The sequence below is a fragment of the Hemiscyllium ocellatum genome, chromosome 10 (genome assembly GCF_020745735.1).
Source record: "Hemiscyllium ocellatum isolate sHemOce1 chromosome 10, sHemOce1.pat.X.cur, whole genome shotgun sequence".
Lineage (NCBI taxonomy): Eukaryota > Metazoa > Chordata > Chondrichthyes > Orectolobiformes > Hemiscylliidae > Hemiscyllium > Hemiscyllium ocellatum.
The window spans coordinates 94,799,497-95,068,556 of NC_083410.1; the positions used below are offsets into that span (position 1 = coordinate 94,799,497).

Consider the following 269,060-nt stretch of genomic DNA (forward strand, 5'->3'; position numbering starts at 1 on the left):
GGTGTTACATGGACAGCTCAACTACACAATCATACATGGCATAAAGTGCATAAGAAGTGCATAACATGCAAGTTACAGTGTAATAGAAGAATGATAAATAATAGACATTTTTCGAGCAGCAATTCAAAATCGTGCAGTCACCATAGATAATAAAAACAAAAATTGCTGGAAAACCTCAGTAAGTCTGGCAGCATCTGAGAAGAGAAAGCAGTTAATGTTTTGGCTTCAGTGACCCTTCTTCAGAACAGACCCAAAATGTTAACTCTGCTTCCTCTCTACACATGCTGCCAGACCAAGTTTTTCCAGCAGTTTCTGATTTTGTTTCTGATTACCAGCATCTGCAGTTCTTTCAGTTTTTTTTAAAAGTCACTGTCGTCCTACCAAATCATAGGGCTGTTCTCATTTAAGAGAAGTGAATTAGTGGTGGTTTAACCTGAGGGACACCATACCTCAGGTGAGGCAAAAGCTTGAAAAGGAGATTTCTTCCTGGTAACCTTAACCAGTGCAGGAATTGAACCCACATTATTGGTGTCACTCTGTACTGCAAACTGACTATTCAGTTAACTGACCCCTGCCCCCATAACCTAACTATTCATTGTGAAAGATTTTTCTTACCTTGCATTTGTTTCTTTGCAAACCATGATAAAACTGTGACTCTGGTTCCCAATTGATTTCCAACTGGGAATATTTTCTCCCTATCCACCATATCCAATTTCCTCACAATTTTGAAAACTATCATCAAATCTCCTTTTAGCCTTTTCCTCTCCATAGAAAACAATCCCATCTTCTGCCAATCTTTTCTCATAACTGGAACAATTTTTGTAAACCTCTTTTGCCCTCTCTCCAATGCATTCACATCCTTCCTACAGTGTCATGACAAAAACAGTACACATTACTTCAGTTTCTTGTCTAACCAGGTGTTTTATGCAAATTCATCATAACCTCTCTGTTCTTGCCGCTATATGTCCTTATTTATGAAGTCTATAATACTGTGAGCGTTATTAACTATGACCTTTTTAATAAAAACAAAATACTACAGGTGTTAGAAATCTGAAACAAATACAGAAAATGCTGGTGAAGTTCAGCAGGTCAGGCAGCATCTGTGGAGAGAGAAACAGTGTTAACATTTCAAGACCAGAGTTGAACAAGAGTCATACCAGACTTGAAACATTAACTCTGTTTCTCTCTTCACAGATGCTGTCAGACCTGTTACATTTTTCCAGCATTTTATGTCATTTTAAATGACTTGTGTACATACACTCTCATGTCTCTTAACTCCTGAACATCCTTTCTGATATTACCCTTTATTTTATTCTGACTCTTCATGTTCTTTTTATCAAAGTGCATTAACTCACACTCCTCCACATTGAACTTCAGCTGCCACCCATCTGCCCATTTCACCAATGTCTTTGAATTGATTTATTTTTGTCACATGTACCGGGTATAGTGAAAAGTATTGGTTTGCATGCTAACCAGACAAATGACAATTTACATTAGTACATCAGTGTAAATAGGACAGAATACAGAATATTGTGTTAAAGCTGCAGCAAAAGACCAACTCTAATATGTGAGAGGTCTGCTCATAAGATTAGATTAGATTCTCTACAGTGTGGAAACAGGCCCTTCAGCCCAACAAATCCACACCGACACTCTGAAGAGTAACCCACCCAGACACACCTCCCTCTGACTAATGCACCTAACAATGTGGACGATTTAGCATGGCCAATTCACCTAACCTGCACATCTTTGGACGGTAGGAGGAAACTAGAGCACCTGGAAGAAACCCACGCAGACACAGGGAGAATGGGCAAACTCCACACAGACAAGTCACCTGAGGCTGGAATCAAACCTGGGACCCTGGTGCTGTGAGGTAGCAGTGCTAACCACTAAGCCACCGTGCCGCCCCTCAAGTCTGATAACAGTGGAGAAGAAGCTGTTCTTAAATCTGTTGGTACATGTTTTTAAACTTTTGTAACATTTGAAGGGAACAGAAGAGAGCATAAACAGGGAGGGAGGGAAATTTGATTATATTGACAGCTTTCCTGAGCCAGCAGCAAGTGTAGATGGAGTCAATTGAAGGAAGGCTGGTTTTCATGATGGACTGGGCTGCATTCTCAACTCTGTAATTTCTTGTGGTTTTGGGCACAGCAGTTGCCATACCACTGTGATGCATCCAGAAAGGATGCTTTCTGTGGTGTATCTCTAAAAATTGGTAAGAGTCATTGTGGACAGGCTGAACGTCCTTAGACTCTGAGGAAATAGAGGTGTTTGTGTGCATTCTTGACTGTAGTATTGATGTCGTTAGACCAGGATAGATAGTTGGTGATATTTACTCCAAAGAATGTGAATCTCCAACCACCTCCACCTCAGCACCATTGATACAGACAGAGCCCACGGGGGGTAATAGAGCTGAAAGACATCTGCAAATACTCCCGCCAACTGGTCCAGGAAGGATCTGAGTGCATGGCAGGAATTCCATCTGGGCCAGTTGCTTTTGAAGTCCTATACTATTCTCCTATCAGTTTATAATTCTGCCAAGTTTTGTGTTATCCCCAGCAAAATTCCACAGCACACCACGATCAGGAAAAACAGGGGACTTAATGTCAACCCAGAGTAGCTGCCCTATGTTCTCCCAGCCTGAGCAGTAGCTACTAACTGTTACTCTCTTTCCTATCCCATGGCTAATTTTGTATTCATGTTACTATTATCCTCTTTATCCCACAACCGAAAACTTTCCCTACACATATGTTGTGTGACAGTATCGAATGCCCTTTAGAATCAATTGACTGCCTTCCTTTTATTAAAAAAAACTTCAGCAAAGACCCAAGGGGCAACCTTTTCATGCACAAAGTGGTGCGTATGTAGAACGAGCTGCCAGAGGAAGTGCTGGAGGCTGATACAATTACAACATTTAAAAGGCATCTGATGGGTATATGAATTGAATTCCATTCTGACGCTTCAGAATCAATCCACATTATTCCATGTTACAACTAATTCCGTCCTGAATTATCTAATTTTTATTTATGAGATGTTGTCATGTGCAAATTGGCTACCGCGTTTCTCACGTTACAACATTGAACACGCTTCAAAAAATACCTCCGCTATAAAGTACATTATTTCATGTGCCTATGAACGGTGCTACGGAAATCCACATTTTTTTCTGCCACCCTCCGTTTGCACAAACGAAACGGTGTTAAATCCCTTTCCATAAGGACGTTGTTCCCTTACACAACTGGCTCAGATTTTGCTATGACGATCAGACCTGGAATGTTAACAGATTCCTTCTGACCGGAGATTTGATGCTTGTTCACTCGCCCCTTCTAGTGGTCAATGGATTAGTAATGGTGTAGTAGCCGTAGGGGAGCTGGGAAGGAATCTTCCTCGGCTTTTCAGAGACACGCACGCACTGGCGGACTGAATGGGCAGCAACTTTACAACTCATAGGAAGCATAACAAATCTGGAACTTTGGCGATTTTGATGCCAAAGGCTGTGGCAATCATTATTCGCTCAGCTTGAGAAAATAAGTTTTCTTTTTTTAAATAAATCTGGATCCTCAGAGATAATTGAGGAAAAAGAGCCCAGACAGCATCCAGTGACACTGTTTATGCGGCTTTCTGAACAATGCAGTGATATTAGTGTAGCTCAGCTGGACAGCTGGCTGACAGCCAGAGAGCTCGATTCAATCCATTTGAGTAACTGAGAAGCTCTAGCCAGAGGCTGTGCTGTAGCTAGGGAGTGGCGTCAGCAGACTGGAGGATATGCAGTCTGTATCAGAGTTCAGCTCTCTCACCATTCAGAAGTACCTCATTGTTAAACCGCTGTGGGAGCACCGCAAAGCTGTGGATATACCTGAAAGTGCTGGGTAAGTTGTAGCAACTTTTTCTCTGAACCACCATTTGTAAAGTGAGAGAAGGAAACTTGGCAAATGAATTGCTTGTAAGAGAGCGAGAAAGTGCAGTTTCAGCAGTAATGGAGAAGCTATTGCAGACGATTCTGTACTATCTAGGGAGTTGGTGCACATGCAGTGAGAGAGCTTTGCTTGATGTCTGTGCTTCCATGCAGTGGTTATCCTGACCGAGAGAGAACATGTCCTGCAGTAGTTTTTAATACATATTGTTATCTTTGCATTAAATGTTGACAGCTTTTACATGAATCAGTTTTCTCCCCCACGAAATCATGCGCAGTCTGACTTCTCACGCTGCTATTTGTTTATTCACAAGTCGGTAAGCTCAGCTGGAAAGTTTTTGAGTTCGCCACTTGATGGACAGAGGCTGGGCCACAGACATAATTGCCCAAAACCAGTAGCGGACTTTATTTGTTTTGTCACCTAGATACTGAGGATGAGCAACTCCTGACTCTTTTATAAGGCTATTTGGAGGTAAAATGCTCGCACTGATTCATCTGAATTTAAAGATCCGAATCACTTTCCAAACATCTCGGATCTCTTCAATTTTGTTTTCAGATCGAAAGTGCCATTTGACTTCCCATTGGAACTAATTGACAGCCATAATGGTCATCCTCTTGCGTCTGAGGCAGTAGGTTGTGGATTCAATCCCTGCTCTAGAAGCCTGAACACAACATTTAGATTGACATTGCATTGTTGAACTAGCAGAGAGCCACACTGTCAGCGTTGCAGTCTATCAGGTGAGAAGTTAAACCAGTCCCATAAATTTTCTCAACATGGAAAAGAAAATTCCATGGGACTATTTTATAATGGATGGGAGTCCCCTAGTGTTCTGGCCAATATTTATCTTTTAATATCTGACATCAAAAATAGTTTGTCTAATTATCAGCCTGTTATTTGTGGGAGCTTGCTGTGTGCAAATTGGCAGCCCCATTTACAACACAAATTAAAGATGAAAATGGAAATTCCTGGGAAAACTCAGCAGGTCTGGCAGCATCTGTGGAGAGAAAGAAGAGTTGACGTTTCTGGTCCAGCGACCCTTCTTCAGTTTATTTTCAAATTTCCTGCGGAGATGAAAGATGCTCTATAAATGCAAGCTCACTATTTATTAATTAGCAACCTCTGCTTTTTAATGTGCCTTGGCCAAATCTAGTTAAAGCGCAGCAGGTCAGGCAGCATCCAAGGAACAGGAAATTCGATGTTTCGGGCAAAAGCCCTTCATCAGGAATGGATTCCTGATGAAGGGCTTTTGCCCGAAACGTCGAATTTCCTGTTCCTTGGATGCTGCCTGACCTGCTGCGCTTTAACCAGCAACACATTTTCAGCTCTGATCTCCAGCATCTGCAGACCTCACTTTTTACTTGGCCAAATCTACCAAAGCATATTTCCGACTATCCATCAGGGGCAAAGGTTCTCACGTAGAATCTTAGCAGTCAACTTGTACAATATATAGAGTGTTCCCATAAATGGCAACAAGGTAACGACCAGATCATTTTTTTTGTGATATGAATGCAAAGTACTGTAGATCTTGGTGATCTAAAATGAATACAGAAAATGCTGGAGAAATAAAGTAGACCTGGCAGCATCCGTTGAGAGGGAAATGTTTCAAGTCCAATATATCTTAAGAATGAAAGGGACCAGAAAAGTAATGGGTTTAAACTGTAGAAAATGAGAGGAGGAGGAATAAGTGAAAATATGGTGAAGGAGTCCCAGAACAAAAGGCAAAAGGTAGTCGAGGATAGATACAGATGAAGAATGGATGTTAATGGAATATGTTAATAGGTCAGCAGTACTGAGAGCAAATCCATGGAAACAAGTTACTGGGAGGTGGGGAACCAGAGTGGTGGAATCAAAATGTGGACAGAATTCATGGCCTGAGGCTGTTGAAATCAATGTTGAGTCCTGAAGACAGTAAAGTGCATTGGTTGAAAATGAGGTGCTGTTTCTCCAGCTAGTGATAAGCTTCCTTGGACACTGCAGCTGGCCTTGGACAAAAATGTTAGCCCAACACAAAATGAAGAAACAGTCTTGTTCTCTTGCTAATGTTTCACCACAGATGTGGCCAGAGCTGCTGGCTTTCTCTCACATTCTGCTTCTATTTCAGATCTCCAGCATCTGTCTATCTTTGCTGTATCTTAGTGAATCCTTTCAACATTTTAAGCACCTTGATCAGATTACATCACGATCCACTTAACTCAAGAGGATACAAATCAAGCTTATGGCACTAAGATGTAACCCTTTGAATTCCAGTATTTAGGAGCAATTGAATAGATTTTGCACACAGCAAAAATGGTATCACAGAACTGAACATGATTGTACGAATCATACTCAACTGCAATGTTAGAATCAGACTGCAGAGCCTACAAATTTTGTAGTAATTATTTATCAAAGTAAAGCCACATGCTGAGTTTTTGATCCTGAACTCTTTCCAAACTTAAATTGTAACATCTGATTTCAGGGATAATTCTAAGGCTGTTTGAAAACACTGCATCTTGTATGCAGAAAATAGTGTAATTTAGAAGCTTTGTTAAATGTTTCTTCAGTGCAAAAATGTTTTTGATGAACTTATCCTCATCCATGATGAGAATAATAAATTACAAAACAAAGCTTTGAAGTGCTGCTACACTCAAGCAATAGCTCATTACGGATGCTGACGTTATATTTAATGTATTGCTCGATGATTTCCAGTGGCATTCCACTGAGGATACCTTCTTGCATAACTATGGGGTGGTGTTAACAAAATATGATTGGGAATATGTAACAGGAAGTAATTGTAGCACCAAAGGAAATGAATGTTATGCATGTGACTTATAATATTTTGCTGGCACATCTCATTGCTTATCGTGAGTCAGAGGATGCAGCTTTTTGGATGTAATGGGATAGGATGACAACAAGTCAGTGGGATCCTTGCAGGAAATGGTCACCGGCACAAGACTTTTCAAAAAATAAACATTACAGCTGTATTTTTGCCCTTGTCCATTTATTTTTTCTCATTTTAGTCTCCTCCTCTGTCCACTCCCCTCCATCCCCTAGGCTATATAACATTGGAATGGATGTTATTTGGCTCGAGGTCTCTGTCAATAATGTTAAGGTAAAGAGTGCTAGGATAAGTAAGTTTCTCTCTCTCTCTTTGCTAAGAAGTTTTCATGTCATTTGGGGAACGATAGTCACGATCCAGTTATACTGCTACATGACTTGAAGAGAAGGTAAAAAGACATCCCTTTAAACAGAAAGCAATAACATTGTGGAATTCTCTGCCATGAACTTTTTAAAAATGGAAAATAATAGTTTGTTGAGTAAAAATGAGAGAAAAAGTATTGTGACTGTGATTATGATGTAGTTTTCTTCTTTATCTTCTTCAATCACTGTGGCCTTTAACACAGTGGTGACATCCTTCTGCTCCAACATTACTATTCAGTTATACAGCTCAATTGTACTATCCTCACCTATTTCCATTTTTACTGATCCTATTGCTCATCTCTGAAAATAGTTTCTCTTCACACTTCAATGTCCTTGCCCACCTTTATATCCTCATTTACTTGCAGATTATCAGCAACATCATCTCCAGGATGTTACATTTTCCACAAGATATTAACTAGCCCCAGCTCAGCTTGACACCATTTTCTAGACACCTCCATTGCCATTTTATTTTCACATTTTTGGTCTAATATTTTTTCTTCAATGAGCTGCACTTTGTTCAAAATAAACATTGGGTAAACCAAAGTTGTTGTTTTCAGTCACATATCTGTGGCATACGACCATCTTCTACTGAATCATTGAAGATGCTTTTGATTAACTGGAAAAGCGCAGCAGGTCAGGCAGCCTCCAAGGAGCAGGAGAATCGACGTTTTGGGCATGAGCCCTTCTTCATTCCTGAAGAAGGGCTCATGCCCGAAACGCCGATTCTCCTGCTCCTTGGAGGCTGCCTGACCTGCTGCGCTTTTCCAGCAACACGTTTTCAGCTCTGATCTCCAGGATCTGCAGTCCTCACTTTCTCTTCAATGCTTTTGATTAAGCCAACCTTTTGATTGAGAAAATTCGTAAAGCCAAAATTCAAAGGGATTTGGGAGTGCTAGTCGAGGATTCTCTAAAGGTAAACATGCAGGTTGAGTCCGTGATTAAGAAAGCGAATGCAATGTTGTCACTTTTCGCAAGAGGGTTGGAATATAAAAGCACCGTTGTGCTACTGAGACTTTATAAAGCTCTGGTTAGGCCCCATTTGGAGTACTGTTTCCAGTTTTGGTCCCCACACCTCAGGAAGGACGTACTAGCACTGAAATGTGTCCAGCAGAGATTCACACGGATGATCCTGGAATGGTTGGTCTAACATATGAGGAACGGCTGAGGATCTTGGGATTGTATTCATTGGAGTTTAGAAGATTAAGGGGAGACTTAATAGAAACTTACAAGATAATACATGGCTTGGAAAGGATGGACACTAGGAAATTTTTCCATTAGGCGAGGAGACTAGGACCCGTGGACACAGCCTTAAAATTAGAGGGGGTCAATTCAGAACAGAAATGCGTAGACATTTCTTCAGCCAGAGAGTGGTGGGCCTGTGGAATTCATTGCCGCAGAGTGCAGTGGAGGCCGGGACGCTAAATGTCTTCAAGGCAGAGATTGATAGATTCTTGATGTCTCGAGGAATTAAGGGCTACGGGGAGAATGCAGGTAAGTGGAGTTGAAATACCTATCAGCTACCCATTGAATGGCGGAGGGAACTCAATGGGCCGAATGGCCTTACTTCCACTCCTATGTCTTATGGTCTAACCTTAATTATCCAAGTATTCTCTGGCCAGTCTCACATCTTCCACCCTTCATAACTTTGGTTCTGTAATGCAATCCATGCTGCAGAAGTCTTATCACTCATCGCATGTGTCCTTGCTGGCCTGATTGCTGATTTTCCAATGCTCCAAATCTAAACTTATCATCATCATGGTAGCTTTATGGTAGCCTTATCTGGTCTTTCGTTTCACGTTAGCACACTCCATTAAATATATCCAGGCCTCTAATGCATGCAGTCTCTTTTTCTGTCATCCCTCATTGGCAGCTATGCCTCCTTCAAGACCATCCTCAAAGTCTAGCTCTTTTGATCATCACTTTCTGCTTTGGCTGGATCTTCAATTTTTTTCTGCTTACATTCCTGCAAAGTACCCTGGACCATTTTCATACATTAAAATATATAACTAGAGGTTGTTGCTGTTCACATAGAGTGAAATGATGAGGTTTGTATCTGGGCTAGGGCTGTGACTCTATATTCTGTGACTCTATATATTTAATTTATGTTAGAGACATTGCTACAATTAGACTGCATACTGTTGGGAATATTTTATGAAGCATGCAAGAGCATCAAATGTGGCAGGCAGGGTGACTGAATTATGAAGGAGCCTGAATTTTGATTTCCTGATGGCAGGTTGAGATATAGAGTTTGAATTAACAGCATGTTGTGCATCAGCACATGCTGTAGTGGATTCTCCCTTGTGGTATATTTGCATGTCATGAATTATGCATTAACATGGATCTTAGTTTCTTTGTTTATTCTACCTTCAAATGAAGTCAGTGACATATGAGAATTCCTTGGCACCTGGTCTGTGATCATTTAAATATGATTTCCAACAGTTGGCGTTGTGTCTGAGGTTAATAGGTTTCCTTGTTAACTCAGTGGCACAAAGGAAGGGCGCAGGAGAATGGCAGCTTACAAAAAGGCCTGGCACTTGTAAAAGCAAATCACTTGTGAGGAGTGAGGATATGGAGTGGGGTCAAAGGTATGGCAAAGTGGAAGAAGGATCCAGTGAATAACAGTGGATGAGGAATGGACCTGGGCAGTCAGTCAAGATAAGAAAATTAGGGGTCTAAAGTACAGTGTCAGTACTGTCCACATGAGCTCTGTTTGAAAATTGGTTGGCAGATTCCTTAGCTGGCTCTGCATTCACCTACAATATTTCAGTTAAGCATTCAAGAAGTGGTCTTGGACAACGCCCTTTACAATGCATAAAAGGGAGGGCCAGCTGAAATTGCAAGTTCAACCATGTCCCATAGAGTGCCGAGTATCACACAAGACTTAAAAATGAGCATTTAATCAGGTAAATGCAAAATATGTAATTGTTTCTTTCACAATAAAGGATTGTCCCTAACTACCCTTTAACCATCATTTCATGCCAACTATGAGGCATGCTAGTACATTTAGGTCTGTGACTAAGCTAGTTTCAACAAATAAAGATGATGCACACATGAATAAAGTGAAACCAACGTGGGATGAAATATTTAGCTGTGTCATTGTTGTGCTCTCGTTTAGTCATATGTTAATAACAGTGGGGTTGGTCAGGAAAGTTTGACCAACATGCAGAGTCTAGAAAACTCTATTATGGTTTGCCTGTGTCTGCTTCACTGGTGAAACATACCATCGGCAAGTAATGAAAATCTTCACTGCCATATTATTACACTGTCTCCCTTGCTTGCTGCAAATTTTACATTTTAATTGTAATCACGTGGGAGCCAGCAAACAACAAGATTGTGGAAATGGTGCCCACTTCCTGTTATGCCAACATACACCAAATTAAAATTATACCCTGTAGCTTTTCTAGTGAACAAACATTTTTATACAAAATGTTGAAATAGAACAAATGGATTTGTTTGTAATGTTTTCTGACTTGGAGATTCAATATTTGATAGTTTTGTCCTGATCTGAATTGCCAGCTTTGCTAGGACATAGATCTAGAGACATCAGTGCATGAGCTTCTGCCATTACAGTCCTGCCAGTGGTCACAGCACCTGCCAACATTTGCAGTATCCTGCCTTCCCTCACCAATTGGAAAAGAAGTAGACATTTCATTACTAAATTAGATACTTCCTGGACTGTTAGTAAAACAACTATTGTTTTTCCACCTTCAACATTTTTATAATTAATAAACACATACCTTCAGAGAACTTTCATTAAAAATGCCTACATGACTTCTTTTTTTCTCTCCCAGGTTTGTAGCTGTGCTCTGGAAATTAATCTTTAATTCATAACACTCCAATGCAATCCGGATGTTTGGCTGCTCTAGTGCTGATAGATCGAGAGCGGTTGCTCTTTTCTCACCTAGAAAAGTCACAAAGCAATATTATTTCAGTTGAACTTAATCTCTGATGGAATAGAGGTTGTTGGTCAGCCCGGTAGGTGGTAATTGATGAAACATTAAAACCTGGTATCTTGAGTATGTGATCTGCCTGACCCTGTTCATGCTATCCCATTTAGAAGACACTCTTATCAGAGAGAAATGAGAGAATTATCTTAATTTGAGCTCAAAAGAAATCTCTGTTTGCCGCATTCGTATCGGTTACATTTTGTAGTTAGATGGCAGACGAGCATAGGAAAATAATCAGCAAAGTTGCAAAATTGCATCCATTTTCTTGAAATAAAGAACTTGCATTCAGTTGTAGCTTTTTCATGCCCTTGGGACAACGCAAAGAATTTAACGGCTGGTACAGCAATGTTAAATTGAAGTTACTGTTGTAATGCAGTGAATGCAACAGCGTAGATTCCACAAACAGTTGATGAGATATATTAATCTGTTTGAATGATATTGTTTGTAGGATAAGAGCTACTCAACTTCAGATAAAACTGAAGGATCTTTTACATCCATCTGATAAGGCAGACTGGGTGTCGATTCACCAATTCTTTGAAGGACAGTATCTCTGACGATAAAGCACAGTTATAATGCTGCACAGAAGTATTAGTTTATGTGTTCAAGTCCCTGTAGTGGGGCTTGAACACACAGCTTCTGACTCAAAAGCAATACTGTATCAGATCATTGTAAAATTTATAAGTCCATAGCTTTAAAGTGATTCTGTAACCTGATCTTGACTCTACATCATCTGACCTCAGAATAAAGTGGAACCAACTGTACCCAGATGATACCTAGATTAATGGTTGAAATTCCAGTGAAGGGAGGGAGTATGGAAAACTACAAAATTCATTCAAATTTTGAGGAGGGACACTTTGAGAATTTCAATTAGAATCCAGATGTTTTAACCGCATTTCATTTATGCTGTTGTAAAATTCAAGTCTTGAATATATTTTGTACTTTTGGCTTATTCTCATTATTTTTGGGTGGGCAGGACATGGAAGTAATACCTTTCCTAATGAAGGGCTTTTGCCTAAAACCTCGATTTTCCTGCTCCTCGGAAGCTGTCTGTCCTGCTGTGCTTTTCCATCACCACTCTAATATTGACTGTAATCTCCAGCATCTGCAATACACACTTCTGCCATTGAGTAATACCTAGGGGCAATCTTTCTCTTTCTATCCACATTTAAACAAATAGAACTTATGTCACCTGAGGTTGGATACCCAGTCAAGGTCCCGAAAATAAGCAAGGCAAAGATAATCCATATCTGATTGTTTTTGTCAATATGAGCATCGACTTCCTTAGAAGGAGGTAGTTCACAAAACAAAGAAATTATCCTTGTCCCTTCCAAGATCTTACAGTCTCCATAGTGCTGCGTGCTGCTAATAGATACCAATGGAATGGGGCAAGTATCTGTGAAGTGTTCTGATAGAAATGAAACCTGATCATGTCAATGGCACCCTCTTACTGAGATTTGACATTGGGCCTGTGTCAATTGCTGCCTACAGCAACTGAGAATCTTACTGCATCATATGCCTGCTGTCAGACATGAATCTCTGAGGTTAAGACCAGTCAATTTCTAACATTAATAATATTTAATTCCCAACCTCATATCAACTCCCATCAGCCCATCATTCTATCAAGCATTGCTTTGTTTTTAAAGATTCTTGCCCACATGTTCAAATTCCTTCATAGCCTCACCCCACCTACCTGCAACTTTCTCCAGCCATACAACCTTCCAAGAACTGTCCTCCAATTTGGGTCAGTATGTCTTCAGCTGTCTCAGACCTCAGCTCTGGAATTACCTCCCTATCTCTCTTTCCTTGTTTAAGACCCTCCTTAAACCCTACCACTTTGAGAAAGATTTTAGTCATCTGGCTTAATATCTCTTTGTGATTTGGTATCATATCTTGTGAGATTACTTCTCTGCAGCCTCTTTGGCCATTTTATAACATTAAAGTATAAAAACAGGTCATTATTGTCATGCCATTGTTGTTTTAAATGTTAATATTAAATATTGTCTTCAGAACATTAAAAAAAAGCATCAGAGTAACTGAAACAGAACTTTTTAGATCAGATCCTGTTGACATTTTTTTTATAACAATAGGGTTGAGTTATGAATTGTGATGGGGAAAATGTGAAAGGATGGAAGTGTAATAAAAGTGTGTGCAAAATGCATTATGTATTTAGAATATAAAAAAATTCCCCCTCCCACCTTTTGTTTAAATGAGCCTTTATTTTGTGACAATTCATGTTTGCCTCTTCATACATGTTCATAAATTCAAGTCCCAGTCCAAAGATTTGAGCATATAATCTACGGTGCTGTTCCTATGCAGTACTCAGGGAATTTTGCTGTGAAGGAATTGCTTTCATCAAGAAGAGACACCAAGCATCTCTGATGGATATAAGAGACCACATGGTGATGATTAAGAGTAGAGGGTTAGCCCTGATGTCCTGTTTAATATGTGTTCCTCAATCAATGTGACTAAAATATATGTCCCAATCATTTATCATATTCCTGTTTGTACTGTATTTCTTACAATAGTGGCTGCACTTCAGAAGGAATTTCATTAGCTATAAAGCATTGTGGGGACCCCTGAAGTTTTGAAAGGAGTTCCATTTATTTTTTGTATTGTCCTTTTCTTTCTATTTGTTTGTCAATCTATCTACCTCTTCCTGCCACTTTTTTTGTTTGTAACTATTTGTCCTTCCTACTGTCATCCAGTCTTACTTCCTTTCATTTGTTGCTTCCTTCCTTCTTCGTAATGGAGGTGGAAATGACATGGGTGGAGGGGGATGACATATAGTAGGCAGGAAGCTGGGGTGAGACAGGAGGGTAGGTTTAGAATGGAGGGCAAAAGGAGGACAAGCAGTTTTATGGAGGATGTGAGAGGCAGCCAAGCATGGAAGAAAGAAGGGCAGAACCTCTGAAGAAGGGGTGGAACTACCTGGGGATTATGGAAATGGGGTGGTACGGGAAGGATGGATGTGAAGTAGCATAGAAGGAAGAGATACAATGAAAGTTGTTGTTGGGATTGGGATGATAGGAGAAGGATTAAAGGAATGGATGGAAATGGGATGAGAAGGATATGAGAAGGATGGAATAGCATAGAAGATGGATTTAAGATCTATTGTTCAACAAAGAAATTAATTTCTCTGCAAATATTTTGCAGGCATCTCAGTTTTATTTGATACCAACTACTATTAGAAGAGAGCATAACTGCAATTCATGTGTGATGAATGATGTTGTTGCATATTAGGCTTCAGTGTGCTGGCAGGTCTGGAGTCCTTGAATGAAAGTTTACCTGTTGTAAGACTCCATAGCTGACATTTAAGAATAGAAACTGAACTTGTGGGACACATCTCGAAAACACTGATATTTATTTAGATGTTTGGCATCTCTTTTCAGAACGGGAAGTCAGTACAGCCGACACAGACACACAGGGGAGCCCTTTCAAAAACTGGCTTCTTTCTTAGTGCATTCTTGACAATCGTCCAGATGCAATTTCTCTCTCCCCTCAGCTAATTAAAGTCAGTAATATAGGGTTGACTGGCTTGAAAGCAGATCTGTGGTTCCAAGTTTTACCAAGTTCCAAATTTTAAAAAACTCAGATTATATTCGTTTGTGAAATAGAAGAACTGACAGGGCCTCATGTAACCCGCAGCCGTACGAATCAAGTATGTCGTAGCTAATCGCCAGAATCCCTGTCGGGATCAGAGGCTGGGATTCTGTGTGAGTTCTTACATCGTTGTTTAGGAATTTGCAGTTTGAATCTGCAGACACAAAACATAATGCACTTGACCTGGGAAACTCTTCAATGATAGTCAAAGAGATTAAGTTCAGAGGTCACCTTTCATTTCTGATAATTTGATATTAAAAGAGAAAATAAAATCTTGAAATAATTTTTTTCTTTAATCATAGAACAAAGACTTGCAATTATATGAAGTACTTTTGAATTGTAGTCACTGTTGTAATGGCAGAAATGCAGCAGCCAACTTGCACACAGCAAACTTCCACAAATATCAGTTAGATAATGACCAGATAATCAGTTTGAGTGATTCTGGTTGAGAGAGAAATGTTGACCAGGATATGAGGAAGACATATTCTGCTCCCTTTTGAAAATAGTATATTGGTATATTTATGGGTTGATGGGGCCTTAATTGAACATCCCACCCAAAATGCAGCACCTCCGAGAGTGCTGCATCTTCTTGCATTATATGGTAAGTGCTAGCACAGATTTTCAGTTCTTCAACATACAACCTTCTGCCTCAGAGTCAAGACTTTGAATCTGAGCCACGGCTGGTGCTGAAATAATTGCGGGGGCTGATGCAAAAATTTTACTTAGATCAGCATAGCGATGCTTTGTGTGAGTAGGTGAGCTATATATACTTTCTTCATCACATATCTCTCTGGCTGATATGGTAAAAGGGATGACAACTTTTTAAAAATGTGAGCAAGAGAAAGCATTTACTTTGATTGGAAGCTCTGAGTTGCCTGTATTTATCCTGGCACAGGAACAAGTATCAGGCAGTGTTTTCTGGTCTCATAGATGCTATAAGCCTTCCTGGCCTGTTGAAACAGCCAGCAGGAAATCAATTGCAGCTGAATGGGCATGGTTTCCATATAGAGTATAAACAAATCTCCCTGCTTTGAACAAATGCTTGCTCTTGCTCATCGAACCATTATCTCGCAAGTGCTTAGTTTTCAGAACTCACAATTAATTAGTTGCTTGTCATTGAACACTCTCCCATATTTTCAAGGAGAAGGAAATTTTACTCTGCTTTAAATATGTCTGTTGCCTGTCTCTAGTCACGCAGTGTCATGCTCACCTTCCATCTGAACAACAATGCCAGTACACGCAAACCCAAGATTTACTGATCTGTCATGCTCATATCCAAGTTCATGAGTAACCTGGTACATTCCGCACAAAGTGACAATCACCTAACCTCCTAGCCACATGACTGTGACTGACATCACAAGACTTTGTAATATATTCCCTAATGTTGGTTGGAAAGGAATTTATAAGACAGCTGTACAGATTGGGGAAATCTGTAAAAATAACTTGCGTCTGTTTGGCACTGGTGGTGATCAAGTTGTTGGAGAGAATCCTGAGGGACTGGATTTACATGTAATTGGAAAAGCAAGGACTGATTAAGGATAGTCAATATGGCATTGTGCATGGGAAATCATGTCTCACTAACTTAATTGAGTTTTTGAAAAAGTAACGAAGAGGATTGATGAGGGCAGAGTGGTGGACATGATCTATATGGACTTCAGTACGGCGTTTGGCAAGGCTCCTCATGGTAGACTGTTTAGCAAAGTTAGATCACATGGAATACAAGGAGAACCAGCCATTTGAATACAGAGGCTAGTTCAGAGGGTGTTAGTGGAAGGTTGCATTTCAGACTGGAGGCCTTTGACCAGTGGTGTGGCACAAAGATTGGTGATGGGTCCACTGCATTTCATCATTTATATAAAAGGTTTGGATGTGAACACAGGAAGTATGGTTAGTAAGTTTGAAAATGACATCAAAATTGGAGATGTATTAGACAGTGAAGAAGGTTACCTGAGAGTACAATGGGATCTTGATTAGATGGGCCAATGGGCTGAGGAGTATCAGATGAATTTTAATTTAGATAAATGTGAGATGCTGCATTTTGGAAAGGCAAATCAGGGCAGAACTTATACATTTAATGGTAAGGTCATGGGGAGTGTTGCTGAACAAAGAGACCTTGGAGTGCAGGTTTATCATGCCTTGAAAGTGGAATTGCAGGTAGGCAGGATAGTGAAGAAGGTGATTGGTATGCTTTCCTTTATTGGTCAGTGCTTTGAGTATAGGAGTTGGGAGGTCATGTTGCAGCTGTACAGGACATTGATTAGGCCACTTTGGAATACTGCATGCAGTTCTGGTCTCCTAAAGTTTCAAAAAAAATTTACAAGGATGTTGCCAGGGTTGGAGGATTTGAGCTATAGGGAGAGGCTGAGTAGGCTGGAGCTATTTCCCCTGGAGCATCGAAGGCTGAGGGGTGACCTCATAGAGGTTTCTAAAATATGAGGAGCATGGAAAGGGTAATTAGACAAGGTATTCTCCCTGGGGTAGGGGAGTCCAAACCTAGGAGACATAGGTTTAAGATGAGAGGGGAAAGATTTAAAAGGTACCTAAATGGTAACTTCTTCATGCAGAGAGTGTGTGTATGGAATGAGCTGCCACGGAAGTGGTGGAGTCTGCTGCAGTTACAGTCAATTCTGCTGTAATGCGGTAGTTCCGTTCTCATGCAGTCCCATGTTATAAGAAAATCATGTTCCAGCAGCACCATTTAAACCAATGGGGTTGAAATTGCATTATAACCAATACATGCTTTAAAAGTCCGCGCTATAGAAACAGTGTCCCAATTCATCAATCGTTTTACAGTGAATACACATTAACAAAACGTGCATTATAGCAGAACAACCTGTACAACATTTTAAAGGAATTTGGATGGGTATATGAATTGGAAGGGTATAAAAGGATATGGGTCATGTATTGGCAAATGGGACCAGATTAATTTAAGATATTTAATCAGCATGGATATGTTGGACCGAAGGATGTGTTTCTGTGCTGTGCATCTCTATGACTTTTAATTCAGTGAACATTCTAAAGCTTCCCACAGGAGCTTGATCAAATAAAATAATTGGCTTGTGTCAAGGAAAGGATGTTCCTCAAGAGCTCAGTTCTAAGGATCATCTGGAACATAAGACCTATTTGATGTTCTGACTTATACTGGAAGGAAGGTGCTTGATAAAGTAATGAAGGATGGTTGTACAAAGGCACTGTAAGGAATATCTGCAACAATGACCTTGGATTAGGATGATTGGCCTCCAACAATCACAGCTATTGTTTGTTCTGCTGTGCCTGAGCAGTATGCAGCTTTCCCCTGATCCGTATCGATTTAAATTTTGGCAGGGTTCTTTCAAGCCATATTCTGCCAAATGTTGCTTTGTTGTCAAGGACATTCACTATCATCTCACCTCTTGAATTCAGTTCTTGTGTCTATGTTCTGAGAAAGGCCAGGAGATTAGGAGTTGAGTATCCCTGGCTGAAGCCAAACTGAATGTCAGTGAGTAGATTATTGCTGAATGAATGCCACTTGAGAAGACCCCTTCCATCACTTTGCATAAGATCTAGAGGAGGCTGGTTGTTTGGTATTTGGCCAGGTTAAATTTGCCCTTTTTATTGTGGTAATACATGGGTAATTTTCCGCATTGTTGGATGAATGCAATGCTATATTCGAATAACTTGGCATAGGATATGCTACTTAGCTAGTTCTGGATCACAAGCCTTCATTACTGTTGTTGTCAGGAGCTTTGCAGCATCTCTAGTTATTTTTTATTAATACATGGAGCCAAGTGGCCTTGTGTTGTAGTTTGATATCACATTTGTAAAGTATACCGGGGTGCTCTTGCCCTCCCGCAGTCTTCATTGAAGGGTTGATCACTTGGCTTGATGATAATGGTAGAATGAGGAATTTGTCAGGTGATGAGTTTAAACACTGTGGTTGAATACATTTCTACTTCTGTTGATGGTCTATCTCAACTCTCATGGATGTTCAGTTTTGAGCTGTTTTACATCTGTTCCGAATGTATCTTATTTCAACATTGGTAGCGCTATACAATATGGTGAGTGCTACCCTCAGAAAGAAGATGAGACTCCCTCTTCATTAGTCAGTTTTATCAACACTATAGTGAATCGATGTGACAGGTAGATTGTTGAGGATGAGAGCTAGTAAGATTTTTATCCTTTCTATTTGTTTCCTCATAACCTACAACATGCCTAATTTGGGAATATATTCTTTTGGACTCAGCCAGTTCTGTTAGTTGTAGTGCTACTGAGGGAAGTTTGATAACGGGACATTGTCTGCATCCAGATTACATTCTGTGCCCTTGCTCCCCTCAATGCTGCATCTATGTGGCATTTGACTTGAAGTTGTGCTGATTATTCAGCTGAGGTAGAGCAGATGGTGGTAATCAGTAGGAAATTTCTTTCCCCAAGTTTGACCTAATGCCATGAGACTTCATGGGGACTGGAGTCAACGTTGAGGACTCCCAGGCTAACTCCGTCCTGAATGTATCCAATTGTACTGTACCATTGCTGAGTTTGCCCTATTTGTAAGGGCAGGGATTATCTGGTGATGGCAGTGTCTAGGATATTGGAAGAATATAATTACAGGGAGTCCCCCTACTTATGAATGTCCATACTTACAAATGTGATCCCGTACAGGGGTGTAATTTTAAAGAGCTGACAAACAGATATTTCTTGTACTTAGGAATGGCTAGTTTATATTGTCCTACATTGTGTTCCAATTTGTGCATAGATCACCTTGTGAATGGATTCAATAATGGAATTTATTTGCAACCTGGGGACTGTCTGTATGTTAGGCTGCTGCCTGACTAGTTTATGGGACAGTTGCCCCAAGTTTTGCACAAAATGCTTGTAAGGTCAATGTAGCTGAGTTTGCTGTCGTTGCTTCCACTGTATTAAGATAATTGATTCAAGTTGGGAGGTCATGTTGCGGCTGTATAGGACATTGGTTAGGCTACTGTTGGAATATTGCGTGCAATTCTGGTCTCCTTCCTAGCGGAAAGATGTTGTGAAGCTTGAAAGGGTTCAGAAAAGATTGACAAGGATGTTGCCAGGGTTGGAGGATTTGAGCTATAGGGAGAGGCTGAACAGGCTGGGGCTGTTTTCCCTGGAGCGTCGGAGGCTGAGGGGTGACCTTATAGAGGTTTACAAAATTTTGAGGGGCATGGATAGGGTAAATAGGCAAAGTCTTTTCCCTGGGTCGGGGAGTCCAGAACTAGAGGGCATAGGTTTAGGGTGAAAGGGGAAAGATATAAAGGAGACCTACGGGACAACTTTTTCACCCAGAGGATGGTACATGTATGAAATGAGCTGCCAGAGGAAGTAGTGGAGGCTGGTACAATTGCAACATTTAAGAGGCATTTGGATGGGTATATGAATAGAAAGGCTCTGGAGGGATATGTGCGGGTGCTGGGGGGTGGAACTAGATTAGGTTGGGATATCTGGTCGGCATGGACGGGTTGGACCGGAGGGTCTGATTCATCTCTATGACTCTATTAGCTTTCCGTTCCAAATTTTAAAAATCAATCAGTTGAATTTAAATGCCATTAACTGCCATAGTGCCAAGATATAAGCTGGGGACTCTGGGTTAGTGGTCCAGTGAACTTACCAGTCCACCACCATCTCGACATGCAAGTTAGTTCTGCTAAAGTTGAGTTCAGTCAGATAACTCATGAGAGATACTTATCGGTCACCAGGCCAGGAAAAGTTCTCCTGGTTTTCTTTAAGATAGTTTCGCCCAAGATGGCAGGCAGGGTCTTGGTTTAATGTCTTATGTGAAAGACATCACCTAAGGACAATGTAGCATTCCCTCCATAATGGACTGGATTGGTAGCCTAGATTACTTGCTCAAATCTGATGAAGGGGGTTTGAACATAACCAAATTCATAGACAGAAATACTACTTTCTAAATAAAACCAACACACATAATACAATGACAATAGGTATATTGCAAGAATGAGCTTCCATGAGCTAATATTTCACCATTCCATCTCTTTGCTGCAATATTTTGGTGCATAACCAAAGGTGTAGAAAGACATAAATGGCCTACAAATGATTATTGTGTCATTTAGTTGGATGTGATTTTGTGAAGAATAATGTCAACAGCATGAGTTCAATCCCTATATCAGTGGACATAGTTCATGGAGTGTGCCTTTCTGCTTTTCCCGATAGGGGTGTTGTGAGAAAGATTTTAAAAGAGGAGAGACTTGCAGCAAGATGTAGGAAGGCATTTCCAAAGTTTAGAATCTAGGTAGCTGAAAGCCAGTGGCAGGGTGAAGGGAGTCCAGGATATGCAAAATCTGGAATGCAGTGATCATGGAGGTTTGTTCTTAAATTAGATTAGATTACTTAGAGTGTGGAAACAGGCCCTTTGGCCCAACAAGTCCACACCGACCCGCCGAAGCGCAACCCACCCATACCCCTACATTCACCCCTTACCTAACACTACGGACAATTTAGCATGGCCAATTCACCTGACCTGCACATCTTTGGACTGTGGGAGGAAACCGGAGCACCCGGAGGAAACCCACGCAGACACGGGGAGAACGTGCAAACTCCACACAGTCAGTCGCCTGAGTCGGGAACTGAACCCGGGTCTCAGGCGTTGTGAGGCAGCAGTGCTAACCACTGTGCCACCGTGCCGCCCACTATGTTATGTTGGAATGAGTCACAAAGATAGACGCTGTGGACCGTATAAATGCAAGTATGAGTTTAAATGTCGTCTGCAATTAGATTCAAAACTTGCAGAGGATACAAGTATTAAATCCATCACTTTTAGGTCTGTTTCACATTAAACTATTTGACTATGAAACTTACAATGTGAATGGATCCACTTTAAGAATGTCAGCTAAAGAATTATCTCTCTGGTTTTTATTTTAAGAGCCTCCTGGTTCAATTTATTTTTTTCTGAAGTTTTTGTCCCAACCCTGATGATCGTGAATCCATCATCTGGTAGCATGTCTTAGATTGTTTGCTGATTACCTTGTGCACTATTTACTCAGCTATATCAGTTAGTAAGCCATCCATAAATTGGACTTTGTTTCAGTCAGATTGATTGCATTAATTTGCTTGAACTTAATTGTTGCCTACTTTACGTGGCTGAATTTACTCATTTTAGGCCAATGTATTTGTGTGAGCAATGCATAGCAGAAATGGTGCATTCTAAACAAAAGTGGACAAGTGTAAGCTAAGTGTGTTGCAGGTACTGGAGGAGGCCTTCTTTGACATTATTCTGTGCACCCTGACTGGCTGCGAGAAGCTACTAATTTCAGATTCTTCATGTTCTGTCGTCTGATTCTAAATCTGTTACAGGAAATCCTGAAGCCCTGTTAACTTTCAGTCCAACTTTGTTACATCTCTTGGGAACACTTCATTGTGAGGCAAAGCAGGCATGGAGTATTCTTGTGATTTCTTTCATTACCTGAATGGTCGATGGCATGTAGGATCCTGACAGAGCTTCAGCGCCAGTCTGCCAGTTGGGTTGTCAGATTACCCTATTTCAGGCAATTGGGATGGAATGAAAATTACTTACTGATCATATCCATCCAAACCTGCTTCCAAGTGCCAATCTGTACCTAACTATAGGACTGGAATGAATCAGAAAACCGGTTACTACCACCTGCTTAAGGCAATCAGCAAAAGACACTAAATGCTGGCCTAGCCAGAAATGCCCATAAAATTTGAATGAAAGAAAAGTTAGTCTGTCAGCCTTAGGAAGTCAGAAACAAAGTCAATTCAAATCTCAGACAAGACCCACCTTAGGCCTGAAATGCCTTGAATTTAAATTTCTCACCCTTGTTTTCAAGTTCCCCCATGATCTCATAATTCCTATCTCAGTAACCACCTCCTGCTGTACAGCTCTTCAACATGTCTTGATTTTGTTTGCTGGATTGCTGGTGGCCCAGCTGTTAGCTCTGAAATTATCTCCCTCAACTTCTGTATCCTCCTTTAAAAACTCTCCTTAAAACCATTGCCTTTGATCAAGCTTTTGGCCAACTGTTCTAATATTTCCTTGCATGGCTTGGTGCCTAATTTTGTTTGCTTGTTTATGAAGCCTCTTGGACCATACATTCAAGACAACAGGATGTTGTTATATTGCAGGAGGATGCAATGTTGTAAGACAGATGAGACTGAGAAAAAATTAATAACCAGGAAGAGCAAAGAGAAAGGACTGGCAATCATAATTGGGAATAAGCGTCATGTACTATGACCATCCGTGTGGCGGAGTAACATTCAGAAACTATACTGAAGTTTGTTGGCTAAAAGAAAACAAAGCACGTGGAAATAAAGGGAAATACTTTACATAGAGATTAGGGAATGGTGCCAATAGCAGGATTCTATCAACTGTTCCCTACAATGACTGTGGCATCATTATCTTCCAGTCATATCGTACATCAAATATGTTTGTTAATTCAACAGGCCTGGGAAACAAAATAATTGTCTTTTTTTTAATTCAGAATGTTATTTACCTTCACTTATTCCCAGGGAGATGTGGTTGTCATAGAGGTCTACAGCACAGAAAAAAGGCTTTTCAGCCCATAGAGTATATATCAGTCAGAAACACCTATTCTTATCACATTTTCCAGCACTTGGCCCATAGCCTTGTATCCCTTGGCATAGCAAGTATACTTACACAGTCATAAACTCATACAGCACAGAAACAGGCCCTGCAGCCCACCCCTGCAGTCCATACCAATCAACAAACACCAAACTACTCTAATCCCATTTACCATAGATTTAGGTTGAGAGGGGAAAGATATAAAATGGGCCTCAGGACAACTTTTTCACGCAGAGTGTGGTGCATGTATGGAATGAGCTGCCAGAGGAAGTAGCAGATGCTGGTACAATTTAAAAGGCATCTGGGTGGGTACATGAATAGGGGCCAAGTGCTGGCAAATGGGACTAGATTAGGTTGGGATATCTGGACAGCATGGACAAGTTGGACCAAAGGGTCTGTTTCTGTGCTGTACATCTCTATGACTCTCTATGGTTTAGATCATCTATAGCAAAAAAATAAACAAATGTGAGTCATTTAAGGAAATCCAGTTTCAGTGGCATCAGAATGGATCTGTCGTGGATAAACTGGAATCAACACTTAGTAGGCCAAACCACGATAGAACATTGGACTGTCTTTATTTAAAGAGGAGATAGTTTGGGTGAAATTAGGTATTTTCCATTTTTTTTTAAAGGAAGGATGCAAAGAGAAAGAAGAGAGATAAAGAACACAACCCCAACAGAACTTCACTGATGTCCAGCCACATACACATCCCTTGATCATCAACCTCTGCTTCCTGCCACTCAGTCAATTCTTTATCCAATTTGCCAAATTTTCTTGGTTCCCATGAGCTGTTATTATCTTTGCTATCAATTTCCCAAGCATAACTTTATCAAGGGCTTTGCTAAAGTCAAATTAGACTGTGTTGAATACATTGCCCCTATGTAGATACGAGATTACGTCTTTGAAAAATTGAATTCTGTCCCTCAGAATTGCTTCCAATTGTTTCCCAACCATTGAGGTGAGACTGATTGGCCTATAGTTTCCTAGTTTATCACTTAACTTCCTCCATGAATAGCGGTACCATGTTGGCTGTGCTCCAGTCGTCTGCACTACTTCTTTGGCCAGGGAGGAATTGAAAATTATTGCCATCACCCCTGCTATTTCCTCCATTGTTTCACTCAACAGCCTGGGATACATTTCATCTGGCACTGGAGATTTGTCTACGTTTAACCTTCCCAAACCACTCAGAACTTCCTCTCTGCCTATGCTCACTTCTTTAAGTATATCACAATCTTTCCCTCTGATTTCTATACCCACATCAACCCTCTCACTAGCAATCAGCGATACCACAGTATTCATTTAGTCATGTCCCCTGACTCAACACACAAATTACCACCATGGTCCTTAATGAGCCTTACTCTTTGCCTGGTTATCCTTTTATCCTTAATATAGTTATTGAATAACTTTATTTTACGTGCCATTACTTTTTCATGCCCCTTTTTGCACTTCTGATTTCCTTTATAAGTTTCCCCTCACATATTCTGTACTCCTACATGGCTTCTGCTGTTTTCAGCCCCATAAGTCTCCCTTTATTTCCTCATTATCCAATCCTGTACATCCCGTGATACCCAAAGTTTACAGAATTTGTTGACCTTTGTCTTTATTGGAACATGTTGGCCCTGTACTCTCCCTATTTCCTTTTTGAATGCATCCCACCACTCTGACACAAATTTACATAATATGTTGGGTTCCAATCTAGCCAAGTCATGTCTGATGCTCAGCCATTTCAGGACTTTGATTAAATCCCCTATTATCACTATCCTATTACTTTTACATTTCTCTGAAATTTAAATACATATCTACTTTCTATTTCTCTTGGATTATTGGGGGGGGGGGGAGCTATAGGACACTCCTTGCAACATGATTGTTCCTTTTTGGTTTTTAAAGTTTTATCCATGCAGCTTCATTTGAGGAGCCTTCTCAAATGTTATCCCTCCTTACTGCTGTAATTGATTCCCTGAACAAAATTGTAACACACACTCCTCCCTCTTGTCAGTTGGGAATTTTGTGGGTTTAGGTTTCTTCCCAGTGAGCTGAACACAAAACCTAAGCTGAGACTCTAGTACAGTGCCACAATGTTAGAAAAGCTTTTCTGTAGTAAACATAAAAATCCCAAAGCATTATTCTGAAGAACCAGGAAGATTCCCTGCTGTGTCTCTCAATATTTATCCTCCTACTAACATAATTTAAACAAATAATCTGGTCATTACCTCACCATTGGTAGTTTGTTACTTGTAAATTAACTGCTAAGTTTCCTACATTACAACTTTCGAGAGTGACTAAAGTGTTTGAGTCGATTTGAACTCTTGAAAGGTGTTACATTTAAAGTATATCTTTCTTTTTAATCTGACTGCTCATTAGAATAATAAATTTTCATTTTTATGAACCTACTCCTGCAGTTTCAGTGCTCAAGAAATCAAGGTGAAATTTGCAACTGGAGATTCGGGCATATCCACCCCAACCCAAAATCAGAGTAGTGTGTTTTTTCCATTCACAAGTGAAATTGCCAACCAAACCACTCAGTTGTAGCAACCTACTAGTAAGTCTAAAAAGAATTCAATAGAATGGATCACCTAGCATCAATTTAGGTACTGGAAACAGCAATAGCAAACTTACCTTTTCATCCCCACAAAGTTGTCCTTACTAACCTCTGGGACCTGTGCCAAAATTGGGACAGCTGTCCCGCACACTCATCAAGCAACAATCTGATGTAGTCACACTCACCAAATTATATCTTACAATACCCCTGTCCTCACCAATAGCATTTGCAGGTATATCCCTCCTACTGGCAGGACAGACCCCCTGGCATCAAATCAAAGTTGGGCAGGAAATGGAAGGATATGGGCCAAGTGCCCATATGGGAGAAAATGAGGACTGCAGATGCTGGAGATCAGAGGTGAAAAATGTGTTGCTGGAAAAGCGCAGCAGGTCAGGCAGCATCCAAGGAGCAGGAGAGTTGACATTTCGGGCATGAGCCCTTCTTCAGGAAGAAGGGCTCATGCCCGAAACGTCGACTCTCCTGCTCCTTGGATGCTGCCTGACCTGCTGTGCTTTTCCAGCAACACATTTTTAGCAAGTGCCTCCTCTGCCAGCATTCTTCTTATTTGGATATAGCAAGACAGCAGAGTTTAAATATGATCCAGAAGGTGGAGTTGATTAGCCCTGACTATCACATGCCACTTCTCCAATACTCCTCCATACTGTATGCCGAGTGAAGGAGATAGCAAGGGTACAGGATGTAGTGCTTGTCAATATCCATTGCCAAAAGTGGTTCAGTGGCATCAATACTAGGCAAGACCTAGATCACATTGTTGATAAACTGATGTGTGGCAGATGGCGAGGAAACATACAGGAAAGAATACTTAGTAGATGTCATCCTCACCAATCAACCTGTCACAGTTGCATTTGTCCATGACAGTGTTGGTAGGAGTGAACACCACAAGATCTTTGCGGAGCCAATGCCCATCTTTCATGATAAGAATTCTTTCACTTGTGTGGTGCCACTACCACTGTATTAAATGAAAAAGATTTTGAATGGATCTTGCAATTCAAAACTGGCCATCCTTCAAGTGTTATGGACCATCTACAACAACAGAATTGTATTCAGCATACCTGTGACCTCATTGCCCATCATATCCTCCAATTTACCATTACCAATAAACCAAGGTATCAATTCTGGCTCACGAGTGCAAGAGGCAGGCTAGAGGTTACACCAGACACACATAAAAATGAGGTGTCAACCTGTTGAAACTATGAATCAGGATGACTTGCTGCAATTGAGGAAATCCATGGGGAGATTCGTGCCCAGGTCTAACCTATCACATCCATGCTGCAGAAGCATGAGCAGGAGATCCAGGGTCTTGGGGAGAGGCTGGAGGAGGCAGAGGGTCAAACTAAGGCCTCGGAAGCTGCGATGGAGTCCTCGTCCAGTTCGATCCAGGTGCTGGAGCAAGAGGTGCGGGCCTTGAGAAACCATAACGTTGACCCCGAATTGTCGGGCTCCCTGAAGGTGAGGAAGGTGAGCAGACAGTCAGCTTCTTTAAAAGCTGGCTATAGAAGTTTTTGGGCCTTCACATCCAGTCCAGCAGGTTGCAGAATGAAAGGGCGTATTGGTTTACAGTGCACAGGTCAGGCCCAGTGCAGCACCCCCGCTCGATCCTAGTGCACTTCCACTCATATAAGGACAAGCAAAAAGTCATAGAAGCTTCCAGATCCCTGGGAAAAGATCCACAGGCACTGCTGCACAAGGGATCAAAAATCATGTTTTTCCAGGATTTCTCTGCAGTTGTAATTCGAAAGAGGAAGTCCTTCGATGAAGTTAAAAAGAGGCTGATGAACCAGTACTCCATGAGATACCCCACAGTACTTCGTTTCAGCCACGAGGACTCAGTTTATACGTTTGACTCGGCGGATAAGGCTAAAAACTTTGTGGACATTTTAAAGTAGACAGATTGGCTGAAGAATATGGTTAATGTTTGTTCTCTTTTCTATCTTTTCCTGTTTTTTTGTTTTCCTTTTTTTTATTCCTTTCTTTCTCCCTAATAATTTCCTTTTTGGAAAGGTGGAATAGAACATAGAACATAGAACATAGAAGGATACAGCGCAGTACAGGCCCTTCGGCCCTCGATGTTGCGCCGACCGAATCCTACCTAACCTATACTAGCCCAATAACTTCCAAATGCCTATCCAATGCCCGCTTAAATGACCATAAAGAAGGAGAGTTCACCACTGATACGGGCAGGACATTCCATGAACTCACAACCCGCTGTGTGAAGAATCTACCCCTAACACCTGTCCTATACCTACCACCCCTTAATTTAAAGCTATGTCCCCTAGTAACACCTGACTCCATTAGCGGTAAAAGGTTCTTAGTATCTACCCTATCTAAACCCCTAATCATCTTATACACTTCTATCAGATCTCCCCTAAACCTTCTCTTCTCCAATGAGAACAGCCCCAAGTGCCTCAGTCTTTCCTCATAAGATTTTCCTACCATTCCAGGCAACATCCTGGTAAACCTCCTCTGCACTCGTTCTAAAGCTTCCACATCCTTCCTATAGTATGGCGACCAAAACTGCACACAATACTCCAGATGAGGCCTCACCAGAGTCTTATACAACTGCAACATGACCTCAGGACTCCGGAACTCAATTCCTCTGCCAATAAAGCCCAGTACACCATATGCCTTCCTCACAGCACTATTTACCTGGGTGGCAACTTTCAGAGATCTGTGTACATGGACACCAAGATCCCTCTGCTCATCCACACTACCAAGTAGCCTACCATTAGCCCAGTAATCCATCATCTTGTTATTCCTACCAAAGTGAACGACTTCGCACTTAGCTACATTGAATTCCATTTGCCACATTTCCGCCCAGCTCTGCAACTTATCTATATCCCGCTGTAACCTACCACTTCCTTCCTCACTATCCACAACTCCACCGACTTTTGTGTCATCCGCAAACTTGCTTACCCAGCTTTCAAGTCCTTCCTCTAGATCATTTATAAAAATAACGAAAAGCAATGGTCCCAAAACAGATCCTTGTGGTACACCGCTAGTAACTGCGCTCCAAGATGAACATAATCCATCAACTACTACCCTCTGTCTCCTTCCAGCCAGCCAATTCCTAATCCAAACCTCTAATGTATCCTCAATGCCATACCTCCGTAGTTTTAGCATTAGCCTACCATGGGGAACCTTATCGAACGCCTTACTAAAATCCATATACACAACATCTACTGCTTTACCCTCGTCCACTTCCTTAGTCACCTTCTCAAAGAACTCAATAAGGTTTGTGAGGCACGACCTGCCCTTCACAAAACCATGCTGGCTATCCCTGATCACGTTATTCCTACCCAGATGTTCATAAATCTTATCCCTTACCATTCTCTCTAAGACTTTGCCCACCACTGAAGTCAGACTCACTGGCCTATAGTTACTAGGGCTATCCCTACTCCCTTTCTTGAACAATGGGACCACATTCGCTATCCTCCAGTCCTCTGGTACTATTCCCGTTGACAATGACGACATAAAAATCCAGGCCAATGGCTCTGCTATCTCCTCCCGAGTTTCCCATAGGATCCCGGGGTAAATGCCATCAGGCCCAGGAGACTTATCTATATTCATCCTTTCCAATATTCCCAAAACCTCTTCCCTGCATATTTCCAGGGCATCCATTCTAATTATTTGTGCTTCCATATTCACATCAGCAACAGTGTCCTGTTCCTGAGTGAATACTGATGAAAAGTACTGATTTAATGTCTCTCCAATCTCCTCCGCCTCCACACACAACTTCCCACTACTATCCTTGACTGGACCGATACCTACCCTAGTCATCCTTTTATTCTTGACATACCTATAGAAAGCCTTTGGGTTTTCCCTAATCCTACCAGCTAAAGACTTTTCATGTCCCCTTCTCGCTTCTCTTAGCTCCCTCTTTAGCTCCTTCCTGGCTACCTTATAACTCTCAATCGCCCCTACTGAACCTTCATGCCTCATCTTTACATATGCCGCCTTCTTCCCTTTCACAAGGGACTCCAATTCCTTACTAAACCACGGCTGCCTCACAAGGCCCTTTACACCATGCCTGACTGGTACATACCTATCGAGGACACGCAGTAGCTGCTCCTTGAACAATCCCCACATCTCATTAGTGTTCTTCTCTTGAAGCCTGTTTTTCCAATCCACACATCCTAAGTCATGCCTCACTGCATCATAATTTCCCTGCCCCCAGCTATAACTCTTGCCCTGCGGCACACGATTATCCCTCTCCATCACTAAAGTAAAAGTCACCGAGTTGTGGTCACTGTCCCCGAAGTGCTCACCTACCTCCAAGTCTAACACCTGGCCTGGTTCATTACCTAGAACCAAATCCAATATAGCCTCCCCTCTTGTTGGCCTGTCGACATATTGTGTCAGGAAACCCTCCTGCACACATTGTACAAACACCGACCCATCTAATGAACTCGAGCTATAGCTCTCCCAGTCAATATCTGGGAAGTTAAAGTCCCCCATAACAACCACCCTGCTACCTTCACTCTTTTCCTGAATCATCCTTGCAATATTATCCTCTACTTCTCTAGGACTATTAGGAGGCCTGTAGAAAACACCTAACAGGGTGACCTCTCCTTTCCTATTTCTAACCTCAGCCCAAACTACCTCAGATGGCAAGTCCTCTTCCATCGTCCATTCCACTGCTGTGATACTATCTTTGACAAGTAATGCCACGCCTCCCCCTTTTTTACCCCCATGTCTGATCCTACTAAAACATTTGAACCCTGGAACGTGCAACAGCCATTCTTGTCCCTGTTCTACCCACGTCTCTGTAATGGCCACAACATCGAAGTCCCAGGTACCAACCCACGCTGCAAGTTCACCTACCTTATTCCTTATACTTCTGGCATTGAAGTATACACACTTCAATCCACCCTTCTGGTTACAGGCACCCTCCTTAGAGATCACTGCATTATTCCTAACCTCCCTACACTCAAGGTCCTGTACCCTAAAGCTACAGTCCTGGTTCCCATGCCCCCACGGAGTTAGTTTAAACCCTCCCAAAGAGCACTAGCAAACCTCCCCCCAAGGATACTGGTGCCCCTCAGGTTCAGGTGTAGCCCATCCTTTTTATAGAGGTCCCACCTTCCCCAGAAAGGACCCCAGTTGTCCAGAAACCGGAATCCCTCCCTCCTGCACCATCCCTGTAGCCACGCATTTAACTGCTCTCTCTCCCTATTCCTCGACTCTCTATCACGTGGCACGGGTAACAAACCAGAGACTACAACTCTGTTTGTTCTAACTCTGAGCTTCCAACCTAGCTCCCTGAAAGCCTGTCTGACATCCTCACCCTTCTTCCTACCTATATCGTTGGTGCCAACGTGGACCACGATCTGGGGCTGCTCCCCCTCCCCCTTAAGGACCCGGAAAACACGATCAGCGACATCACGTACCCTTGCACCTGGGAGGCAACATACCAAACGTGAGTCCCTGTCGCCCCCACAAAACCGTCTGTCTGTACCCCTCACTATCGAGTCCCCAAGAACTATTGCTCTACCTTTCTCCACCCTACCCTTCTGAGCAACGGGGCCAGGCTCCGTGCCAGAGGCCTGAACCTCGTTGCTTGCCCCTGGTAAGTCATCCCCCCCACAAGTATCCAAAACGGTATACTTGTTCTTGAGGGGAATGACCGCAGGGGGTCCCTGCACTGGCTTCCTCCTCCCACTCCCCCTCACTGTCACCCATCTATCTTGAACTTTCGGAGTAACTACTTGCCTAAAGCTCCGATCTATGACCTCCTCTGCCTCCCGAATGATCCGCAGTTCATCCAACTCCAGCTCCAGTTCCCTAACACGGGTTTGGAGGAGCTGGAGATGGGTGCACTTCTTGCAAGTGTACTCAGCAGGGACGCTAATGGCTTCCCTCACCTCATACATGTTGCAAGAGGAACATTGCCCTCTCTGCACTGCCATCCCTCTAAAAGTAAGCTTTCCTTAAAAAAAACAACAAAACCAACTAAATCTAAAGAAACAAACAAGGAAAATGCAGCACTTACCCGCTAGTCACAATTGGTCTTATTATTAGGTTAGAGGAGGTGGAAGGGTGGGAGGCACTACTCGTGGAATAACTTTGGAATAAGTTGTTCCTACTTTTTTTAATAACTGGATTTTCTGATGGGAAATTTTGTTCTGCATCTCTTTTAGTCACAAGTAGGGTGACATGAAGCCAGGGATGAGTGCTCATCCTGACTTTGTCTTTTTTTCTGTTGATTTAAGGATCATCTCCTTGTTTTTTTCTCTGGTCTAAGCCTGGGGCACAGTCTGAGTTTGAAGGAGCTGTGAAGGAGGGGATGGGTAGGGTGAGTGCCCCCTATGGGCAGGGGGAAGAGTCTCCCATTCAAGGTTCTATAGTTGGTTTTCTTTGTAGTTTTTTTGGTAGCAATAGTTGTTTATAGTTATGATAGAGTAGTTTTTGTATACATAATTTTTTGATTCTATGAGTCTTTATTTACTTATGCTCAACGCTTTGTATGCAGGGTTCTCCCTCCGAGGGGTTCAAGAGTGTCTGAAAGGGGATATGGCTAAGTGTCTTATTAAATGGTGCACCTAGAACATTAAGGGAAGTCATTCGCCTGTTATAAAGAAAAAAGTGCTTTTTAGCCTTAAGAGGGAAAGGGTTGATATTGCTTTGTTGCAGGAAACCCATCTTGATGATGGGGAACACCTTAAATTACAACACGGGGTTTATGACCTGGTATTCTTTTCATCCTTTACTACTAAAAGTAGGGGAGTGGTGGAACTTATCCAAAAAAATCTTCTGTTCACATTATTAGAACAGGTGAATAATGAGCAGGGACGGTCCATGACACTTAAAGCCCTGATACATGGGGAGGAATATGGCATTTTAAAAGTCTACTGTCCTCTGACGCATCCCCTCAAATTTTTGATTAGTGCTTTCTCTAAGTTGAGTGCTTTTGGAACACGGCACATTATTATAGTGGGGGAGGATTTTAATTGTCTTTTGGATCCGACAGTGGACAGGATGCCTTGTGTGCCCCCAACTATTTCTTGACTTATGCGAGGAGTTGGGGCTGGTGGATATTTGGAGATGTTTTCACCCTACCGGCAGGGACTTTACCTTTTTTTCAAACCCACATAAATGTCACATGAGGATTGATCTCTTTCTGGTTCCCACGGCCCTTCTGGATTCGATTATGAGTTATAAAATTGGGAATATAACTATCTCTGATCACGCGGCAGTATATTTGGAGATTAAGGCCAAGAGTGAAGGGCTAGGTTTGTGGCACTGGCGTTTGGACCCTTGTCTCCTTAAGGATTCCAAATTTGTGGAATACGTTTTGAAGGAGTTTCAGGAATTCTTGATGATCAACTCAGGCACGGCTCGTGGTCCGTCCATGCTATGGGAGTCTGCCAAGGCCTTTGCTCGGGGATTAGCTATTTCCTATTCGACTAGCCAGAAACAACAGAAGGAGGAACAGCAGCGTCTATTTGAGATGCGGTTGAAAGCCGTGGATGCAGCACATTTTGCGCGGCCTTCGGTGACTAAGCTACAGCGGCTCATGGCCCTTCGGGCTGCCTTGAATTCAATACTGACACAAAACGCTAAGAAAGAACTTGCTTTTGCTAGACAGAGGCTGTTCGAATATGGGGATAGGCCAGGGAAGTATTTAGCGTACCTGACTAGGAAAAAGCGTGCTCCCCAATCCATTATTGCAATCAGAGACAGTGCCGGGGTCCTTACATACAACGCTAAAAGGATTAATGAGGCTTTTCGGAGCTTTTAGTCTGAATTGTATCGGTCTGAAGGTTATGAAGACAGGAGGGCTAAAATGGATACCTTTTTTAAGAACCTGGACCTCCCAGGGGTAACCTTGGAACAGGCCTCTCTCCTTAATACCCCCTTGATAGTTCAGGAAATACAGGAAGCAGCTAGGCAACTTCAGAGTGGGAAAGTGCCTGGCCCTGATGGTCTTCCGGGTGAGTTTTATAAGGAGTTTATAGGGATTCTGTCAGGGCTGATGTTGGAGTTGTACAATCACTCCTATGTGCATGAATGCTACCACCATCTTTGAGAGAAGCTAATATTTCCTTAATTCTTAAGAAGAGGAAGGTTCCTGAGGATTGTGCCTCATACAGGCCCATCTCTCTATTAAATTCAGATTTCAAGATTCTGTCCAAGATCCTGGCGCTGAGATTGGAAAGGGTGTTGCCCCATATTATTAAAGAGAACCAGGCAGGCTTTATAAGGGGCCGTAGGTCCTCTAATAATATTAGAAGATTGCTGAATGTATTCCAAGTTTTTCAGCAACAATCGCTTCAGGGATTGGTGATTTCCTTAGATGCAGAGAAAGCATTTGACCGGGTGGAATGGACATATCTTTTTTATGTCTTAGAACAGTTTGGGTGGGTGGAGTCTTTGCTAGGTGGGCGGAGGTTTTATATTGCCACCCTCTGGCAGCGGTCATCACCAACGGGATGAAGTGTGGGAATTTTACGATTGGTAGGGCTAGTCAGCAAGGCTGCCCCCTCTCACCATTGTTGTTTACGTTGGTGATAGAGCCGCTGGCAGAGGCCATTCGTCAGAATATCCACATAACCACTCCGGAAGAGGAGTCGAGGGTACACAATATTACACTGTACGCGGATGATGTCTCTCTGTTTTTATCGAACTCGATAACCTCCGTACCCCATTTGATACAATGTATCAATTCATTTGGGGCAATTTCAGGCTATAAGACTAACTTTGCAAAATCGGAGGCTATGCCTTTGGGGAACCTTAAGGATGTGCCAGAAGTTGAAGGTGGCTCTAAGTTCCCTTTTAAGTGGTCATGGGCAGGGTTCCGGTACCTAGGCATTTTTATTACCCCCAAGTTTGATCTGTTATTTTGGAATAACTTTGCTCACTTGCTCAACAATATTAGGCGAGATCTCCAGAGATGGGAGGCTCTTCCAATTTCATGGCTGGGCCGAATATCTCTCATTAAGATGAATGTTTTTCCTTGTTTGCTTTATCCCATGCCTATGCTCCCTATAATGTTTCCCAGGTCAATGCTGTGGAAACTTATGGGATGGTTTGGTTCTTTTGACATTGTGGGTGGCCCCTCATCAAACTTACTAAATTGCAGTTGCCTCAAGGAGGGGGAGGAGTTGATTTCCCAGACATCAAAAGGTATCAATTGAGTTCCCTGCTGTCCTTTGTCTGCGATTGGGTAGATAACGATCCAAACTCAATATGGCTGGATATTGAGCCCTCCCAAGCAAAGTGCCCTCTTATTAGTCTGTTGTTCATGGATAAGGTGGGGACAGTTATGGACCACTGCCAGAACCCCATTGTCATTAGTACAGCCAAGGCACGGAGGGTGATGTGTCATAGAGTGAGGGTTGTTTGCCCAAGACTCTGCCACTTACACCTATAGTTGGCATACCAGGGTTCCAACCAGGGATAATGGACTCAGGGTTCAAACTATGAGCAGTGAGAGGAATTTCTGGTTTGGGAGACTTGTTTGAGGGGGAGGTTATGATGTCTTTTGAGCAATTGAGCTGCAAATACGGGTTGCCCAGCAGAGACCTTTTCCATTTTTTTCAGGTTAGGGAAAACATCCAGAAGAAGACTACGCTTCTCACTAAGCCCTATAAGCCCGATACAGAGCAGTTGTTGCTACGCTCCACAAGCACCCTTTTGGTTAGTGCCCTCTATCGCCTGCTGGGTGGCAGGGCCTGGCAGGATATTAACCGGTTATGTGAGATCTGGGATCAAGAGCTGGGAGTGGAGATCTCTTCTGAAACATGGGAGAACATATGGAAGCATACTCAAAAGATCTCAATCTGTAATAGGACGTGCACTACGCAGTTAAAAGTTCTGCACAGGGCTCATCTGGCACCAGACCGTCTGGCGAAGTTTTAAAAAGGGGCATCTTCAGTGTGCCCCAAATGTAAAATAAGTTTGGGTTCTCTTACCCATTGCTTCTAGACATGCCACAGGCTCCATGTTTATTGGAGAGCTGTGGCGGGAGAGATAGGGAGGGTATTGAGGACTGAAGTCAAAGTAGACTCGATATCTCTCCTCTTAGTTCTACAGAATTTACCAGCTTTAGATGGGCATGGGAAGAAACCATTTAATATTGTTGCATACTGTGCACGGAAGAATATTCTGATGAATTGGGTGTCTGAGAACCCGCCGAGCTTGCTGGGATGGCAGAAATTAATTGTGGAGCGCATTCCCTTGGATTTTTTTACAAACATGGTGCATCACACAGCAGACAATTTTTAAAAGACATGGCAGTCTTACTTGAGTATTTGGATATAGATTTGTCAGTTATCTTAACTAGGGCGTTTGTTTAACCAGGATGATTAGATTTGTCAAGCCCTGGGCCCTAGAGGGGGTCTCCCGAGTTAATATGGGTATGTATACAATGCTCCCATCCTTTGTTTGGGAGCTTTGTGCTTAGCATAGCTGTTCTGTATTTTATGTTTTTTTTTGTTTTAGTTTGCTTTTCTTTCATTTTTTGGTGTTGCTTTACACAGTGTTAGGGTTTGCTTTGTATTATAGGGTAGATTAGTAGTTAGTAGATAGTAGTTGTATTGTAATTTGTGGTTTTTTTAATTACACTGATATTTGTTATTGTTTTTTTCAATAATTTTATATGTTTGTAAAGTTAAAAAAATTTGCTAATAAATATATTTTTTTAAAACTTTAACTTTTATGATGACTCCAGGGATAGCTGGGTTTAATTTCCTGTGTGCTATGCCAGTCAGGTGTACCGCAATGTTGAAACAAATCCATTCAACCCAGAACCAAACGTTTCAGAAGTGAAGTGACTTTATCACTGTAAAGATCATTATTGCTTTAAGAAGACAGTCAGTCAGTTAACATCTGGAAGTGGATAAACTGACAAGCAGTCAGCAGTACTCAAGGCAACAGGGCAAAAAGCAGCACTCCAGAAGAAAACCTTCACCTTGGAACTGATAAAAGGTGCAGGAGAAATGTGCTAGGAAGGGATTAAAACAAAGTCACAAGGGGAAGGCAGAAGTACAATCTGTGGGATTAGTTTGGAACTCTGAATAAAGTCAGAAATTCCTAGGGGCAAGGAGTTATAAACCTAACAGAATGGTGCAAAACACCAGTCTGGGAAGGAAGTGAATTGGACTCTTCAAAACGTGTCTTACCACCATTGTTAGCAGGCTCCATGATGCATAGCTATAGTAGCTAGACCAAGGGACAGAGCATCTGACATCAAGATAGCATTGAAGCCAACATCTAATGAATAAATTTTTAAAATGACAGCTATACATACTTTAGTCCCCTTAAGATGTTGGCAAGGCTACATTTATTATCCATCCCTAGTTTTCCTGAATACATTCAGAGAGAATAATGTTGTGTTGGGCTGGAGGCAAATGAAGGCCAAGCCAGATAGACTTAGCCGGGCTCATTCACAGTTGGTTTTCATGGCAGTCACACTGTACCAAATACCAGCTCTTCAGCTCAGAAATCCTCTCTGAAGTTAATTTATATGCCTTGACACTGCTACTCTTGACCCTTAGATATAAAAAGCAAGAAACAGCAATGTCAGTCAGTTAACATCTGGAAGTGGATAAATCGACAAGCGGTCAGCAGTACTCATGGTAACAGGGCAAAAGCTGGTCCTCACTTTGATATATGCAAATATGTCTGATGAGGACTTATTGGTTGGATTTGGGCCTAAACCAAAAAGCATAGAGAGAAAATTCAGGGGCACTGACTTTAGCGAATGGCTGAATGACTTCTGCCCATTTTGCTGCTAGAGTCAAAATGTCAATCTACAAAATGTCAACTTCCACTTCTCCTCTCACCTTCAGGACACCAGTTTATGTTTGACGTCTCAAGTGGTTGACTCTCTAGCCTGGTAAAATCCCCCTTACATATCTTGGAAATACGTGAAATACTTTTGGATAACGTTACATGGGTTGTTTCGCATTTGATTTCCTGTTAGTAAGAGAAACATTGCATTTGGCTGTCCTTTGAATAGAGAGTAATTAGTTCGCCTATGAACTGACATTTCCTAAAGCAATGTTTCGTTTCCTCAAGGATGGAAGCTTGCTGAGAAAACAAAAGGTTTTGTCAGGGCTTGCAGGGAAATTTGTGCTTTTGAATAATTAACAATTGTTGACTAAACAGTTGACAAGCTTATCATGAGTCAAGGTTGAGAATCCTTAAGCTGGTATAGTTGCTGGGTGTATGTGTAAATCTTTTTCTGATCGGTATCAAGTGCAGCTGGCCTTCCTTGTCAACAGTTGGCTTCTCTTTTTTAACTCTTTCAGATTCTCTATCAATTTAAGAAAATAAAGGAATGATCATCAGTTAGGTGTGGATCAAAGCATGAGGAACAGGAGCAGGAGGAGACCATTGAGTTCAATCTTACCACCAGTAAGATCATAGTTGATCTGATGCAACCTTAAGCTCCATTTTCCTGCCTGTCCCCCTTACACTTGTTAATGAAAAATCAATGTAATCCAGCCTTGAGTATATTCAATGACCCAGCATCTGCTGCTTGTTGAGGAAGAAAAGCCCAAACTCTGTGACTCTATGATAACATCTTACATCATGTTGTGTAGCACTATTACCGTGTTAAATGGAATAGACGTCAAACATATCCAGGAACTGGGGACCACAGCAAGTAAATTAGGGGGAGGACTCTGTGAAACAGAGAATGTCTTTTCTACTTTTTCAAGATATAATTAAAAGAATGACCTTTGCTACCCAGCCACTATTATTGCACACCTTTTGCAGTGAAGAAATCACCTTCAGGAACTTCAGTCGTCCACTGCCACTTCCAGGAACCTGAAGGCTAACTGAAAAATTACAGTCACCCCCTTTTAAGCGACCATTATCAAGCTGAATTGCAGCAATGTGCAGGTGGGTTACCGTGTGGTATCCACGCACGATCGACCCTTCCATCCATCCCATCTCCAGGAAAATTGTCCAGGAATGGGAAGGAGTAGGGGTACGCTAACATGCACCAGCCAACATTGCTTCATTAGTTGAGAGTGTGGTGCTGGAAAAGCACAGCAGGTCAGGCAGCATCCGAGGAGCATCCTGATGAAGGGCTTATGCCCAAAATGTTGATTCTCCTGCACCCCGGATGCTGCCTGACCTGCTGTGCTTTTCCAGCATCACACTCTCAACACTCTGATCTCCAGCATCTGCAGTCCTCACTTTCTCCTAGTGCTTCATTAGTCCTGCATGCCTCTGATAGTGGCTCTGATTGGGGCTAAATGTTCAGCCACACATGTGGATAGTTTGTATTGATGGCCAGAAGCACAGGGTTTTGTATGTTTTTCCCCCTTGTCTGTGTGAACTATTTCTTTCGGGAAGTGCCAGCAAATACTGACCTATCATTTGGTTCACTATTTTATTACTTATTGGCATTCTATTACTTTTTTTGGCAGTGTAGTACCAAGTACAGTATTTACTTGAGAGACTAAATAATTGTCAACGTTTTACCCAGATAATTTGTGTATTTGTTTGCAATGCATTCCATTAAATTTTGATTGCTTTCCGAATGATTTCAAAAGACTTCTCATCTTTCTTGGACCATGGAATTTTTTATAAGTTCCTTCTTTTAAATAGAATGCTTCTTGCAAATTTACCTCCCGGCAAGCATTTCCTGTGTCTGTTTACATCTGGCGCCTTGTAACCTTGGCAACGCATCTGTACTCTAACCCTGAAGTTATAGAAAATACTTCAGGTCCAGCTGTGTTTGAGTAAAGGTAGTTTATTTTCCAACCAGGTTCTCAAAAGTTTGTAAAACAAAAAATGACAAGCATACTTAAAATATGTTGATTGTTAGTGTATAGGAACTGGCTGTGGTCAGTAAAAGTTAACACATGATTAATGTTCTAAGACACGGTTTCTAATATCAAGAGTTGCTTCAGTGAAGATTTGTGATAGTAAATAGGTGTTTTGTTCCGAGCAATATGCTACAGTCACACAGTTTTTAGGTACTCGTTCACTCATTATTCTTGGAGCCAAGAACAGCTACTGGACTGTTTGCAGCCTCATCCAAAGTGGCAGAAATCGACAAAAATGTTTGCAACGAGAAAGAAAATATCGGAACATCTGGTTTCTGTCTGCTGCCAAGAAAAGGAAGGAAAGGGGTGGGGAAGGGAGAGAAGCTTGTTAAATTATACAAGTTGACTGACTAAAATGTTGTGCACAAAGGAAGAAGCAAGGAAACTTCTAGAAGGTTGTGAGAAGACTTTTTTGATTCAATGGATGTATGGCAAAGTGATGAGGTAGGAGAATTCAGAGGGAACCTGAGCAAAGATTTCCCAGTTGGGGGGATCCAAGATGGCAGCGACACAGCAAGTCTGAGTCTATAGTGCTCCTCCCAAGACGTAGGCAAAGTGGGCCACCCTCCTCCACCACACTCACCAAATCAATTAAAAATAGTTTTTACTTAATGTAATTAGTTGTTTAGTACTAAATTTATACAGTTCAGTCTCCTGTAAAAATGAGTAAGGGGAAAGGAGCCCGCAGTTCTCAGCAGGCAGGAGCCCCTCCCCCACCCTCCCCAGCTGCAGCAGAGGCATCCGCAGCCGCCCCGGGGGACTTACCTACGGTGGCGAGCCTTGTGGAAATCATCTCCAAACTCGACGCGAAGATCGATGCTTTCATAGAAGAGTCCCAAAGTCGGTGGAATTCATTCTCGGTCGCGCTACAAAAGCATGGGCAAGACATCGAAGAAATTGAATGCCGAGTCGGAGGGGCGGAGTTAAAGGCCGCGACCTCCGAGGCCATTGCAGAATCGGCCATGGATCGGGTCTGGACTCTCGAGCAGCAAGTCCAGATCTTGGAGAATCACATTGACGACCTCGAGAATCGCTGGGCCTTCCCAAATGGGAAGAAGAAGGCCAGCTTACAAGGTTCCTTGAACAGTGGCTTCCGCAGTTATTGAATCTGGAGGCTGGATCAGGCCAGGTAAGGTGGAATGGGCCTACCAGGTTGCAATACGTGGGCCCGGCTTGAACCAGCGCCCCCGCCCGGTCTGTTCTGGCTGCAGAGCGATAAGGTGAGGCAGATGCTCTTGGAAGGCTCCAGAAATCTTGGGAAAGATCCCCAAGCCATGACTTATAAAGGATCCAAGATTATGTGATTTCAGGACTTTTCCTCAGCTTTGGTCCGAAAGTGGAAGTTGTTTGATGAAGCAAAGAAATGTTTAAGCGATTTAAACATTCAATAATCCTTACGCTACCCAGCTATACTACGCTTTAGCCATGAAGGGTCCGTATATAACTTCGGATCACTGGAGAAGGCCAGGGAACTTTTAGACTCTCTTAGACAAATTATAAGAGTTAATTGATGTTGTTTTGCCCTACCCCCACCCCAGTTTACTCCCCTTTTTTTTCCTTTCATTATCTTACTGTTTAATATTATCTCTGGGAGAGGGAAGAAGGGTTTATTTATTCATCCATTACTTAGCGATTTCCTTTCCCCCCTTTTATATATATATAGGCCAGGGGGTCTAGTTAATGTAGATGGGGGAAAGGTGGCTTCCTTATCTTATTTTATCTTTGTCCTTGGGAGCAGGGTTGTTTTCCCTTGTTATTTTGTATTAATATATTTAATTATTATTTGCTGAGACTGTAATGTTATAATCATATATGTTCATATATGGTATTAACATTACCAAATATATCCAGGTGTTGGTGTGGGTGGGGGATAGGATACTCACTGTTAGTTCCAGTTCAGTAGTATACTTGAATTTTCTTTATCCTATCGTGGGGTACCTGGGTCAAGGGTGGGGCACTGGTTGGGAGAGGTTATGATGGGTTTTTTGGAAAGGAAGTGATGCCCCCTGTTTTATAGTTTTTTTTACTATTTAGAAATAGTTTTTTTATTATATTGATCTGAATGCACTAAAGAGCTTTTATTTTTGTGAATTTTATATGCTCTATGCTCAGGATGTTTTGGATAAATACGGATTTTGTTGTGATCTGATGTTAATACATTCCGAGCATGTATATCACTGCCCAATTTATGTGTTATCCATTAGATTTTTTTTTCTCTTGAACAATGTAAGAATTTTAATGATACACTCTGGTTAGTTGTAAGTTAGATGAGTAGTTAGTTGGGTTTTTTTTCTCTTGGTATTTCTGTTTTCTTGTTTGATAGATTTTGGTTATCATTTATTTAAGATTTAACTGTATATCAATGTTTATACTTGGGTCTTTTTTTTAGTTTTCTTTTGTAAACTTATTAAAACATATTAAATTTTTCAATAAAAATATTTTTAAAAAAGACTTCCCAGTTAAACATCTGGGTCTGCTTGATTTTCACACGCAAGAATGCCATCCTACGGTAGATATATTGTTGCAATGATCTAAGTGACAGTATGTTTGTTTTTAGTTTAATTGGGAGTGCTGAACCAGTCTGACTTGGAGTCTAGTAAAGTCTGTCTCTTAATCTGGCTGAAACACTTCATTTCCTACAAAGAATAGTGAATCAGTTGATGGAACACTTGAGGTTTTAAACGTGAAACTGAAACTTCAACATGATGGATTAACAGGCAAATCTTGTTAGACTTTGTTCTATTAGTGAGGAGCAGGCAGGTAAAAGTATTCTTCATTGGAACAGTGCTAGGCCATTCAGCCCCTTGAGCCTGATCTGTGTCCAATTAAATCAAGGCTGAACTGTACCTCAATTTCATTTATCCACGTTCAATTTCATTTATACGTTTTGGCTTCATATGCCTTAATGTGTTTATACAACAAAAATCTATTGATCTTAATGCAAAATTTTGAATCGACCATACCGCCATAACATTAATTACTGGGGAGTGAGTTCTATATTTCCACTAACTGTTGTACAAATATGTGCTTTCTGACATCATTCTGGAATGGCCTAAATCAAACTTTAATGTTATGACATCTTGACCTAGAATTCCCCCTACAGGGGAAAAATGCTATCAATTCCTTTAATCATGTTATTTCTTGGCCTTTTGTACTTAGAATAATACAAGTCCAAAACCCAAAGAACCGCAGATGGTGGAAATCAGAATCAAAAACAGAAATTGTGGGAAAAACTCCGCAGCGAAATGTGCAACTGTGGGGAGTCAAAGAGTCATAGAGATGTACAGCATGAAACAGACACTTCGGACCATGCCAACCAGATATCCCAACCCAATCTCGTCCCACCTGCCAGCACCCGGCCCATATCCCTCCAAACTCTTCCGATTCATATACCCATCCAAAAGCCTCTTAAATGTTGCAATTGTCCCAGCCTCCACCACTTCCTCTGACAGCTCATTCCATACACGTACCACTCTCTGTGTGAAAACGTTGCCCTTAGGTCTCTTTTATGTCTTTCCCCTCTCACCCCAAATCTATGTCTTCTAGTTCTGGACTTCCCGACCCCAGGGAAAAACTTTGTCGATTTTTTTCTATCCGTGCCCCTTGTAATTTTGTAAACCTCCATAAGGTCACCCCTCAGCCTCCAATGCTCCAGGGAAAACAGCCCTAGCTTGTTCAGCCTCTCCCTATCGCTCAAATCCTCCAACCCTGGCAACATCCTTGTAAATCTTTTCTGAACCCTTTCAAGTTTCACAACACCTTACCAATAGGAAGAAGACCAGAATTGCAGGCAATATTCCAACGGTGGCCTAACCAATGTCCTGTACAGCCACAACATGACGTTCCAACCCCTGTACTCAATACTCTGACCAATAAAAGAAGGCATACCAAACGCCTTCTATACTATCCTAACTACCTGTGACTCCACTTTCAAGGAGCTATGAACCTGTATTCCAAGGTCTCTTTGTTCAGCAACACTCCCTAGGACCTTACCATTAAGTGTATAAGTCCTGATAAGATTTGCTTTCCCAAAATACAGCACCTCACATTTATCTGAATTAAACTCCATCTGCCACTTCTCAGCCCATTGGCACATATCTGATCAAGATCTTGTTACAATTCGAGGTAACATTCTTTGCTGTCCACTACACCTCCAATTTTGGTGTCATCTGCAAACTTACTAACTGTACCTCTTATGCTCGCATCCAAATCATTTATGTAAATGACAAAAGGTAGAGGACCCAGCACCGAACCTTGTGGCACTCCACTGGTCACAGTCCTTCAGCCTGAAAAACAACTCTCCACCACCACCCTCTGTCTTGTACCTTTGAGCCAGTTCTGTATCCAAATGGCTAGTTTTCCCTGTATTGTGAGATGACCCTTTTTCAGAACTGATTGTAGTTAGGAAAAAGTTGGCATATATGCTGTAGGTGGGATTGGGGGGGGTGTGTGCAGGGAGGACCGGGGGACCCTATGAGTATTCTGGGTGGGTTTCTGTTCTGAAGATGCCAGCTTCTTCAAGGTGACCCCCAAAATGTCCACCTTCCTTCTCAACAAAGATTTTCCACCACCATGGTTGTCAGTCATGTCTGATCTACCTCCTGCACTTTGGCACCCACCCTTCCTCTTTCTTCCCTCAATATCAGTAGGGTTTCCCTCGTCCTTACGTATCACCCTGCCAGTATCCACATTAAAAGGATCATTAACTACCATTTCCGCCACCTCCAACTGGATTCCATCACCAGACCCATATTCCTCTCCCCTCCCCAGTCAGCTTTCTGGAGGGACCATTCCCTGCCAAATACCTTGGTCCACTCCTGCTCCATTCTCAATACCTTTCCATATTCCCACAAGACCTTCCCATGCAATCACAGAAGGTGTAACACCTGCCTTCCTTATTACCGAAGGCCCCAGACACACTGTTCAGGTGAAGCAGTGATTTACCTGCATTGAAGGGTCACTGGACCCGAAACATTAACACTGCTTTCTCGCCACAGACTCTGCCATTTTTTACAGCAATTGCTGTTTTTGTCTCAGTCTATGCAACCTGTTCTAAATTTCTAACTCTTCTATTTTATGAATTTGAAGAATATGGGTGATCTACTATTGTATTTATTTGGAATTCTAGTATTTTGACCAAATATGTAGGACTGGTGATTATAGTTTCAAAGAGAATGGTGTTTGTTTTGCAGGTTGTGGTATTCCTATATACCTGTTGCCCTGTCCTTGTAGGTGGAGGTCACAGGTTTGAAAGTTACTATCTAAGGAAGCTTGGTGTGTTGTTACAATGCATCTTTGCTTTTCTAACTTGTATACTTATAAGAGTAAATTAAAGGTGAAATGTTCATTTTGAAAAGTGTAAAAGGTGAGAGGTTTTGAATTTATCTAGTGTCTACCAGAACCCCAAGATTCTCCAAAGTGCTTCACAGTCAATTGGATAAGTATTAAATGTTGGATTAGGCACTATGTGTAAAACGTGAGGTCTGCAGATGCTGGAGATCAGAGCTGAAAATGTGTTGCTGGTTAAAGCACAGCAGGTCAGGCAGCATCCAAGGAACAGGAAATTCGACGTTTCGGGCCAGAGCCCTTCATCAGGAATGAGGCACTATGTGGCCCTGCTGGCTATTTCAGGGAGGTAAACACGTAAAATAGATCAGGTGGCTAGGTCCCCACCTTCCCATCTGTCTGAAATTAGCTGTCTCCCTACATATATACATAAACAATTAATGGTCAATTGGGCCTGTTAAAAGCTGATATCGCTTGACCCACTACAAGATATGATTGATGTGGGTGGCTTTGTGGGGTGGGCAAGTGATTCTTTGTTTTAATTATGACAGTGGACTCATAAGGCTGAACGGATGTACGGAACAGCAGGTAGAAAGGGAGGTACTGACTTCAGAGAGAGTCCTTTGTGCATCAGGTACTCTACCCTAAAGATAGCAGTCCCCTTTCTTCTCTGCCATCTGCCTGAAAGCCCTACCTGCTGGACTCCCACTACTCCCCCATCCCAAAGTTTTCCAAATCCTCCCTGACTCAACACTCAGAGTTACCTGGAATTCATTCATTCATGTCTTTTATATGGCGCTGCCTACTGTACCAGCAGCATCCACTCTGAGTTCATGGCACAGTCAGTATTGCTGCAGCTGCTGGCCAATCAGATTGACTAGCAGCTCCCTTGAGCAGTACTTCCACCGCAGTGATGGACAGAGTTAGGCAACATAGCTTGCTTATAGCATGTCATGGTTGCTGGGCAGACTTCTTTCTCATGTCAGCTTCCCTTCTTGGGACCAAGCAGTCTGCTACCTCTCCCTGCTCTCATAACTTTCAACCCACTGCCATAATTGTATTGTAGAACACCCAACAGCCAATTGGCACACAGGAAAGTTCTACAAGCAGCAATGATATAAATGACCAGGTCATCTGTTTTGGTAGTGCTTGCTGATGTACAGTGTTCCTTTCGCAGATTGGGCCTGCAATTATATGTAGTGTCAGCTCACAAAATATTTATTTGTAATACAAAACACTTGACAAACAAGAGTAATACACCATGTGCTTTGCAGTTGAATACCAAGTCTGGCTGAAGATTGCAGCAGGCGACTGGTGAACTGTCCTTCATCAAGAAAGTGCTGGGTTTGATTTACAGTTCATTAGTTTGATGGATCATGTGTAAAGCAATGTTTTTACCTGGAGTTTCAGGTAGGAACAGCTAATAAGGGTTAAAATCAAACATCAAGAAAAGAATAGTTCAGAACTTCACTGTGACTGGTTCAAAAATCTTCTGCAAGGTGTTGGCATAAAAGGAGCTACTTTTGGGATGCCTTGAGAAGGAGGGGACGTCAAAAAGGTGAGAGGTGAAGATGAATCTTGGCTCTAGTTCTTGTGCTAATCACACCAATCTTTGTCTCATCAAACTCATCCAAAATTCAATCATCCGCAAGATCCTGTCCATTTTGGAGAAGAACCATCTGTACGTACTTCAGTCTTAACAGTCACCTATAGACTAACTGGAATCCTCCCAAACATCACAGACTAGTCATCTGGTCATCTTCACTTTGAAAGATAAATGAGAAAGGTACTGCCCAGGATTAGACAGTACGCTCCACTAAAGTGTACCCAGTGTCTTATGAAGATTTACCATCACTTTGTCAGACTCAGTCAGATCAGTCAAGATTTCGTTGAATGACCAACAGTTTCAAGGGGTCAGATAACTTAGCCCTCCTACTACTTCTTGTGTTCTGATGTTGTTGCTTTTGTACACTGTTTCTTTTGTACAGCATGTGGTTGTGCATTAAATCTCTAGTGACAATTTCAAAGACTCTCCCTACAACAGATGTTAAATTTACTAGTCTGCACATATGACCTTGTCTATGTTCCAGATATTGCCTTACAAGGAAAGATTTTGAAAGGCTTATACATTAATAAATGTTCAAACTGCTTAGTAAAAACATTATGGCTGTACAAAGTATACAAGAAAGATATTAGCTTTTGAACACCAGAATTGAACTTAATTTAATTCTCATATTAATACACATAACCATATAAATGGTATCAAGTATGATACATTGTAGTTCTGTGGAAAGACTAGAGAAGCTGTAAATATTCTCCTTACAGCACAAAAAGTTAAAGGGAGACTTAACAGAAGTGCTCAAAATTATGAAATGTTTGGTAAGAAGAAACTGTTTTACCTAACCAGGTGACTTAAGATAAATAATAAAAATTCAGAACAGAAGTTAGGAGGATCTCTTTCACACAGAAAGTTGTTCTGAATTGAAATTCACTGACTGAGAGAATAGTGAAAGCAGATTTAACAGTGACATTCAGGAGAGAATTGGTTGCCTGCTTGAAAAAGAAAAATAAATGCAAGGCCATAGGGAAACTGCAGAGGAGCGGAACTAATTAAATAGTTCTTTCAAAGAATTGACTTGGGCACAATAGGCCAAATGGCTTTCACTTATAGTATATGATTCTCTGATTCTAAGAGAGTGGTTCTAAAGAAAGCTAAAGCCTTAAAGGATGAAATTTATGCAATTTTTAAAGATGAATCAACAGAGATGAATTAATTTGGCAAAATGTAATATTTTGCTACCCAAATAGCATACAGCAAACATCAGAAAATATTTTAAAATTAGTGAATTCATCAAATAAAGAACTGAAGGTAAATAAATCCCCTGGACTATATCCAGTGCTGTGAAAGAAGCAAGGGAGAGGCTCTAGTTTCTGTAAAGTTTCATTCGAAATTCAGGGGAAATTAAACATATTGTATTAATATAAAAGCAAAATACTGCAGATGCTGGAAATCTGAAACAAACACAGAAGTTGCTGGAGAAACTCTGCAGATCTGGCAGTACCTGTGCACTCTCTTCATATTAAAGAAAGTGGGACCATTGTAATCTAGGTAAGTAGAAGGCCATTAGTTTTGCATCAATAATTGGCATAATGAAGGAAAACTTTAGGTGCTTGACATGAACCACCTCTGAATTGAAGGGTTGTGAGTTCAAGCCCCTCTTCAGACCGTTGACCACAAACTGTCGTCTTATACTCCAGTACTGTAGTGAGGGAGTATTGTAGAATGAGAAACAATCAACACCTCAAGTCTGATGTGATTCCTCTTCAGAATAAAGAAGAGGCTCAGACCATCTGGGTATGACCAGGTATGGTCATTCTTGTATAGAGAACAGACAACATTACAGAGAAGTACAAGCCCTTCAGCTTTCAATGTTGCGCCGACCTGTGGAACCAATTGAAGCTTATCTATCCTACATTATTTCATTTTCATCCATATGTTTATTCAATGACCATTTAAATGCCCTTAAAATTGGCAAGTCTACTCTGTTACAGGCAGAATGTTCCACACCCCTACTACTCTGAGTAAAGAAACTACCTCTGACATCTGTCTTATATCTAACACCCCTCAATTTAAAGCTTTCTCCCCTCTTGCTAACCATCACCATCCAAGGAAAAAGGCTTTCACTGTCCACCCTATCTAACCCTCTGATTATCTTATATGTCTCAATTAAGTCACCTCTCAACCTTCTTCTCTGTAATGAAAACAGCCTCAAGTCCCTCAGCCTTTCTTCATAATATCTTCCCTCTATACCAGGCAACATCCTAATAAATTGCCTCTGAAGTATTTCCAAAGCTTCCACATCTTTCCTATAATGTAGTGACCAGAACTGTATGTAATACTCAAAGTGTGGCTGCACCAGATTTTTGTACAGCTGCAAAATGGCCTCGTGGATCCAAAATCAATCCCTCTACCAGTAAATGCTAACACACCATATGCCTTCTTAACAACCCTTTCACCCTCGGTGGCAACTTTCAGGGATCCATGAACATGGACACCAAGATCTGTCTGCTCATCTACACTGCCAAGAATCTTACCATTAGCCCAGTACTCTTTATTCCTGTTTCTCCTTCCAAAGTGAATCACTTCATTAAACTCCATTTGCCACCTCTCAGCCCAGCTCTGCAGCTTATCTATGTCTCTCTGTAACCTGCAACATCCTTCTGCACTATCCAGGACTCCACCGACCTTAGTGTCATCCCCAAATTTATGAACCCATCCTTCAATGCCATCATCCAGGTCATTTATAAAAATGACAAACAGGAGTGGCCCCAAAACAGATCCTTGCGGTACACCACTAATAACTGAACTCCAGGATGAACATTTCCCATCAACCACCACCCTCTGTCTTCTTTCAGCTCGCCAATTTCTGATCCAAACCATTAACTCACCCTCAATCCCATTTCTCTGTATTTTGTGCAATAACCTACCGTGGCGAACCTTATCAAACACCTTACTGAAATCCATATACACCACATCAACCATTTTATCTTTATCCACCTGTTTGATCACCTTCTCAAAGAACTCAATAAGGTTTGTGAGGTACGACCTACCCTTCACAAAACCATGTTGACCATGCCTAATCAACTTAATCCTTTCTAGATGGTTATAAATCCTATCTCTTAGAACCTTTTCCAATACTTTACCCACAACTGAAGCAAGGCTCACTGGTCTGTAATTACCAGCGTTGTCTCTACTCCCCTTCTTGAACAAGGGGACAACATTTGCTATATTCCAGTCTTCTGGCATGATTCTTGTAGACAATGATGATATAAAGATCAAAGCCAAAGGCTCTGCAATCTCCTCCCTGGCTTCCCAGAGAATCCCAGGATAAATCCCATTCAGCCCAGGAGACTTTTCTATTTTCACACTTTCCAAAATTGCTAACACCTCCTCCTGTGAACCTCAATCCTGTCTAGTCTAGTAGCCTGTATCTCAGTATTCTTCTTGACAACATTGTCTTTTTCCAATGTGAATACTGACCGAAAAATATTCATTTACTGCTTCTCCTATCTCCTCAGACTACATGCACAACTTCCCACTACTGTCCTTGATTGGCCCTAATCTTACTCTAGTCATTCTTTTATTCCTATTGTACCTATAAAGCTTTAAGGTTTTCCTTGATCCTATCTGCCAACAACTTCTCATGTCCCCTCCTGGCTCTGCTTAGTTCTCTCTTTAGGTTTTTGCTGGTGAGCTTGTAACTCTCAAGCGCCCCAACTGGGCCTTCACGTTTCATCCTAACATAAGCTGCCTTCTTCCTCTTGACAAGAGATTCAGCTTCTTTAGTAAACCACAGCTCCCTTGCTCGAACACTTTCTTCCTGCCTGACAGGTACATATTTATCAAGGACGCACAGTAGCTGTCCATTGAATAAGCTCCACATTTAATTGTACTCATCCCCTGCAGTTTCCTTCCCCAACCAATGCATCCTAAATCTTGTCTAATCGCATCATAATTGCCTTTCCCCTAGCTATAACTGTTGCCCTGCGGTATATTCCTATCCCTTTCCATCACTAAAGTGAACATAACTGAATTGTGGTCACTATCACCAAAGTGCTCACCTATCTCCAAATCTAACATCTGGCCGGGTTCATTACGAAACCAAATCCAATGTGGCCTCACCCCTTGTTGGCCTGTCTACATACTGTGTCAGGAAACCCTCTAGCATACATTGGATAAAAACTGACCCATCTAAAGTACTCAAACTATAGTATTTCCAGTCAATATTTGGAAAGTTAAAGATCCCATAACAAATACTCTGTTAACCTTGCTCCTATCCAGAATCATCTTTGCTATCCTTTCCTCTACATCTCTGGAACTGTTTGGAGGCCAATAGAAAACTCCCAACAGGGTGACCTCTCCTTTCCTGTTTCTAACCTCAGCCCATACTACCTCAGTAGACAAGTCCTCAAACATCCTTTCTGCCACCGTAGTACTGTGCTTGACTAACAATGCCACACCTTCCCCTCTTTTACCATCTTCTCTTTCTTACTGAAACATCTAAATACTGCAGCAATCATTCCTGTCCCTGCTCTATCCATGTCTCCAAAATGGCCACAACATTGATGTCCCAGGTACCAATCCTATACTGCAAGTTCACCCACCTTATTCCAGCTCCTGGCGTTGAAGTAGATACAATTCAAACCACCATCCTGCTTGCTGTGCACTGTTGCAACCTTGAAACCAATTTTCTGACCTCACTACTCTCAATCTCCTGGACTCTGGAACTACAATTTAGGTTCCCATCCTCCTGCTGAATTAGTTTAAACCCTCCCAAAGAGCATTAGCAAATTTTCACCCAAGATATTGGTACCCCTCTGGTTCAGGTGTAGACCATCTACCCCAGAATGACCCCCAATATTCCAGGTATCCAAAACCATCCCTCCTGCACCATCCCTGTGGCCACAACGCCTCTCTCTCCCTATTCCTTGCCTCACTAGCACGTGGCACAAGGAAAAAAAACAGATATAACAACTCTGTTTGTTCTAGCTCTAGGTTTCCATCCTAGTTCCCTGAATTTCTGTCTTAAATCCCCATCCCAAATCCTACCTATGTCATTGATACCTAAGTGGACCACAAGTTGCTCCCTTTCCCCCTCAACGATCCCGAAAACGCAATCCAAGACATCACAAACCTTGGCACCTGGGAGGCAGCACACCAAATGTGAGTCTCTCTTGTTCCCACAGAACCTCCTATCTGTCCCCCTAACTATGGAGTCCCCAATGACTAATCTCTGCTCCTCTCCCCCCTTCCCTTCTGAGCAACAGGAACAGACTCTGTGCCAGAGACCTGTACCCCTTGGCTTACCCCTGGTAAGTCATCTCCCCCCAACAGTATCCAAAACAGTATACTTGTTATTGAGGGGAACAGCCACGGGGGATCCCTGCACTGTTTGCTGATTTAATTTCTGTCCCCTGAATGTAACCCATCTGCTTTTTCTGGTACCTGAGATGTAACTACATCCCTGTAACTCCTTTTAATAACCCCCTCTGCCTCCCGAATGATCTGAAGTTCATCCAGCTCCACCTCCAGTTCCCTAGTGTGGTTATTGAGGAGCTGGATTTGGATGCAATTCCCACAGATGAAGTCAGCAGGGACACTAGTGGTGACCCTTACCTCCCACATTCTGCAGGAGGAACATTCAACTGCCCTAACCACCATTCCTAATCTTCTAAATTCCCAAAGAGACTATTGAAAAATAAAGAATTTAAAAAAAAACCGAGTTACCTTACCAATCCACGCACAGACCCTTTTTCTTTGGTTAGAGGAGGATGATGAAGGGAGAAACTACCTAAGTAGTGTTTTGGGTAACTCAACTGCCCAAATATATTAGTTCACTTCCTCAGCAGTCCCATGTCCACTCCTGCTCAGCGTGTGTTCCGCCTGTTCACGTGATAAGTTCTTAAAGCACTCACCTTGTTGGCAGCATCCGGGTTGTCGCTCCTGCTCTTCCTGCTGCTAAACAATGGAAGCCTGACTCTCAGAGTAAGTTCCTTTTAAGTGGGAAACCTGCCTCCTGGCAGCCTCCGTTCCTCTCTCCCTCTCTCCTCTCTGCTCCCAAAAAATCGAATAATCATACCATTCTTAAAAAGGAGTCATGGTGGACCTGAGGCTTGACTCCGTTTCTCTCTCCACAGATGCTGCTGGACCTGTTGAGTTTCTCCAGGATTCTGTGTTTGTTTCAGATTTCTAGCTTTGCTGCATTTTGCTTCTATTTCTGCACCGAGTCTTTTGGATGAGACACTAAACCCAGAGCCAGGTTACTTCCTTTGATGGATGTAGGTCCTGTGGCTTTATTTTGGAAGGCAGCAAGGCAGTACACCCCAGTGACCTAGTTGATATTTTTCCCTCAAATAACATCTCCAAATAGATCATCTAGTAATTTCTCTCATTGCTGTTCTAAAGAACTTGCTGTGTGAAAATTGACTTGCATTCCCTGCATTGCAATAGTTTTAATTGACTGAGATTTTTTTTTGATCTCCTAAAGTGGTGAATTGTTCGACATAAATGCAAGATTTTTCTTTCTTTTTCTAAAAAATGTACATTAAGAATATCTTTATATCTATATAGAATATCTATATAGCCCCTTATAACTGACAGCATGGATTAGGGAGGTATGGGTCCTTCTATAACGTGGCTAATCCTTTCAGTATCTTTAAGAATGTTAGTAAACGGTGGAAGTTGTGGAATTCATCTGCAGTCTCAGAAGAAGTCTCATATTAAAGACTACTAATTAAACTAAATTCACAGGAATCAAATCTATAGAGATTGTGGTGAGACATTCATATGCACGAGCTAGACCACAAACACAGTTTAAAATCATGGTCACCACACTTACTCATAAAACAAGAGGAGAAAAACTTAAACTTCATACAGATTTTAAAAATACACATTGTTGCTGAAAGAGTGATAATCCTCTTATGACAATTAGTTGATTATATGGCTGCAGAAGTGTTAGAGTGTCTAATACTCTAGCTGTCATGGTGTGTGGGTTAGGAGATCTTTTCCTGAATGTTTGCAAACGTTGTAAAAATCACCATATTATTAATGGAATATAAGGTGCTCAAGGAATTCAAGCTGCAGTTTGATGAGTTCACCCTCCATGAGCTTAATGTGATTTTCTAATTAACCCTCAATTTATAGCCTTTGTTGGCAAGAGTTAGCATTTATTACTTATTCCTAGTTACCGAGAAAAGGTGGCAGTAGGTTACCATTTTGAGCAGTTTATATAACTCAGCGACTATAAAGATCACTTCAGAGGAAAGTTAACTGTTGACCATGTTGGTGTGGCCCAGGAGTCAAATATAAGCCAGACTAGTCCAGGACAGCAGATGTCCCTAAAAGGCATTAATGAACCAACAGAATTTTACAACAATTGGACATTGCATGGCTACTTTTATCATATCACAATACAAACTGTTAATCTGCCATGGTGGGATTTGCACTCCATTCTCTGAGATATTGATCTGGGCTTCTAGTTTACCATGTTGGTAATATAAGCATTACTATAACGGGGGAGAAGCATTGATCCTCTCTGAGGTTTTTGTTTTGTATCATAAATGGACAGCACCAGTTTTGTTGATTGAAAGTGTAATCTCCTAAACGGAGAGCCAAGATCACTGAAATGTGGAACGTGAGGATGGGATTCAGTGCTCAGTGAAGACCATTGCTCAAAGCCAACATGGTTAAAGGTAGGGTTGTTGGTAGCTTCAATTCCTCAGCCAACATTCTGATGGAATGAAGCTTCCTACCAGGTGTGTAGAGTCAAGGGGTGAAATCACAAAGTGGCGTGGCACTGAAGGAAGTTTTTCAATCAGTCATCCCTGTACCAATGTTTTGAAACATCCAATTAGTTCCAATTTGTCAATGTTTTCCCAAATCCCTTCAAATAAATGCTGAAGTCCACTAAGAAATTTATTGTTGAAACTATTTCCACACAACCGAATCCATCAACCTTCTCACCCCTTCACTTTCAGCAGTGCATTTAGTTCACGATGCAGTGCAAGGAAAATGATTTCTCCTTATGTCACGTCTGCTTCTCTTGCTAATTTCCTTAAATCTGATCTTGAACGCCTCCACTAAATCCTTTACTTAATCTTTCCCTCTCTCAGGAGAACAACTCAGCTTCCACTTAGTTATGTAACTCAGTACCTCATATCTGATTCTATTCTAGTAAATTTCCTCTGCATCCTCTCTAAGGTCTTTGAAATAACTCCATAGATGCTGATATCCCATCACCCTTTACACATGGAGAGTCCTTGACCCTGATCCAGTTCCCTCAGAACCAGCTCTCAGACTGAGAAGAATACCTGACACTCCTGTTCTTATCTGTCAGCCAGGGCTCCTTGATTGGACCAGATTACTAGACCCAATCAGGGAACTAATTCTGAGGTCTATCTGGCTGACTTTGTTATAATCGCTACAATGCTTTCTAAAGTTTGACATCCAGAAATGAATAAAAAACTCAAACTAGTGCTTCACTAGTGCTTTTTACATTCTTAGAATAATACCCAAGTCCTAATGCTCAACACTTCTGTTTATAAAGCCAAGGATTCCATATCTGTGCTTTTAGTGGAGTGTCCTACCAACTTTAAAATTTTGTGTACATACTTTCTGAGATGCAAGACTCCACAAACCTTGCATTAATTTTGTTGCAACATTTCTGACTCTCCTGCATTTAGAAATACCACAGGAGTGGCGGGACTATCTTACGTTGAAAGATTGGAGCTACTGGGCTTGTATACCCTTGAGTTTAGAAGGCTGAGAGGGGATCTGATTGAGACATATAAGATTATTAAAGGATTGGACACTCTGAAGGCAGGAAGCATGTTTCCGCTGATGGGTGAGTCCCGAAAAGTTTAAAAATAAGGGGTAGGCCATTTACAACAGAGTTGAGGAGAAACTTCTTCACCCAGAGAGTGGTGAGTGTGTGGAATGCTCTGTCCCAGAAGGCTGCGGAGGCCAGGCCTCTGGATACTTTCAAGAAAGAGTTGGATAGAGCTCTTAAGAATAGTGGAATCAAGGGTTATGGGGGTAAGGCAGGAACAGGATACCGATTGAGCATGATTGGCCATGATCATAATAAATGGTGGTGCTGGCTCGAAGGGCGGAATGGCCTACTCCTGCACCTATTGTCTATTATCTAAAACAGATAACATAATTATCTCTCACAGTGGTGGCAAATTGGTCAATATAGTGAATGCCTGTGAGAAAATTGGTTGCAACCCCCTAAATCCTGCTACTAATTAAAAGTTTCAAAAAAGTTTGAACCACAGCTGACAACTATCTCCCCTTCCCCATGTATTTTGAATTTAGTTGTTCAGTGATACCCAAAATAGCATCAATATGAAAATAATTATGGACTATTTCTGTGCAATTACTGTGGAGTCTGTTTAACTTAGTCATGTACAGTTGGTGCCATTTATATTACTGTACTGTTATTAGAGCCAGGCTTGTATTAACAGGATACGGTCAGCAATCAGCCCATTGCATCCCAACCCCCTCTTAAAAAGTAATCTTGGCACAAAGAAAAGCAGCCTGTGGGTCTGTCTGAATTACTTGTGAAGACTTACACAGATGATACCCAGAACTGCAAAGGTCAAACTATCTGAACATGTTGGAGGTCTATTTTAAAGAAGAGTATATTGAGATGTGTCCTGATAGAACTCTTCAAATTATGGGAGGAACTCCACACCATAGACAAAGAGAACATCATAGACAGAGAGAAAAAGAAGTTTCCATTATGAGGAAATGCAAAACTAGAGATTATGTGTACAGGTGGTCACCAATAAATTCAGCAGCGGTATTAGAAAAAATTATTTACTCAGATCATGGTTAGAATTTGGAACTCACTGTGACACTAGAGTAGCTGAAGTGAAAAATAAAAACTTGTAATTCATAAATTACAGGCTCCTGTTCTATACTTCATTACCTGGATATTTGAATTATAAACGTGATAGAAATATATCCTGGTAATGTTAAATGAAGAGTGTTGAGAGGAAGCTGTCATAGAACATGAAAACTGTTGTGGAGCTGTTGGGCTATAAAATTTGGTGTCATCAAATGTAAAGGATGTGAACAAAGTTGTGACTTGTACTGATGTCAAAATCTTGAAGAAGTTGTACAGAGGTATTGTTCCAAGGATGAAGAGAGTTATGTGGAGAGATTAGAGAAGTAGGAAACATTTCTTGGCGATTAAGGGAGGAATTAATAGAGGTGTCCAAACTTGATAAATTATATAGGGAGAGACTGTTAACATTGGCAATGTTAAGAGGGTCAATAATATGAGAACACAGGTGAGGACGCTTGACATTCTATCCCCTGATTCGCTTGCTGAGAAATTCTTTTTACACAGCTAGTTTTTATGATCTGGAATTCATTGTAAAATTGGCAGTGGAAGCAATTTCATTAGTATCTTTCAAACAAGAATCAAATAAATACTTGAAAATGAAATAAAGGTCCTGGGTGCATGGGAAAGATCATTCTTGTCAAAGAATCAGGACTGCTTACATGGATTTAATGGCCGCCTTCAATGCTGCTGTATGATTCTATGATTCTATTTGAACTTATGGTTTTTTTTTCCATGCACTCTATCTTACATTCCTCTATAAGCTCATGTTTCATTGGATTTTCGCAGAACTCTAACCCAAGTGGTCCCTATTGGCTTTCCTCGGAACTGCCACCAGTGCTTCAATGTGACACAGTATTCAAAGTGCACTCCTACAGAATTTGATTGTAACCTTCGCTCAGTCATAATTTATAGTTCTGACTGTATAGTTCTGACTTCTACTTCCTTTTCTTGTTTATTATACTACCTTTGTTGAACGTTGAATCTACAAAGGTTCCTAAACCTCTTTCAGCTTCTTTCTTAACTCACAGAATCACATCTTACAGGCAAGGCCCCAGACAATACCATTGCTTTCCTATGTCTTGTCCCACAGGCAGGACAGACCCAGCAGAAATAGCAGCACAGTGATGTATAGTCGGGAGGGAGTAGCTTTGGGAGTCTTAGAGTCATACAGCATGGAACAGACCCTTTGGTCCAACTCAAACATGCTGACAAGTTTCCCCACACTAAAGTAGTCCCACTTGCCTGCATTTGCCCCATATTCCTCTAAATCTTTCCTTTTCATGTACTTATCCAAATATCTTTTAAATCTTGTAAGTGTATCTCATCTACCACTTCCTCTGGCAGTTAATTCCACATACAAACCACCCTCTATGTGAAAAAGTTCCCCCTCAGGACCCTTTTAAATTTAATCCTCTCAGCTTAAGTGTATGCCCCTAGTTTTGATCTCCTAGGAGAAAGTGAGGACTGCAGATGCTGGAGATCAGAGTCAAAAAGTGTGGCAGTGGAAAAGCACAGCCGTTCAGGCAGCATTGAGGAGCAGGAGAGTCATCAGAGAGCTTATGCTCGAAACATTGACATTCCTGCTGCTCAGATGCTACATTTTTTGACACTAGTTTTGATCTCACCTACCTTGGGGATCTTACATATTCACCTTATTTGTTGACTCCAGACTCCATGAAGTCTTATGGCTTAAGGTAAAACATGGGCAAGCAAACTTATTGCTGATTACCACATACTGTCCTCCCTTGGCTGATGATTCAGTACTCCTCCATGTTGAACAACACTTGGAGCAAGTACTGAAGGTAATAAGAGCATAAAATGTACTCTGGATGGGGATTTCAATGACTCACTTAGGAGCTTGGTGGCAGCACTAATGATTGAGCTGGTCAGGTCCTAAAGGACATAGCTGTTAAACTGGGTTTACATCAGATGGTGAGGGAACCAACAAGAGGGAAAAATAACTTGACCTATCCTCATCAACTTGCTAGCTGCAGAGGCATCAGTCTATGATAGTACTGGTAAGAGTGATCATCACTCACTGTGTGTGGAGACAATGTCCCACATTCACATTGAGATCATGTTTAACATTATTACCATGCTAAAAGGGACAGACTTTAAACAGATCAACAAATCAAGACTGGGCATCCACGAAGCACTGTGGGCCACCTACAGCCGCTGAATTGTACTCCAGCACAATCTGCAATCTCATGGTCCAGCATATCCCCCACAAATCATCATCATGATCATCATCAACAAGAAAGGGCATTAATCTTAGTTCAGTTGTGAGTTCAGGACGCATGCCAGGTACAGCACCATGCATACCTAAAAACGAGTTGTCAACCTGGTGAAGCTACCAAGTAACATAAGCAATACATGATAGGCAGGGCTAGGTGATCCCATAACTAATGGATCAGATCTAAGTCCTGCAGTCCTGCCACATCCAGTTGTGAATTGGTGATGTAAATACCTCACTGGAGGAGAAGGCTACACAAATATCCCCATCCTAAATGCTGGAAGAGTCCAGCCCTTCAGTGCAAAAGATAAGGCTGAAGTGTAAGCAGTAGTTTTCAGCTAGAAGTGCCAAGTGAATGATCCATCTTGGCCCTTCCAGTAGTCTCCAGCATCAGAAATCCAGTTTTCAGCCAATTCAATGTGATATCAAGAAATGGTTGGAACTGTTGGATAATGCAAAGGTTATGGACCCTGACATCCTTCCAGGGATGTACTGAAGATTTGTACTCCAGAACTTGCTGCTCCCCTAACAAGCTCTTCCAATACAGTTATAATGCTGGCATCAACCAAACAATGTGGAAAATTGCCCAGATATGTCCTGTACACAAAAAACAGGACATATCCAACCAGACCAATTACTGCCCCATCAGTCTACTCGCAATCATCAATAAAGTAATGGAAGGTGTCATCAACAGAACTGACAAGAAGCACCTGAGCAGCAATAACGTGCTTCAGCAATGTTCAATTTGGCATCAGCTCATCTCCTAATCTCACTTCAGCTGTGGTTCAAGCATAGGCAAAACAGCTGAATTCTAGAGGTGAAGTGAGAGTGACAGCCCTGCATTTGACAGAGGGTAGCATCAAGGAGCCCCAGAAAAACTGGAATCTATTGGTATCAAGGGCAAACGCTCTGCTGGTTGGAGTCATATCTGGCACAAAGAAAAATGGTTGTGGTTGTTGGAGGTCAGTCATCTCAGCTCCAGGACATCCTTGCGGGAATTCCTCAAGATAGTGTTCAAGGCCCAACCATCTTCAGCTCCATCATCAATGATTTTCTCTCATCATAAGGTCAGAGATGGAGATGTTCATCTTTGATTGCATACTACTCAGCACCATTTGCAACTCCTCAGAATCTGAAGCAGTCTATGTTCAAATGCAACAAGATCTGGACAATATCCAGGCTTGGGCTGAAAACTGACAAGTAACATTCGTACCACACAAATGTCATGCAATGACCATCTCCAATAAGAGACAATCTAACCACGACTCCTTGACATTCAATGTTACCATTCCTGAATTCCCTCCGATTAACATCCTGGGCGTTTTCATTGACTAGAGACTCAACTGGACTCACCACATAAACACAGAGGTAGGTCAGAGGTTTGGAAGAATACAGTGAGTAATTCATCTTCTGACTCCCAAAGCCTATCGACCATTTACAAGGCACAAGTTAGGGGTGTGATGGAATACTCCCAACTTGCCTGGATGGGTACAGCTCCTACAACACTCAATAAGCTTTACACCATCCAAGGCAAAGTAGCCTGCCTAGTTGGCAAACACATTCACATGCATCCACTACCTACACTATTGCCATTCAGTGTATATTATCTACAAAATGCAGAAATTCACCAAAGATCCTTAGGCAATACCCTTCAAACTCATGACCACCTTCATTTTAAAGGACAAGGGCTGCAGATGCTTGGGTACACCACCACCTGCAAGTTCCTCTCCAAGCCTCTCACCATCCTGACTTGGAAATGTATTGCTGTTCCTTCACTGTTACTGGATCAAAATCCTGGACTTTGCTTCCTAAGGGCATTGAGGGTCAGTTTTCAGCAGGTGGACTGCAGCGATTAAAGAAGGCAGCTTCTCGAGTGCCTAGATTAGAGTGGTGCCGGAAAAGCACAGCAGGTCAAGCAGCTTCTGAGGAGCAGGAAAATCGACATTTCGGGCAAAAGCCCTTCATCAGATATAGAGGCAGGGTGCCTGCAGAGTGGAGAGATCTTTTTACCTAGCTTCTCAAGAGTGACAGGCAATAAATGCTGGCCAACCAGCAATGCCTACATCCCACCAATGAATTTCTTGAAAATTTTAAATATGGGATCTTCCCCTTCTGACTCTACTTTGACTAGTACTTTTTCAATAATTTCTCAACAGCTTTGACTCAAAACACTCTAGCCTCTCTTAGGTTGAAAGTTGTACTATCACTATAGAGAAGCGAATACATAAATTTAGACTGGCACTTCAATACTGTACTGATGGATTATTTTTAAATAATATTTTATATGGGAAATAATCTTACATTTATGTGTAATTCTTGTCCACAAAAATACATCCTGTTGTCATACTTTAGTCACATTTTGCTCTTAACTTTCCTTTTAAACATTCTTGTTTACAGTCAAAACTGCCTATGTAAACATGTTTCATTGTAATTACACCATCCTGCCAGTAATGGTGCTATAACTTACTTATTTGCCATTTGCGAGATTTCAATCTGTCATTCATGCCCATGCTCCATTACATTCTATTACCATTCCAAACCACTGTATGTTTTACTAGTTAGCTAATATAAAATAAATGTTTTACACATAGGATACAGCCAGACCCTGAAAATTCCTCAAGCTTCTGCTGACTGATAGCTATGACTTGCATGGAGGGTTGGCGAAAAAAATAAGTTGTTTATTTTGAAAAGAAACCTTCCATCATCACTTCCTACTGCATGTTAAAAGGACATCATTGATATTCTTCTGTTTTTTTGGTCTGTGTTCCAACTTCTTTCATAGAAAGGAAAGATCAATTGATTTGTTCTAACACCCATACAGTTGAACTTCACCATAAACCAACGCTTGTTCTGTTGATGAAGATATAATTCATACCAGATGTTCTTTGCCTGAGGGTAATGAAAAATGGAACAAAATGCTGCCTGTGCTAATAGTCTGACAAAGTTGATGTAATATGTAGAGGGTGCATTTAGTTTTGGGCATTAATGTATGATGGACAGTTGCGACTGGCAATCTGATTTATATCCCACCTGATTTTCATCTCATTGTTAGGGTATATTAGTATTGCCCTAGCTCTCAGGGCCGATTTGAACCCAGACCCCAGGTCTCAGTCCCCCAATTTATTTGTCTTCATTTGTCAGCACGTTTTCTATTGTGATTTAAAAAATGATTGCCAATTCATTCCTGTAGGCAGTGAACCTGAGGAGTTTGTGTATTAGATTGATTGAGAATCTAATTTGAATTGAGGTTATACAATTGGCTGAAATGTATGGGATAGCCTATCTCAGACACATGTACTACCCAGGCTGAAATTTTGGGTGGAGCACAACAAGGGGAACAGCAGCTGCACCTCAGCCTTTTGATGGCCAATTGCTCAAAGGAATGCAGGCTTTGTGTAAGTGTTGGGGGAATCTCGACGGGTGACTGGCAGGCTGTGCAGTGTGAAGGGGATCGAGGAGCTGGGTTCAAGATGCCGTGGGGAAATAGCAACCTAGGAGGGATAACACCTGAGAGGTCCTGCTGTGGAATTGAGTGTTTGATTATCGGCATTTCCCACCACAGATTTAATTTTGACAGTGGTGGTATGAAGCCATCAAGTGGGCTTTAATTGTCCATTTAAAGGCTTCAGTTGGGACACCACTTTGTGAAATGTCCAAGATCATTAGGGCGGTGCCGATTTGGAAGATTGGATCTGGGTTAAGGTGGGGGGATGGGAAATGAGGAAACTGGTGAAATCCACATTGAACCCATGTGGTTGGAGGGTCCCACGGCGGAAGATGAGGTGTTCTTCCTCCAGGCATTGAGTGATTATGGTTAGATGATGGAGGAGGCCTAGAACCTGTATGTCCTTGGCTGAGGGGGAGGGGGAGTTGAAGTGTTCAGCCACGGGGTGAACCTACCAGTCCCTACTGCAAATTCAAAACCTCCAGAAACAGTTCTCCTTCTGGATTCTCCGCTCCACACTCGCAGCCATGCACTGCCACCTAATCTGTCTACAGTCAGGTCTGCCTCAGCTGAGGGCCACACTCTCTCAGAAACCCCATCACCCTGTGGCTGAACACACAACTCCCCCTCCCACTCCGCCAAGGACATGCAGGTCTTGGGCCTCCTCCATCGCCTAATCCTAACCACCCGACGCCTGGAGGAAGAACGCCTCATCTTTCGCCTTGGGACCCTTCAACCACATTGGATCAATGTGGATTTCACTAGTTTCCTCATTTCCCCTCCCCTCATCTTATCCCAGATCTAACCTTCCAACTCAACACCACCATCTTGAACTGTTCTACCTGTCCATCTTCCTTCACACTTATCCACTCCACCCTCCTCTCCAACCTATCACCAATACCCCCACCTTAATCTACCTACCATACTCTCAGCTACCTTCTCCTCAGGCTAACCCCCCCCCCCCCCATTTATCTCTCCACCCCCTTGACTCATAAGCCTCATTCATGACGAAGGGCTTTTGCCCGAAATGTTGATTCTCCTGCTTCTCGGGTGCTGCCTGACCTGCTGAGCTTTTCCAGCACCACACTCTTCAACTCTGATCTCCAGCATTTGCAGTCCTCGCTTTCTCCTAGTATCTCTAGTTGAGGGAGCAAAATACAAAAAATGCAAGGCAGGGCAATGCACGGCAGTGATGCTGTGAGTATCCAGGTAAACTCAGAATGAGTATGTAGCGTGAGAGCCAGTGAAGAGCCTAGAGATGCAACCTAGTCCACTCCAAGTTGTCCATCTGTGCCTGATTGCACAGTGTCCTTATTGTAGCATTACAGTACCGTTCCTGGTGCAGCCCAAACTGCAACATTGAAGCGTAGAAGTGTCCTGTAAAGTGGATTGAAGATGCGCTGAGAGGGTTGTGAGAGGTTGGTAAATATTGGATAATAGTTTCCATTGACGTGCTCATGTAGCATGCCCTGAGATGTTGATGTCCAGTCTCCAACATTGAGGTCTTTCAAAGGTGGCAGCAAGCTGAATCTACCGGATGATTGCTCTGGTTTCCTTGCCACTTTTTCCTGACAATTCAGTTTGTTTCACAAGTTTGATACATTGTGGGCTGGCTAAACGTTAATGGAATTGGGCTGTCAGCAAAGCATTCAACAATCACTTGAGAACCATCAATTGGCATCTTGCCATGGTCTAGTGAGATTCTCACCAGCTGCTTGTGAAAAACATAATCGATGGAGTGAGATGAGCTTGATGTCAAGATGGGCCTTACCATACTTTGTAGAATGGATCTGCCAAACATCTTACCATAGCTCATGTCTCTCAGACACCTATAAGATTCCGCCTTAAACGTTTGAAATTGAATAAAAGAAAATTAAAGAAAAATATTGTATATTATTGCACCTGCCATGATGCAAGATGTTCCAAGATGCCTCACAGCCAATGAAATACTTTTCTGAAGTGCAATCATAGTTAGATAATGTAGGAAACTCGACAGTAAGTTTACAAACAGCAATATCCTGCAAAAAGAAATTAGAAAGAGACCAGAGGATGTAGTTAAATGATGAATATTTGTAAAGATACCAGTGAAAGATTCACATTCATCTTTGAAATAGTGCTCTGAGATCTTTTATGCACACCTGAGAAAACAGACGCACTGGTCCTAACTTTAATATCTTATTGAAAAGGTAGCAGTTCCACCAATGCTTCATGTGTTCAGTATTTTCACTGGAGTGGCAGCCTACATTATATCCTCAAATTTCTATCGTGAGATTTGATAATATGCAATCTTCTGATCTCAGCGGAATGCATCACCATTGAGTCACAGCTGGCATCTTGTCTCCGGGAGATGGTAATGAAGAAGTTGCAAAAGCTATCTAAATGATGTATATTTGCAATATAATATTTATGCTGTAGTTAGGAAATTTTTCACTGTGCGTGATACTGAAAAGGCACTAGATCGAAATGAAAAGTGATTGGAGTCTGCAGGAAATGACAGACATAACAGCTGTTAGTGTTGAACTTCGCTCCAGTTTGCAATTAAACAACTGTGCATTGAGACACAGCACCAGCAAATGGAATTTTACACTTTAGATATGTGGTCTTGTGCCGCAGGAATGTGTCTTGGAATATGTCATGCAAGTCAACCCACAAGATAAGAAGCTTAGCCAACAGCAGGAGCTATCTACCCAGGCGGATACCGGAAACTTACTGTGGGCCAGCAATGCATGATCAAACTTCCACATAATGTGATCTGGCCAGAGTTGGCAACCCGCCTTTTTCATTGTAGAATTCATAGTCATTTTCATAGTAGAAGTCAAAGCATTTAACAGTGCTGTTAGCGTTTGTATTAACTTCATATCTTCCTATCCTTCAAGAAAAAGTTATGTCATGCCAGGCTTGAATCAGTCATTCATTTCTTCACATACTCACTTGCTTTCTCTTTTTCTCTCTGTCTTCTTTCTGTCTTTTCTAGTGTCGTTTTCTAACCATTTTCCTAACAAGATGGAGAAGGGAGTTATAGAGTTAATGCAAGACTATTTGATGACTCAGTTTTTAAAAGACACAACCCTGGATGTAACATCCTAAATTTGATACTGGTTAACAAGGGTTCTCACATCTCCAGCCCAAAGTGGGTGAGGCTTTATATATCAGTGATTTTAATCTGATCAAATTTGACATTCCAAGAATTGAAAATTACATAAACCAAACAGAGCAGCCAAATTTTGAGGGGACTAACTTTATGTCCATGAGAAGGCATGTCAGAATATGCCTGGATAATGGCGAAGAGAGTGGTGGAAGTGGAGATGCATTTTGAATGCGATGGACTAGCCAGTGTGTACCTACACAAAATGAAGTTCCAAGTTTCAAGGCGTTCCTGCCTGATTTAATAGGACTGCTAAGCAATTAGTAAAGCAGAAAAAAACTTAAGGCCATAAAGCAAAATGGCACAAAATTAAGATGAATTGAATACTAAAAAAAAGCCAGAAGTGTAAATAAGGCATAATTTGGCATAAAAGAAAGAAATTGAATTGAATATGGCAGGAGATGTGAAAGATGATAAACTTTTTTGCAGAGAAATGAAAGCATGAAAGGAAATGTTGGATTACTGAATGTGGAATTGGGTGACAATATTAGAATTAAAGCAACAAATTTTGAAAAAGACTTAAATACTTTTTTCCTCAGTGTTTATCTAACAGATGATGTGTAACTTAATGATCTAGAAGAAGAATTAGATACATGATAACCTGCATGGTTGTAGGTCAGCTGTGCAGTCTTCAGATAAACAAATCACAGGAGTCAAATAAGGATCATCCAATGATTCTTAAGGAAATGAGAGAATAAATTGCAGGAACTCTGGTTCTGTAAATCACTGAACACTGGAGAAAAGCAATGCTACTACTATGTTCAAAAATGGTAAGTAGTTACCCAAGAAAGTATAGTCCAATGAATTTGATGTCCCTTGTGGGTAAAAGTCTATATTTCTCTTGGATGCTATTTTAACTTCATGGAGGCAGCATGGTGACTCAATGGTTAGCACTGAGGTTTGATTCTAGTCTTGGGTGACTGTGTGGGGTTTGCATGTTCTCCCTGCGTCTGCATGGTTTTACATCGGCTGCTCTGATATCCTCCCACAATCCAAAGATATGCATGTTAAGTGGATTGGTTGTGCTAAATTGCCCTGTAGTGTCCAGGGATGAGCAAGTCAGGTGAATTAGCCATGTTAAATGCAAAGTCATGGTGATAGGATGGTGTGCTGGGTCTGGGTGAGATGCTGTTCGGAGGATCAGTGCAAACTTGATGGGCTGAATGGTCTCGTACACTGTAGGGATTCTATGAAAGTTTCAGAAACATTTATTGAAGGTAGGAATATCTAGATAGCAATAAAATTGCAAAAGAGAGCTAATGTGTGTTCATGAGGAGGAGGTTTTGCCAATATAACAGAAGTTTTCTTTGCAGGTTAACTAAGGAGCTTGATATAAGCAAATAACTAGGTGTAGTTTCTTAGGATCATGGACAAATTGTTTATCAACCAGTAACCTTCCTTAAAGAAGTGTGAGATGAATGGGACATTCACTAAGAGATAAAAGCCACACGATTTCATGGTTTTGAACAAACAATACACTTCATTATACATAAAATAGTAATAATAAAATAATCTACAATATATGTACAACTTGAATTCTAACACTCAGAATTAACATGATAAATATGGCACCAACTCTAGCAGCACAATCAAAGAGTCTCACTGATGATGCAATGACATGACATGAGATGAGATGTGACCAAGAAGTGGGGGCTGTTAGCACAATAATGGCTCTTTAAATAAAGACAGACAAAATAAACAACTATAAAACAGAAGACTTTCAAACAGGGAACTTAAAACAAGGATGCCCTACAAATGGAGTTAAAAATCACACAACACCAGGTTATAGTCCAACAGGGTTAATTGGAAGCACACTAGCTTTCAGAGTGACGCTTCTTCATCACGTGGTAGTGGGACCACTACCACCTGATGAAGGAGCGATGCTCCAAAAGCTAGTGTGCTTCCAATTAACCCTGTTGGACTATAACCTGGTGTTGTGTGGTTTTTAACTTTGTACACCCCAGTCCAACACCAGCCTCTCCAAATCATGACTACAAATGGAGAGTATTGTAACAATGTTTGGTGGCAGTCAGTAAAGTAAATTAGATGTTGCGATTAAAAGGTTTATTTTAAATTGAAACCTTGCCACATATGTGGAAGGGGAGGCTTGGGTTCCATGGCTTGGGCGGAAAGCTGAACTTTGGATCTATCCCTGTGGGGTTTTCTTCCTGTTACATTTTTTTATGTTGTAGACCAATTTGATTGGAAATTGAGTAAAGCAAACAATCAGTGACTCCAGTATGGTTGTTTTATGTGACTACCAGAAAGCTAGACAGCAAGTTTGTGGGTGTTTTTATTGATGATGGTTATTAGTTTACAAAAAAAGGTATAAAGTCAGTGATTTTGGTGGTGAGAAGGTCACTTGGTTGCGTGTGATAACACTTATGGGTAGAAAAAGCAAAAAAAATTCAAGTTTGAATGGATCTCTTGTGGTACAGTGGTAATATTGCTACCTCTGGCCCAGAAGGCCTGGGTTCAAGTCCTGTTTGCTCCTGAGGTATGTCAAAATATGCCTTAATAGGTTTATTAAAAGAATTAGAACGCAAATTTGTGAGTTTTTACACATTTTTCCTTCATCTTGAGCCTTCACAAGACAAAGTACGAGAAGGAGATAAAGTTTACTGGGATGTTGCAAAGACAGCAACCTCTCTCTCAATGTCAGCAAAACGAAGGAGCTGGTCATTGACTCAGAATGCAGAGTGGAGGATATGCCCCTGTCTGTATCAACGATACTAAGGTGGAGGAGGTCGAGAGCTTCAAGTTCCTAGGAGTCACTAATAAGCTATCCTGGTCCTTCCCCTCGACACTACAGCAAGAAAACACACTAACACCTCTACTTCCTCAGAAGGCTAAGGAAATTCAGCATGTCTACAATGACTCTTACCAATTTTTCTAGATGCATCACATGAAAGCATCCTATCTGGACACATCACAGCTTGGTATAGCAACTGCTCTGCCCAAGACTGCAAGAAATTACAGGGTTTTGAATGCAGCCATGTCCATCATGAAGACTAACCTTCACTTCCTTCCAGTGATTCTGTCTACACTTCCCAGTGCCTCGGGAAAGCAGCCAACATAATCAAAGACCCTTCTGACCCCAGTGATACTCTCTTCCACTCACTACTATCAGACAGAAAATACAGACGTTTGAAAACGCGTACCAACAGATTTGAGAACATCCTCTTCTCTGCCGTTATCAGACTTATGAACAGACCTCTCACATATTGGAGTTGATCTTTCTCTGCACCTTCTCTGTCACTGTAACACTTTTTTGTGCATTCTGTTCTATTACCCAGATGTGCTTCTATCAGGTAGAATTTGTCTGGTTAGCCCAATACGTTTCACTGTATCTCAGTACATGTGACAATAATATATCAAATCATGATATTTAACATTTTGGCATGCTTTATTACATTAAAGATGCTTGTAACATGCAAGCTACAATCTGTAGATGCAGCTGTTGTTTTTTTGACTCCCTTCCAATGTGCTTTTAACTGGATTGCCACCATCCTATTCCAGTTCTCAATATATAAATTTGAACTAAAAATACTTAATTATCTTTAGCAATCAATGTCCAAACAGAAGGAGGTGCATCTGCTGTTTTGAATGAGCTGTAGCTCCTGTAATTGGCTGTTAAATTTTCTGTAGCTGCACTTGATTTAAAAAAAGTCAAATTGCCCCTCCCCACTTAATTTGACACCAAAAATGAGGAAAAACAATATGTTCTGTGTTAACAAGGATTAAAGCATATTTGTGAGAGTTTGGGATTTGTTTTTGGCTGGAAGTGATAGAATTGACTGGATTCTACCTTGAATGATAACTATTTTGCAAAGTAAACAGGTTTCAAGGCTTAAGCTTCATTAAGGATGTGTCTGAGGTGTTTTTCTTTTCCCTGCAAACCTTCAATTAGGTTGGTGGGGAATGAACATGGTTGAAGGTTTCCTGGCTAAATAAAGTAATTGCAATCATCATGGTCCACTTAAGATATAAGAGTTGGGTTATGTAGGTGAGTCTTGCTGTGATGGATAGAATAAATGGGGATATGTGCAGGTTATGGATTGTTTTGAATTTACGGTAAGTATGTGATCACTAGGAGTGGAACAGGAGGAATGGAATATAGCTAGTGAAAGGTAGAGCTTGGTTATTTTTGAGTTGAAGAAAGTGACTTGCTGTTTCTTGGATGGGGGTGATCTTACTTTAATGTAAAGAGAGGGCTGGTTCACTGAATCAAAAAATGTCCTAAATTGCTTCCAGGGCTTTAGCTTATTTATCTTAATGGATGCTGTACTAATCTGCTGTTTGTGTATAAAACAATTTTTTAATGTGATTTGACTGTAAATTTATTATGAATTGTAGTTCCATGTTTGCTTGGTTTATTTAAACACTTACATCTGAAAGGATAAATCCAACTCTGTTACATCCCCAGATATTAATGTGCCAATGCTCCCAGTTAATTCGTTTGGTGTCTGTCTGCAGTTGGAATAAAACTGTTTTAAAGTGACAGTTAAAATGTTGGAAAACTCTGTTTTCATCTTGTGCTCACAGATGATCTCTAATTTGAAGGAAACATTACCTGGTGAGAAAAGCTGGTCCTAATGTATTCAAATGATCTCTGCAATCAAAGTACAATGTTTGGATAAGTATTGAGCTGTCAGTAACTGGAAATCCCCTAATATCTCATTGTCAATGTTTCTGTGTGGAGAACAATAGATGTTTCCGAATGCAAATTTCTCTGAAATTCACTTGTTAACTAATCCTGGGTATTTCTAGTCCAATTATAATCCTCCACCCTTGAGGAAATTTCTTCAGTGCCCTGAAATTGAAAGTTAATCTCTCGATTACTGCTCCAAACAACATAGAACAAAAATTCACTGTAACACTTCTAAAATGTTTTGAATTTTTTAATGTTGGGGGTGAAGACTGCCTGACTGTCAATGCTCAACTAAGTGGCATCATTTGCTTCAATATTGATATGGAAAGTCTTAGCCATGGCAATGGTATTCATTGGCAGCTAATGTTTGTATTTGGGTGAGAGGCTGTAGTTGGTGATAGGTCATGAGATAAAGCTTCCTGGAATATATTCATCCAGTGTTAACAATGCTAAATCCCATACAAGCTGAAGTGAAATCTTGTTATCTTTTTGTGTAGCCTTTACACTTCTGAATGGTAGAATTGAATGATTCGGTCAAGGTAACTGGCTGTGGATTTAGGGTGAAGACATTCCTGATTAGGCTATTCCAATAGGATCTGTCATCAAGCTCCTATCCTATTCCATCCATTTCCACAAAAGTGATCCTGTCCTAAATTTTTCAAACTTCCTTTTCTCCTTTCCTATGTGATGTTTCCTCATGTATTATATAATTGATTGCTAGTAGTGTAACCTGAACAATAGTGTAAAACTAATTAAAAGGGACTAGTTGACTCTGGTCTGTTCTTTAAATTAAAAAAAAACTTTTTCTAAACAACAGTTGAGACGCTATTAAATTTACTCAAGGAATATTACAAGAGAAGAATTTGGAGGCAGAAATGTCAGGCCAAACTTCACGTCAAAGTTTGACAGTCTCTTGATTTTCATGATGAGGATATTGATGGCCATGAAAATGAGGAGAAAGTCTGTCCACTTAGTTAGATTTTAAACTAAACTGAATAGGATACTAGACTAGATGGGATTGAGATGCATAAGGAGGAGGTATTAGCAATTCTGGGAAGTGTAAAAATAGATAAATCCCCTGGGCTGGATGGGATTTATCCTTGGATTTTCTGGGAAGCCAGGGAGGATTTGCAGAGCCTTTGGCATTGATCTTTATGTTGTCATTGTCTACAGGAATAGTGCCAGAAGACTGGAAGATAGTAAATATTGCTCCTTAGATCAAGACAGGAAGTAGAGACAACCTTGGAAATCATAGACCTATAAGCCTCAGTTCAGTTGTGGGTGAAGTGTTGGAAAGGGTTATAAGAAAGGATTTATAATCATCTAGAGAGGAATAAATTGATTAGGGATAGTCAGCACGGTTTTGTGAAGGGTATGTAGTACCTCTCAAATCTTTGAGTTCTTTTGAGAAGGTGACCAGACAGGTGGATGAGGGTAAAGCAGTTGATGTTGTGTATATAGATTTTAGTAAGGCTTTTGAAAAGATAGCCCATGGTAGGCTATTGCACAAAATATGGAGGCATGGGATTGAGGGTGAATTTAGTGGTTTGGATCAGAAATTGGCTCGTTGAAAGAAGTTAGAGGGTGGTGGTTGATGGGAAATATTCATCCTGGTTTCAGTTACTAGTGGGGTATCGCAAGGATCTGTTTTGGGTCCATTGTTGTTTTGCCATTTTATATAAAATGACCTGGATGACGGCATAGAAGGATGGGTTAGTAAATTTGTGGATGACAGTAACGTCGGTAGAGTTGTGGATAGTGACGAAGAATGTTGTAGGTTACAGAGATAGAGATAAGCTGCAGAGCTGGGCTGAGAGGTGGCAAATGGAGTTTAATACAGAAAAGTGTGAGGTGATTCACTCTGGAAGGAGTAACAGGAATGCAGAGTACTAAGCCAATGGTAAGATTCTTGGTAGTGTAGATGAGCAGAGAGATCGGTGTCCAGGTAGTAGATACTTGAAAGCTGCCACCCATGTTGATAGGATTGTTAAAAAGGCAGATGGTGCGTTAGCTTTTATTGGTAGAAGGATTGAATTTTGGAACAATGAGATCATGCTGCAGCTGTACAAAACTCTGGTGTGGCCACATTTGGAGTATTGTGTACAGTTCTGGTCACTGCATTATAGGAAAGATGTGGAAGCTTTGGAAAGGATTGAGAGGAGATTTACTAAGATGTTGCCTGGTATGGAGGGAAGATCTTCTGGAGAAAGGCTGAGGGACTTAAGGCTGCTTTTGTTAGAGGAAGGTTGAGAGGTGACTTAATTGAAACATATGATAATTGGGGAGAGAGAAGTTGGCTAGCACAAGTGGGCATAGTTTTTAAATTGAGGGGTGATAGATATAGGACAGATGTCCGAGGTAGTTCCTTTACTCAGTAGTAGGGGTGTGGAACACTGCCTGCAACTGTAGTAGCTGAAAATGTGTTGCTGGAAAAGCACAGCAGGTCAGGCAGCATCCAAGGAGCAGGAGAATCGACGTTTCGGGCATGAGCCCTTCTTCAGGAATGAGGAAAGTGTGTCCAGCAGGCTAAGATAAAAGGTAGGGAGGAGGGACTTGGGGGAGGGGTGTTGGAAATGCGATAGGTGGAAGGAGGTCACGGTGAGGGTGATAGGGTGGAGAGGTCAGGAAGAAGATTGCAGGTTAGGAAGGCGGTGTTGAGTTTGAGGGATTAGACTGAGACAAGGTGGGGGGAGGGGAAATGAGGAAACTGGAGAAATCTGAGTTCATCCCTTGTGGTTGGAGGGTTCCTAGGCGGAAGATGAGGTGCTCTTCCCCCAGCCGTTGTGTTGCGATGGTCTGGCGATGGAGGAGTCCAAGGACCTGCATGTCCTTGGTGGAGTGGGAGGGGGGGTTGAAGTGTTGAGCCACAGGGTGGTTGGGTTGGTTGGTCCGGGTGTCCCAGAGGTGTTCTCTGAAACGTTCTGCAAGTAGGCGGCCTGTCTCCCCAATATAGAGGAGGCCACATCGGGTGCAGTGGATGCAGTAAATGATGTGTGTGGAGGTGCAGGTGAATTTGTGGTGGATATGGAAGGATCCCTTGGGGCCTTGGAGGGAGGTGTGGGTGCAAGTTTTGCATTTCTTGCAGTTGCAGGGGAAGGTGCCAGAAGTGGAGGTTTGGTTGGTGGGGGGGTGTGGACCTGACGAGGGAGTCACAGAGGGAGTAGTCTTTTCGGAACGCTGATAGGGGAGGGAAATATATCTCTGGTGGTGGGGTCCGTTTGGAGGTGGCAGAAATGACGATGGATGATACAATGTATATGGAGGTTGGTGGGGTGGTAGGTGAGGACCAGTGGGGTTCTGTCCTGGTGGCAATTGGAGGGGCGGGGTTCAAGGGCGGAGGAGCGGGAAGTGGAGGAGATGCGGTGGAGGGCATCGTCGATCACGTCTGGGGGGAAGTTGCGGTCTTTGAAGAAGGAGGCCATCTGGGTTGTACGGTATTGGAACTGGTCCTCCTGGGAGCAGATGCGGTGAGAGACGAAGGAATTGGGAATATGGGATGGCGTTTTTACAGGGGGCAGATTGGGAGGATGTGTAGTCTAGGTAGTTGTGGGAGTCGGTCAGTTTATAGTAACATCCGTGTTGATTCGGTCATCCGAGATAGAAATGGAAAGGTCTAGGAAGGGGAGGGAGGAGTCTGAGATGGTCCAGGTAAATTTGAGGTTGAGGTGGAAGGTGTTGGTAAAGTGGATGAACTGTTCAACCTCCTTGTGGGAGCACGAGGCAGCGCTGATACAGTCATCGATGTAGCGGAGAAAAAGGTGGGGGGTGGTGCCAGTGTAGCTGCGGAAGATGGACTGTTCCACATATCCTATGAAGAGGCAGGCATAGCTAGGGCCCATGGGGGTGCCCATGGCTACTCCTTTGGTTTGAAGGAAGTGGGAGGATTGGAAAGAGAAGTTGTTCAGAGTGAGGACCAGTTCAGTCAGTCGAAGGAGGGTGTCAGTGGAAGGGTACTAGTTGGTACGGCGGGAAAGGAAGAAGCGGAGGGCTTTGAGTCTTTCGTGATGGGGGATGGAGGTGTACAGGGACTGGATGTCCAGGGTGAAGATAAGGCGTTGGGGACCAGGGAAGCGAAAATCATGGAGGATGTGGAGGGCGTGGATGGTGTCCCAAACGTAGGTGGGGAGTTCTTGGACTAAGGGGGACAGGACTGTGTCGAGGTATGCAGAGATGAGTTCGGTGGGGCTGGAGCAGGCCAAGACAATGGGTCGGCCAAGGCAGTCAGGTTTGTGGATTGTGGGCAGGAGGTAGAAACGAGTGGTGCGGGGTTGTGGGACTGAGGTTGGAGGCGGTGGATGGGAGATCCCCTGAGGTGATGAGGTTATGGATGGTCTGGGAGATGATGGTTTGGTGGTGGGAGGTGTGGTCATGGTCAAGGGGGCATTAGGAGGAGGTGTCCGTGAGCTGGTGTTTAGCCTCAGATTTCTCCAGTTTCCTCGTTTTCCCCTCCCCTCACCTTGTCTCAGTCTAATCCCTCGAACTCAGCACCACCTTCCTAACCTGCAATCTTCTTCCTGACCTCTCCGCCCCCACCCCCACTCCGGCCTATCACCCTCACCTTGACCTCCTTCCACCTATCGCATTTCCAAAGCCCCTCCCCCAAGTCCCTCCTCCTTACCTTTTATCTTAGCCTGCTTGGACACACTTTCCTCCTTTCTGAAGAAGGGCTCGTGCCCGAAACGTGGATTCTCCTGCTCCTTGGATGCTGCCTGACCTGCTGTGCTTTTCCAGCATCACATTTTCAGCTCTGATCTCCAGCATTTGCAGTCCTCACTTTCTCCTGCAACTGTAGTAGACTTACCAACTTTAAGGGCATTTAAATGGTCATTGGATAGGCATATGGATGAGAGTGGAATAGTGTAGGTTAGATGGGCTTCAGATTGGTTCCACAGGTCGGCACAACATAGAGGCTGTAGGGGCCTGTACTGTGCTGCAATGTTCTACACACCTCTGGAGCAGGTGGGACTTGAATTCAGGCCTCCTGGTCCAAGGATAGGAACACTACCAATGTGTCCTGAGGGCTCACTTGTTTTTAATTGTAATCCTGATGTGTTTAGTACAATTGATTATTAGAAGTGGAATAGCAAACTAATGATGTGGAACTGGAGTCACATAGCAGACCAGGTAAAGATGATTGGCTTCTGACCCACTGGTCACTTTGCTGTTAATATCCAGGTGCATTTTTAAACTTTTCTGGCTGCAAAACTCAGGCGACTGACTGTGTGGAGTTTGCACGTTCTCCCCGTGTCTGCGTGGGTTTCCTCCGGGTGCTCCGGTTTCCTCCCACAGTCCAAAGATGTGCGGGTCAGGTGAATTGGCCATGCTAAATTGCCCGTAGTGTTAGGTAAGGGGTAAATGTAGGGGTATGGGTGGGTTTCGCTTCGGCGGGTCGGTGTGGACTTGTTGGGCCGAAGGGCCTGTTTCCACACTGTAAGTCTAATCAAAAACCTGTTTTTGGGATTACTGACCCAGTTCTTTATTGTTACAGTTGTGTAACCAATGTACTGACTTTCTCGACCTGGCATCTACTCAGTGCCGCATACTGACACTGATCAGGAAGTCTGTTGGTAAGGACTTTCTGAAATGTATCTCACTACTTTCAGATATGGCATGTTTAGAACACTGACAAGTGCATATTAATAGAATGTTTGATTGAGAAATACGTTCCTTTATTTTTGTCTATGTTGAGACTAGCATTCAGAAGCAGGAGAATCGACGTTTCGGGCATGAGCCCTTCTTCCTGAAGGACTCATGCCCGAAATGTCGATTCTTCTGCTCCTTGGATGCTGCCTGACCTGCTGCACATTACCAGCTCTGATCTCCAGCATCTGCAGTCCTCACTTTCTACTAGCATTCAGAAAACTACTTTATAGAATACAAATGGCACATTACCCATGTGTAGCCTGTACATTGGCCTCATTTCAAGAGTATCTGATCTTTAGTATGTTCAGTATCTTGAAGATACTTTTCCTGAAGTATTGCTTCACTGATGTTGACTAGTCTCATTATTCCCTGTTTGCCATGTCATCTTTGTTTCAATGCTGAAGGGCACCAATTGAAATAGTTTCCAGATGTAATGCTGAATATCTCTGGTACTTGTAATAGTGAAAAGTGAAAGCTTCATTGTGTGTATTTTTTTTAAAATGACTTCCTGAAAGAATTACTACATAGTATGCAATGCAAAGAAATACTTAATTTGTCTGATTAATAAAAACACTTTATGGAGTAATATAATAGTATTGACCACTTATGGGAAGTAGGAACAAGGTATTGCTGAAAGCAGGGAAATGAAGAACAAAGGGTTGTAGATACTAGCTTTAGAACAGAATGCAGAAGAAATGGATATCTGAGCAGAACAAAGTGTGAAACTGTTTGTTTGCATTTATGCAAAGTGGTGCTCTGGATTGATTAAATGGCCTGTTTCAAACGGTAAACAAATGACAATAATATTGATATTCATGAACAAGAGATAATAGCCAGGATCCCAGGAAAACACCCAACTTTTTGAATGAATCCCTTGGTTTTGCTGAGCTAATGAGGGTACCTCAGGTTTAGTGTCATCTGAGGGAACAGCTAACACTTTTTTTTTAAGAGCTAAATGGTGGTGTGGCTTTGCAGTCACAGACTGGACTAAGCAGATATTGTTTCTAAAGTTTTTTTTGAGCTACATTCCAGTAGCACCATGGTTCTTTCTGATACCAGTTTTCTTAGTAAATTGTTGAAATTTGAATTCTCCCTTTTAGAATGTCATACCCAGCTCCTGGTTTATTAGTCCAGTAATGACATTACTATCTCTTCCTAAATTAATCATTTTGGTACACAAAGTGGGAGGGTGTCACTGGCCAAAGGGTTACTGAAGATCATGTGTCTGTGTTTTATGGGATGTGAGTGTTACAGGCAAGGCTTCTATTCATTTACCTAGTCCCCCTACCCCCACTCCACCATTACCTTTTTTAAGGTGGTGATAGACGAGTTTCATAAACTACTACAATCTGTGCTAACAGAATTGAGAGGTAACATTTTGGGTCAATCCAGACAACTGATTAGTTGAACTCAATTGAACAGGCACCATTCCCACACTGTTCAGAAGCAAAATGGAACATACCTTGAAGCAATCCAAGACTACTTATTAACCTTCCTGAGAATACATTACTCCCATTTCTGATCAAATGTAACCCTTTTGAACCTTGAATCTGAAGTCCTTCCTGCTGCACCATCTTTCCAACCATGCATACATCTGCTACACCCTCCTCCTTTTCCTACACTGCATTAGAGTAATCCAGAGACTTGTGTCATGCATTTCAATTTCCTGCCTAACGTCAGCTGGATCTATCTGTCCTCTTTCCTCCTCCCCCCCAACATCATTGGTCCTGACCCCGGATCATGAATAGGACTCTGGTGCGGCCGCATCTGGAGTATTGTGTGCAGTTTTGGTCGCCATGCTATAGGAAGGATGTGGAGGCACTAGAACAGGTACAAAGGAGGTTTACCAGGATGTTGCCTGGTATGGTAGGATGATCATATGAGGAAAGGCTGAGGCACTTGGGGCTGTTTTCATTGGAGAAAAGAAGGTTTAGGGGTGACTTGATAGAGGTGTACAAGGTGATTAGGGGTTTAGATAGGGTTGACCATGAGAACCTTTTTCCATACATGGAGTCAGCTATTACAAGGGGGCATAGCTTTAAATTAAGGGGTGGTAAGTATAGGACTGATGTTAGGGGTAGATTCTTTACTCAGCGAGTCGTGAGTTCATGGAATGCCCTGCCAGTAACAGTGGTGGACTCTCCCTCTTTATGGGCATTTAAACGGGCATTGGATAGGCATATGGAGGAAAGTGGGCTAGTGTAGGTTAGGTGTGCTTGGATTTGCGCAACATCGAGGGCCCAAGGGCCTGTACTGCGCTGTATCGTTCTATGTTCTATGAACTCGACCACCAACACCCCTGTCCCCACTTGGCAGTCATTCCATGACATTTTCTGGAATGCAGCCACAAAACTAGCTAGCTCAGTCAACAAGCTTTTTCATCCCTGTCATTACCAGGATTGGATTTATCTGTTTTGAGTGTAGAACATACTTGAGCAGTTTTTGCTTTTCTTTGTCATGTTTGTAGCTGCTGGTATTGCACAGACCTTCAATACTATGGTTGGGTGCTGTCAGGACCCACAGTCTTTGCAATATGCATATGGAATGAATATAACAAGTATAGTAGCTGTTAGCTTTCCAAACAAAAACCTAAAACTTAAGTTGCTCTGTGTAAACACTTTGTGGTTGGACCCCATTCTATGTTGGTGACTTTAATAATCTTGGAAACATTCCTTGTGGCAGACCTCCAGTGCAGGAAATTGATCTAGGATTCAAGGGATAGATAATGTAGACCAGCAAATGATCGGATGAACCAGAAGCTACAGCCTGTGCTTTGAACTTTGTAGGGAGAGTAAATTTCCATTTACTGGGAAAATTTATTGCTGACTGAACTAGTCAATGGAACAAAAATATGGAGGAGTTACTATATTCATAAAAACTAGATTTAATTCAAAATCTTGAAAAATAGTTAGAGATGAGTGCAGCAGGTTCCAATGTTGGAATTTACTTTTGAGTTTACAGTAAACTAATAAAAGATGTTGATTAGCCAACAACTTCATTGTTGTCATAACCAACAAGCTTATGGGTGAGTTAAATGGACTGTGCTCGCTTTGTGTAGCAATACCTATAAATTTGGAATGTAGGGAGGTGTTATGGATGGAAAATACTGCTTATTTTCCTATTAAACTTAAAGTGTATGAGCGGTGTCCTGCTGTGAATGGAAATACAGGCAAGGAAATACAGAACATGACCGGACAAGCACTGTGTTCTGATTACAATTGCAGTTGCCTAACACCTTGCACGCACAGCAGCAAGATGAAAGCTTTCAGTTGGATGATACTTAGCTTCTTTTGTAACAAGTTGTGAAACTCCCTGACTGGATCATATCCTCTGTTTTGGCTTCCCCGAAGGTGGTGCACTGAGTCAGCTGTTCACTGCAGGATGCTGAACTCACTCATGTTCAGTCCTGTGGCTTGTAGAACCCATTATTTCTGTTTAGAAGGTTGTATGCCTAATGTGGGACATATAGTGTAAATATTAAGACTAATACAGCTGTATTGAGGCATTGAAGAGTGGAACACTTGCAATAACAATTTCTTTTGCCTGAATTCTGTAATATTAAAATTGTTTTGTAACAGGTTTTTATAAGCTTGGTAAAGAAGAACCAGGGATTATTGACCTAATGCTTGTATTTTAAGATGATCCCATACAGGAGTGTAATTTTAAAGATTCACCATATGAAAATTTTCTGTACTTATGGTTGATTGATTGTCCTGCATGGTGTTTGGATTTGCATGCAAATCGACTCTAATAGACTCCATAACAGAACCTGTTTCCAACCCAGGAATTGCCTGTATTCTAATGTAGAAATTTTTAATTTGATGCCTACCTGTACAGCTTTCTGTTTCAGATTTTATTCTTCCAATTTCCTACTCAAGTCTTCACTCCTCTTTGTATTTTTAATACAGACTCCTTTAATTTTAGTAATTAATGGCAATGTGACTGACTGCAAAGACCCATGCTAATCTGGGGCCATCACCAATGAATAAATTATAGAATTTAAAGACTAGTCTAATAGTGACCATGAAACTGTCACAAATCCATCTGGTTTACTTGAGGAAAATCTGGTATCCCTCCCTAGTTCAGTTTACATGTCACTCCAGATCTATTGCAATGCATTTGACTCCTAACTTGCCCTCTAAAATGGCCTAGAAAACAATTATATCAAGCTATTTCAAAGACATGACAGAAATGTTTTTAACTGGATGGACCACCTGGCATCTATTCCTGATGAAGGGCTTATGCCCGAAACGTCGAATTTCCTGTTCCTTGGATGCTGCCTGACCTGCTGCGCTTTTCCAGCAACACATTTTCACCACCTGGCATCTACCAAAGCATGACAAACTATGACAAACTTGGCTTTCTTGAACCTGCAAAGTCCTCACATCTTTGTAAATTAACTTTGTAAATGGGCATTGCTGGCTGGACCAGCATTTACTGCCAGTCTCTAATTGCACCTGATGGTGTTGAACTGCCTTGTATTTGATGTAGCAAGGGATTGAATGTGATCTGATGTTTAAAAAGTGGTTATATATTCCAAGTCTAGATGGTGGACTTTGAGGTGGTGTTCCCCTTCTACTTCAAGGTGGTGGTGATTGTGTACACTTGTCTAAGGAGCCTTGGTGAATTTCTACAGTGATCACTTAGGTGGTATACCCTGCAAATACTGATAATATTGGTAAAAGAAACAAATGGCACCACATCCACAAACTATTAGATTGGTTGACTGCTTTGTCCTCGATGGTGTTGAGCATCTTGTAGTATTTGGTGCTGCATTTGCCCAGCCATATGGGAGTATTCCAGCACATTCCTGATTTCTACCTTGTTTTGTAGATGGACAGGTTTGGGAGTCCAGAGGTGAATTACCCAGTGCAGGACCTCAGCCTCTGGCCTGCTTTGTAGCCATGCTGTTTTATACGGCTAGTCCAATTTCATTTCTGGTTAATAGCCTCCAGGATATTGATAGTGAAGATTCAGTGATGATAATGCCATTGAATGTCAGAGGGTATTGGTTAGATTAAATAGCTAGCACAGCTCACATCCTGATACTTGTTCTAAAAATAAATGTGTTAATTGTAGGTATGGTGGGTTTTTTCCCTTTTTTAACATGCACTGTTCTGAAATACTTCTAAACTTGGAAATGTGGTAAAGTCTCTAGATGCTGTTAACCCACTAGTCCATTTCTGCTGAGGTTTTTTTTTTCCTTTTCTTTACTATTGTCAAAGATTTGCATTCATAAGGTACCTTTTTTCGCAATCGCTCGATGTTCCCAAAAAAGGCTGTTTAATGGTCAAAATATATTGGAAGCATAGTGGTTTCTGAAATGCAAGAAATTTGCACATAACCATGAGCCCACAAACAAATGTAGTAACGATCAGGTAATCTGTTAGTCGCTGCGTAAAGCAGAAATGTTGGCAGTATCTGTGGAAAGCCAAATAATTTAATATTGTCAGGTGATTGATTCCAGAACTGAAATGTACTCCTCACCTTATGAAAGTTCAATGGATTATTATTTGGAAATTTGGGTTAAATGCAGACACAACCATATTGCTCTAATTTTGTGAAGAAAGGAAATTGGTTGCACAGCAACAAGGTGCCTTACTGCAGGAAGAGGAGTTTGGTGGGGGGGGGGGGGGTGGTGGGGAAGCAAATGAAAGTATAGTGCTAACTCAGCAAGAAATTTCAAAAGTGGAAACAGGGTATCCTTTTACTGATTGACTATCTGTGCTGTTGAGAGTAATAGGGTTGAATCTTGTGCACTAAAACTGTTCTAGCTAGTTCGTTCAGCATATTAGTTCATTCTTTTTCCTTATATAATAAAGCTTTGTGCTAATGATTAAAGTACATTTGTTAGCTCATGTTCACTGGCTGTTTGCTAAGGTAGCCAAATTGCTAAATTAAAACTTGTGGTTTATCAAGCCAGTTTTCACCATAGAAACCAACTGATCAGTGTTACCATCAACTGGGAGCATCAAGCTTCACTTTTTTTTCAGCATCTTGGTACAGAAGCAAAATACTGCAAAAAGAATACTCTTGTCCTTTAATAGGGCCATGGTATAATTTAAGACCACCTGAATGGGGGCCAAATAGATCTAAAGTGATGACTTTTTCCTGAACAGCATTATTGTACAGCAAATGAAATACACTAGACCAAGGACCAAAAGTGCTTTTCAATTAGTGAGTAAAGTTTCACTTGGGATTCATTTGGTAACATTGGGGTTATTAGCATGTCCTGCTCTGCTCTTGTAATACTTGTAAATTATTACCTCAACTGTACTATTGTATGCATAATTATTTTGGTTGAGATGCAAATACTAGCTTCATCTTTTTGTCCATGCATTGCATTCCTTTCCCAAAAACTTCTGCCTATGCAAATTGGTCAGAGTAGATGATTTACCTCTGAAAGAAGTAAATGTAACCTGAACAGTAGACCAAGCAATGAGTTATTCAGGTTGGTTTCAGTTCTGAGTTTGTGCAAAGCTGCCTCTTAAACTGTATGTCTGTGGATGAATTATTTGAACTGACCTATCTAAAAGCAGCTTAGCACGCCACTTGTCTGTCCTTATCATTTTGATTTTTTGTTTTAACATGATTAGCCCAAAGCATTATGCTGATGAGTCTCATACCTTTTTTAACTCTATCAACATGCCCTGCTTTCTCAAGCCTCCTGTATGTTTGTCTATCCACTTCATTTCAACTTGTCTGTAATGATCATCTTGACCAGACCCTATGGTAACAAGTTCAGCATTCCTACCACTGAGTTTCTTCTGAATTTCCTGTTTTCTTTCTGTAACTATTTTATTGAAGGCAGTTAATTTTTGTTTTTCCCACCAATAGGTTTTGAAAGAGAGCACTCAAATCTAACTTAGTTTTAAAGACCTCTACTAGATCTTTCCTCAATTCCAGTTGTATCATTCTTGTAAAGACATGTTTTTGTAACGATTTTGTCTTTTTTAAATGACAACCAGAACTGAACATTTTACACTCATTGTGGTGAAAAAGTGTTAATGCAAGTACCATTTGTTCTACTTTTTTTGTTTCAATCCCTCCAGTCAAAATGTCTGCTTTGTCTTTTAAGGTTTTACTGACCTGTGTCACTTTTTGTTTTTTTAATGTAATTCCAATCCCTTGAGCATCTCTAGCTTATTTTGAGTAATGTGGTCAAACGAGAAGGGCTAAGATCTCCTACTGTGGTTGTTCTACAACCTTTAATTCTTGCTAACATCTGATATTTAACATTTTCTGTTAATTCACTTGATTTGTCTATGATGTAACTGTAACAGCCAATTTCGTACAATATTTCCACAAATGTGTAAGTGTGACAATCAGATAATCTAGTTGATTGGATATATACTGGCCAGGACACCAGTGTGAGCTCCCTTCCTGGTTGTCTTTGTGCCAGGGGATCTACTTCACACCCACCTGTGAGAGTGGCCAGTGTTTATTAATATCTCTGAAAAATGGCACCCCGATATGTACATTACACCATCAGTACTGCAAACCAGCCTAAACTGAATGGGACTTGCCTCTGTTAGAAAGTTACTGATTTCAAGAGTGCTATCACAAGGTTGATGCAAGATTCTAGGTATAGTTTTAGGTATAGTTTTTTTTTGTCACCAGGATGTTTGGACCATGTTTATGAAGCCAGTCCTTTTCTTTCTCTTCAGGTTCTGCTCGTGAATTCTGTCAAGATGCCAGGTAGGGCACTGGAAGGGGTAGAGGCCACTTCCAAAAGTGAAGGTTGGTATGTTTTATGTTTTAATTTTGTAAGCATTAGTAAATTTATTTTAAAATGACTTAAATGTAGAACGTAAGTCTTTGAGTGACTCTGCTGCAGTATTTTGCAGTTATTTACAATTGGAGTTGTGCCAGAGCTGTTTCCTAGTTTAAATTGTCACTCTTGCTCAGACTTTAAAGTTATGCATTAACATGCATTATAGATGCTAAACACTGCAATTTGTGTTGGTGACTGGATGTTTTGAGGTAGTGGATAAGCTGCTGATTAAAATGATCTATTTTAGCCTTGGATGATGTCCAGATTCTGTGCTGAAATTTTCAAGATGGTTAGTCTTAGAAAGTTGTAAATAGATCCAATAAATTTTGTTCTTTTGATATGCCTATTTGAAATGCTGTCAGATATAATTTGAGCTAAGTTGCTTACAGTTGCCATAATTTTAATAATTAATGAGCCAGTTTTAACATTTTTTAGATTCCCTACAGTATGGAAACAGGCCCTTTGGCTCATCAAGGAGGAGAGAATGAGGTCTGCAGATGCTGGAGATCAGAGCTGAAAATGTGTTGCTGGAAAAGCGCAGCAGGTCAGGCAGCATCCAAGGAACAAGAAATTCCTGATGAAGGGCTTATGCCTGAAACGTCGAATTTCCTGTTCCTTGGATGCTGCCTGACCTGCTGCGCTTTTCCAGCAAAACATTTTCAGCTTTGGCTCATCAAGTCCACACTAACCCTCCGAGGAGTAACCCACCCAGACCCATTCCCCTACATTTACCCCTGACAAATGCAACTATCATTATGGGCAATTTTGCATGGCCAAGTTACCTGATCTGCACATCTTTGGATTGTGAGAGGAAACCAAAGTATCAGAGGAAACCCACGCAGATGCAGGGAAAACGCGCAAACTCCACACAGTCACCTGAGGTGGGAATTGAACATGGGTCCCTGGTGCTGTGAGGCAGTAGTGCTAACCACTGAGCTATTGTGCCACCCCTATTTTAAGTGAACAGATTTGATTTTCTGACTAGTTCTCTTTGGACGTGCTTTATAATGAAACTTATTTCTCACCCGATAAATCATTGGCTCTGATTGTGCTTTCTAAGGAATCAGGCAGAAGTGGGTACTGCAGATGCAGGAGATTAGAGTAGTGCTGGAAAAGCACAGCAGGTCAGGCAGCAGGAAAATCTATGTTTTAGGTAAAAACCCTTCAAGGATGCTGATGAAAGGCTTTTGCTGGAAACATCAGTTTTTCCTGCTCCTCAGATGATGCCTGACCTGCTACGCTTTTCCAGCACCTTTCTCAGGAATCAGTCCAGGCAACTTCCATCAGAGATTGATAGTTTCAATTTCTGTTTCTCAATCTTTTTAGACCCTAGTTCACACATTTGTCAGTTGCCAAGATAGTTTCTTTAGGCAAAAAAAATTAAGCCAGTGGTTCACTTGATCTGCTGTTTTGAGAGAACACAAAATATTTGAGAATGGAATATTTATGGGGATTGGAATGGATGATTGGACACTTTAAGTGCAAAGAAAGATATAGGGCAACAGATTGGGATTTTGTTTTGAATTTCTATCGCAATATATTAGCATAGGCATAATGCACTAAATGGTTGTCATAGGGAGAAAATGAGGTCTGCAGATACTGGAGATCAGAGTCCAGAGTGTGGTGCTGGAAAAGCACAGCAGGTCAGGCAGCATCTGAGGAGCAGGAGAATCAACGTTTCGGTCCAGAGCCCTTCATCAGGAATGTTGTCATACTGTGTATCTCTGGTTTTTAAACTTGCTGTCCTGCCTTTCAATGTGTTGTTGAGAAAATATTTTCTCACTTGCTCTCTTTCCCATTATAGTAAAAAATGAGGTCTGCAGATGCTGGAGATCACAGCTGCAAATGTGTTGCTGGTCAAAGCACAGCAGGTTAGGCAGCATCTCAGGAATAGAGAATTCGACGTTTCGAGCATAAGCCCTTCATCAGGAATAAGAGAGAGAGAGCCAAGCAGGCTGAGATAAAAGGTAGGGAGGAGGGACTAGGGGGAGGGGCGATGGAGGTGGGATAGGTGGAAGGAGGTCAAGGTGAGGGTGATCTGAAGAGCTTCTGTGCAGAGGAGATGACCTGGGGGGTGCAGTGAGAGAGGGACTCACTGAAATCCTTGTAGAGGGAGGAAGAGAGCTTCTTCAAGGAAGGCATCCTTGTAAGAGGATTCGCAGTAGGTTAAAATCTTCGAGTAAAAAATGAGGTCTGCAGATGCTGGAGATCACAGCTGCAAATGTGTTGCTGGTCAAAGCACAGCAGGTTAGGCAGCATCTCAGGAATAGAGAATTCGACGTTTCGAGCATAAGCCCTTCATCAGGAATAAGAGAGAGAGAGCCAAGCAGGCTGAGATAAAAGGTAGGGAGGAGGGACTAGGGGGAGGGGCGATGGAGGTGGGATAGGTGGAAGGAGGTCAAGGTGAGGGTGATCTGAAGAGCTTCTGTGCAGAGGAGATGACCTGGGGGGTGCAGTGAGAGAGGGACTCACTGAAATCCTTGTAGAGGGAGGAAGAGAGCTTCTTCAAGGAAGGCATCCTTGTAAGAGGATTCGCAGTAGGTTAAAATCTTCGAGTAAAAAATGAGGTCTGCAGATGCTGGAGATCACAGCTGCAAATGTGTTGCTGGTCAAAGCACAGCAGGTTAGGCAGCATCTCAGGAATAGAGAATTCGACGTTTCGAGCATAAGCCCTTTGTTGCTGGTCAAAGCACAGCAGGTTAGGCATTATCCCTCTTTCCTCATTATCTTTCCCATTATCCCTCTTTTTTTTTTCTTTTTCCTCTAACTTGAACAGCTAACATGGAATTGAAAGAGCCATTTGGCTGCTGCAATCCTTGTTCTAAGGCTGCTGTGGACACCTAAGTAGCATTTTATAATTTACTTGCTTTCATTTATTTTTGGCAAAGTTCTGTACAAAGGATTTGCAATAAAACTTAGTCAAAGGAGTTTGGAGCTGAATATGGCATTTGAGCAAGAAATTGTATTTTAAAATGTGAAAATAGTAAGTTTTATGCCAAATGAGGAGGATGGTGGTGGAGTGTTGTCTCAGTGCCTGGATTATTATTACTTCTAAACTACAAAAATGATTTTCAAAGGTCATATAGTTTTTCCATTTCTAATCTTCAGCCCACTGTTAAGAAGGGCCCCTTTCCCTCCAGAGATGACAACAAACAAGTTGTTTCTTCCTTTTCCACATTAATCCAACAGCTCCTGCAGCCACCTTGGTAATTCCAACTTTTTTTTTATTCGCAGATTTTTGAGGGGAAGAGGGAATGGGGTAAAAAGACTATTTATATTCTGACTGAGGGATTTGAACGTATTTGAGGATTTGCCAGTGCAGATCGTGGCACAATTGTCCAATAACATGGCTGTTACATGGTGGCTCCATCCATGATCATGTACTTGAGAATCAATTAGCCATCAAACTACAGCTATTTGTGGATGTTAAATGACATTACTCCCATCCCGAGAGTTTTAAAACGCAACCACATGTATCTATGAAATAGAGTCTGCTTAATAGATTTTAGACATGATTCACTGAATGAAATGTATTCTCATCAGTTGATGCAAGGGAAATATAGTAGCTAATTTGTTAGTATTGAACAAAGTGAATCAAAAATTCCATTTGTTGATAGCATGCGACATGGAGGATTTCAAACCTGATTTCCCATGCACAAAGCCATGTTGACTATCCCTACTCAGTCCTTGCCTTTCCAAATGCATGTACACCCTGTCCCTCAAGATTCCCTCCAACCTGCCCACCACCGACATCCGGCTCACTGGTCTATAGTTCCTTGGCTTGTCCATACCACCCTTCTTAAACAGTGGCACTATGTTCGCCAACCTCCAGTCTTCCGGCACCTCATCTGTGACTATCGATGATACAAATATCTCAGCAAGAGGCCCAGCCATCACTTCTCTTGCTTCCCACAGAGTTCTAGGGTACACCTGATCAGGTCCTGGGGATGTATCCACCTTTATGCGTTTCAAGACATCCAGCACTTCCTCCTCTGTAATATGGTTACATCTAATGAATTGGTTAGATTCTGTCTGTGTCTGTGCACCTCCACCCCTGTGGTGCTATGTTCTTCTTTTAACTCTCTCTCCCATAAAGGTTTGTCTTGTTTGTGAAGAAGGGGCATTTGTTAACTTTCAGTGATTCTTGCTTCCTGCTTCCATGGATGAAGGTAGCATATCAGAGCAGCTAAAAAGCTCAGTCCTAGCACCAGTGCTGGTTTTGGATTACACTTGGGAGGGAACTGTGATTTGTCAAAGTAACAAAATTTATTGTTTGGATCATGGCGTCAAGTTACATTATCTCCAGTTTCAAGCTACTGTGTTAAATCTCATTCAGAGCCTTTCCTTGGACTGTATGGATTTCAACATATACTTTGTCTTTGAGTCTCTCTCAAATTCAAAAGGGATTGGTTAGGGGTGAGAAGAATCATTGAATCCCTACAGTGAGCAAGAGGCCACTTGGCCCATTGAGTCTGCACTAACCTTTGGCTGCCAGAGGGGGCAGATGGGTCTTTGTTTAACATCTTATTCCAAAGGATTGTCACTGGACTAACAGTCCAGACTACCAGACTAATGGCCTGGGCACATGAGTTTGAATCCTGTAATGGTCTAAATGTGAATTCAATAAAATCTGGGTTAAAAGGTAGTCAAGTGGTGACCCTAGTGTTTAGTGAACCAGATGTTTATTGTATTACCCTTTTTTAGGTCAGATCAGGTAAAATGGATTTTAATCTTTGTATAAATCCTGACCCACAACAATGTTGCTGACTTTTGGCTACCCTCTGAAATATCTTTGCAAACAACTCCATTCAAGGGCAATTAGGGTTTGGTAATAAATGCCATCCTAGCCAGTGATGCATGAATGGATTTTAAAAAAATTCTTCCATAGTGGAACCCTCCTTCAAAGCTTCACTGGAGTGCCATTCTGGAATGTGTTTGTCCCAGAGTGAAACTTGCTTCTATGTTTAAAGGTCACTGGGAGCACTCTGAAACCTACAGGCTACTAGTCTCCTGGCGAGTCTTTCAGGAGAAGTTTGCTGAAGACATTCTTTGTTTTTTTTCTATCAGGAAGTGAGTTCAGGTTTCTTGGAAGCAATGAGACCTTGATTTGGCTACAAGATGACAACATAGCAGTAATACCACTGGACTAGTCCCAAGCATTAACCTGAACCTCTGGATAAGAGTTCACATCCCAACATGACTCATGATGGAACGTTACTTTTTCAACACAGACAGCCAGACTAACCAGCCTTTCTCGTCTTCTATTGCAACACAGTATAGCTTAAAATGTACAACGACTCTTCAAAATTGATCCCAGTGGTACCTAACCAGACTTCAAATCATCAATTCTTGATGCTAGTTTGTGGCTTAAACAAAATATTTGGATTACTTTAAGGACCAGACCTGAATGTCTTAAAATATTTTAAGGTATCCTAGAACCTAACTTTTTTTCTCTCTTTTAAAAGCAAATGTAAAGTGCTGTGTTCTAGATGAAACTTGACCAGTCAACCTACTTTATATTCAGCAAAGAAATAAGTTTTTCAATGGAGTTAAAGTTTAACAGAACAATAGATACAGTAACTATTACTAATTGTTCCAAAAAGTACCATCCTGTAAATGCACCCCTTGGCAAAAAGGCAAATTCAGAAAACTAATTAATTGAATTTTTCAGGCAATCCAGCAGCCTAGGAAGAGACCCCCCCCCCCCCCCCCCCCCATCCAAAACATTTGGCTGTAATCAAGAGGTAGAAATAGTTTCCACTTCAGGCTCACCACAGCAACTGCTGAAAGCTAGCTAAAATTCTTAGACCTTGACCACACCCATTCAGGCTGCTCCTACTGTTGCAACTTTTTTTTAAAAAAAAGACGTCAATGTTGTTTATCTTGCACTGCTTGGAACCTGTTCCCCAATTTCTCTGTCAAAGAAACCAAGACCAAATGCTCATCTTCAAGCCACAGCATCATGTGTATTATTAAACTACTGGCTGACCTATGCTATGAAACAAAGCCATTTTTTGGGTGAATGGAACTAAAGCACAAACTCACTTGAAATAAATAAAACTGGCCTGTGTTTTTTTTTAACATGTGATTCCACAGATATAGATGATTTCTTGATTAATTCTGAAATCAATCAGTCACCTGATTTCACCCTGATAAAGACAGTAATACTTAACTTTCTACTCTGAGCCTCCAAGAACTGATAAGGGAGGTTAGGCAGGCAGTTTCTGATGTTTGCGCTGTAGAACCAACAGCCAGGTTTAGTTTTCACAAAATGCCATCCAAAACCCAATTGAACCTCTGACCACACCCTGACCGATTGACTGACTGTCTCCTCCACATGGTCCCTGTTACCATTCAACATCTAGCAACGGCTACAGCATAATGTTCAGCTTGCTGGAACCAATTCCCAAGCACTGACCTTGCTCAATAGCCAATGTCTGCAATCTGTTTTAAATATTAATACTCTTCACTGATTTATATAGCAGTTTGTAGGATTTCACCTTAAATTAACCTTAAGGCCTGGTCTCAAGCACAAGCTTGTTTGTTCTTTTTCATTTTAAGACCAGCTGTTCCCCATTGTACAAAAGTCGAGACTAGGCATCAATAACTGTTGGCTGCCAGTGGCAGGAGAATTCTATTCAACCACAAAATATAACACTTCCCATTCTACCCTTGTCTGTATCAGTGAAAAGGCATTGCTAGGAACAGCACCAGGCATATCTTAAAAATGGGACTATTTGCACACCAAACAGAAAGTACCAGTCAATAGACCAAGCTAAACACACTCAACGAACATACCATGGTCATAAAACATAAGAGCATTCAGCCCATTTGAGTCTGTTCCACATTTGATCATGCTGATATATTTCTTAATCCCACTCTCCTACCTTTTTCACTGTAACCCTTGATTCCCTTTAACTCCCAAGAACCTATTTATCTGTCCTAAATGCACTCCATGACCTTGGCCTTAACAGGTGCTGTTCCATAGATTAACCAGCCTTTAGGTGTAGAGATTCGTCCTCATTTCAGTTCCTTCACTGAGGCTATGCCCTCTGGGCCTAGTCTGAATGGAAAGATCTTCTCCAATCTACTCAGTGTAGGCTTCTCTGTATACTGAATCTTTTTCTCAACACCCCTGCGCCAGCCTTTAATATCAAGTACACACCCAGAGTCCACAATCGCTCCACATATGGAAACTACTTCTTTGTGAAAAGACTTATTAGACAAACCAAAGGCTTAGCATTGCAAGTCTACCCTTCATGCTACAAATGTGAAGTGATCCTTACAAAGTAGGCCAAAGTACAAAACTAATAACTGAAGCAATTTCAAGAACACCTAAACGTAATAAGACCACGTGGAAGGTATGGCTTTTTTTATTTGGATATAGCAAGGAAATGACTAGCCTTTCAGTTTTAAAAGGCAATAGTAGAAAAATTATTCATTGGCAGAGGCAGTACACCAAATGAAAGGCTAAGGCAACTCAAGAGCTGCAGATTGGCCCAAACTGAATCTTCAACTTGAAACTATTTGTTACAAGATTGACATTCTGGTATCCCACCAGTCATGATTTACACACCCAAATCTAACAATATCACAAAGCCATTGAGATCAACTTCTTGCCGTCCATCTCATGGAAGCTATTAATGTCAAACGGTTAAAAATACTTGTGCAACTTAATGATCTGTTCTTTAAACCGGTGACTGTTATTGGCACTGGCCTGGTCAATCTGGCCATCAGAATACTGTGTTTTTTTTTAAATACACATCAGAAGCCATGAAGAAATCTAAATTGTAAAATTCTCACCAGAATCAGTTCATCAATTCCACATGTTGGAGTGTAAACATAACCATCTGTTTTGGATGACCTATCTTGCATTGTAGATACTTGGGTCAGCAATTCTGGGTACACCATTATGTTGTTACCTCACTAGTCACAATCTGTAGAACCAGTCAATTATTAGAACTGTGACATAAACCACAGCAGACTACTTGAAAACTACTTGTAGATCTGAATATGAAAGAATGGTAAATCTGAGTTAATAGGGCCAATTTCTCAGTAATTGGGTTGAGTATGAAAGTAAAATTTCAAGAATAGGTTACTGAGCAAATGGGTCAGAATGAATCTAAACTTGCAAATATGGAGATGTCTTTTTGAAATCTCTTAGCTTTATAATTCATCTGGATAGTTGAGAAATGGATTACCAATCTAATGAAAAATGTAACATTCTGTTGAAAGACCTGGAACAACACACTTCTTAAGCAGATCAGGCTCTAGAAGAGAAGCTATATAAACTTTGCTTTGAATCCAAAGTGGTGCTGGGGACATGACAGACTCGCAAAAAGTAGCTCCCACACCAATGAGTGGCAAACCACTCAAGACTGCTGACATTTATTTCTGAAATTAGTGATGTTCCAGTGAGGGAACACCAAGCAGAACATAGAAACCAAATGAGTGGAAATTAAATAAAGATTTGTGCACTTTGTGTCTCTCACTGTGTCTCACACTAAGAAAAAAAACAGGAGTGGGCACACACATGTCTCTCACTGCGTCTCAAAGAATAGAAAAAGAAAAAAAAATAAACAGGAGTCTCCATAGGGAAAAAAAAATTTAAAAAAAGAAACCAAATGACCCTATGATGCAGCAAATGGGAGAGATGCAGGCTTCCAAACAAAAGTTAACTCTACAAACAGCAAAGTCTGACCACACTCCACTTGGCTGTGGAGATCAAAGGAACACAAGACAAATCAGCATGAGATTTGGGTATTTGATGAACTATTTGCATGATAGAGACTGACTCACTTGCTATTATAAATAGTTTAACTTCCCTTTTTGTGGAAAGGAGGGGTATGTTTTGTGTGTACTTTTCTTTTTGCATTTGGCTGACTTGTCATTTTTCAGGACCCCAGGTGCTATTTGTGAATGTAAGTTTGCAACTGCACCTATCCAGTCCATCTGACACTGCAGGCAGCATATACTGAAATCAGTTAATCTACAATAATGCTAATTTCAAACTTTGGGGATTGACTAGAATAGGATAGTAATCAAGGGATTAGTTTTATTAGACCAACATCATTTAACACCAAGCATCAAATATTGTTTGCTTCAATCCACAAGATATCAATAAACAGTTGGAAGTACTGGATTGTGCACAAGTTGAGGCCTGTCTGCATTTCAGCAATAATACTGAAGACTTGTGCTCCAGAATTAGATGTGTACCAAGGCAGCTGTTCCTATTCTTCAGCATTTGCATCTACCTGGTTATGTGGAAAATCCCTGAAGAACATACTTTCCACAACACACAAATCCATCATGGCCAAATACAACCTTATTTGTCTACTTGAAGTGATGGAAGGGGTTACCAATAAGTTGTTACTGAGCAATAGCTATCAACTGACATTCTGTTTAGGTTCTGCCGGGACCCTTCCACTCCTGGCTCATTCACCGTGTTTGTTTACAAAGATGTAATATCAGCAAAACATTTGACCAAATGCAACGTCAAGGAGCCCCAGCTAAACTGTAGTCTGTGGGAATGTGGGCGGAGTAAAAAGAATTTTTTTTTTATTCTCATCTTGCCTAGCACAGTGGAAGACTAGTTGTGGTGTGTTTTAATTTTTTAAAAAATCATTCATCTTAGTCCCTGGCCATCAATGCAAGATGAGCATTTGACGTTCCCTGGCCCAGCAAGCCTCTGCTTTTATCAAGAACTTCCTTTCACCATGTGGTCAGCAGTGGGGATGTTCACTGACTAGTCAATGATATTCTATCCTAACTCCTTAGATATTGAAGTAGTGCAAGTCCAACTCTTGTTATGTTTGGACAATATATTTTATTAGTTTTTGGAGCTAAATTTATGTGGCCTGAATGTTACTTGCTGATGTCAGGCAGTGACTATCTCCAAGAACAATTTAGTCGCCTTATTAACATTCAGTGGATTTTGTGTCCTTGAATCCTCCATGTCCTGGAAGATACCATTGCCAGAAATTGAACTGGTTTAGTGATACTATGTCTACAAGTATAGCCCAAAAGCTGGGAAATGGATAACTCTCCTCCTTACTCCCCAAGGCCTGACCATCCACAAACTGCAAATCAATATGATTGAATACCCTCTATTTGCCTAAATCACAGAATCACAAGTGTTACAATGCAAAAGGAGGCTATTCTGTCCATCATGCTTGCATTGGCTCTTTAAATGAGCATCGTTATCTAAGTGTTTCCTCATCTTCAGTACTGCCCCCCCCCCCAACCATACACTTGTTTTTAATCTAAATAATCATCCAAAGCCCTCTAATACCTCTTTTGAATGTGCCTCCACCTACTTCCATGCAGTATGTTCCATATCCAAACTACTTAGAATCAGATATACAGCATGGAAACCGACTTAGGTATGACTCCTCCATGCCGACCAGTTATCCTAACCTAATCTAGTCTCATTTGCCAGCACTTGGCCCTGTAAACCCTTCCTATTCATATACCCATCTAGATGTTTTTCAAATGCTGTAATTGTACCAGCCTCCACCATATCCTGTGGTAGGTTATTCAATACATGCACCACCCTCTGTGTGGAAAAAGTAGCCCCTTTGGTCCCTTTTTAAAATTTCTCTCTCCTGTTTTTCCTCCACCCTAAACCTATGCTCTCTCATTCAGGACTCCCTAAACTCAGGGAAAAGACCTTGTCTATTTATCCTATCCATGCCCTTCATGATTTTATAAATCTCTATAAAGTCGCCCCTCAGCTTCCGACCATCCAGGTAAAACAGCCCCAACCTATTCAGCCTCTCCCTATAGCTCAAATCCTCCAATCCTGGCAAAATCCTTGTAATTTTTTTCTGAACCCTTCCAATTTTCACACCATCCTTTCAACAGGAAGGGGACCAGAAGTGCTCACAATGTCCTATACAGTTGCAACATGACTTCCCAACTCCTGGACTCAATGCTTTGACCAATAAAGGAAAGCATATCAAACGCCGCCTTCACTAACCTATCTAATTGCGACTCCACTTTCAAGGAGCTATGAACCTGCACTCCAAGGTCTCTTTGTTCAACAACACTCCCTCTGACCTTACCATTAAGTGTATAAGTCCTGCTATGATTTGCTTTTCCAAAATACGGCACCTAGCATTTATCTCCATTTGCCACTCGTCAGCCAATTGGACCATCTGATCAAGATCCCATTGTAATCGGAGGTACTCTTCTTTGCTGTCCACCTACTTCCAATTTTGGTGTCATCTGCAAATTTACTACCAATACCTCCTATGTACACGTCCAAATTATTTGTGTAAATGACAAAGCACCAATCCTTGTGACACACCACTGATCACAGGCCTCCAGTCTGAAAGACAACCCTCCACCACCACCCTCTGTCTTCTACCTTCGAGCCAGTTCTGTACCAAAGATGACTAGTTCTCCTGTATTCCCAGAGATCTAGCCTTGCTAACCAGTCTACCCTGAGGAATGTTGTCAAATGCCTAACTGAAGTCCATATGGATCACATTCACTGCTCTGCCCTTATCAATCCTCTTTGAATTTTTTGAACCAGTAACAATCAAGTTTGAGAGACATGATTTCCCACACACACAGCCATGCTGACTATCCCCAATCAGTCCTTGCCCTTCCAAATACATGAACATCCTGTCCCTCAGGATTCCCTCCAACAACCTGCCCACCAGCAATGTCAGGCTTATTGGTCTGTAGTTCCCTGGCTTTTCCTTAACAATTTAAATAGTGGGGACCACGTTAGCCAACCTCCAGTCTTCTGGCACCTCACCTGTGGCTATCGATGATACAAATGTCTCAGCCAGGGGCCCAACAATCACTTCCCTAGCTTCCCACAGAGTTCTAGGGTACACCTGATCAGTACCTGGGATTTATCCACTTCTATGTGTTTAAGACATCCAACACCACCTCTGTAATATGGATACTTTTCAAGATGCCACCATCTATTTTTCCCCACATTTCAGATCTTCTGTGTCCTTCTCCACAGTAAACACTAGTGCAAAATATGTGTTTGGTATTTCCCCATCTCATGTGGTTCCATACATGTAGCCTTGCTGATATTTAAGGAATCCTATTCTTTCCCTAGTTACCCTTTTGTCCTTTAATGTATTTATAGAATCCCTTTGGATTCTCCTTAACCCTATTTGCCAAAGTTATTTCATGTCCTCTTTTTGCCCTCCTGATTTCCCTCTTGCATACTCCTACTGCCTTTTATCCTCTAAGGATTTACTCAATCTCTGCTGTCTATACCTGACATATGCTTCCTTCTTATTCTTAACCAAAACCTCAATTTCTCTGGTCATCCAGCATTCCCTACACCTACCAGCCTTGCCTTTCACCTGAATAGGAATATACTGTCTCTGGACTCTCGGTATCTCATTTTTGAAGGCTTCCCATTCTCCAGCTGTTGCTTTACCTGCAAACATCTATCCCCCAATCAGCTTTTGAAAGTTCTTGTCTAATACTATCAAAATTGGCCTTCCTTCAGATCAGAACTTCAACTTTTTGATCTGGTCTATCCTTTTAAATCACTGTTTTAAATATAGTAGAATTATGGTCACTGGCCCCAAAGTGCTTCCCTGCTGACACCTCAGTCACCTGCCCTGCCTTATTTCCCAAGGGTAGGTCAAGTTTTGCACCTTCTCTAGTAGGTATCCATATACTGAATCAAAGTGTCTTGTACACACTTAACAAATTCCTCTCCATCTAAACCCTTAACACTATGGCAGTCTCAGTCTATGTTTGGAAAGTTAAGTCCCTTACTATAACCACTCTATTATTCTTACTGAGATCTCTTTACAATTTTGTTTCCCAATTTCCCACTGACTATCTGCTGAGTGCTAGTTTCCTTTTTTGTTTGCATGCCACTTTAAATCTGGCATTTCCCTTTCTTTTTATGACCACAAATGGGTTCTGCCTAGCTACTCTTTTTTTACCTCATGATTTTGAAAACCTGTATCAAATCTCATCTCAACTGCTCTCTGTCCAAGGAGAACAGTCTTAACTTCAGTCTGTCTTCATAGCGGAGGTTTCTCGTTCCTGGAACCATTCTTGTAAGTTGCTTCTGTACTGTCTAATGCATTCTGTGTGGCACACACAACTGTATATACATACTCCAGCTGATGTCTAACCAGTATAACTTAAAACAGGAGAGCAGAGGACATCAAATTAAACGAATCCCCTCTGCCTGCACTTGGTCCATATCCATCCATTCCTTGCATGGTCAAAGTTCCTTCAATGCCTTTGTTGTATCTGCCTCCACCACCACCCGAGCATCATGTTCTGGAGTCCTTTTACTGTAAAGGAAAAAAGAAACCAGCTCCTCACATCTCCTTTAAACTCCCCTCTGCACCACCTCCTCCATACCCCTCCTCCACCCCCCCCCCCCATCCCCAAAACCTTGAATACACGTTCCCTAGTTTCAGACATTTCAACTCTTCAGGGTTGGGGGAGGAAATATCCTAACGGTCAACCCTATCGCTGCATCTCATAATTTTATAGACTTCTATCCAGTCTCCCCTCAGCCTCCACAGCTCCAGAGAACACCATATGATTTTTCCTAGCCTCTCCTTATAGTTCATACCCGTTTTAATCCAGGCAGCATCTTGATAAGCCTCTTCTGCACCCTCTCCAAAGCGTCCATATCCTCCTTGTAATGTGATAATCCGAATTGAATGTGTAGAAAGTGAGGACTGGAGATAAGAGTCCCAAGTGTGATGCTGGAAAAGTACAGCAGGTCAGGCAGCATCCGAGGAGCAAGAGAATCGATGTTATCTGTCCACTTATACATCCAGGTCCCTCTGTTCCTGCACCCGCTTTTAGAATTGTACCTCCCTCTCTATTATACTGTCTTTCAATGTTCTTCCTTCCAAACTATATCACTTGTAGCATCAGTGTATTTTAAAAAAGAATTTTATTTCATTCAGCCTTTAGCTATATTTTTGTACTTGTTTCCTAGCTTTCATGTGTGCAGAAAGATTTTCACATCTGTGCCAGACAGTTTCCCATTCTCTCTGGCCATTTCATAGAAGGGGTTATTTCATCCTCTCACATTAATACTTCATTTGACTTAAAGTTCCTGCGTTGCCTGTTTTAACAGTTATCCAATTGATATTACTTCTGTCTCTTTCCCCCCCCCCCCCTTTGTTTCCCCTTAGTATTTATTCAAGTCACTTCAATTTTTATTGAATCTGCTCTACCATTCTCTCTCATTTTTGTTTTTTTGATAATCTCATTTTCAGAATGGGTGGATTTGTTGGTAGTATTACTGCCTCCTGAATCTTGTGGATCCTGCTGACAGTCATTAAGGAGAAATTTGAGAACCCAGCAACCTACTGATGATGCAAGCTCCAAAAGCTTTCGCTTTTTTATAAAACGAAAATTTAAAAATTAAACAAAGGACAACCTTTGGTACAAATAGTGATAAACCGTATAGTGTCATGAACACTCATTTCTTTTCCCCACTTTTTTTCCTCTCAGCTTCTGGAATTCCCCATCTGAGCTCAGTGTCATAGCTATTCTCCGAGGTATTACGTGTTTACAGGAATCACTCCTATCCTTGCTGTTTGGCCAAATAGCTCTCCAACCTTCATTTAAAACCTCATCACAATAGATATCTCGCTCCTTGTTTTGGTTGCCCCCATCAGATACCAAACTCTTTTTCACAACTTCCAAGCTAACTTGGAGTGCTTTCTGCCCCCATGCTGTGAGAGGAATACTGAGGATTTCTGCCTTTAGCTGTACTTATGCAATTCATCTTACCAATGTTTCCCCTCCAATTACAAGCTGAGTTTGGGCCCCACCCGCAGTCCACCTAGTGAACAATGATGTTAGTCAGACCATCACTTGTTAAGTGGGAGAAAAATACTACAAATCATCTGTTTACATCTTGCCAGATAAACTGCCATTTCTTCTGTTTGTTTCTCAAACTGAACTGTTTGCTTTCTGTCAGCAAGTGAATGTAGATAAACTAAACAAAGGACCTTCTAACTGTGGTACAATGCAATGCATGTAAAATTATGTAATTGATCTCTCCTGTTGAAAGTTATGAAGACATCAGTTTAGAATGAGTCTGTGAAGCGTGGTCTTAAAGATGACAGTTGCATTTGGTTAATTACATCCAGATATCAATAAAGGAGTGTTACAATACAAAGTATCGAAGAGCTCCACTTGGAGTTAAGGAGCACGTAGCCTTGGGGACTGAGAATGTGCAGACTCCCACAGCTCATACTCCAAACCAGTATCTCAATGTGAAAGTAGTAATATTCACTTAAAAGCACAAGATAAAGCACTACCCACCACAGCTTGACCTCTGTGGCATACTATGGGATTTTGGAACAGAAATGCAAACTGATTAATTTTTTTTATCTCCAGTATAACTTTGGTTCTGTAACTGATATGGATAATTATCTCTAACAGATACAATTGCCCTCTTTAAAAGATTTGCAAACATGTTGGTCATTCTTTCACTATCAACTTGTCTTTTTGGAAGGTTTAAATACACATTAACAAACCTGGGTTTGTCTGATTTTGATTTGACTTAATGTTAGATGCAAATCATTTTTTTTTACTTTTTAACATTTCCACCTAGTTTCTACTTGGTCTGTATTTAATACTTCAATCCTGAAGTTTAAGTTCTAAAACAATTATGAACTAGATATGAACACCAGTGAGTTCAGGTTCTACACCCGGGCTCAACTGCTAAACTAAAAAGCTGGCATTGTCAGAAGTGCATTCTTTTAGATAAAAGTTTTAAACCAGGGGCCCACCTGCCCACTTGAGTGGGTGTAAAAATCTTGTGGCACTATTTTAAGGAAGTTTCCCTGGTGTCCTGGTCTATATTCCTCAATTTAAAATCTCATTCCCTGGTCATGAACATATTGTGGTCTTCAAAAGAGACTTTGGTTGTTGTCTACAGAGGAAATGTTTGTAGAGCTCTTGAGAAAAGGCAGTGATATAACCTTTTTTAGATGAGTTGCTTACAGTGAGTTGGAACAAACATCTCGAACCAAATAGATACCACCTGCACCCATAGCTACCCATAGTCATGCAGCACATAAAGCAGACACTTCAGTTCAACTCATCCGCACCAATCAGTTGTCCCATTCTGACCTAATCCCATTAGTCAGCATTTGGCCCTAATCCCTCTAAACCCTTCGTGTTCATACATCCATCCAGATGCCTTTTAAATGTCGTGATCTTTATCCACTTTCACTACTTCCTCTGGTAGCTTGTTCCATACATGTGCCACCCTCGCCATTGAAAATGATACCCCTTTTGTCCTTTTTATAAATCTTTTCCCCTCTCGCCTTAAATCTCTACCCTTTTAGTTTTGGACTCCCCCCTCTTTAGGAAAAAGATCTTAATGATTCACACTATCATGCCCCTCATGACTTTATAAACCTTAGTCAGCAAAACCCCAACTTCTCCATATAGCTCAAACCCTCCATTCCTGGCAGCATCCTCATAAATTTTTATCTGCATCCTTTCTGTAGAAGGCTGACCAAAATTGTGTGCAGTATTCCAAAAGTGGCTTCACAAATATCCTGTGCAGTCACAATATGACCAATGAAGAAAAGCGTGTCTTCACCACCCTGTCCAACCCTTTCAAGTGTTTATCCACCTACACACCTAGGTCACCTTTCTTTTTGGTAACACTCTCCAGGGCTCCACAATTGTTTAATCATTATTCTATACTTTTGAGCTGTTTGCATGAGCTTGCGCTGCCATTTTCTACATCACAGCAGCGACCAAATTTTAAGTAATTATTTGGCTGTAAAGCACTTTGGAGATTACCAGTCCTTATCAAAGCATGATAACAGTACAAGTTGTCTTTTCATTCTCTCAAACCCTTCTAACATTCAACACAGTGTTGCCTTTTATTTATTTGTCAAAATCTATAAATGATTTAGAATACCTCTCAAAAGTCTCACCTTTTAACAAACATTACTGTAAGAAAAGACGAGTGAAATTTGGTTTTTTTTTTAGATTAGACTTACAGTGTGGAAACAGGCCCTTCGGCCCAACAAGTCCACACCGACCCGCCGAAGCGTAACCCACCCATACCCCTACATTACCCCTTACCTAACACTATGGGCAATTTAGCATGGCCAATTCACCTGACCCGCACATCTTTGTGACTGTGGGAGGAAACCGGAGCACCCGGAGGAAACCCACGCAGACACGGGGAGAACGTGCAAACTCCACACAGTCAGTCGCCTGAGTCGGGAATTGAACCCGGGTCTACAGGCGCTGTGAGGCAGCAGTGCTAACCATTTTCTATGCTACAGTTCTTCCCAGCTGTCATTTTTAAATAAATTTCTTCATCCTTCTCCAAGGTTTTGAAGTCCTGGAATTGAACTCTCTACTCCAGCAATTTTTTTTTAGAAAAGCTCCCCGACTTGCCAGTTTCAAAGATTTGCATACATATACTGCCAAATCTGTTCATGCATGCCTTTGAAACTTTATAATATTTAATTCATAATGGCTTTCCTCCTTTTTCCTATCAAAATGTATTACTTCAGACTTCTCTGCAGTGAAATTCATCTATGTATTCCCACTTTACTGGAACATTTTTTGGCATCCTGATTTCTAATCCAGTCCTTCGTGTATGACTTATTTGCATAAATGTAGTTGCTAGCTCCTCATCAATTGTTTCTCAGCTGTGCATTTTTACACCCCTACATTATTTTCTTGGTCTTGCTGGTTTAAATGTTCGCTCCTTACCCGCATAATTAATGTACCTTATATTGTCAAATTTTGATCAGCCGGAACTTGTTTTAACAGATCTATGCAAAATGACCACCTTTTCCACTTTCCATCTTATGCTTATCAAAGCTGGGCCAGGTCCCAATCTGGTTTTAATATGCTGTTCATACTATTGGTGGATTTTTCTTTGGTCACAGTTTGACTGGTGAAATTTTGAATCGGTCAACTCTCTCTTCTTTTTGAATGGGATACTCCAATCCACACTGAAAATTTCATTGGTGTCTTAATCCTGGCATTTCACATCTAATGTCAATATTGTGGTAGCCCAATCATAGACTACAGCGATTTAAAGATGGACATCACTTCATCTTCCAGGAAGGTGGCCAGTACATTCAGCTTTTCAAAACTCATCTTTTTTTTCAAAAATACTCTTTGGAAGGTTAGGATTAAAACATAAGTAGGTCAGGAATAGCTGTGCATGCTTTGCCACTTGATACAATCCAGTCTTGATTTCCTGAGAATAAAAAAATCTGTCTTATACTCTATCATTTGAGTTTCCTGGAGTACAGAATTCGCAAAGGTTCCCAACTCTTAGTAAATTGGTCCTAACCTTAGTTCCAAATAATTGTCCCCTTATTGTGAGACATTGCCTCATTGTTCTAGCTTCCCAACTATGGAAAGTCACTTCTATCTACTCTTTCTAAGCCCCTTTGGAATCTTGCACTCTGACCTCACTTCACAATCTTCCAAACTCCAGACAGTACAGGTCAATTTATTCAGCTTTTCATTGTAGGAGAACTCTTATCCCAGGAATGAACCAATAATGCAAACTAGCTATTTATTGTGAATTTCATTATAACTTGAGGCATTCAGGTATGTAATTCATTGAAAGTTGTCACAGTTAGGATGGTAAAGAAAGCGTTTGGCACATTTGCATTCATTACTCAGACTGTTAAGTGATTGAGGTGGGATGTCATGTTGTGCTTGTAAAGGACGTTGGTGAGGACACAAGAGTATTACGTACAGTTCTGGTTACCCTTCTATAGAAAGCATATTATTAAATTGGAGAGGGTGCAGGAAAGATTTAAAATGAATTTACTGGGACTGGAGGATTTGAGTTGCCGGGATAGGTTGGGACGTTTTTCCCTGGAGTACAGGAGGTTGACGGGTCATCTTTTATAGAGATTTTATAAAATCATGGGCATAGATAAAGTGCATAGGCAAGATTTTCCTGAGGGTAGAGGGTTTCAAAACCAGGGGACATAATTTTAAGGTGCAGGAGAAGGATTTAAAAGGAACCTTGGGGACAACCTTTTTTCGGTGCGTGGTTTGTATGTGGAATGAACTGCTAGAGCAAGTGTACATGCAGGTGGGGTTACAACATTTAAGAGCCATTTGGAAAGAGACACAAATAGGAAAGGTTTAGTAGATATAGGCTAAATGCAGACAAATGGGACAAGTTTATTTGGGAAACTTGGTCCAGCTTGGACAAATTGGATTGAAGGGTCGGTTTCCATGCTATATGACTCTAAGGCATTTTTCTTTTAACTTGCCTGACATCAGAGTTATAGAGATGTACAGCACAGAAACAGACCCTTAGGCCAAACGAGTCCATGTTGACCAGATATCCCAACCTAATTGAGTCCCATTTGCCAGCACTTGGCCCATATCCCTCTAAACCTTTCCTATTCACATACACATTCAGATGCCTCTTAAATGTTGCAATTCTACCAGCCTCCACCACTTCCTCTGGCAGCTCATTCTATATATGCACCACCCTCTGGGTGAGAAATTTGCTCTTTAGTTCCCTTTTATGTCTTTCCCCTCTTGCCCTATACCTGTGCCCTCCCCTACCATAGGGAAAATACTTTGACTATTTATCCTATCCATGCCCCTCATGATTTTATAAACCTCTTGAGGTCACCCCTCAGCCTCCGACGCTCCAGGGAAAACTGTCCCAGCCTGTTCAGCATCTCCCTGTAGCTCAAATCCTCCAACCCTGGCAACATCCTTGTAAATCTTTTCTGAACCCTTTCAAGTTTCACAACATCATTCTGATAGGAAGAAGACTAGAATTGCACTCTGTTCCAAAAGTAGCCTTACCAATGTCCTGTACAGCCACAACATGACCTCCCAACTCTTGACCAATTAAAGAAAGCATACCAAAGGCTGCCTTCACTATCCTATCTATCTGTGACTCTACTTTTCATGGAGCTATAAATCTGCAGTTCAAGGTCTTTGTTCAGCAGCACTCTCTAGGACCATACCGCTAAGGGTATAAGCCCTGCTCTGATTTGCTTTCCCAAAATGTAGCACTTCACATTTATTTAAATTAAACTCCATCTGCCACTTCTCAGTCCATTGGCCCATCTGATCAAGATCCTGTTGTAATCTGTGGTAACCTTCTTCGCTGTCCACTACACCTTCAATTTTGGTGTCATCTGCAAACTTACTAACTATACTTCCTATGTTCATATCCAAATCATTTACATAAATGACAAAAAGTAGTGGACCCAGCACCTTTCCTTGTGACATACCACACTGGTCACAGGCCTCCAGTCTTAAAAACAACACTCCACCACCACCACCCTCTGTCATCTACTATCTAGCCAGTTCTATATCCAAATGGCTAGTTCTCCCTGTATTCCATGAGATCTAACCTTGCTAACCAGCCTCCCACGGGGAACCTTGTCAAAGGCCAGACAGAAGTCCATATGGATCACGTTCACAGCTCTGCCCTCATCAATCCTCTTTGTTACCTTTTCAAAAAGCTCAATCAAGTTCAGCTCTGGCTCCTCTGAGAGGTCAAGCTACTTTATCTTTTCTGGGCTTTTTAGGAACTGAATGAGATTTTTTGTTTTTGTCCCTTCCTATTTTACCAACCTCTGGGGTGAGAAATTTCATTTTTAGTGACACAGTTGAATATTTACAGTTTTTAAAATGGCACATAATGTTCCACATGTGGCCTTCCCAAAGAACTGGCGATAAAATGCCCTTGAGATGCATCCCAGTCCTTGACTGAGCTTGTTTCAGTCATAACTATTTTCTTGAAAGAAAATAAACTAATTTTTTTTCTCCTGCCATCTACCCCTATTGTTTAAAATAAACACTTCATGTTTTCATGATTCATCAATTTGTGCTTGTTCTTATGATTATTATTAGCTAGCCAAGCCCCTCTTTCCAGACCATCTGAAAACAGTAGGCATAAATGGGTCATTTTCAGGTTGATGATCAAGATTAGTGCTTCAGTTATTTACAATGTATTAAAATCTTGAATGAAGGAACCAAATGTACAGTTGTTGAATTTGCCAAAGACTCTAAGGTTCTCTTCACAAATTACATTCCTGCCGTGCTGTAGCTAGGTTAGATAATGGGCAACAAAAATTGTCTGCTGGAATATAATATAGGAAGATGTGAACTTGTCTACTTTGGCAGAAAGAAAAGGAAAGCAGCATATGTTTTAAATGGGGGGGGGGGGAGGGAACTGAGCCTCAGAGGGATTTGAGAATCCTGCTGTATCAATCCCAAATAGTATGCAGGTATAGCAAGGTGTTGGTGATGGCCTAGTGATCATATCATTGGACTATTAATCTAGCGACCTAAGTAATGTTCCAAACCCCATCATTGAAGATGGTGCGGTCTGAATTCAATTTAAAACAATCTGGAGTTAAGAGTCTGATGACCATGAATCCATTGTCAGTTGTGAGAAAAGTCCAATTGGTTCTCTAATGTCGTCTTTTTTCCTACAGAGTCTTTGTCTTTTTACTGCTTTGGAAATATTCTGGTGCAGTATGCTGGCCTGTTAATGTCATTTAGACAAGCCAAATACCCATTAAAATTATAAAATATTCAGGTGATAGTAAGACTACAAGTTGTAGAAGCAGAGACCATTGGCCTAGAGTGTGCTTCATTATTCATTGAAATCATAGTAATCTGGCATTTGGGTTAATTTTTAAACACCCTACCACAAACTCTTTGTGTGCAAGGAACTCTGGCTCACTGGTCTGATGGATAATATTTGTGCAAGGACACACCAGACGTTGCTTTCAAACTAGAAAGGAAATTGCAGTGAAGTGCTACAGTTATGCTTCTACTCATCACATGTTAAAGAGATACTGGACCAAATATTCAAATAAAAACATCAGTGTGGACCTTGTTGGAAAGAATTCCAGGTTTGTGACTAATTGATCCTCAAGTAATGCACCGTAGGTTAACCTAGATAATGTCTAATAAAATGTCTAGCTTAGCAACTATGGATGCTGGCTTAATTAATAATGTTTCCTTTATGTCCTCCTTTTCACGTATTTTTTCCCTTGATGCATTGCTGAGTCTCGGTTGTGACTGTCCTGGAAATATTATCTGAACTTGTGAATTGTGTGTGTTTGTGCTTCAACTACTTCCGGTCTTGTCTCCATTTTGTTTAAACAAAATAATAAACCTGATAAGTATAGGCCAATTAGACTAATGTTAGTGGCACAAAATATTTGCAAGACAGCAATTAACTGTTATTTGAGAAAATCTGGGTTAATAAATGGTGGCAAGCTTGGGTTTATTGACAGGACAGCCCAGCAATGCTATGATGGTAACAGTGAATGATTTTGTTTTTTTCACAATGAGCAAAGTACACACTTTTGTACCAAAGGTCAGCATTCAAGTTTCTACTCTAATGACCTAAACTACAGAATTTCCATGTTTGACTTAATTATAACAAACTGACCAGAATTGTAACCAACCTTGAGAGGATATAGACAAATTGGAGAATAGATTGATCTGTCATGTGGCCATAAAATGTAGTGAAGTGAAAGTGTTGAATCTTAATTGGAAGCATCAGACGTTTTCAAAATCAACTAATACAATATTATTAGATTAAAAGAACAGCAGTAACTATATGTACCTAAAACTTTGAATCTGAAAGGGTAAGATAAGGTATTTCCTTTCTCAAAATAAGATGGATATTTCACTTCATGATAACAGAAATAAAGTTAGAAGACAGACTAAAATAGCATCTCCAATAATGCAGTATTCTTAAGAAGAGAAAAGAATCCTTACAGTGTGGAATTAGGGCCTTTGGCCTGATAAGTCCACACCGACCCACCGAAGAGTATTCCCACTCAAACCCATGCCCCATTTACTCTACTTTTACCCTTAACCAACACATCACTGAACACTATGGGCAATTTAGCATGGTCAATTCACCTAACCTGCACATCTTTTGACTGAGGGAGGAAACTAGAGCACTCAGAGGAAACCCATGCAGGCACGCTGAGAATGTGCAAACTCACCACAAACAGTTGACTGAGGCTAGAATTGAACCCTGGTGATGTGAAGCAGCAGTGCTAACCACTAAGCCACTGTGCCACCCCTATTCCCTTGGCTCAGAGAGTCAACCACATTGCTGTGGATCTGGAGTCACTTGTAGGCCAGACCAAGTAAAGATGGTAGTTTTCTTCCCTTAAAGGACCTTAGTGAAATGGATGGATGTTTAAAATAATCAACGGTTGGCTAATTGTCATAATTAGACTCAACACTAGACTTTTTATTTGAATTTGAATTCTACTATTTTCCATGGCAGGATTTGAACCCAGATATCTAGAACACTTATGGTTGAGTGGTAATACGACTAGGCCATGACCTACCACTGAAAGAGTTTAAAGTCTTTGTGTTAGTTTAGTAGAAATTAAAATGTTTCTGTCCATACATTGAAACCTCACACTGATTTCTTTCCAAATGGCAGTGACGTCAGCCTTGCTTCAGTACTTCCTGTCATAGCGGAAGAGACCAGTGTTGCAGTAGGACTGATGTCACCATCATTTGGGAAGTCCAACTGAAAGCACACAGGATGGAACAAACGAAGAAAATTTCAGATGACCTTGAAAATATGCTTGCTGTTTTCAGTAAGTAGTATTCTACTCTGAATATTCTCAAATTTGGGAAGGGCGGTGCATGGGATAAGATTGCAAAGAAAACTGACTAAGCAATAGGTCTAGCATGGTTGCTGTTGCAGAGGGTTAGCAATGATGTGGTAGACTAAGTCACATCTTGTTTTGTAAACAGTCTTTATGAGGAATGTAAAGGAGACAGTTGGTGGCAGAAAAGAAACTGAATGCTACATTTATGCATAGATGATCCTAAAATAGTGAATGTTTTGGTAGAGGACAGCAGAAAACTAATGTTTGAACAGGACTTGCCACTGAGTGGTTAAACTAGCTGAAAGCTATATAGTTTGAGGTCTGTATCTCAACAGAATTAAGATGAACAATAATGCCAAGAGTGCAAGAGATTTTTAGGAAAATCTTGCAACTGATGCAGTTTGTATCTCTTGTATTTAACCCCTTTTTTAAATACAAAGACCTGTACTTGATTTCTTGACCTGTCATGGCCGGCTGAAATCACTTTTCGGTGGTGTAGCTTTTAAATTCTTCTTTAGGAACCTTTTTCCTTTTTGGGTATAAACTTTCAAATGGAGAGAAGTTTCAGAAAAGTGAGGGCAGAGGCTGTTGCTGCAGGCAATTTTTTTGACTGTTTGCTTCAAATCCAAGATCCTTTTTATTTCAACCCAAAAACTGGTTTATGACAATTATGTTGCAGTCTTGGGTCTTCATCCATGCAGCTTGTTCCTTGCAAATACAACACTGCTGTTCAAGCTGGTCAATTGTTTTTTCTATTTTGCTTTTCACTGTTTAATCCAAAAGTTCCAGATTTCATATATACACACACCCAGATGTACTGTCAGGTCAATGAAAACTTGGGAAACTGTGAGAGCAGAAGTAGGCTGATCCTCTATTTTGATGCCATATTCTAGCTTTCTCCCCATATCACTTGATGCCCCTAACTGTTACCTCTGTCTTTTCTGAATATATTCAATGACCTGGCCTCCATCGCCTACTGTGGGCAAGAATTAGATATGCTCACTACCCTTGCAAGTGAAGAAATATTTCCTCATCTCATTGCTAAATGGCCTACTGCTATCCTGAGCTTAAGTTCCCTGGTTCTAGATTCTTCAATTGTAGTAAACCAACCTTCCTGCGTCAGTCTGTCTAGTCATGTTTAGAATTTTACATTTCAATTAGATCCCCTCATCCTTCTAAATTCTAAATGGGTATAGGCCCTATCAAACCAATCCCCCCTCATTTGATAGTCCTGCTATCTGCGGTTTTAGCCTCGTGAACTTCTACACTCGCTTTATGGCAAGTAATACTTTCTTTTATAGGCCAGCCAAAACTGTATGCAATACTGTAGACATAGTCTGAACAAGGCTCTCTACAACTGCAGCGAGACATCCCTGCTTCTGAACTCAACACTTCTTGCAATGAAGTGTATACCATTCAACTTCCTAATTTATTTACTGCATCCACTTGTGTACTTTCCTTGACTGGTATACAAGGTTACCCAGATCTCTCGATCCATCCACACTTTTCAACATATCACAATTTAATGCTTTCCTGTTTTTGCACTCTGGAATGTATAATTTCCCAGTTAGCCATGTTGTACTGCTTCTGCCATGTTGGTCAGTTCACTTGACTTGTCTAAATCATTTAGAAGCCTCGGTATATTCTCCTCATAACACTCAATCCTACTCAGTTTTGTATCATCAGCATACTTGGAAATTTTGCATTTGGTTCCCCCATCCAGGTTATTTACATAAATCATGAATAGTTGGGGCTTAAGCACTGACTTTTATGGCATCCTACTAGTTATAGCCTGCCACTTGGTAAAAGATCCATTTCTTTCAATTCAGTTTCCTGTCTGTCTCTCTCCATTTTATCCCCATCCCATGTACTTAAATTTGTCCATTAATACCCGATGAGGTACTGTATTAAAAGCCTTCCATTGAATTGCTGTTGTCAGACTAGGAAGTTTAGTAAATACACCATGTCCACTGGTTCTCATTTTTGTAAGTTCCAGTAGATTTAATCATAATGTACTTTTCAGAAACTGGCTCTATCCAACCCCATTAATGCTTTCCAAATGTACAGTTATCACATAATAGGCTCTAATATTTTCCCCATTAACGAGTACAATATAATTAGATATTGATTAGATTAGATTACTTAGTGTGGAAACAGGCCCTTCGGCCCAACAAGTCCACACCGACCTGCCGAAGCGCAACCCACCCATACCCTTACATTTACCCCTTACCTAACACTACGGGCAATTTAGTATGGCCAATTCATCTGACCCGCACATCTTTGGACTGTGGGAGGAAACCGGAGCACCTGGAGGAAACTGGGAGAACGTGCAAACTCCACACAGTCAATCGCCTGAGGCGGGAATTGAACCCGGGTCTCAGGCGCTGTGAGGCAGCAGTGCTAACCACTATGCCACCGTGCCGCCAACTTACAAATTAATATTTGAGATCTTTTATCTTTTAATTTAAGAAACATAGCCAGATAGTGAGATAATGAACAGACAATTTCCTTTATCAACTAATATCATTTACAACCCCATTTAGAAAGTGTTTTCCCCAATGTCCAGGGTATTAAATTATTATTTTGCTTTCATCTGACAGCAAGCATTGTTTATGGTCTCTCTGCAAGATGGCACCTTTTTAAAACTGCAGCGTGACCACTCCAGGTTCTATACTCCAATTTTGAGTGCGACAAGGCCACTCACTGAATCATGTTTAATGTAAAGCTAGTGTCCTGTGTTCAGAGACCCAAAACTGCTTCTAGCTCAACATGTTGTCTTAAAATTAGCAATCCTGTTTGTTTTTCCTGGGGAAAATAAGTGAACTGGATGTGAAACCATTCCTCAAACCGGTTTGCAGTTTTTTTGGTGCTGGCTTTGTACTGTTGACATCCAGGAATTAGGAAATACAAAAGTGCTGTGGACTCTGTGAGGTGTTTACTAATGGAAGCTATTTTCTCTCCCACTAATGGAGTGACTTAATGATGTGCCACACCTTTTCCATTGAATTGCTATTGTCAGACTAGTAAATTTAGTATTCTGAAAGAGTCTTTTTAAATTAGAATTCCTTGCAAAATTAGCAAGGAGTGCAACTGGTGGTCTAATGAGTGTTTCAGTGCTTTTCCTCTATATTGCCAATCAAGTTTAGTGGGCACTCTGCCTCAGTATGTACTTAACAAGTGAGTGACATTTATTCAAGAGCTGAAGTACTTATTCAGCAAGAGACCTTTTTAATGTTGCAGTAATTTTCTCTGAAAATAAGACTTCAGCACTGACTTGCACTGTTAAAGAATGCATATTGACCTATTTCTACACAGTCTGTTTAGAATGCTGTTGTGAATCAGTAGTCACACTCTGCTGCAATGTAAAAGCACAGAGAGAGATTAATTGCTAAATATTAAACTGGGCAAAGTCCAAAGTTTATTAAATAAATCTTAGAAAGCAAATCAGGAGTTTTCAATTAAATCTATCTCTTGGAATGTCTCTCAAACTCATCCTGCCTATTAATTGTACTTCAGTTGTAAAGGTACTGTATCATGAGTAAATTTTTAAAATATGCCACACCATTAGAAGACATTTTCCCATCTGAGAGGTGTTGGAATTTTTCTTACAACAAAGGATTACTTTCCAAAGTTTTTTTCAGTCAACCACGTTCTTGCACCATGGTCTCACATACAGCAATGTAATTTAGGCCAGATCACCTACTTTTAACGGTGTGGTTGAGAGATTGCCAGGATTTGGGAAGAGCTCTCTTGCTGCTTTTTGGAATTGTGCCTTGGGATCTTTTAATGCTCCCTCAGGTTTTTCTTTGGGATTGCTTCCAGTAGTTTTCTGGAAATGCTTTTAACCTTTTTTTTTGCTTTCCTTTAATATTGGATAAGATTTGGAAGTGAGGGAGAAGGTTGTTTAATAGTCAAGAATTGTGCATTTGGATAACAGAATCTGAAAGTTGTCCAATCTGTACCATTTTTCCCAGACTCTGGGCACTTGGATATCTAATGGTGGAAGTTTAGGAACACTGGGGGCAGGAGATCATTTTTGTGAAAGATCCAGGAATATAACTAATCAAAGATTGCAGTCCTAACTGTCATTGGAAGGCATACAAGAATCAACAATATATCTTGTAACATGTGGAATACTGAGGGGACATCAAAGGCTTGGTTTCCAGCAAATACTTTGAGTGTCTGACTTGACATGTCATCTTTTTAAATGAATGCAAGAACCACAATCAAATAATCCATATGTAAATGTTCATTTCAATTACTTTTCCCTGAATTATGTAAATTGAAATAGTGAAAATTCTAAAAATGAGACAGGCCTGTTTGCATCTGTAAAGAGGAAATGTTTATTATAACAAAGGCTCCATAAACTGACTTTTCTCTTCTCTCCAGATGTTGACCGTGTATCCAGCACCTTTTTTCTTTTGAGATTACTAGCATCTGTATTTACCATGCGATCCCTGATGTACACGCTCAACAAAATAAGTTTTCAGCTGAAGGTTTTGGTCAAAAATGGCAAACCATGTTGGTACTGTTCGCCGAGCTGGGAATTTGTGTTGCAGACGTTTCGTCCCCTGTCTAGGTGCTGTCCTCAGTGCTTGGCAGCCTCCTGTGAAGTGCTTCTGTGATGTTTCCTCCGACATTTATAGTGATTTTGTACCTGCCACTTCCGGTTGTCAGTTCCAGCTGTCCGCTGCAGTGGCCGGTATATTGGGTCCAGGTTGATGTGCTTATTGATTGAATCTGTGGATGAGTGCCATGCCTCTAGGAATTCCCTGGCTGTTCTGTTTGGCTAGTCCTATAATAGTAGTGTTGTCCCAGTCGAACTCATGTTGCTTGTCATCTGTGTGTGGCTACCAAGGATAGCTGGTCATGTCGTTTCATGACTAGTTGGTGTTCATGGATGCAGACCATTAGCTGTCTTCCTGTTTGTCCTATGTAGTGTTTTGTGCAGTCCTTGCATGGGATTTTGTACACTGTTTGGTTTTGCTCATGCTGGGTATTGGGTCCTTCGTCCTGGTGAGTTGTTGTCTGAGAGTGGCTGTTGGTTTGTGTGCTGTTATGAGTCCTAGTGGTTGCAGTAGTCTGGCTGTCAGTTCAGAAATGCTTTTGATGTATGGTAGTGTGGCTAGTCCTTTGGGTTGCGGCATATCCTCATTCCGTTGTCTTTCCCTTAGACGTCTGTTGATGAAATTGTGGGGGTGTCCGTTTTTGGTGAATACATAGTAGAGGTGTTCATCCACCTATATCCACCATGGCATTCATCCAAAGATTCAATTAATAAGCACATCGACCTGGACCCAATATACCGGCCACTGCAGCGGACAGCTGGAACTGACAACCAGAAGTGGCAGGTACAAATCACTATAAATGCCAGAGGAAAGATCACAGAAGCGTTTCACAGGAAGCTCCCAAACACTGAGGATGTCACCTAGACAGGGGACGAATCATCTGCAATACAAATTCCCAGCTCGGCAAACAGAACCACAACAAAGAGCACCCGAGCTACAAATCTTCTCTCAAACTTTGAACACCATGTTGGAAGACAGTTTTATGTAAATTTTCTCTCAACTGTTTGCTACTGACCAAATAGTGTACTCTGCCAACAAGTTGTCATTCAGATTATTCCTGAAATCCAGCAACAAAAGTTTTGTTTCTTAGTCGCATCCTCATGTTCAGATCCTTCCATGGCTTCTCTCCTCACAATAACCCCTTGCACATTCCTGATGTTTAATAATTATTCAGCTGCCTAGATGCTAAACACTGGAATTCTTTCATTAAACCTCTTGTGCCGCTTTATTTTTTTTCCTTTAAATTATACTTTTAAACCTACTTGGCCCAAGTTGTTCGTCACTTGCCCTAAAACTCCTCCTTTATTTAGCTTAGGATCAAATTTTAACTATTCGCTGTCCTGAGGCACTTGGAATGTTAGTGTTAGAAGCCCCATATACATATTTTATTCTAGATGACACTCTCCAAAAACATAGCTTTAGTTTTAACTTATATAGGGACAACACCCAGCTCTACATAACTATTTCTTGATTCCTGCTATGTTTTTGAGTAGTTGGACTATTTAGATATTATTAATCAACCTGGTCAGATGTTATGATACATCTGAAGGAGGTTAAATTTAAACCTAGGTTTTCTGAATCAAGATGTAGGGATGGTACCACTGCACCACAAGAAAACCAATTAGATAGTCTATCTCTTATTCAGTAATAGACAAAACATAGAAAATAGGAGTAGGTTATTTGGCCTTTCAAGCCTATTCCACTATTCAGTATGTTTATGGGTGATCTTCCAACTCTGTATCCTGTTCAGGTTTTCTCCCCTTCAACCCTTTTCTGATCTTTCTTTTTTTTCAGTTTGGTCTTGAAAGCAGTGTTTTCGCCTCTGACTTCTCCTCTTGGTGCAAAATAGCACAGATTCACACTCTCTCCGGGTGAAGAAATTTCTCCTCATCTCAGTCCTAAATGGCTGACTTGTATCCTTAGACTGTGACCCCAGGTTCTGGACTCACTGGTCATTTGGAACATCGTTCTTGTTTATCCTGTACTCCTGTTAGAATGTTATAGGTTTCTTCTAGGAGATTCTTTTCTTCTCTCCTCTCCTTTCTCACCATCCCAGTCCTCCCCTCTCCTGTCCAGCAACTAGGGTCCTCACCAATCCACTTTCAGTCCCACCATCTCAGGAATCAATCTAGTAAACCTAGTTGCACAATCTCCAATGCCAAGTCATTCCTCCTTCAGAGAAGGATCCAAAACTGCGCACACAACTCCCAGGTATGGTCTCATTCAGGCCCTGTACAATTGCAGAAAGACCTCTCTACTGTGAAGTGTCTTAGAATGTTTTGCTATGTTCAAACAAGTTTCTCATTCTAGCTCTGTTCTATGATCAATTCAAATAAAATATTTAACATGTTCTCCTCAATCAAGGAACAACTTCATTTTAGCTGGTTACATTAGCCTTTGGGATAGAACTGCAAAGAAGCTCAATGGTTGATTATTGTTGTTATAGAAGTGCTGCTTTACTCTCCATAATCCTGTCTCATAGCAGTTGAGATTGTACACTTGAATGTGCTTGCCTGTACAAACAGGTATTTCTTTCTATGGGACTAGCCACTGGCACAACTTACAATTTTCTGTGAATCCATCTAATTTCTCTATTACAAATCAACCTCTTTTGAAGCTGCTTTAGAAGTTTTGGTCTATATTTAAGAGCAAATAGCACCTCCTGTAGTGTTTGCAGGTTGTTAGAATTACAGAATGTACAATGCATGAACTGACCAACTGGATCGTATCCGTGTTTGCATTTCACACAAGCCACCTCCTGCTGCTCTTTAAATAACAGGAAGTGAGGCTTGCATAGTTCTAAAAGTAGAAGGAATCTGACCCAGAAAGCCAACAGCATGTTAGTCTGACTTTAAGTTATATACAAGATGACTGAAGGACTCCAGTGCATTGTACAAACACCTAACAAAGAAGGGGTTAATGGGGACTGTCAGCATGGTTTCGGGATTTAAAAAAAACTTGATTGGAAATGCATTGGTCTAGCAGCATTGGGAAAGAGAAACGGTTGATGTATCAAGTCAAATAACTGTTGAAATTGGTAAAATGCAAACAAACATTCTTACACACCTGCAAGATGATCAGCATTGGCAGCACTGCAGAACTACTTTGAAGTTACATTCTCAAGTGAACTTTAACAATTGGTGTCATGCCAGTCCATTTAAGGTGTGAGGTGACCTGTCTGTGCCACAATGTTCAAACTGATTCTAATCTAAAAAAATGGATTTACAGAATTTAACATGGATTTATGCTGTTTTTGAGAAAAATAAAATGTAATTCTGCGAGTACAAATTCACCCCACAAACTGGTGGAGGTGGGGGGATTATGAGCCTCCGTGAGAGGGTGTGTGTGTGAATGTAAAGGGGTCTAAGTCTGTGAGAGGGTGTGGGAGTGTATGAGAGAACGTTTGTGTGTGTGTGTGTGTGTGTGTGTGTGTGTGTCGCAGTGGGGTCACCTGTAGTGTGACATGAACCCAAGGTCCCAGTTGAGGCCATCCCCATGGGTACCAAACTTGGCTATCAGCCTCTGCTTGGCCACTTTGCGTTGTTGCCTGCCCCAAATTCCACCTTTGAGGCGGTCACCCGAAGGTCCGCGATTGAATGTCCTGGATCGCTGAAGTGTTCTCCGACTGAGAGGGAACACTCCTGTCTTTTAATTGTTGTGGGGTGTCCATTCATCGGTTGCTATAGCGTTTGCTCTGTCTTGCACAGACCGTCTCACTCAGGGCACCTCCCACCTTTAAATGCATTATCTGGGCCGAAAAGACCCAATTGTTAAAGTGCACTTGAGAATGTAACTTTAAAAATGTTCTGCAATTTTGGTATGAAAGAACTGAAACTGACATGTGCATTCTAAAAGATGAGAGACTTAACAAACAATCCATAATATAATTTCAATATATAATTTCAGTTACATCATACTGTGAACTTTTGCTATAAATTCTGTCTTACAATCTTATACTCCTCAACCCCCTGATGAAGGAGCAGTGCTTCAAAAGCTAGTCCTTCCAAATAAACATGTTGGTCCATAACCTGGTGTTGTGATTTTTAACTTTGTCCACCCCAATCCAACCCCGGCATTTCCAAATCATGATTGCCAAATAAATGAGCAATTGTGAGCTCCAAAGTATAAGAAGACCAATGGATGCAAAGTTTCTGAAACCACGGGACTGGATTAGATTCTGTTTTTCTCCTATCTACTTCTGGAATGAATCGTTGACTTCTGACGATAATGAAAATCATGTGGAGTTTGCTGTAGATTGGTTGATCTTGATGTGGGTTTGAACTAGGGGACAGCTGAACATTAGGATCAATGTGTGCTATGTGAAATTCAGAATTTACCAAGGTAGGAAAGATTGTAGAGCTGCAAATGTGGTTCAAATTCGTTAGTCATTTTTGGTGCAAAGCACTTAGCTATTTAATGATCCAAATTTTTCCAGGTAAGAGTGATGTGGGAAACCACCTCTTCGAAAATAATGGTTAGAAGGTACGTGGAAGCAATATGTTACATTATCTCTAGCTTAGTCATCTCTTTTGTGAAGTTATTTAGTACCCAAAGTGGCCTGCAGTATATATGCTTGAATTTTAAAACGTTCCAGTTGCGTCAAGGCAAATGTTTAAATTGAGTACAGTAAGGAAAGTCAATTTGCACATAAACAATTAGTTACATTGGAAGACATGGCAGCTAATGGAATTTGAATTTTCAATTAATTTGTTTTGATTGCAGATTGTTTATTGTGCGTTGTGAAAATCCATTTGGTTCTTTTCTTAGTCTGTTAAACTCTCACCTGTTCTGGCCTACATGTCACTGTAGATCCATCAGAAAAGTGGTTAATTCTTTAATGCTGTCTGCGGTGGCTTAACAAGCAACTTTGTTCAAGGCCAGTTAAGGATGGGCACCAATAACTAATATTGCTGACAACACCCATATCCCATGGTAGGATTATAATTAAAGTTGATGCACTGTTTGGAGTGCCTGATATTTGGCAGGATTTTGTCATTTCAGCCAAAGGACGTTCTTCCATAGGTAGTAGTTTCAATAATTAATGCTCACTTTTCACATCATGTGAACAATTAAGCTTCATATACTTGAGACTCCAAATTCCACCTAAACCTTCCACAATTGTTATTTTGCCATGCACAACCATCCTTTAAAACTGACTACTAAATGCCTACTTGGGATTGATAACTGCGAATGTCTTCCGAGTGAAATCACTATATGAATTGAAGTATGAATAGGGAACAAGAACAAGCTACTGGGTTGTTTCAGCCTGTTCTGTCATTCAATAAGGTCATGGCTGACTTGATTTTAACCTTTACACTACATTCCTGCATATCCCTTTGGTAATCCAGAATCTATCTGTGTGCCTTTAAAAATATTTTAAAAATTAATAAGTTTCCTCATCTGTGTTAAATTGGTGACCCCTTTTTTACCTTGTTCTGTAAGTGTCTCACCCCACAATTGCTCCTTGTTGTTTGGTCACATGTCAATATTCCTAGTGCAGTACTTTCCAGTTGATTTGGAAAGGCGAACAGGCTATTTGCTATTTGTCCGGATAATTCTTGACTATTCCACAAACTGGGAGAAAGTGAGGGCTGCACATACTGGAGATCAGAGTCGAGAGTGGGGTGATGGAAAAGCACAGCAGGTCAGACAGCATCCAAGGATCAGGAGAATCCACATTTCGGGCAAAGCCCTTCAGCAGGAATTCACAAATTGCTTTTCCAAATCCAATATTTTTGTTAACAGTGAGCAAGTATTCAAAAAGTCACGATTTGATTACTCCTGAACACTGCAAAGAATTTCTGGAGTTTCAGTAATCACTAAGCTTACTGTTGATTGCATAGAGTCATAAAGCTGTATAGCATGGAAACTCAGTCCACCTCATCCATACTGACCAGATATCCTAAATAAATCTAGTCTCATTTGGTCCATATCCCCTCAACCCTTCCTATTCAAATACCCACCCAGATGCCTTTTTAAATGTTCTAATTGTATCAGCCTCTACCATTTCCTCTGGCAGCTCATTCCATACACTCACCACTCTGTATGGAAAAAGTTGCCCCTTAGATCCCTTCTAAATCTTTTTCCCCTCTCACCTTTTTAAACCTATGTCCTTTATTTTTGGACACTGCTACCTTGAAGAAAAGACCTTGGCTATTCCTCCCATCCATGTCCCTCATGATTTTATCAACCTCTAAGGTCATCCCTCAGCCTCTGATACTCTAGGGAAAATAACCTCAGCTTATTCAGCCTCTCACTATACCTCAAATCCTCCAACTCTGGCAATATCTTTTCTGAACCCTTTCAAGTTTCACAACATCCTGCCTAAAAAAGTGGACGCATTATTGTGTCATCTGCAAACTTTGGTGGACCATACCTCCTATGTTCACATCCAAATCACTGATATAAATGACAAAAAAAAGTGGACCCAGCATCAATCCTTGTGGCACGCTGCTGGGCACAGTCCTCCAATCTGAAAAGCAACACTCCTCCACCACTCTGTCACCTACCTTCAAGCCAGCGTTGTAACCAAATGGCTACTTCTCCCTGTATTCCACGTGATCGAACCTTGCTAACCAGTTCACCTACCATGCAGAACCTTGTTGAATGCCTTACTGAAGTCCATATAGATTACGTCCATTGCTCTGCCTTCATCAATCCTCTGTTATTACTTCAAGAAACTCAATCAAGTTAGTGAGACATGATTTCCCACTCACAAAGTAAAAAATGAGGTCTGCAGATGCTGGAGATCACAGCTGCAAATGTGTTGCTGGTCAAAGCACAGCAGGTTAGGCAGCATCTCAGGAATAGAGAATTCGACGTTTCGAGCATAAGCCCTTCAAAGCCATGTTGACTATCCCTAATCAGTCTTCGCCTTTCCAAATGTGCACACAGCCTGTCCCTCAGGATTCCAATCAACAACTTGCCTACCACTGATGTCACTCACCAATGTCTGGTTCCCTGGCTTTTCTTTAGCACTTTTCTTTAATTAATGGCGCCACTTTGGCTAACTTGTAGTCGTTCGGCACCTCACCAGTGGCTGTCTATGATGCACATATCTCAAATTAGGTGCCCAACAAATTTCTCTAGTTTCCAACAAAGATCAAGGGTACCCTAGAACAGGTCCCAGGGATTTATCCACCTTTTATACATTTTAAGATGTCCAGCAACACCACCTTTTGTAATATGGACATTTTTCAAGATGTTATTTATTTTACCAAATTCTCTAGCTTCCATTTCCTCCTTCACAATAAACTGGAGCAAAATACTCATTTAGTATCTTCCCCCATGTTTTGCAGTTCCACACAAAGGCTGCCTTGCTGATCTTTAAGGGCCACTATTCCCTCCCTAGTTACCCTTTGTCCTTAATGTATTTGTAGAATCACTTTTGGATTCTCCTTAACCCTATTTGCCAAAGCTATCTCATATCCCCTTTTTGCCCTCCTAATTTCCCTCTAGTATACTTCTACTGCCTTTATACTCTGCTAAGGATTCACTCAATGTCTCTTGTCTGTACCTGACCTATGCTTCCTTCTTATTCTTAACCAAAACCTCAATTTCTTTAGTCATCCAGCATTCCTACCTACCAGCCTTGCCCTTCACCCTAACAGGAATATACTATCTCTGGACACTTTACCTTATTTTTGAAGGCTTCACATTTTTTCAGCCATCCCTTTACCTGCAAATATTCACCCCTGGTCGAAAGTTCTTGCCTAATGCTGTCAAAATTGGCCTTTCCCCAATTTAGAACTTCAACTTTTAGATCTGGTCTATCCTTTCCCATTACTATTTTAAAAAGAATAGAATTGCAGTCACTGGCCCCAAAGTGCTCCCCCACCTCAGTCACCTGCCCTGCCACCTTTCCCAAGACGAGATAAAGTTTTGCACCTTCTCTAGTAGGTACATCCACACTACTGAATCAGAAAATTATCTTGTACGCACTTAGAGTTTCTCTCCATCCAAGCCCTTAACAGTGTGGCAGTCCAGTCTGTTTGGAAAGTTAAAATCCCCTACCATAACCACCCTATTTTTCTTTCAGGTAACTCAGCTCCCCTTACAAAATTGTTTCTCACTTTCTCGGGGTGATGGATTCTCAGGGGAATGTAGCACAAACAGCCAAGTTTCTGACATAGAGACTAGCTCTAATGCAATGAGGGGTACATCGGATTCAATTATGTTAGGGGACTCTCTAGTCCGAGGCACAAACAGACATTTCTCTGGCCAACGGCGAAAAATCAGAATGGTGTGTTGCCTGCCTGATGCCAGGATCAAGGATGTCTCAGAGGATGCAGAATGTTCTCAAGAGGGAGCAGACCAGCAGGAAGTCATTGTACACGTCAGAACCAATGACTTAGGAAGGGAAAAGGATGAAATGAAGGGAGAATATAGAGAGGCAAAATTTAAAAATTCAAAATGAGTTACTCTCATTGATGAGAGCTAGTGAGGGTAGGAATAGGAGGATAGAGCAGATGATTGCATGACTGAGGAGCTGAGGACTGAGGAAGGATATTCCTGGAAATACATCCAGGGAAGTTATTTGGGTTGAACTGAGGAATAAGGAAGGAATTGGTCACCTTTATTGGGATAGTATTATAGATCCCCTGATAGCAGGAAATTGAGAAACAAATTTGTAAGGAGATCTTAGTTATCTGTTAGCATAATAGTGGTTATGGTCAGGATTTAACCTTCCAAACATAGACTGGGATGGCCTAGTGTTAAGGGTTTAGATGGAGAGGAATTTGTTAATTGTGTATAATGTGGATGTATCTACTAGAGAAGGTGCAAAACTTGACCTACTCTTGGGAAATAAGGCAGGGCAGGTGACTGAGGTGTCAATGGTGGAGCACTTTGGTGCCAATGAACATAATTCTGTTAGTTTTTAAAATAGTGATGAAAAAGGATAGACCAGATCTAAAGGTTGAGAGAAAGGTCAATTTTGACAGTATTAGGCAAGGACTTTCAAAAGTTTATTGGGGCAGACTGCATGTTTGCAGGTAAAGGGACGGCTGGAAAAAGAGATGAGTCCAGAGACAGTATGTTCCTGTTTGGCTGAAAAGAAAGGCTGATAGATATAGGGAATGCTTGAGGACTAAAGAAATTGAGGATTTGGCTTCGAAAAAGTAGGAAGCATATGTTGGGTATAGACAAGATAGATCGAATGAATCCTTAGAAGTATAAAGACAGAAGGGGTATGCTTAAAAGGAAAATCAAGAGGGCAAAAAGAGGACATGAGATAGCTTTGACAAATAGAATTAAGAAGAATCCAAAGGGTTTTTACAAATACATTAAGGACAAAAGGGCAACTCTGGAGAGAATAGGACCCCTCAAAGATCAGCAAAGCAGCCTTTGTGTGGAGCTGCCAGAGATAGGTGAGATACTAGACAAGTATTTTGCATCAGTGTTTACTGTGGAAAAGGACATGGAAGATATAGAATGTAGGGAAATAGATGGTGACATCTTGAAAAATGTCTGTATTACAGAGGAGGAAGTGTTGGATGTCTTGAAATGCATAAAGGTGGATAAATCCCTAGGACCTGACCAGGTATACCCTAGAACTCTGTGGGAAGCTAGAGAAGTGATTGCTGGGCCTCTTGCTGAGATATTTGATCATTGGTAGTCACAGGTGAGGTGCCGGAAGACTGGAGATTGGCTAACATGGTGTCACTGTTTAAGAAGGGCGGTAAGGACAAGCCAGGGAACTATAGACCAGTGAGTCTGACATCAATGGTGGGCAAGTTGTTGGAGGGAAGCCTGAGTGACAGGATGTACATGTATACGGAAAGGCAAGGACTGATTACGGATAATCAACATGGCTTTGTGCATGGGAAATCATGTCTCTCAAACTTGAAGTAACAAAGAGGATTGAGGGCAGAGCAGTGGACGTGATCTATTTATGGATTTCAGTAAGGCATTCAACAAGGTTCCCTATGGGAGACTGGTTAGTCAGGTTAGATCTCATCAAATACAAGGAGAACTAACCATTTGTATACAGAACTGGCTCAAAGACAGAAGACAGAGGATGTTAGTGGAGGGTTTTTTTCAGACTGGAGGCCTGTGGCCATTGGTGTGCCACAAGGATTGATGCTGGATCCACTACTTTTCTTCATTTATATAAATGATTTGCATGTGAGCATAAGAGGTCCAGTTAGTAAGTTTGCAGGTGACACCAAAATTGGAAGTGTAGTGGACATTGAAGAAGGTTACCTAAGATTACAACAGGATCTTGACCAGATGGGCCAATGGGCTGAGAAGTGGCAGGTGGAGTTTAATTTCGATAAATGAGAGGTGCTGCATTTTGGGAAAGCAAATCTTAGCAGGACTTATACACTTAATGGTAAGGTCCTAGGGAGTGTTGCTGAACAAAGAGACCTTGGAGTACAAGTTCATAGCTCCTTGAAAGTGGAGTTGCAGATAGATAGGACAGTGAAGGCAGTGTTTGGTATGCTTTCCTTTATTGGTCAGAGTATGGAGTATAGGAGTTGGGAGGTCATGTTGCAACTGTACAGGACATTGGTTAGGCCACTGTTGGAATATTGTGTGAAGTTCTGGTCTCCTTCCTATCTGAAGGATGTTGTGAAACTTGAAAGTGTTCAGAAAAGATTTCCAAGGATGTTACCACGGTTGGAGGATTTGAGCTATAGGGAGAGGTTGAATAGGTTGGGGCTGTTTTCCCTGGAGCATCAGAGACTGAGGGTTGAGCTTAGGTTTATAAAATCATGAGGCATGGATAGGATAAATAGACCAAGTCTTTTTCCCTGGGGTGAGGAGTCCAGAACTAGAGGGCCTAGGTTTAAGGTGAAAGGGGAAAGATTTAAGAGACCCTGAGGAGGCAATTTTTTCTCAGAGGGTGGTACATGTATGGAATGAGCTGCCAGAGAAAGTGGTGGAGACTGGTACAATCACAACATTTAAAAGGCATCTGGATGGGTATATGAGTAGGAAGAGTTTGGAGGGAAATGGACTGGGTCCTGGCAGGTGGGACTAGATTGAGGTGGGATAGCTAGTCGGTATAGATGAGTTGGAGCAAAAGGTCTGTTTCCGTGCTGTCCATCTCTATGACTCTATATAACTGAATGTAATTCCATCTATCCATTGCCATTTAAAATTGGTGGTTCATGTCAAAAGGGCACTTTTTAATGATCTGTAATTCACAATTATGAAATGCTACTTGACCTTCAAGACAGAAAGGGAATAATGAAGCACCAATTCTCTTGCTTGCAGATAGTAAACTGCTGCTCAAGATTTTAAACATAACTTTACCAATCATGGCAATGTGTTTGGTGAATGTTCGTATATTGGCACATCTACCTGTCATTGTCAAGGACCAATATAGCAACACCAAACTCAACTGTTACTTTTTCATCTCTTTCCCTCTCTTCCTGCCTTTTAATCCACACTTTCCTTCTGTTTTTGACTTGAGTCCTCCTATTTCCATCTTGATTTCTTTCTCTGTCCTTCTGCTTTTGGTTAAGGATTGGGTGTGACTATGTCCCAAATCCCCTTTTTATGCTGAAAGCCGATGATATATAAATAGGAAGATACGAAATCCAATTGATATCTCTTGCTGTGAGATGTGCAATTTCTGACCTGTTTTAAAAACTGAGCATTCGTTCTTATAACTACCATGGTGGAATTTGGCCTAGTTTTCTCAACCTTTTTAAGCAAAAATTCCACACTAATGCACGCTTAGATCAGTAAATGGCGATTGGGACAGTTTCCTCGTTAGATGGTTTCAGCTTGTTAAAATAATTCACAAGTAGTAAGAAAAATTTGTTCAGAATCTGATTAGCTCTTCCCTCATTAGTGAATGAAGAAGTGGGCCAACCCTGATGTGCTGTACAGCCTTTTCCTTTACGCTGAGATGCTCAATAATTTAACATTGAAACTTACCCTTCCTGAAATGGGGTTTCCTGTGATAAGAGTTTGTCTGTGAGCTCAAAGCTTCCTGTCTACTATTTTTGAATTTCTTGGTTTACAAAGCTGTAAAATAGAATGACATTGTCCCTAGGTTGCTAGGTGGAGGATGGTTTTTTTAATGGAAGATTCCAATTCTATAGGGAAGGTTGTTTATTTCATTATATGTGTGCAGTCCCATATGAAGTGAAGTAGACAGGGACAATCAGTTTGAATCAATCAATAAATGATTTGCAATTTTTGATTAATCTGACTGCACACTTGTCCTTGGAAGACCTTTTTCTTAGTAATTATAAAAGAAGAAACAACATTGTTACTGGATGGTGTTCAGTTAACCCTATCTCAACTGGTTAGTGTCCTTCTGTTGTCTAAGGATGTTATTTGTGGGAAATGGTGGCATAATTGCATCCCTACTGGACTAATCCACAGCTTTTGACTAATGTTCTGGGGCATAGATTTGAATCCTTCCATGGCAGGTGGTGAAATTTTGAATTTAATTTTTTTTTGAGGAATAAAAAGCTAAGGTAGCCATGTAACCATTGTTGATTTTTGTAAAAACAGTTCTGGTTCACTAATGTCCTTTTATTGGGAAGGAAAAATACTGTTGTTACCTGGTCTGGCCTAAATGTGACTTCAGACCACAATTCTTCAAATTTCTTTTCCCCCAGCATAGGTTAGAGGTCCATGTGTGGCAGCTACTTTCAGAACTGAATATACTGCGATCAGACTTGGAGGGGATATTGCTTCAGACCCACACAAGAGATTGACACTTAACTGCTGTCTGGGAATAATGTAAAGAGTTAGTGACTCTTTAATTTAGTAATTTAGAACTTTAATTTAAAACATGGGCTCTTATCTGTGGAATGGAAGCTAAAATCTAGACTGACTCTTCCACACATTTTTGAGAATATGCTGCATTGAGTATATTGTCTTTCAGATGAAATGTCAAACCAGGGGTCTATTTGTATCCTTGGTGGCTACAAAAGAAGTTGCCACGACACTAATTGTAAGAAGATCATGGATGTTTCCTCTGGTGTCCTGGCCTACATTTAACTTTCTTGATCTCACTGTGATATTACGTGGTCAATATTTGGCTCTGCATTGCAGGAGCTTGCAGTACCTGAAGTGGCTACTGCAATTATAATGCGCTTCAAAAAGTACTTAGTAAACTGTGATATATCATGCCCACCTCACTTTGGAAAGAAAACAAAAAAACAGAGGGCCAATAAATCTAAGGGAATTCCAAAGTTTAGCACCTGGACAGCCATGGTAGAGTGTTGGTGTGCCTAAATATTGTGAAAGGTGCTCAAATGTTTTGGCCAGTACCTCAATCACATCTTCCTGTCCTGATGTTCTTACAGCATATGTTTCTTCCTCAATTTGCCTCTAATTTCATGGCTACTTCATTTCGTTCAGCTTTACAATCCCTGCTGGATGGTAGTTGATTTTAATGTAAACTGGTCAGTCATAGTAGGGAGCCTTTCCCATTTGCTTTGTGTCTGGCTATTAATGAAACAGAACTAACCAGTTTTAAGAACCAGTGCTGTGCCTTGGGAAGCAGCGATTCCAAGAAGAAAGCTGGATAACCCAAAGGTCTGCACATCCTAACCTCTACTAAGTCCCATTTCACCACCGTCTTTGTGTTCTGAGCTACATTGGTTCCAATTCTAACAACAGATTAAATATACAATTGTTCTGTCACACCTCCATTGTCACAGTTTTTTAGGCTGCACTCAGCGTAGATCCATCATTTCTTTTTGGTAATGTTTGCAGTTGTTAATCACTTTTATCAACACTCCCCTCTTTTCTCTTTCACCCAGATTGTACGTGAAATTCTCTTTTTTAAACCCTGAATTAAATTGAATTGAATTTATCGGCATGTGTACTGAGGCACAGTGAAAAGCTTTGTCTTGCGAGCAGTACATAGTTCACATAGTTAAATAGCGTAGATATATGACATTGCCAACCCACTGATTCTCTGTACCTACCACCCAGCCTTGCATTTCTGCAATTATGGTCTCTTGCACATCTCTCTCCATTTAAACACTTCTTCATTGCTAGCCTGTCTAGGTGCTAAACTTTGGAATTCCCCTAGATTTATTGGCCCTGTGTTTTTTATTTTGCTTTCTTTCCAAGGTGAGGGGGGTATGATGTATGTAATCTTGATGCTCCAGTCCTTGAATGTGAGCTAGTTTGATTGGAATTAGTCTCCTCTTGTTTATTTTTCAGTAATGTATGTTGTTAGTTTGACAATTACTTTTAGCCATGCGACAGATTTGATGTGTTGTCCAAGCCACTTGTTACATTAGTTTCCCACTTTGATCCATTTGAGTGTTGGTTTTGGATTTGATTTAAAGTATTGTATATACTTGAGGTTGGTCTCATGTAAAGGTTGACCTCCTATTTTGGCCGAACAATCTGGAATTTTCCATACCTCATGTAAAAGTCAACCCCAGTTCTTCCCAGATAACAGATCAATCTTTGTGAGTCAAGGTATTATCCCATTTATAAAAGTTACGGTGAGGAAATGAATTTTTTGCGCTATTGTGTTTTGACGTACAATTCACACTGATTTGGCATGAAATTTTATGATGCATCAGAGTCTGGTGACAACATCTCTTTGTGTGCAGCTCAGCTGAACTCCGTTCCCTTGTAGCACTTGTGGAATAGAGTCCTATATACCCTGGTTGAGGCTTTGAGATTTTTTGATTTTTGTGTGAAAATGCCCTCCAGAACAAAAACAAAAAATACACAGCAGAGTTTAAACTGAAAGTCATTGAAGTTGCAGAGCAGAGAAATAACTGTGCAGCAGCAAAAGAATATTGTGTTTCCGAGAAACCTGAGAAGGATATCGAACCAGCTTCAGACAATGCCAAAGCAAAAGTGTGAGCAAAGTTAAGCCTAGCAAGTGGTCACAATTTGAGGAATATGTTGCTGAGTGGATATTTGACAATTGTCAAAAAGGAAAATGCGTTAGCCATGAAGCCATCTGAATCCGTGCACGAAACAAATCCAAGGAGGAAGGAATTGCAGAATTTTAGGCATAAGTTGGATGGTGCACCAGGCTGGTGAGAAGGCATGACTTAGTATTTCGGCAGAGAACGAAGATTACACACAAGCTGTCTGCTGAACTGGTAGGTAAGATATTACAGTTTCACCAGTTTGTAATCCGAAATCGCAGAAGGAAGGCTTCTGCTAATGATACAGTATTTTGGACTGTATCATGAATTTCAGTCCTTCAAAAGAAGTATCCATGTAATAGTTGACCCCATAAATTTAACTGCAAAATAAAATCTCAACAATTTGACTTTTACACTAGTATATATGGTATGTGATTGCATTAGAAACAGTGCAGAGAAGATTTGCTTGCTTAGTTCTTGGAATAAAGAGTTTGTCTTGTGTGGAAAAGTTAGGCTTGTGTTTAGAAGAATGAGATCATCATATTGAAAGATGAGATTCTGAAGAGACTTCACAGAACAAGTACTTTTCCTTGTGGGAGAGACTTAAACTAGGGAGAAAACCATTTCAAAATAAGGGATGTCTCATTTTAAGATCGAGAAGGAGGGAGGTTTTCCCAATGGATAGTGGTACTTGGAATTTTCTTTCCCAGATGATAGAGGCAGGATTTAAGGATGAATTGGATTAATGACTGGTAATTGAGTCCAAAGCAAAGGTCCTGTTTAATTAGTCATGACCTTATCAAGTAGAACAGGCTTGGGGAGCCAAATGCCTTACTCTTCCTATTTGCATGCATGTAAGTTCACGCCAGGATCCAAAATATGGGAGTCACTTTGTGTTAGCAACTTTTTCAGCATTGTTCTGGAATAGCTGGCTGGCTCAGTGGTTAGCAGTCTGTCTCACAGTTCCAGAGACCTGGGTTCAATTCCAGCCTCAAGTGACTGTACAGTCTCCACACTAACATTCCCCCGTGTCTGCATGGGTTTCCTCTGGGTGCTCTGATTTTCCTCCCACGGATGAACAGGTCAGGTGGAATAGTCATGGGAAATGCAGGGTTATGGGGGTTGGGTCTGGGTGAGGCTCTTTTTTTTTGAATGCTTTTGTTGACTCAATGGACTGAATGGCCTGCTTCCATTTGAAGGGATTCTAAGATTCTATATCTAGAAATTGAAATTAGTTAGTCACTACTGTGAGCAACCCAGGGCAAATATCCAAGGGATACTTTAAATCAAAAAATTATTTTTGAGCATTCTGACATTGGGGAAAATAGGCTACCTAAATGAAATAATTTTAAGGTGAGGTCATGTGACCAGAGTCAGGAATTCCTCAGTACTTATCTGTTTATACGGTTCCTGTAAGTTTTTTTTCCAAGAATAATAGGAAGTAGTGTAGCTGGGAAGAACTGGAACTGGAATTCACATGGAATTTGATACCAAGGAAAGTCATTAAACTCAACTTTTTGACTGTTCAAAAAACGACTGGTTTTTCTAGAGAAAAGGATCTGGTGATTATTCAATTATGTGCAAGGTATTAGCTGTTCAACACTCTTTGAAATAGTAAGAATATGGTTGAGAAAAAGAGTAACAGTTTGTTAGACTAGGTTGAATGGAAGTTAGGAAAAAGTCCTCTGGAAATTATCCTGAATGTAATAGCTGAGAAATAACATTTTTCAGTTTGAAACTGCCTGTTTGTACATACAATAGCTTTCTTTTGAATTTAAATACAGAGGTTTTTTTCAGTTCTTGCATGTTGCACACCTGAGAACCTTTTTCGGTTCCAGTTGATTGGACTCCATTCCCTTGAATAAGTGACAATACAATTCTTTGTGCTCTTTAATGACTTGAGTCACAGTTCACACGCATTTGTGATTATGATCAGTGGGTAGTGAATCACTCCTTAATGATTTGGCTCCATTTATTGTCATTCACCCAGGGACCAGAACCTGTTTCTCTGGTGTATGAATGATTCTTGGTTTGGATTTTGTTATACTTCTAAAAATGCACACATGAACAAGAGGTGGCCATTCAGCCACTCGAGCCTGTTTATCCATTAAGTTAGATCATGGCTGATCAGTATCTTTCTTCCCTTGTTCACTTAATACCATTTTCTCAACAAAAGCAATCTGTTGATCTCAAACTTTAAAGCTTCAATTGAGCCCTTAGAATCCATATCATTTCATCAAAATATTGTGGGGCTGGAAGAAAGCCAGATGTACAGTGTACTTTCCATAAAGTTTGACTAATTCTAATATAGTGCCCTTTGTTCTGAATTTTCCCAACTGAAGAAAAGTTGATAGATCAATAATCTTAAACATTTTCTAATACTTAAAAATTAATTTAGTGGAGGCATTCATTGTTCAACCTCCTCTCAATTTAGTTAACTCTCTTTTTTTTCATGCAGTTTCACTAGAATGATGTTAGGACTATGTGAAGGCTAATATATACTACTGAAGTTGCTGTGTCTGGACGAAGTACAGCACTCCTGGTGGAGTCTGACCAAGCTCTGATTATAACTAAAGCACAATATCCCCTTCTAATTGTATTTTAATGAGTGCTGGAGCAGATAAGTGGGCACGAAGGAAGGAGTGCAGCAGTTCTAGTACAACAATGACCACCATAGAGGTGACCTCTGTGACCGGGAGTGTCACTCCAGCATTGGTCTCTTCAGTCACAAGTGATGTTGCTTCAAGGAAGCAGGATGTTAGTACAACAAGGATGCAAACCCATGGTCAGCCATGACTGAAAGGGGCCTCACGTGTTTAATCCAGGTGATTGTCATATTGCCAACTTGCCTACATTTGAGATGGATTGATTTCTCATACCACACTGACTTGTACACATTGAACAGAAGTCTAGTTCTTGCGAAGTTTGAGTATGATTTACTGTTGTTACATATATACAATGAAAAGAGGTTTTTTTTGTGCTATTCAAATACATCATGCCACGCAGTGTATCAGACTAGTAAAACATAGTGCAGAATACATTGTATAGTGGTAGAAAATGTGCATAGAGAGAGATCAAAATTTATGTTTGAGAGTCTGATAAGTGGGGAAGAAGCTGTTCTTGAATCTGTGCAGACTTTTATATCTTCAGCCCAGTAACTGGGCTGGGAGGGGTCTTTGATTATGTAAACTGCTTTCCCTAAAAAGCATGAAGAATAGATGGAGTCAATGGATGGAAGGTTGGTTTGTAAGATAAGTTGGGTTGTGTCCATGACACTAGTTTCTTGTGGTCTTGGGAAGAGCAGCTGCCATAACATGCTGATTTGCATCCAGATTGGACGCTTTCTATGGTATATCAAGAATAATTAGTAAGAGTCTTTTTCGACATGCCAAATTTCTTTAGCCTCCTGAAGGAGAGGTGTTGTGCTTTCTTGACCGTTGCATTGATGTGGGTGGACCAGGACAGATTTTATCATCACTCCCTGGAATTTGACACTCTAGACCATCTCCACTCGACACCATTGCTACAGACAGGGGCATACCCTCCACTCCGCTTTTTGAAGTCAATGAGCAACTCTCCATTTTGCTGGTGTTGATGGAGAGATTGTACACCGTACCACTAAGCACTCAATCTCATTCCTGTATTCATTCTCATTGTTTGAGATCTGACCTACAATGGTGGAGTTGTTAGCAAACTTATCATTTGAGTTGGGGCAAAATTTGGCCACAAAGTAGAGTGTATAAGGACTGTAGTAGGGGTTGAGTTTGCAGCCTTGCGTGGCAATGGTGTTGAAAATTATTGTGGAGGAGGTGTTAGTGCTGAACCAGCAGTTTAGATGTCTTTTTCTGGAGTGCAAATACAAAAAAAGAATCATTTTGGCCTGCTTAAGGAAGTGTCTCAAAAGCTGAGCACTCTGTTACTGCAGGAAAAGATCCTATACCCAAGTCTGAATGTGAATGTTCATATCACGTCATTGGATAGTAATGACCCAAAACCTATACTGTCTTATCATCGAAGTGAATCACATTACTAGTCATAGTCAGAGTCCTAGAGGTGTACAGCATGGAAACAGACCCTTCAGTCCAACCCATCTATGCCAACCAGATATTCCAACCCAATCTAGTCCCACCTGCCAGCACCTGGCCCATATCCCTCCAACTCCTTCCCATTCATATACCCATCCAAATGCCTCTTAAATGTTGCAATTGTACTAGCCTCCACCACTTCGTTTTCCAGCTCATTCCATACTCCATACCACTTTCTGTGTGAAAAAGTTGCCACTTAGGTCTCTTTTATATCTTTCCACTCTCACCCTAAACCTATGCCCTCTAGTTCCCCCATCCCAGGGAAATGTCTGTCTGTCTGTTTACCCTATCCATGCCCTCATAATTTTGTAAACCACTATAAGGTCACCCCTCGGCCTCCGACGCTCCAGGGAATACAGCTCCAGCCTGTTCAGCCTCTTCCTATAGCTCAAATCCTCCAACCCTCGCAACATCCTTTGTATCTTTTCTGAACCCTTTCAAGTTTCACAACATCCTTCTGATAGGAAGGAGACCAGAATTGCACACAATATTTCAACAGTGGCCTAACTAATGTCCTGTACAGCCGCAACATGACCTCACAACTCCTGTACTTCAATACTTTAACCAATAAAAGGAAAGCATACCAAACACCACCTTCACTATCCTATCTACCTGCAACTCCACTTTCAAAGAGCTATGAACCTACACTCCAAGATCTTTGTTCAGCATCACTCCCAAGGACCTTACCATTAAGTATATAAGTCCGGCTAAGATTTGCTTTCCCAAAATGCAGCACCTCTCATTTATCTGAATTAAACTCCATTAGCCCATCTGGTCAAGATCATGTTGTAATCTGAGATAACCCTCATTGCTGTCCACTACACCTCCAATTTTGGTGTCATCTACAAACTTACTAACTGAACCTCCTTATGCTCGCATCCAAATCATTTTATGTAAATTACAAGAAGTAAAGGACCCAGCATTGATCCTTGTGGTAATCCACTGGTCACAGACCTCCAGTCTGAAAAACAACCCTCCTCCACCACCTTCTACTTTTGAGCCAGTTCTGTATCCAAATGGTTAGTTCTCCCTGTATTCTGTGAGATCTAACCTTGCTAATCAGTCTCCATTGGAAAACCTTGTGGAATGCCTCTACACAGCTGCCCTCATCAATCCTCTCTGTTACTACTTCAAAAAACTCAATCAAGTTTGTGAGACATGATTTTCCATGCACAAAGCCATGTTGACTGTCCCTAATCAGTCCTTGCCTTTCCAAATACATGTACATCCTGTCCCTCAGGATTCCCTCCAACAACTTGCCTCCCACCGAGGTCAGACTCACTGGTCTATAGTTCCCTGGGTTTTCCCTACCACCCTTCTTAAACAATGGCACCATGTTAGCCAACCTCCAATCCTCTGGCACCTCACCTGTGACTATCGACGATACAAATATCTCCGTAAGAGGCCCAGCAATCACTTCTCTAGCTTCCCACAGAGTTCTAGGGTACACCTGATCAGGTCCTGGGATTTACCAGTTTCAAGACATCCATTACTTCCTCCTCTGTGATCTGGGCATTTTGCAAGATGTCACGATCTATTTCCCTACAGTCTATATCTTCCATATCCTTTTCCACAGTAAATGATGCAAAATATTCATTTAGTATCTCCTCCATTTTCTGTGACTCCACACAAAGGCCGCCTTGCTGATGTTTGAGCGGCCCTATTCTCTTCCCGAGTTACCCTTTTATCCTTTTAATGTATTTGTAAAAACTCTTTTGGATTCTCCTTAATTTTATTTATCAAAGCTATCTCATGTCCCCTTTCTCCCCTCCTGATTCCTCCCTCAAGTATACTCCTACTGCCTTTATACTCTTCTAAGGATTCACTCGATCTATCCTGTCTATACCTTACATATGCTTCTTTCTTTCTTAACCAAACCTTCAACTTCTTTAGTCATCCAGCATTCCCTATACCTACCAGCCTTTCCTTTCACCCTGACAGGAATATACTTTCTCTGGTCTCTCATTGTCTCATTTCTGAAGGCTTCCCATTTTCCAACTGTCCCTTTACCTGCGAACATCTGCCTTCAATCAGCTTTCAAAATTTCTTGCCTAATACTATCAAAATTGGCCTTCCTCCAATTTAGAACTTTAACTTTTAGAGCTGGTCTATCCTTTTCCATCACTATTTTAAATCTAATAGAATTATGGTCGCTGGCCTCAAGGTGCTCCCCCTCAGTCACCTGCCCTGCCTTATTTCCCAAGAGCACCTTCTCTAGTAGGTCCATCCACACACTGAATCAGAAAATTATCTGTGCACACTTAACAAATTCCTCTCCATCTAAACACTTAGACTGGGACTGCCATAGTGTTTTGTTTGGAAAGTTTAAAATTCCCGGCCATAACCACCCTATTATTCTTTACAGATAGCCGAGATCTTACAAGTTTGTTTCGCATTTTCCCTCTGAATATTAAGGGGTCTATAATACAATCCCAATAAGGTAATCATCCCTTTTCTTATTTCTCAGTTCCACCCAAATATCTTTTTTCCTGGATGTATTTCCAGGAATATCCTCTCTCATCATAGCTGTAATGTTATCCCTTATCAAAAATGTCCCTCCTCCTCCGCCTCCTCCTCCTCCGCCTCCTCCTCCTCCGCCTCCTCCTCCTCCTTTGCCTCCTCCTCCTTTGCCTCCCTTTCTATCCTTCCTGTAGCATTTGTATCCTTAACACATGGATATGACCCCTGAAAGTTTTTTTTATCCTCCTTCAAACAGTTGTTACATGAGGATATGTATCAGAAGAATTGTTATGATGGCAAGTCTGCAGGTGCTGTAGTTCTGCCAGGCCGTGGTTTGGATATTGACACATCTTAATGTGGTATAGTCTTCCTGAAAGTGGTGCGAGGAGCTCGGAGTGAAAAGTTGGAAATAATGTTTGTCATGCAAAGTACTTTGGGCTAGAATTTTCTTGCAAGCTAATGGTAAATTAAATTTGTATGCTTTTTTTAAAAAGCACTCAGCAACTTATACTAAGAAAGGTGCCTCTTAAGTTGCAAATTGCCACAAGTTCTTGATGATTGAGGTGGGACCTTGCTGTCAGCCTGCCTGAGTGTTTCAGTAAATTGCTGCATTTGTAATGCTACTATGAATTAAGCTGTTATCGTGAATTATTCCACATTTTTTTTTAAATGAAGAAATGTGTCCAGCACCAGGGACCAGATTTGCTTCCTGCCTCGGTTGACTGTCTATGTGGAGTTTGCACGTTCTCCCCGTGCCTGCGTGGGTTTCCTCCGGGTGCTCTGGTTTCCTCCCACAATGTGCAGGACAGGCAAATTGACCATGCTAAATTGCCCATAGCGTTGGGTGCATTCGTCAGAAGTAAATATAGGGTACGGGAATGGGTCTGGATGGGTTACTCTTCGAAGGGTCAGTGTGGACTTGTTGGGCCGAAGGGCCTGTTTCCATACTGTAGGCAACCTAATCTAATCTTAAAAAATGTGTGGCTCTGCATTACCACTCAACCTTTCCAGTCTCGAAAGGGAAAAGTATATTGTGGCATCTCGGCAATGAATTGTCATTGGTGATTGTACTTTTTCATTTCCTTCAACTTTTACATTCCCCGCCATACTGCCCCTTTGTTTTTTATTTACTTTAATTTCTTTTCAACGGGCATTGTTCCTTTCTAATCTTTTTTAATACCAAGAGTGTGACTCATTTGGTAGCATGTGCCTCTGAGTCACAAGGTTGTTTGTTCTAGCCCCTCTTCTCAAAACTTGAGGCCTGAAGGGCTGTGCTGGATTTGGATGACGTATTAAACTGAGATCTGACTTACCTTTTCAGGTAAATGTAAGATATCTCGGCACTGCTTAGAACAGGAGGGGAATTTTCCTGTGTCCTGGCCAATGTTTATTCCTCCATCAATATCACTAAAACTGATTTCTTCTATAAAATTTGACAATGAGTTTTTTGTTTGTGCAAGTTTGGCTGCTACATCTCCTACGTTGGTGGTTGCAGATCAAAATGGTTGTGAAATGTTATTTAAATGCAAGACATTTTTCTTCAATCCCTTTTGGTTGAGGCATTACTCTTAGTCTCCCTGTTCATCAAGTCCTGGGTGCACTGTTGGCTTCTTGTGCAAAGTTAATTGAAGCTGAATGATGACCGAAAACAATCCAACTTGTGACACACACCGTGAGATTTTTTTTCCCCCTTTTTCAGTAAATTTTGGTGCTTTTAAAACCATTTTCTGTGACATTGTGGTTTTGGTAAACTTTGCTCGTTTGTTCGTGACCTTCTTGGTTAAGTCAAAAATATTGTTGCATTTCAGCTGTTGATCATTAGGGAGAGTATCTGGCCTCTCTTCTCTCCTTTCCGATTTAAGGCCTTGGAATTCTTGAATTGAATTGAAGTTTGGAAATATTCAGGGTTCCTGTTTTCCCTACAAGAATTGATCCGTAGAGCTTTAGCTTGTATTGCACAGAAGAACTGTGATATGACAGGAGGGGGTTCAGACATCTGTTTATCAAGTTGGAACTTCAAAGAGGTTTTTTAACTATCCATGTATTTCATGTTCCAGAACTCATTTGGACTTATTTCCTGATGTGGTTTGTGGGGATGGGTGGGGGTGTGGGTGAGAGAGCAAATATTTTGAAATGGATGTCTTCCTGTTTTTGATCTTGAGTCTGATTTGGAGTAGTATGGTCAGTTAGAATTGAAAGTATAGAAAGATGAGCTGTACAGATATAGTGCAAATGTGAAAATCAAGGGTGACGAAGGAAGTTTGATTCAAATCTGACTGTATTAAGGAACTTCATGATCTTGTAATTTAGACAAAATTGCAAATAAATGAATCTCTGGACTGGATCGTCTCAAGTGATGAAAGATGTGATGTTTTTAAACTTTTTCAGATGGTTTGCTCCAGAGAAATTTTGACCAAATGGTTGTTGAACTAACCTGTTGTTTTTAGAAACTTTTAGACAGTAAAGCAAACTAAAGGAACTTGTATTTAGTCAGGCCTAGTTTTAGCAGGGATCCTGTCTCACTGATATTACCGACCCTGTTGTGTCCTGGGAACTGATATGTATAGGTCACCTGAGAACTGTTTGTTTTTGTTTTGCTTCCATATTGAGGAAGGATGTTCTAAAATCCCTCTTTTTCCTGGACAGTTGCAAAAGAAAATGCACCGAACCTGATAATGGATGGTCATTCCACAACTCCTTTTGTGTCTGGCCTAATCTTTTACTCTCCTGCTGTGGTGCCTTTCTTTATCACTGAAGTTATGATGAGTACTCCAAAAACCTTTTTTTTTCTTACAATCGTATTCTGCGTACTGTACTTTGAATCCCCTCAGTCTCGAACTGTGGTATTCTTTTCTATCTTGGTCTATGCTACTTCAATCTTTTTGCCTTTTATGCAAGAAGCTTATTGTAATCTTATATTAAATTAACAAGATAGATTAGAAAATATCTTGCAGCATAGGATTCAGTCCTACATTTAGTGTCTCAAGAAGCAATGCAGTTAATTGGGTCACTTGTCCCATTGGGTTGCAAGTTTTATATTCTGTGATACTGTAACCTTTGTAGTTAGGTTGTTATAACCAAGTTATGAATAGTGCTATTGGAATCAACTTTTAACTTTGTTTCTCTCTCCACAGATACCGTCAGACCTGCTGAGTTTCTCGAACACTTTGTTTTTATTTCAGCATTCACAGTACTTTGCATTTGCTTGTAACAGCCGGTTTCGGTGCGCAAGAAACATGTTTTAATGTTTTGAGAACTGATTGCGATGCTTAAAACTCAAAATTAGTATTGAAATTCCATCTTTGATTTAGAAAGAAATAATAGTTTCTGTCATGCCTTGCTCTGCCTCTACGCATCTCAAAGTGCTTATGAGGTCCTATTTGAAATGTAGTCACGGTTACAATGCAGACAGTCAATTTGCACAACAATTTTGCAGAAAATGATGGTGACCAAGTGACCTGTTTATAGGTGTTGGTTAAAGGAAAAATTATTGGCTAGAACACTAAAGATCCTGTTCTTCTTTTGAAATGGTGCCATGGGATTTTTTTTGGCATCTGTCCTCTGGTTTCATGTCTTTTATCACTGGTATCACTGACAATTCAGCACTGTCTCAGTTTTGCACCATTACCTTCAATTAAGCCCTCATTTTTAGAAATGGAACTCAAACATCCAAAGTTTTTGAGTTGAAAACATTGCCAACTGAACCACAGTTTGTCTCTGTTCATTTCAATCTCTAGCCTCCTGATGGTCTGCATCCCACTAGTATCAGCTGTGCCTTCAACCACTCAGATCCTTGCTTCTTTTTACCTTAAGTCTTTCTACATCCTTTTTTTTCCAAAAAAAGTTTCAAAATCCACCTTTCTGACCAACACTTTGTCATCTTTCCTTTTGATTCAGTTTTCTTTACATTTGTCTCTCTGTCACGCCAGTAGTTATTTGCCCCCACCTGTCTTGGACTCTAACTGGTACAAAGTTCAAACTTGCATCAAGTTGATTTGCATTTAGTCACAACAGAAGCAATCTGATATCCCCAAAGGTACAATCACCAAATGATTGTTGTGCTTATTGTGACCCATAAGGCTGCTTAGCATTCAGTCTGTGGAATTTCAACATTTCATGGGAACAAAGGAAATAGCAGTTTTGATATTTCAGATACTGGGCATGATGTGAATGCCCTGAAAAGTATTGATATCTGTTTTAGTTGGAGTACATATTGTTGTTTTTAGATGTTGACCATGAGTTGGTGGATACTACTCAGAGTTCAAGTGGTTAGTTTGTGGGGAAGATGTAGGAATGTGGATATGAGGAATGTTGAATCAATTGAATGGCCGAGCAAGCATGAACTGAATGGCCTATTCCTATAACTACTGCTATGGTCTTCAAGCCTTGTGCCCGATCACTAATGCACCACTTCCTTTAGTATTAGATTGAACTGTCAGAGGTATCCCTTGTGTATAGGAGGAAAGAAGGGAGATCTCCCAAACTCAGTTGGAAAGTGCCAATTCACAAAGGATTAGAATAGACTTGACCACTCGAGTATCGATTCAAACCTGGACCAGTTACATTGCAAGCCATAGGAATAGTTGCACCATGGAGCCTTGAACAACAAAATGCTGCATTTTGCAAAGGAAGAAACTAGCAGACTGCAGGAAGGTTGGAAAACAAATGAAATCTTACAAATCAGCACCCCTCTCAATCCCAAATTCAAAAATTATCTATGACAAACTATGTATTACTTGAAGTGTAGCCTCTGGTGTGCTGTAGGAAATCAAAGCTGATTGGCATTTAACAAGGTCCTTAAACAATGATGTTTTCATTGTCCACGTAAGAAATTGCATGACAATCACACTCATTAGCATTGATTGCTGACAATCATGACCAGATCATCTGTTAATGATATTTGCTCCTCCCTCAACATTTGCCCAGGTGACTGGGGTGAACTCTCTTACTGTTTTTGACAGAGTGCCTCCTAGGCATGCCTTATAAAGGCATGCCTAAAAGTGCAGAAGGCCATAGTTAGAATTATCTCATACAAACTTTTAAAATTCTAACAACAGAACTAGACCGGGTAAACACAGGAAGGATGTTCTTGATGACTGGTGGCTCAGTGGTTAGCTGCCTCACCATGCAAGGCACAGGTTTGATTCCAGCCTTGGGTGACTCTGTGTGGGTTTCAGCCAAATGCTCCAGTTCTTCCCACAGCCCAAAGATGTGCAGACTGGATGGATTGGCCAAGCTCAATTGCCAGTTGTGTCCAGGGATGTGTCGGCTAGGTGGATTAGCCATGAGAAATGCAAGATTATGGAGATAGGATTGGGGACTGGGTCTGTGCTTGATGCTGTGTTGGTGCACACTCGATGGGCCAAATGGCCTCTTCCTGCACTGTACGGATTCAATGACTGGGGAGTCCAGAACCAGGGGTTCACTGTCTGAGGATACAGTGTTAGCTGAGTTGAGAAGAAATTTCTTAATCCTGTGAAATTCTCAGCCACAAAGCAGTTGAGGCCAAAACATTGAATGTTTTCAAGGAGGATATAAATATAGGTCTTGGGGCTAAAGGTATCAAAGAGTATGGACAGAAAGCAGGAACAAGGCACTCAGATGATCAGCTGTGATCATACTGAATGGCGAAGCAGGCTCAAAGGGCAGAATGGCCTACTGCTGTTCCTTTTTGTTTTTATGCTTCAATATTAACGTTGCATCTTGAGTGATGGCACATCTGACAGTGCAGCATTCTTTCTGTAGCGAATTAAGGGTTTAAATCTACTCAAATATAGATTTCAAGAAACTGAACAAAACAAATTCCATTGGTATTGTGCTTCTGTGTTCATCTACATTATAAAATAGAAATCAGTCCAAAAAGTGGTAATTGTAATAATCAAGATCATACCTTTTTTCCTGAGTGCTCTCATTAAAGAGTACCCATTTTTAGTTTGGTATGTTATATTTTGGTTATCTTTTCAAAATAGATTACTGTTTGTTTAATTTTGTTTTTGTTGCTGTCTGCCCTCACTATTAGATTCAAGATCCATTGATACCATTTCAAGGAAAGTGGGGTTTGTTTTGGTGAACTGGCCCAATACTTGTCCTTCAGCCAGTTTTACTGAGACTTTCTGGTCATTTATCACATCATTATGACGTTTTCCTCTATCCAAAATTACTGTGTTTCCAATCTTGCAGTTGTGACCATATGTGGCCAATCGTTTTTTTTTAAAGAAGTGTATGTTGAAATTTCAAAATTGTAAAAGTATAAATAAATAAAAAGTACTGTTTATTGGCAAAGATCTTGTGAATGAAGATGTTGCTTTTGGCTGTAGTTATACTTGTCTAATATCTGTAATCTCACTTCAAAAGATGTACACATCAAATCTTGTTGGCATTCTCCAGAATAGTTGTTGCTTTCCTAGGTTTGTATGTACAAATCTAAACTTCTGTCCATTCCATTTGATAAGACTCATTTGATTGCTTATAATTTAATCATATAACTACTGTAGTCTCTAAACTCTCCTGAATGAATCTGTATTAGCTAATTGCATGCTCACTACTATTCAGGTACATAATTGTGTTTAAGAAAACCATGGTTTACTGCTATGATTTTACTCTTAAATGCAATCCTGTATTTTTCACAGCATAACCAAAGTGCAGTTTTTTTTCATGCTTCAGTTCTCAAAAGACTTAAATTTCTATTCTATTGGACTTCTTTTCAAGTCATTCTAATTGGCTGCAAAACATTTAAGTTTATTTTTGTTGTTTGGAAATGGAAAAATCAAATTGTGCACAACAAGGTTCTACAAATAGCTACGTGATGGTGATCCGTTCAGGGATGAAAATCCAGGGATATCTCTGCTTTCTTTTTTTTTTGTTTTGAAATAATACCAGTATCCTGCTCCTAGAAATAGTTCAGGGTACAACTAATTGCATCTGACTCACTAGGGGCTTTGGCTGATATCAGTTTGCCCCTGGACATGTATAGTTCCTTTTGAATAAAAAAAATTACCTTGCTGATAACTAATAACCACAACTAGCTTTAACCAGTACTACAAAAATGAAGTGAAATATAGGAGGAGTGCCTTTTTTATTACATTTTTAAAGGTGCTGTAGACGTTTAAGTTGCTATTCATTTCTTTCAAGGCTGTTCAAATGTTCCATTTAGTTCTTGACTGATTTCTACCTTCACTCCTATTATTCACCTTTTATAACTAATATCCCTTACTTCAGTTTTGTTAAAAAGGTTGCCATTAGTGTCACCATCTATATCAATAGACAATAGATGCAGGAGTAGGCCATTCGGTCCTTCGAGCCAGCACCACCATTCATTATGATAATGGCTGAGCATCCACAATCAGTATCCTGTTCCTGCCTTATCCCCATAGCCCTTGATCCCACTATCTCTAAGAACCCTATCATCTCTTTCTTGAAAGTATCCAGAGACTTGGATGCACTGCCTTCTGGGGCAGAGCATTCCATACATCCATCACTCTCTGGTTGAGAGTATGGAGTTGAAGAGCAGAATAATTTTGGATCTCTGAAGGAATGTTTGGTGGTTCACAATGTTCCTGTAGCTATGTCCATTTGATTAATGCAAACTTTATCAGTTATTAATATGAAATAAATGTACCTTGCTAAGTGAAACTGTTCTGATTTGGCCAGCAAGTTGTTTTCCTCTACCACGCCATATTAAGTGAGTCCTGCTTAATTTTAGTGTTCAAGTGCAGAGTCCCACGTAAGAGATTAAATGTATAATTAATTGGGGTAGTGTATTGAGATAGATGGAAAATTGGTTAGCAAGCAAGGATTATTATTATTAATAAAATTATTATGTTATTCAGAAGAGAACTGCCAGGATGTTGCTGTGAATGGAGGGTTTGAATCGCAAGGAATAGCTGAATGGACTGGTACTTTACTCACTGGAACATAGGAGGTTGAGGGGTGACCTTAGTTTTTAAAATCATGAGGGGTGTAGATGACGTGTATGGCAGGTGACTTTCTTTAGGGTGAGGGATTTCAAGACTAAGCATATATTTTAGGATGAGATGAAGATTTTAAATGCCATGAGGGGCAAACTCTTTTCGTGGTTCATGAGTGGAATGAACTTCTAGAGAAAGTGGTGGGTGCAGGTGCAGTTATAATGTTTAAAAGACATTTGGATAGGTACACAAATAAGTATTTGGAGGGATATGGGCCAAGTGCAGGTAGAGAGGGGGACTAGTTTAGTTTGGAATTATGGTTGGCATGGATTTGTTGGACCGAAGGGTTTGTTTCAGTGCTAAATGACTCTTGAGTATTCCCTATACTTGGAAATGGTGCCAGCAACCCTCACTGTAAGACAAAGCTCCAACAATGTTGGAGCTGACACATCCCCATAAAACAAAAATATATCAACCTTGGTCTCAACTTTCAGTTGGTTTTGCAGCATCCACAACTTTTCTTGTTTGATGAAGAATCTATATTTTCACTGTGTGGGAACATGCCTTTTTCTGACTTCAAGATAATTGCATAAATGTGTACTTTTTGGTGATTTAAATTTGTAATTGTGTACATTAACTTTTATCATCTTGATCTTGTGTGGTCACATCAGCTCCCCACCTTTAAAAGAAACTTTTATATTTTGTGAAAAGTGGGCAAGTCCCAAGCTACTTCAGCTATCAAGTATAAATAGTAGCTGGAAGTCACTCAGATAAAATGGTAGTGAGTCACCCTGTCTTTGATCATGGAGTTTCTGCAGACGTGAGGTGATGCAGTAAACCTCTGCAGTTCCTTCCTTTTTCAATCTTCTGTTACCGTTTAGCTGGCTACACTAGTGACTGGTCATGATGTTCACAATGCCTGCTTAAACGAAAACGTCACCTTTCAGGCCTCGTTTTCTCTCCCTACAGTGAAGTAATCCCCTTTACTGCATTGAGAAACAAGAAGCATTGTCTGCAGTGACAGGTTAACCTAAGTCCCCGAGGCAGCTCACTGCTGACACATGTCTAGGAGTCATCATTTGGTTATTATTTTGTGATCCTGGTCCAATATGTTGAAATACTGAATGTTCTTTTCTCCTATCTGATTGTTGTCTTGAGTGGAAATTTCCCTCCCTCATATGGCGTGAATCATGGTGCGTATGGTGACAAAACGGTGAGAATGGAAAAATTCTGGATGTGCATGAATAGCTAAGGTATTTTTTTTGCCCCCAAAGTAGGGGAGTTCAAAACTAGAGAGCATAGGTTTACTGTGAGAGGGGAAGGATTTAAAAGGGACCTAAGGAGCAACTCTTTCACGCAGAGGGTGATGCATGTATAGAATGTGCTGCAAGAGAGGAGGCTGGTACAATTACAACATTAAAAAAGGCATCTGGGTGGGTATATGAATAGGAAGGGTTTAGAGGGGTATGGGCCAAATGCTGGCAAATGGGATCAGATTAATTTAGGATATCTGGTCAGCATGGATGAGTTAGACTAAAGGGCCTGTTTCCATGCTGCACAACTCTGACTTTGACCTTAATTTTAAAAATGTTCTTTTCCTCTTGAATAGTGACTTCAGGATCTTGGCCTTGAATGGTGGCTACTTTATTTCATGTATTTGCACATCATTAAAATCCCAACAACCATTGCTTATATCCCAATGGCAATTCTCTTGGCCTCCTTAAAAAAACCTAGATGCAGGTTCCCAATGGTCAAGACTGGTGTTTTCAGATCACCAAGTATCTGTCCTGGCCATCCTGACACTGCTGTTAATGTACAACACTCCTCCATGCTCTAAGCTTCATCATCCTCCTTGACCTTTCAGCCACGTGACTCCACATCAGGCAACCACATTATGATGTTTACTATTGGAACATCTCAGCCACGGCTTCAGTTCTTGAATGTTACTTTGGAGCTATTGATTGATTGCCTAGGACGTGCAAGATTTTACCAGTCACTTTTTGTGTGCAGGGACAGCCGTGAATTTCTTGGGTCTACACAGTATGCTTTAGTGCTGACGTAGACATTCATCCAAGAGCTCTTAGCTTGCTTTCTTGTTCCTCATTGAGTTACAGGCTGCTTTTTTTTAATGCTTTGGGTCTTGAGTGCTCAATTGCAGGCACCTCTGCAGTTTGCTTCTCCCTGAGCTAAAAAGCCAATCAGCTTGTGACACATGAGACACCGAAGAGTCAATGTGTCAGTCAGACATTATGGCACTTTGCTGTAGCACTGCTACATTTAATTCAGCTTATGTGGCAAATATGCTACATGAGCTTGGAGCAAGTGATTTTTGAAAGTTGAAGGGGAAAGAGCCCTTGAAATGAAAGGGGACTGTCATAGACAGTTGAGGGCCTCATTTGATTACACAATGGTTGGTCCTCCTATCTGAATTACAGGTTGGTCAGTTGGGGGCTGCCATGTACCAAAAGGATTAGTCATTTGGGAGGATGATGGTGCGAGGTGTTGAATGGACATAATACATATAGTTATGACAGCTGTAGTCCATCAGCCTTGCAACTTGTCCAGTAGTAAAGAGAGTGGGTACTGGCCTTTTGTGTGAGAAAGAGGAGGTGATAGTGGCATTTACCCTTGAGGAACATTAGTCAGCAGTGCTGCAAGGTCAAATGATCTATCATTCTATTTAGACTCTGCATGGGTCAGTGCTGAATTATTTCTGACTAGGCTGGCTCATCTGTTGGCATGCTGGTAGTGGTGTATATTTAATTCTGTCTTCCCATCTTTGCCTCTAGCTTTGGTCAATGTAAACTTTGTTATTAATATAGAAACATTTAGCAAACTGCAGGAAAATGATATTAATTTGGGTAGAAACGGAATTAAACACTGAAGAATTCTCTTGACAAATAACTAGAGCTGTCTGAGAAATGGGAGGCCCTCATTCAATCTTATCAGTTGATTGTGATATTTATTTCTACAACTTTTTTGGTATTCAGTTTGGAGATATGATCACGGTTGGTGAAGCTGATTCTTGTGTAAAGCTGTGTGGCTTGGCAAGTCGTAGTGTAGGATGTATGTCTGCTGATTTTGGTGGATGATTGCTTTCTGGGACATTTTTTTGACTAACAATTTCTATCTAGCCCATTCCCCTCCTGCCATCAGGCAATAATAGTGGTTATAATATCTAGAATCTGTGCATGAGAAATCACACTTTTCGTTGTGTGGGTTTTACACAGCATGCACAAGCCAAGGGCCAAAGCACAACATGGAAAGAACATGTCCACATTATCTTCAAGAAGGGCTTATGCCCAAAACGGCGATTCTCCTGCTCCTTGGATGCTGCCTGACCTGCTGCGCTTTTCCAGCAACACATTTTTCAGCTCAGATCTCCAGCATCTGCAGTCCTCACTTTCTCCTATAACCTGGTGTTGTGTGTTTTAACTTTGTTCACCTCCAGTGTAATACCGGTTCCTCCAAATCATGACTTCTATTTATGAATCTTAGTTTTGGACTTTGCTATAAGTGAAAACATCTTTCTCTATAATAATCCTCTAATTATAAAGATGATTACCCAGCCTGTTTTGATTTTTAATTCACATGCATGTCCCCCCAAGCTGTTTTCTTTGGTTAATTTTACTTTCATGAAAAGACAATACATTTTAGTTGTGCCCTGTTTTTCCTACTGGTTCATATTCCATAAAACTTCATTTCACCATAATAAGTCACTGACTTTAACTGTACATTTTTAAACATTGGGCTGATGGAAATGGGGTCTGCTGGAGAGGGAGGTATGATAGTGTATTATTTTTAACATCTCTTGTTTAAAAATTTCTTTTACTGACCCAGATAAAAGGAGCAATGAAAATGTTCTAGCAAATTCATTCATTCCCTGTTCATTTTGATAAATGGTCAAATGCGACGACATGACACATTTGAAGACAGTGGATGGGGCGGGAGGGGTGACCACAAAATAAGAGTGCCTAACAGCAGATGTTTTAGATGCTCGGGAATACTGTGAAAACTTCTTGTGAAAGTCTGTTCTCATTTCCTTGACGCACACACACTACTTCCACTTTCTTTTGCTCGCTTGCTCACGCTCCCAATAGTACTTTGTCCTTGTTTCCACATGCAGTTTTAAGATGTTTCAAACTTCTAACTAGAACACAGTCCACAAATGAATACACAGAATCCAAACAGATTTGATTCAGGGTTAAAGGTAAGAGAAACTTGCACCTCTGATTTTATTTTAGTCCTTACTTAATGGCATTTGCTCACTTTTAACTTGTAATTTCTTTACATCTTTGGATTGATCTCGTCCACTTAATCAGTGGAAGTTAGCACCTTAAGCATTTAAAATCCTTTCCGTTCTCTCCATCTCTGTATCTATTTGCTTTATTTGGAGTCCTTGCAGATAACCCATCCTTTCCCACCAAAGTATTCACTCTGTTTTTGCTTTCTTTTCCCTGCATATGTCTTCTTGCTTCTCTTCCCTCCCTGATTTCTTTTTCTATACATGCTGTCAAATTTTTCCCCTCCCATTACTTCTACCAGTCAACCTTCATTTCAATTTTCTTTGACTATTTTGTGGTTTTGCATATGTCACTTCACAAATCCAGTTGTTAGTACTTTGCAAATGTATAATCAGTAACAGCCAGTGTGTAGCAAAATTCTGAAAAGGAATGGTGGGTCTAAGTCTCATTCATTGTGGCTTGTGCATCTACAAATTTTTGTTTTAATCTATTCAACAAATCTTGAGGTCAGATAATTATTGCTTTTTGTATCCCCTGTGTGTTCATGACTGGGAGGTAGGAATCTGTTCTTTTCCCCTTTCTCATTATCTTTCCTCCTTTTTTTTATCTTTCCCATCTGCCTCATTCAGACCCACTGGTAGGAGTGAGTCTCATTGCCATTCCCACTTCTGAGTCAGAGTTTGAAAACTACTCCAGAGCTCCAGCTTTGACTTCTGCATTGACGTCTTATCGTTAGCTCTGGAGTTCGCTCTCTTATTCTCTCACTCTGTCCCCTCTGGCTAGGTATAACTGCTTGACAAGTTTTGTGGTATGATTGTGGGTAACCTCTAGGTCCCATCTTCCAATGCTTGAGAACTATGGGCAGTGTTGGTGAGTTAGCTCAGAATGAACTAAGTGGGAAGTTGCCCCTTTCTCTGCAACAGTAATTTCATACCATCAACTCAAACAAGAAAAGATCCACTTTTCTGGAGTACCTTTCAAAACCTCAACACGTCACAATGTTCCACAGCCAGTGAAAAACATTTTGTAGTCACTGTAATGATGAAAATGGTACACGATTTCCACATGGCATCACATATACAAAGATAAATAATCCAGTCAAACACTCCTGATGTTGATCGAGGCATTAATATTAATCAGAGTCTAGAGTGTGGTGCTGGAAAAGCACAGTAGGTCAAACAGCATCCGAGGAGCAGGAGAATCGATGTTTCGGGCATAAGCCCTTCATCAGGAATGGCTCATCAGGGCTTATTTCTGTGCTTTTTCAGCACCCCACACTCAACTCTGATGTCCGGCACCTGCAGTCCTCACTTTCTCTTAATAAATATTGATCAAGACATCAGGGAAATTAAAGACTTTGTGGCTCTTGCAAATGTTGCCATCGGATCTTTTATAGGCATTTAGAAGGGCTGGAAACTACGGTTTTGTTGTGTGCCTAAAAATGGTACTTCCAGTCCAACATTCCTTCACTTCCACACTGGAGCACTTTGAATTGGACTAGACCAATTACTTTCTGACTTGAACAAGAGTGCTACTAATTGAGCCAAGACTAATAACTGAATAGTCAAGAATTGCAAATGAAGTGATAAATGTGGACACATTTTTCTTTAACTCAATGTCTTTAGAAAGTAGAAGAAATGGCAATGAGAAACATTTTTAGGTGTTCAGGGCTCTTTAAATGCTCTTGTGGTGAATGTGTCCTGAATAGAAATGTTGCCCTGCAGTGCTGGCAAACTGCCACTTTGTGAAATCAGCAAAAAGTGGAGCCTCCTGTCTAAATTTTAATGTAGCTGATGGCTCATCTCGGCCGATCGTTAATCTTCTGACTGGTGCCAAGAGTTAGATGCGGGTCAACTATGGGTGAGGACTGCATTCAGCACTGCTGCACATTGCGATGTGCACCTTTTCTGCACAGACTCAGATGAAGAAAACCCTCATTGGCTTGGGTTGATCAGTGTTACTGCACTAGGTGAGGAGATTCCATGAAGGGTTTTTGCTTTTCTGTTTTTCTTGGAGTGAAAATTGAAAATGTGCTAATGAACTGTAATCGCAAAGAAATCTTGAAGTCTAAGCAATACAAACTCAAATCATTGCAGGGAGGCCAGCCCACTGGGTAAGTAGTCATATGTGTGTCTGTTTTGTGCTTTTTTAAATCATTTTGTTTTGAGCAGATGAACATGATCTCTAATCAGATTTCCTTTTAAAGGTTTGCAGTGAGCTGTCAAGTGGCAGCAGCTGCCCTGAGCTTCCACCCACCCTGAATAATTGCCCCTTATTTTAGGGTTATTATCCAGCTGATGAATGGCTTGCTGCATGGCTGAATGCTTAAGAGGTATGATGCAAAGGAGCTGGATTATAGGAGGTTTGTTTTATTTGTGAGACACATCCGTAATTTGAAGGAGCAATTTTTGTCTGGAGCATAATACAAAAAGCAGTACAAGCAGTCATTTAGGCATAAAGCCAGATAATCAGGGTTTATCTGAGAGCTGTTTATACCTTGTAAGTATGAATGTGATCATCTAATTAGGTGGCCTTCTTGACTTGGACTCTATTCTGGACTTTGTTTCTAGTTGTCAATTTTCCTCAATTGTAGACAGAAATCATCTTAACTGTTGAAGCCATGTTGTGATGCGACATTTCTGTTAACCCAAATTTAACTTTCTTCTGTAATGGAGAATCCCTTTCTGCATTCCAGGTAAATCAAATGCTATGCTTCCATGGGGAAAGCACTCAATTTTTTCATGTGCTCTAATTTTCTTTCTTTTTGGAGAAATTTTCTTTTGACTGATAAATTACTTTAATTCACATTGTCGAGGAAGTGCCCAGATTACAAACCATTCGCTTGTTGTAAAAATCACAACTTCCTGACTGAGGAAAGGGGGGGGGCGCTGAGCAAGACGCTCACCCATGTTTATCGAGCTTGCAAACTGGATGGTTACAAGGATGGATCAAAGCAGGAAGTTCCCAGTGTTTAAGCATGCTCTCCCCTCTACTCTACTCTTGCACCCAATCTCAATCATTTGTATCAGACACCATCGTGTGACCGAGTGTGTTCAGCTTTGCATCCCAAGTCTGGAAATTTGCTGCTCGCTGTCAATGCATTTCAAGTCTGACTGACAATGCCTGTTTTCAATCTATGTTCATCTGTTCACTTTCTGCTTATATGCTATCATCTGACATTCAGGACAAGTTACTTGAAGAAAACAGTACAAGGTTGCATCCTTAATTCGTGAACACTCTGTCCTATTGTAATAGTCAAGTGCCTTGACTAAATGGCTCCAGAACAGGTTTCTTGCAAAGGCATGCACTCTGATATGTGTGAGAACTGCATTTTAAGGGGGTATGAACTTGAACTTTTAAAGACTGTTGAGAAAGCAGGCTATGTGAGGGTATTTTGCATCATACGTTGTCAGAGATTAATTTAAAGGGATTGGTCGTCATCTGTTTGACCAAGCCCTTTGTTAGCCTGTAAATACACCTTCCAAAAAGTGTATCACAGGGTGCCATATCTGGCTCAGTGGTTGCACTCTTGTCTCTGTATCACAATGTTTTAGATTCAAATCCCACTTTTGGAGACTTAAAACGTTCTAATAGAATTTTTATAGAAGCAACTCGACGGTTTGTGCTTTAACAATGTGAGGGATCGTCCAACTGATTTATTAATGTCCCTGATCACTATTAAATTTATGGCCTGGCTCTTCAAATTTGTTCGTCTCACAGAGGGTCACCAGATCTCATTTTAAAACCTCTGACTCCTTCAAGAGATTAAAATTCTTCACTTTTTCAATGGTTTGGTTTCAGAACTCTGTCACAAATCTCTCTGACTTGCATTGCCTGAATAACTGCTAACATCTCGGTAGTTCAATTCTTTTTCTTTCCTGAGACAGGACTCGCAGGGAGCTCTCAAACTACTCCCCAAACATCTAATTACTATCACCATCGTAGGTTTTATCAAACAGCCAGCTTCACCTTCTGCTGAATTTCTCCAATCTTTCTCAGTTACATTTCAAGCAAATACAACTTGTGGGCTTGCTTCATCCCACAATTCACTGTTGTGAACTATCAAGGATTCCCACAGATTTATTTTCAGCCCAGCTTTTTCCAAGGCATGGAGTTGCCACTTCCTGCACCTCTCCTCAGTCTTAACTGCCTAAAGTCTGTTAGTAGGAGCACTTTGTTTCAGCATTCTCCCAGCTCCAGCTGTAAGCAACTACTATTTCCCAGCAAACACACCAGATATATTGAAACCAGTGAACCACCACTTTCCTTAACCTGACCTTTTGGAGTTTACTATTCCCAATTTCTAATAACTACGTCGATAAAAGTCAGCTTTACAACTTTTCAGGGTTTATGGAGTGCTCTTTAAACTATTTTGGCTAACTTTCTATTCTGATTCTACCACTTTAGGGCAGTGTAGCAGACATGATCTATATGGACTTCGGTAAAGCATTCGACAAAGTTTCCCATGGGAGACTACTTAGCAAGGCTAGAGCTTGTGGAATACAGTGAGAACTAGCCATTTGGATACAGAACTGGCTCAAAGGTAGAAGACAGAAGGTGATGGTGGAAGGTTGTTTTTCAGACTGTAGGCCTGTGACCAGTGGAGTGCCAAGGATCGGTGCTGAGTCCACTGCTTTTCATCATTTATATAAATGATTTGGATGTGAGCATAAGAGGTACAGTTAGTAAGTTTGCAGATGACACCAAAACTGGAAGTGTAGTGGACAGCAAAGCAGGTTACCTCTAATTGTAACAGGATCTTGATCAGATATGTGCCAATGGGCTGAAAAGTGGCAGATGGAGTTTAATTCAGATAAATGTGAAGAACTGCATTTTGGGAAAGCAATTTTTTTTCCCTACTTGGTTCCATAATCTAATCTATATTCCAGGAAAGTGCTAGCAAAAACATTCTTTGAACACCTCTTTTATACCATTTTTGCCAACTGGATTGCCCTAGTCCATGTGTAGATTAAAAGCCCCTATTAGTATTACACTGATATTGTGATAAGCACTTTACTCAACTGTCAGTAGGGCCTAAAAATTACCGGTGGGAGCAGTTAACTGAACCTTGTTGTTCCCCATATCTATTATTCCTGGCTTTCTGTTTCATGATCATCTGATTCAAATTTTAATCACTAATGACCTTATCCTTTATTATTGGGGCTACCCCATCTCTTTGCCATTCTGTCTGTGTTTTTCTGAAAAGTGTACCTCTAAATTTATTGCCTAATATTGGTCACTTTGTAGCTATGCCTTTGTAATAATGAATCTAAACACTTCCTATATGATTATGCTTTATAAATTCCTATCTTAGAAATTCTTTTGATCTGTGAGAAAGAGATCCCAGCATTCATAGTGGTAACAAAATCCCAATTAGGACTACATGACCTATTATGTTGAGAGAGGGTTTTCACATCTGCAGTGGATACTAGAACAACTATTTCTATAGCAGTAAGGTAATGCTTAAATTTCTCCATTTGCTCTTTTGGCTCCCTGGTTGTGGAGATGCAACTTTAAAAAAATGTAATTGTTCATTATGGGCAATTGTCATTAAACATAGTTCATTACATGGACATAAATTTGTCTGCATTCTGCTTTAGGAAGTCAGTCAGGTATTTCTCTCCTGATTGCAGATTGACAAGTGCCCAGGAACTATCTATTACAAATGTTAGTTCTGTGGAAAATATCGGCCATTAGTATCTTGGTCATACTGTAACATATTTGAAGTACCTATTTGGAGCTGTCCTTCAGATGACTTACAAATGTTACGAATTAGTATCCCCAGAAACCTGTTCGAGTGAAGTGAATTCTGGCAAGGATTGAAACAGTTCGAAATGCCACTCTACCTCACCCTCCCCGAAAAGGGAACTGTTGAAGGGGAGAGGGCAAATATAAATATTCTCTCAGACCCCACTACCCTTAACCGTGCGAATTGCACGCTCCTTATTCTCCAGCATTGCAAGAAAAATACAGGGCTTGAAATAATGTGTTCCCACTCACGAAACAAAAATATTCTGGTACGTAAGAGTTAAATGTTTTTTAAAAAACCAAAAAAAATGAACACAACGCCATTCTTCCTGACCGAACCACAGGGGAGGGATGCCTCCTGATTAAATTCACTGCTTCCTTGGTAAGTACAGAGCTGAAAGCGTTTTCTCCTATTGCATGCACAAGGCTGCGGAGGATCTGAAAAACTCCAGAACGTGACCCTCTGTTCCATCCCAAACAGCATCTGACTGCTGCAGCAATGTCGACCTATTCCTGTCACCACAGCAACGGCTGCATCACAACTTAAACCAGTCTGATGTCCTGCAGTCTGCTGAACAAAGACCCCAGATCCAATGGTGGGTTTTTTGTTCGGAAGCGGATCAGAGCAGGCTGCTGATTGGCGCTCACGCTTGATTGAAAGCATCATGTGGATTAAGCGAGAGAGAGGCAACTCTCCAGTGAACTGATGATCATTGTTGACTAAGATTTTATTTGCTTTTAAAAGTTGCAGTGCGTTTTTGAGGAGCACTGAGAGCCAGATTTCTGCAGAGCCTGGAGTCTGAGTGAGTATGCCAGTTTAATAACTGTGGTGACGAACCGTACTCACTGAAGTGATACCAGACATGCAGGCCTCCCAGCGATAGATGTCAAGGCAGAGAAGCTCAATAGTGAATGTACCTTATTGTTTTTTGTTTGCAGTAGTTCTGTGGTTCAGTATGTCTCAACAAACTGAATTATATAATTTTGTATTGGAGGCCATTCAGTCCATCATCCTTGTTCCAATTCTTCAAAAGTCCTATCCAATTGCATCCACTCCATGCTGCTCACTCTTCGTTGCCAGCGGAAGTTTTCCTCAAGATATCTATTCAGTCATCTTTTTTGTTCTATACAGATTTAAGACACTTTTTGCCCTTTTCTGGAAGTGGATTCTAATTCATTTTTTAAAAATCCCAACTCCCCTGGCCAATTGTTTTACATCTATGACTCTCCTGTCCATAGATTTGCTTGCTCACTATTTGCCATAATATATCATTAACTGTTTTGGCCCTTCTTGTTGCTTTAATAAATCAAATATGGAAGTTTTCAAAAAATCTGGAAGAATGTTTCTGAAATCCTTGCTACTAGCTTTTAGTAAACCTCCCTGTAACTTGTTTTCATCCGAGTGCAGTGAAAGTGAGGGGATTTCTGATCAGCTGAGTGCACTGCTAATAATTAGTGAAATGTCCTTGGGTAAGCTTTAAAGGTTGAAAAACTCAGCACTGCCTTCTCATTTTTAAGGGGAGAAAGCATATATGTGAGGGAAGGGCTCTTGTGATGCAGTGGTATCTTTGGAGTAGGAGGCCTGGGTTCAAGTCTTAACTTGCACCAGAGATATGTAATATACCACTGAATAGGTTGATCAGAAAATACTTAGTGAGGGAGCAGGAACTCAGGTACTGATCTCTTCCCTCCTCCCAGAATGTTAACATCAGAATCTATAACAATTTCCGTTACTATTTAAAAACAGACATTTTTACCAAACAAAAGTAACCAGTTTCTATGATGCTGTCTGATTAAATGAGCACATCCTTTTTTGTAGGAAATTAACTATGCTCTCACCCGTGGCTCATTGGTCATATTTGTGCCTCTGAATCAGATGATTGTGGATTGAAATGCCACTCCATGTTTACTATAAAATTTAGATTGGTATTCCAGTGCAGACTGCTGCTTTGTTGGAACTGCGATGTCCCAGATGAGTCATTAGAGTCCTGTCTCCCCACTTGGGACTGAAGATTTTATTTTGGAAAGAGCAACTGGAGTTCTCCCTGGCATTCTGGCCAGAGCTCATCCCTCAACCAAAATCTCAACTGAAAGATCATTATTGCATAGTTTTTGGGAGTTTGCTGTATGTAAATTGGCTGTCATATTTCCTTATTTCACAAAAGTGACTTCTGATATCCTAAAGCCATAAAAGATGGCAACAAAAATAAATCTTTAAGGTCGGAGTACAAATAAAGCCAAGGAGGGGGTGGGTAAGCCTTTGAGTTCTGAATGTTATCAATTGTATTGTTAGTCATTTGATCATAAAACTTTTATTGTGCAACTTGAACTTCTGAAGATCATTTAAGGGCAAGATGAAGTGCTTCTCTGCAATTCATGTAAACTATAAGAATCACATCTTTCGATCAGAAAATATCTGTGCCAGCTTTTGAAGTTGATTCTCTACCTGATTTCTGCTGTACCTTCTATTCAGCTGGGACTGCACTGCAGTGTTGTGTTAGTGTCTGCATTGCGGGGCTCTTCAGTACACTCTGACACTGATAATGACCTGAAGAGTTTGAGAAATGAGGCTGCTCATGCAGTCGTATATTAATACAGCATGGAAACAGATCTTTCGGTCTATCTCATCAAAGCCGACCAGACATCCCAATCTTACTTAGTTGCATTTGGCCCATATCCCCCTAACCCTTCCTATTCACAAACCTATCCAGATGCCTTTAAATGTTGTAATAGTACCCACCACCACCTCTTCCTATGGCAGCATGCATATGACTTGCACCAAACATTGTGTGAAAACATTACTCCTCTGGTCTTTTTTTTTCTTAAATCTATCTCATCTAAAACCTATGCCTTCTAGTTTTGGACTTTCTTTTCTCTTCCCTTCTGTCCCCTCTCCTCCTCTTTCTTTCCCCCCCCCCCCCCCCCCGTGAAGAAAAATACCGTAGCTATTCACTCTATCCATGGTCCTCATGATTTTATAAACATCTATAAAGTAACCTCTCCGCCTCCAGGGGGGATAAAAGCCCCAGCCTATGTAGCCTCTCCCTATAAGTCAAAACCTCCAACCCTGACAACCTTGTTAATCTTTTCTGTACCCTCCCATCTTTCCTGAAGAAGGCGACCATATTGTTTGCCATGTTCTAAAAGTGGCCTCCCCAATGTCAAACATTGCTCTAAATTGAAAAAGGCATTGTGGAATGATATCATGTGTATGTCTAGTACAGTATGGACATGAATGGTAGTGATTTCAGAGCATTTCATGTTGAGTTCTTTTGTTTTTGTTTGTTTCCCATTTCTGACATGGAGATTATATGGATCCTATTTGTTTTCAGCTGGAAAAAAAACTCTGGTTTAGCGTTATTGAGGTGACTAATAGGAAATGGAGCAAAATACTGAGGGATGACTACTTTATCAAAGTCTTTGAGAGTGCAAGAAATTTTTCTTAAAATTCCATGTTGCAATGTGAGAAAAGAAATGTTTAATACTAAAAATATTCCTCTGGAGGAAAAAGTCAATTTTGCACCCTGGCCAGCTCTTGCTGTCCCCATCTCACGGAGAAGCTGTGTTGCACTTGAATGGTTACAGAAAAGTGCAAGGCTGACTGATCACCATGTGGAGAATTGTAGATCTTGCAACAAAAAAGGCAGCTGTTTGGTCCATCATACCCATGCTGTCTCTGAGATATCCAGGTTTCTCTCTCTCTCTCTCTCTCTCTCTCTTTGAGTGATTTTGCTTTCACCAATCCCTAACAGACTCCCAACAATAATTTTCTTAACCACCCCTTCCCTGTTGTTCTTTGCCCTGTCCAAAACCCTAATTTTACTGAAATGGTATAAAACTCTTGCATAAAGCACTGGAAAATCTATTTGTGACTCTTCAGTCCACATTTTAAACTGTTAAAATTTAGATTTTGCGTGATTTAAATCTTAAGTCTGTTTGACCGTTTTAAAGTTGAGTTGTCAAGTTACTTCCTAATGTTTCATTCTCTCTTGTTTTACTTTTACAGATGAGTATCGTGTTCTTCCAGATGTCTTGCCACCTGTTCGAGAGTCTCTGTCCCGTAGAGCGACCTTGACTGCGCCTGTTGGCTTCTTGCACACAGATAATAGACGGTATGGTGGAACGAGAAGCATGGATTCATCTGACCGCGATCGCCCAGTCAGCTATAGTTCCACATCTTCCTCTGCCTCCTCCAGGGATAGCCACTGCTCCTTGAGCAGTGGGATGACCCTGGTCTCCAACAGCCAGTTAGGCCTTCCTGGCCAAGAGAAGGAAGCTGGGGCCATCCGGCTGGAGCTGATCCCAGCAGGGCACTTGTCTGGCACAGATGATTGTGCAAAGGTTAACTTGCCACATACGAATTCTGGAGAGCTGGATGTGAAAAGGCCCGGAGTCATTGGAATCAAAAGAGTTGACTCCAGGGTGCCCCACAAGAATCGTGCAATGTCACCAGGAGCTGCATCTGCAAGCCCCAAGCTGCTTTATGTGGACAGAGTGGTGCAGGAAATTCTGGAGACTGAGCGGACCTATGTTGAAGATCTAAGGAGCATTGTGAAGGTACTACTCATCTGTTGGATCAAAGAGTTAATTTTGTCTTGTTCTGATGAGTTCTGTTTTGGGCTTAGAAAATGCAGGCATCAATTATTAGTTTATATGGAATGTTGGTCTTATTTAAGAGATCTAGAATACAAATGGGTGTTAGTCGTATAAAGCTCTAATTTGACCATTATACAAATGGAACAGATGGTGAGGGTATTCGGAACAAAATACAAGGAGTGCTAATGGTAAATTTAGGAAAAGTAGAATGCAAATGATTAGGTGTGAAAATGAGAAAAGAGGTCCATTTTGCTTAGAGCAATATGAACAAGACACAAGATTATGGCTTTTAGGGTGGTGGGGGAAATTATTGAACTCCATCCATTTTTGTGTCCTAAAGGCTATAAAGTACCAAAGTGGAAAATAGTGGCATTCCTCCAGCTCATGTGACGTTTTGTTGTAATACTGCAGTGGGCCCAGAACAGAAGTGTTAACATTGAGGCAAGATGGTTCAGTTGAAATGGCAAGCAACTGGAAGATTTGGGTCATTATTACAGACAGTGGAAGGGTTCTACAAAGCAGACATTTATGTAGTTTTGATATTCCCTCATCAGAAGCCATTGATTTACATTTGTAATAGATATCTGGGTCATTATTAGCAAATCAAGTCTGGATGGCTTCAGTGGTTCTCTAAGTTCTAGCTGAGGGAGACACCTTGTTTATTCTCTACTTTTTTTGTTCTTTTGGCTGGCTGGAATGTTCATACGTGCATGGAATGCTACAGTCAGAGGTGGTGAGTTTGCTTTTGCTCGGAAACTTGCTGGAGATTATTGAAAGCAGCCAATGTGAACATAGATGATCAATAGCAGCCATTTTAAAATCTGGCAGTGTAAGTTTTTTTAAAAATTTTTTTAGTTTTATATACACACACACTCTTTCCTGTCAGTAGTTGCCTTCTGTGAATCATAGACTTAATTAAAACATGCTAAAATTATGAATTACATCATTTATGTAGCATCTTCAGAAACCATATTAATGATGCTGCACTTAAGATACAGAACAAATTAGTTCTGTTTGACTTCTGATGACTTTTATTGTATCAGATCAGTTGCTCAATTGTTGTTTAACCCTCATTTAAACTGTTCCAAATAGGGTGGATTTGTACTGTTTTGCTTTGACAATATGAACAATCATGGCAGTTATTTAATCTGCAGAATGTTATTGGCAATGTTGCTCACAAGATCTTAGAGATTCCTAGCATTGATGGGAGGATGCTGAGGCTTTTCTCTCTTGACAGAGGGCACTTTTGCCTTGCACTTCAGTGTCTCCATTTTGTATCTCCCTTTAGTTTCAATTGGTCTGATTAATGATGGGATCTATCCATTGTCTGAAAGAAAACTGGAATTACTTTTGGACCATTACCTCGAGTCAATCATGTTGAAAGACAGCATATGTTGAGTGTACTGAGTGTGGGGACTTTAAAGTGTTCATTGAATATTCTCCATAATGAGCAAAGAATTTGTGGTGTAGGGGAGGAATTGGTCTTTCAGGATGCTCTTTTTTAAGATTGTGTAGACCATCAAGTTGTACAGTATACAATGTGGCCATCAGTACATTGTACTTGTACCAGCCCTTTGTAAGAGCTTTCCTGGTATCTTTTTCCAGACCTTTCCTATTTAATTGTGTAACTACAGGAATTCCCTTTTGGTTTTAAATTTATGACTAAAGATGCTTTAACCATCTATTCAGGTAAGGAATTCCAGATCTTACTGGTATTTGGGTCAATTAATTTGATATAGTTATTCCCTTCATGCATGAAAGTGGGATATAGGGGGCTTCCGAATTGAGCCATAGGCAAACTAATCAGCAATAAACCATGATGTAATACTGTATCATTGACCGTTTCATGGTGTGGTACAATTAAGTCTCTCTTATTTATCATATTATTGGCTACCAATTACCCTATTGTGGTGCAATATTACTAGTTTGACTGCCTTGGTACAATGGTGCTTTGTAAAAATAAGTCTTTAATTCAATGCATAAGATTTTGTTATTTTACTTTTGACTTGATCACAGATCAAATTCATGAGAATTTTTTAAGCCGAAGCAACATGTGTTCACAATATGCTGAAATGTTCCTTTTGTACATAAGCTTTTTAAAGCATAGTGTCCTCAATTATTTCATTAAGCGTGCTTTCTAATTCAGATTCTTCTAATTCATGTTATGCCCTAAACTCTTTCTCTCTTATCCCCCACCCCCACCTCTTGCCCCATAGCGATAGTGGACTTATTGAAATATCCAGCTAAACTTTTGGGTCACCTACTAGGCACTGTAACAATTCCAGATGAAATGATTCAAACTTCCCTATCTCAAGTCAGAAGACATCTGTGCAAGTTTTCGATTTCATTATGGAAGTGAGGAGTGCTCATCCACAAATAAATCCATGCCCCATGCCAAAACCGAATACATATTAAGTGTCTTGATTGTTTCTACATATGCAAGTCTTAAGTTGGAGAGTTTTTTTTTGGCATACTATTTTAATGAAGATAAAACTGTTATGGTGAGTCTTGTAATGTTGCCTCCTTTTTACTTGTTCATTTTGTTTTGATTTTGCTTCTCTGAGCTGGATTTTACTCCCTTGCCAACTGATGTGAAGGTGGGGTCGTTCTTAAAATCTAGCATATGCCCTTGCTGTTTGCCAATCATTATGAAATTTTACCAGAGTCGGTAGGAGGAGTATTAGCCTACCACCCCTGGGCTAATTGAGGCCCTGAAGTAGCCAATTAAAGGCTATTTTCTTCATGTCTAGTGGTAAGCCAGCATATTTAACCGTATAGACCTAGTGTCTGGCAAGGAGTGTATCAGTTTTGCAGGGACTCTAGCTCAGAGACATTCTGATCCTTCTCTCCTTTGTCCTCCCCTCCCTCTATTCATGCCAACCCTTCAAACCTGGCTCCTGCCAACCTCCGCAACCTACCTGTGCTGACCCCCTGGCAAAATGAACCCCCCTTAAACTTGGTGTCGAAATCCATTTGAAAATCTCTGCTCCAAGAATGTGTAATCCTACCATTTGCCCAGTGCTCCTTCCTGACACAACTGGGATTACAGTTGATTGTGCATTTAATTGAATGGCTATGTCCCATGAAATCCAATCCCACACCCCCCAACTGTTTTCTTTTGTTTTAAAAAAAATTTCTGCTGTTCACTACTTGATCTGTCTTCAGACACCTCTCACCACTTGTCCCTCACACCCAACAAGCCAAAGGATGATTGTAGTTAGTACTATCAATGGGGAGGTAGTTGAAAAGAAGGGAACGTTATCGTTAGATGATTTGCTGGTTGTACAGTCTACAGATCCTTTTTAAATAGTCTGAGAACGTTGACATTGTTTTGCACAGATTCCCTGTGGTGCCACCAATTAGCAGAAGTAATATGGGCAACTGTTTGGATAAAGTTTTTTATTAGGGGTCATTGCAACAGGTGGTGACCTTTCCAGCTTAGTGAAGGGCTCTTGGAAGTCTCCTTTCATCTGGCTCGTTTAACGGCTGGCAGATTGACCTTCCATTCTGTCCAAACTATTAGCCTTTCTGGACAATGGAAGCATTCTTGACAATTCCATTATTTTAGTTGTGTACTGTTTAGCATCTTGCTGTATCAGGGAAATTTTCTGGGGGATTAGCTTGACTTGATTTGTCAAATTCAAGTCTGCAAACAGAATATCAAAATTGTACAGTGCAGAAGTAAATAGAGGTAGTTCTGGGATAATATGTTTCGGCAATGTGATTTGGCAACAATGTTGCTGAAGACTTAGGACGGTATTTTGGAGTACATTTACCTCTGTTGGCAACAGTGTGATTCCACAGAAGTCTGTTTGCGTGTTTCGTTCTGTGCATATGCTAAAATCTCCACAGCTTTTTGTGTATGCACCAATGTTCTTACATTCTGCACATGCATCAGTGTTCGTGCGTGTGTGGCGACTATGTCGGTTTTCATGCAGTTCTGTGCATGCACCGATGCCCGCACCATAGTCTCTCCTCTTGCGCATTCACTGTCAGTTGCTGACAGAGCAGTTTTCTGGAGAGGAACTGTCCAGAGAGCAGCTTTCCTACATTTTTTTTTAATATACTGCTTTAAGTTTGACTTTTTGCTTTCATTGATAAATGATTTCAACCTTCATGCAGGCTGTACTATACTTTGCAGTATACTTTTTTGGGGAATTTTGTGTGTGATCAGGAGTGATTTTTGTTTTGCTGTTCTGCCCCAAGCCCCACTTTTCCCATAGACCCCACTATTTCTACTAAATGAGGTTTCACTGGAATGCAACTGCTGTGTTGTAGGAGAATTTAATCCGGCTTTCTGAAAGAGCTCTTCCACTTTCTGGCAATTGGTAGCTTTTTGGATGTTGGCCTTTCTACCGTTCTTTCTACCAGCCTCTGAGGCAGAAGGCTCAGGTTCAAGTCTCCTGTCAAAGATATGAACACCCATTTAGGCTGATGCTATAGTATGCTATCTTTTGCATGTGATAGTACATGACGACCTTTGTTTAATGCGATTCCACGATACTGTCAAAGACCAGAAAATTCTCCCCAATGTCATGCCAACATTTATCCTTTTTATTAATGTTGGTAAATGAAATCACCTGAGTCACTAAGCCCTCATTTTTTAAAAAAAAGAGCAATTGTGATAATGTATACAGGACTGGTGCTGTTTTCTCTACCATACAACAGTTATTACATTACTTATGGTGTGGAAACAGGCCCTTCGGCCCAACAAGTCCACACCAACCCACTGAAGCGCAACCCACCCATACCCCTACATTTACCTCTTACCTAACACTACGGGCAATTTAGCGTGGCCAATTCACCTGACCCTCTCTAGACTTTAAATTGGGTGAAGAGTACTTTGGGATGACCTGATGTTGTGAAAGATGCTAGTTGTAAATAGATTCTGTTTACTCCACAGTGTGGATTTTTGATTTTCGAATTCTTAACTGCTCCCTCTTTGTTTGGTGCATTTTCTAATGCCTTCCCTCCCCTCCACTCCATTTTTGCATCTTAAATTTCTATAACAAACTGCATTTCCACTGCAATTTCTGAAATAATTTTAATTCATCTACTTTGACTCTTCTATCATTCTCTCTATAAGGGGGTGTCTGCAATTACAGATGATACTGCAACTGAGGTCTCGCCAATATTTTTCCTTGCTTTTTATATTTGCCTCCGTGTATAAAACTAAAGTGTCTGCTGTGGCTTAGTCATTGCTGTCAAAACTGAGTTAGGTGGTCATAGATTTGAGTCCTAGAAGCTGGAGTTTATATTCCAGGCTGGTACTGTTGGAAGTGTCATCTTTATCAATGAAGCAATTCAGGCCCTCCCTCCCTGACCTGCTTTGGTAGAATACAGGATCCCAGCACTCCAGTTAAAACAGACCAGGAGTTCTCCTGGTATCTTGGTCAGTATTTATTCTTCTCAACAAAGTCTGATCCTTGCTGTTTGTGGGATCTTACTGTGTGCAAATCGAAAGCCATGCTTTCTAAATTACATCAGTAACCACACTTTTCAAGTACTTTTTATGCATTTATGAAGTATTTTGGGACATTGAGTTGGTGAAAAGTACAATATAAATATAAATTTACTTGATGTTGTAAAGCATGCCAGGAGGTGTATTCCCTAGTTGTCTGAAACATCCCTGTTTGCAGGTGAGTGGAGCCTATAACAACCACTGTCAGTGATATCTAATACAGACTGTAAGGGTGGATTTTTAAAAAAAAAATTCAATGTAAGGTGAAGGTTAAGTATTGTCTGCTTGGATCAATGAAGAAACTTGAGCAGAGAGGTAAACAGATCTCAAGCATGCACTTGTGCCATCAGTCTGTTTTGACGATTGATGATGTTGTGGTGGTTCCCTTATCAACAGCTTACAGTTGCTGGAACTTGTTTGATATCTATAGAACATACAGTACATAAAGTTAAAATGCACTGTTTACTTGGTAAAATTGAAAGCTTTCTCTAAACCCTTCAAAAATGAGATAACAAGAGTCCAGAGACAGTTTAATCCTGTTAGGGTGAAAGGCAAGGCTGGTAGTGTTGAGAAAGCTGGATGATTAGAGAAAATTAAGTTTTGGTTAAGAAAAAGAAAGAAGCATATGTCCGGTATAGACAGGAGCGATCAGATGAATCCTTTAGAGTATAAAGGCATTCATAGAGTCATAGAGAGGTACAGCATGGAAACAGACCCTTCGGTCCAACCTGTCCATGCCGACCAGGTATCCCAACCCAATCTAGTCCCACCTGCCAGCACCCGGCCCATATCCCTCCAAACCCTTCCTATTCAGATACCCATCCAAATGCCTCTTAAATGTTGCAATTGTACCAGCCTCTACCACATTCTCTGGCAGCTCATTCCATACATGTACCACCCTCTGTGTGAAAAAGTTGCCCTTAGGTCTCTTTTATATCTTGCCCCTCTCACCCTAAACCTATGCCGTCTAGTTCTGGACTCCCCCACCCCAGGGAAAAGACTTTGCCTATTTATCCTATCCAGGCCCCTCAAAATTTTGTAAACCTCTATAAGGTCACCCCTCAGCCTCCGACGCTTCAGGGAAAACAGCCCCAGCCTGTTCAGCCTCTCCCTGTAGCTCAGATCTTCCAACCCTGGCAACATCCTTGTAAATCTTTTCTGAGCCCTTTCAAATTTCACAACATCTTTCCGATAAGAAGGAAACCAGAATTGCATGCAATATTCCAACAGTGGCCTCACCAATGTCCTGTACAGCTGCAACATGACCTCCCAACTCCTGTCTTCAATACTTTGACCAATAAAGGAAAGCATACCGAATGCCGCCTTCACTATCCCATCCACCTGAGACTCCACTTTCAAGGAGCTTTGAACATGCACTCCAAGGTCTCTTTGTTCGGCAACATTCCCTAGGACCTTACCATTAAGTGTATAAATCCTGCTATGATTTGCTTTCCCAAAATGCAGCACCTGGCATTTATCTGAATTAAACTCCATCTGTCACTTCTCAGCCCATTGGCCCATCTGGTCAAGACCCTGTTGTAATCTGAGGTAACCCTCTTCGCTGTCCACTACACCTCCAATTTTGGTGTCATCTTCAAACTTACTAACTGTACCTCTTATGCTGGCATCCAAATCATTTATGTAAATGACAAAAAGTAGAGGGCCCAGCACCGATCCTTGTGACACTCCACTGGTCACAGGCCTCCAGTCTTAAAAACAGTCCTTCACCATCAACCTCTGTCTTCTACCTTTTTGAGCCAGTTCTGTATCCAAATGGCTAGTTCTCCCTGTATTCCAGTAGATCTAACCTTGCTAATCAGTCTCCCATGGGGAACCTTCGTATACTTAAGACGGAAATCAGGAGGACAAAAAGGGGGCATTAGATAGCTTTGGCAAATAGGATTAAGGAGAATCCAAAGGGTTTTATAAATACATCAAGGACAAAAGGGTAACTAGGGAGAGAATAGAGCCTATGTGTGGAGCAGCAGGAGATGGGGGTGATACTAAATGAGCAGTTTTCATCAGTGGTTACTGTGGAGAAGGACAAGGAAGATATAGAATGTGGGGAAATAGATGGTGACATCTTGAAAATGTACATGTTATAGAGGAGGTGGTGCTGGGTGTCTTGAAACACACAAAAGTGGATAAATCCCCAGGACCTGATCAGGTGTGCCCTAGAACTCTGGGAAGCTAGAGAAGTGATTGCTGTGCCCCTTGCTGAGATATTTGTATCACCAGTAGTCACAGGTGAGGTGCCAGAAGACTGGAGGTTGGCCATTATTTAAGAAAGGTGGTAAGGAAGAGCCAGGGAACTATAGACCAGTGAGCCTGACCTCAGTGGTGGGCAAGCTGTTGGAGGGAATCCTGAGGGACAGGATTTACATGTATTTGGATAGTCAATATGGCTTTGTGCATGGTAAATAATGTCTCATTAACTTGATTGAGTTTTTTGAAGATGTAACACGGAGGATTGATGAGAGCAAAGCATTATACGTGATCTATATGACCTTCAGTAAGCTGTCGACAAGGTTCCTCATGGGAGACTGGTTAGTAAGGATAGATCTCCTGGAATACAGGGAGAGCTAGCCATTTGGATACAGAGTTGGTTATGTAGTAGATGACAGAGGATGGTGGTGAAGGGTTCTTTTCAGACTGGAGGCCTGTAACCAGTGATGTGCCACAAAGATTAGTGCTGGGGTTCCACTACTTTTCATCATTCATATAAATGATTTGGATGTGCACGTAGGAGGTATAGTTAGTAAGTTTGCAGATGACACCAAAATTGGAGGTGTATTGGATAACGGAAAAGATTACCTCAGTACAACAGGATCTTGATCAGATGGGCCACTGGGCTGAGGAGTGGCAGATGGAGTTTAATGTAGATAAATGCAAGGTGCCGCATTTTTTTGGAAAAGCAAATCGGAGCAGGACTTATACACCTTTTAATGGTAAGTTCCTCGGGTGTGTTGCTGAATAGAGATCTTGGAGTGCAGGTTCATAGTTCTTTGAAAGTAGGATTGCAGGTAGATAGGGTAGTGAATGTGTTTGGTATGCTTTCCTTTATTGGCCGGAGCATTGAGTATAGGAGTTGGCAAGTCATGTTATGGCTGGGCAGGACATTGGTTCGGCCACTTTTGGAATATTGCATGCAATTCTGGTCGTCTTCCTATTGGAAGGATATTGTGAAATGTGAAAGGGTTCAGAAAAGATTTACAAGCATGTTGCCAAGGTTGGAGGATTTGAGCTATAGGGAGAGGCTGAATAGGCTGGGGCAATTTCCCTGGAGCATCGGAGGCTGAGGAGTGACCACCTTCTAGAGTTTATAAAATCATGAGGGGCACGGATAGGATAAATAAACAAGGTCTTTTCCTGGGGTGGGGGAGTCCAGAACTAGAGGGCATAGGTTTAGGGTGAGAGGAGAAAGATATAAAAGAGACCTAAGGGGCAACTTTTTCTCACACAGGATGGTGTATGTATGGAATGAGCTGCCAGAGGAAGTGGTGGAGCCTGGTACAATTACATTTTAAAAGGCATCCGAATGGGTATATGAATAGGAAGGGTTTTGAGGGATAGGTCAAGTGCTGGCAAGTGGGACTAAGTTAAGTTAGGATATCTGGACAGCATGGATGAGTTGGACCAAAGGGTCTGTTTCTGAGCTGTATGTCTCTGACTCTAAAGGTATGAAGTGGTTGGAAAGGAATTTCCTACACTTTCCTACATTTTGTAATATTTCCCTCCCACCTTTTTGCCACTGTCTGGGAAGTTACAACACTGGGGCCAGGAGAATTGATTGGCTATGATGATTTGGTCATTGTGAAGTAGGGCAGGCTAAGTGTGCCTAAGACTCTGTTTTTTTGCCCTTCATTTATAATGTATCCGTCACTCATTTCAATATACTGAATCAATAACAACAAATGCTGTCTCTTGTTTTGACTGCTTTGATCTCCCATGTAATAAGCAGCACCAATGTATTGAAGTATCAAGGCTATCACATCAGTGGACTGATGTTTTAAATGCACCATATTTAGTACAATGCCACTCTTGCTTGTTCAAGGCCAAGATATCATCTGGGGCTTACTTAGAGAAAAACAAAGTATTCCCCGCTCTGTGTAAGAAGGCAGGGAATCATGTCCGACTGAAAGATTTAAACAGAAGTCAAGCTGATAGGCCAGTCCAATAAAAGTAAAATATGATAGATCCTGGAAATAATGGGTTATGGAGGAGGTGGAAATCAATGTTGGAAAATCTCAGCCACTGACTGTATTGTGGAGAAGAAAAGTCAATATTTCAAATGCAATTGTCTGTTAGAAACAATTAACAAAAAATAATTTTTCATAGGAACTGAAGAGAGGCAGAAAGCTATCTCCAGATCTGGGCTTTTCTGATACTCCTGTGTAATAGAGGGAGTGCTGTGCTGTTGAAGCTACAGCCTGTCTGATGATACGAAGCAGACAGGACCTGTTTTTACTTCGAGGAATGGTGAAGGCTCCCATATTGGTATTTGTGTGTAAGAACAGTTATCGACGATATCCTGGCCAACAACGTCACATTGGTGGAACCTTGAGGACAAATTTGCTGCTGCTGCTTCCTACATTCAAATACTGACTCCGTATCAGTGCTTTAGCTGGTGTCTAGGGGTGTCCTGGGATTGAGACCTCCTCCATCAAATGCAAGTTAGCTTGTTTGTTTCTTGAAGCCTTGCATGTCGGAAGAAATTCTTATTCTCTTTTATTTGCCCAAGGCAAGCAGGTGAGCTCCGAAGAGAGTTAGCCACAGCACTTTGTTTGGAAACAGGGCTTTGTTCCATCAACGCAAGAGATGGTTAAAGTGTTGCCCATGGACACCATTTCTTCCTTGTTTTCACTAATACGATCTCTAGGTTTCTCTTGAGCTTTGACTTTAGGTATTAGCTGATACTGTTCAGTTATTGTTAACTCACTAGCTCTAGAGCTTGGTTAATGTTTGTATTGCATTATGATAAAAGTTGAAATAGAATGAGCCATGCATGGATTACCTATTTCTGGTCTTTTCACAAAGATATATACAATTAATTTCATTGGATTGACAACGTTGTGCTTGCACCTATTGTCATGACTGTTTTGATACACTTTTTTTTTAATATATAGAAGTTCATTCATGTGGCATGGGTGCTGCTGACTGGGCCAGCATTTATTGCCTATCTTCAATTTCCTTTGGTGATACTGGTGAGTTGCCTTTTTGCACCACTGCAGTCTGTTTGGTGTCATTTATATCTAGTGTTACTAGAACAAAGTTTTAGAAATTTGACTAAGCAACAGAGGAGGAACTGTGACAGTGTTTCCATGCATTTGCTGTCCCTGTTTAAAAGATACTACTGAAGGAACATTTGAGTTCCTGCAGTGCATTTTGTAGATGTTATGCACTGCTGCCACTCTGCATTGATGGAGAGTGTGAATGTTGGTGGTTGAGGCTTTTTAATCAAGTGGGCCTTTTAGTCCTGGGTGGTGTGGAGCTGCTTGAATGTGGAGCTGCACTCATCCAAGCAAGTGGGCTTTATTCTGTCATACACCTGATTTAGGCTTTGTACGTGGTAGACATTTTTTAGGGGAGAACTTGCTGCTGCATGACTCCGTGCCTCTAACCAGCTGATGTAATCACTGTATTTTTAATGGCTAGTTAAGATCTGTTTTTGGGCTTCCTGCTATCTGGATGATTCCACAGATTGAGTCAGATGTCACACAGTAGACCTGCATTTGACTCTGGCCTCCAAATCTAAACATTGTTTCCAGCCTAACGATCTTCTGCATTACTGACTGCATTCTACAATTGTAGAATGCAATCTTTTAGTTTAGACTAAAGTCAAAGATTAATTTTTTCTTGCAGGTATAGGTTAAAAGATCTCTTTAGCAATGTTTGGAGAAGGAATGACTGTGTTCTTCCTGGTTAGTTGTACATCATTGAACCTCATTCTTCCGGTGTTTGGTATTAAAACCGAGAAATCTACCTATTCTGCACCCCAACAGTAAAATGGATGTGTCACTTTGATTACACTCTCCTTCGATAAACTATCGACCAATGAAGTTGTCCTACGCAGTGGTGAGGATAGAGTCCTGCTGGACAGTGTAGACCTGCTTTGAATTTCAACTTGTTACCAGGAATACGTCCAGGCTTTTTAGAACGCTGAAATCGTTTGCTTGATCTTTTGTGCTTTATAAAAGCACATGGGAGAATAGTTCACAGGAAGATGATTTGCATTTATATAATGCCCTTAATAGGGCTGAGTGCAGAAACACCATCCGTCACCATTTGGTGCCAATTCGCAGGAGAAGTTTGAACACATGACTTAAGAAGTTGGTCAAAGACTTGTAGAACTTTTTTTTTAAATAAAAGGACCTGAAGAGGTTTAGGGTGCACATTCTTGAGTTCACAAGCAACTGAAAGTAGACGAATGCCAAATCTAAACTTAGAGGAGGGAAAGTTCTGGATTTGGAGGAGAATAGTGGTATGAAAAAACTTGTAAATGAGGCTAATAAACTTAAAATGTTCCTGGATCAGGTGCCAGTATAGAAGGTTTGTGAGCATAGTTGATGGGAGAATGCGCCTTGGTGCAAGTTGGGATACAGGCAACAAAGACATTCCAATATTACAAGTTAATTATCCAGACACTACATGATTTCCAGACAAGAAGCCAATTATGTGAACGTCAATTGGAAGATTTGACTGGTATATGCCTTTTGCTTTGACAGCATCAGAAGATTGCATTCAATGCTTTTATTACATAGTCCCTGATATCATAACCCCCTTTAATTATGTGGATTTTACAAGAGGCTGTAGACCATTTAATGAGAAGCTGTCCAGATGTTACAGTTTTGGCATGAAGGTCTGAAATGCAATAAAGGCTCATAAGTACCAGATGCTGCTTGCTGTTCAGATTTGTCAGAATGATCAATTTTAGCGGAAAATCCGACGGGGTGAACCCCTCCAAAGCTTTTGGAATTTTCCCCAATGTTCTATCCAATATTGTTCGTACCTAAAGACTGCTACTAAGAAAAGAGATACAGTTGAAGCTTTTAGTTTTGCTTTCATTAAGCTAATTTGAAGAATGCCAAATATTTAAAGCAAGCCACAAATTGTAATGCCAAAGTGAGGGTGCTGAGTTGTTGGCCAAGTGCCGCCACATTAGGGAGAGGAAATTCCCCTTTGGTGCCCAGCGACTTTGCAAATTGCAAGTTTTGGGGGAATAGCTCTGGACCTCTGAGGGGACTGATGTGTCACCTAATGTCACTAAATAATTCGCTTATGTAACTTGCACCTAATTATTAATGGGAGCAGGAATGTACTATTTTTGTTCAGGTGCTGTTTTCTTTAAGTCTCTTAAATGGATATTCCTCAACCACTCTAAGCAAAAATAGGCAGTTGCATCGAGTCGAGGAAAGAGGGAAAGTGGCAGCTTCCACCCACAAACTGTCATTTTTTTGTTCTGCATTTTCTTCTTTGTCTACTCATCTGGACCAATGCAATCTGTTCCTGCATCCATACAAATGCTGCTCTGTCCATTGGATTTTTTTGTCAGAAGACTCACTGTTTGTTTAATAAACCCAGACTTCAAGACCTTTTCATAACGATCTTATGTAAATGCTATTGGATAAGTGTAAGGCCGTGAATGTTCTGGGCCAAACAGGACAATAAAAAGAAGTACTGTACGAAGTGCTGGAAATGATCAGTAGACTTCTGCATCTGAGGAGAGAGCATAAGGTTAACACTTCCAGTCAATGACCTTCCATCGACTGGGAAAAGTTAAAAATGTAACAACAAATTTTAAGCAAGTACAAAAGAGGTGGAAGTGATGGGGAAGATGAGAAAGGAAACTGCTTGGGTTCAAGCCAAGGGAAATTAAATTACAAAAGATGCCAGTGGAAAACAAAGTTGCAGTGATGGAGTAAATAAAAACAGAAGGTGTCTGCAAGAAGTGCTCGTGGGTAAAATAGAATCCTCACAGACAGCAGGCTTTCAAACCAGGGCGAAATCATGAAACCAGCTGAATGAATGTTTAGGAATAGTCAGATGCCAATTAAGCCATCTTGAATTAGAAGAGTCTCAAAGGTTTAGATGAGTCCCATCAGAAAGGGAAACTCAAAACCCCAATGACTAAAACAGTACTTCCTACTGATGGATCAGTGATGGCCAAAGTATAATTCTGATGAATGCAACACCTTCTACATGTTAGATGCTATTTGCATGAATTGGAAGAAATTCTGAGAGTTCCAGGAATAAATGTAAATATCAAGTTTAGTTGAGAGAGTTATTAGAAAGGGAATTGAATTGAATTTACTGTCACATGTACAAGGCACAGTGAAAAGCTTTGTCTTGCAAACAGTACAGGCAGATCGCATAGTTAAATAGCATCGATAAGTAAATAATAGGTAAACAGCGAGAAAAACACAAGTACAGGCGAATGTTAAGAGTTTGAGTCCATTTCTAACAACAGTCAAGTAGAAACTTTTGAGACTGGCTGGTGGGTGTGTTCAGGCTTCTGTACCTTCTCTCTGATGGTCGAGATTATAGAAAGTGAATAGACCATTGAATAATTACCAGACCAGCAGAAATAACTTCCATTTCTATAAAGTTTTTCATAATATCAAGGCACTTGGATACAGTACAAAGCACAGCAGGTTAGGCAGCATCTCAGGAATAGAGAATTCGACGTTTCGAGCATAAGCCCTTAAACGTCGAATTCTCTATTCCTGAGATGCTGCCTAACCTGCTGTGCTTTGACCAGCAACACATTTGCAGCTGTGATCTCCAGCATCTGCAGACCTCATTTTTTACTTGGATACAGTACAGCCAATCAATACTTTTTTGAAGTCTGGTCTCTGGCATTTAGGAAATGTAGCAGCCAAATTGCACAAAACAAGGTTCTATAAACAGGAAGGCAGTGATAGGCCAGCCGTTATCCCAGAATCCCTTTTTTCTTTTGGAATACTGCTGTGATATTGTTCATTTCTAATGGAGCCCAATGGTATTCTGATTTAATACCTCATCTGATAATCGTGTTGGACATGGAGTGGAGTAGACTCAGTCCTCTGACTCAAATGTGGACTTTAGTGCTGCCAGTATCATGGATCATCCTCTACCTGCATGGGGAATTGGTCAAAGGAAGCAAACTGGAGCAGAGAGTAGCTTTGCTCTACATCCCTCTGCAATTGGATTTTCTCACTGGGAGAAGTTGTGTATTGAGGTTGTAGAAGTAATTGAGGACCTTGAGCACTTAACTGTCTGAATAGAGCATGACATTTGATGCACTGTGCCAATGGATCTCAAAAGGAAAATCTCCAATTGTCTGTCCAAAAGCAATGTTGTCATTCAGCTACAAGTAGATCATTGTATTGTATGTTAATTTCTGATTTAGAATGCGGCTGTTTCCAGGTTAGTAAGCCTCGGTAATTCTGCAGAGAAAGGAGTGGGAACATGTAGAAAGGATATACAGACATTTAGAGTTGACCTTTTTTGATTATGGATGTTTGAGACCTGAGGAAAACTAACAACTCTGACCCTTTCCTTTTAAAGGTGTCACTTGATTAGGAGCCTTTTTTGAGATCTATAAATCTACTAGTAAGTAGAAAATAAAAGTTTGTTTCAATTATATGCTAAGACAATTTCTCAGAACAAAACTACAAGATTGGAAACTAGAAAATGTTTAGAATTTTGGTTAGACCATGTTTAGAGTCCTTGCACAATTCTGATCTTCATTTTAAAGGGAGAAAAAAAGGAAATACCAGAGAATTTGGAAGAAAATATTTGCAAAAACTATACCACAACCAACAGATAACCATCTTGACAGATTAAATAGGTTAGTGCTACCTTCTGAAGGAAACAAAAGGCTAAGGGTTGACTTGATAAAGGTTCTGAAAAGTTATAAAGTAGTTTGTTAGTTGATATTGAGCATAGATATTGTTACAGTTCACTGGAGTAGTGCACTTGAAAACTAGCCCTGCTATTCCTGGACTTGAAACAAAAGTTCAGGATTTTATAAAGCATCCAAAATTCTCCAATTTACCTGAATTTCAGATCCCGATTAATTAAGTGCACAGCAAATTCTGCACTGAAGAATCACTATTTATTGCAAGTAGTTAGACTCTAGCTGCAGCTAAGGATTTATAAACCATTGGCACATTACAGTACTAATTTAAAAACTGTTCCTTACTTGCAGACAAACAAATAGATTAAAAATAGGTTAGGACAGAGGGCAAAATTGGGATGTCAATTCAGTAGGAGAAAGTGAGGACTGCAGATATAGGAGATCAGAGTTGTGTGTGTGCTGGACCACACATCTGAGACCAAAGTCAATTCAGTAGTCTTTGTTACCAGGTTATGTTGTCGAGATGATCCTTAATTCTACTGCTGTGCAGCACTTCAGTCACTTTCTCTGGATACTTCTGCTATTCGGTATAGGGTAAATGGCGGCTAGTTCATGTATCAACGTCTCTGATTTCTCAGTTTAAAGTCGTAGCTACAACTGTCACAGGAAAGATAAACAGTTTTCTTTTGGGTTTAGTGAGTTTTTTGTCTGCAGACAGAGTGCTCTCCTGAGCTGGTGAAGAATTGAACTCCCCTCATTCTTTCTGTAAATTGTTCCCAGCTACCTGGATTACACCTCTTCCCACCCTACCTCCTGCAAAAATGCTATCCCTCATTCCCAATTCCTCCCCCTCCGCAGCATCTGCTCCCAGGAGGACCAGTTCCACTATGGAACATCCCAGTTGGCCTCCTTCTTTAAAGACCGCAATTTCCCTTCCCACGTGCTTGAAGATGCCCTCTAATGGATCTCATCCACATCCCGCACTTCTGCCCTCAAACCCCACCCTCCAACCATAACAAGGACAGAACTCCCCTGGTCCCAACCTTCACATAAACCGCATTGTCCGCCGACATTTCCGCAAATTCCAAATGGACCCCATCAGCAGGAATATAGTTTCCTCCCTGCCACTTTCCGCAAAGACCGTTCCCTCCATGACTACCTGGTCAGGTCCACGCCCCCCAACAACCCACCGTCCCCTCCTGGCACCTTCCCCTACCACCACAGGAATTGCAAAATCTGTGCCCACACCTTCCCCCCCCCCCCCCCCCCCCCCCACCACCACCTCCATCCAAGGCCCTAAAGGACCCTTCCACATCCATCAAAGTTTCACCTGCACGTCCACCAATGTCATATATTGTATCTGTTGCTCCTGACGCGGTCTCCTTTACACTGGGGAGACTGGACACCTTTCTCGCAGAGAGCTTTAGGGAGCATCTCCGGGACACCCGCACCAATCAACCCCACCACCCCATGGCCCAACATTTCAACTCCCCCTCTCACTCTGCCGAGGAAATGCAGGTCCTGGGCCTCCTCCCACCGCCACTCCCTCACTAACCGACTCTTCTGCCTCGGAACACTTCAACTCTAGGGCAACAATGTGGACTTCACCAGTTTCCTCATTTCCCCTCTCTCTCTCTCCCTGCCAATCTTCCTTCCCACCTATCCGCTCCACCCTCCTCTCCTGACCTATCATGCTCATCCCCATCCCCATCCACCCATAATACTCTTTGCTACCTTCCCTCACCCTCCTCTGACGTTTTACCTTCATCCCAAACCCCATCCAACCAACTGTACTCTTTGTTACCTTCTCCCCAGCCCCACCCCACTCCCATTTATCTCTCCAACCTGGAGGCTCCCTGCCTTCGATCCTGATGAAGGGTTTTTGCCTGAAACATCCATTTTCCTGCTTCTCTGATGCTGCCTGACTGGCTGTGCTTTGCCAACACCACACTAATCTAGACCCAGCTCAAAGCTGCTCAGTTACCTGAGAACCAAACAAACAAAAGGTCTGCCATTGAAAATAGGTCCTTAGTCTATAATCAATCAAATTGTTGCTGGCAAAAGGTGCATATTACACTCCTTTTGTCTCCAAATTGTTTACAGCTCCAATTGCAGTTATTGCTTATTCAAACTGTTGTTTACATGATGCTTGCCATGGGTGTCGGGTTACTTCCTTTTCAAAACTACATCCACCCTTTTAAGCTGGTCTTTCTCATTTTAAATCTACCACGTTTTTAAATAAAAAAACAAAATTTTAAAAAAACCTCTTCCTTACTGGTGGAATTCAAAGCTAGTCATAAATATGAAGGTCAGTTGGCCAGTGCATCAATAAAGGATTCAGGAAAAATCTCTGATTTGCTAAAGGATGGTGAGAGTGTGAAGTTTGCTACCACGTTGACTGACTAGTTGGAATGAGTAGCAAAGATGTACTTCAGGGAAAGTTAGGTAAGTACGAGAGAGAAGAGAAGCGTATGGCAATTGGGTTAATGGAGTAGAACAGGAGGTAACTTGTGGGAAGCACAGGCACTGACATAGACTAGTTATGCCAATTGGCCTGTGCCAGTATAAAATGCAATGCAAATTCGGTTCTTAATATTAGGAAGTACCACGCCACAAAGCGATGCTTCTAAATTGGCTTCAACATGGGAAAAGAAATGAACATTTTAGTAGTGCAGACTTTTTAACTGAAGGAAGCTTTTTATTTTGCATTTCAAAAATGTACAGATGCAAGAAAACCAAATTTCAAAGGGAGAAACCATTTTGTTCTGCATGAGAAAAGGGCACTGAGCGTGTGGCAATTTCAACACAACTGATGAGTTACCATGGGGAATGTAACAGGAAGCAATAATCATAGTCATAAGCTGTACGGCACAGAAACAGACCCTGTCTCCAAAACTTTTTATTCAATTCAAAAAAACAACACTCAAATGTGCTTTTTTTCTCTGCAGCGGGTTAGTTCCTGTGTATGAAATATGTGCAGCTTTTTGCTAATGTAAGTGAGCCACATTGTGAGCCCAATTGATCCCCTAGTGACTGACTTGATTGATTGAAAAAGTAATTTTTTGTGCACTCTGGTATGAATTAAGGAATTTTTTTCGTTGATGATGAACTGAGGAAAACAGTTGAAAGAATGCGAGTGTGTTTGAACTAGATGACATCACCAATGTCTTGCAACTACACTATAAACTTGATTCTTTTGTGCTCTTAGGACTACCTTGACTGCATCACTGACCAATTACGACTCCCACTGGGGACAGAAGAACGCTTGGCTCTGTTTGGAAACATCAGAGATATCTATCGATTTAATAGGTGAGTAAATCCTGATCTAGTGAACTCAAAAAGGCTTCTGATTGTAAATGCAAGTTAGAGTTCAAAAATACAGGTAACCAGTTGACTCTAATTCAGCTTTTCCTGTTCCAAATTGAATTTTCTTTTAAGGTATTGCCATTAAGTTGTTTGTGGGAATATTTCTTGGATAGTCCTGACTTAATTGCTGCAACATTGATCATGCGGTAAATTGCTAATGCCTGAAGATCAAAAATTCCCCCCCCACTAACTTCCTTCCATACAATGTTCCTCAACCTACTACTTCAATCAACTTTTTGACCATCTATCTTTAATTGTCTTATGGATCTCTGTTTATTTGATCAAAAATCCTCTGTAGAACTGCGAGATGCTGTATTATTGTCTTGTTGCATAACCTAAATTTGTTGTATTCACTGAGCAATAAGCAGCAGGAAGGTAAACCAAATTGGGGGTGGTACAGTGGTTTGCACTGCTGCCTAACAGCTCTCTGGACTGTTTGTCTGTGTGGAGTTTGCACATTCTCCCCATGTCTGTGTGGATTTCTGCCAGGTGCCCAGGTTTCATCCCACAGTCCAAAGGTGTGCATGTTAGGTGGATTGGCCAAGTTAAATTGCATCTAATGTCTAGGGATATATAGGTTGGGTGGATTAACCCATGGTAAAACGCAGGGAGTGGGTCTGGCTAGGATGCCCTTCAGAGGGTTAGTGCAGACTTGATGGCCCAAATTGTATCTATCTGCACTAATGGGATTCTATGATTCTAATAACAAAAATGGATGATTTAAGAAGGCCTTGAAGGCTGAGAGGGGAGGTGTTAAGATGGTAGTCTAATCACAGAATTTGACAGTAAAGAGGAATGTCTTTGCCCTGTCCAGTTGCTGGGTCTCCGAAAAGTGTTCACTTAGTCATAATCTCCATACCACTTATATTCTTAATTTTCACATGTTTATTTAAGACTCTACTTCGACTGCCCTGAGTGTTTCCTGCATATAAACTTACATGGAGATCTTTTCAGCCCATTTCTGCCCATGCTTTGATGTCTCAAAACATTAACCAGTTAGTTCCACTTGTTATATCTCTCTCATTCTGTAACTTTTTCTCAAGTCTTTATCCATTTTGTATAAATTTCTATTGAATATCCTATTCCTTCCAGTACTGCTTTTTCATCATAATTTGTGGAGAACTTGGATTTGTCTGTATTTCCACAACTCCAGGCTTTCCAAAGCACCTTGCAGCCTGTAAGGCACTATTTGTAGTTTTAGTCTGTCTTGCAAAGTAGGAAATTTGGAAGCTCAGTTTGCTGTGAAGACGTCCCAGATAAAGCAATGGTAGTGTAATCTGCTTGTGTTGGTTGAGGGGTAAATACTGGTTAGGATAATTTCTTTTCTGTCCACTTTTTTTTATCAGGGCAGGTGAGCCTTTGCCTATGGTCACATCCTGAAGGGCAGTGCAGCATGATGACAGCCTAAATGATGGGCTGAGGTTGTGGAGACAAGTGATGGCATTAAAATGAAGCTGATCGTTTAAAAGTGAAGTATTTGGTGTTGTTGAACATGTTATGTCAAGCAGATAGGGAATAACATAAAAGCATTAACTAAGAGTAAACAGCACCTGATGCTGCCCACCAAAACTCATGTGTTATTAGTAGGAATCTGAACACAGGTTGGAAAACAAGGACACTTGCAGCTGTGCTATTACAATGGCTGCACACTGTTTGGTCTCTTTCATTGACTGTTTACTGTAACACTCCCAGCAGCTTTCATAAACCATAAAAGTTGTTTTAAAAAGTGTGTGTATATATATAACAGCGATGAGACTGAGCCAGAATTTTTCTTGCCCAGACTAATTGGGATGGGGGTGTGGTTGGGGAAAGAAAACAACTTCTGAGAAGGGGTTTTTGAGTACATATGAGCTCCCTCTTGGGATAATATGATGTGACTCATGCTTTCCTCTTTACTTGGGGCCACATGTTCTGTGTATTTTTGTTTCTAAATGACTTGGGAATGGAGAACTGTATCATTAAGTTTATTACAATTGTGTTAGGTGGCACAGCAAGTAATATGTATGTAAATAGGAAGATTCAAAGGAATGTTGATAATGGAACCCAATCTGTAGAAACGTAATGTCATCTGCTTTGGGGATTTGAAAGGGGACCTGAGGAGGTTCAGAAATTTCTAACAGCAACCTTTTTGAGAAACAGTTGTTTGATTTGCTAAGTCATGGAGTCATACAGCACAGAAACAGACCCTTTGGTCCAACTTGTCCATTTCTAACCTGAACTATTCCCATTTGCCTCCATTTAGTCCATATCCCTCTAAACCTTTTTCTTATTCATGTACCTCTACAAACTATTACCTGTTGTAATTGTACCTGCCTCTACCACTTACTCTGCCAGTTTGTTCTACGTACAAACCACCCTCTGTGTGGAAAAGTTGCCCCATGAGTCCCTTTTTTTTTAAAAAATCTTTCCCCTCTTGCCTTAAATCTATTGGACTCCCCTACCATAGGGAAAAGACCTTGGCTACTCATCTTATCTATGCCTCTCCTGACTTTATAAACCTATAGAAGGTAAATAAAAATCAATTAGTTTATAAAGAAAATCACTGTCTAGAGAAGGTCTCCAGTTGATGATTTAATTTTTTCAGACAGGTAGGGAAAAACGCACAGGCCAGTAGAGTCTTAGATGTACAACACAAAAACACCCTTCAGTCCAACTTGTCCATGTTGACCAGGTATCCTAAATTCATCCAGTCCTATTTACCAGTATTTGCCTATATCCTTCTAAACCTTTCCTATTCATGTGTCCATCCAGATGCCTTTTTAAATGTTGTCATTGTACTAGCCTCCTCCACTTCCTCTGGCAGTTCATTCAAAATCCAAACTTAACACACATAATATTAAACCTACTGGAATTACAGACCAGTTAGCCTGTCATCTGTGGTGGGGAAATTATTTTGATCACCTTAATTTCAGTTAATTAGGGAGAGTTGGCATGAATTTGTGAAGGGAAGGTCATGCCTTACAAACCTCACTGAATTTTCTTTTTGAAGAAGTGGCAAAGGTTGTGGACAGAGGTAAGTCGATGGATGTCATTTATATGGAATTCAAGAAGGCTTTTGATAAAGCCCCACATGAGACTGTTAGCTAAAGTGGAAGTCCATGGAACTAAGGGCACATTATTGCCACAAATAGGAAATTGGTTTCCTGCCACCTAACCAGAGTTGGGGGAAAATTGGATAAATTCTCCAGCTGGTAGGACATGACTAGTGGTGTCCTGCAGGTTATGTTCAGGTCTCAATTAGTCACCATATTAATTAATGACTTGGATAATGACATAAAAAAAATCAAATATCCAAATAACTGACAATACAAAATTGGGCAGCATTGTGGACAATATTGATGATAGCGTAAAATTACAACTGGATATTGATAGGTTAGGTGAATGGACAAAGGTGTGCCACATGGATTTTCACGTAAGCAAGTATGAGTTTGTTCATTTTAGACCAAAGAAGGATAGATCAGGGTTTTTAAGAAGGCACCAAATTGAATACAGTGGATATCAATGAGATTTGTGGGGGTTCAGGTGCATAACTTTTTTTTTATATTTTAAAAAAAACACAAACTGGCATAAAGGATAATGGAATGCTGACCTTCATATCTAAAGGGCTGGAGTATAAAAATGCTGATGTTACACTGCAGAGATACAAAACCCTAGTTAGACCCCATGTAGAGTACTGTGAGCAGATCTTGGCACCACACCTTAGGAAGGATACTTTGACCTTGGAGGGGGGTCAACACAGGTTTAAATAAAACCTGGAGCAGGGATTTTGATGAGAGATTAAGGCCTAAATTTGTCTAAGCTCCGGAATTTAGAAGGTTAAAGGGTGATTTAAATAAAGATTTTCAGGATATAAACAGGGTAGAAAGATAAATTGTTTCCACTGGCTGACACTTTAGACCAAACAGCATGGCCTAACAATAGGCTAGACCATTTAAGAGATGTTAGAAAGTACTTCTACATGTAAAGAGTAGTGAAGGTTTTGGACTTTTTTCTCTCTCTCTCTCTCTCTCTCTCTCTCTCAATGGCAGTCGTGCTAATTCAGTTCAATTTTAATCAAACAAGCTTTTGTTTAGCAAGGATTTTGAAGGATATGGGCCTAAGGCAGACAAGAGTTCAGCAATGGATCAGCCGTAATCTTACTGAATGGCGGATAGCTTGAAGGGCTGAATGGCCTACTCCTGTTCCTAAATCACTCAATTGACATAATAAGATGCAAATGTATAGTTCAAAAATTGGTATTGCCAGTATAACTGGAACAAGAACTGTTTGGATGGGCCTTATTTGAACCATTGTCCTGGTAATTTTGTATAGCTTAGTTTAAAGACCTACCTACAAATTGGGCATGGGGTGGTGCACTTTGTGAGAAGTTTTAAAACAAAGACCTGAAAGTGCAGAAGTAGAGAATGCCAAGGTAATCAAAATATAATAGGAATGGATAGAAAATAGAAGTAGAATGAAGCAGGAATTAGAACCAAGGTAAGGAGTAATGATAGTTGAAAGCTTAGGGCTCTTTATCTGCATTTCTAACAAGACAAATAAGTTGATGGCACAAATAGGAATAACTAAAAATCATGATGTGAAATCAAGTTAGGTGGAAATGAGGAATAGTAAGGGAAAGGGGTTGCAGGTATGCATAGGCCCCCTAAAGAGGTGCTTCTCGATGTAGGACAAAGTGTAACAGGGAAATAAGGTTGCTATGTAAAAAAGCACTATAACTATCACTGGAATTTTTAATCTGCACATTTGATTGCACAATAAGATGGGGAGGGGAAAAATGGAAGTTGAATGTGTAGAGTACATCAGAAAGTATGCAACATACTGCTTTAACATTCCAAGTGGGAACAGCTATTTTAGGCTAATATCACAGCTTGTAACGAGCATGGGATTAATAGTTCAGTATCCTCTAGGGGGCAGCAATCACAACATGGTAGAATTTCAAATTCCATTGGAGGGAGAGTAGCTCTGGTCATAAACAAGTGTTCTTAACTTAAATAGGGATATTTACAAATGTATAAAGAAGTTGTCTAAAGTGAGTGGAAAATGCATTAAGGGGAAGGTCAGTGGCTGAGCAATGGCAGAAAACTTGTGTATATACTTCATAATCAAAGAATCCCTATAGTGTAGAACCTGGCCATTTGGCACATTAAGTCCACACTGTTGCACCTATCAGTGTTTCAACTCTTATACCTAGCAAAGAAACTGCAAGTTGACTCTCCATAATAATAATATTTAATAAATTAGTACTAATCAACAACAAAATAGACTATAAATTAACAATTTACAGTATAAATCTAATTAACTATCTTGTGCTTAAACTTACCTTTTGGATGATCATATACTACCAACTAGATCTTGGCCTTGATTCATGTGGCGATGGTCATCATCTTCCAGTGGTCCCAGTATTTTATCTTCAGTGATTGGTCTCAGATTGCTGCTCCTGAGGGTGGTATTGCGATGATTATTATATTTGGCCTTCGTCCACTTTTGGGACTGTCCTTGATAGATCCGTTAGGGCTTGATCACCCTAATCAGTCGGACCCAATCAGACAATGACATGTTGATGGTCCTTAGGCATGCATTTCTGGAGGTGTTGGGTGCATGTATGTCAGGTAACCCTCTCCAAATAAGGGTGTGAGGCACCTCCATGTCTGGTAAACAACTCAATATTTCAGATTGTCCTGGAAATGGCATTCAGTTGATTCTATTCAATTCCAAATTTGAGTTTATATTGTTTTGGCTACAGCTGCTGGGTCATTTGCATACTGTTAGTCTGTATTTGAAGCGTGTCTGGATTCTGCAGCATGTTTATTAGCACAGTCACTTTGGTCAACGTTTGTCTCAGTTACCTAGCATGCCTCATTTATTTCCATTTTTCATAAATCCATCATAAATCCATAATTTTGAGTGGCCTGTCCAGCCACAGCTCCAGAAGAGCATGCCACCCAGGTCCATCCCCTTACTCTAACCCAATAACCTTCCAATTATCATGGCTAATTGACCTAGTCTGCACATCTGGATATTATGGGCAATTTAGCATGGCCAATCCACCCACCCTGTACATCGTTGGACTGTGGGAAGAAACCAAAGCACCAGAGGAAAGTGACACAGACACGAGGGAAATGTGCAAACTCAACAGTTGCCTGAGAGTAGAATTGAACCAAGGTAGCTGGCACTGAGGCCGCAGTGTTAACCACTACCACCCAGCAAAATGTTAAGGAAAAAATTATTCCAGTTTAAAAAGACCAGCATTTACTACCCATCTCAAATTCCACTTGAGAAGGTGATTGTGACTCAATGTCCCAAGCTCTATGTTACCAGCCAGCAGATCTGTGATTTAGTTTCTGTATTAAAATGTAACTTTCTTCTCTTTTGCTTAGTGACCTGTTACAAGATCTAGAGAGTTGTGACAGTGATCCTGTCGCAATTGCAGAATGTTTTGTAGCAAAGGTAAGTAGCTGCTTTTCTGTGCAAGGTTCCAAATGCAAGGTAGATTGGAACAGCTTTCAGTTTAAAACTTTTTTTTTAAAAATTGCTCCTTAACTATCTGTTAATGTTCATCCTGGTCTTTAACTATGCTCTTTAAGGTAGTGATGAACTGCACTAAATTGGCACAATCATAGAGTCAGAGATGAACAGCACAGAAACATACCCTTTGGTCCAACTTGTCCATGCTGACTAGATATCCCTAACCAATCTAGTCCCACCTGCCAGCACCTGGCTCATATCCCTCCAAATCCTTTCTATTCTTCATATACCCATCAAATGCCTTTTAAATGTTGCAATTGTACCAGCCTCCACCACTTCCTCTGGCAGCTCATTCCATACACTAACCACCCTCTGCATGAAAATATTGCCCCCTATGTGTCTCTCATAATTTTCCCCTCACCCTAAACTTATGCCCTCTAGTTCTAAACTCCCCTACCCCATGGAAAAGACTTTGCCTATTTATCCTATCCATGCCCCTTATAATCTGGTAAACCTCTATAAGGTCACCCCTCAGCATTTGACGCTCCAGGGAAAAAAGCGCCAACCTGTTCAGCCTGTCCCTGTAGCTCAAATCCTCCAACCTGGCAACATTCTTGTAAATCTTTTCTGAGCCCTTTCAAGTTTCACAACATCTTTCTGATAGGAAGGAGACCAGAATTGCATGCAATATTCCAAAAGTGGCCTAACCAATGTCCTGTACAACTGCAACATGACCTCCCAATTCCTGTACTTGGTACTCTGATCAATAAAGGAAAGCATACCAAATGCTTCCTTCGCTATCCTATCTACCTGCGACTCCACTTTCAAGGAGCTATGAACCTGCACTCCAAGGTCTCTTTGTTCAGCAACACTCCCTAGGACCTTACCATTAAGTGCATAAGTCCTGCTAAGATTTGCTTTCCTGAAATGCAGCACCTCGCATTTATCTGAATTAAACTCCATCTGCCACTTCTCAGCCCATTGGCCCATCTGATCAAGATCCTGTTGTAATCTGAGGTAACCTTCTTCACTGTCCACCATGAGAGTTTTGTACAATGTGCTGTTAGTAAGGTAGTTCCAGATTTTGATCTAGAGGCAGTGAAGAAACTGAGATATCCTGACTTGGATCTTTATGTAGCTTGGAGGAGAATATGCAAATGATCATGGTCGCATTCATTTGCCATCCTCTAACTAGAGATCATGGGTTGGGAAGGTGTTGTCAACAGAGTCAATTGTTCAGAAACATCTAGAATAAAGAAAGATTGTGCTAGAGATTTCCTTTATTTCCTGTGTATATGTTAGGTGCATTCTGCACAGGAGTATGAAATTGTCTTGTTTTCCTCGATTCTCCTCAGAGTTTAATTCAAACCAAGTCTGTACTGTTAATGTTTGTTTGGGTTACCTTCAGTTGAAATAATAATATATCCCAATGACATGGAATCTATGTTCCATGGGCGCACTCTAATCTCATATAACATAGATAAGCTATATTAGTTGACTGGAGTATACTAAAAAAACAAATCATTCCAATAAATGGCAGAGTTGGGGTCAGATGAGAGATTTCTTAAAGCCTACCTCTTGCTAGTCCATGTTCAGGGTTACCAGGACAGGAGATAGGCAATGGATACCTGCCAAGAAGCCAAGTTAGCTACTCTTTTTTTTTAAATTGAGGCTGGGAACCTGAGGTTTGAACACGCTTTGTTTATGTGTGGCTGCCTAGGTTGTTTACATGTTGAGAAAGCTAGCAGCCCAGGGAGGCAAGGAAGAGTTGAGGAAAAGCTCAGCACCAGTAGCACTACTTGTGAACCAAAAAAAACCTCTTTTTCCTCAAATCCTACACTTGCCTCCAAATCCACTCATTAAACTGATCAATGTTGAGATTGTTGTGGGTACTACGTTCTCTGCAGAATGCCAAGACAATAAAAACTAAAAGAACTGTGGATGCTGTAAATCAGAAACAAAAACAAATTGCTGGGTGCGCTTAGCAGGTCTGGCGATGGGTGGAGAGAAATCAAAATTAATGTTTTGGGTTGGGTGATCCTTCTCCGAACTAATAGTAGTTGGGAAAATGTCTGTTTATATACAGCAGATATGGTGGGGGAGGGGTTAAGGAGTAAATGATAGGTGAGTATAGATCTCAGAGATGAGAGCAATTGGACAGACAAAGGAGCGGATAACAATCTGGCTCTGAGGGTGAATGGCTATTGATAGGGATTATTAGTAGCAAACAATGGATTTTATGTAATAGACTATGCTACCAAGGTCAGGTGTTTGAGGTTAGATTAAGGATATGGGAGAGCTCAAGCTGTAAAGTCATTGCGCGTGACATTAAGTCCAGAAAGCTGAAGGTTCCCCAAGTGGAGAATGAGATACTGCTCTTCCAGTTTGTGCTGAGCTTCACTGGAGCACTGCAGCAAACCTGAGACACAGATGTTGGTCAGGGAACACTGTGTTGAAGTGGCAGGCAACTGGAAGCTCAGCTCTTTTTTTTTGTGTGTGGGCAGAATATAGGTGTTTCACAAAGCGGTAACCCAGTCTATGCTTCTTTTCCCCAATGTAGAGGCAACCATATTGTGAGCAGCAAATGCAATCGACTAGATTGAGTGAAGTATGGGTAAAGTCCTGCTTCACCTAAAAGGTGTGTTTGGATCCTTTTTGGTACTGAGGAGGTAGAAGGTAAATAGACAGGTATTGCACCTTCTGTGTTTTCAGGGAAAGGTTCCATGGGACAGAGGTGTTGGGAGTGAAGGACGAGTGGACTAGGGCATCCAGAAGTCCCTGTGGAAGGTGGACTAGGGAGGGGAGGAGAATATGTCTTGGCGGTAATCGAAATGGTGGCTAATGATCCTCTGGATGTGGATGCTGATGGAATGTTAAATAAGGACAAGGAGGACTCTAGCTGTTGCAGGATAGAAGGGGTGAGGGCTGAAGTGCAGCAGATAGGATGGACCCTATCAACAGTGGTGCTGGGGGATCCTTGATTGAAGAAGGTGGCATTTTGGAGGGTCGCTTGTAAAGTTGGCACTTTTGGAACAGATGTGACAAAGACTGAGCAACTGGGAAAATGGAATAGAATCTTTGCAGAAATCATGATATGAGGATTTATAGTCAAAGTAACTGTTGGAGTTAGTGGGTTTATAGTGGATATTGGTGGCCAGCCTATCGCCAGAAATATAAACAAATATTGAGGAAGGGAGGAGTCAGATGGACCAAGTGAAAGTGAGGGCAGGGTGGAAAATCGATAAACTTTTCCAATTTGGTGATGCCATGACACTCTTTTGTATAACTGTTGGGTTAACTGGTCTGTAAAACACACAACTTAATTTTAGTGCAAGCCCTAGATGTTGGCCAAAAAGACTCTGCTGGGTTGACAGGGCTGTTTTTGCTGTTGTTTCCAATGCCTGGTTTGTATGTGATCTGTTTCTTTTCTTTAGACTTTATAGAGGTTTGATACAACATGGAGGCTTGCTAGGCTATTTCATAAGTCGTCTTAAAAGTCAACTACACTTTGGATTTAGATGTAGGCTGGACCGAGTAAGTGTGGTAGCCTGCCTTCCCTTCATATTAGTGAACCAGATAGATCCTTTTATCAATCTGCAGTTATCTGGTCAGCATTTAGCTAACTTGTAATTCCAGATTTTATTGAATTCAAGTTTTGCCGTCGTGGAATTTCAGACCATGTTCTTAAAACATTAGCTTGAAGTTCTGGATAACTCTACATTACCACAATTTCACTATTAATCTCTATTTTATGAAGAACTGTTCCCTGACATATCTCCCCTGAATGGCCTAGAGATTTGATTATTTTGGTGAACCAGTTTTCACTATATTGCTGTCTTTAAAACCGCCAAAGGTCTGCTAAAACTGATTAACTTTGCATTGGCATGTTTGTTTGATTTTTGCTTTCTTCTTGCGCAGAGTGAAGAGTTTCACATTTACACTCAATACTGTACAAACTATCCCAGGTAAGGTGGCAAAAGACATGCCCAATTTTGTCTCACATTGAAGCTTGCCCTGTTACACTGTGCAGATCTTGTCTTTCCCATGTATTTTCAAGTGACTCAAAGGCTACTTTTCACTCAACCTGGCTGCCTGGGAGCTAATGAGAACATGTAGATTGCTGGCCTTGCAATCCTCGTGGCTTTTGAATCAATGAAGAGTATTAATGGAGGGATTATAAAAACAGTTTTCTCCCGTCCAACTGGTAGAGGTTAAAGTTCACCCCAAAATGTCAGACAACCTTTGGCAATGGAAGTCCATGTTTGGAGCTAATTAAAATTCCAACATCTGTTGTTTCTCTTTACCTGTTCATTCTGCAGATGTCGTCCTAGTGCTACCTCTCCCTTTCCTATTGAGCCCCTTAATCAAACTAATGGATTTAAACCCAATAGTCAGCTGCTGAAGAGTTTATGAAAACCTGATTTTGGAGTTCATTTGCTTTAGTTTAGCTTGTGTTGAACAATTCTAAAGGTATTTGATTCTTCAGAGAGCCTAAAACTTATTCAACAGGAAGGTATTTGTTGAAATGTTTTATATTGCACTAATATATGTAAATGTCATCTCCTAGTATTTAAGGTGAGAAGGATTTCATTGTCCATTTTTTTCAGTCAGATATTCTATACTGGCGCTCTGAGCAACTGTTCAGGAATCAAATAACATGAAGAATTGTGTACAGTCTTGGGCTCCTTACTTAAGAATCCACCTATCATTGAGGGAGTACAAATAATATTCACCAGCTTGATCCCTGGAATGGTAGGATTGTCCTTTTGAGCAGACTTGGCCTTTAGATCCTAGAGTTTAGAAGAATAAAAGATGATCTTATTGAGGATAGAAAATTGTCGGGCTTGCAGGGTAGATGCAGGAAGGATCTACCTCCTGGATAGGAGGCCTGGAATTGGGGTACACCCAACAAGAGAGAGGCAACTTTAATACTGACGAGTGGAAGGATTTCTTCCCTTAGACTGACGAACCTTTTGGAATTCTCTACCACAACTGTGGAGGCTCAGTTGTTGAGCATATTCAAGAAAGCAATCAAAACACTTTCTAGTCAACCAAGATATCAAGGAGTATTGTGAAGAAAAAGGCATGAGAAAGGTGGTGAGCTATGTATTTAGTTGATTAGTAGTGCTAAATGGCCTACTCCTGCTCTAAGTTCCTGTGTTCCAATGTGATCTATGGAATATGTTGCAGCTTTTGAGATCAAGTAACGTTACAATAGATCTGTAGCTGCTTCAGTGGATTACAACAGACCTGCCAAGTTCATTGCAGCTGTTGAGGTTATTCGGTAACCCTGAATGATTACAGGCAAGGAAAAATTTTGCAAAAATGCAAAGGCCTAAGAGCACCAGTCAGGAAGAAGCAAACATCTAGAATCAGCCAAGCAGGAAATACTACTTGTAAGGTCTTGACAAAAGACTGAAGTAACAGTAAAGAAAAATTCCATTTACTGTTTTGCACAAAGTCAGTTATTTAAAAGGGTCACTAACCTTTCTGGATTACCTACAGATCTGTGGCAGTGTTAACAGAGTGTATGAGAAACAAAGTGCTTGCCAAATTCTTCAGAGAACAACAGGAGTCCTTGAAACACTCCCTACCTCTGGGTTCCTACCTTCTCAAACCAGTGCAACGCATCCTGAAGTACCATCTCCTCTTGCACGTAAGTGGTCATGAATGACTTTCAGTCTGCAGTTCAGATTTGAAGACTACTGAGAATTGATGCCACTTCCTGCATCCAGAAAACATCTTGCTATTAGTGTCAGTGATTTGCCAAAATCATTCCTTGTGAAGCTTTACCCTATTTAAGATCCAGTGTTGAATGGAGTCAGCAACATTATGTTATTAAAGCTCTGAACTTACAGCTGTTGTGAAGATAAACAAATATCAATGAGATGAGACTTACCTAGCTTGCTTCAACTTAATTTTGAAATCTTTGCTTTCATTTTTGATTGTGCAGGATAGTCTCTCTTGGCTGCCATCTGCTGTAAGGCTGCCACTATAACCATCTGTATAAGAATCGCTTGTCACAAAAAGCATACCAATGCTTCTACTTCCTCCCAGAAGGCTAAGGAAATTGAGCATGTCCACAATGATTCTCGCCAATTTTTTTTTAATGCACCGTAGAAAGCACCCTATCTTGAAGCGTCACAGTTTGGTATGGTAACTGCTGTGCCCAAGACCGCAAGAAATTTAGGGTTGAGAATATAGTCCAGTTCTTCATGAAAACCAACCTGCCTTCCGTTGACACCATGTACACTTCCTGCTGCCTTAGGAAAGACCCCTCCCACCCTGGGTTTACTCTCTTCCACCCTCTTCCCTCGGGAAGAAGATACAAAAGCTTGAAAATGTACTAACCGATTAAACAACAGCTTCTTTCTCACTGTTAACAGACTTATGAACAGACCTTTCATATCTTTCTCTGTACCTTCTCTGTAGCTGTAACATTATATTCTGTTCTGTAACCCTGATGTAATAATGTAAGGCATGATTTGTCTGGTTAGCATGTACTTGCACTGTGTCTCAGTGCATGTGACAATAATAAATCAAATCAAACTTTGAAATGCACAGTACATCACTGACCTTGGTTAAACATTTTATGGCATTTTAAAATTTGCAATCAACATTAGCGAATGTGATCATCAAAAGTGCTGATTGACCCTGAATGAACACACTTACTTGCCTTGTAGCAAGTATAGACCAGTTGACCAGTTTGAGCATGGGACTTTCTGAAGGGCTCCTACAAAGTTGGAATGGTTGGTGGAATTGTTCTGGCATCCACACCCTTTGAGATAAAACAGTCTGAGCTCTTTACTGTGAAAGAAATTTGACAAATGTAGAAAATTTTACAAGCTACATTTTGTCTGATTTTGATAAATTTGCAGTCAGTTGGCAGTTTGATTTGGGATGGGCATTGTTCATGGTTCAGCACATTTTTTTCCGGATGAAACTTGATTATAGCATGTGCCAACCTTCCATTTGCCCATAACCATCTGCTTAACAAAGGTGACAGATGAGATCACAGCATAAGTTTTAAGTAGCTTTCAGGAATTGACAAAATTAGTGAAAAGAAGCTGGGCATCTAATCTCAACAGTACCTCCTTGTCGAAGTGCATGCATGCCCTGTGGTAAATTGCAGGAAAGTGAAATATTGCTGAAATTCTACCCATCCCTGATTTTTTTTCAGCATACTTTGCCCATCTCTCTTGCTTATTGCTCTTTTTACAGGAAATAGCTAACCATCTGGAGAAGGACACAGAGTGTTATGATGTAGTACAGGATGCCATTGACACAATGCAAAGAGTGGCTTGGCACATTAATGATATGAAGAGGAAACATGAGCATGCAGTTAGGCTTCAGGTAATTTTTAACTTCCTTGCAATATAAATGTCAGTGCAATAGATGTTTATTGCCATCTCTTATTGCTGTACAGAAATGTTGGTGGACCTCCAAGCCAGTGATGGTTTGATGTAATCAAATGCTTTGCTAAGCCACTTCAGAGGGATATAATTTGTTGTGATTAGTGTGTGCATATCATGTCCTTTTTGTACAGGTATCTGTTGGGACATCATGCAGCACTTTTTTTTTTCTACAGCATTGGCGTGATTTGTAAAGATACAACAGAAGTTTGAGCAGTTCTAAAACTGTTCAATAAATTTAACTTGCGAGAGTGCTATGATCCCAGTTAATGGCACACAGGCTTAGGCATTGCAATCTTATGACAACTACAAACTGTAATGTCCAAACTACAAGAAGAATTTGGTCCTCAACTACCCTGTATTTGAATAATGTAACTTTTAATATTAGTTGTGTTTTGACTCCAATGCATCATCTCAACAAAGTATTGGCTTTTGGAGGTTGGAGGTGTACAGCACAAAACCTTTTAAGATGTTCCTGGAAGTCACTGCTCAGGATTATGGGGCATACAAGGTCAGCTGAGGCTTTCTAAAGGGAATTAGATCACTTTCTGAAAAGGAAAATGTGTAGGGCAACAGCAGGGGCAAAATGCATGGCAGCAGCACAAAATGAATTGCTCCTTCAGAGGGTTAAAAAATGAGGTCTGCAGATGCTGGAGATCACAGCTGAAAATGTGTTGCTGGTTAAAGCACAGCAGGTCGGGCAGCATCCAAGGAATAGGAAATTCGACGTTTCGGGCATAAGCCCTTCCCGTCCTGATGAAGGGCTTATGCTCGAAACGTCGAATTTCCTATTCCTTGGATGCTGCCTGACCTGCTGTGCTTTAACCAGCAACACATTTTCAGCTGCTCCTTCAGACGGTCAACATGGACAATGTGTTGAACGACGTCGAGCAATAATCATTGATTATATAATGAGAACAGATCATGTATACTAGAGATATATATGCCTTTTTGAGGTTAGAAAGTTAAGATATAATTTTTTTTAGTTTGATTAAAGAGATCTATTCTCCCTATAAACTTGTCACAACCGATTTAGAGAGGGGTCCTTCAGGAGTAATGTCAGGAAGCACTTCTTCATAACAAGTGGTGAAAATCTAGACTATTCCCTCACGTCTTTCAAAGCTTTTAAATCAAATGATTTGATTTTTGCAGGGTGAGGCTATTGAGGAATATGGGATTAAAGAGAATAAGTGAAGTTTGCATTGAGATCAACAATGATCTAAATAATTTGCAGAGCTGATTTAGATTGCATGGATTACTACTTCTGTTCCTGTGTTTTGATAATGTTTATCATTCCCTTGAACTACTTCTATGTGATCATTTATCTGTGTTCTCATAGGAAATACAGAGCCTGCTGACAAACTGGAAAGGTCCAGATCTGACCAGCTATGGAGAGCTGGTCTTAGAGGGGACATTCCGCATTCAGCGAGCCAAAAATGAACGCACTTTGTTTCTTTTAGATAAACTTCTTCTCATCACTAAAAAAAGAGAAGAGACTTACACCTATAAAGCTCATATTTTGGTAAGAATTATTCTCTTTTGTTTACTTGAAAATATTGGGGTTTGCTTTTGTAAGTACTGTGCTACCATGTTCTCCTGAAACACTGGCTTATTAGCACTGTCAAACTAAATCAGTAAAGATCAGTCACTTTAGTTTCTTTAGCTGACCCCTGTCTTCCATTCTCCCATAACTTTTTTTAGTTAATCCAAACTACTCACCAATTCCTGCTCTAGTACCACATCAATGCTTGCTGACCTTTGTTGATTTCAATCGATCAATGCCTTAAATTAAGATTCTCATTGACTCTTCCAAATTGGCCTAATCAGTTGTGGCCATCTTAGCGTAGCTGATTTCCTTCATCCCACTAGTAATCGATATGCCTTGGCCTTAAACTGGAGTTCCCTCCTTACTTTTTAAAGTAGTTCCTTTTAAAACCTACCAATTTGATGACTATCTTGCTTTCTTGTCCTTCTAACATCTTTTGGCTCAGTGTCTGGCTTAGTCGCGGTGGCACAGTGGTTAGCACTGCTGCCTCAGTGTCAGAGACCTGGGTTCAATTCCTGCCTCAGGCAACTGTCTGTGTGGAGTTTGCACACTCTCCCCGTGTCTGCGTGGGTTTCCTCCGGGTGCTCCGGTTTCCTCCCACAGTCCAAAAATGTGCAGGTTAGGTGAATAGGCCATGCTAAATTGCCCGTAGTACTAGGTGAAGAAATAAATGTAGGGGAATAGGTCTGGGTGGGTTGCGCTTTGGCGGGTCGGTATGGACTTATTGGGCCGAAGGGCCTGTTTCCACACTGTAAATAATCTAATCTAATCTTAGTCTGTGTAATCCTGTGGCACACCTTGTAAAATTAGTCTGCACTTAAAGATTTACTTAAGCAATTTGCTTAAGTTTCATCCATGCTGTTCTGAATTCTTTCCAATTTTGGGTGAATGCAGCATTTTCTATCCTGATCCTGAGCTTGTAATTCAAGTTGATATGCCAGTGCTGAGGGAATGCTGGATTGTCAGAGTTGCCTCCTTTTGGATGTGACATTGAATGAAGACCCTAACTTTCCCCTCAGCTAGACGGACGTGACCTTTTGTGGCATTATTCGCTCATAGCAGGAGAATTCTATCTCGGTCAATAGCACAGAATCCAATTTGCCAAGTGTGAAATTTAATCACCAGGTTTAACTTGCAATGCAAGAGTCACAGTTCATCATCCATTATTTACTTTAAAAGAAGTTTTTAGGTTGTTTTAAAGGTATGCAAGGTGCAATATTATTGCAGTTTACTTGACTAGAAAATCAGTGTGGAAAAGTGAGAGATTTGGAGTTCTGAATTAAAGGACCTAATGTGTTTCCTTCCCCCAGTGTTGTAACCTGATGCTTGTGGAGGTAATTCCAAAGGAGCCCTTGAGTTTCAGTGTCTTCCACTACAAGAATCCCAAAGTGCAGCACACAGTACAGGTAAGAAATCCAGTGTTAGAAGCACCAAGATTTTTATACAACTACTGAATGGCTGGCTTCCTAAATAAAACAGGTTGAAATTGCAGGCTTTTGTCAGGCATTATGAAAACTAAATGAATGAAAATAGGAAATGTTATGTTCAGGAAGCTGGTTTGTAGGAACACTAGTAGATTATTCAGCTCCTTGAGCCTGTTCAGCCATCCAATTAGATCATTAGGCTAATATTTGGCCTAACTCCATATACTTGCCTTTGGCCCATAACCCTTTAAAACCTTTTGCTGCTGAAAAGTTTATCTACCTTTTTTTTTTGAATGAAAAAGCATTCCAGCAATCACTTCTATTTGAGGAAGAGTTCTAAATTTCTACCAGCCTTTGTGTGTAGAAGTGTTTCCTCGCATCTCTTCTGAACTATGTCTCCTTGTTCTAGAATTTCCAATTAATGGAAATACTATCTGTATCTATTCCATCTTTTTCTGCTAATATCTTGGAATTGAAAGGTGCCTGTTTTAAATTTACCTGCCTAGTCATGTCAGCTCATTGGTGTACATGGAAATTATGGGCCGGAGGAGCTAGGTCCAGAACATTGCTCATAATTCTCCAGCATATGTTTTAGTCTATGGAGGTTAAAATCGGACCCTTGCTGTCAACTTTTATAATGGGCACTCTTTTTCCAAGTGCACAGGTTTAACTAACTGCCTGAGTTATACAACAAATGGCTCTGTAAAGATGATGGAAGAAGAAACTCTGAGGAAGAAACAGGCAAATTCCTGGTAGCAAATAAAATCCACATTTATGTAGGTATAGGAGTAGATGATTAAACACCTCAAACCTGTTCAACCATTTAATTAAAACCTGGCTGAAATGTACCTGAAATCCATTGCCTGCCTTTGATCCATATCCCTTGATATCCTTCTCCAGAAAAAAGTATATCGTTATTCGGGGCATTTGAGTGACTGATAGGCAAGCATGTGGACAGCAGTAAATTGAGGGGTGTGTAGGTTAAGTTGCTCTTAGATTAAGATAAATGCTCAGTGCAACATCGTGGGCTGAAGGGTTTGTTCTATACTGTACTGTGTTCTAGGTTATCTGTCTTGGATTGCCGTTGATTGTTTTTGGGAAGGTTCTCAGGTTTCAACTCCTGTTTGTCCAAAGATTTGGTAGAATTTTGCATGTTAGATGGATCGGTCTGTAAGTGGTTACTGTGCACTATCTGGTTATTCCAGATTCTTTGTTTTTTGTCTTTCTCTAACAGGCCAAATCAACACAGGACAAGAGGCTTTGGATTCTTCATTTAAAGAGGCTTATTCTTGAAAATCATCCAGCAAAGATTCCAGCTAAGGTGTGAAATGGGGGTCACCAAGCTGGATTTTCAAATACTTGAGGGCGTAATTGTATTATACTCTTTGACGCTCAGAACTGACTAAACTTGTTGGTGTGACCTTCCCACTGGAAGCACAATTGACAAAAATGCACCCAAAATGTGCTGGGTGCAGTCTGTGTATTTGAGGTGAAGTTATATCCAAGTTTCCATGCAAACTCACTTGCATGTGCTTGAATAGTTAAAGGTAACGATCAGTGTTGGACTCCACATTTAGACCTGTGGTCAACACCAAGTTGAAGTCCATGTGTCCTTTGGAATTGACAACACAAAACTTGCGCAGACTGAATCTAAACTAACTGCAGCAGTTCTGAGTGTGGCATTAATTGACCACTGGTCACTGGAGATGCAGATCATTCATGCTGAATTAATGGCTTCTTGTTTTTGAGAATCTGGGTTTAATGTGGTGTAACTCCTGAATGAGCTTAACTGATGGAAATTCTCGGTTCTGGCCAGAGGATGATGGGTAGGGATTGCTTCAGAAAATGAGCCAGTGTAAAAGATTGTGAAAACTCATTGGTTTTATTCTGCACTATAAATGTGAATTTTAAACCGAGTCGAAGTGTGTTGCTGGAAAAGCACAGCTGGTCAGGCAGCATCCATGATGGGGAAAAATGGCATTTTGGGCATGGGCCCTTCACCAGGGATGAAGGCCTCATTCCTGATGAAGGACCCATGCCCAAAACGTAAATTGTCCTGCTCCTTGGATGCTGCCTGATTGGCAGTGCTTTTCCAGCATCTGCAGTCCTCACTTTCTTCTATTGGAATCAAACTATTCAGGCCGTAATTCCATAATCCTTGGAACAATGATTTTGGATTGCTGGGTTTAGATCATGCAGCAACATGACACTGGCAAACAGAGTCAAACTCCCTCAAATCAAGTGCCCACTGAGCACTTGAAATGGGCAAAGACTCTAGATTCCAATTACACATACATTATTCACACAGCTTTAGTGTAAAACGAATCCCCATCACCCCCATGCCACAAGGTATAGTATAAGCATGACCTGAATGGCATGTTGAAACAAAACTTGTTCCAATTTTGTGGGGAGAAAAAGGGATGTTAATTGCTTGGTTAAAAGTATGTTATTCAGGTTGTTCCATGTATAACTGCATTTGTCACATCCATCTATTTTATAACCTCTGATTATGGTATAGTTAGTAATTATCTTTAGCAACAAACAGATTTAATTTGAAAGCCTAATGTCTTGTTAGAGGTAAACATAATAATCGTTAATCATTCTTTATAGTTTTGTTTTAAAGTTCAACTTTTTAAAACAGTCTACTGTAAAACTTTGTTGCCATTCAAGTACAGTCTTGTTTGAGTCCTATTTCACACTTGAAACACTTGCATCCCTTATTTGTTTATGAAGGGAGGGGTCATTCTAAATATAATTTAAAGCAATGCTTCCAGCTGTCTTTTTGTTTGAAGTCAACATGTTACAACTGAGTTTGGTGAAAAAAGATTGAAGAATAATTATTTTTACTTAACAGGCAAAACAAGCAATTCTGGAAATGGATGCCATTCGTAAGTAAAGTTTAATTTGTTTTGCATGAGCTTGCTGACAATTTATGTTCCATATTTTATATGGCGTACCATAACTGAATAATGATGCCTAAGATGTATCCATTGCTTATCCATGGGTTTTGTGTGCCTAATTGCCCTGTTAGAACCTATTGCCCGCTTGGTATAAATGCCCGCTCTATCACAAATCCTGGACACATTAGGACAGGCTCTTAGATGAATTATTTCTCGTGACTCTTCCAGGTAGTGATAATGTGCTGACGCCTGCTAATTTTGGTTTTGGCTGAGCTACACAAGTTGTCGTTATCAAATATACTGAGACTCCTCTTTCTATAAGCTAAATATCCCCTCTTGGCCCCCTTTTTCTGTATACACCCATTAATTTCTCCCTTTTTAGTGTATTTTTCATTTTCTAACCATTAAATGAAAATGGTTAGATTCTCTTGAAGATAGCCTTGTTCAGCATTTATGTGGTGCATGCTGTTTGCCACTTATAAGCTCAATCTTGAATTTTGTCCAAACCTTGCTGCATTTGGATAATGACTGCTTCAGTATCTGAGGAGCCAGAAATGGTGCTGAACATGTGTAGTCATTAAGAACTGTCCCCGCTTTTGACTGGTGGTGAGAATGAAACAGCCGAAAGTGGTTGAGCCTCTCTCTTGAGAAGCTAAGGGCTTTTGTGGTGCGTGATAATGTCCTTCTCTCAAGTCCATCTTGCTCCAGGGGTTTGTAACAGCATCTTTAAACAGTTTGTTTCAAAACTACTCAGACACTCTTGCAATGATGCCCTCCAGAAACCACAACCATGTTCTTTGTTAGGTATGACTCCAACTACAGATTTTTCCCTAGTTCCCATTGACTCTGGTTTTGCTTGGGCTCCTTGATGCCACGCTCAGTTGAAAGCTGCCTTGATATCAAGGGCAGCCACTCCACTTTTGCCTCAAATTTACTATTGTCTGTTTGGACCAAGGCTGTAATTGGGTTAGGAATTGAATGGTGCAAGCAGAAACTAAACCAAGCGTAAGTGTGTAGGTTGTTATTGAGCAAGTGCAGTTTGGCACTGATGTTGACAAATTTTGCTACTATGCTGATAATCTAAAATAGATTCGAGCAATAATCAACTGGGTGGAATTCTTCCTGCTTTTTTTGTGGACAGGATGTATCAGGACAATTTTCTGGTGGTATAGTTGTGCCCTAACAACCTGATTTAGAAGTGTGACTGATTCTGGAGCCCAAGGCTTCAGTACAACTTCTGGAATATTGTCAGGGCCCAGTTGCTTCAGCTTTTTCCTTATTTCAAATAGAGTGGATTGATTCTGTGGAGCTGGAGACTTTGGAAGAATGAGGTAGAACATGCATTTAGCACTTAAGACTAAAGATGGTTGTGAATGCTTCAGCTTTGTCCTTTTGCATTGATTGACTGAGGATGTGGATATTTGTGGAGCTGCTTCCTCCTGATAGTTGTGAAAGGACTGTGGGGCTTGGATCTGATCTTTTGCCTGCAGGATTATTTTAGCCCAAACTATTGCATGCTCCTTTGTGTGTACAAGTAGTCCTGGTTTACAACATCACTCGGTTGTCACTTCTTCATTTTTCAATGTGCTCAGTGTTCCTGACATACTGTCCTGCATCCTTCATTGACCTGGCTTATGATGGTAGAAAGGGGAATCAGTTTAAAGTGTAAACATAATTCCGATAGCCCACAGTGTCTTATTGATGTTTGAGTTGTTGCATCTGTTCAAAATCACTTTGTGCCACATAGGATGGAGAATATCCTCAATGTGAAGACAGGACACCTTCACAAGGACTGTACAGGGTCACTGATACTGTCATGGACAGATGCATATGTGACCGTTAAATTGGTGAGGATGAGATCAAGAAGGTTTTTCCTTTTTTGTTTGTTGCTTCTCTCAGCACTTGGTGCAGGCCCAATCTACATCTGTTCTATAGGTTTAGGTCAATAAAGCCTACTGAGCAGTCTTTGATGTACTTTGAAAACTGTGACCCCAATCACTGTATATTGTGTTCTTTGACTTCAGTGCTTCCTTCAAGTGTGTAACATGGAGTATTGATTCATCAGCCTTTTTTTGGAGGATGGGGGTCCCGGTAAGTGGTGATCAACAGGAGGTTCTTTGATGCCATTGGCTCCAAATCCCATAAAAACTAATGTTCAGGGCTTTCAGGACAACTCCTTCCAACTGTATATCACTGCACTGCCACTTAGTGGGTGGTTGTTGTTGTTTGGGAGAGACATGGCCAGAGATAGTGACGTCTGGAATGTTTGTCAGCAAAGTACGATAGAGTATTGTGTTGTTTGAGTCTGTTGGACAGATCCCCCAATTTTGGTGCACTGTATGACCACTGTTTGTCTGGTTTCATTATCACCATCGCTGACTGACTAGCATTTAATTGCATTAAAATTCCACTAGCCACTTTGGTAGGATATGAATGAGTGTCCCGAGAGTAAATGCACGGGCTTCTAAATTGTTAATCTTTGTAGCATTACTTCCATGCTAGTGCCTCTCATTGGCTGAAGAATCTTTTTTGTGCTGTATGGTTTGATTTTTCAAATCGTTTTAGAACCAATCTTTGTATTGAAGAATCTTTTGACTGATGCAAGTTATTGTCAAAGACTATATTACGGGGATTTGGGATGCTCTGTCCAATTGACACATCTGGACGTATCACTTGGAACCCTTGATTTAATATGAAAACATGTATGCAAATGTTTAAACCGCTGGGCTTTGTAGAAATGTATGTTTTTATGTACAGAATATTAATCCCTTGTATCCATTTTCTATTTTGTATCATCTTTTATTGTGTAGTTTAATCTATATACATAAAATGTCCTGTGATGCCGTGGAAATAGGACATTACTGGGTAATTTGAGATCGGCTAATAGAATGGCTTATTTTATGTTTTCTCCTTTATCAATCCCTCAAATTCCAGTTTCCCATATTCTGTTGTACAGCTATCACTTAACGTGTGACAGGGAGATGAGGAAGGAAGCTTTTGTCTTAAAGTTGCAAGCACAATTTGGAAAGAAGGTAGTTGTCTTAGCAACCTGCCATTAACTCTTTATATATAAATCTATACCTGCTCCTTTTCTAAACTCAAATCTCTCCATACCTAGCTAGATACATCCGAAGTTTACCGAGTTTTTCCCTGGAATGGGCACTTTATCTTATGTTGGGATTGCAGGACAGAGTGGATTTCCACTGTAGACGAGTGAAGGGCAATTTGATTGAAGTATGATCCTAAATGATCTTGGCAAGGTGGATATGGAAAAGATGTTTCCTCTTGTGGGATGAATTCAGAACTGGGGGGGGGGGGGTAAGATTTAAAAATTAAAGGTCACTTTTTTTTAGAAAGGAGACGAGAAGAAACATTTTGAGAATTTAATGACTTTGGAATTCCCTGCCTCATGCAGTGGAGGCAGGACTATTGGATATTTTTAAGCATTCTCTTGCTTAAAGAATCTGATTATTGGGCACAGATGAGAATGTGGAGTTTTGAAGCAAACTGGTCAGCCATGATCTTATTGACTGGGGAACAGACTCAAGTAGCTGAATGGCTTACTTCTCCTAATGTATATGTTTGGGAAACTGGAAAGTACGATGTCCAGAAAAGATTTATTGATTGCAATATTTTCTCTGCAGATCATCCTGGCTTTCACTACAGCCCAGAGGGTGAGAGAAAGGCAGAATCACGTGTGAAGGAAGACAGAATCACACCTCGCAGACTCCGAAGAAAGTCTGGTACAGTGACCTTATTGCTTATAGCGAGTGTTAAGGACAGCACAAACTGGAATGGAATGATTCAGATTAAATTATATCTCCAAATTATTGTGCTAAGGAGCAGAGTGCAGTGGATTTATTACACTTGTGACAGTGATTGGTTTTACAATCAGATGGTCCATTCAGAGTTGTTGGAGTTGATTGTTTAATATGGAATATCAAACCGTTGGAGGAAGGCAGCTCGCTTTGGAGGGCATTCACATATCTAGAGTTTCTATAGCAATCTGGTCATTTATCACATCAGTCTACAAATAACACAATTTGAATTAAGTATTGGCTATGGTGAGATTGGAGTTTATGGAACTATATTTTGCCCATGAGTAATAGGAATTAGGAGCTGGAAACAAACCTGCTTTGTATTCCCTCGTCTGTCTCCTGCTTGTTAAGTGCAACTTGCCTAGAGTTATTGGTGGATTTGCTGTCTATTAGTTGGGGGTGCAACTGGGTAGGTTGAACAGGTAGGCAAAAATGGGTACTGCAGATAAGAATCCAGATTAGAGTGGTGCTGGAAAAGCACGGCAGGTCAGGCAGCATCCGAGGAGCAGGAAAATCGAGGTTTCGGGCAAAAGCCCTTCATCAGGAATGAGGGTGGTATCCTCTGGGATGGAGAGATAAATGGGAGGGCTTAGTGGATAGAGGCAGGAGTAGATGCTATGAGGCACTAGGGAAGTGGGCAGTGTTCTGAAGCACGTTGCAAACCTCTGGCATCTGTCTGGGCATGGTACTAAGGTGAGTATTTTCATCTTCAAAATGGACAGCTGGAACAGGGAAAGAGAGAGACCAGTTTCTTATTAAAATCTTGTTGCTGCTCAGTTGTTTCACTGCCCTGGTTCAACCTCATTTAGAGTACTGGGAGCAGATCAGGGCACTACACCCTTGGAAGGATATATTAGCCTTGGAGGGAGTAAATTGTGGGTTTACAAGAATGATACCTGGACTTCAGAGGATAGGTTGAGGAAAGATTATACAAACTAGGTCTGTTTTTGCCTAAATTTTAGGTTAAGAGGTGATCTGATCAAAAGCCTTCAATGTTAACTGAAAGAGACAAGGTGGATGAAACTATTTCCGCTGGTTGGAGATTCTAGCACTGTGGTCATAGTCTAAGAATTAAGGTCAGACCTTTCATAAGGTCAAATCAGTTGTTAATTTTAAATCTGAAGGTTTTTTTAAGCAAAGGCATTAAAAGGTTTGGACCAAAGGGAGGTATGTGGAGTTCGGCCACAGGTTCGGCATGATTGCGTTGAATGTGGAACAGGCTCAAGAGACTGAATGGCCTACTGCTTTTACTATGTTCTCTGTAGCTAAATTGTTTCAGTTTTGTCATCCCAAACCTGCTTAGTTACAATTGGTCAGCTCCCAACAGTCCTGAAATATTAGTAGGCTAGAATACAAACCCTTGGTCAATTAATCACTACATTTGTGGCAGTCTCACTCTCTTCCTCAGCTCACCTCCTTATTGTCTACGTGCTTCTCTCCTGCCCCACAACCTCCTACGCAAAAAAGTTAAAACTGGGAAAGATAGCTGTGTTTAGAATTAGAAGTATTTGACCAGCCATGTCTCTTGTCGTTTTTGTTTCCATTGTTTTTGATTTCGGACAGGAAAATCCTGCCCATGTCCATTGCTTATGCAAGTGAGAAATTACAGGCTAGTGCAGTCTTCTGGTACTGGCTAACAAATCCAGAGGACTAGTGCTCACCCTTCAGAAATGACAGGGGTTACCATAGCTCCCCTTGTATACCTTCTGTGGCTGGTTAGGAACAAAGGCTAAAGTCTGGAAGAACCCTCCCAGTTTATTCTTCAGCCTCCTTGGAGTCTGAAGGAAATTATTTGGTTAATATTTAGAGCACAGTTGTTGGGATGGCGTTTACATCTTTTGAGTAGAGATGTTGGGAAGAATCTATACCTCGAATTCACTTAGCATACTAACCAAATTTCCACTTCCTGTGATCAGTTTGAAAGTGAGCATGGCAGTTGTGTAAGTGTAGTGAAGTTGGGATTGATGGGGTATGCAAATGGCGTTGACCTATTTAGATCAATTGGTACATTCTGTGATGAGGAACAGAAGTCGATTTGTGAGTTTTGTTTTGCATAAACAGATTATCTTTTGTTAAACATAATTTTATTTAATGGCTTGTAGATAAATTGCTTAAATTGAAATGGTAATCGTGTAACAAAAGTAAGAGTGTATTGATTGAGTTCCACTTGTTTGAAAACATGCCAAACTTCTCATTTTGGGTTTGAGCATTGAAATGAACAGACCAGTTAAATGCCAAACATTACAATTCATCCCTACATCTGCTAAGACCATTTTGAACTGACTAGAAGTAAGATGCAAAATGCCAAACAACAGCAAGTGTTTGCTATCAGTTGAGCCTGTAAAAGAATGAAAGGATTTTTAAAAAAAACTTGAATTGGATCTGTCAATGACTTCCACACATCCTAAAGTGCTTCACAACCACTGAAACGTAGTCATAATTGTAACATTTCACAGAAGAATAGTGGAAATCTGCAGCTGTTTTCCCTAAAAGAGCTAGGGAGGGTCAATTAATATTTTACTGGCATCAGAATTTTTTGGTCACTGGGCACTAGTGTTTCAAGGGACATGGAATGGAAACAGTTAAAATTAAGTTGAGGCACAGATTGGCCTCTGTTTAATTGAATGGGTGATAAAGCTTGAGGAACTCCTCTACTCCTGCACCCACAAAATGTGGAAAGGCAGCAGCTAATTTGCAAACAGCTATTCGATAAACAAATTGAATAAAATTACTAGACATTCACTTATGATGTTTTGAGGCATAAATGTTAAGAAAACTGAGATTTCCTAGAATAAGGCACAGGATCTTTTGTAACCACCTGCCAGGGCAAGGCAGAGTCTCCATTTCAGGTCTCAACTTTGTAAAAAAAAATTTGTTTGGAAAGCATCTACAGCAGATAAGCTGCTAAACACTCACACTGGAGTGTGAATCTGGATTGTGAAGTCTCTGGAGGGAGCCTGGAAACCACAATCTCTGGCTCAGATTTGTGTGCTACCACTGAGTTGAGTGGACCTCAGAGCTTAGAAATATATGGAGCCTAAAATTTGTGACCCTTCACTATCCAGGCATTTGACAGCTTCAAAATGCTACATCTGCCTGGTGCAAAGCAGTCCAGAGCATTTGTGAAACCATGGGAAGGTAGGGTTGGTCTCTGTTTGTCACCGAAAATTAGATGCATAGCAAATGTATAAAAAGATCTTAACACACAAGTTGTATACCATCATGAACTTAAACATTATAACCATAACTAGATCAAAATTATGCTCTCTACTTACTAGCACTGCATTTGTACTTTCACCTTAATAGTTCTAGGATTACCACCATGACCTTGAGCAGAACTAGGGATAGATAATGTCAACCTTGCCAAAGATGTTGATTATCCCCAGAATGATTTGCAAATTTTTCTCTTTAATGGAAATGTGTAACTGTGGCAAGCACTCCTGGATCAGCGAGAACTTTGAGTCTGACAGCAGGTATACTTTTGCACTGATGCAATTTGACCTTTTTATAAAAGAGCCATCCTTCATTCTACTTTTCTATATTTTGCAGAACCATCGGCAAGGCTGAAGTCTGCTAAACAATTGGGTCAGTGACAAAACTTCTTTATTCAAGTACTAAACAGAACATAACCCATAATTTACTTCATTGTTTCTTGCCGTTATGGTGTAATCTGTAACTCAGCAATGCACACTTAGAGTTAAAGATGCAGTTAATGTTTTATGCCAGTTTTGTAACTAATTTTTTTTTGTTTCTTTATCCCCTTTTCAGAAAGAAGACAAGATAAGGTAAACGTAACCTTCAAGTTTAGTGTTATTTCTGCAGTGAGATGGGAGCACTGGGTGGGTGTGTGCATGCACTGTAATGTACTTTCACATGGTTCAAGAAAATTGAATTTGAGCTACTTGATAAAATTGCCAAAAGCTGTCCCTTTCAAAAAAACATTAGGTTAGAAAGAAGTGACTTCCATTACTGTACATAGTTTGTCTAGTTATCCCAAAACCCATTTCAGCCACTTAGAGTCAGCACTTGCAGAAATAATGGCTAAGATCTGAAGACAGATGGCTTCTCAGATTAGAATCCCGTCAGATATTCCCTTCACTGAGTATTGACTTGAATTATTTGCTCAAGTCTTTTGGAGAGATACTCAAACTTTATTGATGTTTCAAAATGTTCTATAGTCCAAGATTGTGAAAGCGGAGTTCTTCCTGTTTAGATGAAAAAGCTTAATTATGCATGTCATTAGAAACTACTTGACCATTTTCATCAGTAATTCTGCCATGATCAGAGGACTATTCCAAGTATTTTGGAGGAGGGGTATTAATGATCTTGAAACAAAGCTATTACTCTGGGGAAGATCTTTGATTTATTTCATGTCTTAGTTAATTTAAGATGGGAAAACAGATTTAAGCTGATTGGCAAAACAGCTAGAGAGAAATGAAAGTTTGTAAAAACTGAGATCTGCAATGCATTACTTGAAAGGTTGGTGGAAACTCTATTAAATGTATATTTCAAAAGAAATTAGCTAAATGCTTGAAATTTAGAGTTTATAGGGCAAAAAGGAAAAGCAGAGTGGCTCTAGTGGGCTAGCTCTTTGCTGCCTGACCTGCTGTGCTTTTCCAGCAACACATTTTCAGCTCTGATCTCCAGCATCTGCACTCCTCACTTTCTCCACACTCTCTCTTTCAAAGTGCAAGCACAGGTGAAAAGGGAGGGATGAGGATGGCTCCAAATCTGCACAGGTTAAATAAGTCAGCAAAAACTTAGCAGATGAAATCATTTGTGGGAAAACATAAAGTTATGTACATAGGCAAAAAGGATAGAGGAACTGAATATTGTTTAAGTGGAGAAAGGCTGCAGAGGGGTTTTTAAGTCCTTGTGTATTGTGGGTAATGAGGATTGTTGGCCTTCCTTTTCAAAGGGAGTGGATTATAAAATTAGGGGAGGTCTGTCTGAAACTCTATAAGGCACTATAGTCAGACCACAGCAGGAATACTGTCAATGATTTTGGTCCCCTTACCTAAGGAAACAAATATGGTGGCATTGGAGGCAGTCCAGAGAAACTAGGCTAGGCTAATCCCAAATTTTGAAGACACCTTATGAGGAGAGGTTGAGTAGGTTGGGCGTGTACTCATGGAGTTCAGATTAATGAAAGATGACCCTGATGAAATGCAAGATTCTTGGGGAATTTTGCCAGGGTAGTTGCAGCAAGGTTGGTTCCCCCTTTGTGGGAGAGTCGAAGATCAGAAGGCATAATCTCCAAATAAAGAGTCATCCCTTTAAGACAGAGGGAAAAGAATTTCTTGTCTCAAGGTTGTGAATCTGTGAATTCTTTATCACAGAGAGGGCTGTGGAGGTTAGGTGAATTAAAGGCAGATGTAGACGGCTGTTAATCAGTAAGGAAATCTGAGGTTATAGATATTAGGCAGAAAAATTGGAGTTGAAGATTATCAGATCAGCCATGATCTCATTGAATGGTGGAGCAGACATGATGGGCTGAATAGTCTACTATTTCTCCCATGTCTTGGTTCTTTGACAGGTGAAGTGAGTGGGCAACAAGAGAGAGCTGCTGGAATATAATGTGGAGAAGTGTGACTGATAGTAAGAATAGAAAAATAAAATCAGTGTGAAACTCTTTGAAGTTGAAGATATTTTGTTGTACAAAGATTACTGCAACGACATGCAAGGACAGCAAGTAATTAAGAAGGCATATGTCACGTTGGCATATATTGTAAGGGAATTGAAGTGCAATAATAAAGGCATCTTGCTACAGCAGGATAGGGCTCAGATGAAGCCCTGTGTTCAGTTTTGATTTCTGATGCTTGGAAGAATAAGAAGTAATCTTGCCTTCTCAATTATGAAGGGTAGAAGCTGAGGTCTTGTTTTCTCCTAATAAGGTAATCCATACCATTTGGGTATATGGTCAGGGTAATGGACAAACCATTGAGGACCGAGATTAGAAATTTCCTGAAAGTGTTATGAATCTGCGGAAATAGTTAACCAGAGGGTTACAGTTTCTCCATCGCAGAATATATTTAAGTTTGCAAAAATGTTTTTGTGCTTCATTAGAATTGGGGGACACGCGCAGGTGGGAAAGTGGAGTTGAAGGTCAAATGAGATCGTATTAAATGGACTGTTCAAACTTAAGGAGCCATAATGTTGCTTGTTTGCTCCCATTTCTTGTCCTTTTTGCTCTTATGTGTGATAACCTTGGAGACCCCTTTGTAAATATAAATTAAATACTTCTGGTATTCTATTTCTGGAATTCCACTTACACATTTTATGGAATAATTTCTTTTTGTTTAGAGTAACAGAGGTAGAATTCAGTTTGTCTGTGTGTGTGTCTGTGTATACATATTAAAGTATTAAACAGTCAGTGATGAATATTCCCTCTCCTAACAGCGTGCCAGTATTGAAGGCTCTCTCCTTTCTCCATCGATGGAAGTATTATCTTCCAGCTCCAAGTGTGAAATCAGTGCACTCGGTCATGGTGACACAGTCAACCAATCGCAGGAGTCCTTGGATCCAGCTTATCCAAGTGACCAAGAGGATAGTGTCCAGCTACGCACCTTGGAGCAGACTGATGCCGATGATGAAGAGGAAGTTGACATTGATCAGGTTGAAGATTGCTCTGATTTTGCTGATATTCAGATGCATACCTGTTAACGTCTGTAATATCTTGATGCTGCCCTGAAACTTACCCAGTGGGAGCTCTTGCTGTTTGTAGCTCTTTTTATACCAAGTGCATTATAACCCTTGTTCCAAATTAATTAAAAATTATTGGCAGCAGTCAGTGACAGGCCAAGCAGACGTGAGCATGCCCAGCACGGTGAGGGTGTGTAGCATTATTGGAAGTGTAAAACAGATAAGATGCTATTTTAAATAGAGCAGGTTAGTCTCCTCTTTCAGTTGACTATAAAATATTTTATTTGAATGGCAGTGCAGTGCCTTGGTCAGTGTTTTATCTTCAACTAGCACCAGTTGAAAACCAGTTTCCTGTGTGATGCGATTGATGTTTGAAAGGGTTGCCATGTTTTTCTTTTAAAAGTCATTACATGTTTGTAAAATACTGTTGATCGTCCTGAATTTGTGGTCATTTGTAGATTAGATTCCCTACGGTGTGAAAACGGGCCCTTTGGCCCAACCAGTCCACACCGACCATCCGAAGAGTAACCCACCCAGACTCATTTCCCTCTGACTAATTGACGTAACACTATGGGCAATTTAGCATGGCCAATTCACCAACTTGCACATCTTAGGACTGTGGGAGGAAATCGGAGCACCCAGAGTCATTCAACATGGAAACAGACCCTTCAGTCCAACTTGTTCATAGCAACCAAGTTTCCCAAACAAAATTAGTTCTATTTGCCTGTTTGGCCCACATCCCTCTATACTTTCCTATTTGTGTACCTGTCCGAAAGTCTTTTAATTGTTGTAACTGTATCTGCTGCTACCACCACACCTTCCTCTGGCACATTCCACATACAAACCACCCTCTGTGGAAAAAGTTGTCCCTCAGGTCCCTTTTTAAATCTTTCTCCTCGCATCTTAAAAGACCTTTGCTGTTCACTTTATCATGATTTTATAAACCTCTATAAGGTCACCCTCAGTCTCAAACTCCAGTGAAAAACGTCCCAGCCTATCTGGTGTCTCAAACCCTCCATTCTGGGCAATATGTTGTAAATCTTTTCTGAACCTTCTCCAATTTAATAGTATAATAGCAGAACTGTACAAGTATTCCAGAAGGCGCCTCACCAATGTCCTGTGCAACCTCCTCATGACGTCCCAACTCATATATTCAGTAGTTTGAGCAATGAAGGCAGGTGTGCTAAATGCCACTTTGCCACCTTGTCTACCTGTGACACAACTTTCAAAGAATTGTATACCTGAACCCCTAGGGGTCTCTGTTCAACAACACTTCCTGAGCCTCTGCCATTTACTAAGTACTGCTCGTTAGTCTTACCAAAATGCACCCCCTTTCATTCATCCAATTAAAGTCCTCAGCCCATTGGCCTAATTGATCATGAATCCTTTGTAATCGTGGATAACCTCAGTGTCTACTATACCACCAATTTTAGTGTCACCTGCAAGCTTACTTACTGTGCTTCCTGTATTCTAATTCAAGTCCTTTCTTAATAGTAAGAAACAAAAGTGGTCCCAGTACTGCTCACAGGCTTCCATCCAAAAAACAACTCTGAACCACCATCTACTGTCTCCCACTGTTGAGACAATTTTGTATCCAATTGGCAAGAAACCCACATGATTAACTTTATCAGCCAGTTTACCGTGCTGAACCTTGTCATAGGTTTTACTGAAGTCCATGTAGACAACGTCCACCACTCTGCTGTCATCTATCATTTATGGTCGTGTCCTCAAAAAAAAACTCAATTAAGTTTGTGAAATACTGTATCCCACGCACCAAGCCATGCTGACTATCCCTAATCAGACCTCGCCTCTCCAAATTCTTGTAAATCCAATCTCTCTCTATCCCCTCCAACAACTTGCTCACAAATCAATACCTCCGGTCTATAGTTCCCAGACAACTTACAGTTTGTCTTAAATGTAGGCACGACATTAGCGTTTGACTACAAATGCAAGCTTTTTATGATTTGCAGCATTGCACAAATGCATGGTGATAGCTCGGGGAACTGTATCAAATAAATTTGATAGTGAGATGCCAGCAAACATAGAGACAGATGATCAGGAATTTAGTCAGAGTTATGCTTTAATGAATCGGAGGCTGAGGGGTGACCTGTAGATGTTTATAAAATCATGTGTGGATAGGGTACATAGACAAGATCTTTTCCCTGGGTGGGGGGGGGAATCCAGAACTAGAGGGCATAGGTTTAGGGTGCGAGAAGAAAGATTTAAAAGGGACCTACTGGGCAACTTTTTTACTCTGGTGTATGGAATGAGCTGCTAGAGGAATTGGTGGAGGCTAGCCAATTATAGCACTTAAAAGGTATCTGGATGGATATATGAATAGGAAGGGTCGAGAGAGATATGGGCCAAATGCTGGTAAGGCACTAGATTAATTTAGGGTATCTGATTGGCAATGGACAAGTTGGACCAAAGGGCCTGTTTCCGTGTGATACACCTGTGTGACTTAAGGCATGAGAGAAGTTTAAGAAAGAATTCCACACTTGGCATTCCAGTAAGTGAAGGCATCACTGTGGAGAAAATCCAAATTGGATGATTGTAAAGGATTCTAGTGCTGGAGGAGTTGGAGATGGCAAAGGACAAGTCCATGGAGGAATATGAAAATTAGGATGACAAATTTAAAATTGCACCTTGCCCTACCTTCTTTAGTTTGAAACATCAAATATCATTTAAAACTGCTGTCAAATACCTCTTACTTTCCAGGCTGATGAGTTGGAACTCCACTGCAATACAAAATGCAGTATACTAGTGCTTTGGTGACACCTAGTGATGGATACGTAGAATTTCCATGGAGTGTGATAGTGGTCTCATCTTAATAGAATTGCACCAGGCTTGCTGTGTTGCAAACTAGATGTCGTGGACCTTTTCTGAACTTAGACTTGCAGGTGAAGAGAGAAGGGAAGTGAAGCAAAGTCGGCTGTGGTCAAGTGGGCCATTTTGATCTTGTTCGGTTTCCAAATCCTTAAAGGATTTGTATGTCTACAGCACTTCAATTCTCTCATCCTTGGGATGACCCAAAGTGTTTCAGAACCAACTTAAAAACTAACTGAAGTGCAGCAGTTATAATATCGGAAAATATGGCAAGCTCCCACAAAGTACAGTGTGATATTAGAGGTCAAGGGATAAGTATTAGCTACATTTCGATTCATGTTTACATGTCCTGAGCTAAGCATGCAGATAACCTGCTTTAGATGGTGGTCATTGAAGGAAGACTGATGACTAGATCACTGAACTCTTGCCACTCCTCAAATTATTGGGATCTCCCAATGTCTACTTGATCCATGGGTCTCTAAGGTGTTAATTGGAGCTTGGCACTGCAAACAGTACAGTGCTCCGACAGTATTGCATTCAAGTAGCAACTTACATTTTCCTGTTCATCTTTGTGGGCAATAATTTGCTGCCCAGACTTGAAGTGAAAGTGACATCTGCTAAGCCATATTTAGTCTTCAAAGCTAACCTTGCAAGGTCCTGCATGCTAACTTGGTGCTTTCTAAGGTTTAAATAAAGATTGAAAATACTGATACATCCAACCTATGTTTACTGTTACCAGGCTGTGTGGTGATAAAGGAGTCTTGTGGGAAGAAACAAATTGCCCATGCTGAGGTTATCCCAGCTCAAAAACGTCAGCAGATGTAGTTGGTATTTTTTCCCCAGCTGATTCAGTTATGATATGGAAGACAAAGAAGAAGATTTGTTGCTGCCTCCTGTCTTCCTAAATCTCTCTTCTCTCCTGACCAACTCGCCCACCTAAAAGTAATGGCTTCTCCTTTTGTCTGTTTGTTTTGTGGCCTCTATTTCTGTTGTCTCTTAAATGGAATTACATGAAATAAAAATAGTTGACTAAAGTGATCTTATTGGACAGATTAGCAGGAATGAAAATAAGCAAGCAGTGACAGACATTTTAAGGAGGTAATTGATGATTCTCAGCAAAAATACATCCCAGTGAGTAGGAAAGACTGAGGAGAATAAACTGACCATGGAAGGTAAGGAAAGTACAAAGTTGAAAGAAAAGGCATGTAAGGAGGCCACAGTGATAGCCCTGAAAATTGATAAATTCAGAATCCAGCAAAGGGGGAATAAAAAGACAATAGAGACAAAATAATCAACAAGGCAAACTAGTGAGCAATATAAAAACTGACGAGCATCTTTAAGCATGCAAAACAGAAGAGAGATCAAAGGGAACATAAGTCCCTTCGAAAATGAACCATGGGAGATGATTTTGGGAAACAAGGAAATGGTGGAGGAGTTAAATATGTTTGTATCTATCAGTCTTATCTTTTGAACATCCCAGTAATACTAGAAGAATGTGGGGGAAAAGAATTAAGGTCTATTATCACCACCTAGAGACATCATATTAGGCAAATTAATGGGACCAAAGGCAGATAGTTCCCTGGGCCTGATGGATCCGAAAAGAAGTAGTTACAGCGATTATTGGATGCATTGACTTGTAATTTTCTAAACATTGTTGGATTCTGGATTAGTACTGGAGGATCGGAAAACTAATGACACTCTGCTCCAAAGGGAGGGAGGCAACAATGGGTAACTAGGCTGGTTGGCCTAACGCCTATTGTTAGAAAACTATTGAAATCCATTGATAAGGAAGTAATAGCAGAACATTTGAAAAGTCATAACCTGTTCAACTAGCATTAGCATAACCTCATGAAAGGGAAACGTCTATCTAATTTATTGGAATTTTTCGAGGAAGCTTCAACCAGGGTGGATAGAAGGGAGCCTGTAGATAATGTTGTATTTGGATTTCCAGACGATGTTTAACAAGGTAACTCAGCAAAAGTTGTCACACTGTTGGAGTGAGAGTGTTAGTTCATTATATTGGCATGGCTAGTGGACAGGAACCAGCAAGTGGGGATAAGCAGTTCCTGTTCAGTTTGGTGACCCATGATTAGTGGGGTTCCACCAGGATCAGTGCAGGAACAGTAACTGTTTACATAAGAAGACTGGAGGGAGGAATTGAACGTACTGTCTCCAAACTTTCAAACGAGACAAAAATAGATGGAAAGGCCAGTTGTGACAGATAGTTTGCAGCGGAATGTTGATAGGTTAAGTGGGCAAAATGTTGGAAAATTGATTATAATGTGGCAAAATATGATTTTTGAAGGGAGAATAAAAGAATTAAATGGAGAAAAGCTGCAATACAAAGGGATTTGGGGTTACTTGCACAACAAAGCTAGCATACAGATACAGCAGGTAATCAGGAAGGTTAATGGAATGTTGGCCCTCTTTACAAAGGGAGTTTGAGTATGAGAGGAGGGAGGTTTTACTGCAACTGCACAAAGTGCTATTGAGACTGCACTGAGAGTATCGAGCAGTTCTCATCCCTTTATTTAGGAAAGGTTTCATTATACTGGATGCAGTTCAGAGAAGGTTCACTGGATGATCTCTGGTTTGGAGGGATTGTGTTATGAGCCAAGGTAGGTTGGGACTCTACTCTCAAATTTAGAAGAGCGAAAGGTGGCCTCGGTGAAACAAACCGGATTCTTAACAGGCTTCCCAGGGCAAATGCTAAGAGGATGTTCCCAAGTTGTGGGCGAGTCTTGGACCAGAGAGCTGTGATTGTTTGGAACTCCTTGCCACAGACAGCTGTAGAGGCAGTGTGTATAGTTAAGGCTGAGATTCTTGATCAGTAAGGGAATCAGGAAAATGAGGAATATCTGATCAGCCATGATCCTATTGAATGATGGAGCAGGTTCAAGGGGCTAAAGGGCCTGCTGCTGTTTCTATTTCTTGTAGTCTTACTGGTGATTTGAGACCATAAGACTATCATCTCTGATTTCTTCTTGTATTTCTCTTCGCACTCAATCCCCTCCCAACTCCCAATGAATTTTTGTATCTGCTATGGGGAGAGGGAAATGTTTCCCTCAAGGCACTTAAACTTCAAAAATCTTGACTATCTAACCTTTGGTCCTCCATTTAGCTTGACATTTCTGTTGTTGTTGATCTGATTCATTCCTTCATCTTTTTTATGACCATCTTTCCCCCTAGTAAAGCTCTTTGGTCTCTCCTAACCAATCTCTCAAAGGCTCCATATAACTGCAGTCAGACATTTTTACTACTAAAGTACCCATCCTCTGGTAATAAAGGCCAACAAACCATTTGCTTTGTTAATTGCTTACTGTACCAGCTTTGTTAGCTTTGAATCCTGAACCAGGCCACCCAGATCCCTTTTGAAGTTCAATATTTCCCCATCCCCTCCATTTGAGAACTGCTCTGCATTTTTGTTTTCCTGACCTGAAGCAGATGATCTCTGGCAGAATATAGGGAATAATTTTTAAGATCTGGCTAGGCTATATAACGCACCACTGAATCCTATTGTTCTGTTAAAACTGCTCAGTAATCAAATAATCCTGGAATACAAAGTTTAATCAAGTGAGGCTGTCAAGTGTATTGATTAACCCTCTGCTTACTGTCACCAGTAAGAGATGTGGGATATTTTTTACTAGGTAAAAACAATGACTGCAGATGCTGGAAACCAGATTCTGGACCAGTGGTGCTGGAAGAGCACAGCAGTTCAGGCAGCATCCGAGGAGCAGTAAAATCGATGTTTCGGGCAAAAGCCCTTCATCAGGAATACAGGCAGAGAGCCTGACGGGTGGAGAGATAAGTGGGAGGAGGGTGGGGGTGGGGAGAAAGTAGCATAGAGTACAATGGGTGAGTGGGGGAGGGGATGAAGGTGGGGGGGGGGGAGGAGGAGAGGATGGAGTGGATAGGTGGAAAAGAAGATAGGCAGGTAGGACAAATCATGGGGACAGTGCTGAGCTGGAAATTTGGAACTAGGGTGAGGTGGGGGAAGGGGAAATGAGGAAACTGTTAAAGTCCACATTGATGCCCTGGGGTTGAAGTGTTCCGAGGCAGAAGATGAGGCATTCTTCCTCCAGGCGTCTGGTGGTGAGGGAGCGGCGGTGAAGGAGGCCCAGGACCTCCATGTTCTCGGCAGAGTGGGAGGGGGAGTTGAAATGTTGGGCCACGGGGCGGTGTGGTTGATTTTTATACTATTACAATGGAGTCCATCTATCCAGTTGCTTATTGCTGTCTTTGCACACCTTACCTCTGATTTAGTGTCCTTTTTTTAATTTTAAGTCCAAACTAATTTGCTGTCTAAATTTTTTCCTGTCCACAAGAACCATCTCCTCCTTCCTTTGACCTCTACTACTAAACTGCTGATCACCAAATTACTTCCTGTTCCGTCTATTAACTGATATTATAAAGTTCTCCATTAAGATACTGATCTGTGCTTTTCAAAAAAAATCGCCATTACATCCCTACAAGTGAAGACTTTCACCTCTTCTGCTTTTGCTAAATGCCATGCCGTTTGGGGGTGATGATGATGGCTGAATGGTATTATCGCAGGCCTGTGAATCCAGGCACCCAGATAATGTTCCGGGGACCTGAGTTTGAATCCTCCGCAGCAGATTGTGGAATTTGAATTCAATAAAAAACAAATCTGGAATTAAAGAGTCCAATAATCACCACGAAACTATTGTCAATTGTTGGAAAAACCCCATCTGGTTCACTAATGCCCTTTTAAGAAAGAAGCTGCCATCCTTACCTGGTCTGAACTACATGTGACTCCAGATCCACAGCAATGTGGTTGACTCTTAACAGAAATTACCCACTGGAATGGGTAATAAATGCTGGCCTAACCAGCAATGCTTTCATCCCATGAAAGAATAAAAATAAATCCTATCTTTCTTCCTTAAGTTATTGATTGTGTTATCACCCAAATCCATTGCTAATCTTTTCTGCAACTGCATATTGAAATCATGCAGTTGGATTTTTGCCCAGGCTGCGGTACCAAATTGGCCTTAGTCATCCAACTTGACTGGAGCCATGCTACCATATGATCCCTTGTAAACCTGTATGCAGATTTGACACAGTTGAATAGACTGACCTCCTCCAATGTCTCTTCTATTGTTCAGCTTGAGACTGTCCTTGCTTGATTCTGCTCCATGTAACTCGAACATTGCCTTTGGCCATCACTAATATTACCTAGCTGTACCTCGTCTCAAGCAATCTGCTATTGAACCGCAATGTGCTTTTGTTACCTTCAGCTTGACTATTGAAACCCACTCCAGGTCAGTTTTCTACTTGGCAGCCTCTAAAATTAGCATCCCAAATTCTGCATGTATTCCTGAATTGTACCGACTCCCTGATGAATCTCTGTCCCTGTGTTTGACATCTATAGACTGCAGGCACAACAGATTTTGAATTTTACAAGTGTTTTAAATCTCTAGCTCTTCCCAGTTCTCTCATTCTTGCAAACCCCTCCAGTTCTGTGATTCTGGCCTCTTAGGATCACCTGCTTCCTTTAGTCCACCTTGGTAGCTGTACCTTCAGTTGTCTTGGTCCCAAGTTCTGGAATGCTCTTCCTAAATCTCTGTACAGTTTTTAAAAATATCTTTTTATTATGTTTTTCAGGTGTCTTCCAAATCCTCAACCGACGACTCTCGACTGTTTAATGTTCATTTCGAATGTTGGAATTCTCAACCAGTTACCCATACTGCAGAACAGATTGAAACCACAGGCAGTGTGTGTGGACTGCTGGACATGGAGTTGAGAGATGTGTGGACTGAGCCTCTCAATGGACGTGCCTCATTCCCCAGTCAAGCATTATCCCATGGGGGTCGAGGGGGCGATGACTACCAAAAGTTTGTGACAACAGCCTCCACGCCAAATCTCTCCTCCACCCCGATCCGTCCACTGTACCACAGTTCCAATATACCGAACAATGGTCGCACTGAGACCTCTGCTCTGGATTATCTATGTGCAGGCACTGAACGAAGGGTTGTGAGGAGAGCCAGCAGCGCTGGGGAGCGCCACTTGGCTTCCCGACACCGACCGCCTGCTGACAGTCATTCCCGAACAACACCAGGGATTTCCAGCTCTCAAACCTCCGCTGCTCGAAATGCCAGCTCTGCAAAGTCTGAAGGACTAGATGAGGAAATGCGGAACTCACAGGTTGCAGTCAACTTGAGATCCAACACCACTGAAGGCATATATGAGAACATCATGCTTGCCAGTGAGGAGAGATTAGCTGAAGAGCAACAGGAAGTTACCTGCAGTCCAGGGGACATAACTGGTGCCAGTTTCCAGTCGAGTGGTCAAGCTGAAAAGAAACACCAACATGGCAACCTAAGCCACAAGAATGTTGAGATTCAAGAAAGGTGGGAGGGGAGAGCCAGCTCCATTCATCTCACTGAGACCGGCCTGGTGTCTGGCCAAAATTCTCCAGCTTTGCCCAAATGGGAATTGAAGACTGTTGAGTCACTGAATGAGAGGCTGGTGTTGCCTGAGAAAGCGCACACAAAGCTGAAGAATGATTGGGAAGAATGCAGCAAGAGGCACAGCTTCCTGGCTCCTGACAGCGATTTGAGTTCTTGTGGACTGGGAGGTTTTGTTTCTGAGGAGAGCCTTCGGTTCAGTGGCGACGAAGCTCCCAATCTCAACCATCTGATGGAGAAGAGTCAATCGGGCTGGAACAGCTCTGCCAATTCTCACTGTGAATCGCGTGAATCCATCCCGGACAAACTGTCTGAGGAGGTGGACGAGATCTGGAATGACCTGGAGGACTACATCAGGAAGAGCGAGGAGACCAGGCGGGACCGTCTACCTGCAGCCTTCCCGGTCAGTGAGGATGATCTGAGTAGACCGGCTAGCACCCACGAAAGCCAGAGAGGAAGGTCGCTTGCTTGCTCCACTAAGGTGTGCCCTAGCTTTGTTGAAGCAGTGAAGAACAAATCTGGCAGATTGAGCACATGCAGTGTCAAAACAGACAGCAGCGAGCCAAGTGGGGAAGCGTCAGTGTTAACTGCGAGTGTTGCTTCCTTGGATGGTGAGGTGGTTGAGACAGAGTGTTTGTGGCGCAGTACTAATGTTGAGACTGATGTTCAGGATCTAGATATCATGGATCGAACCAAACGCAGAGTCTATTACATGGCCCGGCAGTACAGCCAGAAAATCAAGAAGGCTAATCAGCTGCTCAAGATGAAGAACACAGCAGAACAATCACCCTCTGATCAACCCAAGAGAAAATGCAAGGACCTGGTGGCTATTTTGGAAGAAAAGAAACAAGGTGGAACTGCCATTGGTATGTAGCATCATCCCCAAAACCTTCTATTTGATGGATGAGCTTCCAATGCTATTGCAGTGACCTACTTTCATCTTTAACATTGAGTGAAGGGCAGAGATGGACAATGTTTAATGTTTCAACCTTAACCTCACACTTCTGTTCCTAAGTTTGAGCTATATCAAAATTCTGTTGCTTGTATCCTCAATCATACCATTTTCTATTTTCACGTCATCCATACCTTCGCTGACCATCATAGCTCCTGAAGCAATATTTGTACTTCTTTCAGAGTTCTTCCTCCTCCCTTTCATATCTGTATGACCGCTTTCAGCTTTATAACCCTTAGTTGCTGCTCTAGTTCTGTCTCCTTGTGCATGCCTAATTTTACTGGGGCTACCATTGTTGGTCATAATGGTTTACAATGATAGGAACCTGAAAGGATCTCCAGATCAGAGACAGTTTAAAAACTGCTAACAGAAGTTTTAAAAAATATCTGAAGATGGATAATGTAAAAGCAAGTAGAAAATAGGAATAGAGTGCCCAATTAAAAGCACTCTTATCAGGATGCACATCACATTGTGAATGAGATTGAGTTTTGAAGGCTTAAATTGAGCTAAATGTATTATTTAGTTAACACAAAGATGTGGCAACAGGGTGACCAAGTTTGAGAACTGAATATTCAAGGGTACTCATCATTTGGCAAAAAGGGAAAGGTGGGATAGCACTCTTAAAGCATAAGACCATTAGTGAGAGAAGAACTTCAGTCAAAGGATCAAGATGTAGAATTTTGTTTGAATGGAGCTAAGAAACAGCAAAGGGCAGCAAATATTGGGAGTTGTTCATCCACAAAACAATAATGGTAATGTTGGGCACAATTATGAATTGAGAAATTAGAAATGTGTTGTGTGTAATACAGTAATGATTGTGATTTGGATTTGCTTGTGGTTTGGATGAGCAACAGTGCTATGGGTGATGTGTATATGAGAGATTTCTGGAGGAGTTAAGATCTTACTAACACAAACAGCAAACAGAGTTTCAACCTTTCAAACACCATCCTTTTACGTATGCTCATTTAGAGAGAAATTTCTCTTCTATCTAAACTCTTAAGTTTGTACCTAACTCCTTCCAGTTCCCCCTCGTTGGACTGTGTCAGCAGTTTTATGATTCCTTTGAGTCCACTAGCATGAATCTTTCAGTTTTATGGCCTCTATTCTACCAACCTGAAGATTTCTATCTGAAGCTCTCCTGGTTTGGAAGCTACATAAACAAAAATACTTCAGCTGGAGTGACTGGCTCCCTTGAATGAAAAGCTTGATTCTCCTGCTAGGAGAAAGTGTTGTTCTTCTGAACTAAACTCCTGATTTCCCTGAAGCAAATTCAAAGCTAAAATTAATGGCGATTTCGTTTGTTGTAAATTTGAAGTATAAACATTCCGTCTGCTAACACTATAGGGGTTCTGCCAGGCACTTAAATGTGGTTATCTGTTTTTATAATCGATGCACAGCTTCAAGTCATTTTTTTTAAACCAGTTTTCAAAAACAAGGACCCAAATCCAAGTGCATCTGTTTTGAAATTGAAGTCCAAAATATATATAAAATAACCTTCTATCACATGAAGGACTTGGAAACAGAGAAAAATAGAGCTAGCATTTGAAAATTTTATCAGATTGAAAGTTGGTAACTTGTCTGGTCCAGATGCATTACATTTCAAAGGATTGAAGGTGGTGTTTATTACAGCAGTGGTAGCTATCTTTTCAAATTCTGTAAATTATAAACAACATTCCTGCAGATTGGAAACTAGCAAATGTGACCCAGTTCTTTTTATTAGAATGCAATGGATGTCCAGACTAGATTAGATTAGATTACTTAGTGTGGAAACAGGCCCTTCAGCCCAACAAGTCCACACCAATCTGCCGAAGCGCAACCCACCCATACCCCTACATATTACCCCTTACCTAACACTACGGGCAATTTAGCATGGCCAATTCACCTGACCCGCACATCTTTGGACTGTGGGAGGAAACCGGAGCACCTGGAGGAAACCCACGCAGACACGGGGAGAATGTGCAAACTCCACACAGTTAGTCGCCTGAGTCGGGAATTGAACCCGGGTCTCAGGGCGCTGTGAGGCAGCAGTGCTAACCACTGTGCCACCGTGCTGCCCACTAATTCCAGAAATGACAGGTTTATCATATTCTAAGAGATTAGAGTCTAAATTTGAATTATCTAGAGTTTCAACAATTGAGAGATGTTCTTATTGAAACTTAAATTCTTATAAGGTGGATATTAGTAGATGTTTCCCTTGGTAAGTCTATAATCAAGAGACATAATCTCAAACTAATGGGTTGACTGTGAAAGACCTAAGGAGAACTTTTAGTGGTAAATCTTTTGAACCCTGTACCCTCAAGGGTTGTGAAAGCTGATTGAGCATCTTTGAGACTGAAATGGTGGATTTGTGGAGAATGCCATGTGATCTAAGAAGAGGCAATCTGATCCAATTGAATGGTACAACAGGGTGTTCTTGTGTTTCTTTGGCTGTCATGGACCAGAGATCTGGAAATCCCTCATTAAACACTTGTGGTACTATCCTCATTCTTCTTAAAACTACCTCTTTTATCCAATCTGGTGTCAGTCTTTTCTATTATTACCTGTGAGGTGACACAGGACTTAAGATTAGACCAGGGTTTAATATACAGTCGGTTCTGCTATAATGCAAATTGGCTTTAACACAATTCCGGCCCATTAGTTTAAACGCCGTGGGTATTGTATGATTTTCGAAACACAAAATCACATGAGAATGGAGCCGTTGTTATATCAGAACCAATTGTAGTCTATCTATTTTGTAAGTTTGCATTGGTCAAGTTTACTGCAGCCTTTTTCCTTCAGTTTTTGTGAATGCAGTCTGATCAGTACTAAATGCTGTTAAGTTGTTTGGTGAAGATTCCTCTCAGGAATAGAGCAGTTTCTCTTAGATGTTCACCTAAGCAATTGAGCCAACATGTTTTATAATTTATTCACGGGATGTGGGAATCATAGGCAAGACTAGGATTTATTGCCACCTTGAAGTGGTAGTGAGTGAACTCCTTTGAACCCTGGCAGTCTGTTGCATAGGTACAGCCTGGCACAGCTTTCAGGAGATACTTACTTGGATTTTAATCCAATTAGTGAAAGAATGGTGAAATAGACCCTAGACAGGAGTGTGTGTAACAAGGAGAGGAATTTGCACATGTTGGTGTTTCCATATATCTGCCTTTTGTTCTCCTTGATGATGAAGGTCAGGACTTTGGCCAATGCTTCAGAATAGCCATGGCCACTTGTGCTGTTATCATCTTGAGAATTCAGGACCCTGAATCATTCATCATCCAAAATGTTATGAACTACAGAAGATGGTAAAGATTTTCATTTATTCAGTTACTTACATAACCACAGGGAATGCCAAGCTGTTTTATTTCTAAATTTCTGCTTGGGTGGTCTAAATTTAGGGGACACAGTTTAAAAGTAAGGTGTCTCCCTTTTATAATACAGACGAGCTTTTCTCCTCTAGGATTTGCACAGTGTGGAATCTTTCCCTAGAAGATAATGAAGGGTAGACTTTGAAGTTTATTCAAAACTGAGTTAGATTTTATCATAGAGGAGTTTGAGGTACAGATAGGAAGGTGGAGATGAGACCACAGTCAGGTCAGCTCTAACCTTATGGACTAGTGGAGCAGGTTTGAAAGGCCAAATGGCCTATTCCTGCTCCAAAATCCTATTGTGCCCCCTCTGCTCAGACCTGTCATCAACTTAAATATCCCTCACTTTCCTGTTTGCTCTCATTTATTAAGTTAACTCTGCTTTCTCTCCACAGATGTTATCAGACCAGCTGAGTTTCTTAGCAGTTTGTTTTTCTATGTTTAAGATTAGAATTAGGCCATTCAGGTGGTGATATGACATACCTCTACACACAAGATGGTGGAAAATGGGAACACTGTCCACCCAAGAACTGCTGAGACTTGGTTAATTGTAATTTTCACATCAATTTTTTTTGGTCTGTAAGGATTAAGGAAATCAAAGTAAACAATGAAACATTTAGGGATGGAGCTGAATGGCCCACTGTTGTTCCTTTACTCCTCTGCCTGTTCCAATAGAATTGCCCAGATATATGAAAGACTTGGTAAACTTCCAAAAACTTCCTTTTTTAAAATCCTTTCAGAGAAGCGTGTTGGCTAGGCTGGCATTTGTATGCCAACCCTGATTGCCTAGAAGATAGTTGAGAGTCAGTCATATTGCAGTAGGTCTGCAGTAGTTACATATAGGCCATACGGTGTTAGGATGGCAGATATCTGACTTACCTTGAAGGAACTTAATGGACCAGATGGGTTTCTATGACAATTGAGTGATTTACACAGTTGCCATTAGGCTAACCTTTTATTCTGTAGCTGAATTTGAATTCAATAAAAATATCTGCAGTGGTGGAGACTTGAGCCCATGTCCCTAGAACATTAGCCTGGAGTTCTGGATTGCTAGCTTAGTGATGTTACCATGGCATTGCCACCACCTCTTCTAAACCTTCATTGTTATACAGCTTGTAATCATAGAATCCTTACTGATGGAGGCTGTTTGGCCCATTTGAGTCTGCACTGACCCTTACCTTACCCCTGTAACCCCACATTTACCATAGCCACTCTACCTAGCTTGCACAGCCCTACACACTGCAGGGAACTTAGGATGGCCGATCCATCTAATGTGCACATCTTTTGGACTGTAGGAGGAAACCAGAGCACCTGGCAGAAACCCACACAGACATAAGGAAAATGTGTAAACTCCACACAGACAGTAATCAAACCCAGATCCCTGGCGCTGTGCTAACTACTAAGCCACCTTGCTGCCTCTGTAATGTCAGGGTTATTTCTGTTTACACTTGTTTAACCAGTAATTTTTTGTTATTTCTCAGGTGCCCGAATTGCTGAATACTCCCAGCTGTATGACCAGTTCCTGTTCAAAGAGACTCCGTCTAAATCATCACCAAGTGTGCCAGTAGACAACAGTGGGGAGGTGTGTGCACAAAAGACTATGCAAAGCCCAGTCTCCGGTCACCCCTCCCATGGGCAGTCCCTGGGCACGGAGGACTGGCTGCTACACTCTACCTACAGTAATGGGGAGTTGGCAGACTTTGTTGCCTGGCCAGATATTCAGGGACTTGCAGCTAAATATTCCATCCAAGAGAAGAATGTGACAAATGGGCGACTTCAGAGTAGAGGGGGGTTGGCTGGCTCCGTCCCCTCTGTTGCAGCCTGTCCATCTGTCCCAATGCAGCAACGATGGAGTGCCATTATTGTCCCACCTGGTGGGTCAGATTGCTCAATGGCCCATGGCTACAACTCCCTAGGTCGCAGGACGAGTGAGGGTAAGCAGCGGGAGACTTTGCTGCCTTCTCCAGCTGTGATAACAAGCCAATCCTCTGACTCCATCAATCATGCTTTGGATAAGCAGGCACTATTCTCCAGCTGGGACCCGGCCTCTGACAGACTACATGTTGGGAACCAAGAGATTGAGGAGCCAGCTCTGACTTTACGGGACTCGCAAAAGGTCGTTGTAGTTAACAGGGTTCCACCCCTGGATGCCCAATTGGCAACACAGAACTATTTTGCCAATTTCAATGACACTGGGGAAGATGATGAAGACTATGTGGAGATTAAGTCTGAGGATGAGGATTATGAAGACCTGGATGAGGGAACCTTCACTCATGACCTGAGCTTCCATTTTAATGGCAAAGCAGAATCTACTCCCGAACCTGGCAATACCCGTTTGGCTCGTGCCTCCTGTATCCCATTGTCAGATAGCGATGCAATGGGCTCTTTAACTATGTTGGCAGAGCCTGACCAGCTGAGCCACTATCTCTGGCGGGAACCCTCTCCCAGCCAGCAGAATATTGTTCAGACTCTGCGGGACAAGTTTCAGTGTCTCAGCTCCAGCAGCTTTGCTTGAACATTTCATCTCCGTTCGAAGACTGGAGAGAGAGAGAAGAGGGTCAACCATTATGTATTAACTGTTTGCAAGCACTTCATGTAGATTTCCAGTTATCTTGCCACCATTGTGCTGTTGCCGCTGAAGTCAGCGAACCTTTTGTGTTAAATAGTATCTAGGTTGTGGCAATGAACAAGTTTGTTTGAAAGAAAGAAATGCAAATGAGGGTTTAGTTTTGTGTAAAGCAAGAACCAGTGGAAAAAGTGACTAGGAAATGCAGATATATCATGCATGCTATGAGGAATATGGGTGGTCAAGTGTTCCACTTGGGGGTTTGAAGGTTGGACCTGGGGTGATTGCCTGCCCGTCTTTGTTCCAGTTCATGTATTGACTCCAGTGTCATTTAGTTTTGTTTTATGGGGCAGGGGATGGAAATGATCTGTACGGAAGATAGCCTGGCCTGTGGGTGTCTTAATCTCTGAGACTGAGGATATTACAGTTTCACACATTGAATTGCATAAAACTGCAAATGGAACAAGTTGGGCAAGATTTTTTTCTCCCTGCTCAGCCAGCTATGGGACCATTATTGAAATTCTGAGCAATGCATAGTAAGGGATGGAAAGACTGGCAAGTGCGAACAATATAGTGGTCTTCTTGGAATCTGTCAAATGAAAAACCAGGTCAAAGAAAAAGAAAACCCAGTCCTCAATCAGTTTGTCTGTCATTTCTCCACAGACCAGCAGTGTATTTTATTTTTATTCTAAACAACACAAGGGTTCAGTACTCTTGACTAGTCAGTGACCAGTTGGAAAAGTGACCTCGTGATATAACTGGAATCCTATAGCTGTTATCCATCCCCTATATTTTTCCTGTTTTCCTCTGCTAAACACCCCCAGCCAACCTCCCACTGCCCCTGCACCTCACCTGATGGTATTGCACCAAGCAGATTTGATTCCACCTATCAAAGTACTAATGCTAAATGCCTTCAGGCTTCTCTTACTCACTTGTACTAAGCTAGCCATCCTTTTCAAAGAATAGACATTGAGAAACTGGAAACTTCAACAGTATAGCTTGCTCAGCTGAGGCTAAGATTAAAGGCAAAAGCACCCCTGCTCATTGGAGAGGGAGGCAATTTACATGAGCACTGCACATTCTGAGACAGGTGAGGATAACCAATGACAGTGATGGGGGCTAGGGTAAGAATGGGTGATGACTGGTGGGGAAAGCATTTTGAATTTCAGGAAACAATGTTGATGCCCTATCATGAGCCACTTACCAAATAGACATCTCCTATATTGATAGTCTGTGCCAGTTCAACGACAATGACTTTTCTATTATTAAGCACAGAGTGGTTAGGAGAAGGTGGTACTACAGATAATGGTGATTAATGAAGAAATGAGGGAATGCACTACCTTAAAACTATGTACTGATTACATTGATGCGTTGGTCTCTGTTTGATTCTGTACATTCCACATGGTTATAGATTTTCACATCAACTATTGGTTATGGGTAACTGGAAGTTGTCTCAATTGTTGAATCTGTTTTTCATCTTCAGCTCATTCATTATTCTGAGACTAGGGTATAAACTTGTTCATAACCCTTTAACCTACTCTGACTCCATCCACCTCCATTCCAGCTCCACAGACGGTGACGTTTACTGCTGGTGTAACCTCCCATCCTAATCATAACTGTAATTGTGAAGAAGATCATAATGTTCAGTGAAAAGATGCTGTTTGTGATCAGAGATCAATTGCAAAATGTTTCTCATGGATTTCTCAAGCATTGGTTATGAACATGTTACTCATTTTCAATGGGCAAATCTAGATGTAACACCAATCCAAATCAAATTTTGCATTCTAGTGTTGTCAAGCTATTTGTATAGTCATTTGTGTAGTATTCTTAAAGTGCTCAGAATACAGTATCTTTAATCTAATTGAGACCCCAGTTTTTAGAAATCCAGTCTCCTAGGGGTTAGTGTATCTGTATCACAATTTAGTTGCTGTAGTAAACTCCATCAAAATTTTTTCAAATTCTCCCTGCCTGTTGGTTAAACCAGTCACCTTTTTCATTTTTAGTTATCAGTGGGCTGGATATAAGGGTAAGGAAGATATTCGTTCATTCGTTCGTTCGTTCGTTCGTTCGTACGTACGTACATACATACATAATTTACACTGTAGGTTTATTATAGAACTGTGTACTGCTTTCAAATCTTGTAGAATAAGCCATACATAAGGTGCCCAAGAGGTTTTTATAGATCTGCACCACAGCTATTCCATCACTACATCCCCAGGAAAATGATGGTGAAAATTACCGCCTTGTTTATATCTCTGTGCCTCCTTTCAAAATACATAAGCAATAAGTGTATATTGAACCCAACTGTAGGTGACAGTACGGTGTATGACTCTATTGATATGAATCCCATTGCTCGGTTTTCCATTGCAAACTTGCTATTCCCTCATACTCATCCATATAGAAAACTGGAAAACAAATGGAGAAATTGTTTTAAAGTGATGCACGGCTTCTATTTTAAGCAATAATGAGATGCACTTGTAGGAACTGAAGTGAGCATTAATTGACTTCTAATCATGAAAACCAGTGGGACACAATAGTTCGCAAAATATAGTTAGAAATGTGTAAATTTTGTATCAATTATTTTTAATATTAGGTTAATACTTTATTGCAATTCTTCATTGGATATTTGCTCTAGTTAATGAGATTAAAATGAGAATCACTGAACTGGAGAGGAGAGATACTGATGTTTATATTCTGGAAAATTATTTCAAGATATCCTGAAATTACCTGTTAACTTCCTTTTTAGAAGCTGTACTGTACAAATCACATTGCCACCTGCAATGGTAAGGGATCACAATAAAAATCACTTGCAGTTCTGACATGTGGTACTTGAAGGTAATTTTTTTTCCAGTGTTTAAAACTGAAGTGACTGCTGAGGTGACCATGTTAAATAAATAAAAACTATCTCAGAAACTGGGGTTGTGATGCCTTGTCCTATGGATGAGAGATTGAGCTGAATAATGACTTCCATTTTAAAAAAAATGCACTTTTTACGGTTTATTTTGTAAAAATATCTGAATGTTGAACATGTAGCAAAATTATTTTTTAAAAATTGCTCGCTTAATTAATTTTACTTTTGCTCAAAGAAAAGCTGAGCCTAATGCATGCCAAATTTACCAGGAATAGTTCTAAAATCTCATTTTAACTTTTATAATATTGTTTTGTCTGGAGGGACATTATCAGTGTACATGATACAGAAATGATTCATTTGAAATAAATAACTCGAGTCTTCAAGTATTTGTCTAGACTGATTTTTGGGTTTTTTTCCAAATATAATGCAGCATGTGGAAGTGAGTAAGAGTCCATAATAGCTGAAAATGTGTTGCTGGAAAAGTGCAGCAGGTCAGGCAGCATCCAAGGAACAGGAAATTCGATGTTTCAGGCATAAGCCCTTCAGATTCCTGCTCTGATCTCCAGCATCTGCAGTCCTCACTTTCTCCTCGAAGAGTCCATGATAGTAAATGTAAAGGCTGTGAAGCAACATTTTGTGCATGTCCGATTGCCTGGAGCATTTATCGCAATCAGTCAATATAGAAGAAGGTTTTATGTTCAAGGTGATTGGTTTGGCTAAGGCTGGCATAATTCTCTTCATAGTGTCTCATACTAGCTACAGTATCCTAGAACCAGCAGCAGGGAGCCCAAAGGGGAAAAGTTGGGAACTGGAGTGGAGAGCACAGTCATAAAGATAGGTAACCAACCTCCTCTTGATTATGATGGGTCTGAAGGGGACATTGGCAGAGATCAGTGGTAAACACAAACTTGATGACAGGGTATGCATTGGGGATCTTAGTATTGCACATGAAATGAAAGCAAGTGAGAAGATTCCAAGTCCTGCAGATTCATGGCATACTCATACAGTCAGTTCTGCTATAGTATAGTTCTGTTCGCGTGCAATCCTGTGTTATAGGAAAATGGTGTAATAGCACTAATGGGGTTGGAATCGTGTTATAACCAATATACACTTTAAAACTTTGTGCTTTAGAAATGGTGTCCCCATTTCATCGGTTGTTATAGTGAACGTGTATTAGCAAAATGCATGCTGTAGCAGAACGACCTGTATTCTAAACCAGGATATTAAATACAAAGTGATTCTGAATTTCTAGTTCTGTTTAAGGGTGACTATTCACAAAGGCCAAAAATTACCAAAATAACTGTTCCTCATTGAGTGAGAAATGACTCCATCCCCACAAATGAGTATCTCTTCTAACCGGATCATTTGACGTCACTCACTCCGCTGCCTCTCTCTCTCTCCATCTCCCTTCCCTCCCTCCCGTTCCTTGCTCTTTGTTTGTCTGTGCTCATTTGCCTCTTTGTAGTAAGTGCTCATTATGGGGGATAAATGGTCTGGTACAAGTCCGATTGGGGGAAAAAAGAACGAAGGAAAACCTGAGATCCAGTAACTGCATCCGTAAAACAGTTTAATAACTTTAAATAGTCTTCACTTCGCAAAGAAGTGATACTGAGATCCATCTTCATCGAGGTGGATTCACAGTTCAATTAAGTCAATTATTCTTCAGCCTGTGATTTCTTTCCTCTATGCACTATTTTCAGCTCTCCAATATTTTTATCTGACTAACTACAGTCACTACCTCAATCTATTTGACCTAGTGCCAGAAGGAATAGTTGAGCTAATGTTTCATCTGCACACTAGGTAAGGGAGGGTAAAAATCATCAGTTGTACGAATCAAGCAATGTGTTTGGATGAAATCTAGAATATAGGTTGTATCCCTTCGGATGGAAATATTGACATTGAAGCAAGTGCGGCATAAATTAAAGAGGAGGATTTCTGAACTCTAAGGCATTGAGGGATTTCACTAACTCTTTGACCCTTATAACTCCATGGAATGCTAACCTAGTTTAAGTTTTAAAGACATTGCAAGGATAGGTAGACAAATTATTTCTGGTTGAGAAATCAAAGCCACTTGAAGTTAAAATGTAAACACTTAAAAGGTGGTTTATGTGTGGAAGTTTGGAAGTCCTATAAACAGCAATTGATGCTAGACCAATTAATTATAACTGAGAACAATACCTTTTGGTGGTCTTTGTAATGATGCAGACCTATAGTTGGTAACCTCTCTAGGACATATACGGAAAAGATGCTGCCAGACCTGCTGAGTTTCTCCAACACTTGCAGTTTTTGTTTGATTTCCAACATCTGCAGTACTTTATTTTTAGTGTCAAATTCCAGGGTGTTGGCTCACTGAATATAATGTGCATTTTACCACCTGCTGGGATGATCACTGAAAACATTTCAATGAGGATATAGAACCTTGGAAGATGTTCTTGAGTGGCTGATTTGTGCAGTTATCTTCCTGATTTTTACTGAGACACTTTTTGGGCTGGCTGTTACTATGATTGGATGAGGTAGGCTTCATACTGTGGGGAGCCAATGTGAGAATGATCTCCTGTCAAACTAATGATGTTCCTTCTGTCCATTTGTCCAGTCTAGTCTTCAAAAGGGAAAAGTAAAATTTCAAAGCTTGGAAATCAGCAAATACCTTAATGGATCTCTGAAAGGAAAATGCTTTTATTTGAGGGTGGGGAGGGGTGTATTTGGGGGAGGGATTCTCTCAACCGCAGGAAAACTTGCTACAGCAAGCAACATTCAACTGGCAGGCCATTGTAAAGACACATTCTATCAGAGAAGGTGGTATTTGAAAGTCACTTTGCCCTTCTGTATGTATTCTGTACCATTTCAGAGTAATTCCTGTTATATATGGCCAGATGGAAAACAATATGAAGAGTTCAGGAGCAGCTGAGTGTGCAGTGGCCATCACCAAGGAGAAGCTGCTGGGGGAAGCTGAAAGGTGTGAAGGCTGGTAGATCATCTGGACTAGATGGACTGCAGTTCAGGGTTCTGAAGGAGATGGCTGAGGAGATTGTGGAGGTATTTTTTTTGTTGTTTTTAGTCATTTTCCAGTCATCCTGCAATCCTTCCTGACTCCAGCAATTCCTAATTTTTAAAAAGGGAGTGAGGCAGAAGATGGAAAATCACGGCTGGTTAGCCTGACCTCTATCGTTGGTAAGATTTTAGAGTCCATAGTTTGGGATGAGATTGTGGAGTACTTGGAAGTGCATTGTTATTTTACAATGAGTCATCACAACTTCAAGAGATAGTAATGCCTTACACATCTGTTGGAATTGTTTTGAGGGGCTAACAAGCAAGTTAGGCAAAGGTAATAAGCATGATTTATTTGGATTACCAGAGGCCTTTAATAAAGAGCTGCTAAACCTATTATTCACCAATGGTGTTTGGGATAAGGGACTGGCATAGATAGAGGATTGGCTGACTGGCAGAAGGCAGTGTGGATAAAGGGGTCTTTTTTCAGGATGGCAACCAGTTAGTAATGGAGTTGTGCAGGTGTCTGTGTTTGGGTCACAATTGGTTCTATATGAATGATCTGGATGAAGGAACTGAGGGCATTGTTGCTAAGTTTACAGATAATACAAAAATGAGGGAGCAGGGAACCTACAGAAAGTTTGGACAGGTTAGGAAAGTGGGCGAAGAAGTGTCAGGTGGAAAACAATGTGGGAAAGTGTGAGGTTGTCTTTTGGTAGAAAGAATAGAAACCTAGACTATTTCTAAAATGTGGAAAGGAGTCTTACTTCCCTTGAGGTTGAAATGCAAAATCAGTTGGCAGTTAGGAAGACAATGCTAGCATTAATTTCAGGAAGGCTAGAATACAAGAACAATGTACTACTGAGGTATAATAAGGCTCTGGTCATACCACATTTGAAATATTGAGAGCTGTTTTGGGCCCTGTATCTAAGGATGGATGTGCTGGCCTTGAAGGGAGAAGGCTGTGGAGGCCAAATCTTTTAGAGTCTTTAAAGCAGGTTTTTGATTTAAGGCGATCAAAGGTCATGGAGTGGTGGAGCCAGGAGAATGGAGTTAGAAAACATCAGCCATATCTGAATGGTGGAGCAGACCTGATGGGTCGAATGGCCTAATTCTGCTTTTATCTTTACAGGCCAAGGAAGGAGCACACCTCATTTTATCGTTGGGTTGGGGGAAAGATTCACACACTATGCTCTCTGCTTTCCTAAACGTGGCTTCCACTCTGTCCCCCAGGCTCTAGAATCCTTCTGGGCTTAGCACGTACCTTGCTGGAACATGCCTCTGGGCTCCCAGGAGATCGGGAGGACTGCAGATGCTGGATAAGTCAGTCGATAAAGTGTGGCACAGGAAAAAGCATAGGCCAGGCAGCATTTGAGGAGGAGGAGGAGAATTGATGTTTCAGGCTTAACCCTTCATCAGGACTGGGGAGGGGGTGGGGCTAGGGAAAAGGTTGGTGGAGCGGATAGATAGGAAGATGGGCATGTTAGGTCAAGAGGGTGGAGCTGACTCAGAGGGTTGGATCTTGGATGGGTTATGTCCAAGATATTGACACTCTTGCTTCTCAGATGCAGCCTAACCTGTTATGCGTTTTCCAGCCATCCATTTCAACTCCCCCCATGACATGTCCATTCTGGGTCGTCTCCACTACTGCCTAAACCAAGCTACCTGCAAAGCAGAGGAGGAACACTTCATCTTCTCCCTTAGGAGCCTATAGCCACACTGCCCCAACATTGAAATCACTGGTTTCCTAAACTCTCCAATTCTTTCCCCCCCCACCCCACCCCAATGTCAACCTAGATCCAACCCTCTGACATGGCACTGCCCTCTTGGCCTGACCCTACCTGTTCATCTTCCTTTCTACCTATCACAATTACCACCTACTTACGCCCAACTATCGCCATCCCACATTTCTTTCCCCAGCACCCCCCCCCATATATTTCTCAGCCTCGTTCTCCCTCCTCCAGTCTTGAAGGGTTATGCCCAAAATGTCAACTCTCTTGCTGCTCAGATGCTGCCTGACTTGCTGTGCTTTTTCCAATGCCACACGTTATTGCCTCTGTGGGTTTCCCACTATTCAGAGCAGCTCTGGTGCGTTGGGGAGGATGGAGCTGCTGGTAAACTTCCAGTTAAAGTGAATGTCCTACTCCCAACCACTTTTTGGCCTGTCCCCAACATGTTATGGCTAGAGTGGACAACTTGACTTCCATCTGATCTACCTTCCAGATGCAGGATGGGATTGTGGAAAGAAGTTCCACTAAAATTTTAATTTGTTAGAATGAGTTTGGCCCAGTGGGCTGGGGATGTTGCAGAGGTAGCTGAAGAAATGGCCTTGAACTTGCGAAAAAAAAGTCTGACTTCCTTGGACATGTTGGAGGAGAGAAAATGAGACTGGGATTATCCTTGTGTCCCATGATGAACCTGGAATAATGAACAGGTGTGATAAAGAGTTCTTGAGAAGTGGAGTAAACAATGAAATTGATATGTCTATGTGGTCCCTTTTTTTTTTCCCCAACTGCAGGAAGTCAATTTTATTTATTTCTATTGCCCAATTTTAGAATAAACTTGTGTACCAACTGCAAAATGGTATTTTTAAAATAAACTGAACAAAGGTTTACACTTCATAAGTGCCTTTTACAAACTCAGGACTTTCCTGCTCTTCGGAAGCTGCCTGACCTGCTGTGCTTTTCCAGAACCAATCTAATCTTGACTTCTCAGTGTTCAAGCACGACTGAAGTATAGCCATTATTGTGAAATAAGCAGCCAATTTGAGTACAAGATCCTGCAAATCACAATTGGGGAATGATCACAAAATCTGATGTTTCTGTATTAGTTAGATTCGTTATTGGCCAGAACCCTAAAGATAATTAAACTGCCTTTCTCTTCTCCCCTTTTTTAACTGTGGAGATCTTTTTCGGTCCACCCCTAAGTTGGAGCTCTGTTTAAAATCTCATCTGAAAAAGTGGTACCTCTGAGTGCAGCACTCCGTATTATAGTGGCATTGTTTCTGAAGTCCCACTTGAACCTCCATAATTTATGACTCAAGGTGAGGGTGCCACCACTGCACTACAGACAAGTCCTAAATTGATCATGAGTAATACTGATTGATTGGGTCAGAATTTCTTGAGTCTTGTTTCTTCCTATACCATTAGATTTTTCTCAGAAATGAAGCAGCCCAGTACTGGAGGTTAAAAACAGGCTAACCTAAAAGCAAATACATATATTGGAGTATGGAGCCTTCCACTTATAAAAAATTTTCTTAAGCTTTTTAAAGGCAGGATTCAATTGAGGAATGGTGTGAGAGACCGACGTTAGGAGAGATAGTCATAGCCTGGATTAATTTGCGATGGACAAGTTGAAACAGTATCCTAAATTCAGGAAGGATTCTAGAGCTTAGGGCCTAACAGACTGCGTATGCTAACATTGGTGTTGGAGGAAAGGAATGGGGTGGACTCTTGCACAAGGTCAATAGGTGAACCAGTTATAAAAGTGGAAGTGGGACTCCGCAAAGTGTAGATAGTGAGTTGGGGATGTAATTAATTTAAAGTCTGGGTGTTAACTCTCAGTTGGAGGTGAGGCAGTAGGGAAACTATCCATTTCCTGCTCACCTTGTGCAAGAATCCACCCCATTCCTTGGCTCAGACAGCCATGTTAGCATGCTCACTCTGTTAGGCCCTGACCGCTAGAATCCTTCCTGAACTTAGGATACTGTTTCAAATTGTCCAACACATATAAATCGGGGAGGTCTTGTCATTGTCTTGGTTTCTGTCTTTTGGATATTGCTGTGCACACTATCTTCCTAGGTACAACAATGACCATTCAAAAATACTTTGTTTCCTATGGAACATTTTTAGTGGGCATATTTTTTAAGGTGAGGAGAAGGATTTAAAAAGATATGAGTTTAATTCAGATAAATACGAGGTGCTGCATTTTGGGAAAGCAAATCTTAGCAGGACTTATACATTTAATGGTAAGGTCCTAGACAGTGTTGCTGAACAAAGAGACCTTGGAATGAAGGTTCATAGCTCCTTGAAAGTGGAGTCGCAGGTAGCTAGGATAGTGAAGAAGGCACTTGGTATGCTTTCCTTTATTGGTCAGCGTATTGACAGGAATTGGGAGGTCATGTTGCGGCTGTACAGGACATTGGTTAGGCCACTGTTGGAATATTGTGTGCAGTTCTGTTCTCCTTCCTATCGGAAAGATGTTGTGAAACTTGAAAGGGTTCAGAAAAGATTCACAAGGATGTTGCCAGGGTTGGAGGATCTGAGCTACAGGGAGAGGCTGAACAGGCTGGGACTGTTTGCTCTGGAGTGTCAGAGGCTGAGGGTGACCTTATAGAGGTTTACAAAATTATGAAGGGCATGGATAGGATAAATAGACAAAGTCTTTTCCCTGGGGTCAGGGAATCCAGAACTATAGGGCATAGGTTTAGGGTGAGAGGGGAAAGATATAAAAGAGACCGAAGGGGCAACTTTTTCACGCAGAGGGTGGTACGTGTATGGAATGAGCTGCCAGAGGAAATAGTGGAGACTGGTACAATTGCAACATTTAAGAGGCATATGGATGGGTATATGAATAGGAAGGGTTTGGAGGGATATGGGCTGGGTGCTGGCAGGTGGGACTAGATTGGGTTGGGATATCTGGTTGGCATGGACAAGTTGGACCGAAGGGTCTGTTTCTATGCTGTACATCTCTTGTGACTCTATATGAGGGACAATGTTTACTTTAGTGATTTGTGTGTGCAATGATCTGTCAGAGGAAGTGGTCGTAGGTACATTTACAACATTTAAAAGACATTTGGATAGTTACGTGAATAGGAAATGTTTGGAGGGATATGGGCCAACACAGGCACTAGTTGTTTAGTTTGGGAACATGGTTGGCTTTGACCAGTTGGACCAAAGGGTCTGTTCCCATGATGTCTGATCTATATCCTTGGGTAAGGCAAGTGCTGTATGAAGACAAAGTTGTTTTACTTAATTTTTTAAGAAAATGTAGGGTTATAAAAGCTGGTAGTTGAGAATGTCAGGAATGTGTGTATTTATGTACTCCAATATTTAAATGCTTAAAGAAATCCAATGAACCATTAGTAGCTAATAATGGAATGACTGGGGAAAGGACACTGGAGAAGATGCTCAGGCCCTAAAATTATTTAATCTGATATTGAATTCTGAAGGCTGTAGATTTCCCAAGTGGAAAATGAGCTGCTGTTTTTCCAGCTTGCGCTGAGCTTCACTAGAGCACTGCAACAAGCCCAGGATGGAAATGTCAGCCACGGAATACGGTGGTGTGTTGGAACTGGCAGGTAACAGGAACCCGGATGCTGGAAGTCAAACAAAATCAGAAATTGCTGGGAAAACTCAGGTCTGGCAGCATCTATGGAGAGCAAGAGTTAATGTTTTGGGTCCAATGACTCTTCAGAATGGATTATAGTTGGGAAAAGGTTTTTTTTAGATTAGACTTACAGTGTGGAAACAGGCCCTTCGGCCCAACAAGTCCACACCGACCCGCCGAAGCGCAACCCACCCATACCCCTACATTTACCCCTTACCTAACACTACGGGCAATTTAGGATGGCCAATTCACCTGACCCGCACATCTTTGTGACTGTGGGAGGAAACCGGAGCACCCGGAGGATACCCACGCAGACACGGGGAGAACGTGCAAACTCCACACAGTCAGTCGACTGAGTCGGGAATTGAACCCGGGTCTACAGGCGCTGTGAGGCAGCAGTGCTAACCACTGTTGGTTGATACATATTGCTGAAGATGTAGATGCAAGAAGTGGTACATGGAGAAAAAATAGTTGGAGATGGGGGGGGGGGGGGGGGGGGAGAGCGGGGAAGAGAGAGAGAGAGAGAATAACAGTTAGACAGGTGCAGAACCTCTCAGCCTGCTTTTTTGTCCTTCTCAAAAACCCCATCCACAGAACTGCCAGGGCAGACACATTGTTTTTGTCTGCTCCTGCCCCACATCACATCTTTCTATCTTGACTTTTTTTTTTCTCTCCCTTGTCCAGTCCCTTCCTACTTACGTCCACAATTCTTCCTATGTTTTGGCAGTTTCACAATTTCCAGTTCACAGACTCTAATTGTCTCCTCTTCACCATAGACACAAAATCCCTTTTGCTCATCCATTCCCCATCAGGATGGTCTGTGAGCTGTCTGCTCCTTCCTGCATAAAAGGCCTGAACTGTCCCCATCCATCACTACCTTGCTCTTCCTCACTCTGATCAATTTCTCCTTTAACTCCTCTACCTACCTGCAGGTTGAAGGTGTGGCCATGGGTACCCACTGTTATGCCTGTCTCTTTGTGGAGTATGTGGAACATTCCTCGTTCCAGTCTGCTCAGGCCTCCACTCACATCTCCTTTTCTCCAAAATATCAATGACATCGGTGTGCATCCCTCTCCCATCTGGATTTGGAAAAGTTTATTTATTTCACTATTACCTATTATTCAATTTCCACCCTGTTCTCATATGCACTTAGTCCATCTCTGACTCCTCCCTTCCCTTCCCTTCCCTTCCTCAACATCTATATTCCCATTTTTGGGGATAGCCTGGCCAACAACATCCACTACAAACCCATTGACCCTCACAGTTACCTTGAGTATACATCCTCTGTTTCATGTAAAGACTCTGTTACATCTCTGTTTTCACATCTCTATTCCATTCCCAGACAATGATGCTAGCTTCAAGGGGGCCTGCAAAATGTCTCCTCTTGTCCTCAACCGAGAATTTCCCAGCACTGTGGTTGACAGGGCCCTCAGCTAGCTCTGGCCATCTCCTGCATTTTGGACTTCATCCCATCTCCTCTCCCATAACAATGATATTACCCCTTTGGTCCTTTTTTACCACCCCATCAACATCCACATCCAGAGGATCATTAGTTGCTATTTCTACTGTCACCACCAGGTGCACATTCCCTTCCATCCCAGTCACCCTTCTGCAGGGACTGTTCCCTTTGGGAGCCCTGGTCCACTCGTACTTCACACCCAACCATTGCTTGCTCCTCCCACCCCCAATGTCCCACGGAACCTTCCCCTACAAACGCAAAGGTGTAACTCCTGTCTGTGGACGTCTTCCCTCCTCACCTTCCAATGCCCCAAAGACACCACTGAGGTGAAGCAGCACTTTACCTGCACTTCAACCAATCTAGTCTACTGTATTTGCTGGTTAGTGTGGTCTCCATCTACATTGGGGCAATGAAACAGACCTGTGAAAGAATCACTTCGCAGAGATTCTTTCTCCAAAAATGACCTTGATCTTCCAGCTGCCTTCCACTTTGGGACTGCCCATATTTTAGAGACACAAGATGGCTGGCAGCTAAGCTGTCCCTCTGGTCCTGCACAAAATGGCTGACAAGTGGTTAAACAGAATTAAAAGTCTGTTTCAACATTTAAGAGACACAATGTATGTCTTGAGAAGGGGGTTATTCCAAGGCAGAAGGGAGTCTTGCACACGTAACAACAGCTGCAAAAAAGATTTGTTATAGATAATTTGATAAGAAATGTCTAAGGACAGACAGAGTTTGAAGATTTGTAATAACCATTGAAAGGGAGCGTAAACTCCTGCATTAACAAACACATGAACTAATGGGATAAAAAGAATCTAGAGGATCTAACCAGTTCATTAAATACTGATTGATTCTACTCTCATTAGTGAAAGGATGTTGTCCCAATAGGTGAACAGAGTTAATTAGAACAAAGAGTGTAAACCATCCTCAAAGACAGCTAGCTCATCATGAAGATGTGAAAATAGATAATGGCATTTTGCAGCAATTAGTTGTCCCTTTGTGAACAATTTCAATGTTAAGAAATAGGTTCTAGTCGAAGATTCTTCAGATAATCAGAGGTTTCAACATAATTAAAAATACACATGAATAACAAACTGCAAAGATCACTAAAAGCATTAGAGGAAAAGGTTCAAATATAGATGTGAATGTTAATTGGTCTTGGGAAACTTTTTCCTTTATCACTAAAGGAATCACTAGTGCACCCTGTAAGAAACAAATTGCTCACAACTCAATAGCCAAGGAGTGCTAACAGAAGTCAATATAAAAACTTATAAGTAATTTTAGAATAGAATTAATATGAATCTTTTCATAATTAGTAAGAATCAATAGTCTTGTATTTTTCCCATAGTTAGGACAGTGGGAAAACGAAGAGTAACAGAATTTGATGGAGATAATAAATGTATACAATGAATAACACAATTCAAACATTCCTTAGAGATAAGCAAGTCTGGGACATGTCCAAAAGCGTAAACAGTATTTAGTGACTTTGAAATGCTAATTAATAGGATCACTAGGCCATGGGATCTTTCAATGGCTATAAAGCATCATGGGAACCTAGGAGTGTGCATCGTAGATCAAGTGTTTCACAGATTGAATACATAGAATAAGGGGAAGGGCACGATGACCATGTTGTATGTGATTATTGTAACAAAATGTATAACAAGACTGAATCCTCTGTGAAAATCAGAGCATTGTCAACCTCTCTTCTGATTTGAGCTAAAGATTGAGGGGATAACTGTGTCATCACATCGAGGCCAGATTCAGGGGCAGTCTGTACCCCTCTCCCCACGTGATCCTGTGGCTGCTTGGATAAAAACTACCATGTACCTGAATTCTGCCTGCCTTTTGAGTCTTTGTCCTCGGTCGGGGGTTTTGCTCCTATATACTTTAACACCACCTTGTTCTCTGGCCAATATTAGCCTCGGACTTGCTGCAGTGAAGCTCAGTGTAAGCTGGAAGGACAATACCTCATTTTCTGTTTGAGGGCTTTGTAGCCTTCAGGACTCCATAACCAGTTCAACAATTTCAGAGCTTGGGCACCTTCTCCCATACCTTTACCATAACCCCTACATACCAGGCCTTGTCATCACATTGGTTGCTTCTACAAACAACCCTCTGATAATCCCAGGCTGGCTTCTACCCACCCCTTTGTCTGTGCAACTGTTTTCTCTCTGGGCTTCAGCTCCACTTGTTTACTCTTCCTCACATCCAGCCCATACCTTTCCTTTACTTTGATCAGTTCTGAAGAAGAATCTTTGGATCTGGAATCTTAAATGCTCACCTGCCCTGTTCCTTCCATTGGAATTATATCAGCAAAATTTAAAATTAACATAACAAAACCAGAAATTGCTGGAAAAGCTGGACAGACATCAGAGTTAATGTTTTGGGACCAGAGACCACCCGCCAACTTAATAACTTGCTCTCATATTTGCTGATGACATCAAGATAAGTAACAATTATGCATTTGGTATCCTCAAGCAAATCATTGATACAGATTGTCAGTAGACCCAATGCTGACCCCTATAGTTCTCCATTAATTCCAACCTGTTTGTTTAGACCTAGGTGAACTGGAAAAAATGGGCCACGTTTCTGTAATTAAAAAAGAGTAACTATTTATTGCAAACAAAGTAGATTTTAGGTACATGTAAAAGTTATGAACTGATGACATATGACTCAGCGAGTTAAAACTCCAACCCATTGTAAAACTTCTTTCTCATATGTACCCCCCATCCCCATCCAAAAAAAACATTGGGTGTACGAATGGAGGGAAAAAGCAGGGAAAGCTATTCACTGGTACCTGTTCACAGGCTTGGCTGCGATGATCCTTTGACATACCAGAAAGTCCTGTTCATAAATTTCTGTTCACCAGGTATTTATCTCTTCCTTGCAGGAGGCACAAAGAAACTGGTTCACAAATTTGAAGGCTCTGACTTATTGGTTAAAAACAATAGCAAACAAAACTGATGGGAAAAGATAATTGGCTTTTTATTCAGTCTTCAGGTATTTAATTACTGCAGAAGGAGACATATCACCCCTTTACACAATGTTATGGACCAGGCCAGACCCCAACAAAATATTTCAAGAAAGTAGCCCAGACCCTAACTTTGCTAGTTATAGAGTCAAAGAGTCATAGTGTTGTACAGCACGGAAACAGACCCTTCGGTCCAACTCATCCATGCCGACCAAATATTCCAACCCAATCTAGTCCCACCTGCCAGCACCCAGCCCATATCCCTCCAAACCCTTCCTAATCATATACCCATCCAAATGCCTCTTAAATGTTGCAATTGTACCAGCCTCCACCACTTCCTCTGGCACCTCATTCCATATACTTACCACCCTCTGCGAGAAAAAGTTGCCCCACCCCCACTTGAATCTATGCCCTCTAGTTCTGGATTCCTCCCCACCCCCCACCTCAGGGAAAATACTTTGTCTATTTATCCTATCCATGCCCCTCATGATTTTATAAATCTCTGTAAGGTCACCATTCAGCCTCCAATCCTCCAGGAAAAACAACCGTAGCCTACTCAACCTCTTCCTACAGCTCAAATCCTCCTATCCTGATAAATCTTTTCTGAACCCTTTCAAGTTTCATAACTTCTTTCCAATAGGAAGGAGACCAGAATTACACACAATATTCCGACAGTGGCCTAACCAATGTCTAGTACAGGTGCAACATGACCTCCCAACTCTTGTACTCAATACTCTTAATAAAGGAAAGCATACCAAAAGCCACCTTCACTACGACTCCACTTTCAAGGAGCTATGAACTTGCTCTCCAAAGTCTCTTTGTTCAGCAACACTCCCAAGGCCCTTACCATTAAGTGTATAAATCCTGTTAAGATTTGTTTTCCCAAAATGCAGCATCTCGCATTTATCTAAGTCAAACTCTATCTGCCACTTCTCAGCCCATTGACTTATCTGATCAAGATCCCATTGTAATCTGAGGTAACCCTTTTCGCTGTCCATTACACCTCCAATTTTGGAATCATCTGCAAACTTACTAACTATACCTCTCATTGCTCATATCTATGTCATTTACATAAATGATGAAAAGTAGTGGACCCAACACTGATTCTTATGGCACTCCACCGGTCACAGTCCTCCAGTCTGAAAAATGACCCTCCACTACCACCCTCTGTTTTGAGCCAGTTCTGTATCCAAATGGCTAGTTCTCCCTGTATTCCATGAGATCTCACCTTGCTAACCAGTCTCCCATAAGGAACCTTGTCGAACGCCTTACTGAAATCTGTTTAGATCATGTCTACTGCTCTGCCCTCATCAATCCTCTTTGTTGCTTCTTCAAAACACTCAGTCAAGTTTGTGAGACATGATTTCCCATGCACAAAGCCATGTTGACTATCCCTAATCAGTCCTTGCCTTTCCAAATACACGTAAATCCTGTCCCTCAGGATTCCCTTCAACAACTTGCCCACCACTGACGTCAAGCTCACTGGTCTATAGTTCCCTGGCTTGTCCTTACCACCTTTCTTAAACAGTGGTACCACATTAGCCAAACTCCAGTCTTCCACCACCTCACCTGTGGCTATCGAAGATACAAATATCTCAGTAAGAGGCCCAGCAATCACTACTCTAGTATCCCACAGAGTTCTAGGGTACACCTGATCAGGTCCTGGGGATTTATCCACTTTTATGCATTTCAAGACATCTAGCACTTCCTCCTCAGTAATATGGACATTTTTCAAGATGTCACCATCTATTTCTCTATATTTTATATCTTCCATGTCCTTCTCCACAGTAAATACTGATGCAAAATACTTGTTTAGCATCTCCCCATCTCCTGGGACTTCGCAGAAAGGTTGCCTTGCTGATCTTTGAGGGGCCCTATTCTCTCCCTTTTATCCTTAATGTATTTGTTACCCTTTTATCCTTAGTGTATTTGTAAAAACCTTTGGATTCTACTTAGCTCTATTTGCCAAAGCTATCTCATATCCCCGTTTTGCCCTCCTGATTTCTCTCTTAAGTATACTCCTACTGTCTGTATTCTCTTCTAAGGATTCACTCGATCTATCCTGTCTATGCCTGATATATGCTTCCTTCTTTTTCTTAACCAAACCCTCAATTTCTTTAGTCATCCAGCATTCCCTATACCTACCAGCCTTCCCTTTCACCCTGACAGGAATATACGTTCTCTGGATTCTCGTTATCTCATTTCTGAAGGCTTCCCATTTTCCAGCCGTCCCTTTACCTGCAAACATCTATCTCCAATCAGCTTTTGAAAGTTCTTGCCTAATACCGTCAAAATTGCCCTTTCTTCAATTTAGAACTTCAACTTTTAAATGCTCTATCCTTTTCCATCACTATTTTAGATTTAATAGAATTATGGTTGCTGGCCTCAAAGTGCTCCCCCACTGACACCTAAGTCACCTGCCCTGCCTTATTTCCCAAGAGTAGGTTAAGATTTGCACCTTCTCTAGTAGGTACATCCACACACTGAATCAGAAAATTGTCTTGTACACATGTAACAAATTCCTCTCCATCTAAACCTTTAACACTACGGCAGTCCCAGTCGATGTTTGGAAAGTTAAAATCCCCTACCATAACCACCCTATTCTTCTTACAGATAACTGAGATCTCTCCACAAATTTGTTTCTCAATTTCTCTCTGACTATTAGTGGGTCTATAATACAATCCCAATAAAATGATCATCCCTTTCTTATTTCTCAGTTCCACCCAAATAACTTCCCTGGATGTATTTCCAGGAATATCCTCCCTCAGCACAGCTGTAATGCTATCCCTTATCAAAAATACCACTCCCCCTCCTCTCTTGCTTCCCTTTCTGCCCTTCCTGTAGCATTTTTTTCCAGGAACATTAAGCTGCCAGTCCTGCCCATCCCTGAGCCTTGTTTCTGTAATTGCTATAATATCCTAGTCCCATTTTCCTAACCAAGATTCAAATTCATCTGCCTTCCCTGTTTGGCCCCTTGCATTGAAATAAATGCAATTTAATTTATTAGTCCTACCTTGTCCCTGCCTGCCCTGACCGTTTGACTCGCTTCTGTTCTCACTGTACCAGTCTCAGATTCATCTCTTTCCTCACTATCTCCCTGGGTCCCACAACCCCCCCACCTTACTAGTTTAAATCTTCCTGAGCAGCTCTAGTAAATCTCCCTTCCAGTATATTAGTCCCCTTCCAATTCAGGTGCAATCCATCCTTCATGTACAGGTCATTTCTACCCCAAAAGGGATTCCAATGATTCAAAAATGTTTGAATCCTTCTCCCATACACCAGCTCCTCAGCCATGCATTCATCTGCTCTATCCTCCTATTCCTGCCTTCACTAGTTCTTAGCACCGGGAGTAATCCAGATATTACTACTCTCGAAGACCTCCTTTTTAAATTCCTGCCTAACTCTATATTCTCCCTTCAGAATCTCAACCTTTTTCTTTCCTATGTCGTTGGTTCCAATGTGTACAATGACCTCCTGCTGGCCCCTCTCCCCCTTGAGAACATTCTGCAACATCTCTGAGACATCCTTGATCTTGACATCAGGAAAGCAATGCACTTTTCTGACTTTCGCTGCTGGCCACAGAAAGATCTGTCTGTACCTTGGACTAGAGAGTTCCTTAACACGATTGATCTCTTGGAACCTGATGTACCCCTTGCATTTGAGCCAGTCTCAATAACAGAAACTTGGCTGTTCGTGCTACGTTCCCCTGAGAATCCATCACCCCCTACATTTTCCAAAACAGCATACTTGTTTGAAATGGGTATATCCACAAAAGACTCCTGCACTAACTTCCTACCTCTCTCACCTTTCCTGGAGTTAACCTATCCACGTGACTGTATCTGCGACTTTTCCCCCTTCCTATAACTGCCATCCATCATATCCCCTTGCTCTTTTAAATTCCTCATTGCCTCTAACTGTCTCTCCAACCGATCCATTTGATCTGATGAGATTCACAACCAACGGCATGTATTGCAGATATAATCCTCAGTGACCGGTAAACTCTGCCTAAACTCCCCCATCTGACCAGAAGAGCAAATCACTCTACCAAAGGCCATTTTTGTTTCTTTCAATCTACAGAAGATAGCACTGTCTTATTCCTCTAAAAATGCTGCTCCAGGTTGAATTAATACTAATGGCTTATATTGTAAAGTTTAATCAAGAGATGTATCTCAAAATAACATATAATCAAGAAAGAACCCACTCAAGTCACTACTGCAGACTTACTGTAAGGCCACGCTTGAAATATTCACTTATCTGTTTCTGTGCTGTGAAATCTCTCAAACAGGTTCCTCCAAGATTAGTTGTGAATTTCTCAGTTTGTTAATTTTCCCAGATGCACTCTGATGTCTAGCGATACGTGAATTCAAACAGCAAAGGCAGTAGCTGTGCAGGTCCTCTCCCTCTCTTCCTCCTTCTCTTTCCCTCTCTTTCCCTCGCCCTCATTCAGTTTGTTGTTGGGAATGACTTGGCAGGATCCAAAGTGGGAGTGACAGCCCTTGTTGTGGAGAAGCCCAAGGAAGACTAAGAAACTGAGGAGTTAAAACAGAAATATCCTGGTATTTTCCCAGATTCTGTGATAACCAGATCCCACTATCATAAGTCACAGCTCGAAGCAAAAAAGTATGGAGAAAGATGAAGGAGTTGAGGTTCACTTAGTGGACACCCTGTTTGATGTAATGATGCAGGAAAACCCTGAACAGGCAGAGGATCAGACAGAAGTATTTAGTCCCAAAAGGCCAAGAGACTTGCAACAGCAAGACAAGATGATAAAAGATAAATATGTGGATGCATACTCTGAAAAGGAGGCAGAGAATATTCCAGATGGTTATTATCTGAAAGATAGAATCCTCAGACAGAAATGGAGATCACGGCAGGCTAGTGAGAGGAGAAATGGACTGAGAGGCACCAGATTGTGTTGCCAGTAGCATACAGACAGGAGGTGTTACGGGTAGCGCGTGAACTACCTGTAGGGGGTCACCTAGGGGTACGAAAGACTCAGGCTAAGGTACAAAAACAATTTTATTGGCCTGGAATGCACAAAGATGTGGTTAAATTTTGCCATACGTGTCATACATTCCAAATGGTAGGTAAGCCACTGGCGGTAATAAAACCAACACCTTTGTTGCCAGAACCTGCATTTGAAGAACCTTTCACATGGATTAGAATTGATTGTATAGGTCCCCTCCCAAGAACTAAAAGTGGGAACCAGTATTTGATAACCATAATGGATGTGTCTACCAGATTTCCGGAGGCAGTTCCATTATGGTGTATCAAGGCAAAAAAGCTGGTGGAGTAGTTAGTAGCTTTCTTCACACAATATGGGCTTCCCAGAAAGATTTTACTGCTAGGCTGTTTAAGGAGGTTATGCATAGCTTGGGTATACAGCACTTTAAATTCAGTGCATATCATCCTGAATCCCAGGAAGGTGTAGAAAGGTCCTTGGAGAGTATCAGACTTGAAGACCATGTTGAGAGCATACTGTCAGGATTACCCAAATGATTGGGATAAAGGTATCCCATTTGCATTTGCCATTAGAGATGCCCCAATTGAATCTACTCAGTTCACTCCCTTTGAGTTAATATTCAGTCATGAAGTGAGAAGCCCTTTGAACTTAATGTAAGAAAATTTGACAGGACCAAAGTCGGAGATCTCATACCTAAATTATGTATCGGAGGTGAGGGAGAGACCAAATCAAGTAAGGGAGTTAGCTAAACAGCACCTAAGCAGGTAGCAGATAAAAGCACTGAGACTCGGGTGTTTTCCCGAGCAAATGATGTGTTAGTGATAGGAGATCCATTCAAAGCCAGGTTAAATGGTCCCTATCAAATTGAGAAAAAGTTGAGTCAGGTGAACTATTTAGTAAAGATGCCAGATAGGAAAAACGGTATTGGGTATGTCATGTGAACATGTTGAAACCGTATTACACTACAGAGAAAGAACTGGGGAAACAGGTGTTAGTTACTGCCCTGCACAGTGAGGAATCAGATCCAGATAATCTGGATTTTGATGTGCCTCAAAATAGATTTTAAAAATGAAGTCCTTGAGGATTGGGATAGGTTAGTAAGCTTTCTGCCTCAGGAGCATAGAACACAGTTGAAAGGCTTGTTACTGCAGTATCAGGACGTATGTAAAAATTAGATAAGGAGGACTAATGCTATTGTACATGAAGTAGACATCGGGAATACTGCTCCAATAAAGCAACATCCCTATCGGCCTAATCCTTTCAAAGTCAGATGGGTCTAGAAGGAGCTGGATGCTATGCTCGATGGGAACATCATCAAACCAAGCCAGAGCGAGAAAATTCACCGATCGTCTTAGTTCCCAAACCTGGCGGGACTCGATGATTCTGCGTGGATTATCGGAAGGTTAACACCGTTACAAATTGGACTCATATCCAATTCCTAGATTGGAGGACTGTATCGAGAAAGTCGGACAGGCCAGTAATACATCACCAAGTTTGACTTAATGTGTGGTTACTGGCAGGTACCTTTATCAGAGTCGGCAAAAGAAATTTCTGCGTTTATAACCCCAAATAGGCTATATCATTTAAAGTGATGCCCTTTGGAATGAAGAACGTGCCCACCACATTCCAAAGACTCATGAACTGAGTTGTGGCTGGCTTAACAAACTGTGCAGTCTATTTGGATGATGTAATGATCTTTAGTAAGTCCTGGAAAGATCATATGGTGCAGTTGGCAAAGCTCTTTCAATGACTACGAGAAGCAAAATTGGTGATAAACTTAAATAAAATGGTATTCATGAAAGCAGAGGTGACATTCTTGGGACATAACATTGGTCATTGAAGGTTGACCCCACAGAACGCAAAGACGAAGGTCATTGAGGAATTTCCACAACCAACCTCAAAGAAAGAGGTGCTTCGATTCTTAGGACTCAGCAGATTTTAACGGATGTTTGTACCAAACGTCAGCAGTGTGGTGGCACTGTTTACTGATTTGCTGAAGAAGAACACAAACTTTCGGTGGACAGAACCATGCCAGGAGGGATTCGACCATTTGAAATCAATATTAACCACCAAACTAGTTTTAGTTATACCAAACTTTTCAAAACCTTTGAAAGTCACCATCGTTGCTAGTGACATTGGAGTTGGAGCTGTACTCCTACACAAAGATGAGGATGGGATTGAACTGCCAGTTGGTTACTTTTTGAAGAAAATCAACATCCACAAAGGAAATGATCCAGGATCGAAAAAGAACTATAGAGTTTGGTACTGGCCTTATAACATTTTAATGTGGATGTCACAAACAATGTGTTGGAGACGGTTGTGTACACTGATCACAATCCACTTATATTCTTATAACACCTTAAAGACAAGAATATGAGACTATTTCTTTGGAGTCTTACGTTACAGACTTTTAATTTAAAAATCATACATGTTGCAGGTCAGAAGATTTGTCTTTATTTAATGCATATATTGGTATATGGGAAGACGTTAAGGTGAATTTATATTAAAGTTATGTGTATGTTAGGGTAATGTGTTTAAAAAGTAGAGAAAAAAATGAAGCCATCTTTTCATTAAAGTGGTTCATTTTTTTCTTAAGTGGGGACGTGTTATGAAGATGTGGGTGTACTGTACCTTTAAGAGAGTAAAAGCTAGCAGTGACAGCACCAAGTATTCTCAACAAGATACAATGTAACATGTGCTCCAGCTACTGGGATAACTGGTGTAGCTGGTTGCCTGGAAGCAGCAAAACAGATTCGAATTAGGCCAATCAGTTTAAATTATATCCCAAAAAAATACCAAATTCCAATCCAGTTTGAATTGAGTATATTGACAATCTTAAAAGCCAATGACTCAATTTGATGCTTTGGGGTATAAGACCGGGGAAAATTGAACAGTTGGGAGGAGAGCTGCCACCAGACCAACAGCTGTAGACTGCTACTCAGAACTCTTTGAGAGGAACCTGTCTCGAGAAGGAGTTTGCACAGAAAACAACCTTAACATTGACCTGGGGAGAAAATCTACCAACGAAGAAAATGAGAAGATTCGACCGCTGGCTGATTTTAAAATTTGAATTTTTCTGTAAACCTTAATTGGGAATTTTGTTGGACTTGTATTATAGAAGGGAAAGTAAAAGGTAGGTTAGAGCAAGGAGTGGTAAATAGTTGTAAGTTAATTATTCCCCGTAATATTTTAAGAAATAAAGTTGTTAATTTTTATTTGAAATAGTTCTTGGCCACTCGAATCTTTACTGATTACTGCAAGGGTAAGCCATTTCTGTGTTGCTGATCTTAAATTAAGCAGCAGTTCTGAACCCAAACCGAAGGAAAACTGAGCTGGAAGAACTGGCCACTTCCCTTTCACTGTACAAGTGTTTTTATTGGAACTTGAAAGCCTTTTTCTGAGGCAGTATCTGTTAGCGTGTAATAAAATTGGCCCAAAAACCCTTCAAACCTCGAATTTTTGGAATCGCTGCTTTTACGATCTCTGTGGGGGAAATAAGCCAAGGACAGAATAACCATATTAAAGAAGCAGCATCATCACTACCTCCCCCTTAAAATAATGAACCATCAATATCCAAAGATGGCTTCATTTTAAAGCCCCTTAATCCTAAATTGTAAGTACACTACACTACCAATATACATTGCATTGATAATAATCATGAAAATGATTATTCTACATTCTGTTTCAGCCTGTTTTACTCCTACTGCCTAATGCCTTCATTTCTCAATCATGTCTTAACAATGCGTTGGCAATTACGTTTTCACATCCTGCCACATGCACAATTTTCAAATTGAATGGTTGCAACTCCAAGCTCCATCAAAACAGTCTGGCATTTTTCTCCTTAAATTTCTCCACAAACTTCAATGGGTTATGATCAATATATATAATTGTCTCAGATAAATCACTGGTAGCATAAACATTGAAATGTAACGCCCAACACCAAGCTCAAAGTCGCCTTCTCAACTATCAAATATTTCTTCGAGTAAAAAATGAGGTCTGCAGATGCTGGAGATCACAGCTGCAAATGTGTTGCTGGTCAAAGCACAGCAGGCCAGGCAGCATCTCAGGAATAGAGAATTCCTGAGATGCTGCCTGGCCTGCTGTGCTTTGACCAGCAACACATTTGCAGCTATCAAATATTTCTGCTGATAAATGTTAAATTTCCTGAAGAAATATCCAATAGGTCTTTCTATCTTTTCGTGATCTTCCTGTAAGAGCATAGCACTGACACCCACATCACTTGCACCAATAGACATCTTAAATGGCTTGCGAAATTAGGTGTGGCTAATACTGGGACAATAGTTAACATAGCTTTCAGACTGTCAAATTCCTTCTGACAGTCTGCTGTCCCACTGAAACTACTTAGCAATTCAGTGAGTGGAACAGCTACATTGCAAAACTTTGGTATGAATTTTCAATAAAATCCACTCAATCCCAGGAATCGTGGTACTGCTGTTTTTGTTGATTGTATGGGAAACTCCCCAATTACGTTTGTTTTTGCATCCTGTGGGGCCATTTGTCTATGTCCAATAACATGGCCCAGGGAGGTGACTTTGGCTTTGGCAAATTCACTTTTAGCCAGGTATATCACCAAGCCTGCCTTCTGAAGTCAATTGAACAAGTCTGATAAATGTTGCAAATGTTCCTCCCATGTGTGACTAAAAATCACCAGGTCATCTATGGACTATGTATGGCATAATTGGGTAATCCAACCTTATTGGTTAGTCTCTGAAATATGGCTGGTGCGTTTTTCATACCAAATGGCATGACGTTACACTGATACAGTCCATTTGGTGTTAAGAAAGCCGAAATTGTCTTATCTCTTCTGGAAAAAGGTACCTGCCGGTATTGTTCTGAACTAGGGCCAGACCACCTCAAAACATTTCAGCAAGGTAGCCCAGACCCTAAGTTTGCTCATGTTTTTTTTAAAGCAGGTGTAACGCAGATATTCCAGGAGGGATACAGCTGGTCAAACCACTTAGTTTTAAACAAAACAGAATTTAGTTTCAAGATTACTGAATGAAACACAAAAGAAAGCGAACAAAATACTGAATAACCAAACCTATCCAAAAGCCCAACGGATCATCCCAAATTAATGATGCTGCTCCAAATTCTTGCAACAATCCCCATAAACACCCGTTGGCACAATAGGTAAAACCAAACACAGGATCTTATGGGAGAGATGTCAGAGAGAGGGAGATGGCAGCATGGAACACCTTCTTCCATGTAGTTGTTTTTGGGATGAGCAGCCTCAAAACGACCTGATTGCCAAAAACCAAGTCAAACCTGAGAGAAGCTGAGCTGGAAGCACTGGCCACTCCTCTTTCATTGTACAAGTGGTTTTTTTAGGCTTAAAAGCTTTTTGTCTGAGGCAGTTCAGTATCTATTAGCGATAATCAAATTGGCCCTAAAAGCCATCCAAGCCAGACTTTTTGGATTCGTTGCTTTTACGGAATCTCTGAAGAAAAGCAAGGACAGGATAACCTTGTTAAAGGAGCAGCATCATCACACCTCACCCCTTAAAAAAAATGAACCATCAATATCCAAAGGTGACTTCATTTTGAAACCCCTTTATCCTAAACTGTCGGTACACTCCAACACACATATACATTACATTGACAATAATTATGCAAACATTTTGTTTCAGTCTGTTGTATTCCTGCCTTCGAACACCTCTGTTGCCCTTTCAAGTCTCGACAATGCATCAGCAATCATGTTTTCTCGTCCTGCCACATGCACAATTTTCAAATTGAATGGCTGTAACAACAAGCTCCAACTAAACAGTCTGGCATCTTTGTCCTTCGATTTCTTCACAAACTTCAGTGGGTTATGATCAGTGTATATGATTGTCTCAGATACATTACTGGAAACCTAAACATTGAAATGTTGCAATACCACAATAGTTAGAGGGAAATTGAGAAACAAACTCGTAAGGAGATCTCAGCTATCTGTAAGAATAATAGGGTAGCTATGGTAGGGGATTCTAACTTTCCAAACATCGACTGGACTGCCATTGTGTTAAAGGTTTAGATGGAGAAGAATTTCATAAGTGTGTACCAGACAATTTTCTGATTCAGTATGTGGATGGACCTACTAGAGAAGGTGCAAAACCTGACTTACTCTTGGGAAATAAGGCAGGGCAGGTGTCAGTGGGGAAGCAGTTTGGGGCCAGCGACCATAATTCTATTCGTGCATGGGAAATCATGTCTCACAAGCTTGATTGAGTTTTTTGAAGAAGTAACAAAGAAGATTGATGAGGGCAGAGCAGTAGATGTGATCTATGTGGACTTCAGTAAAGCGTTCGACAAGGTTCCCCATGGGAGACTGATTAACAAGGTTAGATCTCATGGAATATAGGGAGAACTAGACATTTGAATACAGAACTGGTTCAAAGGTAGAAGACAGAAAGTAGTGGTGGAGGGTTGTTTTTCAGACTGGAGGCCTGCAACTAGTGGAGTGCCACAAGGATCACTGCTGGGCCCTCTACTTTTTGTCATTTACATAAAGGCGAGCATAAGAGGTACAGTTAGTAAGTTTGCAGATGACACCAAAATTGATGAAGACGGTTACCTCAGATTACAACAGGATCTGGACCAGATGGGCCAATGGGCTGAGAAGTGGCAGATGGAGTTGAATTCAGATAAATGCGAGGTGCTGCATTTTGGGAAAGCAAATCTTAGCAGGACTTATACACTTAATGGTAGGGTCCTAGGGAGTGTTGCTGAACAAAGAAACCTTGGAGTGCAGGTTCATACTCCTTGAAAGTGGAGTCGCAGGTAGATAGGATAGTGAAGAAGGCGTTTGGTATGCTTTCCTTTATTGATCAGAGTATTGAGTACAGGAGTTGGGAGGTCATGTTGCGGCTGTACAGAGCATGGGTTAGACCACTGTTGGAATATTGCATGCAATTCTGGTCTACTTCCTATTGAAAAGGTTTTGTGAAACTTGAAAGGGTTCAGAAAAGATTTACAAGGATGTTGCCAGGGTTGGAAGATCTGAGCTACAGGGAGAGGCTGAACAGGCTGGGGCTGTTTTCCCTGGAGCGTTGGAGGCTGAGGGGTGACCTTATAGAGGTTTACAAAATTATGAGGGGCATAGTTAGGACAAATAGACAAAGTCTTTTCCCTGGGGTCGGGGAATCCAGAACTAGAGGGCATAGGTTTAGGATGAGAGGGGAAAGATTTATAAAAGACCTAAGGGGCAACTTTTTCACACAGAGGGTGGTACGTCTATGGAATGAGCTGCCAGAGAAAGTGGTGGAGGTTGGTACAATTGCAACATTTAAGAGGCATTTGGACGGGTATATGAATAGGAAGGGTTTGGAGGGATATGGGCCGGGTGCTGACAGTGGGACTAGATTGGGTTGGGATATCTGGTCGGCATGGGCGGGTTGGACTGAAGGGTTTGTTTCCATGCTGTACATCTCTATGACTCCGTGACTCTATAACTCAGTAAGGTTTGTGAGGCAAGATCTACCCTCCACAAAACCATGTTGACTATCCCTAATTAATTTATTCCTCTCTAGATGATTATAAATGCTATATCTTATAATCCTTTTCAACACTCTACCCACATCACTGAGCTATAATTTCCAGGGTTGTCTCTACTCCCTTTATTGAACAAAGGAACAACATTTGCTATCCTCCAGTCTTCATATGATCCTTTCAAACACAATATATGTTTGACCAGGGTCCCTCCTTCAAATCCTGAAACATTGTCTGTAGGCTTCTGGCACAAGCTCATATGCATGTAAGATGGCTGTCTCCCCCTCCTCATATGGTCCAGATCTCTCCTCTGATAGTGATGCAAAGACCTCACTAGCTCTACCTACAAGTTTTGTTTGGATCAACAAAACCCACATGGTCACTGGCCACTGCATTTGTTTAGCTACCTTTTCAAATGAGATGAAAAAGGCTTCACATCCTTCTCATCAAATTTAGGGAATGCTTGAATATATTTAAACAGTTTCTCGCCAATGCCTTGGGCTACCATGGGTGTGCTCGTCCTCACTCTCTTCTTCACTCAGCTTACCTTCAGCCTTCATCTTCATCCTTTTAAGCTGACTTTCTTAAGTGCCAATTTCTGAAGTACAAACTTCCTCTCTTTCTTCCTTTCTCTCTCCTTTTCTCTCTCTCATCTCTCTTTCTCTCTCTTTCCTCTGCTTTTAATCGTAATCCAAACCTTTCTTTCCATTTCTTTCCAAACTAATCCATTCCTTGTTTTTTGCCTCTAACTCAAGCTGCTTTATTTTCAATTGAACCTCAGCCATCTCTAAAGATTCTGATGGCGTTTCTAGCTGCTGCTGTAATTATCTCTCCATTCCTCACGGAAGGAGGCAGCTCTAACCCCAGTTTATTAGATTACAGTGTGGAAACAGGCCCTTCGGCCCAACAAGTCCACACCAACCCGCTGAAGCACAGCCCACCCAGACCCATTCCCCTATATTTGCCCCTTCACCTAACACTACGGGCAATTTAGCACGGCCAATTCATCTAACCTGCACATTTTTTTGGACTGTGGGAGGAAACTGGAGCACCCTGAGGAAACCCACGCAGACACAGGGAGAATGTGCAAACTCCACATAGAGAGTTGCCTGAGACGGGAATTGAACCCGGATCTCTGGCGTTGTGAGGCAGCAGTGCTAACCATTGTGCCACCGTGCCGCCCTCTTGTTGGCTAATTCCCAGAAAACACTTTGTGACTGAAAGAGCCATTGCAATCCCAAGCACTGTTTAAACCAACTGAAATCAACACCCAGAACAAAAGACACTAATACCTGCCACTCGCAGCATTTGAGTCCAACAACCCTAATCTCAGTATGGAACTATGGAACAAATCCTGCATGGAGCCCGCAATCTGTTCTGGATCAGACCAGATCCCCTCAAAACATTCCAAGAAAGTAGTCCTGACCCTAACTTAGTTAGTTGCTTTCAGCAGGTGTAAAGTGGATATTCCCGGAGTGATGCAGCTGGTCAGACCACTTAGTATTAAAGAAAAGAAAACACTGGTTAAACGAAACAGCAATATAAACACCACTTAGAATTTCAATAAGTGCAACAATCCCTTAAACAATCTTTGATCCCAAAATAATATTTTTGCGTTTCAATCCACAATCAAAAGTACAGAAAAGAAAACAATGCATGGTCTTTAGAGTTGACCCTACTGATTTCTGCTCTTCAGTGAAATATTGTTAGGGATTGGGACCAAGAAATCATTCCCTCAAAGGATCACTTACTTTTGCTACTTCTTTTCTCTACTCAAAACGACTCTGCGTCTTTCAAATTAAGTTTATTTTAATTGTTGAAACAATTTCATCCTTAATGAACAGGGCTACCTTCATATTTCTTAGATTTGTCATTCAGTTATGTCACATGCCCTTCAAGATTAAGATCCCAGCGTTGGTCACCTTTCAACATATCTCTGTAATGCCTTCTAGGACAAACATTTATCTCCATCTGTGCTAATCATTTATCCATGTTGTTTACAAATGCAGCATGAATTCAGATACAGGGCCTTAAACTACTTTTAGATTAGATTACTTACAGTGTGGAAACTGGCCCTTCGGCCCAACAAGTCCACACTGACCCGCCGAAGCAAAACCCACCCATACCCCTACATTTGCCCCTTACCTAACATTATGGGCAATTTAGCATGGCCAATTCACCTGACCTGCACACCTTTGGATTGTGGGAGGAAACCCACACAGACACAGGTAGAATGTGCAAACTCCACACAGTCAGTCACCTGAGGCGGGAATTGAACCCGGGTCTCTGGCGCTGTGAGGCAGCAGTGCTAACCATTGTGTCGCCGTGCCACCTTATAAATCATGTTTTCTAAATCATGTTTACAGTCATTGGTCTTACCTTCTGGTGAATCTTACATTTGTATGCTCAGTCCATTCCTGTCAAACCCTAGCAAGCGTTAACCAAATTATTGCATTGTCCTTTTACTGATCTTTTCCATTACTTCACCCTTCCTTGATTCACCCCTCCCACTCTTAACTTTAAAGCCCTCTCTCAAGCCCAGTTGTACAATTTGCCCCAGCATCATTTAGGTGTGTGTCCATTGGTACACCTTTCACTCTACCCAGTGTTGGCACCAGTGCCCTAGGATTTGAAACTCATTTCTCCCACACCAAACTTTAAACCACACATTTATCTCTCTGATCTTACTTTCTAAACAACAAGTTAGATAAGGGTCTGCAAATAATAGAGTTTATTAACTTTTGACAGCATTTTAGTTTGGACTCTAGATGCCCATACTCAGCAGAATTATTTGATATAGTTCTAGCTTCCACTATCACTGGAACCTCCCACCCACTATCACCCCCTCCAACACTGATTCAATTTCCTCTCCAGCCTATAGCAGATGTCCCAACCTCTGGCACTGAGCAGGTACTTTGTCCTTGCTGAAGCGAACAGTATCCAGCTCCCTGACTACAGTGACCCCTACAAACAGTAGGTTCCAATGAATACCTGCCACTTGAATGTATTTCTGCACCACGGTGCAATGGTGAATTATTTCATCCACTCTGCTACCACCATTTTCGTTCACACAGGTCCCTGAAACTTTCAGGTTGTTGGACAATAGGAGAGGCTGAAACTTTCAGCCTGTTGGACAGTAGGAGAGGCCAAAACTCTTTCACTGCCATCTTCTGAGTTCCCACACCTGCTTTATTTCAGTCACTCATCTGTCTCTGAGCAAGGACAATATCAGATTAGAGTAAAAAATGAGGTCTGCAGATGCTGGAGATCACAGCTGAAAATGTGTTGCTGGTCAAAGCACAGCAGGCCAGGCAGCATCTCAGGAATAGGGAATTCGATGTTTCGAGCATAAGCCCTTTATCAGATTACCCTATCCTAAAGGGTGTGACTGCCTCCTCAGGTAAAGTGTCCAGGTAACTTTCCTCCTTCCTCATGCAGGTCAGCACCTGTAGCTCAGACTCCAGTTCATTAACTCTGAAACTTAGTGAGCCTTCTTATTCATAAAAATACCTTTATGTACGTACGTAGTCACTAAAGCAGTCCGATTCTGTACAATAGCATATGAAAAAACAACCAACATTGGAGTTTGACTCTATCCAACAAAACAATCGAAACGCATTTCTTACTTGTACAAGATTTTACTTACGTATATTTGAGGCACCAGAAAGGTCTGTTTATTGAATAGACCCTCACTTAACTTTGGCAGAAAGACCTCAGATGGTCGTCTTTCTCCACTGTACCTTGGCAGCTGCCTGAAGCTTTAGTGTATCCCTCAGCACATGGTCTTGCAACTTGGAATATACCGTCTGCAACACTGGGTTGGGGTCAACTCATTATTCTGGAAGACTAACAGGTTTTGGGCCAACCAGAGAGTGTCTTTTGCTGAGTTGATGGTCCTTCAAGTGGAGTTGATGTTTGTTTGAGTATGCATCCTGGGTAACAGAGCAGCTAGCACGGAGTCCTGTGTCACGAGGCTGCTCAGGACAAACCTTAAGTGAAAACACTGCATCTTTCTCCAGATTTTCTTTGCAAAGGCACATTCCAGAAGGAGCTGTCTAAAAGTCTGTAACCGTACCCCACAACCACTTCGAGGCAGCGTGCAGTGACACAGAGAGTTTGAGCATACATGAAAGATCTCACAGGTATTGTCCTTATCACTGCCAGCCTAGCAATGTCTTGCTGTTTGTTGGAAAGTTGTGGTGATGTGACAGTCTGCTCAGGGAACCATGCGACAGGATCCATCCCCCTCCCCCCCCCTCTCTTTCACTGCAAGGTCTCGAGAAAGCTACGTGCTGACCACTTCCTGATGGACTTGTGGTCAAAGTTGTTTCTCTTTGCAAATTTCACCACGAAGGACAGGTGATATGGAATGGTCCAACTCCTTGCAGTGTTCTGCAGCAACAAGGCCAGTCCCATCCTTCGCAACACTGGGGAGAGGTAGAACCTCAGTACATAAAAACATTTGGTATTGATGCAGCCACACACAAAGGATGAAGGCAACGTTGGGTATGTTCTTCAGCCCCTTATCCAGAGCTTTTATGAGGTGTCCCTGCAGACACAGTCCATCTTAGACCTCTACATGAATTGGAATTTTGGCTCAAGTGACTGCAGTTGTGCAGGTTCTGGGATGGGCCAGAATTGGCTCACGTGACTGCATCACATACAATGGAGAGAGTGCCTCACACCTGATGACCAGGTTTATACCCACAATGGAGACGGAGCGGTGCCCCCAAAAGCCCAGTTTCTGATTCACCTTCTCAGGTTTTGGTGCACGCACCGGCCCCTCTGAACCAATATCCCCAGCACCTTCAGGTAAGCTGTCCTGATGATGATGGGGATAATAGATCGGTAAGCCCAGTTCCCAAAGAACATGGCCTCACTTTACCTTCGTGCCCGAGACCAGTTCAGAACTGGTAACAGATGTTCATGAATCTGTGCACTAACAGTGGATCTGAACAGAAGACAGTGACATCTTCCATGAAAGGGAGGCTTTGATCTCTAGGATCCCGCTGACAGGAGTAGTTCCCCCCTCTCAGGCTTGTATCCTTCCTGATTGACTCAGCATAGGGCTCCAAGCAACATACAAACAAGACAGGAGGGAATGGGCAGCCCTGCCTGAATCTGGATCTGACTGGGAAGCTTTCAGATTGCCACCCATTGATTGAGACTGCGCTAACGATGTTGGTGTGGAGCAGTCAGATCCAATTGCGGATTTCCTCCTCAAAGAGAGCATGTCCCACATGTGGGTGTGTGATATCCTGACAAGGGCCTTCTCCTGGTCTAGGCTGATGAGGCAGGCATCCACCCCCCAGTCCTGCACGTAAGCAATTGTATCTACGAGGACTGTGAGGCTCTCAGAGATCGTTCTGCCCGGTACAGCACAGGATTGGTAGGGGTGAATCACTGATCCCAGAGCAGACTTGGCCTGGTTGGCGATGACCTTAGACAGGATTTTGTAACTTGCATTCAGCAGTGAAACAGGTCACCAATTTCTAATTGCGTCCCTCTCCCCCTTCCACTTGTGGATGAGGATGATGATACCTTTCCTCATGGATTTGCACATGCTCCCTGCCAGAAGCATACTGTTGTACCCTCCAGCAGGTCCTGGCCAATCAAATCTCACAGAGCTGAATACAACTTGGCTGGTAAGCTGTCACTTCCGGGAGTTTTATTCTTTTATAAGGATTTGAGGGCCTTGGTCAGCTCATCCAGAGATAATGGTTGGTCCAGCCCCTCCTGTGTCATCTAAGACCTCCATGATCGAGTTCAGGAACCCGACCATGAGGCTGTGCTGTCTGTGGGCTCTATGCCATACAGTCTGACATAAAAGGATTTGCTGATCCTCAGGATATCAGACCCTGATAATGTTATTGAACCATCTTCCTCCTTCAGGCTGCTGAGCACAGACCTCTCCTTTTGACCCTTCTGGAAGAAGTGTGAGCAGAACTCATCCTGCCCCACAGTGTGGACCCTGGACTGGAATATTATCTTGGAGGCCTCCGAGGCAAAGACCAAGGTTGGCTGGCCCCTCACTCCTGGAGATCCTCCGTGACATTGACCCCCATCATCTGCTGCAGGAGTAGGTTTTGCATTCTTCTCTGGAGTTTGGACAATTTTCTCCATCTCTCTCTCTCGTCTCTTTTATCTTCTGAACACCTGTAAGGATAAAGAACCTCTTGATGTTTCCCTTGATTGTTTCCCACCAGTTTGCTGGAGACACACAAGTTCTTGGAGAACCTTTTTTTAAAATTTATTCAATTGTGAGATGTGGCCATCGCTGGCTGGGCCAGCGTTTATTGCCCATCCCTAGTTGCCCTTGAGAAGGTGGTGGTGAGCTGCCTTCTTGAACAACTGCAGTCCATCTGCTGTGGGTTAACCCACAATGCCATTAGTGAGGGATTTCCGGAGAATTCCAATGTGTAATCCCTTCTGAACTCCTCAATGTTTTCTGGCATCAACAGTTTCGGATGCCACATTCCCTTGCTGATCCACTGGTCATTCTGCAGCTGTCAGTTGATCAGGAGGAGGCAGCGTCAGAGAAAGAACACTGGCTTGACGTCAGCGGATCTGATTGAAAATGCGTGAGTCACAAACAGGAAACCTATCAATGAGTGGATAGATCCAACTGGCCCTGACCTGGTGTATCTACGCTGTGCTTTGTCTGCAGGGTTGCTGAAGACATCATACAGCTTGATGACTTCAACCATTCCCATCAGGAATCTGAACATGCTGTCAGCCCATCCAGATTGTCCAGCTGGATCAATAACGCAGCCCATGTCCCTGGCCAGAATGACCAGCCTGGACATCGTCAAAGCTGACGCTAAATGAGCCTACTCCAGATGTTTGTCCTGGATCACGATGGCATCCAGGAGCTTCTGCATTGAAGGGGTCACCTACCATGCCATCTTCATTATGTGTTAACGAATTTGGGATTTTGTAATGAATATGTGAATAATAAACCCTAGTTCCCTCATACAAGCTTTATCACTGCTAGTAAGGATTACTAGTTACTAAGTTCTAACCCTTACAATTAATTGATTTCCTGAGCTTTAAAACAATGGGAGCAAAATACTTAACCCGGCAATAAGGTTCCCTGTAATATTACCTTTCAGTTATGGTTGTGAGGATTTCACAGAACTGAGTTGGCAGTTGTTTCCTGTCTCTTGTCTGCCACCCAACCACACCATCTTTTAACTCCTGCTGTCCTGGAGGCTGATAAAGTTAGCAAAAGAAATGAATACCTCCTTTCCCTGCTTGCCAAATTCCTAGCTTTATACTTTGTTACATGCTACACTCTGCCTCATGCAGTCATCCATTTTCCCCTCATCAACCTCTACTCCTTTCATCCTTGACTCTCGCCCACTCAGCTGGTTGTCTCCAGCTTGTCTGCATGTGAGAGAACTGGAATGGAGAGAATTGGTCATCAGTTTCTGAAAGTGGGCAACCCCGTGATTGGTTGGTATTTAGTAAACTGCGACCGGTCAGTTTTACTGGTGGTCTCTCTGCTTGAGCTGTTTCAAACATTTCAAACAGCATTGTGGGTTTCCAGACTCTGGATCAGTGGTGCTGGAAGAGCACAGCAGTTCAGGCAGCATCCAACGAGCAGCAAAATTGACGTTTCGGGCAAAAGCCCTTCATCAGGAATAAAGGCAGTGAGCCTGAAGCGTGGAGAGATAAGTCTGGGGAAGGTGGGGGGTGGGGAGAGAGTAGCATAGAGTACAATGGGTGAGTGGGGGAGGAGATGAAGGTGATAGGTCAGGGAGGAGAGGGTGGAGTGGATAGGTGGAAAAGGAGCTAGGCAGGTCGGACAAGTCCGGACAAGTCATGGGGACAGTGCTGAGCTGGAAGTTTGAAACCAGGATGAGGTGGGGGAAGGGGAAATGAGGAAGCTATTGAAGTCCACATTGATGCCATGGGGTTGAAGTGTTCCGAGGCGGAAGATGAGGCGTTCTTCCTCCAGGTGTCTGGTGGTGAGGGAGCGGCGGTGAAGGAGGCCCAGGACCTCCATGTCCTCGGCAGAGTGGGAGGGGGAGTTGAAATGTTGGGCCACGGGGCGGTGTGGTTGATTGGTGCGGGTGTCTCGGAGATGTTCTCTAGAGCACTCTGCTAGGAGGCGCCCAGTCTCCCCAATGTAGATGAGACCGCATTGGGAGCAACGGATACAATAAATGATATTAGTGGATGTGCAGGTAAAACTTTGATGGATGTGGAAGGCTCCTTTAGGGCCTTGGATAGAGGTGAGGGAGGAGGTGTGGGCACAGGTTTTACAGTTCCTGCGGTGGCAGGGGATAGTGCCAGGATGGGAGGGTGGGTCGTAGGGGGGGCGTGGACCTGACCAGGTAGTCACGGAGGAAACAGTCTTTGCGGAAGGCAGAAAGGGGTGGGAAGGGAAATATATCCCTGGTGGTGGGGTCTTTTTGGAGGTGGCGGAAATGTCGGCAGATGATTTGGTTTATGCGAAGGTTTGTAGGGTGGAAGGTGAGCACCAGGGGCGTTCTGTCCTTGTTACGGTTGGAGGGGTGGGGTCTGAGGGCGGAGGTGCGGGATGTGGACGAGATGCATTGGAGGGCATCTTTAACCACGTGGGAAGGGAAATTGCCTCTAAAGAAGGAAGCCATCTGGTGTGTTCTATGGTGGAACTGGTCCTCCTGGTCCTCCTGGGAGCAGATACGGCAGAGGCGGAGGTATTGGGAATACAGGATGGTATTTTTGCAAGAGATAGGATGGGAAGAGGTGTAATCCAGGTAGCTGTGGGAGTCAGTGAGTTTGTAAAAAATGTCAGTGTCAAGTCGGTCGTCATTAATGGAGATGGAGAGGTCCAGGAAGGGGAGTGAGGTGTCAGAGATGGTCCAGGTAAATTTAAGGTCAGGGTGGAACGTTGCTCCCAATGACATCTCCTCTACATTGGGGAGACTGGGCGCCTCCTAGCAGAGCGCTTTAGGGAACATCTCCGAGACACCCGCACCAATCAACCACACCGCCCCGTGGCCCAACATTTCAACTCCCCCTCCCACTCTGCTGAGGACATGGATGTCCTGGGCCTCCTTCACTGCCGCTCCCTCACCACCAGACACCTGGAGGAAGAACGCCTCATCTTCCGCCTCGGAACACTTCAACCCCAGGGCATCAATGTGGACTTCAACAGCTTCCTCATTTCCCCTTCCCCCACCTCATCCTAGTTTCAAACTTCCAGCTCAGCACTGTCCCCATGACTTGTCCGGACTTGTCCAACCTGCCTAGCTCCTTTTCAACCTATCCACTCCACCCTCTCCTCCCTGACCTATCACCTTCATCTCCTCCCCCACTCACCCATTGTACTCTATGCTACTCTCTCCCCACCCCCACCCTCCTCTAGCTTATCTCTCCACGCTTCAGGCTCTCTGCCTTTATTCCTGATGAAGGGCTTTTGCCCGAAATGTCGATTTCGCTGCTCGTTGGATGCTGCCTGAACTGCTGTGCTCTTCCAGCACCACTGATCCAGAATCTGGTTTCCAGCATCTGCAGTCATTGTTTTTACCTCGGTTTCCAGACAGTCAGGTTGACATCAAATGAGAACTGTCAGCGGAAATGTAAAACTGACAGTTCTGATTTTCTTCTTAGTTTGACTGGACAGAAAAAACACAAAGTTGCCTGAAGGTTGGGTGTAACTATCAGTGAGACTGACAAGTTCCTTTTAGAGTTGGGAGGCTGGAAACTAGAATCCAGAAAGCAAATTTCCAAAATCTCCAAGTCAGATGTCCACTATTTGGCAGGAGTTTCTCATTCCTAAAATAAGAAATAGTTCTTAACGTGGCAAAAAAAAACAAAGTGCTGTAGCAATTCTGGGAATATCTTTCAAGAGAGAAACAGAATTAACATTTCGAATCTGATGATTCATCCTTCTTTTGAACTGTTGACAAAGGGGACAGGGTGGAACAATAAATGCTTTCCACAAGTAGTCACACAATGTATAAAATCCCATTTCATCCGCCAGGATGACCAATTTACCTGACTGACTGCTATTCTGAATTAAAACTACTCACACCAGGTTTCATCATTAACACTATTAGGGCGGCACGGTGGCACAGTGGTTAGCACTGCTGCCTCACAGCGCCAGAGGACCTGGGTTCAATTCCCACCTCAGGTGACTGACTGTGTGGAGTTTGCACGTTCTCCCCGTGTCTGCGTGGGTTTCCTCTGGGTGCTCCGGTTTCCTCCCACAGTCACAAAGATGTGTGGGTCAGGTGAATTGGCCATGCTAAATTGCCCCTAGTGTTAGGTAAGGGGTATGGGTGGGTTGCGCTTCTGCGGGTCGGTGTGGACTTGTTGGGCCGAAGGGCCTGTTTCCACACTGTAAGTAATCTAATCTAAATAACTATATTTATTATAGCACTCTTCATTCTAACTAATGGTAGAGAAAAGAAAGTATTCTAAATCAAATACTAGATGACTTAATCAGACCCACTTTTAAAAGGATTTTTCATTTTGAAGACTGGGGGGGAGAAAAGGGTAATTTGATACACATGGGTGGAGGATAAAGTGAACTCGGAACAAAATTCTGAAGATCAATGTCTAGATTATGAGTGGGTTACCTTGCCTTACACAGTTCCTTTTGATGTTTAGCATTTGTTGCATGTCGTATCTGTAAAACAATAGTTGATTCGGTGAACCTATATCTTTTCCTGGTAGAATTGTTTCTTTTAAGCTTTCTTGGTATTCTTGTACTTTCACCCACGTTGAAAGAGAGATGTTTTCAGAGTGCACAGTGGCTCAGTGGTTAGCACTGCTGCCTCACAGCGCCAGGGACCAGGTTTGACTCCAGCCTGGGGTGACTGTCTGTGTACAGTTTACACATTCTACCTGTGTCTGCGTGGGTTTCCTCAGGATGCATCGGTTTCTTCCCACAGTCCAAAGCTGTGCATGTTAGGTGAATTGGTCATGCTAAATTGCCCATATTGTTCAAGGATGTGATTGCTAGTTGTGTAGGTTAGTCAGGGGACTTTTAGAGCAATAGGGTAGGGGTAATGGGTCTGGGTGGGATACTCTTCGGAGGGTCAGTGTGGACTTTTGGGCCAAATGACCTGTTTCCACAGTGTAGGGATTCCATGATGATTCTATAATGATGATGATGAAAGCACCGATGTCTCTGTCTCTGCCTGGCATCTGTAGATTTGTAGTAAACTGCAGTTCACCGAATCTGAGTGCTGTCACCATAGAGTCATACAGCACAGAAACAGACCTTTGGTCCATCCAACCCATGCTGACCATAATCCCAAACTAAACTAGCCCCACTTTCCTGTGCTTGGCTCAGACTCTCGAGTCCTTTATGTACTTATCTATATGTCTTTTAAACCTAATAACTAATAACTGTAATCACATAAACCACTTCCTCTGGAAATGCATTCCATACATGAATCACTGTCTGTGTAAAAAAAATGCCCATGTCTTTCTTAAATCTTTCTACTTTCTGTTTGAAATTATGACCTCAATCTTGAAAGCCCCCACCTCAGAGAAATATCTGTTATTCACCTTATCTACATTCCTCATAATTTTATAAACCTCTATAAGGTCATCTTGCAACCTTCTACCCTCCAGTGAAAAAAAGACCCAGCTAATCAGCCTCTCTTTATACTCAAACCCTCTCGCAAAATCGTGGTGTATCAGCTGAACCCTCTCCAGCTTAATATTTGCCTGTAACATGGTGACCAGAACTGGACACAGTACTCCAGAAGAGGAGAAAGTGAGGACTGCAGATGCTGGAGATCAGAGCTGAAAAATGTGTTGCTGGAAAAGCGCAGCAGGTCAGGCAGCATCCAAGGAGCAGGAGAATCGACGTTTCGGGCATAAGCCCAACTCCTATACTGAAAGATCTTAGCAATGAAGACCAGTGTTCTCAACACCTTCTTAGCCACCCTATCTATATATGATGCAAACTTCAAAGAATTATGTACTAGAACACCAAGTCTCTCTGCTCTACAATACTTCCCATGGCCCTACTTTTAGTTGTATTCATTCTGCCTTTGTTTGTTTTGCCAAAATACAATATTTCAATTTATCCAAAATTAAACTCCATCTGCTGCTCAAGATCTCTTTGTAATCTTAGTTAACCTTCTTCACTCCCACCAAAAGAGAAAATGCTGGAAAATCTCAGCAGGTCTGGAAGCGTCTGTAAGGTGAGAAAAGAGCTGACGTTTCGAGGGTCAGTTCGACGTGAAATGTCTTTCCACACCTACATTTGTAACAAGTTTTAAGTATCACTTTTGCAGATGAGGGCTCAGTGAGGGGTCTGTTTCAAAAGAAATTGTAAAGTTCAGTAGTAACACCCTGGAAAAGATCTAAATAAAAAGGTGAGAATCCAATCTAAATTATGTATAAAAGCAAATTCTGCCCTCTGCTTCTGCCCTCCTCTCTGCTTCACCCATCCCCCACATATTTTGTCACATAGCACTGGCTTCAGCCTTGGTCATTCACAGCTCCTAATCTCCCTATGCACTGTCATTATCACCTCTTTATTGCTACCTTGGCTTCTGCAGCCACAACTCACCTTCTCTCAGCCTAATATAAATACCTCCCTATTTCTCCCTTTTTTTAGCTTCAGTTAGACTCAAGACGTCAGCTCTTTTCTCTCCTTACTGATGCTGCCAGACCTGCCGAGATTTTCCAGCATTTTCTCTCTTTGGTTTCTAAATTATGTATATTTTTGTGATGGTGTCAGTATTTTAAGGACTTGTCTTTGATAGTCGCTGTTGTTTCTTTTTCATAATACATTTATACAGTTTCACGTTTTTTTATTGAGTGTTTTTGACTGGACAAATGCAAAATTTGTAACCTTGTATTCAGACTTGGTTGCAATTATTAATCTAGACCCCCTTCATTCACACATAGTTTTGTACCAGGAAGGGATGGGTTTCTTGTAGTTGATTGACATCAGTTCATTCTCATTTGAGCACTGATCAGGTTGGCTAGCTCCCTATTAGATTAAGCCGGAGGCTACCAAAACACAACAAGCCAGACAGCATCAGGAGGTGGCAAAGGCAACATTTCGGGTAGAACGTTTCTTCAGGATTTGGGGTGAGTGTAAGGGGAGCTGCAGATAAAGGGAGTGGGGGTGGGGGTGAGATAGGGACAAGTTGAACACAGCTGGAGGGTATGACCTGATTGGTTGATGGGACGAATGAATCCAGCTGATAGCTGGAAGGAAGGGCCGATGAGAGGAATGGAAGGGAAGAGGGCGGGGTTGGGAAGGGAATGGGAAGGGAGGTTATTTGAAACTGGAGAACTCAATGTCGGCTGCCCAGGCAGAAGATGAGATGTCGTTCCTCCAAATTTCGGTTTGGCTCAATGTGGCAATGGAGGAGGCCAAGGATGGCCATGTTGAAGAGGAAATGGAAAGGGGAATTAAAATAGACGGTGACTGGGAGGTCAGGTAGGCTGAGAAACTCGGCAAAACATGCTGAGTTTACATCTGGTCTCCCAGGCACCTTCCCCTGCAAGCCATTCCCTTCAGCAATCCTTGGTTGGCGCTAATCTCCCCACCACTCCCCCCGAACCCCCAGACACCTTTGCTTGCAACATGTACCCAGTTAGGACATCCAGTTCAACTGAGGAGTTCTGAATTGGTGTGAATAGGACTGAACTAGTCCTAGGAGGAGATGTCAGGACTCCTATGGCACAGTGCTAAAGCTCCTATATCTGAGTCTGGAAGCCTAGATTCATGTCCCGCCTGCTCTCTCAATGTGTGAGATAACATCTTTGGAAAGGTTGATCAGAAAATATACGAAAGGAGGTGTCAGTTGTTCTTACCTTTGTGTTTCCTTAAGATCTTCTTATAAATCTAATTCTGGCCAGGTTTTGTTGTTCCCTCACTCTTCTAATATCTATGTAGTCTGGTGTCAAATATTATTCGATAACACTACCATTAAGTATCTTTGGAATGTTTTACAACGTTAATGGTTCCACAAAAATGAAGTTGATTCTCGTTCAGTTAGGAGTCCTCAACCTGAGTGTGCATTGCTGTTTGAAAACTGTCTTCTTCTACAAAATGTTTAATCACATAATTCTACAACAACTGTTTGTGGAATGAAGACAGAAATGAAAAGTAAAGTCTTTGCCTCCTCTCTCATTTTGTGTCTGGAATGCAGAATATTAAATTAGATCGCATGTGACTAATTGCTTTAAATGGTGAAACCCATGATGTCTCATGCAGAATATTTCAAAAGACAAAGTTCGTATTAAAATGCTGAATCTGTCTTAAATGGCAGATTTCTCCAAGAATAGGATGGGATCTCTCTCTCTCTGCTCTGGTTTACAAGCATCTTGGAAAATGTTCATCTCTCATGAAGCACATAATATAATTATTTCAGGGAATCATAGAATCCCTACCGTGTGGAAACAGGCCATTTTGGCCCAACAAGTCCACACCGACCCTCTAAAGAGTAACCCACTCAGATCCTAATATTTGCCCCTGACTAATGCATCTTGCCTACACATCCCTGAACACTATTGGCAATTTAGCGTGGTCAATTCACCTAACTTGCAGAAGGGGTGGTACTCGAGGTCTTAAAATGCATAAAGGTAGGTAAATGCTTGGGACCTGATCATATGTATTTCAGGACAGTGTGGGAGCTAGGGAAGAAATTATAGGCCCCCCGGGCAGAGATATTTATATTATCTACAGCCATGGGTGAGGTAATGGAGGATTGGAGCATGGCTAATATTGTGTCTTTACTTAAGAAAGGCTGCAAGAAAAAGCCAGGGAACTATAGATCAGTGAGCCTGATATCAGTGGTGGGTGAGAGTCAAAAAGTGTGGTGTTGGAAAGGCACAGCCGGTCAGGCAGTATTTAAGGAACAGGTGAGTCGACTCTCCTGCTCCTCGGATGCTGCCTGACCTGCTGTGCTTTTCCAACACTGCACTTGTTGACTCTGATCTCCAGCATCTGCAGTCCTCACTTTCTCCTAGTCAGTGGTGGGTAAGTGGTTGGAAGCGAGTCTGAGTGATAGGATTTATATGCATTTGGAAAGGCACGGACTGGTTAGAGATAGTCAGCATGGCTTTGTGTGTGGGAAATTGTGTCTCACAAACTTGACTGAATTTCCTGATGAAGGGCTTTGGCCCGAAGCGTCGACTCTCCTGCTTCTCGAATGCTACCTGACCTGCTGTGCTATTCCAGCACCACACTCTTGACTCTAATCTCCAGCATCTGCAGTCCTCAGTTTTACTGAATTGTTTTGAGGATATGTCCAAGAAGATAGATGAGGGCAGAGAGCAGGAGACGTTGTCTACATGGACTTCATTAAGACCTTCAACAAAGTTCCGCATGGTAGACTGGTTTGTAAAGTTAGATCACATGGGATCCTGAGTAAAAAAGAATTTCTCATTTTTGTTCTAAGTGCCTCTCCCCCCCACAATTTGGGAACTGTATCCCAAGGTTGTAGATTCCCCAACCTGGAAATCATTTTACCTGCATCTACCTTGCCTATCCTTTGTACATTTTGTAAATTTCAATTAGATCACCTCTCCTTTTTTGAAACAGTAGCGAATAAATATAGGTCCAGTTTCCCCAATCTCTCTTCATTGGGCAGTCCTGCTATCCTGGAAACAAAACTTGTGAATCTTTTTTGTACTTTTTCTGTGGCAGTAATATTCTCCACAAGGTAAGACTACGAAAACTGCACATAATACTCCAGGTGCAATCTAAACAAGGATCTAAACAACCGAAGTAAGACTTTGCTACTCAAGTACTGAAATCCCCTTGTGATAAAGAATTACATACTGGAAACCTTCCTAATTGCTTGATGAACTTGTGTGTTAGTCTCCAGTGATGCATTGACAAGGACACCCAAGTTCTTCTGTATATCTACACTTTTCAACCTCTCCCCATTTCAGATAGTGTCTACACATTTCCTCCTACCAAAATGGATAACTAGTTTAAAATCTGATTGAATGTGATTGAAATCTGATGGATAACTAGTCTACCTAACCCTTTTAATACCTCTCATAAGTCAGCTGTGACTCAGTTCTGGTACTGCTGCCACTGGGTCATGAGATTCTGGTCTCTAGTCCCACTCCAGTGCTTTAACACAAGAATTAAGGATGGCATTCCAGCGCAGTGTCAGGGGTGTGGTCTTTCAGATAAGGATGTTAAACAGTGCTCCCTTCTGCCCTTTTAGGTTGATATAAAACACCCATTATCACTATATTAAAAAGGAGCAGTGGAATTATTCCCAGTGTCTTGGCCAACTTCTATCCTTTAATTAACATCAGAAAATGATTTAGTAATCATCATATTGTTGTTTATGAAAGCTCATTATTTGCAAGTGTGATGTTGTGTTTCCTACAATGAACATAGTTCACAGGTAGTTTAGCAACTTTTATGCATTTTGTAAGATCCTATGATTGCAAAATTAAATAAGTGCACTTTAAACAATATTTAAATGCTGCAGAGAAAATGCAGCACTAGAATGCCAACTTCGACCAGTTACAAGGTAGTTTGTGGTTTTGTAATTAAAAATAATCAGAATAGTTCGTGATCAAGCAGTATGTATAATATGCAGTAGGAAGAATAACTGTCTCTGAAACTCAAGTCCCACCAGAATAATGATGTGAAGTTTTAAGATTAATATGGACTAATGGATCCACCACATTTTAAACAATTCTGAGGCTGACAATAGTTTGAAGCAGTTGCTTAGGATTTGAGAAGAATTGCTTGGTGCTGAGGCTAAGCTAGTGTAGGTGTCCTTTAACAGAATTAGGGGAGGCATTGTTGAGGGTAGAAGGTGTTGGCAGTATTGAATGGGTAGCTGAACACATGGGGATAGAATCACTGAGATCTACAGCACAGAAAAAGGCCCTTTAGTCCATTGTTCCATGCCAGCCAAACAAAATCCAACTAATCCCATTTGCTAACACTTGTCCCATATACTTGTGCACTTGAGATGCCAAGACATACATCTAAATACTGCGTAAGATAGGTGGAGGGGCAGGTAGTACTGAGGCAACAGGGAGCAGCAGAAAGATTTAGACAGGTTAGGAGAGTGGGCTAGAAACTGGCAGTTGAAACACAATGTGGGAAAGTGTGAGGTCATGCACTTTGGTAGGAAGAAGAGGCATGGATTATTTGCTAAATGAGGAGAAAATTCAGAAATCTGAAGTACAAAGGGACTTGGCCATCCTGGTCTAGGATTCTCTTCAGGTTAACTTGCAGGTTGAGTTGATAATTAGGAAGGCAAATACAATGTTATCATTCATCTCGAGAGAACTAGAATATAAAAGCAGGGATGCACTGCTGAGACTTTATAAGGCTCTGGACAGACCACATTTAGAGTATTGTGAGCAATTTTGTGCCCCATACCTCAGGAAGGATGTAATATCCCTGGAGTGGTCCAGAGGAGGTTCACGAGAATGATCCCAATAATGTAAGGCTTCACATATGAGAAATGTTTGGCACTATACTCGATGGAGTTTAGAAGGATGAGGAGGGATCTGATTGAAACTTACGGAGTACTGAATGGCCTGGACAGAGTGGATGTTGGAAGATGTTTCCATTGGCAGGAGAGATGAGGACCTGAGGGCACAGCCTTAGAGTAGATTAGATTAGATTACTTACAGTGTGGAAACAGGCCCTTCGGCCCAACAAGTCCACACCGACCCGCCGAAGCGCAACCCACCCATACCCCTACCCCTACATATACCCCTTACCTAACACTATGGGCAATTTAGCACGGTCAATTCACCTGACCCACACATCTTTGGACTGTGGGAGGAAACCGGAGCACCCGGAGGAAACCCACGCAGACACGGGGAGAACGTGCAAACTCCACACAGTCAGTCGCCTGTGGCGGGAATTGAACCCAGGTCCCTGGCGCTGTGAGGCAGCAGTGCTAACCACTGTGCCACCGTGCCGCCCCCAAAGGGACGACCCTTTAGAATGGAGATAAGGAGAAGCCTTTTTAGCTAGAATGGTGAATCTGTGGAATTCATTTCCACAGACGTCTGTGGAGACCAGGTCATTGAGTATTTTTAAGACAGAAATAGATATGTTCTTGATTACCAAGTTTATGGTGAGAAAGTGGGAAAATGGGTTTGTAAACTCTACCAACCATGATCCAATGGCGGAGCAGACTCGATGGGCTAAATAGCCTAATTCCTGTTCCTATGGTCTTATGGACTTCATATCATTATGAAGTGAGATCCAGATTCCCATCATCGTGTGGGAAAAATATATATTCCTCACACCCCCTCTTAACCTTCCGCCCCTTAACTAATCTATGTCTCCGGTCATTGATCCATCCACCAAGGGAAAACAACTTTTCTTCCTGTCTATGCCACTTATAATTCTATATATGGGTGGCACAGTGGCTCAGTGGTTAGCACTGCTGCCTCACAGCATCAGGGTCCTGGGTTTGATTCCCGCCTGTCTGTGTGGAATTTGCACATTCTCCCTGTGTCTGCGTGGGTTTCCTCTGGGTACTCTGGTTTCCTCCCACAATCCAAAGATGTGCAGGTTAGGTGAATTGGCCATGCTAAAATGCTCACAATGTTAGGTGTATTAGTCAGGGGTAAATAGCAAGTAGGGGAATGGGTTTGGGTGGGTTTCTCTTTTGGAGGGGCAGTGTGGACTTGTTGGGCCAAAGGGCCTGTTTCCATACTGGAGAGAATCTAATCATAGAATCTAATATCTCAATCATGTCCTCCCTCAGTCTCCTCTGTTCATTGGAAGCAACACAAGTCTATCCTATCTCTCTTTTTGCATAAACCTGTCCAGCCCTGGCAACATCAAGGTAGACAGTTAAAAATCACACAACACCAGGTTATAGACCAACAGGTTTAATTGGAAGCACACTAGCTTTCGGAGCGACGCTCCTTCATCAGGTGATTGTGGAGGGCTTGATCGTAACACAGAATTTATAGCAAAATTACACCACACTGCAAATTTTTGCTATAAATTCTGTGTTACGATCGAACCCTCCACAATCACCTGATGAAGGAGCGTCGCTCCGAAAGCTAGTGTGCTTCTGATTAAACCTGTTGGACTATAACCTGGTGTTGTGTGATTTTTAACTGTGTACACCCCAGTCCAACACCAGCATCTCCAAATCATAACATCAAGGTAAATCTCCTCTGCACCATCTCCAGTGCAATCACATCCCTCCTTTAATGTTGATTCTAGAATAAGGGTTTGTTCCTTTCCCCAACTGCACCACTTCACATTTATTCAGTTGAATTTATTTTGCCACACTATCAGCCTGTCTAAATCCTCCTGTAATCTCAGGCTATATTCAGGCTCATTGTCTACCAACCCACTAAGTTTTATATCAGCTGTAAATTTCCTGATCAACCCGACGAAATTCAAGTGCAGCTGCAAATGTGTTGCTGGTCAAAGCACAGCAGGCCAGGCAGCATCTCAGGAATAGAGAATTCGACGTTTCGAGCATAAGCCCTTCATCAGGAATAAGAGAGAGAGAGCCAAGCAGGCTAAGATAAAAGGTAGGGAGGAGGGACTAGGGGGAGGGGCGATGGAGGTGGGATAGGTGGAAGGAGGTCAAGGTGAGGGTGATAGGCCGGAGTGGGGTGGGGGCGGAGAGGTCAGGAAGAGGATTGCAGGTTAGGAGGGCGGTGCTGAGTTGAGGGAACCGACTGAGACAAGGTAGGGGGAGGGGAAATGAGGAAACTGGAGAAATCTGAATTCATACCTTGTGGTTGGAGGGTTCCCAGGCGGAAGATGAGGCGCTCCTCCTCCAGCCGTCGTGTTGTTGTGTTCTGCCGGTGGAGGAGTCCAAGGACCTGCATGTCCTCGGTGGAGTGGGAGGGAGAGTTAAAGTGTTGAGCCACGGAGTGATTGGGTTGGTTGGTTCGGGCGGCCCGGAGGTGTTCTCTGAAGCGTTCCGCAAGTAAGCGGCCTGTCTCACCAATATAGAGGAGGCCACATCGGGTGCAGCGGATGCAATAGATGATGTGTGTGGGGGTACAGGTGAACTTGTGGCGGATATGGAAGGAGTGTGGGGGTAAGTACATGAAAGTTTTTGGTACTTACTGTCTTTAATTTCTGATATGGCTAGGAAGAACTGTTTGTTGAGTTTGTGGATTCCTCTGTAGATGAAGAACAGCAGGGGTCCTTTGCAGGTCTGTGAGAGTGTTGTCCTGAGCTGGGGTAGGGCTGATTGCAGGGAGTGTAGGTAGCGACGCATGGCTGCAAGGGTGGAGCGGAGGATCCGGAGGGAGGTCTGTTGCTGGAGGCTTCGGATTTGTTGTAGGTACAGGTTGTCCTGGTTGGATCCAAATTTTGTTGGTTGGAATGTAGTTCGGAGTCCGTGTGGGATCAGTCGGTTCCGTAGACAGGTGCTGAGGAAGGAGATGTGGCTGTGGTAACGAGTCTGTTTGAGAACGTGGCTGAAGAGTTTCTGTGCAGAGGAGATGACCTGGGGGGTGCAGTGAGAGAGGGACTCACTGAAATCCTTGTAGAGGGAGGAAGAGAGCTTCTTCAAGGAAGGCATCCTTGTAAGAGGATTCGCAGTAGGTTAAAATCTTCGAGGAGCCACATCTCCTTCCTCAGCACCTGTCTACGGAACCGACTGATCCCACACGGACTCCGAACTACATTCCAACCAACAAAATTTGGATCCAACCAGGACAACCTGTACCTACAACAAATCCGAAGCCTCCAGCAACAGACCTCCCTCCGGATCCTCCGCTCCACCCTTGCAGCCATGCGTCGCTACCTACACTCCCTGCAATCAGCCCTACCCCAGCTCAGGACAACACTCTCACAGACCTGCAAAGGACCCCTGCTGTTCTTCATCTACAGAGGAATCCACAAACTCAACAAACAGTTCTTCCTAGCCATATCAGAAATTAAAGACAGTAAGTACCAAAAACTTTCATGTACTTACCCCCACACTCCTT

General features: G+C 41.4%; 1 protein-coding gene across 8 annotated transcripts; it reads left to right on the plus strand.

Moving 5' to 3' along the window:
• Window positions 1–3,750: 3,750 nt before the first annotated feature.
• LOC132819860 (pleckstrin homology domain-containing family G member 1) lies at window positions 3,751–222,952 on the plus strand. Of its 8 annotated transcripts, none has more exons than XM_060831757.1 (19): window positions 3,751–3,863; window positions 83,012–83,084; window positions 106,553–106,712; window positions 154,559–155,109; window positions 173,656–173,756; window positions 180,191–180,260; window positions 184,197–184,243; window positions 185,784–185,934; window positions 187,500–187,631; window positions 189,030–189,212; window positions 190,547–190,642; window positions 191,895–191,981; window positions 193,515–193,548; window positions 197,205–197,303; window positions 200,928–200,963; window positions 201,147–201,163; window positions 203,778–203,993; window positions 212,469–214,137; window positions 219,049–222,952. In XM_060831757.1, the coding sequence occupies exons 3-19, from the start codon at window positions 106,658–106,660 to the stop codon at window positions 220,080–220,082; spliced, it is 4,578 nt and encodes a 1,525-aa protein (XP_060687740.1). In that variant the 5' UTR covers window positions 3,751–3,863; window positions 83,012–83,084; window positions 106,553–106,657; the 3' UTR covers window positions 220,083–222,952. The 8 variants fall into 8 exon arrangements, with proteins under 8 accessions (XP_060687740.1, XP_060687742.1, XP_060687744.1 ...); XM_060831758.1 differs by lacking the exon at window positions 3,751–3,863 and adding an exon at window positions 4,596–4,645; XM_060831759.1 differs by lacking the exon at window positions 106,553–106,712.
• Window positions 222,953–269,060: the final 46,108 nt, after the last annotated feature.

Bases quoted from the DNA above. Each gene is read 5' to 3' on its own strand.
- LOC132819860 (XM_060831757.1), top strand. From the start codon at position 106,658: ATGGAACAAACGAAGAAAATTTCAGATGACCTTGAAAATATGCTTGCT. The intron at 187,632-189,029 runs GTAATTTTTAAC...GTGTTCTCATAG, and splicing joins AGCATGCAGTTAGGCTTCAG to GAAATACAGAGCCTGCTGAC. The intron at 191,982-193,514 runs GTGTGAAATGGG...TTTACTTAACAG, and splicing joins CAGCAAAGATTCCAGCTAAG to GCAAAACAAGCAATTCTGGA.